General features: G+C 40.2%; 15 protein-coding genes across 28 annotated transcripts; 6 read left to right on the forward strand and 9 right to left on the reverse strand.

Annotated features, from left to right (window-relative positions):
- Positions 1 to 10,523: 10,523 nt before the first annotated feature.
- On the reverse strand, positions 10,524 to 25,798 carry zc3h12ab (zinc finger CCCH-type containing 12Ab). Its single transcript, XM_049603124.1, has 6 exons — positions 25,589 to 25,798; positions 23,365 to 23,909; positions 16,929 to 17,068; positions 14,406 to 14,640; positions 14,217 to 14,317; positions 10,524 to 13,742 (listed from the first exon to the last, which is right to left on the reverse strand). Exons 2-6 carry the CDS (start codon positions 23,877 to 23,879, stop codon positions 12,826 to 12,828), a joined length of 1,908 nt encoding a protein of 635 aa, XP_049459081.1. The 5' UTR covers positions 23,880 to 23,909; positions 25,589 to 25,798; the 3' UTR covers positions 10,524 to 12,825.
- A 1,726-nt stretch (positions 25,799 to 27,524) lies between these two features.
- On the reverse strand, positions 27,525 to 34,560 carry LOC125904373 (uncharacterized). The gene is made up of 2 exons (XM_049601725.1): positions 34,370 to 34,560; positions 27,525 to 34,118 (listed from the first exon to the last, which is right to left on the reverse strand). Exons 1-2 carry the CDS (start codon positions 34,405 to 34,407, stop codon positions 28,166 to 28,168), a joined length of 5,991 nt encoding a protein of 1,996 aa, XP_049457682.1. The 5' UTR covers positions 34,408 to 34,560; the 3' UTR covers positions 27,525 to 28,165.
- Positions 34,561 to 36,672: 2,112 nt separating this feature from the next.
- oscp1a (organic solute carrier partner 1a) lies at positions 36,673 to 44,830 on the forward strand. The gene is made up of 10 exons (XM_049602388.1): positions 36,673 to 36,843; positions 39,923 to 40,077; positions 40,395 to 40,562; positions 40,722 to 40,802; positions 40,910 to 41,013; positions 42,331 to 42,459; positions 42,552 to 42,606; positions 42,984 to 43,129; positions 43,211 to 43,268; positions 44,504 to 44,830. Exons 1-10 carry the CDS (start codon positions 36,732 to 36,734, stop codon positions 44,627 to 44,629), a joined length of 1,134 nt encoding a protein of 377 aa, XP_049458345.1. The 5' UTR covers positions 36,673 to 36,731; the 3' UTR covers positions 44,630 to 44,830.
- An 808-nt stretch (positions 44,831 to 45,638) lies between these two features.
- On the forward strand, positions 45,639 to 49,443 carry lsm10 (LSM10, U7 small nuclear RNA associated). Its single transcript, XM_049603193.1, has 2 exons — positions 45,639 to 45,762; positions 46,945 to 49,443. The coding sequence occupies exon 2, from the start codon at positions 46,983 to 46,985 to the stop codon at positions 47,394 to 47,396; it is 414 nt and encodes a 137-aa protein (XP_049459150.1). The 5' UTR covers positions 45,639 to 45,762; positions 46,945 to 46,982; the 3' UTR covers positions 47,397 to 49,443.
- A 3,114-nt stretch (positions 49,444 to 52,557) lies between these two features.
- On the forward strand, positions 52,558 to 62,350 carry eva1bb (eva-1 homolog Bb (C. elegans)). Its single transcript, XM_049603025.1, has 3 exons — positions 52,558 to 53,001; positions 59,400 to 59,546; positions 59,810 to 62,350. The coding sequence occupies exons 2-3, from the start codon at positions 59,480 to 59,482 to the stop codon at positions 60,241 to 60,243; spliced, it is 501 nt and encodes a 166-aa protein (XP_049458982.1). The 5' UTR covers positions 52,558 to 53,001; positions 59,400 to 59,479; the 3' UTR covers positions 60,244 to 62,350.
- Positions 62,351 to 63,986: 1,636 nt separating this feature from the next.
- Positions 63,987 to 85,422, reverse strand: thrap3b (thyroid hormone receptor associated protein 3b). Of its 4 annotated transcripts, none has more exons than XM_049602213.1 (11): positions 85,064 to 85,422; positions 80,998 to 81,152; positions 75,805 to 76,617; positions 71,994 to 72,467; positions 71,200 to 71,366; positions 70,944 to 71,055; positions 70,755 to 70,830; positions 69,915 to 70,090; positions 67,270 to 67,507; positions 66,645 to 66,794; positions 63,987 to 65,459 (listed from the first exon to the last, which is right to left on the reverse strand). In XM_049602213.1, the coding sequence occupies exons 2-11, from the start codon at positions 81,117 to 81,119 to the stop codon at positions 65,232 to 65,234; spliced, it is 2,556 nt and encodes an 851-aa protein (XP_049458170.1). In that variant the 5' UTR covers positions 81,120 to 81,152; positions 85,064 to 85,422; the 3' UTR covers positions 63,987 to 65,231. The 4 variants fall into 4 exon arrangements, 3 of the variants coding, with proteins under 3 accessions (XP_049458170.1, XP_049458167.1, XP_049458169.1); XM_049602210.1 differs by having other exon boundaries at positions 71,994 to 72,608; XR_007451516.1 differs by lacking the exon at positions 63,987 to 65,459 and adding an exon at positions 67,029 to 67,162 and having other exon boundaries at positions 66,657 to 66,794; positions 71,994 to 72,608.
- A 9,857-nt stretch (positions 85,423 to 95,279) lies between these two features.
- On the reverse strand, positions 95,280 to 152,284 carry LOC125904477 (MAP7 domain-containing protein 1-like). Of its 7 annotated transcripts, none has more exons than XM_049601891.1 (18): positions 151,909 to 152,284; positions 128,765 to 128,974; positions 123,562 to 123,630; positions 123,313 to 123,333; positions 119,823 to 119,986; positions 117,428 to 117,536; positions 116,554 to 116,658; positions 110,333 to 110,452; positions 107,795 to 107,919; positions 107,220 to 107,365; positions 106,441 to 106,685; positions 103,592 to 103,943; positions 102,592 to 102,772; positions 97,895 to 97,999; positions 97,737 to 97,787; positions 97,585 to 97,639; positions 96,153 to 96,419; positions 95,280 to 95,867 (listed from the first exon to the last, which is right to left on the reverse strand). In XM_049601891.1, the coding sequence occupies exons 1-18, from the start codon at positions 151,973 to 151,975 to the stop codon at positions 95,857 to 95,859; spliced, it is 2,403 nt and encodes an 800-aa protein (XP_049457848.1). In that variant the 5' UTR covers positions 151,976 to 152,284; the 3' UTR covers positions 95,280 to 95,856. The 7 variants fall into 7 exon arrangements, with proteins under 7 accessions (XP_049457848.1, XP_049457846.1, XP_049457845.1 ...); XM_049601889.1 differs by having other exon boundaries at positions 96,153 to 96,416; positions 107,795 to 107,943; XM_049601888.1 differs by having other exon boundaries at positions 107,795 to 107,943.
- An 8,916-nt stretch (positions 152,285 to 161,200) lies between these two features.
- On the reverse strand, positions 161,201 to 170,864 carry stpg1 (sperm-tail PG-rich repeat containing 1). The gene is made up of 8 exons (XM_049602686.1): positions 170,727 to 170,864; positions 170,531 to 170,655; positions 170,347 to 170,448; positions 168,433 to 168,612; positions 168,225 to 168,333; positions 167,966 to 168,134; positions 167,551 to 167,741; positions 161,201 to 165,599 (listed from the first exon to the last, which is right to left on the reverse strand). Exons 1-8 carry the CDS (start codon positions 170,746 to 170,748, stop codon positions 165,529 to 165,531), a joined length of 969 nt encoding a protein of 322 aa, XP_049458643.1. The 5' UTR covers positions 170,749 to 170,864; the 3' UTR covers positions 161,201 to 165,528.
- A 57-nt stretch (positions 170,865 to 170,921) lies between these two features.
- Positions 170,922 to 177,173, forward strand: meaf6 (MYST/Esa1-associated factor 6). Of its 2 annotated transcripts, XM_049602688.1 has the most exons (8): positions 170,930 to 171,044; positions 172,068 to 172,183; positions 172,484 to 172,571; positions 172,682 to 172,727; positions 172,831 to 173,023; positions 174,743 to 174,772; positions 175,291 to 175,324; positions 176,732 to 177,173. In XM_049602688.1, exons 1-8 carry the CDS (start codon positions 170,955 to 170,957, stop codon positions 176,744 to 176,746), a joined length of 612 nt encoding a protein of 203 aa, XP_049458645.1. In that variant the 5' UTR covers positions 170,930 to 170,954; the 3' UTR covers positions 176,747 to 177,173. The 2 variants fall into 2 exon arrangements, with proteins under 2 accessions (XP_049458646.1, XP_049458645.1); XM_049602689.1 differs by lacking the exon at positions 174,743 to 174,772 and having other exon boundaries at positions 170,922 to 171,044; positions 176,732 to 177,166.
- A 10,516-nt stretch (positions 177,174 to 187,689) lies between these two features.
- fhl3b (four and a half LIM domains 3b) lies at positions 187,690 to 213,063 on the reverse strand. Its single transcript, XM_049602706.1, has 6 exons — positions 212,822 to 213,063; positions 195,986 to 196,157; positions 191,967 to 192,141; positions 190,889 to 191,058; positions 189,836 to 190,022; positions 187,690 to 188,205 (listed from the first exon to the last, which is right to left on the reverse strand). The coding sequence occupies exons 2-6, from the start codon at positions 196,139 to 196,141 to the stop codon at positions 188,054 to 188,056; spliced, it is 840 nt and encodes a 279-aa protein (XP_049458663.1). The 5' UTR covers positions 196,142 to 196,157; positions 212,822 to 213,063; the 3' UTR covers positions 187,690 to 188,053.
- Positions 213,064 to 218,063: 5,000 nt separating this feature from the next.
- On the reverse strand, positions 218,064 to 226,582 carry rragcb (Ras-related GTP binding Cb). Its single transcript, XM_049601513.1, has 7 exons — positions 226,095 to 226,582; positions 223,998 to 224,201; positions 223,712 to 223,911; positions 221,714 to 221,828; positions 221,489 to 221,631; positions 221,245 to 221,393; positions 218,064 to 219,070 (listed from the first exon to the last, which is right to left on the reverse strand). Exons 1-7 carry the CDS (start codon positions 226,257 to 226,259, stop codon positions 218,928 to 218,930), a joined length of 1,119 nt encoding a protein of 372 aa, XP_049457470.1. The 5' UTR covers positions 226,260 to 226,582; the 3' UTR covers positions 218,064 to 218,927.
- Positions 226,583 to 226,587: 5 nt separating this feature from the next.
- Positions 226,588 to 234,703, forward strand: ppt1 (palmitoyl-protein thioesterase 1 (ceroid-lipofuscinosis, neuronal 1, infantile)). Its single transcript, XM_049601514.1, has 10 exons — positions 226,588 to 226,713; positions 228,003 to 228,125; positions 230,490 to 230,599; positions 231,236 to 231,363; positions 231,624 to 231,694; positions 232,192 to 232,294; positions 232,441 to 232,531; positions 232,779 to 232,877; positions 232,992 to 233,063; positions 234,202 to 234,703. Exons 2-10 carry the CDS (start codon positions 228,011 to 228,013, stop codon positions 234,322 to 234,324), a joined length of 912 nt encoding a protein of 303 aa, XP_049457471.1. The 5' UTR covers positions 226,588 to 226,713; positions 228,003 to 228,010; the 3' UTR covers positions 234,325 to 234,703.
- Positions 234,704 to 250,474, reverse strand: cap1 (CAP, adenylate cyclase-associated protein 1 (yeast)). 2 transcript variants are annotated; one of them, XM_049601511.1, is made up of 13 exons: positions 250,324 to 250,474; positions 245,329 to 245,430; positions 244,315 to 244,415; positions 243,925 to 244,002; positions 243,142 to 243,285; positions 241,544 to 241,629; positions 240,003 to 240,108; positions 239,186 to 239,375; positions 238,721 to 238,902; positions 238,340 to 238,460; positions 237,985 to 238,067; positions 237,509 to 237,649; positions 234,704 to 235,975 (listed from the first exon to the last, which is right to left on the reverse strand). In XM_049601511.1, the coding sequence occupies exons 2-13, from the start codon at positions 245,426 to 245,428 to the stop codon at positions 235,892 to 235,894; spliced, it is 1,416 nt and encodes a 471-aa protein (XP_049457468.1). In that variant the 5' UTR covers positions 245,429 to 245,430; positions 250,324 to 250,474; the 3' UTR covers positions 234,704 to 235,891. The 2 variants fall into 2 exon arrangements, with proteins under 2 accessions (XP_049457468.1, XP_049457469.1); XM_049601512.1 differs by having other exon boundaries at positions 250,332 to 250,427.
- Positions 250,475 to 255,363: 4,889 nt separating this feature from the next.
- kiaa0319l (KIAA0319-like ortholog) lies at positions 255,364 to 281,365 on the reverse strand. 3 transcript variants are annotated; one of them, XM_049601829.1, is made up of 25 exons: positions 280,868 to 281,365; positions 278,799 to 279,453; positions 276,099 to 276,280; positions 275,313 to 275,426; positions 271,576 to 271,844; positions 271,218 to 271,307; positions 270,520 to 270,766; positions 267,834 to 267,932; positions 267,198 to 267,295; positions 266,926 to 267,013; positions 265,317 to 265,409; positions 265,008 to 265,140; positions 264,803 to 264,908; positions 264,376 to 264,498; positions 264,155 to 264,278; positions 262,905 to 263,037; positions 262,542 to 262,690; positions 260,854 to 261,005; positions 260,507 to 260,645; positions 259,846 to 260,005; positions 259,526 to 259,668; positions 258,467 to 258,589; positions 258,145 to 258,235; positions 257,880 to 257,971; positions 255,364 to 257,031 (listed from the first exon to the last, which is right to left on the reverse strand). In XM_049601829.1, the coding sequence occupies exons 4-25, from the start codon at positions 275,404 to 275,406 to the stop codon at positions 256,835 to 256,837; spliced, it is 2,943 nt and encodes a 980-aa protein (XP_049457786.1). In that variant the 5' UTR covers positions 275,407 to 275,426; positions 276,099 to 276,280; positions 278,799 to 279,453; positions 280,868 to 281,365; the 3' UTR covers positions 255,364 to 256,834. The 3 variants fall into 3 exon arrangements, with proteins under 3 accessions (XP_049457786.1, XP_049457785.1, XP_049457787.1); XM_049601828.1 differs by having other exon boundaries at positions 278,799 to 279,456; XM_049601830.1 differs by lacking the exon at positions 278,799 to 279,453.
- A 131-nt stretch (positions 281,366 to 281,496) lies between these two features.
- On the forward strand, positions 281,497 to 288,079 carry ncdn (neurochondrin). Its single transcript, XM_049601831.1, has 8 exons — positions 281,497 to 281,593; positions 281,803 to 282,020; positions 282,767 to 283,829; positions 284,482 to 284,651; positions 285,504 to 285,742; positions 285,821 to 286,036; positions 286,175 to 286,317; positions 286,969 to 288,079. Exons 2-8 carry the CDS (start codon positions 281,817 to 281,819, stop codon positions 287,385 to 287,387), a joined length of 2,454 nt encoding a protein of 817 aa, XP_049457788.1. The 5' UTR covers positions 281,497 to 281,593; positions 281,803 to 281,816; the 3' UTR covers positions 287,388 to 288,079.
- Positions 288,080 to 288,358: the final 279 nt, after the last annotated feature.

Consider the following 288,358-nt stretch of genomic DNA (forward strand, 5'->3'; position numbering starts at 1 on the left):
TTTGTGTATACAGGTACTAAGACAGGTAAGCATCCCACCACAAAGTCATGTGCAGAGTAATGTCCAGAATAAACAGTAATATAGCATTAATATAGAATGTATAATAAACGGTATGAGGCATATATAAATACCCTATATGTGTATATACATATATACTAGTCCATACCCATTGAGTACAGCATACCATACCATGACTTAGCCATACCAAAAATTAGTAAAAAAACAACAACATTCGGCCACAGGGGGAGCCACAGCGATCGGTCTCATTTTAGCCATTTTTAAGCATTTTTCTGTTGTTATAGCGCCACCCAATTGCCAGTTAGAGTTAAATTTCTCCAGTCACCTTGAGGCGTCCCGTTCTACATATCTACCAAGTTTAGTAAAAATCGATATGGCGGTTAGGCCTAGATAAGAAATTAGCTCTCTTGCGGCCCCATTTTGTTTGGTGGGGTCAATAATGGAGGTGTCCCCACAGATTATGTGTGGTCATATGCCTACAAAGTTGCGTGGTGATCAGTGAAACCCTTGAGATGTTATACACCTTTATGTGATGAGCCACGCCTTCCGCAATATTCATTGCCTTATAGAAGCTCAGTTTTAGTAAGTTTTCCAACTTTTGCCAAGAGGGAACTTTAGATATTGGTCCCTACATTATGTTCACCGAGTTTCATACAGATCGGTCAAACTTCCTGGGAAGATATCCATTTTAAGTGTTTTAAGTTATGGGTTCTTGAGGCAAATGTGTTCCTCATGAGGAGAGGCATCTCTGTGCAAAGTTTCATGTCTCTACGACATACGGGGCATGAGATATGCCCATTCAAAGTTTGCAATTTCAATCGGTTGCTATAGCGCCCCCCCTTTGGCCAATTGATGTAATATTGCTTCATTCGCATCCTCCCATGACCCTCTACCACTGTGCCAAATTTCACATGGATTGACCAAGTCAGTCAGGAGAAAAACGTGGAACAGACACACAGAGTTTTCATCATTATATAGTAAGAATATATATAGGGATGCACTTGCTCTGTCAGGGGACCACTTTTGCAAAATGACAGGAGACTAGGGATGCATGATCATGTCTGCACAACATCGGTATCAGCTGATATTGGCTTCAAAATTAATTATCGGAATTGGCCAACATGCTGATATTATCGGTACAACATGATTTTCTTATTTTGCACAATAAATAAATATTACATACATTGAAAAGCATTGTATTTCAAGTCTCCATCTGCTGGTGGGCCATCACAGTAAGAGTATGCATACATAATATGATGTTAATTGATGATCTCTAAAATTAGATGGGGGGAAAAAAGTGGATATATCAATATCGGTATCGGTTATCAGCCAAATTAGTTGTTATATATCGGCATATTGGGTATCGGCAGATAATCCATTATTGTGCATCCCTACAGGAGATCAGGGGCAAGTTAATCAGCAAACAGTAATAATTAATGTATAAGTAATTACCCCATACCTCTGCCCATGGGGCCAGAGGACCCTCCCCTTTTTCTCTAATAAGCAAGCTGTATTTTGACCTTATTTACATTCAGAGTACAAAAAAACCCCCTGATCAGATCAGATCAGATTTATTTTCACAGTCAATAAGAAAATAGTTGGCGGGCCACCTGGCACCCTATTGAGGGTCAGATTTGGCCCCCGAGCTGTAAGTTGAGTATCACTACACTATGTGCTATGAACAGTATTAACAATATTATGAAAATACAGTATGAATAATATGAATATGTGCAGCAGTTCACAGGCAGTGCAGATATGTGTAAAAATAAATAGTGCAGGTGTACTAATATTACTAATTTTACCCAAGTTCTGCACTTTTAATAAAGTGTAAAGACAGAGTTTTTGATGTAATATTGATAATGATGCAACAATCCTAGTAATCTATGATAGAAATAACTAACTACAGTGGAAATTAATATTGTTAATTCATTATTTGTACCCTTTAAAGCAGGCTGAGGTTCACTTTTACTTCACTACTGTACTGAACTGTGCTGTTACATGGTTTAAATCACATTATTATCCCACAAAGGACAATTTCCATAGGCTTGACACCACTGCATTATTAACTATAGCCAGTTTTAAGTAACTGAGCCATGCTTTTTCATATTATTTTGAAAAGTGTCCTTTTTTTATCAAATGAAACAATCTGACAACTGACTTGACTTATATCACCTCTGCTTTTTGATAAATAGTGTTTGCAGCATCACAACAACCAAGTCATGCATACAACATAAAGACACTGAAAGGGGTAGATATGAAAATAGAATAATAAAAACAAATAATATTTTAGGCAAGTTTATTTGTTTGACACCTTTTAACAAGGCAATAAAAGTGTTATATAAGATATAAAAGGAATTTAAACAACTTGTAAAAACACTAATACTATTAGTGTGCATTTTGTAGTAGTAAAATTACATATTTTCCCGTTTCTGGTTTAGTTCCCTAAAAGAGAAAGACATTTTTGACAGAATCAACTTTTCTGGTGTTAATATAAGCAGATAACAACAAAAACGTTAAAATAAATTATTTCACACAACCAATAACTAACAAAGCAGCGTTTAAGTAACAGCAGTTATAAATAAGTATTAATGATTCTATCTCAGATTTACAAATGTGCATAAAGGTAAAAATATCTTGATATTTAATTTGTTTTCAACTTTGTTTCACGGTAAAATTTCCACAGTTAACATATTTACTGTAACTTAATCTACAATGCATGAAAGCACTAATGCATTTCTGAGTAAATCCAGCAGGAGGAGTCATTATTACACGCCTGTAACCTGTTGAATTGTTTTCAAGTCACTTATCTGACAACTGTTCAGTAAGTGCAGATGATGTTTTCTTGTATTTTGATACTTCACAGCACAGGAGCAACTACAGTTTTTCCACAAACATTCTCATTATCAGCTCAGGTCCGGAAGCTCCCACCTTTTGTTTGTTACACGCGCTACATTTAAAACATTTAAACAGTATTTAAAGGAGGCTATGATGTCAGGTAGGCTATGTGCACAGATAGACCCAAGGTGGTGCTCAAGCACCTGCCCTTTTCCCCCTGTCTAAGTAAGTGCCCTCTATTTCTTTTAATAATTTAATATTTTATTTTTTCAATTTTGCCCATTGCATCAATTCTTTGTTAAAACTGTGTTGTATGCCCGACAACTGCATTTGAGTCCCTGCTCTTCCTTCCTCAGCTTCTCTTGTGCTAGCCGCACGCAAATCGAGTGTGTTTGCCTCAAGCCCCAGCATTGTTTGTCACTATTATGAAATTAAACCACTGTTAAAACATCTAAATACAGCCAGTCTAATTCAGCCAATAACCCACCATTAACAGCAAGTAAGCTACTCTGGCATAAAATCCCGGCGTCTACCTCCAACTATCTGACAGAATCGGGTTCACCAACTGCTCGGTGTGAGCAGAGACAGACAACGGATTGCTTTCCCACTTCTGTGCGTCTTTTTTAACCAAAACTCACCCTGAAAAGTTTATGTCTCCAGAGTCTGTGATAAGTAATTTAAATAAAAATGAGCTGCGCAATGTAAAGAGCGTGGAGGAGAAGAGGAGGAGTGCGGGGCTGCATGTTTCTGTTCTCTGAGTTTCTTAAACAATATTTAGAGCTATGCAGAAAATAGTTATAAGAATTAGCATATGACTATTTCTAAAAGAAAGGAGGAGAAGCGAATAAGGAGAGGAGAGGACAGGAGAGGAGAGCGCACTTAGTCTGATTGTTGCCACTGAACACAGGCCTCCTTTGCAGTTTGGAGGGTAGATTGGTTGGTTTATTACTTTGTAAATTCAGAGAACAGCTTTTAATTCTGTGTAAAGACTTGTTGATTGTAATGGTTATTTATTTTAGAGCACTAAAGTGTGCACAGTGTGGCATTGTTTTCTTTGTTGTTGCCTGTTATAAATGAATGATAAAAGTGCAAGTGTAGCAGCTGCTAGGTGTATATAGTGTAGATATTTAGACACTTCATAAATAACCTAGACAGACATTTCCCCTGCTCATGACTGTGCACAAATGTACTGTAGGCCTCAAGTTCAAGAAACCTTATGGTGTTGGTAGAATGAAACCACCTGGCAGGGTGCACTTCGCGTGTACACATTTTTTCGTCAGGGCAATTTTGTGGAAGGAATGCCCTTACTTTCCACTTGAGCACCTGCCCTCCAAAATGTCTGTGCACAGCACTGTATGATGCACAGGCGTAGAAAGTAGCAGAGGACTTTTACTCTGACAAAATTAAAGACAATTACACCATAAACTGACACAGAAGAATTCATCAGGAGGTAGGAAATGAAGTGTTTGATGCTCAAAATTTTCTAAAGGGCCCCCAAACCCCCTGTTTCATATGTGTGTCCTCCAGTGTTGAAACAAAATCAATGCCCTTGCTATAAAGTGAAAAAGGTAGCCAAGAAGTATCTAATCTGGGGATGTTTTCAGTGGTGAGAGAAGCACTCAGATCCGTTCATTAAGTAAAAGCAGAAATACAAAAAAATTACAGGAAGTTAGGAGAGCTTTAATAAATACAAAAATACATGTTTTTTTATGAATAAATTCATGAGTATATTACTTGATGCACCAGTAAATGTATATACAGCGCACGCAGGTCCATGTCACCCTGTCATTCACTCTCATTCCATGTGTGAACTCTAGGAACTGCACGACAGGTCTCGACTTGTGTGCTCTGGCAGTGGAGTGTATCAGTTCACGTACACCAGCCCCAGTATTTGCATATTATGCTAAGGCACAGTGGGAACATGAGTCATCCTTGAAGATGCCATTTTAAACACATGTCAGTAGAACAGTGTGTCTAGTCAAAGTATGTGAGTTCAGTCTTTAATTCAAAGCCCTTAAGCATCTCAGTTTGGTTTACGGGGTTTCAACTGCTAGTTTATTGTTAGTTTCAAATTTAAAGTGGTTATAGCCAATGTGTTAAATCAGATATTGCAGCTCTCTAACAACAACAAAGGGAGCAGACCTGGTTTCACAAAAGGTGTTAAAGATCTTATCTGACGCAGCAAGATGCTCCGCAAAGTTCAGTTATTTCCTCAATCAGATTAAACATAAAGTCGTGGTTTCCCCTGTTCCATCTCTGTGAAAGAAGCTCATTTTCGCATTTTCATTTTTCAAATATAAAATAAATGTAGTGATGTAAAAAGTACAATATTTCCCTCTGAAATGGGGCTGTCCTCAACCAAACGCAGCTTATTAAGACATAGGGGTTATCTCTGGGTCTGAAAAGTGAAGCCAATGCTTCTGTGCTTTACACCTGCATTCTTTCTAATGCCACACTGCACGATATCAGCCCGATCAGCACAACTGCTCCGGTCACAGCCGTCACTTTGACCAGTAGACAACTGTACGGCAACAACACCCCAGCGTTTTTAATATTTCCTCTAGGGATGTTACCACACAGAGTAAAAGGGGAAAAATTATGGTGTGAAACAGCAGAGGCACTTTGTCAACCTAGTGAGTTCTGCCATTAGCATCAAGCTAGCAAAGAATGTTACTTTTTCATAGTGGAGAATATAAAGTAATAAAATTAAACAGTGGCGGGGCTTTTACTCACCTCAACTGCAGAGGCTACCAGCTTCATTTGAAACAGACTACATTATAAATGGGCCGTTATTTATTATTCCCTCTGTATTTTTATATTTTGACTTTTTATCCACTGCCATTTACCTTGATTAAGTTAATGCATCGCGCCGTCATTTCAAACTCAACACTCCCTTCCCTTATAAATTTGGTTGAGAGAATCCCTTCATTTTCTAAACAGGGTTTCATTGTGAAACATTTGCAGGAACTTATAGTGGAGGATTCAGTAGCTTGCATGTTTGCATACAGTACTTCAAATGTAGCTCCTGCCATCTGCTGGTGCTTTTTACATTACAGCAGTAGCATTTCAGCTGGCATATGAACAGACACAGTGACTGAAATAATAGTACTAATAATAAAAATAGGACAGGAATAACCTGATGACATCACACACATGGTGAAAGACGACCGGAGATGATTGGTGCGGACCATCGTGTAGTCATGTCATTCGGCCAAGTCACGGCACGATTTTATGACTCCACAATCGGATAATCTGACATAGTGACTGTCTGAACGGACAGACATGTCGTGTAGTGTGAACCAGCCATAATGGCCAGCAGGGGCGACTCCATTGGTTGGCAAAGAAGTCTGAATGTATAAAAGTCAGTGAGAAAATACTTCTCACTTGATTTAACTCGCTAACTATTTTGCAAATGAGTTGATGTTCTCAATTGCTAGTTTCAAGTCTTATTCAATACAGCAAGAAGTTCATATTGTAAAGTAAGGTCCCATTTAAAGTCAAATATATAGAGCAAAGTATGCTTTAGAGCGCGACTACTGTGACTGACAAGAAACCAAGATGGCGATGACCAAGTATTTGATATACTTATTTTAGTCTGGCCCATGACCAATTCACTAACGCCGGAATTCCGTTGTGGAACGGCTGCACTGGTTGTCCGCTGTGTGCTCTGCTGTCCGTCAACACCCACCAGCTGCGTTTGCTGTGCGGAGCGGTGCAGCTCTGCCGGACAGCAGGAGTCACATGGACCCACGAGATCTCACAAATTCACGCATAATCGCATGAAAAGATGTAATATATGTATGATTATATATAATATAAAAAGATGTAGTTTCTATAAACAGAACCACAAAACCAGAGGAGTAGTAGGAAGACATCTAGGTGCACCTCCATGATTAACATCTCCTCGTCCATGGTGTCAACGGGGTGAAATGATGTCTGAAAACCTCTGACCTGTTGACTTCAGGCCTGCCTCCGCCCATTATGACATTTTCAAGGTGTAGTGCAGGGAAATATGATCCGCTGTGAACACTGTGTCTTTTATTTTGAACATTAACCGGATGTTTTATTTTGTTTCTGTGCACGACTTCCTGCCCCAGCTGTGACGGAGCCAGAACGCAGCACAGCCACAGCCGGTGGAAGCACACACATTGACTAGAATTGAAATGTATTGGCTCCGCTGCCATTCCGCAGACGCAACCAACACGCATCTGCTGGAATTTGGGGGTAACATGACGGGAGTGGGGTTTATGACCTGTATTGCAGCCAGCCACCAGGGGGAAGTCGAAATGTTTTGGCTCCACTTTTGGGGATCTGTCATGTCTTCCATCTTCATTATACAGTCATTGGTAAGTAGGCGGTCGGGATGGACGAATAGGTCAAACAAACACCGCTGATTATGTCCCATGTGAAACCAAAAGTCATTATTGAGTTATTTTAACTTATGTAAAAATAAAAATACTGGACATAGGTACTGCAGTGTCACCCATTGGTTGGTGGACTCCCATTTTGAAGCCTCAAATTCAGCATTACAGCCTTCACCATCTTGGTTTTTTGGAGGCAGAAGTAACCATATTTGGACGAGAGGCTGGTGCTGTGGAGGAGCGAGGAGTGGATCTGACCGGGAGGCTGAGGACACGACCGACAGACAGCCCGTCACAGAAAGGGTAACTTCATGCGTAACTTTAAGCCTTAATAGGCTAAAATGTAAACAGTTGGTTATATAAAAATTCATAGAGAGCCATAGAGACCAAAACCATTTTTTTTGTACCAGGCTGTAAACATGTTCATTTCTGCTGTAGAGTTTAGCATTTTCACATGAGGGTGTATGAGGATTGACTGGCCTCCGGAGTCAGCCTCAAGTGGTCGTTAGGGGAACTGCACTTCTCTGTTGGCTTCATTTTTCTAGCCCCTTGGGGCTTTCTTGCCACTTGGCCTATATGCACCCACACATGTTAAAAGTGCATGTTAATGTGGCCCTCTCATACTTTTTCTTTAATCAGTAATCTACTTTTCTTTCCTGTGTAGTTGTTGGTAGCTTTAGTGGCCTCATTTTCCTACAGTGATAAGTGTTTTATTTTTATCTCTCATTATCTACAGTATGCTGAATAAGAACATTTCCTCATTCCACATCCTCACTCATGAACATGTGTTTGTGCCTTATATAATATGCATGCCAGTGTGTTAGCATTTATTTATTCAGTATCAAACTGCAGCGTAAGCTGGGGAAGTACATTGACAGCACATTCATGTTTCCGTGAATGAGTCATAAATCTTAGTGTGGGGTGTTTTTTGTTTTTTGTTTTAATCCGAAGCAGGTTTTTGTGCTTGTTTAGTGACCTGTAACTAATCGTGCTGACTGGAAAACAATATATGAAGCAAACACTTACGACACTGCTTATTATAGTCAACACCTGCCTCATGCAAACACAGCATGTGGTAACAGTGTCTGATCCTACTGTAAATACATTTGACCTAATTTAATAAGAACACCTTGTGCTGTGTGGTTCTTATTACTTCATATAAAAAAGCCTTAGTGTGGTTTTGTGTTGGAGAACAAGTTTTGACGGTTCAACGTTCCTCACAGCGTTTGTTTAAACCTGCACCTCTGATGACTTCTTGACTTCATGTGCTCAAGCTGCAGAGAGGAGATGTTTTACAGAACATATGGCACATACACATCAGTGCTGCGCAAAGACAACAGGCCTGCTTTGCATATACTCCTCAGCTATGTAAACGCACTCACTGCTCTTAAAATGCAAATTTGAGGTGTTTACACTTTACTTAGCCTGAGAGTTTCCACTTTAAACCCCTTTATACTTCTACCATGAAGGGAATACTGCAACTTTTACTTCACTTTGTTTATCTGTAGAGCTCTAGTAAGATTCTTCATATAAAACACATGACGGCTGTGCTGCATTCTTGTAGATTAAATTAAATACAGTGTATTAAGTTGTTATAATGAGCTCCACTTTGACTTCAGCAGTAAAATGCTATTAATAAATGAATGCATTTGTAAGAGCAGTTAAAGTTTGGTCACAAATGTTTGGTCACAAATTTGTTTAAATCTGTGTTTGTGATCACTTAACCAACATAATCTGTGATCCATCCACCTGACAGGTGTGGTATATCAGCAGCAGGACTGTTACTCAGCTGTGCCTTGAGATGGTCGCAGTAAAAGGCTGCTCTAAAATGTGCAACACAATGCTACAGATGTCACAAGTTTTAAAGGAGCGTGCCATTGGCGTGCTGACAGCAGGAACGTCTACCAGAGTTCTTGCCTGTGAATTTGACAGTACATCCAACCGGCCTGGTGAGCCAGCCCAGGACCCCTACATCCAGCACCTTCACGTGAAAGGCTGATGTGAGAGTTGGTTTGTATGGCCAAAGTATTTCTACACAGTCAGAAACCGTCTCAGGGAAGCTCATCTCAGGGACTGGTCTCAGAGCATCTTTCAGGTGAAGATGCCGGAGCTCCTGGGCTGGCTCACTAGACTGATTATTGTGAAATTCTTGGAAATAACGTTGGAGACGGCTTCACGGGGGCACAGCTGCTCCTGCCGTCAGCATGCCAATGGCACGTTCCCTCAAAACTTGTGACATCTGTGGCGTTGTGTCATGTGATAATACTTTTAGAGCAGCCTTTTATTGAGATCATCCAAATATTAACAACTTTGTTAATACAGTTTGAGAGAATAACGTCTTTTGTGTGCAGAGAAAATGTCTTTAACTGATAGAAAATAGAAGCAAAAGAGTTGCAGTTATATTTTTGTTAAGTGTATGCAGACAATTTTTTATATAAAACTTCTCCGGCTGCGGAGAGAGCTGTGCAAAGTCTGACAAATTGCCTCAAGCGATGTCACTTGAGACAGTGTTGGTTGGGACTGAAGGCTACAGGTTCAAACTTTTTTTTAATGTTGCTGTGGAGTTAGAAACAAGTGAGACCGCTGTGGATCTTGCCTCATCTCACCTCGAGGCTTCATTAGCTGTTACTAGCATAACACACCTGAATCTCAGACCAAACTGTGGGTGCTCGAGTTGCATTATGGGTAATATAGGCACCAGGTTTTGACGAGGAAGAAGAATCTATGGAATCTATGGAATTAAAAAAAAAAAAGGACAGAATTAAATTACCAAAATATTTGTGTCATTAATGAATTAGATTATTCCTTTAAGTACTCAAGAATACAGTTACTATTTTGAGCACATTTGGTCATTGCTTTACTTTAATGACACAAATAAAGTTGCAATAATAAGTCAAATATTTGTTGCTTTTCTCTGCTTTATAGCTTTGTAAATGAAATATCTTTGAACTTTTGGACTGTAGGTCAAACAAATAATATGAAGTGTCCTCCAGAGCTTTAGGACATTGTGACGGCCATTTGTCACAATTATCTGACATTTTAAAAACCTAACAATAAATCAGTTAATCAGGAATTAATTGTTAGTTGCAGTAAAAGACACAAAACAATCTTTTGGTGTGAAAACACACATCCTAGTAGATTTTGTGCATAAATTTAAGTTGTGATTGGTGTTAGGTTGGGTGTGACAACTAACAGGATTTACAGATAAGCATCAAGAACTACACAGCTCACACCCACGCACACAGCATCTGTATCACAGCGCCAAGAGGTGAAGTTGAATCAGACAATAAGTTATAAATCACCAAGACATTTCATTATAAATGTTTAATTTTACTTTATAACAGTGACATTCAAAAGTGAAGCCCAAAATATTAAACAAAACACAACAAAAAAACAGTCCAGGTCTGTTATGTTCAGTCGACCATTGGTCAGTTTGCCCTCATGTAAATAATATAATGTAACTAGAATTTAACATTGGCACATTTTTATTAAAGGTCCAGTGTGTAGGATTTGAGGGCATCTATTGACAGAAATTATGTGCAACATTCACAATGTTTTCATTCATTTATAATCACCTGATAATAAGAATTGTTGTGTTTTTGTTACCAAAACCCAGTTTAGACTAAAGATTTGCAACAAGTCAAGTTACAACTTGTTCTGAAAACCTGCAGGTGTACACAAATGCAACTGAGCAAGACAGTGTGTCATCTTCATAGGAACGACTCTCTGAAGTTCAGCTCTAACTTCAAGCTCTTAGGTTTATTTTGTAGCTAAGTATTATTTGTGGCTTCATAAAATAAAATGAATGAGGATAGTGAAAGTGAGATATTTGTTACAGTTGCATCTCTTGTAGTGATAAAACAGCAAAGACAGACAAATGCCACTAAATCATTCACACTAGACCTTTAAACTGACAGTTGTGTTTTAAATTAACATGCCCTAATACAATGATTTGTATGACATCTGAGGAATTAGCTCCCTGCAAATGACGTTACGTACGTAAAGTTGCGTAGGGTTAGGTTTAGAAAAGAAACATGGTTACCATGTGCCTTCAATTAACTTAAAGTTCAGTTGGTTTCAAACAGTTCCAAACATCAGTCTCCTGGGGGAAGGTCTTGAGTCTTGTGACCCTACAACTCCGCAACCTGCCTCCTTATGAGAACTACTTCCTTCTTTACTCCTGTCAGCACATTGTTTATATGATCGCAGCCTTCTTGATTACATGGCTTATAAAAAAAATTGTAGGTACACCTACAAACATCCATCCGCATTGATGACGTAGACGCGAATCTGTTGCTGCTCTGTCAGCTCCCCTAAATTTGTACAAAATTTATGCTCTTATGTCTATTTTACAAATGTTGGTGATGCTTTTCGTGTTTGGCTTTGGACAGCAGTAATGTGTGGCCACGAATCACTCATCAGGATAGGGAAATAAACTCACTGGGCTGTAAACTGTCCTCCTGCCGACTTCTGCTAGCTAGCTAAGTCAAGGTTTTCAAATGTACACATCAGTGAACATTGAAGAAAGACGGACATTGCACCGGCTGAACTAGCATCCTGCTAGCCATTGTACAGACGTTGGAAGATAAACTGAGCGACTTTCGTGCCCCATCAGTTTCCAACAGGATATCAGGAACTGTAATATTCTGTGATTCACTGAAACTTGGCTAAAACCTGGACAGCGCCATTCAACCAGGTGCCTCTTTATATGCTGAGGGGGCATGTGCTTTACGGTCAGTAAGGACTGGTGTGACTGTGGGAATGAGAGGTGCTGTCCTGTGCCTGCTGTGGATCACTGCTCTATGTTGTTCAGAGGTGGCTGCAGCCGACACCTTGTACCCTGTATAATTCCAATTGATTGATTGATTGAAAACGATACATATGAACAGCCTGTTTTAATCCTGAGTCTGATCCAAGAAAAACATCCTACTTTATGTCGCAGAAAAACATCTGTAACTCAGTAATAACTTCACAGCAAGCAAATGCTCTAGGCGGGCAAGGTGGACAAAAGTACCGCAAAAAACAAATACAAAAACACATTAAATAAACAAACTTTAAATCTCATCTTCTGTGAGATTAATTATTACTGACAGTAAGTACCGCCCTGAATAATTGTGCATCATAACAACTCAACATTGTAATTTCACTGTGACATTTTAACTGAAGGGTTGATTAAAGTGAATCATTGCCCAACCCTCTGCACAGTTGGCTTTGAAAGTATAAACATGCATGGTGCCAATATGATACAAGAAGACAGAGGCACAATGCTACAAGTACATTTTATGGCAGACCAGGTGTTCAATGCATCAAGTCTACCTAATACAGTGGATTCTGAGCACACCTTAAGAGTAACAGGGTGTTAACCTTTTAAACCCCATTTAGTGGCATTAAAATCCACTTTTTCTTGTATTTTTTAATAAAGATACAATTTGTATCAACCGCATACAGCCTCTAATTACCCAGTTCACAGAGGCAACTTACAATGTAACATAATTAAAAAAAAAGGCATTTGAATACAGGTGGATACCACAATACATAAATACACAAACTCATGTTTATCTTTTCAGTCTTTCCACTGAAAGACGAGGGTTTACATCAGCGCTTCTTCATCTCATTTCAGCGACCTGTTCTGACTCTGCAACTTGAGGATCTCAACAACCAACATCTGTGGATCCATCTGCTGAGGAAACATGTCCATGGCTGTGTCAACCAAGTGAGCGCTGAAGATAGCGAGGAGCTTCTTTCTGACAACCTCTCTCTCCTCCCTGCCAGGACTCGCCCCCTGAGGAGGCTCCCAGTGCGAGCGCTCCCCTGGCAGGCTGCAGCCTGCTGGGGGATAAGCCCCAAACGGATCAGACCAGTACTGCTGCTGCGGGCGGCTGGGGACTCTGCTGTGCTGGAAATCTGTTGGCTGACTGTATGCAGGCATGCTGACTGGGTATGCGCCATAGCTAGCATAAGGAGGCGGGTAGGGAATGCTGAAATGCTGGTTGTGGTGGTGGAATGCTGGTGTGGTGCCATGAGAAGTAAGGTCATGTGAGCAGCAGCTGCACGGAGGGCAATACTGTTTTCTCACACTGTGGGTGTGCTGAGAGCTCTTGTATGATGCACTATGCTTGTGATCACACACACTCCAAGGAGCATCCATCGGCTGACTGTCTATGGAGCCTAGACCAGAGTCCAGCTGCTCATGTGAGTTACTCTGCCGCACTGAGCTGTGGTCAGAGGCCGAGTGCTGGCTGGTCTTCTCCTTTCTAGATGTGGCCTTCTTGCTGGAGCGGTGACTCGCCTTCACCTGATCGTATTTATGATCTTTCTTTAAGGAGCCACTTTCATGTACCAGAGTCAGTTTCTTTGCCATATCCTCCACCAGTGAGAGGCTCTGTCCAGGCACAGGACTGGATTGTTTCACTGCAGTGGACGGTGGCTTGGCGCTCTCCCTAAGCTCATCGGCAACTGAGCGGTTGGACTGTTTGGCTCGCTCAGGATGGTGGAACTTACATTTGATTCCATAGGTACATTTCTTTCCTAAAGGAAGAATGAAACACTGATTATTTTCAAACAACAGTGAGTGTCTACAGTCGCTAACGATTGCTAACGTAGGCCTGCTAACATGCAAATGTTTAGCTTTTTACTCTTTCATTCTGAAAGAACTCAGTGGATCCAGTAGCTGTTGAGACATTCACTCATAATTACAAGCGTCAACGTCATGGTCACGTTTGAGGAAAAGCCAGGAGATCACCAAAATTATGAAGATTAATGCTGTGGGGGCCATGAATGCCTTTACCAAATTTCATGGCAATTCATCCAAAATGTGTTTAGATATGTCAGTTTGGATAAAGTGGTGGACTGACCCACACTGCCATTTACAGCAGCACGGCCAAAGGAGGACAGCAAATGTAATTTACCAGTAACAAAAAAAGTGCCAGGCCGGCCAGTAACTATATATCTATATATTTATATCAAATATATACTGTAGTAGTGATATGGAAGCCATCTCACCATAAGGGCACGGCTGTTTTTTTGGAGTCTTTGGAAACCTCCGCAAGAAGTTCTCCAGGGTCGGTCCATGACGGCCCAGAGGATCATCAGGAGGCATAAACCTGAGTTAGGGTAAAACATCAGTAAAAAATAAACATTACAGGATAAAAACAGCGAGGGAAGCCCCTAAATTTAGAAGGCAGAACTCACTTGTTATTAACAAAGGAGTACATTAGCAGCCTCTCTTCGATGAAGCGCTTCCACTCAGGCTTCTCTCCCTGAAGGTCCCGGTACATGTCGTTGGAAACAACGATGCCGTCAGACTCGTAGCCAAGCTTGACGATGAAGCAATCGTCGTTGCAGACCACCCGTTTGCCTGCGACACGTCTCGATGGCGTAAACACCAGAATCTTCCTCTTCTCCAGGTCTCGCAGAATGTGCTGATCTGTAAACCAAACATATAGTCACATCGGGCAACTGTTAAAGGTACTGTATGTAACATGTTACATGTATTTATTGTTTTTTACTGACACAAAACCTGTACACACTGCAACAGAGAGTCCATGTAATGTTGTGTTTCCGTTACATTTAGTAATAGGGTTGCTTTCTAACACAGACAAATTGCTAGCTAACAAACACAGCAAAATACTGCGTTGAGAGGATAACGTTAGCTAATTCACCCAGACTCCCGGGGCTGGTTTGGAGATTCATACAAGGTAGCTAAATTACAGCGGGTTGAGCGTCCAGCAAGCTAACTGTAATCTCAGCTGCTATTCTACATGGATCTATGGTTGGTTGCTTTGTAACGTCAGGTGATAAAGTAATTTGCAAACAGCAAGCTGGTTAGTATCACATGATAATTTATGATAATTATTATGATCATTATTGATATGATAATTTTCCAATATTCTATCAAGATGATGCCGGTCAATCACAGTCAGTCTCTTGTTAGTCACTGTTATGGCCGATCTACAGCTACGAAGGATTCTGACAGTCGTTCACTGAGCGGCCTCACAGAGGCATTTGGTGGCGGCAGAAACATTACGGTTGGTATGACAAATTTGTTGCTGATTTCCATATCCAGCAGTTACAGAGCATCATTATTACTCATTTGGAGTTGAGTTTGTGTCCACCTTATGAATGTTAGTCCAATATTCACTCTCTTTTAGCTCTGTTTTTGGTCTCCACCAGCTCCTGAGGGAAACATCTGTCTGCTTAGCTGCCAAATGCTCCACATGTTCGCCAGCTAGTCTCTAACTGTGTTCGTCTGCTGTCTGGTGCTGAGCAGGTAGTACACTATGAGTTTTAAGAAGTCTTTTGCCTAAAACGTTTTGAGAGTAGTGGGAGTGAAACAAAAAATATATTCACGAACCAGACAGCTAAACAATCACTACCTTTACATGCGCAAAATATTCTGCTTTTTGCCCTTATTCATCAGGTCAACATATATAAAGAAAATGGCTGGAGTCACTTGTCATTTTGCTTCTTTGCATCAAAACAGGATTTTTTGGTGGACTCTTTTATTCTTTCAACCGCTGTCTTGAAAAGGTCAGTGTTGCAATATTTGCGCATATCCAAAAACCTGTTGATTTCCAAGTCTTTCATCAAGTTGTGTGCTGTCTACATTACCCGCATCAAATTCAGAATACTGTCATGAATAATAGTGAAACGTAGTGTGCGTGTAAACAGGGCCAGTGAGCTCAAACTGACCATAAGGCTCCATGAAGCAGAAAGGAACCGCAGATTCAGGTGATAATCATCTGTTGGTTCATCACTTCACGCTACCCCTTTTAAATTGCCATTTTGTTTTTACATTGCCATAAGAAAAAGATTAATTTTGCGCTTTCAGTAAACACTTTCACATCATACACAATCTAAATAATAATTTTTGGGAAGCCACTGTTGCATTTTAATTTGGGTCTTTCCCATCAGACAGATTTGACCTGGTTAAATATTGATGAAGGGCCCTAAAATTACATCCTGCAACAAAACAGTTTATCAGTGTGAACAATCTGTTCATAGAGAAAACAAACAGTGCCTGCTTCCTGATGTAGGTTAGCTACATGCTGCAGATTACAGATTAAACTCGTTTACTTGTCATTTGGAAAGAAAAACCTACACAGGGTATTTCCAATTTGAGAGATACAGCTCACTCTGTTGCACCACAGCAAAAATCAAGCCCTGCTCTTCCAATGAAGCTGGTTTTCATTTTGCCTCTGACTTTGAAGGGTTTTTTTTTTTCAAAGAGGCTGCAACTAACAATTATTTTCATTATTTATTATCAATTTGCCAATTAGTTTCTCCAATAATCTTTTAGTTTATAAAATATCAGGACAGTAGAGTAAGGATTCCTGTGCCCATGCTTGTTTTATTTCTATATAACATGAAAAAACAGTACAAAATGGTCATTAAAACCTCCCAGAACACAAGTTCACATATTTGAATGTCTTGTTTTATCTGTCCAGCAGCGGAAAACACAGAGATATTTGAGCTACAGTGACAAAGAAGAGTGAAAAGCAGCCAATCCTCATATTTAAGAAGTCATTTTTGTTTGAAAAACGACCAAAAAAAAGGCACAACCTGCTTTTGTAAACACAAAAAAAGAACATAAGACTTTAAAACATCCAGACCATGCCTTGGTATTCAATTAACAATGAGAACAGTGTAATATGAGCCATGGTGGCAGGCCAATAGGGAAGTAGGATACATAGAATTGGACGTAAATTCCCTTACCTGTGATAGGAACATCTGGCCGGGGCTGCTCCTTCCTCCATGAAGGAACAAACACGGTTATTTCAGTATGGCCTCTCTCTGCGAAGAAGTTTACAGCCAGCTGGATTCCCAGACAAGAGAAAACTTCCTTGTTCCCGTGGCTGAATGAATAAACAGAAACCAGACAAAAAAGAATAAGAAACCAGAAAACAATCATGTGTTAACATTTAAAAAGGAATCTCTGAGGCAGCTCAGAACAAAGACTGAGGTGTCTTTGATATTCACAGCTCTTATCAATACACCCTGTCATGTTTTGTAAATTTGAGGTTAAAAAAACAAGTTTATTATTCTTAAACAGGCTGAGCTTGGTGATTTCATCATTAAACACACTAAGGCTGTGCAGAACAACTACGTTCACTGATTCATCTGAAATTCTCAGTACTATTCGACTGCTCCAATAGTAATACAGTAACTCCTGTCACTTGAATGCGCTGTCATCCATCATTGTGGTTTCTGTCAGCTGTCTATGAGTCGTCATCTCTCTACAGCTCAGTCAATGTGATGAATCTTCCACTGCACAGAGAACAGCCAGAAAAGCATGCAACCAGGTGCAGTAGAAAACTCGGTACTTTTGCCATACTGCATTTCACACACCTATGTATTGGGACATACTGAACAGTCTGGCTTATAACTGTTTAACACTGTTAAATAATATGTCCATCACAAGCTCTCAAAGCCCAACGTGACATCTCCAAATTGCTTAATTTGCCAACCAACAGTCCTTAATTACAGAATTTAGTATTGTAGAAAATAAAGCCAATATTCACATTTAAGGAGCTAGAAACAGTGATTTAGGGGATTTTTGCTTTAAAAAGAAATTAAAGATGAACTATTAGTAGTGTTAGCCCGGTCAGTATGTACTAGTAATACAGAGATATGAATCAGGGAATTTCCTTTAATACTATAATCTGAGCAATCATGTCAAATACAGGAAATCGATGCAAAGCAACATTTGCATCCCAATTAGGATGTTTATTCTCTGTTGAAATAACCTGAATCTGTTTGAGTTTGTTTGTATTTTTATGATCCTTACCATAAACCTGTGTATATTTTTGCCTTTACCGTTACCTTATGGATATTTGACATTTTATGTCTGCAACTGCTGCACAACAGTTTCCAGTTCCATCTTATCGGCGACAATGTGGTTAACATGTGGTTCGGTTTCAGCACAAAAAGCAGCGATGGGGCGCTAAACAATAACTGGTTTTGTTGTTTGTTGGTCTCGAACCATTCACCATCTCCCAAAGACAAAGTCAGATCATATACTATAAAACGCTGATATGATATATATGAAACAAACGATTGTGACGAATTTGTGGTTTGCAGAAACATACAATGCCACCATTTTCTTCTGGCTTCTGGGTTGCATTTTATCCATTACTGGACTCCAACTTTGTTGCTTGTGACCCTTTAACAGGATTAGCTTTGACAGTTTAGGAAACACACACACATTTGCTTTATTTATGAGAGTTTGATGAGAAGGTCGATACCTGTCCGTACGCGAGCCTGGCTTACTGAAACAGTTAACCTGGCTCATAATAACATAATCTGCCACAGAGTACCTCTGTATCTCACTACATGATCTTTTTTGTTTGTTCAAAAATTTGTGTAAAAACCACAAGCTGTGGTTTACAAGAGTTATATGTCAGTTCCTTGGTTGAGAGCAGTTACTTCCTGGAGTCTTGTCACAGTGAGACTGAAACAACACTGGCGGAGACTTTCAAAATAAAGTGAATGAGTGGATTTCCCAAAATGTCAAACCACAGGTTTGCATATGTCAAGCTGTTAAACCAAAGAGTGACGTTGCCATCTCAGATTGTGTTTTCGAGGCCTGAAGAAGTCAAATTGTGTCCCAGCTGCAAACAGTGATAAGAAAGTCTCTAACCTGATGAATAGTTAAAAATCTTCAGATGTGATGATGTGTAACAGTTGTCAGTGCTCAGAGCCCTTGGGGGAGTTTTTAGACATGTCAAAGTGAAAGCTAAGACAAATGAGAGAACAAGGAAAGCTTATTATACAGTAGGAGAGTCGGGGTGTAAAATGCTGTCTGGCCTGTTCCCACTTAAACAAGGTCTCTCTCTAGAAGCTGTGCTGGTCCTTGAGGAAACAAGGAGGCACTCATATACGCTCTGATTTGCATATTAAAGCAGCCTGTTGACAACGTGCCTGAACGGGCGTGCCCGGCTGGGAAAGGCAAAAAGGACAGACGGGTGTGTACACTGCGTAAACTCTGTGTGTGTGTGTGTGTGTGTGTGTGTGTGTGTGTGTGTGTGTGTGTGTGTGTGTGTGTGTGAGGGAAAATTGCAGTTCTCAATGTATTTAATAAAGTGGGAGAGGCCATGGCGCATATGCTGCCCCTTTCTGCCAACCACATTAAGGATAAATGTTGGGTGAAGCTGATATTGTGTTTGCTTATTGCCGTCTGTGAAATAACAGTCATTTATCTGGAATGATCCCTCTGGCGATGCACAATGCAAATACAGAAAGAGCCAGCAGCGAGCACGAACTGTAGCTCATGATAAGCTGGCACCAGTTTGTCACAGAAATTAGTCGTCTGTGATCTCTGAAAGGCTTTTTACATTTAGTGTTACTAGGTGTGCTAGCGGCAACGTGAGGCTGACATCTGTGGTTTTGAGTGAAATGTATGGATTTCCACATCCATTCATGTTCCCCTGAGATTGTAATAACTGTGGTGATCCCCTGATGTTTCATCTAGCTTATTGCTAGTTTGCAAATGTTAGCATGCTAACATGCTAAACACCGATAGCGAATGTGGTAAACAATCCATTCATTCTGAACTGCACACTTTTTCTTATTACCTTCAGTATGTACTGCAGCTGCCCTCACAAAGTACATACTGTTGCATGATGTTTGTATACAATTGGGACATAATTCGTCATAGCATCTTCAACTTTGACCCTCTTGGTCATATATCTGTAACAGTCGGTTGTGTGAAATTAAGTATAGAAGTATAAAGAAAAAGTATACAATTTAGAAAGCAGTAGATCTTAATGTTATCACTTAAAGAAGTATTTTACCTCTGGAAAAATGGTCTTTTCGTAAAACTAGGCTGTCTATGTGGTAGAAAGACTCCAATACTTTTGAAACTGGTGATTCATGACCAGAGAAAACAGAGAAAAAGGACTGCCGTGTTCCCTTTTGCCAAAGAGGTAGAAAACCTACAACTACCAGAATGCACAGCGCCACACCGGACCAATAAACACTCCTGCTGGTAGGTAACATAATGCACACTTGCCCATCTGACACAATGGCGGCCGGCTGGTAACAAATTATCTGGTATTACAGTTAAGCTTTAAGTTAAAATATGTTTCTAAAAACATTTAAGGTGAGAACAGTAACAGAATCTTGGTTTTTAATTTATCAGTGCTGCCTGGTTTAACCGTTTGATCTCAGCTTTTTCAGACTCTGTTTTCACTATGCAAGAAACAGTATCGCGCCCACTTCCTGTTAACAAACTCTCCACATTACAGCCAAACAGTGCACTAAAATATGTTTCTGAAAACACTGGGAAATAGGCAATGTAGTAACATAATCTTGGTTTATATTTGATCAGCACTGCCTAGTTATACTGTTTTTTATCAGAGTTTGGGTTTAAGAGAGGAAGGGGTGGGTGTGTCTCTTGATCCACTTCTGTACTCTTTGTGTCCGTGGTGGCGGCATGAGTGGCAGGCAATATAAAAATGTGGAGCCTGTAGTTTGAGCCCGGGGGCACTGGTAAGATTAAGGAAAGTTTACCACAGCTCATGTACACATACTACCCACATTATTAAGATACAGAGCTGGTTGAAAATCGGTTAAGTATCCCTTTCACTTTACCTTGGGGATACAACAAAATGCCATTCACCAAGCTCACCAGAGACGGAGGTCAACCCAAAGAGCTCCACTGTTGTTACTTTGCAATGTATGTAGTTTTAACTTTTAAGTTACTGCTTAAAATGTAGACTCTAACATGCTCTGAATACACTGTCAATGTTATTTTCATAGTTGTGTCTGTTTGTTGTTATAATCTTTATGATTATTTTTTTCACTTAATTTTACTATTTTTACTATTTGACTTGTCGACTGTCATCTGTCGCTTGAATGCGCTGTCATCCATCATTGTGGTTTCTGTCAGCTGTCTATGAGCTGTCGTCTCTTTGCAGCTCAGATAATGATGAATCTTCCGCTGTACAGAGAACAGCCAGAAAAGCATGCTGGCTTGCATACTGCTAAATGCAATCAAAAACAGTGGAAACTGAGACTGTTTAATAAAATATTGGCCCCTGATTTTTTTTTTCACATCTTGCACAAAACTGTACAGCTGTCCTTTTTTATTATATGTACATATTTTTATTGTATTTTCTCATAATTTTAATGTAGTTTTTCAATTCTACATGTTTCTTCACATTTGCAGTAGTTTGCCTTATTTATTTCTTCTTAATATGTGATTATATGTGGCAAACACCAAGTAAAGTTCACCTTCTTGGAAAAAATTCTGATTCAGAAAGTTCACAGAAAGCCGCATCACCTCCTTGGTTTATATGATCTTTATCAATAAACCTCCCACTAAAGTGTGTCTTCATGTACTATTTATAACTCAGATAAAAACTTGAAAGGTCGCTTGAAAGTTCGCCTTTTTGCCTTTTACGCACTTCTGCTTTCAGCCGCATGTTACTTCAATTACAAGGGAGCTGATCTGCAACACAACAAAGAGTGAATCATCGGTAACTTCAGGTGAAACTACGTGTCTGAAGACTTTCACTGGTAATCTTTAAAGAGACTTCCCTCTCAGTGTGACCCCCTCCCCCTCCCCCCCCCAAAAAAACACACTAAAGGTAAAATAAATAGTGGTTCATGTAGCTGCAGTGGGACAGATCTTTATAATAACTACAACTTAAATACATAAATAGAAGAAAAACCTTAAAGCTTTTCTTAACTAAACAAAGTGTCAAAAGGCTTTACTCATCCATTGTTATGTCTCTACCTGTCCTCCTGCAGTAAGCTGGGGTTGAAAAGTTGAAAACAGGTTTTTATTGCGACTAACGATTATTTTCACTATCAACTGAACTGCAGATTATTTTCTTTATCGACTGGTTGCTCAGTCTATAATAACCAAGAATATTCTGAAAAATAACACAGATTATATTTTATGTTTATTTATATAGGCTATATAAAAATGTCCTAAAGTCTGAGGTGACAGTATCAAATGTTGACCAACAGTCCAAAACCCAAAGGCATTCAGTGTTCAATCACATTAGGGTAGTACCTAATCATTTTCATTACTGACTAATTTGTTGATTATTTTCTAAATTAACTGATTAATTGTTTTGTCTTTGAAATGAAAATGTTTCTTCATGTCTTCAAATGTCTTGTTTTGTCTGGCCAGTAGTCCAAAACTCAAAGATATTCAATTTACTGTCACATGTGACAAAGAAAAGCAGCAAATAAAAGCATTTTTGCTGGAAAAAATGACTAAAATTGTTATTCAGAATTCAAATTATCAGCCAATTAATTTTCTGTTAATCAACAAGCTGATTTATTGACTAATCGTTCCTGCTCTAATCTATGTAAAACAGATAAAAGCAGCAAACTGTCACATTTGAGAAGCTATAACCACTTAAAGTTTGGGTAGGCCGTTTAATTTAAGTGTCACTGGGCAGAAATCCCATAATAAACTTTGAGCATTTTGTAATTTAAGTGGTCTGAGAGAACTTGTGACAGAACTCTTTGACCAATCCCAGGTCATTTTAGAAAGAGGCCGTTCCAACTGTCTATTCTACAGATGCAGATGTAAACAGTAAAGAGTTTCAGAGATGGAGAGAAAATGTTGCTAATAGTTTAGCCTTCTGCTAACTGGAGCTAAAGGCTCGTGGCTGCTGCTAATTCAGGTTCAAATGTATGTGAGGCTAGCTAGCTAAAGCCTTGAATCACAGTGCATCCTCCAGTAAGCAACCACAGAAATCTGAATCCAACCATGACAAACCACAGCTGCAGGAAACTGAACAGCCAGGACTTCCCACCAGATCAGCAAACTCTTTATTGCTGTTGTTACACAGGTTACCCCAGCACTGAGGTTTGCGTTGGCCGAAATCGAGCCCACTGTCCTTCTGGTAACGTAGTAAAGAGGTCCTCAGCTGCGGGGAGCGAGGTGGAGGACCAGTGGGTGCACTAGCTAGCTTATTCTTATTTGTGGTCTGATAAACAGAGAGAGCAAGGCAAGGAGAGAATGAGTGAAGGTGCTGTGTGCAACTCTACAATAAAATGAGATTAAATAAATCAGTTTTCAATAAACCTGCCTGCCCCAGCCTTAATTTTGGGCTGTTTGTTTTTTTAAATAGATTAACAAAATAGCTGCAAATTAATTTTCTAATCGATCACTTCAGCTGTAGTTTCTCACCTCATGGCCACGTTACTGCCATCTATAACAATGGGTCTCAGAGCGTCTTCATCCTCACTGCTCTCCTCTTTGCTCTGAAAAGATGGTGCAGTCACAGGCAGCTGCATGGTTGGCCCCAGAGCCTGGAGGTCCCCTCTGGGCACAAGCACCGACATCGTGGTGACCGGCCCCTGCTCAGCCCCCTGACCGCCCTCCCGACTGGCCCGGATCATAACCAGCTCCCCCAGTAGTTTATCTGTGTCCATGTTGGGGCCGAACTTCTGCTGAACAGCCTGAACCTGAGCCGTGGAGTACCCGAGCTTGTGGCAGAAGTCCAGTTGGGCGTCCAGGTGCTGGGGGTCAGATTCACTAGGGTACATTCTCTCACAGGAGGGGTGGGAGGAGTCTGGAGCCGCAGGGAGAAGTGAAGGGAAGATCCATGCAGGAGTGTCAGAGTCTGGGAGGTGTAGAGGGGTGGTGCTGGGGTCTTTACTCCACGGGTGAACAGAGGTGTAGAGAGCAACACCAGCATTCATATCTTCAGCTTCAAGTCACTCATCTTTAACCTGTTTGGAAAAGCACATCATAAAGGACTTAGTATTTCCATTTCATGCTACTTTATACTTTTCCTCCAGTACAGTTTGGGAGACAATGTTGTGCTTCTTACTCCAATATATTTATATGATAACTGTAGTTACTTTGCAGATTCACATTATTGAAACAAAATATAAATCAACTAATAAATTATGAAGAATAATTATGGTTTAACTATTTAACTACGATTTTGAATGCAGGACTTTTACTTTTAATAGAGTACCTCTGCATTGTAGTATTGTTATGTTTACTTTGGCTCAGTAAAAGACCGTAACACTTCCTCCACTCGTGATCAGTCTGTGATCCTAAAACACAAAATATTTTCTTATAGCTCTGCATTCAATGTGCTGAAAATGTTTTATTTAGAGCGGAAACAACTGGTGGATTAATCAACGAGTCTGTTGACAGAAAATTAATCTGCAACTTTTGTAATTATCAATATGATCATTTTTCAAACTAGTTTGTCAAATGGGAGGAATTCCTGCTTTTCTTTGTCTTATAGGACAGTAAACAGAATATTTCGGTTTTGGAGACTTTCTGTTGGACAAAACAAAGACGCCCTGTGGGCTATGCCAAATTATAACAAGCATTTTTTCTTTTTCTTTTTTTTACATTTTTTGGACATATTATAAACAAAGCTGTGAGTCACTTAATTTAAAAAATAAAATAAAATCAACAGAAAAAAACGCTAATTAATTTGATTACTTTTTTCTCAAACTTTCTTTGCTACTTCACTATTTTTTCCCTTAGACCTTTATGCCTTTTATTTTGTCCTAAATCAGATTATTAGCCCACTCATTTCTACGCTCAGTTATTTATTTGTCACACGAACATGTACATTGATTGCCATTGACAAACGTGGGTCTCACACACCCTCCAACACTGCACTTAAAATATATGTATAAAATAATAACAATAATAAAAACACACAAGCAGAAACAAAATGCATATGTAGATAAGGATATAAAGGAGTATATGTTAAAATAAAGGATAAAAAGAGATATAAATCAGTAGTTGCATGAATAGGCAGAATGCTACATGAATGTATAGCCTATGTTATAGTGTAAATAAATTGCAGCTGCAATAAAGGATTATTTTTTATTAAATTGCAGAGCCTCTTTTATTTATAAAATTATTTGTGCTCATTATTAGGTCTATAAAATGACAGAAAATAATATTAATATATTTAAAAACATAGTTTACGAATCTTTAAATGTCTTGTTTTGGCCAATCAACAGTCAAATTCAAAAAATAATTTCAAACGGAAAAGTAACAAATTGTCACATTTAAGGGTCTGAAACAAGTTTTTCCGTTAGAAATGTCTGACATGATTTATAGATTATCAGTCTAGTTGCAGGTTATCATAAATCTACTACATGTATCCTGACTACTATTACTTTACCTCACCATCATTATGCCGTCTGACAAAAGGTTACAGAGATACAGGCTGAAAGGAGCAGTGAGAGGGGAAATAAGTAGACCCTTGTGTCATCCTCTCACTCTCTAAATGAACACAACAACAGAGAAACATGTAGTGGTGATCTGTTGTCAACACAGGGCAACAGTCCAACTATCGCACAACTTAGTTTAACAAGTCGCTGCGTCTGTTTCCGCCTCAACTTCAAACTTAACTCAAGAGATAAAAACTTACCTTAAAAACCTCAGACCGGCTGTTGGACGTGTTTTTCTGCTGAAGGGTCTGTCACTGCTGAGGAAATGTGGCGAAGACTCGCTTGTTCTCTCAACTGTCAGCTGGTAACAAGGAAGTTGGGTTTTTCCTTCTCTTGACATCAGCAGTGAGGCGACCAACGTGGAGGACTGTGCGAGTCACATGTGCCGCGAGACAGCGGTAATAATATAATATCTGACTCCCTCTGTGTTCACCCAGCTCACTGCTGTTAATTGCACACGTGTACATGAGGAAAAATAAGTACATAAATACATGTAAAAGCGGTGTTAGAAAAGTATCTTCTACTTCTAACCACAGTGTTGAAATACTCTGCTGCAAGTAACTAAGTATTCAAGTTAAAACTTTAAGTACCAAAAGTACTGTGTAGCACAAAAAGCAAGGAAATTTGTGTTTGGTAGATTATTTCTTTGTTGTAACAATGATTCTTGGCAATTCATTTTATACCGTTGAAAAGCCTGTTTATTTCCCTTTTGAATGGTGCCACATTTGTAAGGAACATGCATTTGTGGGATGAGCAGCAGAGCTGAATATGTGGGTCGTGCCCATGAAAAAATTGCCAGTCTTCTCTGCCAATGCCAAACAGCTTTTTTTTTTTTTTTGCTGTTGCTTTTGACTTGTTTGCAGCGTCTGGTACCCCCCAGATGCTAACCCTGGAGTTTCAGAAATGGCTGGCGTGGCGTACGGGAACATCTGCACTGAGTATGGGCTGGAAGTCCAAGACACCTCCTGAAGTGGTGGAGAATGACCGAGCTAAGATCCAGTGGGACCTCCAGATCCAGACTGACAAACCGATGATGGCTAGCCAAGCAGATATCATTTTGATATCTATCGTGGTGATAGATGTAGCAATCCCAAGCGAGAGCAACATCAAGAAGAAGGAACATGAGAAGCTGGGAAAATACCAAGGGCTGTTGAAGTATCTAGAAAAGATGTGGGGAGTGAAGGCAACAGTGGTACCAGTGGTAATCAGAGATCCCAGGTATAACATCTTTGTATTGGAAGTAACAGTTCCCCAAGTACTGCACTTATACATTAATAAATTTACTTTATACTTCTACTTTACATATCAGAGGAAAATATACATTTATTGGACACTTAAAGTTAATTGTTCTCTATAATATCATATATGATATGATGCTATATTATACTGCGAATCTAAAATCCACATTTAGGAACATAAAAATGCTCTGTATTCAGTCGAAACTGTTAATCAACAGTAAAGTGATGTATACATGACTGCATCAATAATTAGCAGTCATGGAAGACGCACCGAAGATTTACTTAAAAGTAAAAATAGAAATACTGTAAAATACTCCATTACAAGTAAAAGTCCTTTCAGATTGAATTCTCAATGTCACTGTTCTGCATAATGCACTTAAAGCATCAAAAATTAAAGTACTCATTGTGCAGAATGGCTCCTCTCAAGTTGTTATATTATTAGGCTACAGAATATTACATTGTTCTGTTTTTTATTTCTATTTCTATTATTTCTATTACAGACATGGCATGCATTTGCTTTAGGTATGTTAAATCACTCAACATACATTTACATAGTATGGAGGACTACATGAAAAATAATTGAGAAAAAAGAAAATACGACAAGTACGACGAGTACGAGTACAAAAATAGTTTGAGTCCCACAACTGATGTCAGTATTTTCAGAGAAAAAAAATAAGAAAGTTAAGATTCTGAGGAAAGACATATCTGGCATATCTGAGATTTAAGTCATAATTCTGAAAATAAAGTTGCTGTTTTTTATATTACTGTACACTGAATAATCTAATTGAAGTTCAAATTAAACATGAAACTGTTGACTTCCGCAGCATGTCTTGCTTGATTTTTTTTTTTTTTTTTTTTTACATTTTCTGTCTTTTAACTCATATTTTTTCTTACAGCCTAACCTCGCTTCCCACAGCTGTACACAATGTATTCAAGTTTACATATGTCGTGATTTATTTGGTTATGTAGTCAATTTAGTGATCAGAAAAATACCAAGCACAATTAAACTCATTCAAAAGAAAGCACATCATACAAATCCAATGAGACACGCTGAGACAAATGTGATATCACTGAGGAATGTTTTTAGTGTGGCAATGAAAAGATTGACATCATCATGGTTATGCACTTGGCTACAATTACATCACTTTACAGGAATGCTAAAATCATCAATGGCCACGTGTGAGTGACAAACAAAATATGAAGTAGTATCTATGAATTGTACACTGCCCTAAAACTTTTGTTAAATTTTCCTCTTTTATAAATTATGACAAGTGTAAATGTGTGCCTTTTTAAATTATTTTTTCTTGCTGCAGTCAGGATTTATTTGTAACTACCTTTAAACACCACTATTTAAAGGTAGGTTTTGCAAAGACCAATATATTTTTTTGTAACAATGCATGTGAATATTAGATAATGTTACTTAATTACATGACACAACACAAGTCTTACACTTCATTAAATTTTCAGAACAAAATAATTCCACACTTTTCCATTCCAGAATTTTAGAGGATAATTTAATTAGCCTTAGCAATGCATGTCTTACTTGATCGACCCTCTGTAGCATTTACGTTTTCTCCACTGTGGTGCCAGCTTGTGCTCTATTTTAAGAGGAATTTTAGGCAACACTGCTGGATGTGACTCATGTAGTGTTGCGGGCAGAGTGGCTGGTGTATTTATCAGTTGTGGTTGGTGCTCTGCTGACTCAGCATTAGGCCCTGCTGCAGGCGAAGTGTGTGAATAAGGTGATGGCTCTGAAACTTGTCCAGGTGTTGGTGATTCTGTTGCAGGTACAGGTTCAGGTGTACGTTCAGCATCATGCCCAGATGTTGGTGATTCTGTTGTAGGCACTGGTTTAGATGTTGGTGGCTCTGTTACTGGTGCTGGTTCAGATGTAGGTTCAGAATCCTGTCCAGATGTTGGTGATTCTGTTACAGGCTCTGGTTCAGATGTTGCTTCTGAATCCTGCCCAGTTGTTGGTGATTCTGGTGCAGGCTCTATTTTAGATGTAGGTTCAGAATCCTGCCCAGATGTTGGTGATTCTGTTTCAGGCTCTGGTTCAGATGTAGGTTCAGAATCCTGCCCAGATGTTGGTGGTTCTGTTGCAGGCTCTGGTTCAGATGTAGGTTCAGAATCCTGCCCAGATGTTGGTGATTCTGCTACAGGCTCTGGTTCAGATGTAGGTTCAGAATCCTGTCCAGATGTTGGTGATTCTGGTGCAGGCTCTATTTTAGATGTAGGTTCAGAATCCTGCCCAGATGCTGGCGATTCTGTTGCAGGCTCTATTTTAGATGTAGGTTCAGAATCCTGCCCAGATGTTGGTAATTCTGTTTCAGGCTCTGGTTCAGATGTAGGTTCAGAATCCTGCCCAGATGTTGGTGATTCTGTTGCAGGCTCTGGTTCAGATGTAGGTTCAGAATCCTGCCCAGATGTTGGTGATTCTGTTGCAGGCTCTGGTTCAGGTGTGGTCTCTGAATCCTGTCCAGATGTTGGTGATTCTGTTACAGGCTCTGGTTCAGATGTTGCTTCTGAATCTTGTCCAGATGTTGGTGATTCTGCTCCAGGCTCTGGTTCAGATGTAGGTTCAGAATCCTGCCCAGATGATGGTGATTCTGTTTCAGGCACTGGTTCAGGTGTAGTTTCTGAATCTTGCCCAGATGTTGGTGTCTCTGTTGCTGGTGCTGGTTCAGATGTAGGTTCAGAATCCTGTCCAGATGTTGGTGATTCTGTTGCAGGCTCTGGTTCAGATGTTGCTTCTGAATCCTGCCCAGATGTTGGTGATTCTGTTACAGGCTCTGGTTCAGATGTTGCTTCTGAATCCTGCCCAGATGTTGGTGATTCTGTTGCTGGTGCTGGTTCAGATGTAGGTTCTGAATCCTGTCCAGATGTTGGTGATTCTGTTACAGGCTCTGGTTCAGATGTTGCTTCTGAATCCTGCCCAGATGTTGGTGATTCTGTTGCTGGCACTGGTTCAGATGTAGGTTCTGAATCCTGCCCAGATGTTGGTGATTCTGTTGCTGGCACTGGTTCAGATGTAGGTTCAGAATCCTGCCCAGATGTTGGTGGCTCTGTTGCTGGTGCTGGTTCAGATGTAGGTTCTGAATCCTGCCCAGATGTTGGTGATTCTGTTGCTGGCACTGGTTCAGATGTAGGTTCTAAATCCTGCCCAGATGTTGGTGGCTCTGTTGCAGGCTCTGGTTCAGATGTAGGTTCAGAATCATGATCAGATGTTGGTGATTCTGTTTCAGGCACTGGTTCAGGTGTAGTTTCTGAATCTTGCCCAGATGTTGGTGGCTCTGTTGCTGGTGCTGGTTCAGATGTAGGTTCAGAATCCTGTCCAGATGTTGGTGATTCTGTTGCAGGCTCTGGTTCAGATGTTGCTTCTGAATCTTGCCCAGATGTTGGTGATTCTGTGTCAGGCACTGGTTCAGATGTAGGTTCTGAATCCTGCCCAGATGTTGGTGATTCTGTTACAGGCTCTGGTTCAGATGTTGCTTCTGAATCCTGCCCAGATGTTGGTGATTCTGTTGCTGGCACTGGTTCAGATGTAGGTTCTGAATCCTGCCCAGATGTTGGTGATTCTGTTGCTGGCACTGGTTCAGATGTAGGTTCTAAATCCTGCCCAGATGTTGGTGGCTCTGTTGCTGGTGCTGGTTCAGATGTAGGTTCTGAATCCTGCCCAGATGTTGGTGATTCTGTTGCTGGCACTGGTTCAGATGTAGGTTCTAAATCCTGCCCAGATGTTGGTGGCTCTGTTGCAGGCTCTGGTTCAGATGTAGGTTCAGAATCATGATCAGATGTTGGTGATTCTGTGTCAGGCACTGGTTCAGATGTAGGTTCAGAATCCTGCCCAGATGTTGGTGATTCTGCTCCAGGCTCTGGTTCAGATGTAGGTTCAGAATCCTGCCCAGATGTTGGTGATTCTGTTAGAGGCTCTGGTTCAGATGTTACTTCTGAATCTTGCCCAGATGTTGGTGATTCAGTTGCAGGCTCTGGTTCAGATATAGGTTCAGAATCCTGCCCAGATGTTGGTGATTCTGTTTCAGGCACTGGTTCAGGTGTAGTTTCTGAATCTTGCCCAGATGTTGGTGATTCTGTTGCTGGCACTGGTTCAGATGTAGGTTCAGAATCCTGCCCAGATGTTGGTGATTCTGCTCCAGGCTCTGGTTCAGATGTAGGTTCAGAATCCTGCCCAGATGTTGGTGATTCTGTTAGAGGCTCTGGTTCAGATGTTACTTCTGAATCTTGCCCAGATGTTGGTGATTCAGTTGCAGGCTCTGGTTCAGATATAGGTTCAGAATCCTGCCCAGATGTTGGTGATTCTGTTTCAGGCACTGGTTCAGGTGTAGTTTCTGAATCTTGCCCAGATGTTGGTGTCTCTGTTGCTGGTGCTGGTTCAGATGTAGGTTCAGCATCCTGTCCAGATGTTGGTGATTCTGTTGCAGGCTCTGGTTCAGATGTAGGTTCAGAATCTTGTCCAGATGATGGTGATTCTGTTGCAGGCACTGGTTCAGGTGTAGTTTCTGAATCTTGCCCAGATGTTGGTGATTCTGTTGCTGGTGCTGGTTCAGGTGTAGTTTCTGAATCTTGCCCAGATGTTGGTGATTCTGTTGCTGGTTCAGATGTAGGTTCAGAATCCTGCCCAGATGTTGGTGATTCTGCTACAGGCTCTGGTTCAGATGTAGGTTCAGAATCCTGCCCAGATGTTGGCGATTCTGGGGCTGGCTCTGGTTCAGGTGTAGGTTCAGAATCCTGCCCAGATTTTGGTGATTCTGTTGCAGGCACTGGTTCAGGTGTGGTCTCTGAATCCTGTCCAGATGTTGGCGATTCTGTTACAGGCCCTGGTTCAGATGTTGCTTCTGAATCTTGTCCAGATGTTGGCGATTCTGTTGCTGGTGCTGGTTCAGATGTTGCTTCTGAATCCTGCCCAGATGTTGGTGATTCTGTTACAGGCCCTGGTTCAGATATTGCTTCTGAATCTTGTCCAGATGTTGGCGATTCTGTTGGTGGCTCTGGTTCAGGTGTAGGTTCAGAATCCTGCCCAGATGTTGGTGATTCCGTTGCAGGCTCTGGTTCAGATGTAGGTTCAGAATCCTGCCCAGATGTTGGTGATTCTGTTGCAGGCTCTGGTTCAGGTGTTGGTTCTGAATCTTGCCCAGATGTTGGTGATTCCGTTGCAGGCTCTGGTTCAGGTGTTGGTTCAGAATCCTGCCCAGATGTTGGTGATTCCGTTGCAGGCTCTGGTTCAGGTGTTGGTTCTGAATCTTGCCCAGATGTTGGTGATTCTGTTGCTGGTGCTGGTTCAGATGTAGGTTCAGAATCCTGCCCAGATGTTGGTGATTCTGTTGCAGGCACTGGTTCAGGTGTAGGTTCAGAATCCTGCCCAGATGTTGGTGATTCTGCTACAGGCTCTGGTTCAGATGTAGGTTCAGAATCCTGCCCAGATGTTGGTGATTCTGGTGAAGGCTCTGGTTCAGGTGTAGGTTCAGAATCCTGCCCAGATGTTGGTGATTCTGTTGCAGGCACTGGTTCAGGTGTGGTCTCTGAATCCTGTCCAGATGTTGGTGATTCTGTTACAGGCCCTGGTTCAGATGTTGCTTCTGAATCCTGCCCAGAGGTTGGTGATTCTGTTACAGGCCCTGGTTCAGATGTTGCTTCTGAATCTTGTCCAGATGTTGGCGATTCTGTTGGTGGCTCTGGTTCAGGTGTAGGTTCAGAATCCTGCCCAGATGTTGGTGATTCTGCTACAGGCTCTGGTTCAGATGTAGGTTCAGAATCCTGCCCAGATGTTGGTGATTCTGTTGCAGGCTCTGGTTCAGGTGTTGGTTCAGAATCCTGCCCAGATGTTGGTGATTCCGTTGCAGGCTCTGGTTCAGGTGTTGGTTCTGAATCTTGCCCAGATGTTTGTGGCTCTGTTGCTGGTGCTGGTTCAGATGTTGCTTCTGAATCTTGCCCAGATGTTGGTGATTCTGTTGCAGGCACTGGTTCAGATGTAGGTTCTGAATCTTGTTCAGATGTTGGTGATTCTGTTTCAGGCACTGGTTCAGGTGTAGTTTCTGAATCTTGTCCAGATGTTGGTGGCTCTGTTGCTGGTGCTGGTTCAGATGTAGGTTCAGAATCCTGCCCAGATGTTGGTGATTCTGTTGCAGGCTCTGGTTCAGATGTAGGTTCAGAATCCTGTCCAGATGTTGGTGATTCTGTTACAGGCTCTGGTTCAGATTTTGCTTCTGAATCTTGTCCAGATGTTTGTGGCTCTGTTGCTGGTGCTGGTTCAGATGTTGCTTCTGAATCTTGCCCAGATGTTGATGATTCTGTTGCAGGCTCTGGTTCAGATGTAGGTTCAGAATCCTGCCCAGATGATGGTGATTCTGTTGCAGGCACTGGTTCAGGTGTAGTTTCTGAATCTTGTCCAGATGTTGGTGGCTCTGTTGCTGGTGCTGGTTCAGATGTAGGTTCAGAATCCTGCCCAGATGTTGGTGATTCTGTTGCAGGCTCTGGTTCAGATGTAGGTTCAGAATCCTGTCCAGATGTTGGTGATTCTGTTACAGGCTCTGGTTCAGATTTTGCTTCTGAATCTTGTCCAAATGTTGGTGATTCTGTTGCTGGCACTGGTTCAGATGTAGGTTCTGAATCCTGCCCAGATGTTGGTGATTCTGAACCTTTACCACAATTGCATGTTTTGGTTTGAATGATGTTTTCAATAAGTTCAGCACTTGGGAAGCTAATGCTGAAGACACCTAAGCAGCCTTGGTTCATGGAGCTTTTCTTATGTTGCACAAGAAAGTCATTAAGCTGCCTGTTAACTTTTTTAGCCAAGGTTTTAGGACGTTCAAGCCTTGATGCTTCACTTTCAGTCAGCACAACGTGATGGTTACAGAGGTGTGATTTCATTTGCTTTATTTTGTCTTCAACGTTCTTTAGCTGTTTATGTTCAAAGAAAAATGATTTATGGTTTTCTATTCCAGCACTGAAGGTATTACTCTGGAGAAAAACAATCTTGCCCCTTGCCTGTTGCATGTTTGGTACAGACAACTGAGTCCATATTTTATCTTTGAATTTTTCAGTCAATTTCTTCATCAGTTCCTCCACTGTCCTCATGTATAAGCCTTGTAGTGTCACTTTCAACAGCACAGTTTCACTACTATGGACACTTAAGAAATCCAAAATGATCTTAAGGACTTCATCAATCTGAATGTGTTGCCAAAACAACCAGTGCCTATCCTGGACATACACATGTTTTTGTAGAGGCAGCCAAATTCCAGCATGAAAATCAAAATATCGCACTCCCACATTAAGTTGGTCTTCTAAGGTCCAAACTTGACATTTAACAAGTGGTCCTCCATATAAGCATAAGCTTTCATGTGTTCCGGGAATGGAGACAGCAGATAGTGGAGTCTTGTCAGGTATAGACTTCATCCAGTTTAGGTTGTAAAATTCAGGATCTAGGGTGGGTTTGTCATTGAAACCTGTCCCTGAACCTGAACAGGAGGTTATCCTGGTGAGGGGAGGACATTATATTTGCTCATTTTAATATTTCTTTGGAAATTTCCACAGCAGAAAAAAAGTTCTTTAAAAACAGACAAATAAAAACAGGAAAATAATCTTAATATGGAAGACATATTCGCTAAATATGTTTGCAAAGTGTTAAACAAGTAATTTGATCAAGCACATTATTATGTAGACTGGGGAGATACGATGACATATTATTACAACACAATACAATTGCCAATATTAGGTTTGACTTACACTGAGAGAAGCCAGATGTAAAGATGGATCCCCATCATTGGTTTGTCGGATAATCTATGGTCCAGTGAGCTCAATTAGGATTTGTTCAGCTCCCTTTGCCAGATGTTTACATTTTTGTCTCAGTTGTCAAATTTGTCAAACGTTTCTAAAAAATAGGTTTTACCCATGGACATGACTGTGACGAAAAGGCAATAGTGTCCCTTGAGAGTGAGCTGCTGGAGCAGTGAGCATGAGATAAGTTTTCATTTGCATGTTTCTACTCTCTAATCTTCTATTATAAATGGGGGAGAGAGAGAGAATGAAAGAGACAAAGACGTGGACATCGTAAAAGTGTTGTACGGATCATATCCTAAAAGTTTGGTTAGTAAAATGTGGCTTCAGCTAGCTATCCTCAACATGCACTCCATGTAGAATTCACCTGTGACCTAAACTCACTTATCACAATGTCAGATTTCTAAGGATATGGAAAAAAGAAAAAGCTGCACACTGGATGAAGCTCCCAAGTGAGTTTTAATAAAAAATAAAAAAAATTAGGATTTACCACATGACAAGGTAACGTTTCAAGCCTTCATGGCTCTTCATCAGCCGTCTGATGAAGAGCCGGGTGCTCCTGAGGAAATGCTTCTGAAAGCACTTTGAAAATATCCAAAGATATGAAATTGTCAGCACAAAGCAGAGTACTTGTTCTGGATAACGGTTGTTGTCCATCGTTGTTGTTGTCCATGCAAGGTGTGATGGAAGGGTTTTTTGGTTTTTTTTTAGATTTGTCGTGCTTCTCCTCCAATGTGATCTGATGGCTGGTTGAAAAGTGACAGTGACAAGCACCTGTGGCATTTCACTCAAAGTTGAACATTTTAAAGTCTGCAATCAGAAAAAAAAACTCCAAACGTGCAGTGCTAGGCACTCCTGTTGCAGGACTAAAACATAGCCCAGCTGCAGGAAAAAACAACAAACAAAATCTATCTACCAAAACTGAAGCTCGCTAAATAAACAAGTTATATCTGGTTTGTTTGAGCCGTTTTATGACTGTGTTAAAATGACACATTTTGGTTTAAAGGGCATTATGTGCAGGACTGTTTCATGACTGGGTCAAGCCCCCAGGAACTGATCTGGGCTTTGAAGTCAATTTGACATAGTTGCCAACCGTGTCTGTCGCGTGATGCTGTTGGGCCCAAAAATACAACAGTTAATTATTATTTTTTTAGGTACATCACCTTCTTAGTAAGAACACTTAAATAGTTCTTATGTCCTAAAAGCTGTAAAATTCACTTATGGCCGAGTTATTCTCCTACTGTCAATCATGTGAGTATGTGTGTGAGTCTGAGACAGAGGGAGGCGGGGTTAAAGGACAAGTTAGTGTGCCAGCACTATGGGCCCATTGCTGGTGGGTGTGGATAATTTTACACCTGGAAATTGAGCTTTTTTTGGTCTCATCCGCCACTGAATAACTTTCTTAGGAATAAACAGGACTCTGCCTTCCCATGCTGTGTCCACAGTTCTCTTAATACATTCATGGACTGGGCTCAGTAACTTCCTGGAGTCTTGTCATCACTGTGACGCTGCTAGCCAACCAGCAAGGACTCCAGACTCCAGACTCCAGACGCTCAGCAGCTTCTTGCTGTAATTTCTCATTTAATGTACAAATATGAGGGTGTTTGCGACCTTCTCTTCCAACTCTCAGCAAGAAAGTGAATAAGCCTATGTCCCAAAATGTTGAACTATTCCTTTAACGCTAAAGCCATACAATTATATTATAGAAAAGAGAGCAAACTCTTAAAGAAAACTTTCCCAAAATAGTAGCGGATGCTATAGCAGGAAAATACTATTCATGGTTTTGGAATGAGAAATTTGAGATGTTCGTTCAGGCTACCTCATTTGCCTATGTAATGTTGAATAAAATGTAATATAAATGTCATTATTGTTTTTTTAGATCTTAGTTTCATGTTTGTATCATACTGTAAATTATTTCCAACAGGACCATAAAGTACAAACTCTTGTGATATGAAGTAGGTTTAATTGTCTTTTCCCAGAAATTTAACATGTACAAAGACAGTTACTTTCTGTGGTTGGTTATGCTGCATCACGTCATCCTTATCCTGCCCAATAAGCTTGTGCCTGGTTTCTGCTGATCCTCTTCCTCACCACCTGTTGCATCTTAGTGCCACAGGTTATCTGCAGGAGCATGATCAGATAAGACTTAACATGGACAATTTGTTACCCGTGGCAATTCACAACGCAAACAATCAGATAATGAATTTCCAATGACAAGAGTGCTTTTGATCTGAAGGAGCTAAATTGCTTCTGACGCCTGCTTCTGCACCAGCTTTGTCGTAGGAGTTAATCCTGTCTTTGTCTTTGCAAGATGTCTGAGAGAACTCTCCCCCTGGTTTTCATTAATCTTGGTGGAGAAATGCTTTACATACTGGACCAACGCCTGCAAGCTCTCAACACGTCTGAGGACAATTCAGAGAAAGGTAGAGGTAGCTAGAGAACCAACAGGCTTGGTAGGTGTGTACGTGTTTAGCCTCCAGTCATTCCCCATCCTGACAAGCTGTAGATGTCAGATGGCAGAATATGAGCTACACATGTGCATCTCATATTTCTCATGCAAAACAACCCAAAATGACAAGTCTATTTCCTTTCTTTTCTTACTTGGGGAAAACGCATGCAGGAGTGTGGTCAGAAAATGACAGAAAAAGAGGTATCCATGTTATATTTCATTGATTAGTCAGCTCCTTGTGCCCCTGTAGCAGTGGTGGTAGAAGTGCTCAGATCTTTTACTTGTGCAGAGATACTCTGTTACAAGTTAAAGTCATGCATTTAAAATTTTACTTACAAATGTATTAGCATCAAAACATAGGCTTACTTAAAAAGCCAAAAGCAAAAGTAGGCTAAATGTTTTACAGAATAGCCTATTTCAGAATAATGCATAATAGTGGATTATAATTGCTGATACATCAATATGTACCAATGGTCATCTAAATGTGGGGCTAAATTAAATTTGATTCATATTATATACTAATTTTATTACTGCTCAGTACCTATCTTGCGAATTCTCCCAAGGGTTTCATTTATCTTATTTACTAATGGCAAGCCTATATGATGTTCATTTGAATCTGTTTCTGAATTAAATCTAAATCTGGAAAGTGTAACTAAAGTTATTTAATAAATGTAGTAAAAAGTACATCTGAATTACAGATGAGTTCAAGTAGGCTATAAAGTAGCAGAAATACTCAAGTCAAGTTGTAAGTTCGTCAGTAAATGTAGTCACTTTCCACCTCTACTCTGTAGTGTTTACTATTAATTATAATAAATTGAGGTCCATTGTGAGACACAGTAGTCTGTAGAATATGCTGCCCTCAATAGTCCAAACACAGTAGCTACACGTTGGTTAGTAAAGACAGCAATCTGAGTTTATGACATTTTACCATATAAAATGTTTGTACCGTGTAAATATTTTTATGAAAACAGCATGTGAAGTTGTCATAAAGAGACTGACTACTAGCTAACTGGAGAACTTTATCAAGTGTTAGCTAACAAGCCACGCCTAGCAAAAGCTAAAACTAAATAGAGATACTGATTTTTCTCTAATTTGTACTGTATGAAAAAAAAAATTCAATTCCCAACATGTTCATAACTTAGCGTTTTTATTCCACATAATGACTATGAGTCATTAGCTAATTCAGTCTTGATGGGGTAATTAAGCTAAATTTCTGCTAACGGCAATTAGCTTAACATAGTAGCCGTAGCTGTCATTTCATCTTTTGACACCAGTGCAATATGTGTGGTTTGGTGGGATTGATGCTGCATTCAAATTGAACTTGTAAACTTGTGGTTATGTTATGGGAAGCCATGTACACCATGGATGTATTAAGAGACCTGGGAACAGCAGACCCTGTTCATTCCTGTGAACACTGCTTAGTGGCGCATGTAGCCAAAAAAACAGTCTATGTCTGCGGTATAGAATTACCCAGATGATTGGCACTGCTTCTGCACGTTTACTGGAGGGAAAAATCAGCTTACATTAAGAAAACAAGAGCTGGAACACTAGATAACTAAAAACATTACATTTCAGTAAGTCAAAGGATCATTTTAACACCTTATGTCTACCAGAGAGGAAAAGTTACATTGACAAACTCAGTATTGTCGCTCTGTCTCTTTGTCACTTCTCCTTACCTTGCTTATCTTGAAAAAATGATCCCACTGATTGGCCAGAATCGACATACTTTGATATTTACAAATATTTATTAGAATCACTAGTTAAGATCGTCATTTAATCTAACAATGCCTCACATTTTATTGCTCAGTTCAGCAGCTTATTAAGTTAGTTATGGATTCTTCACCATGTTGGTAGCACATCCCACCACATAGCAGGTTTTAGGCATTTTTGTGTTGTTTGCTAGCAGATGTAAATGACGAGAAGAGACCTTCACACAATACAAAGTCAATGGAGAGCAATTGTTTTCCCCTTCAGTAGGGGTGGGACTTAAATGTCTCTATTGGGCCCATAGAGCAGGTGCACTAGAGAATTCCACTGGCTGCGATGGCTACATCTGGTTTAGCGTTCCATGAAACTGAATGGGACTAAAATGATTTAATCATGTTGCTCTGCTAGACTTTCCAAATGTTATTGTATACTTAATAGCCTCGGAGCAGATAGTAGAACGAATCATTGTGTGGAGTTTTGACACTCAAAACAATATATCCATTGATTTACAGACATCTCTTTCCCAATGTAAGTCTAAAGTCTTTTTGGGCCCAGTGACATCATGTGACAGACCTGGGAGTTGTAATTCCACTGTTTGGCTGCTATGAAAATTAGTTCCATATCACAGCACGCTTCCTAGGGCCATGGTAAATACAATATGCTTAGTATTTCATTGGTTTAGTAGTGAGAACTGCTACACCATGCTACTATTGGCGTCTAGGAGTCACCAAGGCTAATAATATAGCAAGCTCGCTAGCTGATCATGTAATGTGGGAAATGCAAAGGCATAATGACGAAGGAAAAAGATGAGGCCTTGGTAACGTCAATATTTTCCTCTTACCATCCACTAAAAAGTAATTTCCATGGCCTCCACCTTTTCTGAAAACTTCAATAAACACATCACATCTCGTAAACTCAGAGGTTTCAGGAAATGTACACTAACAACGTTGCGAAAACCATGGGGTGGGAGTTTATATAGATTCTTGTCATAAACATGGTAAGCATGACCCTATTTGAAGGCAGCAAATGCTAACTTTATGTACTAATATAAATGCAAAATAAAGTCTACTTTCTTACAAATCACAGAGAAGTGATAGAACTCATTTTGTTCATAAAACTGTGTGTGTGTGTGTGTGTGTGTGTGTGTGTGTGTGTGTCTGTGTGTCTGTGTGTGTTTCTGTATTCATTCTTTGCTTTCGTAAAGCAGTAGGCTACAGCAGCTGTAGAAACAACACAATAGAGTTGCATCAGTGTCAAAACAAGCTCTTCTTTGCCATTTCATTCCATGATGTAAAATTTTCAAATACAAATTTAAGTCATCTGTTTTTCTCTATTTCTTCTCACAGTTATGAATGACATTGTTGGGACACTGTTTAGTAAAGACTTTATGGATGAACTTCTCAAACCTCAGCAGCTGTATTCTCACAGGACAATGAAAACAGTGCTAACTCGGATAGCGCACGCCTCCATCATGAGGTTGAACCCAGCCAGCATGGACAGGGTATGTACTGAAGTTAAAATTATTTAATGTGATCCTATTTATTTTCCTTTTAAAGTTGCATTGATAGTGTTAACATATCTAAGACCAAGATCTTTCAATCCATGCCAAATATTTGACAGTGTCTTATTTTATGTTTTCAAGAATTTACTAAGTTTACTCTCAAGTGCTCAATTTTGTGTCTTAGGTCAAATCTCAAGTCTGCAGCTTTTATACTGGTGGCAGTTTTAGAAAGATGTAGAGACATTATAGTTAGGAAGTAAAAAGGTATACCTAGATTTCCATAAAGTTTATAGCTCCTCTCTTTTTTTCTCCTGTAGCTTTATGAGCTGATGGTCATGGCACTCAAATATCAGGTCTTCCTCTGCCCTCGGCCTAAAGACTTGCTGCTCATCACTTACAATCACATAGACACCGTAAGGGAATTTGTGAAAGACACTCCTGTGCTCGTGAACCAAGTGGATGAGACACATAGGAAGATCATTGAGGTATATTGAGAGCTGTTATCAACCTTTAATTACCATGTTGCGTTACCGTTTATTACCTCAGGCTGGTTGTACAGTCTGTACATTACATACTGTCTGGAATCCAGGTGTCTGTTTTATCATCTTTTGTGACCTGTTTATGTTCTTCTTGACATACTCTAGGTGTACTCATCTCTACCAGAAGGTGAATTCCAGCTTCTCAGGCAAACACTGCTCATATTTTTTCAAGACCTGCATGTTCGTGTGAGTTCTCTGCTTTTTTTTCCTCATCCCTCCAATCAAGTGAGATGAAGATATTACAGCTGTTTAATATCAATCAGCATTTATTAAAAATTATTATTCCCTCATAGGTGTCACTTTTCCTCAAAAATCAAGCCCAGAATCCCAATGGACGTTTTGTCCTGTCAACATCAGGCCCAGTGCCACATGGGGTGGATGTTCCAGGGCTTATTAGGTAGGCAGCTGACGAACATACTGAATGTACTCTAATAATCAAAAATTCGTTGAGCTGTTTTTTACATGTAAATGATGACATATAGAGTGCTGTCGGATAACGTGACATGATCTGTAGTCCTGTAGTCCTTTTCTAGCTAACATCTACTCAACAAGCATTCAACAACTGCTAAAATTCCATGACGCATATCAGCTGGGTTGCCATGAAATTTGGTGCAGACATTCAAGGTCCCCAGAGGATAAATGACTAATGACTTATGACTTTGGTGACTGTCCAACTTTTCATCAAGCACCACGAAGTATTCACTAACCAGTTAAATATTTCCACATGGATTAGAAAAAAATGGTGCCGACATTCATGTACCCTTTAGGATGAATTGTAATAACTCTGAAGATTCCTACATTTCATTTAGCAACATTTGGGTTAGGCTTTCAAAAAAAAGACACTGACTTTGAGACCAGGGAACCAGGAGTGCTAAAATGCTGACTCATTCATGGTGTTTAGGACTCATTCCTGCACCTCTCTATACCTGTAAATGTAGAGACTATCAGCTGTACTTTGTGGTTGGTGCCAGCAAATGTCAGCATGCTAACACGCTAAACTTTGGATGGTAAACATAGTACTTGCAGAAAGTACGTTAGCATGCTAACAATTTGCTTATTTCATTTTGCTTAAACAAGCCTGTCACTGTGACTGTGTTTATGTTACTTTAATAAAACATTCAAAAAAGTATAGATACCTCTTTAGCTTAGAAAATTGGCAGAACTGTCCTACATTTTTCAGCTTCTCAGAAAAACTGATTTAGAATTCCTCTTCGCGAGTTACTAGCACGCAGAGGCTAGCTAGCAAAGCTATAAGTCTAAATCCTTTTTGCACAAAAAACTGACTGTTCATCTCTGTGCTTCTTTAGTGGGATAATAGATCCTTATTAAATTTCTAATGAATCTGTCCTTTTCACATTGTCCACTACCCTACATGTCAATTTACGAGCTAGCAACTAGCCAACAATATAATTTGCACAGTACTGATGAGGTTTTATTGTTTCACAACTAAATATAAATCACCTTTACACATCAATCACTTTTTCTAGGCTTGTTGTTGCACATCATTATCCCCAGTATATTTAGCACTTGGCCTCCATACGCGGCAATACATGCAGCTGTTTATAGGTCTCTGATGCAACTGCAAAGGCTCCTCTGACACGCTGGCATGTCTTAATTTGAAATTTTCTTGTGTTTAGTCTCAGATTTCCTCTGAATGCCTTAAAGAAATATCTGAATAATCCAGAGTGTCGTCAAGTGCTTCCTGTTTCCACAGGACGTTTGACAGTAAGGGCAGAGAAGTGAGACGACGCGAGTTCCCCACAGGAGGAAGTTACACCAGCCCCATCAGAAAGGGATGCTTCGAACTGCATGGAGACAGAGTCCTCAGACTGGGCATAAACATGTGTGTATGCATGGCACTACCCCACATATACTATATCTTAGATGGATAATAGAATAAATTAGAAAATGTGTTTTTTGTTCATGAATTAAAAGGTACACCGTGAACCATCCAGAGGAGACACATACATCCAAGACTCCCTCTGTCAAGGTAATAATGAAGTGTTAACGCATTTCTCACTGGGATGTCACCAGGCTCAGTCAAAAGTAGGATCATCCTGATTGGATTTTTCACTCCTCAACTTTTTATATAGCCTACCATAAGTATATTTTGTATAATCTTGTGTACTTTTACTTAAATATGATTTTGAATGCAACGCTTTTACTTGTAATTGAGGGTTGTTGTTTTTTACAGTGTGGTATTGCTAATTTTACTGAAGTTAAGGATCTGAATACTTTGTCCATCACTGCACAGTTCCATGATCATCATCATCTCATATTATGTATCACATACAGTATACTCCAGGCTTGAGACCATTTTTCAATCCCTGTATAATCCTCCTGTGTGCCTCTACCAACCTGCTGCAGACAGGTGACACTCCCAACCTGCTGGCCAAAGAGGAGCTGAACCTGCTGGCTCGTCTGATGGGCAGCATGAAGGCAGAGAACAGGCCAAAAACTGAGAGAGGCTTTAGGATCAACCTGTTCACTACAGACCAAGAGGAGGAGGAGGCGTGAGTGCTTCTCTTTTCTTTTCTTTGCTAATAAATTTACACAAATTCCAACAAATAATACTTTTTTTGTTTTGTTAACAGGGTGGCTTCAGGTGCTGAGCAGTCCATGTTTGGAGTGATAAATATTCAAGCAATGCAGGTAGGGTGATGTACTATAGAATGCTTTTTAGCTTTTACTTAAAAACTGTTTGTACACAACTTGTAAACCTGAGAGAAAACTTGGAGCATGTTTAAAACACCAGTTACTGAGGTAGCAAAGAAGGTAAACACACCTTATTAGGTTGACATATATTGTAGGCTGATAGAAATTAATCTGCATGAAGATAAGTAAAAAATAGAAATAAATACAAATATGAGGTATACAAAACTAAGATAAAAAAGGAAAAAAATAAATACTATTTAAGAGCAATTAAAGGCAGAAATCACAGGTCAAAAGTGACAGCGATGTGATTAATAGCAGCAAAGTAAGCAAATAGTATATGTTAAGAGCATACACCAAACCAAATAAACAATTAAGTAATGGTACTTCTTTGTGTCTGTATAAATATAGAAATATAATATAGTATATGTTAGAAAACAGTATAGTATAGTAGTAGGCTATAGTATGTGATATAAGATACAGTATAAGGTTAAAATGAAACAGTATAGTATATCATGTATAGTAAAGTACAGCACTATAACCAGAATATTAAATGTAATATCGTATGAGTATAGTATATGATAAATAATAAAGATAATACAATAAATGTATTACGAAGATTAAAGTAGAAATGCTGTAGCTTCAAAATACTCCATTACAAGTAAAAGTCCAGAATTTAAAATGTTAATCCAGTATCAAAAGTAACAGTGCTCACTGCGCTCAGAGGATTACATTAATATATTATTTTGATTCTATCACTTGCAAACACATGTAAAAGCATTTAAATGTTGTAGTTTGTCAATGTGGAGCCAGTTTTAGACTACTACTACTTTTTGTTTGTTTGTTTGTTTGTTTGTTTGTGTGTTTGTGTGTGTGCGTGTGTGTGTGTGTGTGTATGTAAATAGTAATGTGTAACGACAAGCGTCAAATGTAGTGGAGTAAAAAGATGTAGTGGAGTAGATGTATAAAGTAGCATAAAATGGAAATACTTGAGAAAAGTACAAGAATGTAACAACTGTACTTAAGTAAAGTAAATGTACTTAGTTACATTCCACCACTGGTAAAAATGTGATGTTTTGAGGATACGGTCATGACATTAATATCCACATTTCCTTTATAGACTGCAGTTAACCATTTATTAGTCACCCCCCTTGATATCGGCCACATCACTTTTATTTTTTTCTTTAATGTTAATTATAGATATGTGAAGAGTCGTCATGTTTTGTTTGATCCAGGATGAACAGGCTGCGACTCAGCTGGCTCGAATCGCCGGAGAGTTTGCAGAAGGAGAGGAGCAGCCTGAAAATCCCAGCAGCAGCAGCAAAGGAGACGACCTGCTGGCCATGATGGATGACCTTTGACCCTGTTGTGTCAATGAGTTTCATTTACTGTTTCAACTTTACCACCTAACTCTTAATCTCAAAATTACATTAAAAATCTCAAAATTACATTATCAAAATTATCTGTCACTGTGATCTCCTGTTTAACCTGTAAAATATGCAGTTGCAGGTTGTTTAACATTAAAATACATCAGAGAGTAAAATACATATCTAATAACTCATACTGTAGCACCTAAAAAACTATTGTATCTAACTATGTTTTAAATTACCAACACATGGGAAAGTACCACATGAATGCAGTGCAGATTGTAAGACCTGCTATATTTGATAATGTATTTTCTATATAATAATTATATGTTTTTAATAAAGCATTTATTCTGATTTTGTTTGCTTGTTTTTTTAAGATGATTATGTTTTTTAACTTAATGACCAAAACTGCCTTAGGATCTGGAAATTTGGGCAAATGTAATTCATGCATAAGCTATTAAATTTCCCAAAGGATTGCCCAAAATACATTGTTTTGCATTATAAATAACTTCCATATATAACATTCAATATATTAAATGACCTACTGTGTGTGTAAATGTATTGCATGACAAATTTATAAGTGCACTGAACCTTTGAATTTGTTAATTTTTTGGAATCTTATTGGACATTGTACATTTATTGTTGTTTATTAATTTTACATAATTATGATCCTTAACTTTTCTAATACTTAACAAATTATATGATATGTAACCTCTATGATTTATGTGCGGCTGCTATCTTGGCCAGGACTCTACTGTAAAAGAGATTTTTTTTTAACTTGGTAAGGCCTTTTTCTGTTAATTAAATTTATTTAAAAAAATATATTGGGACGTATAATTAATATTTAATGACAATATATGGTCTTTGCATCCACAGCATCCGCACATTTATACATTTAGGAAGAAGCCCTCCTGCACTGGTGTGTTTCTGCCTACAGAGGGCGGTGTTGTTCCGTGTTGACGCATATCTGTGACGCAAAGTGTAACGTCATCACGCTGCTCTGCTGCTCTTCCTGTTTGGGACTTGTTGCGGGAAAACCAACTTGTTGACATATTTGAACGGTTTGTCTCCACTGTCAGCGATTGAGCGCTGTGTTTTCACATGAAATAAGGATTTAACTCATCCAGGTGAATGTAACACACACTGTCTGAGAGTAAGATATATCTTATGCGCTGTGTAGAGCTTCTAGCTTTCTTATTTGAATCGTTGCTAAAGCTAACAGTTAGCTAATTTGACTTTTGCTAGGTTTCTGTCTCTGCGTTCAAAGAGATGCCAATTCCTGCCTCGTTTCTGTTTGGAAACTTCCTATAACCTCCTTTAGTGCACTTAGAAATACTTACGTCATATATTTATATTAACACGTTTTATTTTTTGTCGAGAGATGTGTCATTTCTCAGATTAATAATATCTTACCTTTATGTACTGAGCTCCCACAGTGACTCTCGACTCTTAATTAGTGCTTTATTAAATGCAGGTGTGCTTAAATCTGTAGTATGTGTGGAAAGACAGCACTATCATTAGTTACAATATAATGCAAGTGCTAGGTGCTAGGTAAAAAGTGTAGATTTTAGCTTTGATCGTGGTAATTTGTAGGTTGTATTTTCAAATTTTCTGGTTCACTTTGTTTAAAATTGAACAGAAAGTCTACAAATGAGGGACGTTTAAAGGCTTTTCACTGACAAGGCAAATTATAACTGAAGTTTAATAGCTCTTGCCAGTTCTGAGTTTTCATATTTTAGTAGTTTTTGGTTTCTATTCACTTCAGTTTTACTTAAAAGGCCACATGACCAGAATCAGTGAAATTAGTTTTGATTATTTTTGTGATTTGTGATTATTCTGCCAGATACTGCAATTGCAAAATGTGTTATGATTTTAGTCGTAAGGGTCTTTTTTTCCATTTAATTTTTACTGAAAAAAATATATTAAAATGATAATGATGTGAAATTTGCTGGGGTCTGTACCAAACAAGCGTGTTCCCGTATGTCTCAATTATAATTTGTTGGCTGAGGCATCTCGGCAGCACCATAGTGCTTCATATATTGTGACACATTTAACTTTAATTAATAAAGTGCAGCTCCTGCAAATTTGAATATTACACTTGACCATATTTGATTATGGTACTATTTCAATTAATTGTGCAGCTCTAGTTTTTAGTACAGCAAGGTAATGAGGCTCTTACAGTGACCGCAGCGTTAACCATAGACATGATAATATACTGTACACAAACATCAATAAAACAGATACCTCAATGAGTAATTTACAGTTTTGCTAATGAAATGTATCACAATTGATCCTCTGCCTGTGTTCAGGTACCCCTGACCTCTGGAGATACTCTTCATCAGTGTCAATGGAGTCAGAGGAGACTGATTCCCCATCATCGGGTCCAGCGCCTGTAGCTGAGGTCTTTAATTCCATCCGGGAGCGCACAATTGCAGAGAACAGCATGGTGGTCCTGCTGCAGGGTCTACAGGGAGAGGTGACCACAGTGGACCTGAGGAACGAGAGCACAGCGCGGGGCCGTGTAGTCAGTGTGGACGCCTTCATGAACATACGTCTGGAGGATGTGCTGTACCGAGACAGACGGGGTAAGCTCACCCAGCTGCAGGACATGTTTATCACGGGCAGAAATGTCCGCTACGTCCACATCCCAGACCACAGGGACATAATGAAGACCATTGAGAGCCAGCTGGCCAAGATCCACAGAGTCCGCAACTTTGCCAGTCATGGAGGAGGCAGAAAAGAGTTCAAGAAAACAAAATAAAACTTGTTTTCTCTGTCGTAGAAGGACATGAAACTCAGTTGGGAACTGCTTGTGCAAGACCAGCCCAAAAATACTTGGAGGCAACCAAGAAGCAGCACACTAGATCCGCAGTTTACAACCTGAAGGGTCACAAATGACACTTTCATTTCCTCTGGCCTGCTGCAGAACTGCTCACAACTTGTGCACACTACGGCCACAAACTGTGATGATGGGTCACAAGTTGAAGTTTGGCAGTATAGCCTGACCGATACTGGATTTTGTTTTGGGGATGCCGTTGACAGTTATTTTCATTATTAATTAAACTGCAGATTATGTAAGGGGATCTATTATGCTTTACCTTATTTTGTGTCTTATATATAGTGTTACATTGAATGATGTTCGTGTCAGACGACCAAAGTTCAAATACTGACAGAAACGTAAATAGAAGTAATCACTGTGAGCAAAAACCTCAGCCTTCAGTCCGTTCTGAATACTCTGCGTCCAACTTCTTGTTTTTTTTTTTTTACTCTGGCTACAGTATGATGCATCTTGTGCCAGATTTCTTTATATGGTCATCTTCTCCACACACATTACTCCAAGTGTTTACAGTACACAGCCTACACCGCTACAGGAAGTTACATGCTAATGTCAGAGACGTTTTTAATGTACTGAAACCTTTTTTCAGTACTCTTTCTTTAATGACAAAGATATCAGTTTTGAACAAGCCGCAGTCAACAAACGATTCTGTTCATCTGCTATTTTCTAATTGCATGCAAAGCTCAGTCTCTGTCCATCTGTCTGCTTGCTTGTGTGTGTGTGTGTGTGTGTGTGTGTGTGTCTGCGTCTGCTTGTCTCTCTCACTCTGTTTAGACACAGCTGATAAATAAACACGATCACAAATGGCAGTGGTGCTTTGCTATTTCTAAAATGAAAAAGGAAAGAAAACAGACCAGACAGACTGAAATCATTGGCACTACAGTTAGTTTTGGGTTGCCAGGAGGCTGACTGAGATTTGCAGACAGCTTCGGGCTACCTCACAGTACTGCTGCTTCCTTTCTGAACCCAGCAGCTCCATGGAGCTCCGTTGTCTCTTCCATAAAGTGCTCAGAAGCCCAGAAGCTGGCCATAGAACAGCTTTCTTGTTTCGGGCTGCTTTGCAGTGCTTCCACTCACTGTCTAAACCTGCCGTCTTCACCGAGGTGCGCTCTTGGGTACCTATATTGAGGACCAATTAATTTAACGTGAATTGATAGCTGGTAGTATCGACGCAATTCGGTCAGAAACCTTAAAAATACAGACACCATTACCCAACCCTAGTCAGAAAACATGTCCACTTAGTTGTCTATGTAAATTTCTCCCTGATTTCGGATCTTATTCCTGCTGGAACATGTCCGGTTGGGTTTAGAAACTTTCACTGATGATTTTGGAGATGGTTCAGAGACACAGAGATACAGAGTATGCGGAAACACTGACTGATTAGTTCAAACTGGGCCTTTTCAGAAGGGCTTAAAGAGACAGGCACCACAACAGAGCGTTGCAGACAGGGTGAACACAGGTGTTCCAGCACAGGCAGTATGAGGAAAATCAACTGTTTTTAAACATTAAAGCATATAAACATGTTCTAGTAGAAACCTAAAATACAATTATGAACCTGAAAATGAGCATAGTAGGTCCTCTTTAATGTTTTGCCAACAGAATGTCACAAAACTGTAAAGCATGACCGTTTTTAGTTCCTAGAGCCCACTGACATCTTCTGATGTCTTGTTATATTTGACCACAAAAACAAAGATATTGACTTTAGAAGCAAATCTGCACATTTGTTAAGTGTTTGTCTTTTTTTTTTTTTTAAATAAACCTTGTTGCAGATTCATTTTCTTTCAGTCGACCTTTCAGCTAATTGTCGCAGCTCTGCACTGAATGAACCACTGGGCGAGTTAATGAGTTGAACATTGTGTCTTTGTGTTTTGGTACTCAAGTTTGAGGCTTGTAATTGACAAAAAGACGCCATCCTTTATGTCTTTTGAAGAGGTAATAACTTGTGTGAAATACAAACATGTATTGTGAATAAAGATGCTTAACATTAACTGTCACTGTCCACCTAAAAATGTCTCTGTTCGAGCACATAACCACCTAATTAAAGTTAAATCCAACATATTACAGTAAAGAGTAGGTGTGGGTGTGGCCCAGAGTGTCAGTGGGTTTGCTCTTTAGTTATCCTGGCATGCACCACAAAGAAGAAAGTTAATAACTGTCCACATGCAGGAAAACATTAGTCATGATCAATGCCAGTCTGGTGGAGGGAAAAACAAGCAGGCATGTTTCCACAGCTTCCACCTCACAGACATCTCTGCCGCATGCATCAGTGAGCTGTCACTCTCTTCCGTGATTGGTGGTGTGACATCCAAGCCAGGCGGGATGGAAATGAGCAGAACGGGGTGAAAGGAAGAGAGTGTTTCGCTTGGAAACTGCCGTCCCAGTGTTCTCTCGATACACAAATACAATTGGGAATTTGAGGAATTTGCAAAGGGGTATGTTATTCCTACAGAGTGTCAGGAAGAGGACAGGCCTGATATAACAGGCGGAGGCAGCTGGGGCAGATAAACCCTGCACTGTAGATAGACGGGAGTGCATTCAGCAGCTGTGTCATTTAAAGTGAAACACTGCCTAAATTAAGGAATATACACACAGGAATGTCCCACAGCGGTTGGGTCATTGTCTTGGCTGCAGCCTCAGTGTGTTTTTAGGGACATATTTTTCTCCCGAAACCAACATTGAGAGCGTCTGAATGACAGCAGCCCACATAATGACTGCTTACTGCTTTGCTAAAAACACGACCGAGCGCCACATCAACACTCACTCAACTAAGAATAGCACTTTACAGAGGCTTAACCGCATAAACAATTCTTTTACAAGACATTACACGGACTGGTTCAGTGTCACAGACTCCACCAGTGGTCAGAAAGGTACTCTGACCCTTTACTTAAGTAAAAGTACTTAAGTATTTATTATCAACAAGTACTGAAAGCATGACAAGTAAATTACTCAAGTGCTGTACATAAGTTAATTTCTTAGGTACTTGTTCTTCACTTGAGTATTTGTGGTTATTTTCTATGCAACATTTCAGAGAGAAATATTGTACTTTCTCCATTACATCTATTTAACAGCAGATTCAGATTAATAATACAAAATATAATCCATCCATCCATTTTCAGCTGCTTATCTGAAGCCGGGTCGCGGGGGCAGCAGGCTGAGCAAAGTATTCCAATCGTCCCTCTCCCCAGCAATATAATCAACAACAAAAAAAATTTGTAGGCTGACATGGAAGTTAGCGTCGCCCTGGTTCCCCCTTCAAAAAGCCTGTGGGAGTTGGCTTTCGTTGGATTTTTGTTTATTGCAGCAAATAAGTTCCTTGGCAAATAAAAATGTATTATACTTACATGTTTGATTTAGCAAAGTAATCCTCACAAATTAACTCAATTTTATGATTTAGAAGTAAAAAGCTAACGTTAGGCTAATGACGAACAACACTGTGGTTGGTTGCATAGCTTAACACAGTCACCACAACTGGGTTGTAAAGGCGTCTCCAGCATGATGACGTTCTGTAGTCTCATTTAGACACTTGTTAGTAACTGCCTTTTCAAAGAAAAGTAAAAGCTTTAACATTTGAGTGAGGTATTTACTGATGAATTTTATGTCATAAAAGAAAACGTGAAAGTCTGTTAAGCTTGTGTTAACAACAGACCTTATTTCAGGCATCTAACAAAAAACCCATTGACTTTAAGGATGCATTCACACTGGCGCTATTTGGTCCCTGGTGTGGTTCGCTTACAGTAGGAAATGCAAACAGACTATCCAGCGAACCAAAGAGAGGAAGTGAACCAAATAGAGGAGGTGACTTAGAGCGCAGTGCATTTTGGGTAGAAAAAAAAACAAAGCGCGAAACGGGGGAAGCAGAGGTAAAAAAAAAAAAAAAAAAAGTGTTGCTCTATTGTTTTTGTGGTGACAAAGCCAGCTGAAGGGGATGGATTTCTGTCTTCGGTTCTGGCCAATCGATGAGCAGGGTTTTCTTCTTCCTCGTCATTTCGGGCAATACCACCCCCAAACAAGCAGCTGTTGTAACTGCGTGACGTTGTCCAGGCGGTTTGGTCTGCTTTAAAAAGTGTAGTGTGAAAGTGAACTCAACCAAATGAAGGTGTGAAATTTTTCAGCATTCCCTGCCCAGTCAAACCGAGTCCCTTGGGACTATCCTGGTGTGAATGCGCTCTAAGACGAGCGAACCAGGAATGGAATAATGCTAACTAATTTTGGGGGTTTAGGACCCATTCCTGGGGCACTCTGTTGCTACTTTTACTTATGTTCAAGATCTGAGACCTACTTCCACCACAGAGTTCAGTGGAGTATAAGTATAAACCCATAAAAGGAAAAAACAATGTAGTTAATGGAGCTCTACGATATTCAAAGCGTATCTATGATTCAGAGATAGTCTGCACATGCTTCTCAACATGGAGGTTGGCAGCAGCTGGCAGTTAGCAGCTAACGGTGCTAAGAGCATGAACAGAGCCAACCAGAGCAGCTGTGTTGACAGAGTTAACAGTGTTAACCTGTGGGGAACAGGACGGTGGGTGCTATGCTTCCATGATGGCACCAGAGCGCAGTGGTGACCTTGACCAAGCCAGCGGGATACACACATAGGACTCACCACGTGCCACATCAAAGCACAGAGAAGCTTGGATAACAACACACAGAGGAAGCGTGATTCCATTCTCTGCTCAGGACGCCATTACTCCACTGTATCTTTACATACCAAATAGTTTGCTGCCACATTAATGCTCTAAATATTATAAAGAGCTCCTTTGATTACAGTACGGGAGTAAATGTATTTAGTTACTCTCCACCTCTGGACTCCACCACACAGCAGCACCTGCTGGCTCCACTGTTTACTTAATAAACTCATTAGAGACACAAAAATCACTGCTGAGTTCTTTTTATTCCTCTCCATCGACGCTGAGATTAAAATACAAAGAGCTCAATTAATCCACGAGCCCCCGACAGCACCGCGGCCCTGTGCCCATGGCAGCCGACTAGCTATTTCCTGTCCCACCCTCTTGGCTTAACAGTGAACAGACCTCACTGTGGTGTGTTTGTGGCCAGCAGAGGAGAGATCACCTCCCTCTGGTCAGCAGTGTGGCTTAAATCTGCACAGAGGCAGAGTAACTCCAGTAAAAGATGACTTCTACAGAAGTGAGAACTCTGTAGTGAGTGACTTTGGAGGCTTTTATTTTGCAGTCAGATGCCAGCGATTCATGCATAAGGTTTGGTTATCTCTCAGGAAGAGGAAACACCTCCTTCTCAACACATGTGGAGGACTGTTTCTGGTTGGTCCTCCTCCTCTAAAGGATGACAGGGAGTGGATCATAGTAGAGGGCAGCTCCCTCTCCAGCAGCTACATCAACTCTTCTGTCACGAACACTGAGTGACCAACAACCTCTCACTGCTCTTCCGACCAAATTATGGGATCATATTTAAGTGCTGGCTGACAAGCCAGGTCCAAATTTGGATCTTACGTCTTTGTTTTTTCAGTGTAAACTTTGTCAGTCAATCTGAGCAGCTCTCATCCAAGACCAAGGTGAGTGATAACTTAAGATGATGCTTATATTTCACTCTTTTTCTATTTTATTTAATTTTCATGTAAATCAAGCTATTATTGCACAGTACAGGGGCCTTTATGCTATGAAAACTATCACAGACACTGATTTTTGACATTTATAAAAGGATCTTCCCAAATATACTACTCTGTTGTCAGGCAATAAACAAGGCAACAAACTAGTTTATTAGTAGGGCCTGCACCATGTTCTTTACGACCACAGACCATAAAATCCTTTATAGCTGCAGAAGCTACAACGTGCCAAAAATCATCAACACTTTGAATATAAATTCCAAAATGTTTCATGGATTTTTATACTTAACTGAGGACACTTTTTTACAGTTTTTACTGCGCTAAATGAAAGTTTTTTTGACTGCAACTCCCCGTCTCAGACAGTAAACATTTGGTGGGCTACTGTAAAATAACAAGTCGTATTTTCAATGGTTTCAGGTTTCATCTTTTGACTTAAATGGGATTATCTGAGCAGGAAGTGTGGGAGGGTTGAACAGGAGTGCATTTTATGGGGTTACATAAACAGCTACAGCTGCCGGGCTTTGCATGTGTATAGTTAAGAGGAGAAGTTATTGGACTTGTCTGGAAATGTTAGGTGTTAAATCTGTCTGCCCCAGACTGCAGCTGTATAAAATGGACATTTGTCTCCCCCTGGTATTTGAATTACCACAAACGGTTGCCTCAAGCTGTCATGAAGCTGCGTGGAGCTCTTATCCTTTCTGTTTATAACTGAGTCCTAAAAATCATCTTTTCTTAAAACAAGAGAAAGAAAATCTGCCAGGGCAATGTGATAATTTCAACCTGTTTTCCAAAAGGAGTTTCAAGTTCACAGAAATAAGTCTCCGAAGCTTAAAACATGAATTAAACTTGATTTTGCATTAAAACAAAGTGACTCATATTGGAAACAAGTAGAAAATATTTGTACTACAATACCATTTTTTAAAAAAAAAACAAAAAAAACAGGAGCTTGCAGTCTTATGAAGATTTAGCTGGTAAGATCAATACCTCTAAATGTAAAGCTACAGCCTGCAGCCAGTTAGCATAACTTAGCACAAAGGCTGGAAACAAGGGCTAACAGCTTGCCTGGCTCTATCCAACAATAACAAAACACCTCTAAAGCTCATTAGTTAGCATGTTGTATCTTGTTTGTTCAATCCTTACAAAAACTGAAGTGTAAAAACAATATTTTGAAGTTTTAGGGAGGTTATGTGCCAAACTAGTTCTTGGTCAAGAGCAGCTGCATGGTACATAACCCCCCTGTAAAACAGCAAATTACTGTATACTTCGATTTAAGACAAATGTGATACAAAGTGTTTAAGCTGGAGTAGGCAGAGATATGGAAATCTGAAAATACTTCCTTCTTCTGCGACTGTCCTCTCTGTCCTAAGCCCCTCCCACTAGATGACCACGGGCAGATGCATGTGGTTCATACAGTAACCCAATGTTGCCAATACATTGATTTATTTGATCTTATTTCATTGTACAGTTGCACACAGCAAGACAAGAATTAGCTAGCCAGCCTCCGATGTTCTCTCTGCCCTTGATCCCTGCCACTGTGAGCAGCAGAAGGGCTGGCAGCAGCTCTGGAGACAGACGTTGGGTCAGCGGCTGTAGTGGCTCAAATTCAGCCAACACACCAGGCGTAACAGCAGGCTGGTGGCCAGCGGCAGCGCTGGGTCAAACCTGTGTAACCGCAGCAAAAGAAAGTTCGCTGATCCAACGGGGAGTTTGGGTTTTCCAGTTTACTGGAGCTGGGGTTAGCACCAGCTCAATTTGGTTTAGCCTGAGTGTCAGACTGAAGCTCCCAGAACCTTCAGTCTGACATGGCTTCCATTGAAGGCGATTTACAAGGGGGAGAGAATTTGATTTTTTCCCTAACCAATTAGTAGAGATCAACGACTCACCCAGAATCTGATGTCATTAGTATCCATGCCTCGGGGGTGCTGAAAACAAGCAAGCATTGCCTGTTTAAAATGTCTCCGTCGTTGTGCACGCCCAGCTGCATCGCCGTTAAATCCAGTTTAGCAGCTTCTTTAATTTGGTCCTCCATTAACGCATGTAGTGGCGAAATACCTCGATAGCATCGTTAATGTGGTCTGTAGGATCTGTAGCAGTCGCCATTGTTGCTATCCTCACCAGTTACCCACCGGCATACAGCTTGACATCAGCGTGGCACTGATTGGCTAATCGCTAGACCCCCGGCGTTCATTGGTCCGTCCAGTGTTTGGACGAGATAAATCGCAAATTCATTGAAGTATGCCAGACCAGAGATGCAAGCCTACTCAGTTGAGTGGGCGGGGTCTATGGTCTGGAACCAGGCTAAATTTGGTTTGCTGAGGCTGCTGACTCCAGAGCTGCTGCCTCCTCTCAGCGAGGTGGTCGGTAGCGGTGGAAAAAGAGGTGAAGGACACACTGTGATTCAGGGCTCCAGCTGACATTAACTATATAAATGTACACTTGAAGTCACAGCTGTGAGCCTTTTGCTCCTGTTAGCAGAAGGCTAAACTATTAGCAACATTTTCCCGTGATTTCTGAAACACTTGGCCGATTCTATCTGTCTTCATTTTTTGGTCTGCTTTGCAGTGTAAGCATTTGTTCCCAATACTGGAATAGCAACTTTCTCTGCAGGACTCCAGCATTGAATCAGTCTTTTACCGAAAGAACGTGCACGTGCATCTGCATTTGTATAACAGCCAATAGGAACACCCACCCACAAAAAGGTAGATTTTCTGAAGCCTGAAAACAGAGCCAAAACGAAGTCCAAAAGTCAAGTTTTCTCTCAGACCAGTCAAATTACAATATGCTCAAAGTTTATTATGGGATTTTTGCCCAGTGAAGCCAGAATAAAACTGCCTATCCCAGCTTTAATAGGGAGCTTTATATGTGGTGGCAGGTGGATTTGTTACTGTTGGATGGAGCCAGGTGAGCTGTTTGCCCCTGTTTCCAGTCTTTATGCTAAAGCTAAGCTAACCGGCGACTGGCTGTAGCTTCATATTTAGCCTAAAAAACATGAGAGTACTATCAATTATCCAACTCTCCATAACAAAGCAAATGCATCCCCAAAATGTTGACCTGTTCCTTTCAAGGCTCAAATTACAGGAAATAGAACTTGATAAGAATCTGTGGTGTCATAACTGCTATGTTTGATAAACAGTGCTATCAGTGGGCATGTAGAGGGACAGAGTGTAAAGGCCAGTCTTTAATTAAAACAAACACTGTTTGACTTTACGTGAGCTGAAGCGGAAACTAAATTGCCCACTTATTTTGTTAAGGTCTGGGGGCCGCAAATTGTGGGTGCAGATGGAGTCATGCTTCTTCGGTTTGTGAGTTAAATGCTGAACAGAAAGCAACGTTGATTGAGATCCACCGGTTCCCATGAGTCAGCGGCCACCATGGCAACTACCACTACTATAATTGCTCTCTTTGAAAAAATAAAAATAAAGCGTTTGAGAGTGCATGGGGTCTGCCAAGAGTCACCAGGATAAAAATCAGGGTGGGAGACTGACTCAAGCCCCCCAAATGGCAGCGATGGGAGCAGGGCATGATTTCGTGCTCCCTGGAGAAAAAAAGCACCAGAAAGAAAAACATTCAGCTCCCACGCACATTGTTGTTGTAATGACAGGGAATGTGAGGGGGTGGGAAATATCAGTCATCATGTTTACATCAAGCTTTACTGTTACTGTGGGACCGTCTGTGACTCCACTTTAACCTGATCTAACCCTCAGACTCTTACTCTCAAAGGATCGGTTCACCCAAATTACAAAAGATACATTTTGGGGGCTATTTTTGTGGTAGAAAGTAGTTCCCGTGAGGTCTGTGAGTTATCTAGAGTAACCATGAAAGACATTTTACTGTTGAATTTTTAGCTCACAGCGCGGCTTTAGGGAAGGCAGTGGTCCAGACTGAAATATCTCAACAGCTATTGGATGGATTACCACAAAATGTGGTTCAGACATTCTTGTTTTTACCAGAAGAGGAATATTGAATTTCCCTGACTTTTCCTGTGGCACCATCTGCAGGTAAACAGATTAAATTATCCCAAAAAATATCTCAACGTGTACGTCTGGATTGGCACAAAATTTGTGCGGACATACGTGCCTAACAGAGGATGTATCCTGATGACTTTGGTGATCCTGTATTTCAATCAGTCAATCAATCAGTTTTATTTATAAAGCCCACTATCACAAATCACAGTTTGCCTCACAGGGCTCTACAGCATACGACATCCCTCTGTCCTTAGGACCCTCACAGCGGATAAGGAAAAACTCCCAAAAAAAAAACCCTTTAACGGGGGAAAAAATGGTTTCCTTTCCTTTCCTATTTCCTTTGACATAAGTTTACACTACATGACTTTCAAAGTTGTCAGATAGCTGTACAGTTCTTGGTTCTCAACTTGTGTTGTAGTCGGGAGTCTTGAAGTCACACACACTACAAGATCTTTCACCAGCTGGAATCGCCGATGAGTATGACATGTGATGCGCAGATCGACCTACAACCCAGGGGTGCTTACTAAAAAACTTTGAGGTCAAAATGCGGGGAAAGCAGCATACCGAAAAAGCTAATAGGTTAATAATCGACAGAAACATTGTGTGCAATAGTCCACCTTCCACCATCTCTTCCCCTCTCTCCATCATTTTCTCTCGATGTAGTTCAGCTTGTTTTTGTCCTTAGCCCATGTCTTGTGCTCTCATTGGCTGTAGCTTGCTGACAAAGTCCCCAACAGGTCCAGATATTTTTCATGCTAGATATCTGGGGAGTGTCTTTCAGCAGTTGTATCTTTGAGCACACATCGTGCTCAAGTGCTAATTTGTAATTGCCAAGTCGGTGCTGATTTGCCTCTGATCTGGGGCTGCTGGGGAGCTCCAGTAACTGTCTGGGAATGGAAAATCAGGACTAAAGTCGTGTCGTGTGAACTTGGCATTGACGCAACCAAAAATTTATTTTGTCCAATAACTGCAAAACTCATGACATTCCCATCATCCTCAGCTGTCCTCTGCGTTCAGTGCTAATGAGCAAACATCATGCTAACACGTTAAACTAAGATGGTGAACTTGGTAAACATTATACTTGCTAAACATCAACACAAGCATTGTTTGCAGGTAGGATACAATAAATTGACATTTGCTTCTTTTCTTTTTTTTTTTACACAGTTTTATACAAACTGGAAAATCAGACAAATTGTGAGTTTGAAATGACACAGTCAATAAAATCGCGCAAATTGAAACCAAAATGTTTTTGTTCCCAAAGATTTAATTGTTATTTTTTGTGTTCTAAAAATGTCCCTAGAGCTGTTTTACCACCATCTTCATTTAGTTTTAATTTTTTGCAGCTGTGAGAAGCTCGTCCGTCTCCTTAGTGCATTGCATTGTGGGACAATAGGGCGCATCAACAGCACACACAAAAATCAGGCTTTTTTTTTTTTATTATTGAATTTTATGAGTCCACTTATTTTGGCACGTACTATCCAAAACCTGCTTAGATTTAGTGTGTAGCATGTAGTGGGTAGCAATGGCCCTTTCCATTATTCCTGCCCCTTACTTGTAGCGCCCTTGCTCGGACCACACCCATTCTTATACTTGACCTTGGCAAAGTATTCAAAAGCTTATGAGTCTGTGTGTGTGCCATCATGGCAAAATGTAGTCCTGGAGACAGCTACTGTAGCAGAAACTACCACAGAGGAACTTATGACTACTTTGCCATATGTTATATGTCTGTGGACAGATTTTGTCAACACAATGGTGTCTAAACCATGCAAGATGCAGTCATGCAGCCATAGAAGTGTGTTGGTGAGATCAAGTTGAAGGTAGAGTTCAAAGATGGGTTTGGTCGGCACAAGCAGACTGGAAGTAGGAGGGTAGGAGATAGGAAAGAGGCCACTGGCCCCCCACTTTATGCCTCCGGCCCACATCCATTTTAAGCTGTGGATTGCTGTATTGCAGCTGGAGTGATCCCATCGCATGATGGTCTCTAGTGACATTTTTTTTTAGTTGGAGTTTTCAAGTGAACATGTGAAATTTGTTCTGTCAGTTTTTCTGTGGGAAAAAAGAACAACAACGACAAAAAAAAGCCGGAAAAGAGCCTCCTCAGGCACTGATGTCATAAATATAAACATCCTTATTAGACAGAGAGGGCCCCATGTTGCTGTCCTCGCCACAGGCCCGACTGTAAAATACTTATGAGGAACACAATGTCCTTGTCTGCTGACCTCTGACACCAGTTTAGATAACAGGAATGATGGGAGGGGAACACACTTTGTCAGGCTTTTAAATGAGCTCACACTTCCCCATTGGGTTTAAAAGTGATCTTATGTATGTCAGACTGAAACATTAAAGCATGTACTAATTGTTTGTTTGTTTGTTTTGTGACAGGATCTGCCGTTGGTGTTGGAGTTCCGTTTGTAAAACAAAATCCTGGAGATGGTAGATATTTGAACCCACAGTGAACCAGGATGGAGCCTGTTAAGAGAGACATGGAGCTGCTCAGTAACAGCATGGCGACCTACGCTCACATCAAAGGTAAAAACCTCAGTGTGTCAACAACCATGATTGTCAGCCTGGGGGTCTCTCTTGATTTTTGCTGGCAAATGAGCAGGGAGATCTGGGTGCTGGTAAGATGGAGGGAAATTTGCTCTAGTACATTTACACATACTACCCACACTGGTGAGATACAAAGCTAGTTGAAAATCGGCAAAGTATCCCTTTAAGTACACTATTTGAGTAACTGTACTTAGTACTTCCTGTAGCTGAGGTCGAACTCATCCATTTCTCTGCCCTCACAGCCAATCCAGAGAGCTTCGCCCTCTACTTCATGATGGGTGTTTGTCTGGGCCTCCTCATGGCACTGTGCCTCCTGGTGGCCGGCATCGCCTGCAGGACTCGCCGCCACAGCAGACCACCCCCTTCCCCTGAGAGGAGACAGCTAAAGGAGTCCAGCGAGGAAGAGGAGGATGGGGAGGAGGATGAGGAGAGCATTGCAGACGAAGATGTGGAGGAGGCAGAGATCCCCAAAGTGACAATAGGGCCCATGAGTGATCACAGCAGCCAGTCCAACGGGACTCTGAGGAGTGTAAATGTGTTCGCGTCAGCTGAGGAGCTGGAGAAGGCTCGACGACTGGAGGAGAGGGAAAGAATTGTCAGGGAGATCTGGAGGAACGGACAGCCCGACATCCTGGTCACAGGGACAGGGACTATTGGACGAGTGCATTACCACTAACAAAGACTTTGACTGTGCCCTAAAGATCCACCCCACAAACTGCCGAGGACAGGACACACACAGATGTTTCGATTTGTAGGATAACCTACAGTGTTTGATATTAAAATAAGTGACTGGGGTGGTGAGAGGGATTGAACCTTATATTTCACTTTGTCAAAACCAAAGCCCTCCTCTGTGTTAAATTATTCAAGGAATTTAAGCAGTACCCCAATTTAACCCTTAAAATCTTACCCACATTAAAGGAATATTTCACCCTTCAAATGACTATGTATAACATTTACTCATCCCATGCTAACGTTGAATTTGCAAAGAAATCGTTTTTTCTCACATGCCTCCACGCTGAACGAAGAATCCAAAAATGGAAAAAAAAATCTTTAAGAATTCAAGTCATAAGTGGCCGTGGTCTACAACAGCAAAACTATATCAAAACATCTGCTTACAAACTGTTACAAAACTCTTGCAGTACAACACTACAAGTCTCATTTATCTAGTCGTATGTTAGGGGGGATAATAACAGTTTTCTGTTGTTATACTCGGCCCCCAATGATTTCAATTCATCAAGAATTTTATGCGTTTTTGGATTCTTCATCCACCAAGGAGGCGTGTGAGAAAAATTAAAATTTCTTTACAAATTCACATAAACACAGCATGAGTAAATTATAGGAGGTGAAGTATTTCTTTTGCATATGGCAAAGTGCAAATATGTTTTTTTAAAAAAAATGCAAATTTAGGAAAAGAAGAGCCCCTCTCCCCCCTAATAACTGTGGTACAGTTCCTAAGTCAATAAGACATTATGAAATAAGTGATCATATAAATAGATACAGATATGTAATACATTCATATTTTCAAATCCATTACATTTTTAGAATTCAGTTAACATCTTTATTGATCAAGAAAAACCTGCATTATCTTTATGAAATAAAAAAAGAGACTCTGGGGGGATTTTTTTTTCTTTTTTAAATCAGCACTGGTGGAATAACTTTCATTTTCATCAATAAACTCAGCAGGATAACAAAAACATAATCTGTAATCTTTTTTTTTATTACTTTAGTAGTCCCCCATACATTTTGTTTTAGCATGCTTGTGACATAAAAAATATTTTGTATGCAGCATATTTGGCTTCATCTATTTTACCATATCTTTGCAATGTGAATAATTAAAAGTGTAACAACTTTTTGAGTCAACAACAGAACATGTATATCATTGGATGAAGTGGTGTCCATCTGTGGTTATTTATGTGTCAAACAATGTTCATTTGATTTATTAGCAATAATTAGATGAGAAAATCACTTTTCATGTTCATGTTTCATGTTTTTAAGCTAAGTATGTAGCATTAACTGGAGCTGAGAGACAGTTAGCTAAATTAGCTTAGCATAAAGACTGGAAACAGGTAGAAACTGCTAGCCTAGCTTTGTCCAACAGGGTTAATAAATCCACCTACAAGTACATTCAAGTGGATAAAGGACAACTTGTGGTGTTTTCCTTGTTGTGATACTGATAGCTAACTGGGAGAGTCCAGGTAGTAACCCGTCCCGCCCTCCACCCAAGAAATAGTCCTACCCTGAACAGTAACTGTTTCAGCTTCTCAGATGTGAATATTAGCTTGTTTCTATGTCTTATGTGATAATAAATTACATATGTTTATGTTTCAGACTGTATTAATGATCTAGTCATGTTTTTGACTCATCAACTGATGGTTTCCAATTCTTAAAATTGCTCAATTTGTCTGACCAACAGCCCAAAAATCCAAAAAATATTCAATTTGCAATGATATAAAAGAGCAAAGCAGGAAATCCTCATATTTTAATAACTTGACTCAATGATTGTTTGACCTTTTATTTGATAAATTACTACAAAAAAGGGTTGTTGATTCATTTTCTGCATTATTTTCTGGCCTGCATCATCAGACTTTGAATCCAGTTTGTCGCCAAGTAGGTTTTCACCGTCAAGAAAATTGCTTTAGTGTTTTGATAGACAAGAAACAGAAATATGGAAAGCAAATTAAATTAGAGTAACCTGATTAATGTAGCCTGTTTAAAATGAAAGGCAGTGTGTGCAAAAATATATTCTAGGGGTTGTGCAAAGGTTCACATAAATAAAATTAAAATAACATGCAATGTACAGAGATAGTCCAGAAAAATGTGTGTTGAAAAATTGTGATGGACAATTTAAAAAAAAAAAAAAAAAAAAATTAACTTAATTTTTCATTCAAGAAAATACTGTGTGTATTGATATAAAAGTAAGGTAGTGTTCATTTGCAGCCTTGGTGTCACTGCTCCCACCGAGGCAGCTTCATGGTGGGCTAATTTTAGTAGAGACGTCAGCTTTCCCACAGAAAACCCTCCGGTCTTTTTCCCAGCCTTTACACTGGCTTATGTCTCTGACCCCAACACTTCCTGTTTCCCTCTCCACAATTCCCAGTACCCCCCTTCCCTCCCTCCCAGTTTCACATACAACACTGCAGCTCTCTGCTGAAGACACGTCTGTCTGAGGGACTATGAAAGAGCCATTCACCTCAGCCGTACTGTAGATATTACCAATGCAGAGCTTCTCCATGCGATGTCTGAGGAGATTTTCTGTCGGCTGAATTTTCCTCCTCCGTCTATGAAAAGGCTCATTATGTTACAACTGCAGTAGCTTGTGTCCAGGGTTCGTTAAGTGGCACTGAATGAAGATTGTTGTATGGATATAGAGAAAACAATCTCAATACTGACAAAATGAGACACTCATGATCTGATGGTGTGAGCTCATTCTGCGACGAACTGCTTATTCACACTTGTTTGTGGTCCTGGGGCTCTTCAGCTGCTCGAAAAACATATTTAACATGGTTTTGTCACATTGATTCCTCATGAGGTCTGCCTATAAACATGATTTTAAACTCATGACATTTCAGACACCCCTCTCTTATAATGGCCATTTTCACTACTTTGTGGTGTATAGACAAGAAAAGTACAGATTAATGATAATTAGCTGTAGCTTTACGATGCTAATTGTTATTTTGTCACTGTCATTGAATGTACAACCCCAAGCTAAAGGTTAGCACTTTATGTCTTTACGTATGGGCTTTAGGAAGAGGTTATTTTTGCAACTATTAATATTATTACACGTACTGCAGTGGAGTGAGACCCCACACAATAATGAAGTAAATCCAAATCTATTTAACACATCTCTATAGTCTGTTAAAGCTGGGGGAGACATTTTAATTTTGGTGACATTGGGCAAAAATCCCATAATAATCCTGGAGCATATTGTAATTCAATAACTAGACTTCTGCACCTCCTCTTGGCTCTGAAAATCTAGCCTGTGACATGAGATGTTGCCAATCTCAGGTCATTTCAAAGAGAGGGGTGTTCCTATCGGCTGTTCTACAATTGCAGATGTGTGTGAAGCAGTCCACAGTGGCAGGGAACGAGAAGGGGGGGCAGTGGGGTGGCTGGCTAGCTAATTCTAGTCTTGTGGTCTTGTCTTTGTTGTCTGACAGAGACCAAGAGTGGGACAAGGATAGGCTGAGTTAATGCCCTGCGCACAGCTCGACAGCGAGATCTAATTAATTAAATCAGAGTATGGAAAACACTGGGTTACAGAATGAAGCCCGTGTATGTGCCCATCGTCACTGTCACCTGGTGGTGGCTTATGACAGAGAGGGGAGAGCTGCAGGAAGAGGGTGTATTTTCAAATTTTACCTGTCCAGATATCTGCCTTTAATTTGTAGATCGCAACAATGACATTCCCAGAGTTCGCCCTGAATCAAAGAACAGATTTATTGAAAATTAAAAGACAAAGTACTCCAAAGCTCTTGAGAACAGTACAAAAGTTTTCAGCTTCAGATTAAACAAAAACAAAACTCCTACAGCTCGTTTTAGTACATGCAGTATGTACAGTCAAAGGTGGGACGAAGCAGCACAGTGAGATTCACAAACTATTTCTGCTAGTTCGCCAGTTCTCTTCTTAAAAATATGCACTTTCATTACTGACAATTTTTTTTTCTCTTCATGTTTTCATGTGCAGGTACTTTTTTTTGCTGGAGAATTTACTGCAACCGTTGTATTAAAACAAAAATCAGTACCGTAATCTATTTTTATGTTTTCCCTTCCCTCAGATGTTAAGATTACAATAATTTAGGTTTTATAACTCTATATATGTATTAGCCTTTTTTTAAATTAAAAATCTAAACATAAGGTAGCCACTTACCTAAACTGATATGTGTTTATATTTCTAAAGCAAAATCTTTTGGTGCCAATTTAATTTTTTTTTTCTTGAATGAAAACATCCACAATCTATGAGAATATACTGCAGCACACACATAAAAATGCTCACTTCCTAATGAGAAATACAGGTTAAGTGGCACTATACGAAAAAGCTTGGATAATATAAGTGAGAATCATTCAGGGGTTCATCAGAAGATTTTTTCATAATTTGACTATCATTAACCCGCTACTGATTGGTCCCGAGGAGCAAAGTATGACTCAAACGTTTCATGCAGTAACATTAAAGATTTTTCACAGTCCCAAAAACAAACAGAAAAACATTATGGTGGTGATCATCTAATGTCTTCCTACTGATACAGCTGTACCTCTCATAACCACGGCTTTACCTTGAAACAGATGACACATGTATTATCATTTATATTTATTTTCTAAGGCACAAATGCATTTCTTCTTTTGTCATGTTTTCAGAGAATATTCATCTTTGTTGCCTCAGTATTTTCTCCCTTAAAAAGATACAATTAATTCGACCAGCTGCGGAACAAAAACCGTTAGATAAAAAACACGCTCTGAAATGAAGCTAACCTCACATACAAATGTAACAGAGTGCTGCTCTTCAAGTCAGTCCTTTCTTCACTTCAACTGTGAGAAACTCACGGAACATTAACCATTAAATTATGAGTTGATGCTGAGGGGAAAAAAAGAGGAACCCTTTCATCGCCGCTGTAACCACTCTGACACAGACGTTTATGAACATGTTAACAATAATGATGATGATGGTGTCTACTGCTTCTGGGCGGAGATGTCTCCAGCGCTCTTGGTGTCTTTACGGTCTACTTCTATGTTGACGTCGCCCATCTCCCCTTCCCCTCCTCCCTGGAACATGTCGTGGGTCCACTTCGGGCTGCTGCCCCCTTTACGGTAGACGAAGCGTCCCCGGCGGGGAGGGAAGGAACCGCGGCCTCTACCACGGTTGTCTACCCAGGTTTTCTCCCCATCACGATCATCATGCTGGAAGGGGACATAGGCAACATTAAAGCTCTAGTCTTAAGTCCAACTTCAAACTTCTTTATGTCTAAACACTGCAAAAATGCTTTCAATGTTTTAATAAACATGGAGAAGTTTTAAGCCGGTCCAGGGCTACATTTTTTGCTTCTTCAATCAGGACTACAGTCTTTACTCTGTTTAAAACAATCATCAGATACTTTCAAATCAACAACAGTGCATGCTTTACATACTGGCTAAAAGTTGGCGTTGGATGGTCTTTAAAAGAACAATAATCTGTTTCCCTGGGACACATTTTATGCGACTGGGAGCAGAAATGACAAATGGTTTGGTAGAGCTGAGAAGAACCAGGTTCTACAAAGTCAAAACTCTGTGGGAAAAAAAAAGTCCATAAAAGGCACCTGAAGCTGAATATAACATAACCTCAATATCCTTGATCCAGCTGTGTCCGGAGATGCCATATCCCTCCCTCCTCCACACTGTCAGGTATAAAGTGACATAAAACTGCCCTACAGATCATCTCTAGACTTGCTCTGACTATGGTGTAGACTTTCACATCAAATATAACATCAGTAAGAGCAACATTATGATTGTTAGAGGTAAAGTAAACAGAAAATTAGTGTGTAATGAGATTAAATATCTTGGCCATTGTGTCAATGATTAATTTGATGACAAAGATATCTACAGACAGTGTAACAAGTTGTATGCGCAAGGTAATATGCTTGCTTGCAAATCCAGCATGTGTTTAGTTAATGTGAGGAGAGCTCTTTTTAGAGCAGTTTGTACCCTGCTGTATACTGCCCACTTGTGGCGCACCTAGAGAAGCAACATGCAAAGACTTAATGTGGCCTATAATGATGGCATGAGACTGATTCTTAAACTTCCACAGTGGTGCAATGCCAGCCAAATGCCACATTCAGAGTAAGGCCTAATTCAGAATATCCATCGGTCCAACTTTGGCAGAAAACTACAGCGAAATAGTTTTCCTAATAACACTATACAAGTATCCTTTAATAGCCATGAGAGTGTGAGTGAGCCAGCAGGAACAATACCAGAATCCTGAAACTGAAGCAGCCGTCATTAATTTCATTATGATGTTATTCCTACAGTGTCAAAATGTCTCCAGGGGAAAAAAACCTGTTTTTAGGGCTTTATGGGCGTGACTTAATTAATCCTTAGCTCCAGACTCACCAGGTAATACTTCCTGCTCTTGGGAGTGTATTCAGGGTCCCACTCCTCCTCTGGAGGGCGCACTGCAGGATTCATATTGGCAGGGTTTCCATTGCTGTTGTTGCCTGGATAATTTCCCCTGTTCCACCCTCTGCCTCTGACCCTAGGGAACTGAAATCAAAACAAGTGGGATTTAAACTCTCAGTCAAGCCACAAACAAATTGTCTACAATAAGATGGGAGAAAGTTTTTAATTATCTTTAATTATTAATAGTTTTGTTCCAAGTCAGAAGCAAAAAAATTGACCCATAGACAATGAGAGGGATAGCACACACAAATAAAAAGCCATACTGATGGAAATTTGTTCAGTGATGAGGTGAAGTTCCACTGATTTACGCTACATTACCTTAATACAAATCAGGTAGTGCATGGAATATGTATGATAGAGTGTCATCATCATTATCATCATCATCATCATCATCATCCACATTATGTTCCTTAGCATTAGGAGGAAGGAACAGAGCAGAGAAGCGCAGTCTACTGTGATGCCATTAGGACAAAGAATTGCAAGAAGATGAGATGTCAGTACCTCAGTGACAAAAACAAATGCAGCAGAAGAGATAAACAGAGCACAGACAGGAACTTACAAATCCACGGCCGCGGCCTCTCTCTGGGTTGTGGCCCTCATACTCTCGAGGCCCTCTGTCTGCGGGCCCCGAGTAGTCCCGTGGAGGATAACGTGGGTGACCGTAGCTCTCCTCAGAGTGGTGCTCCATCCCCTCTCCTCCCATGTACTCTTTACCTCTATAGGGTGGAGGATAAGGGGATGGAGAGGATGAGGAGGAAGACGAGGATGGAGAGCGATCCCGCTTCTTCTTACCCTTCCTGTAGCACAAACATAAAAGTTGGACATGAGTGTCAAAAAAATTTAGGTATTATAAATAAAAGTATGTCGGAACAGTTAAAGACATCATGTGCAGGCTGGCGTGTATAGTTGTAACCATGGCTACAGGAGTCATGTTTGCACTTATTCCTCCTTCACAAAAACAAACAATGCCCTAAATTTTATTTGAAATAAGATGTGCTAACACATCAAATATACACATCTCTTGACAGACTGTCACAACATGGCTGCTCCTGAAAATAGCGAGCCAAAGATAAGAGGAAATTTAGGAAAAATTGCCTCGTGCAACATTTAGCTTAAAAAATTAAACTGTCAAATAAAATTCTAGGCAGTTTCCTTTTGAAAAGCACCTACGCCTTAAGCAGAATCTACCTGCCTAACCAAACATGCACAGTATTGTATATTATAGCCATGCCATGGTGTACCAAGCAGGTGGTTAACTGCACTGACCTGCAGTAATATGGCCATGTTTGGAAGCAGGCTGTAGTTGTGCTGCAGTAAAGTTTAGCGGTTTGGGGTTTTGTTCCACTCTTGTTTTTATCTAACCGAGAGAAGCCTCACTGTTTCCTGATCCACTATCTATCACTCATAACGGAGCTGTACGTTCTATGATAAGTGACTGCTCATGCTAATTCAACATTTCCTGCTGCTGCTTTTTTATTAAAGATCCCCTCCAGACATGTTATCAAGCATGTAAAAATACTGTGCTATAAATAATATTTTGTTTGACTTGGTAAAAGGTCTTCCAGCTCTGGCATTGACCTGAAACAGTTATAGATCTGGCTATGCGAGACGAGAGCAGTACTCAGTGGCCTAGTGGTAGAGTGTCCGCCCTGAGACTGGGAGGTCGTGGGTTCGCCGTTTCATACCAAAGACTATAAAAATGGGACCCATTGCCTCCCTGCTTGGCACTCAGCATCAGAGGTTGGAATTGGGGGGTTAGATCACCACGATTCCCGAGTCGGCCCCGCTGCTGCTCACCACTCCCTCAGGGGATGGGTCAAATGCGGAGAACAAATGTCACACACTCAGGTGTGTGACAATCAGTGGAACTTTACCTTTACTTTACCATCAAGGCTAGCGTCAGCGTTAGGAGGAAACATCAGAGAGACTGAGCCAAACATGCCTGAGCCTCAGTCAGACCCAGACTCAGATGTGGAGTCTGTTGTGCCCCAAAATTGGCGGCTAGCACCCATATCAGAATATTTAGTGTAGTTAGCATCTTTTATTTGTTTGTTGGTTGTTAGCTTCTTAGCGTGTAGGCTAAGTCTCAGTTTAGACCAATGATTCACAACCAGATGAAACCGTCTTAGAAAAAAGTTGCAGCGGATGTGAACTGTTGCTCGCTGTATGTGCTTATGCCACACACACTCATACACACTGACTGATTAATGGGCGCTGCTAACTTAATACTACTGTGGTGTATTATTACAGTCCATCTGATGCTCGTTTTATGTTTGTCACTGTTTCATCACTACTACAAATGCAACTGTAGCCAGTATCTCACTATCACTATCCTCATTCATATTTTAAGAAGCTACAAATTATATTCAGTCACAACATCAGCCTGAAAACCTGCAAATCAGAGCGTAAGTACGGAGAGTTGTTGCATAGAGATGATACACCGTCTCATCTAGTTGCATTGGTGTGAACCAGCAGGTTTTTAGAACAATGCAGAATGAAATATTGCCTGTTTCAACTCGTCTCGTCACAAATCTTTGGTCTGACCTGGGCTTAACTGGTAGGTAACTCGTATTAGAAAGTGATTGGCTTTTGTATTAGAAATCTAGCTTGCCCGGCATACATTTGAATCTCAAATTTTAGGAAAATGCAGACATCGCCACCTTCAGGAAAGGAATGTGAAAACAATTCTCTAGTAACAAACTTTGCACAGATATAGGTCGGAATAGTTAGGGTCAGACATTTTAGGGGACATAAACACAAGAAAAACAAATTTTTGAGTGGAGGGAGACTTTAGGCTCTCACATACTTCATACTGTGAACAACTGCACATACTTGAGTCAATATTTTTTGCATGTTACATCATCTTTGTTTTTAAAACAGATATAATTCACATATTTTACTGTGAATATTTATTTTATATTTATGACTCTTCACATGAACTGTAGAAAATGATGGGCACAAAGCCAACCGTGTGGTGAAATATATGCAGCAGGGTGTTAAAATTATGTTATAAATGTGTGGGGGAAAAGAAGAAGGTGGTGGTGATTGTTTATTTTGCTCTGCTGCTGTAAATCAACATGGCAACATATCCATGGTAACAACAGTAACCACTCCTTCAAACAGTGTGTTCCCTGCTGCTGATTTGAAAACAGGAGTGTATCAACCTCTCTAGGGGTAAAAACTGAGACAACAGACTGAACGTACTTGGATTTCTTGTGGTGTTTCCCGGATTTCTCAGAGGACCTCTCTCTGCTCGGTCCTCGGGAGCCTCCTGGGCTCCTGACTTCTTCACGCTTGAACTCCTTCCCAGCAAACCTCTTACGTCTTTCAATATCCAGGCGAAGGTCCATCACGTCGCCTTTGAACTTTTTACTTGGATCCTGCAGAAACAATGTGTTTATCAGCCACTAAATCAGCTGTCTGTAATATACTGATGGACAGATTCATAAATTATTTGGTAAACTTAAGACACAAATGGAAAGCTTGAAACAAACAAACATTACATGTACAGATGCACAACATATATTATATATTGTGTTCCCTCTAGTGGTTAAGACAAAATGTGAATACTTTAAACACCACAACATTACTATGAGTACAAATGCAATAAAGCAAAAAAAAAAAAACAAAAACAAAATTTTCTTTAAAATTGACTTTTCACAATTTAAAATATTTATGGAAACCAGCAGCATGCATGTAGCTTATCAAAAATAAATTGAATTTCACAGTTTTTTGTAGCTTGATTTTTTTCTTTTTAGGAAAAATACTTACAAGGTAAAGGCACTGATAAGCGTCCCTTGAGAGGCTTGGACTCAGGATCTTAATTCACTTCCTTTTAGCCTTTGCTTGGGTTCGTACATACCCAATCAATAACCATATCTCATAGGCTGGGGGGCTTGCTTGGCACTTACAAAACACAATTGGGCTCTTTTGATTTAGAAATATGCATCCTTTGAAAGAAAAGCACAAAGCTGAACACTGCTGCTTTGGATCGTCTCAAACTTGCTTGTTCCAAATACGTCAAATTTCAAAATGGCGGGTCACCTTGTAGCTCGTCTCCTCCATATCCTCAAACAGGTGAGACTGCCTCTTAAAGGCACTGGGGGAAACATCGATTCTCCTGGGAGAGGAAGGAAAAGCCTTAATGTCAGTAGGCAAAGATTAGAAATGGGTGAAAGAGATTTTTTGAATAAATCAGGTCAGATACGTCAGATAATGAGATGTTGTCGGTACCTGTGGATTTCTGGGCTCTTCCTTGGCTTCATCATTTCTACCTCTGCAGCTTTTCTTTGGTACATGGCAAACCGCTCACTTAAAGTCATGTCTGAGGATTGGAAGTGTTGAGCTGCACATAAAGGAGAACAAACTATTATTCCACATACAGCAGCACCAGCTCTGGTAACTAGCATATAATCAAGTAATGAAAATGTCCCTCCTGTCATCTTGAGTCTGTAGCAGCCGGACAAAACCAGCACAGGTTATACTATACCTTTGATGTAGTGCACGATAGAGACTATGTGCTGAGCAAACAGCTCAGAGGGGCTGCGACGGAGCTGCGCTGACTGAATGTGCTGGAAAATGGAGCGAAACTCTTGATCTTTCTTTGTGGGATTTCGCAGCTCTCGAGGCATGAGGCGCTCTTTAGACAGGGAAGAGCTGAGAGAACAGAAGAGGTCATAAGGCTCATTCAAAAACAGAACAATTCCTATTTTCAGGTGATTATACACTAACGACAACACAGATACGAATATTACATTCCATTTCTGCCAATAACGTTCAACACACTGAACCTTTTATTAACCCCAATTTTTTTTGGCCTGCCCACTTTAACCTGCAGGAGTGTCTGATGACCCACAAAAATGGGATTATTTTAATTGAAATGTCTCACGTTTCACTTGTACAAACCCAGCAAATGTCACCTACACTGAAACCTCTCGACTCTTGTCGTTGAGCCTGTTAATAAATGTAAAGTAACAGGGAAAAGACAGGGAGTGCTGCACTGGGTTAGGGCTCTGTGTTGTTAGTTGTAAAAGAATCAGGTGCTACTCAAGGATGGGGAAAATAGTCACATACAGTTAAAAATGACCGGCCACTAGCTTGCTTTTAGGACGCAATGTTACGCCTGCATATTTTCACAGAGAATTATTTTCACTGGAAATTATGACCACAGAGATTTAAGTATGTTGGAGTGGATCATCCTGATACAAAGTAATTTGTTTTATATTTGGGTCTGTACGGTAATACTGCAGTGTACATGTCATAATCAGATATTACTACACGTACCTGGGTATTTCATCTAAAGAACTGATTTTGAGTTCAAAGTCGTCCCTTGACGCAGACAGACGTCGTACAGGTGACTCATCACGAGGAGGGAAGGCTACAGGGAACAGCGGTCGCTCCTTCTCTCTGGAAGTTGTGGGAGGGGACGGACTCCTCCTGGCCTTCTCCTTCTCTTTCTTCTCCTTCTTCTTGGACTTCTCCTCTTTCTTGGAGCTGTGCTTGCGGCTTCGGTACAACTCTTCTTCCATGTCTACAGGCTCTGCCTCTACAGCTTCTCTCCGGCTTTTCTCTTTCACTGCCAGGTAGGACGCTGGATAGCCTGGATCATCTCCCCATTTCCCGAAAATGTCCCGAGCTGTGAGAGTGGTTTTTACCTCCCCGTCTTCCTCAGCGTCCCTCTCTTTCAGCCCGTGAGACTTGAGGAACTCCTCTTCTCCAGCGTCAAAGAAAGGCATGGTCTTGTCTTCCTTGGAGTCGCTGAAAGAAGTGGATGAGATGGTGAAAAGGTCTCCAGACTTGCTTCCTTTCTCTAGTTCTCTGTCCACGGTGCTCTGCTCTTTATCGCGACCGTTCTCCTTTTCAGGAGCCAGCTTTTTGCTTTTATTCTCAGCCAAGAACCTGAAACAAAGAACCAGACTCTGCTTTGGTGCCTACAATGGCAGGTTCACTGCTGCTTAACAACACTGAGATGAACAATGCAATAATTAAGAACAAGTACAAGATACTCTCAGAAGCTGAAAATGTAATATGTAATACACACCAGGGATGGGCAAGCTTACAAACAGATGATAAAACTGCATTTACAATGTTGCTAACTTGTATTTTCGAGCTGTCTCTTAGTTTAATCTCCTCTCCCTCCTTGCTCCAAACTGACAAAGTACTAATGTACATGTTTGGAGTTATTTTTCTGTTACACCTATGAATCTTAAAACCCTAAAACTATAAAAACTAACAATGCCACTCAATTTTTACTGTTATTATGCAATTAGAAGAGACTTTAAGACTGGGTTACCAATGTCATGTTGACAGTCGGGCTGGGTATCGTGTAAAAAATTATATCAGTACCCTTAAAGTGATATTGATATCAAAAAAGTGGGGTAATACCCTACCCTACCCTAAAATTAATATCAAAAAGGGACGGGACGGGACGGGATGGGACGGGACAGGATAGGATAGAACTGTTTTATCCTGAGGGAAATTTCTGTGCAGCAATTACAATACCACTTGGTAGGGTTGGGTAAGAGTACTGGATACCTTTAAATGTATTGACTGAGATAACCCTGTACCAAGCAGTATATAAACTTATCCAGTTAAACAATACCTGCATACAGTCCTTTTTGTACCCAGATCTAAAGGAAAGTGACTACTGTATGATTTTGCCCACAGTCAATCGTCACAAGCGTTCTTTGATTTAATGTGACATGTGATTGGCCCACTATCACAGCAGCTACAACACATCCAGTGTGTGGAGTGGTGAAATCGAGTGTGGGGTGTTTCCGTGCAGTTCGGCCTGCCGAAATGCCACCAAAACCTTTGAACTTATGGCTATACTACATGCCTGTGGTGTCTGGTGGAATTTTATGCAACTGAAAGCTTCCATTCACATGATGGGTGAACGAAGAGGAAAGAAGGACTCAAATGACGCACACTACTGGTATGTTATCCACTTTAAGGGAACTGGTATCGGAACTGGTATTATAATTTTTAAACAAGACCTGGCCAGTACTAATACTTGGTACTGAGGTTGAAACCTTTAATGTATGGAGTAACAATACACAGCCTTAGTCGACTGTGTTGGACATTTTTTCACTGAGCCGAAACTTTTTCATGTGTTTAATAAAGGATAAATATTGCCCTGTGCATGATAGTAGAATTTCTAACGCTTAAATCAACATCCTTATAAATCTAGTATCAGACTCCAAGATTTCAAACTACTCTCAGTTGACTTGGACGAGCTTTGGAAAAATATCTGGGACATCATTCTCAGTATTAAAGGGATAGTTCGACATTTTGGCAAATTCACCTATTGCCGTAATCCCTATAGTCATATGAGTAGGTACATTACCTTTAATTGTCAGTGCCTGCTGTTCTGAGATTGGTGGGGCAGAGCTGCCTGCTGCTCAGTGCACAAAATGGAGGTGAACAGTATGGCCCCCTCTCTCCCTCAAAACTAATCAAATACACCATCAAATGACTCCAAAACGTTCTTGTGGAAAACACATGGCTTGCACATTCCCCACGCTATGAAATAATACTGTATAATTAAGTAACATTACGGCACATGAAGCAAATACTCGGAACTACTTTCTTGAGTAAAACACTGGGCGGAGTGATACAGTGCCACCTGACACAGTGCCGTAGTTATTGCTTGCAGCCTTGCATTTGCGGTATCGTCAGCTGGACGCACCAGAAAGTTTGAGAAAAGTTTACAGAATGTTGTTGTAAATCATGGAGTAAAAGGTTGCGGTAACAAGCCGAAGACATGAAGCAGAGTGAAGTTTCACGTAGTACCAACCAAAAATACGGACAGGGTGAAACAATGGCTATTTCTGCTGGACATCGATCATAACACGCCTGTGAAAACAGTCCGGAAAATGTTTGTTTGCTCCAACCATTTTTTACCGGAGGACTACAGTGAAAGGATGGAGTGCAGAAGCTCAGGAATGGTTCAAACACTTTTCTTCAAAGATACTGCCATACCATCTGTCGGCATCACAAAATGAGCAGACGTGGTAAGTGATCGTTATGTATTTTGCTCAGCAATCTCTCTGCTGTAACGTTACCTCCATGTTGAGTAACATTAGCCTACAACCCAAGCAATGGTAAATAAGGGTAAAATGCAAATGTTTTTGTGGTTATATTATGGATAGTCTGCCATGATCAGCAGTCGGCTTCTTCTCAATAAACTTGTTGTTTTGATGACGGGAGTAACTGCACTAAACAAACGCTGTTTGAAATCACTCCGCCCAGCAAGTACTGTATGTCTGAAATGTAGTTCCAGCTTCAAAACAACTCTGTCTCATAATATTACATTATTATTTCATAGCGTGGGGAATGTGTAAGCTACAAGTTGTCCACAAGAACGTTTTGGAGTCATTTGATGGTGTATTTGATTAGTTTTGAGGGAGAGATGGGGCCATACTGTTCACCTCCATTTTGTGCACTGAGCAGCAAGCAGCTCTGCCCCACCAATCTCAGAACAGCAGGCACTGATAATTAAAGGTAATGTACCTACTCATATGACTATAGGAATTACGGCAATAGGCGAATTTGCCAAAATGTCTAACTATCCCTTTAACATACTGGCTCATCAACCTAAAAGTTGAGCCATATCTACTTCCCCAGTCAAATTATTCCTAAAAATAAAAAGGGGACCTTGAAATCCCCGCTGGCTGCTGATCCTGTACAACAGATAAACCTACAAGCTGCACAGAGAATATCTGCAGTAGCAGACTGGCTGCTTCTTCTTCTCTTCATCAATTGTATAAAAGAATAAAACTTAATTTAAAAAAGCCCAACCCTAAAGCAAACAGTACAGAGCAGGACTCACATTACAGTAATTATACTCACGTCACCACCACCGTCCTAAGTAAATTGGATTTCATACAACCTCCTCTCAGTGCACAGAAAAGGACGGATACATTTTCAATGCACTTAAAATCTGCAGTCTTATATTTTCCTTTTAACCTGTACTCCTCCAGGATCTTTGAAAAAGGCTAAACATGTTTGAAAGAAAAATAATGTTTATAATTTGTTAGGGGAATTAAAAGAAAATGTAATTAAATTTAAATAACTAGAGATGTAATTTACATACTTTTTGAAGGCAGCAGAGATCACAGTCTTATCTCCAGCTTTCCCGTCTTCCTTTGAGAAGAACCCAAAACCACTGAAGGAGGCCGTCTGTCCGGACTTTGTGGGGCTCTTTGCTGGAGGGGATGCAGTGCCGATGGTTTTCCACATGGGGCCACCACTCGCAGGCCCTTTGCCCTCAATACCAGTGGGACCGTCCTCTTTCTTAGTCTCTGGGCTATTCCGTTTAGGGCTGGCGTCATAGTCAATCCATTTACCTCCAGAAGCCTTCTCGATGGCGCTGCCATCTGCTGCCTGACCGGATTTCTCTGTTTGACTTTCTAACTTGCTCTTAACATCCTTGGAGCCAGGCTTGCTCTTACTGCTGCGATGGCGTGGTGATGAGGACCGGGACCGTGATGAGTAGCTGGAGCGCCTAGAGTGTCGAGATCCTCGTGAAGACGAGCGGTCAGAGTAGCGGGAGCGGCTCCTGCTGCCTGAGCGCTTTTTGGGCGTGCGGGAGCGTGACCGCCCTCTCCTGGGGCTATGTGAGTGGTGGTCTTGGTCATGGTGGCGATCATGCCAGCCTCCTCCACCACCACCACCACCACCACCACCGCCGCCCTGCCAATTGGACTTATAGCCATAGCCGCCGCCTCCTCCCCTGTTCTGGTAATGGCTGCGTGGGTAAAAGCCTCGGTTTCTGCCACGGTAGTGGAAGGGCCTCCGGTAGCCTCGGTTGTAGCCTCTGAAACCACCTCTGTTGTTCTGATAGTCCCTGGTAGGATAGTTTCTGTAGGACGGAGAGTGAGAGCGAGAGCGGGAACGAGACCTAGAACTGGATGACAGAGGAAAGAGAAAAAACAGAAGAAAAATGATGTAATTGAGGGCAAAACACACTCAGCTTTGCAAGTCAAGAGTCACATAGTCCCCACATTAAGGCAAAAGCCAGAACCTTACTTCTCTTGTGGGAAACGCTACATCAGTGAAATGGCAAGACCCCTGGACATAAGACCAGACCATAACCTGTTACAACATTGACTGTGACGGGGTAAAAGTAATCAACCAGGAGTCAGTGAACGGCCACAGAGAGATAAAGGAAGCCATTCACTTCCCCATCTGATGGCAGCAACTATTCTGGAACACACACTTACCACCTTATCAGAATTCAAATGTCTCCAAGGTCAAGAATGAACCTTCAAGCTGCCACTGAGTCCAAATGTGGACAGAAGACGAAAAAAATGTCGCAACCTCAGCAACATCAGCTTATTGTGTTGTGGTAAACTTTGGGATTTAAATCATTTCAGGCAAACTATTCCTCTAAGATATGCACACTGGCTCCTAGTGGTCCCAAAACTATATTTTGTGTGGCCTTTACAAGAGATAGAGATCTACAACTGCCACAACGTCAACAAGGGGCGCTGTAAGCTCAGAGATGACTTGTAACTAACTCCACTGAGCACAGCGTTGTCTCTGTCATTCACTCATAAATGTAAACACTACTTACATTTCATTCAGGGTGTCACACAAAACGATATATATATGTACAAATACTGCACCATGAATCATTTCTAAAAACAGCTGTCAGCAAGCTGCTAGACTGACACATACTCTGAAGTGACAGTACAACAGGGTTTAATGAAGTGGATAAAACACACAACAGACGGCCAACTAATCATCATGGCATTTTATCTCCCACCTACAAAACTGCAGCTTCACTTATGAAAGACTACAAATAAAAGCCATCCAAACACAATCTTCATATTCTAAAAACATGTAGGTAGCATGTGTAAATTCAGGGATATAAGAAATGTCACTGGGACCAATGCAACACTGCACCTGTCCTGATGGTCTGCAAAGCCACAGACAAAACCATCAAGTTTCCAGGCACATATCAACTACACACTCACCCCTTGTACCTTGTCATTGAAGCAGAGTCCTGGACAAAAGAGAAGTGTATTCCCACAACCAGGACCGTCTGTGTGGCTTTAATTTATGTGTTGGTCAAAGGGTACACCGAGGACACAACCTGCTCTAATCCACAGAGGGAGGAGGCAGCAAAGGGGGAGGGGGATACAGCACGGCCACGAGCACTTGCTCTCTACTCCCTCTATTTCCATTTGACAATCATTGACATGCTGTGTAGCAATGCTCTCCAAGAAAAAACACCCACTCCAACAACTCACTGTGAAAGTGCTTTAAATCATCAAGCTTCAAACATGCACTGACAACAACAAGGCAGCCAGCATGGGAAACACTCCCTTACTTAATAAGAAAACATTTATTAACTAAAACACTATGTTGGTTGACAACAAACTGTAAAAAATGTCATAAATATAGATGAGTGGAGATTCCTAACAGGAAATAAGGTGAGCTGATGCAAATAGCTTGAGGCTCCCACATGGAAAACATAATGCAAATTCAAACCTAGACAAGTCAGGCTCAGTCAAAGAACAATAATGGAACTTCCCCAAAGCCAACGTCAATAAAAACAGAGAGGATCAGAATCAGCTGATACTGTGCCGATTCTGTCCTGTATGTAAATAGTTAGTTTAATAGTTTAAGCATATAAAGATTTGTTGCAACTGTTTTCTTTTGGAAATTAATACATGTTAGCTAAAGTGGGATATACTGCAATTCATTTTTAGCTGGATTTTATTTGTACAGATAAACAGCTGTCCAATAACCTGGAGCACTTTTTGTTTTGAGTTTGAGTGAGAGAAGGTCTGTAACCTGGTGCAGTCTTGACGAAAATGTAAAAGTTTGATAATAGTCTGTGTGTTATTATGAATATACAATTGAATTTTCATAAAGAAAAGTTACAAAAATGTTTGTGTATTTAAATTTTGTGGGCGTTTATCCAGCAGCACGCTTAGTACTTTTGAAAAACAGGCATTTTTTTTTTTTTTAAATGTTATGATTTAAAAACATGTCCACACATTGTCACTGCCATGTTTTAGCAAATAAAGATTCAGATTTCAGATTACCTGGAATTCTTGAGGGCGGGGCTGTGTGCTGAAGAACACTGATTGGTGGAACACACACTTGCAGCGTTCTGCACTTCCTGGCACAGGCAGCCACTGCAAACTTCAATTTCATTTCTACAAGCTTCACTTTGTTTATGTTTTGATTTAGGACGGATACCAAAACCCGGTACTAAATTAGCCCTGGGCCTAAATTATCAAAGACCATAGTAGTGATAACCTCTGACGGTATCGGTTCTCCTCTGCACTCAGTGCCAGCACAGAACTCCTCCACACACACATACACACCTACATGACACAGTAACCGATGAACAGCTGCAGCAGCTGCACTCGTTACTGTAAGTGACATTAAACCTTTGCGGGTCAGAAGCCAGTACTTTATCAATACATGTGTTCAGCAAGCATGAACATGTAAACATGTAGATAGCGATATTCAATATGCTCCATCCACAGTCTCTTATCCACCAACACTAACGTTATGTCTTACACAAGGACAGCACACTAGTTCAGCTGATAGCGAATTGTTACTACTGAGCTCTAATGACAGCTGTCTGTATAGACTAACTTAGTTTGACAATTATTAAAATACTTCTAAACTTAGCTGCTGGCTGAGACAAACAGCCCCAACTCTCTCTACCAGCATGTCACCAGCCAAGCTGGCAGAGCCAAATACAAGGCACACGCCGAATTATCTACGTCGTCAGCCTGATTTGAATACATTCTCCGGAACTTTGAGGTGCGGTGGAAACGCAAACCACACAGATTACCAGGAATTCTTTTACCCAGGTAAAGAAATTGCTGGAAATGCTGGTGGAAAAGGGGCTACTGGGCTGCAGCACGTTACACATAAAATTCTGCCTTTGGCTGGTCCTCTATTAGATCATATCAAACCTGTTGCAAGAAAACTTGGAGTCTGGTTTGACAGTAATTTAAGTTTCGAGCAGCATATCACAAAGCTTGTGCAATCATGTTTTTATCATCTTCAAATATTTCAAAAAATACTGCTACAGTCTCTTTTCTTGCCTGAATCAAAAATCTACTAATCTGCTTCAGACTGTACAGAATACAGCTGCAAGGCTTTTAACCAGAACCAAGAGACGTGATCACATCACTCCAGTATTAGCCACTTTACACTGGCTCCAAGTATGTTTCAGAATAGATTTGAAGATTTTACTGATTATTTTTAAGGCTCTTCATGGTCTCTCTCCCAGCTATATCTCTGACCTCTTAGTACCGTACACACCAGGATGTACTTTGAGGTCCTCGGGCAGAGGTCTTTGTCTGTTCCAGAGGCCCAGCTGAAAACTAAAGGGGGCAGAGTGTTTGCTTTCAGGGCCCCGAGGCTCTGGGACAGTCAGGTCAGCCGAGTCAGTGATTTCTTTTAAATTCCTTCTTAAATCATACTTTTAACAGAGAGCCTGTCCTGATTTTACTTGAGTTTTAAGTTCATTTAAACTGTCTTCTATTTCCTCTGTTTTTAAACAGTGCTTTCATCAGTTCTTTTAAAAGTTATTTTCATGTCTTGTTTGATTTAAGTATTTATACGTATAGCACTTTGTAACTGTTTTGAAAAGCTATTTATAAATAAAGATTACATTATTACTATTATTATTATTTGATATAGTTTTGCTGTTGTTATCAGTGAAACCCCATGATCCCAATTCATTCACCTTTTTTAGATTCTCCATTCCCTGGCATGAAAAACAAAGTTTTCTTCACAAATTCAGTGTAACAAAAGGTGAGTTAATATACTATGGTGAACTGCATGAGCCTTCACAGTACTGTTGAGTCACAGGTAAAATGGCTGTCATGATGAAGCAAATGGTGAGCAAATACACTACTGAAACATGACCTGCTCATTTCCTTGTTGCTTTGTCCTGTCCTACAAACACAGCCAAACAGGTATTATCACACCAGTGTACTCAGATGATGTTTGTTATTTGTTTGACAGCACTGACTGATATCACATAGCAAACCACAACCTGTCTACAATTAAATCTACAGAAAGACCAAGATGTTTTAGCAGATTAAATCAAAGTTACCAATGCAGCAGGTGAAAGAATATAAATATTAACAGTGATCATATTTTAAAAAACTATATGAGTGGCTGCTCTATAATCACTGAGCTAAACTACTTGTTATAGGAGTCAAAACCTGCTGAATACACTCACCACATACACATCAGAACAAGGTAAAGACGTAAGTTCATGTCAGAAACAGCAAAATGGATTTACCTATAGCGACGTTTTCTGGATCTTGAACGGGAGCGGCTTCTAGAGTGAGATCTGGAGTAAGATCTGGATCTGGACCTTGATCTGGAGCGGGACCGAGCTGGAGAGTCCGGAGCCTTTGACATCTTTGCTCTTGGGCCAGAATAAAAACTCCTTTCCTTAAAACACAACGAGAAAAAAAAGTTAATTTTGTTTGTTTTGCTCACTGCAAGCACAGGGAATTTAACAGATACTAAAGGGTACGTTGAGCAAAGAAAACACAAAGAAAACTAATTTAATTCAAATAATTCCTCCATATTCATCAGGTTTATATTGCTACATTACATCTAGACCTGCTGACAGGTTTAACAGCATACACACCAGCGTACACCTTGTGCCCTGTCATCAAGACCCCTGCACCTTGCTGCTTTAAAACCTGCCTTAACAGTCCCTAAAGCCCAACATGGCCTTAAACTGTCAAAACCAATGCAGTGAGAACACACAGGGGCCAACAGGTTAGCTCTAAGACTGTAGCAAACAGCTGGAGCAGCGTGTAAACACAAGCACATGAGCCGGCAGCAATGTCAGACAGGTTGAGCTTCTGTGCAGCAAGATGTTGAAGGCTGCTCTTGAGTAGGAGTGAAAGCTGGCTCAACATCAAACACAAATCTACCTCAATACTGCAGCTTCCAACAAATAGGTGCAGACTACTAGGGTTAGGCGACTGGACAAAAAAAAAAGACCGTATAGAGCCATCATATTTTCACATCTAACCCTGTGAATTAATCAATCAATCAATTTTATTTATAAAGCCCAATATCACAAATCACAATTTGCCTCACAGGGCTTTACAGCATACGACACCCCTCTGTCCTTAGGACAAGAGTTTAGTTAGTTATTAAGGGTTTAGTTCCGCCAAACTAGAGTTAGTGATTGTCAGGACACACACACATCCGTACCAATACATCAGCCTTTGATGCTCAGCTTTTAAACAAAACTTATCATACGAGTCTGGTTAAAGCTAACTTAACGGGTAACTGAATCGAAGCTAGGCAATCATTAGAAGATTGCCATACCTGTTACATTGTAAAATATTGGTATACACAGTCATCTGTTGGGTGTTAGGATGCTGACCATGACCCCCAACATCTCTGGTTGAAATCTGGCCAGAGACCTTTGTTGCATCTCTCCCTCATTTCCTGTCATCTCTGTACTATTGTTATCGAACAAAGGCACGAAATGCCCACAAAAATATAAAGTTCTTTCCTTTGCAGATAAAAATATTTAAGATGCTGTTTAGGCTTGGGCGGAACCAAGGTCTTACGGTATACTAGGATATTTAGAAATCCCGAAGATACGATTTTCAATACCGTCAATAACGCTTTTTTTTAATATATTAAACTAATACAATGCTGTATTGAGGTAATATAGTGCACAGCATGCACCACCAGGAGCCAGTCTCTACTGGTGGAACTGTCAGCTGAGCTGAGAAAGATGGCGACTGCAAAGGGTGGGGATAACGTTACAAGACTAGTAAAAAAGAAAAATGCCTCAGCCCCTGTATGGGAGTACTGCCCCATATAACTTTATCTTGAGATGAATTCTTCCAACTACAAAAACAGTAATTAGCCGCATGCTTTTATTCAACACATCATCTCTGTTCAACCAACTGATGTGTTGGTATTCACAGTTCACAGGCACATCACGTTATTTGAATATAATTTGTTTATGTTTTGTAACCACCCAAATGTATCCAAACACTGACTGGATATCTTCCACTGAACAACCTTTCTACTGTTTCATTGCTGCTTGACATCACTCTGTAAAACATTAAGGCTAGATAAAATGTCACTGAACAAACAGTGTTGTGATTAAGCAACCTTGACCCCGGAGTTAACTACTGAATCAACACTAACCAAAAATGAAAAAAAAGCATGTGTAACATTGTGGCATCTCAGAACAAAAAAAAAAATGTTCTTTATTTATTTGCAACACAAATATTAAAATTGCAAACTAAAATTTAGAAACATTTGTCTAACTTGCCACCTAAAAATGCTCAAAAATATTTTTTCTCTTCACGCATCTCTCTTCTACAAAATGGAGATCAGAGTCTCTAACAAAGCAGCAGCCCTGGAGCAGGTAGTGCTGCGTTAGTGCAGTGGGGCAAAAGGAAAGCTTTTACTACTACAGGGACTTCTTAATGCTGAAAAGGCAGTGGCGCCTGTACTAATGACGTCAATCTGCTATTCTGTTATGGTTACATCAAAGTCTGAGGAGTTTGCTTTTCATTGAAGATTCTCTTGAACTCAATGAAATAAATATAATTGGTTTTTCACTGAATGTTGACGAATGCCTCTCTTCTTTCATGTCTGAGGGGACAACAGTTGCTATGTGCCAAGCAATGGTTGCTACATGCTCATACTGGGTTTCCCTTCCTGCAGTGCCCTGAGTGTTTTATTCACCGCTGAAAGACCTCATTGCTCTTCTGCTGAACCTCAAACTTCTATTACACACAATTAAGGTGCCTCTTTGCATGCCTAGGTCGTCCTGTGTGTTAAGTATCTCAGCCACTTGAGTCCCATGTTTTATGAGGAAAACCTCATCAACAAAGGACATGTTTATTATTTCAAATCTAAACAAATTCTTAATAAGCAGTTTTCACTGAGTGAGTTTATTATTATGCAAAGCAGTGCAAGGTAAGATAGTAGCCTAAATACACACAGAGACCTCATATTAAGCATTGTGGGTAACAATTATGTCTTTTTTAGAGTTTGTATTCATAGCATCATCTCTGATTCTGTTCTTCCCTGCAGACTCCATAAATGCTCTGAATAATAATTACAAGGAGGTGCATCAGCAAGTTGACTTTTACTGCATGCTACAAACCCCTGCTCTCCCCTTCAGTTAAACATAAAAATGGAAGTGAAAGTGAGCATGAATGGTTTCCCATTTTTTATATCACTGACCACAAAGATCTTAACTAAGATTTACATCCTGCAAACATCTTATACAATAAATGTTCCACATGCAGGGAGTTTTAATATGAAGTAGTTGTGTTTGTTTATGTAGTCCTAAGTAATATTATGTGTTGCATAATGTGTGCTCAGATGTAGTTAATGATGTAGAACTGGTTCTGGTGAGCCCTGAAAGGCAGCTCTGCTTGTTGTGTGGGCTGAGGTTAAAATAAGAGCATGCACATTATAACCATGGAGGGAAATATCTGAAACTTGCAAACCAGAAAGGCAGCAGTCAAAACCTGGGTTAGCGTTGTTCCGGCCACAGGCAAATAAATACTAATATGAGTGTTGTGATAATAGTGCAATTCCCCAAAGTTGCTGACAAGCTCTTTTAAAGTGCATTCAGTGTAGTACTCTAATACTGATCACTGTCGATTACTTATAAAACACAGTATTATCACATAGCTGTTTAGTATGACTAATGCTGATGTATTACTGGTGGTGGAATGTTAACTAACTCCATTTACTTAAGTACTTTTACTGACGAGTACTTCTACTCCAGTAAATTTTAAAAAGGCAATACTGTACTTTTTACTCCACTTAATAATGGGTACTTTTACTTCTGGTACTTTAAGTATATTTTGATGCTAACACTTTTGTACTATTACTTCAGTGATATATTGAATGTAGGACTTTATCCACCGTGGTGCTGTTACTTGTACTTACAGAAAAGACAGGATTACTTCTTCCACCGGTTGGCATATGTGTCACCGATACAAGCCACTAGGTTTAATGGTTATTTCGGTCATTTTGGTTGTATATTTAGCCTTTATTTTCCTTAATAATCACCATGTAAGGCTATGTGCAAAGACACAATATACGATTACATGTGCACTGCAGAGAAATGTGTCATCATGTCAACAGCAAATACACTGATGTGACAAACTACAGACAAAACACTGTGGAAAATATTAAGTTAGCGTTGCTCAACGTTGCACAACCCTGTAGTCAATATAAGTCCATTAAAACTAGCTATCGATACTAAAATCACCGACGTTAACGATATGCTTGCCGTTAGAAAAGCGGTTGCTAACTTTATTCATCAGCTTTACTACAAAATATAGTAGATTTACCTTCCCCCCGTTTTCACCAGCCTGGACGCGGGTCTTTTTGTGGATAAATGTTTGAGGAAGAAGAGTAACCTTTGAGGCCAAGCGGCTCGTCTGGTCCCTCCTTCCTGGTTTTGCTGTACGAGCGCAGACGGATGTTAGCAACCTAGCTTGTTAGCAGCGTCAAAGCTAACCAACTGGGCCAGCAAAAACAGACGAACTGCGCTTTTAGGAGAGGCTAGGTCCTCGGACTACTGCGTCAGCCCCCATTAAATATATCCGGGGGTGCTTTTATGTGTCTGTCAACGGGGCTAACTGTATGTTTTTGGCTGCATCGAGATCTTACAGTGGCTAGCTAACCCGTTAGCTCGTGATGCTATTGTCGTTAGGCTCAAATCTCGCGATACTTCGTGTGATGAGGCGGGAGAAGGAGTCAACTTTCCTCTGAGGGGCAGAGCTTACATGTTATAATTGCTGTATTAATTTTTGCTGAACACCTGGGTCCCTCTGCCTTAATTAAACACAGACTACTTTAAGAACATCAGCTGGTGGAAGTAGTACTCAGATATTTGAACTAAATAAAAGTAACAATAGGCTACAGTGTAGAAACACTCTGTTACAGGTAAAAGTCCTGCATTCAAAATCTTATTCATTAAATGTACAAAAGTATGGCCATGAAAATACAGTAAAGGTAGTAAAGGTACGCATTATGCAAATTCAGGTTCATGTATATTATATTACTGGATAATTATTGATGCATTGATAATAAACTATTTATACAGCACCTTTCACACAAGAAGTGCAGCATAAAGTGCTTTACAGTAAGGGCATCATAAGCACACATGAAAATAGATGTAAGGGAGATAAAACAGCAGCAGCATGAAGCATAAAAAAAGAGTTTCAGAATGTAAGACATCTGAGTTCTGATGTATGCATTTTGACTGTATAATGGTTCATCCATTTGTTCGAGCTTCAGTGTGGCAGCTTTAACTAATTCCTTCATAAGTAGATTCGGTGAAGGTGGAGAGGGGGGAATGCTGGGTAGTTGGATGCTGCCTTGATTGATGTTTACTTGATTTAATCAGTGGTGGACAAAGTCCTCAGATCCTTTACTAAAGTAAAAGCACCAATACCAGACTGTAAAATTACTCTGTTACTAGTAAAAGTCCTGCATAGAAAATGTAAAATAAAAAAACATGTGAGTACAATCAGGGAAAAAATAAGTTCTAAGAGTAAATGTACTCAATGCATAAACATTTAAATTAATTTAATAAATCAAAAATAATTAAAATATTTAAGAGGAAAAGCAGTAGGTTCTCATGTTTGGGGAGCTGGAACCATGAATTTTATGTATATATTTTGAAATGAAAAAATTACTTTAATGATTATTAAAACAGTTGCCTATTCATTTTCTTATCAATTGACTAACTATTTTAGCTGCACTTGTGTATTTTTATATGGTTTGCATGCAAAAATCTTACTAGAGTTACAAAATAATTGGGGAAAAAAGTACAGTGCAATGAAGTTGTGCAATACAAGTGGGGAAAATAGAAATACTCAAGTAAAGTACAAGTACTTATAAATTGTACTAAGTACAGTTTTGAGTAATACCACTTGTTGGTGTCTATTCTGTTTGTAGCTCTGTGCACTATTTTTATCAGACTTAAAAGCCTCGTAACGCCTCCTATCACAGACACAGATTCCATCCTGAACACCACTCAGGGCCCACTTGGCCTCGGCCAAACACAAACACATTTAGTGAGTTACCAAAGTTGGGTTCTGCCTCATCTCACTGACATGTTTTCTGTTGGAGAGGAAGAAAATGTGTCATACTAAAGCTGCAAGTTGCCTTGAGGATTTTAGTCAATATTTTTGTATGGGAATAATGGTATGTCAGTGCCTTTTCAAAGTTAAAAATGTGTCAAGTTTTTCACCAAAATTGAAAAAAAGAAAACATTTTAAATAATAATACAAACTCAATCACTTCCCTGCCTGTAAAATGTACTTCTACAGTGTGTTCACCTCAGGGAACTTGTAAATCCCACATAGTGACGAAAAAAATCCATCCAACAACTAGTTTGCAGTGTTGTCTCAATCTTCCTTTCTCATACACAACATTAAGTTTATTGTTTTAGTAGTTTTTTTTTTTAACATTTACTCTCATTTTTAATGTCTCTTGTGCATAAACATTCAGTCCGATGTGCCAAACAATGCTAGTGTACAAAATAATTCAACAAAAATAGTTCCTGCATGAAACTGATCACAACAAGGTCTGTGGATTATCTTAAGTAACCAGGTCGTGATTTCTAGAAAGAGACATTGCGGTTGAGTTTTTTTTAATGTGTTTTTTTGGCACTTTGAGCACCACAAGCCGAGTGCCATCTATTTCCATTATATTCAAGAGAAGGCAGACATGTCTACGGCCGATATCACCAACACTCAGCAACTCACACCGAAATAAACTAGATTGATAAATAGCACTACAGGTGAGAGGAAAAACATGTGTTTTTGATTTTGTGGTGAACTGCCTCTTTAATACACATTGTACAAGTGTAATATGTTAATGTAGTTCAGTGATATTTCATACCCACTTTCTCGAGGCGATATTGTGTAACAACCACAGTCACAGATACACTACTACTATATTTATACTGTCCATACTTCACATAGCCTGTTTGATCGATGGTCTATCCACACCCTCTATCTATATATAATGTCATATTACTTGTACTTATACAGTATATGCACTGTATATATTTTCGTTCATGCGTATATATCTTGTTTATTCTCTACACATTACTCTCCACGTTACTGTTTTGTTGTATTAGTCTGTGTCCTTAAGTGTCAATGTCATGACACAATTTGTTTGCATAATTTTTATATATATATATATACATGCTAAAACTAAAATACACACATTTTTGTATTTTCCTTTATATCTTTCTGTCGTTTTTTTATTCAGTTTGTGATTTTTTTTTTTACATTCTTGTATCTTCTTTGAGTGTGTGCAAGAATTCAAACGCGCATATACTCCATATGTGTGCAAATAGCAAATTGCATCACATGAACATGTTCTTGAACTTTATCCCCAAAGAGAGGAAGTCATTTTGAACCTTCTGATACTGCAGAGATCACAGACAAAAAGCTCATCTTTACACATCTTGCACCCAAAACCTTGGAATCTGATGCATCACAACCCTGAAGGCTGTCATCACAGTTCAAGCACTGAGAGGAGGCGACGCTGAACCTTATAAACCCAACTGTCCGTCCTTCATTCTGCAGGATAACAACATGTCATCCAGTCCACAGCCTGCATATAAGACCCGGTTTGAATTTTCACAGCTCCTCATGGCATGCTGTGATCAAGTCACTCCTCGTTGACCTTCCACAAAGATATGCAAACAGTTCCTATTCACTATCATTTTCCTTTGCAGCACAGGTGTTGGACACTTGGATGTGCCAGAGTTAAAATTAACCTCCTGACAAATCTCTCCTCTGGCCACAATGCAAGACAACCAGACATGGCTCCTTGTCTGTCACTCACTGTTACGAGCTGTTTATGGTCTCTCACTGGAGGTTTGAATTCCAAGGGGCAGAGGACAACTCTGACCGGTGAGGTCATGGGTTGAAAGTGAAATTAAAGTCAGTAAGATTAAAGGGATTGAAGCTGCAACATGAAACCTGCAGAGCATCTGTGTCATCATTCAAAATAGAGCAAACAAGCAACAAGGGAAATAAAATACAGCAGACGTACAACTTAGCAACACAAACAAGTTACTAATATGGAATTTTTGTTATATTGATATATTATTTAACATGTTTTCTCATCATAAGAACCTTATTGTTCATGGGTATCCTGATTATTTTTTATTTCTTACTCTAAGACAAACATTTTTTTTTCTCTTACTGCAGCAAAACAGTATCAAAAGTACAACACATTGAATGTAGACATCATTAAATCGTGTTCTAAAGCTGTAGAGAATGTTTGGTTTAAAGCAGAAATATTAATTCATATCATATTATATGTCATATTCTGAATTCAAATTGTTACCAAAATAAAAGTACAAAAGAATTAACAGCAAAATGGCTCCAATCAAAGTGTTACATTATTACATAATATTAGATTATTCTGCATTTTAATGTTGTGGTGGAGCTACTTTTTGATATTTTGTATACTACTAGATTAGTAGTACAGTACTGCATGATAACATACAAGCATATTACATGTTTTTATGTGCAAAAAGTAATTGGAAGTGTCAAATTAATGTAGTGGAGTTAAAAAAAAAAATACAAAATTTCCCCCAAAATGTAGTGGGGTAGAAGTCTAAATAGCATAAAACAGAAATACTGGCGTAAAGTACAGTACTTGAACAATTGTACTTAGATTCCAAACACTGACTGAATTTTAATTTCTGTATTTTATTATCTTGTAATGTTTTAAGTTTTATTAATATTCTATTTATTTATATATTAATGTAATTCTCCTTATTATTTGACTATTTGACATACTCCCTCCTATTTTGCTCTGAGGATTGCACTTCATCTAATTTAATTAAGAAAAGAGAGTGTAAGACTTTGAAAGCTACGACTCAAATTACAATATCCACTAACTCAGCAGCCCTCTGAGATACATCTAAGGCATAAAAACACGCAACACAAAACATGTTAAACATGTAACCACGTGAGAGAGAGAAAAGAAAAGGCTCACCTTGCAGAGCAGAGTTAAAGTATCCCGAACAGAGCAGACTGAGACGTGTTTTTGCTTCCACGTTTATAGAAACAAGAGAAGAAGAAACCTCAGTGATGGTTGTTGAGAACGTGCATCCAACTGTCTGACAACCACTTGGTGAAATCACATGTGAATTATAAATAGTTCACTTTCTGGAAGCGTCTTCATTGATGTTGTTTGAAATGATGACCTGAGAGTTACAGTATGTGTTTATCTTCCAAATATTAAGATGCCTGCAAGGGCTGCTGGTGATTCTTACAGGGAAGATGTAAAATGTAGACTTGGTATTTGATGAGTACACAGACAGAATAAAGGTTAAACATCATTTATGCACGATAATGGTCTTGTTTCATTTGTTATGTGGGATGGGCAGGTTGAATCACACAGCTAGATGCGCTAGATGACATATGTTTTGAAATGTGTATCCTGTTGTTACTGGCTAAAGTCCAGTGTAACTTGAAGCTCGGCCCACTCAGAGACACTGAAGGTCTTTAGTTAGGTTGATATTATCTCTGCATCCACAGTGATTGGGCAATAATCCAACAAGGTCTGTGTGTGACTAGAGATAGGAGCCTAAAAGAAAGCACAGCCCTGGATATGTACGACCTAACTGTGTAGCACATATTAAACATGTACAAACCACTGTATTTTCATATCACAGTCATCAAAAGGTTATGCAAAAAACAAACAGTCGAGGAACAAGAAGAGGAAGAATATATGCAGCAGTATAACATAATTTCCATCCTCTATTTGGATGATCTTACTCAGAGCTGTTTCAGTGCGTACTGCATTTGTCTAATGTTCACATGCTTACCTTTGCTAATTAGTACTACACAAAAAGTGCAGCTGAGGCTGAATGCTAATGTCATTAGCATATCCTGATTATATCTGAGCTTACTGTCTATTTTATTGGAATCGTATTGGTTTTGTTTCCCATTCATCATCTTGCCTTCCTTATTATATGTTTACTTAGGTGATATTTTATGACATGTCATTTGTTTTATTCTCCTTGTTTTAAATGTGTTTAGTTTTATTGTACAGCATGTTGTAACTGTGTTTTGAAAAGTGCTATATAGATAAAGTTTATTATCATTATTATCATCTTGGGTCATAACCAAAGTATTGGTCAAGCTGAGATTCTGACGTGATGATGGAGCTAAAGGATCCATTGAAGGGTTCACTTAAGGTATTACAATTCATCCTGAGGAGAATGTGAATGTCTGGAGCAAATTTTACAATCCAGTTGTTAAGATATTTAACTTAAAACCACAAATGTCAACCTCATAGTTGCGCTAAAAGAAAAGACAAGCTATCACCAAAGTCACAAGGATACATCCTCTGGAAACCATGAATATCAATACAAAATGTCAATCAATCTGATAGATGTCTAAAAAAAATCACTGGATAAGTTAAAGGTTTGACCTGCTGGTGGTGTCAAAAGATCACCTCTTGTTATGATTCATCCTCTTGGAACTGAGGATCTCTGCACCAAGTTTCAAGGCAAACCATCCATTAGTTGTTGAGATATTTCACTCAAAACCGCAAACATCAGTCTCATAGTGGCGCTAGAAAAAAAGACAGGGGATCACCAAAGTCACAAGGACACATCAAATTTTCAATCAATTAATCTGATAGATATGTAATAGTGGAAACTTTGACCTGCTGGTGGCGCTAGATGAAAAGTCAGAGGATCAAAAAACAGTCCATAGGATTCAGCCTTTGGGTACCAAACTTCATGATGACTAATACTGCAAATGAAAACAAAGTTTTCTTTGACAAAAGTGTTCCTGACTGAACTACAAATATCAGTCTCACTGGTGCTGGATGAAAGGCAAAGGGTCACCAAAGTCATGGAGATACATCTTCTGAGCACCAAAAATGTCTGTACAAAATTTGGATCAATCCGTCTAAGGGATGTTGAGAAAATTTCAACATGTAAGTGGAAAGTTTGTCCTGCTGATGGCGCTAGAGGAAAAGTCAGAGAATAAAAACGGTCTGTAGAATTCATCTGCAGGGAACTAGGGAATGTCTGCATCAAATATCATGACAGTCTGTCTGATAGGTGTTAAGATATGCCACAAAACAAAACAAAAAAGTGAACCTCATGGTAGCTCTAGATGGAAAGTTAGAAGATCACCAAATACATACGGATTCATCCTCTGGGGTGCATGAATGTTTGTATAACATTTCCTGGAAATCCATGAAATAGTTGTGTTGTGATATTTCACTCAAAACTACACATGGTGACCTCATGGTGGCACTAGAGGAAAAGTCAGGGGTCCATCAATGTCAGTGGGATACATCCACTGGGTACCATGAATGTCTGTACAAACATTTTAACTGACAGATGTTGAGAAATTTCACTAGAAGTATGACCTGCTGGTTGAGCTAGAGGAAAAGTCTGGGGTTCACCAAAGACAAGAGGCTTTATCCTCTTGGGACCATGAATGGCCTTACCAAATTTCAAGGCAATCCATCCTATAGTTGTTCAGACGTCTCAGTCTGGACCAAAGTGGTGGACCAATTGTAGAACACTGCTGTCAAAAAGTAAAGAAATACTGCGGTGTTGCACCTCACTCCTGAAACTGGAGTAATATGACCATGTAATCATCCACTGATCATACAAACATTAGAAACATAATAGAACCATGAAGTGCAGAGACAGAGAAGCAGACTCTTTGCATGCAGCACTGCATTGTTTGGTGAGTAAGCTTCTAATTACAAAGTCCCCACCCAAACTAAAGCAAACAGACAGAGATGTCCTTCCTGTGGGGTTTCTACCCAGAATCATATCTCTGTGCTAAATGGCAGCTTGGTCACATTGAAACAAGCTCCAGTGTATTTTGTTAGACATTCGATATGGTAGCGACCCTGTGACAGATGCACTGTGACGAAAACTGACAGGCAGCTGCAGCAATGAGAGTCCTGTTTGAGGTCAGCGTTACCTGGAGCTGAAGGGAAAACACGAGCGACCACAAGGCTTCTAATATTTGATTGCTAGAGTGCAGTTTAGCAAGAGGACAGCAAATCTCACGCACACACCTTTGATCCTTTGGCCGGAGTTCATCTCAGAGCTGTCTAGGTCAGTTCTCTTCTCTGTGTAACATAAAGCCACAGCCAAACAAACACAGACGGCGACTGAAAACAGAAGCACCCTGTTAAAATATAGCTTTTTATTTTTTTCCATTTTCCCTGAGACACCCGAATGTGTTTCCTGTCTCTCTACACTGCCGACTGTCAAATAAAGTCCCAAAAAGATCAAATTGTAGTTGTTTTAAATTGAAAGTTCTGAGTGAGGACACAGCAAAAACCTCCAGATGTGCTGAATATTTGAGATGTGGGCAGTCATGCTTTACCTCTTGGTTTCTGAGTCCATCTTCATTTGACCACCTGTTTGCATTTTTTTTTGGCTCAGCCACTCTCATATTTGTCTTGTGTTCAGGAGCTTTCTATAGCTGCCCCGTTGCCAGCAGAAAACGTTGGCATTACATGTTTCTGCAAACCACACATACATCGCATTTGCTCATTTCGTAATATATCAGTTGAATTTGTCACTGGGAGGTGGAGGGGATGGCGTGACATCTTGGCAAAATGCCTGCCATACTACAGACCACTGTTTAAGGCCAATAAAAACAACAACAAAAAAACAGCTGTGATTTAGTGAGTGTATTTTTTCTGGCAATTGGGTTGCCTGTTGTTTTGTAATTGTTCTCTACATTAGATTACCAGCTTATCCCATTATTTTTCTTAAATATATTTTTTAAATATACCATTGGGTTCACATTACTTCTGAAAACAAACAGTTCTTTGTAAGTTTAATCACCTAAATCTGAAGAACTGCAGAGATTTTACAAATTTTTACAATTTAAATGTTTATTTAATTTACTCATCATTGGGAATCAGCCTTTAAAAACACTTGTGTTTAGTCTTCTGAGACTCTGGAGGACTTCATTCAAAGCCTGAGTCTGATGATAGCATTTACTCGCTATCATTTTTTGATGCTGATTCATACTGGTGATAAAAGTCTAATATCTCGGCCTCTGCTACCCAAATCTTCTATCTTTTTTCTATTTTTTAATCTGACTCTTGTAATTCCCCTGACTTTATGAAAGTAAGATACTAAACCACTGATGAAACTCTAAGTATTACAACATTCATCTGATTAAAAAAACAAAATAAAAAAATAAAGAAAGACAAGCATTTTAATATGGGTAAAGAAAATGCACTTGAGATATGTGTAAATATTCTACCATCATAACATCCCATAATGCCACAGGTGCACCCAAATGGTTGTTAAATTATTTGGTAACTGTGTTCACAGGTGCAGAAAAAGTGAAAAGCATTTACAGTTCTTCTAAATCATCTGTGCTGCCACCCTCTGGTCTCTGTGAACATGACCTGCACCTATGAATACTGACACACACACACACACACAGTCTCTCTATGGGAGGCTGGTTATACAATTATCACTCTGGATTACCAGGTTGAATTCAGTTTTGACAGGTAAAAATGCACATTTTTGAATGTAATTAGTTGAAATCTTCACTTTTTGTTTCTTCATCCTGCACTGGGTCTAAAATGAATCATGTCTGCAGCAGTGGCACCCACATAGAGTTTTCATAGGGACTGACAGATGGGACCGCTGAAAATATGGCACACCAAAACCAAAAGCTGTAACTGAGTGTCAGGGATTCTATTATGCTTTTTAAATGGCCTTTTATAGTGACCAGCCCAGGCCACACCTGTGTAGTAATGATGCTGTTTATTCAGTGGATGGATTTGCCATACCTGTCAGGTGGGTGGATTATCTTGGAAAAGAAAAAGTGCTCACTAACAAGGATTTTAATGATTTGGCAACCAAAATTTGAGAGAAATAAATCTACTGAGTGCATAAAAAAAAAGACTTAGGTCTATGAAGAGTGGGAGCAAAAACAAAATTGTTGTGTTTAAATTTTTGTTCAATGTATACAGGCGTCACTGGTCTGCAGGTCCACAGTTATAGATGTGCTGTAAATCAGCCCACGGACAATATTGTATATACCATTGAGTTCCTGTTTAAAGAGAAAAAAACACAGCCTTTGTTCACGATACGTCGTCAGCCAAAAATACTTCTATAAACAGAGAATTGTGGTCTGAATAAACTACATTAAAACTTGTTTTACTACAGAAGGAATCTACCTAAATGAGGTTAATGTATAGGACAGTTTTACATCTTCTAGAAAATGACTGAACAGCATTAGTCAACTCCCTCTCTCTGCAGGTTGGGTGGTATCTAATATTTTCTAATAATAATAAAGATAGGGGCGTCGGTGGCTTAGTGGTAGAGCAGGCGCCCCATATACAAGGCTGCTGCTGCAGCGGCCCGGGTTCGAGTCCAGCCTGTGGTCCCTTGCTGCATGTCATCCCCCTCTCTCTCCCCCTTTCACACTTAGCTGTTCTATCCATTAAAGGCAAAAATGCCCCAAAACATATTTAAAATAATAATAATAAAGATAAAAACACAGAGGCCAGTCCCTTTCATAAAGCTTTATTTCACAGATCCCCTGTAACAGGAGGCCTAGGCAGCCAGGCTCATTATACATTTACATACACTGTCTGTGGCCAGTCCTTACAATGCTCCCCATGTTAAATAACTCAATAATTCAAGACGAAAAACAACAAACACGCACACACACACACACACTGTTCAACTTAAGATAACAATAACAATATCATAACGACGGTAATAATAACAACCATTGTCAAATATTATGTATTTCCAGGATCTTATACTTTATTTTCTAAAATTTGTTACACAGTCAGTCATCTTTAAGGTGCACCATAAAATCTGCATGTGACATTTCGATAAAACTTTGACAGATGCTGCACCAGAACACGTGGTGGAGACAGAGAATACTTGTTGCATGTTTTATAATTCAGATGAGAAGCTCCTCGTTGTCCTCTGGCGGCAGATACTGTAAAATGTGATTTCAGCGCAGTTCATTGTTTGTTTGGCACACGATTTTTTTTATAAGCCGCTGTGGCGTGGCATGAATCTCTTAGCTCAAGCAGAGACATAAGGCTCGTCTCCATGGAGATGTGTGTGAATTCACAGGACCTCTGCAAGGAGAGAACAACAGGCGAGAAGTTTAATATTTGTGAAAGGTGGAATCAAGTTTTTACTCTGTCTGCATTAAAACCCCCCGTTAAGTTTATTCATTCTAGTGATACCAGATGAACACAAGATGTCTTGAAAGAAAATTACAACTATTTTGCTAATTAATTATTAATTACATTCATTCATTAATCAAAAAAAAAATTGGTTCCAGCCAGTAATGAACTCAGCTCAAGCTCACGAGCCTGTGCTGCAACGTCACAGCCTCATCTGGTGTCTCTTCACTGTACCTGCAACATGCTGAGGCTTCATAGGGCCTGTTTTCATCAGGAAGGGCTCTCCGCCCTCGAATGCCAGGATGGGCTCGCTGACCAGCCCGCTCTGAGTCTGTGCCGGGTTACCGCTTTTGTTCAGTTGGATGATCTCCTCGAAGTCAGCTCCATTGGCGGAGACACCGTTCTGGTGAGCAGCGGGCTGGACTCCGTTTACAACAGGACCGGACACGCTTTGTGATGGGCCGAGGATCGCTGCACCGGGACTCTGCAGGCTTCCAGCTGCTGAGGAAGGAAAATATCAATTAGTAAATTTTCATTTTATTCACACTGCAAATAAGAAAAAGACATTTTCAATAAAGTGTACTTAAACTATAAGTACTCATTGTGCTGTAAAATGTTCCCTGTCAGTGTTTTACTATTAAATATGATGTTTATGGATTAATATTACTGCTGCATTAATGTGTATGTTGTGTTTTGCTGCTGTCGATGTTTAAAGCTGGATCAGGCAGTTTTATTTTGACATCATTGGGCAAAAATCCCATAATAAATTTTGAGCATATTGTAATTCAAGTGGTCTGAGAGAAAACTAGACCTCTGCACCTCCTCTTGGCTCTGTTTTCAGGCTGTAGAAAATCTAAACTGTGATAGGAGACTTTGGCCAATCACAGGTCATTTCAGAGAGGGGGCTTTCTGATTGTCTGTTGTAACCTGATTTAATTAATTTAACTCTGCAGAGAAAGTTGCTATTCCATCAAAGCAAACCGTAGAAGGAAGATGGACTTACCAAAAAGAGAGTCTGACCATAAACTAAACAGAACACATGTCAATATCGGTGAAGCGTTTCAGAAATGGAGAGAAAATTTTGGTAATAGTTTAGCCTCCTGCTAACCGGAGTTAAATACTCATAGCTGCGGCTTCAGGTTCACGTTTGTGTAGCTAACATTAGCGAAAGCCTCAAATCACAGTGTGTCCTACACCTCGCCGGGAGGAGAGCAGGCAGCAGCTCCAAAGTCGGACCCCCAGTCAGCAGCCACAGCAGCCTCCAGGTGACCGGACATCCCCACCTCGCCACCAGATCAGCAAACTTTCTGTTGCTACTGTTACACAGATTAGACCCTGCTGCTGGCCACCAGCCCACTGTGACACCTTGCACTGGGGGGGTTGCGCTGGCCGAAATCAAGCTGCTGCAGCCACAGACTTAAGGGTCCGTCTCCCAAGCTGCTGCCCTCTTGCCTGTGGTCATCTGGTGGGAGGGGCTTAGGACAGAGAGGCGAGAGCTGCAGGAGGAGGGTTCGATCCGAAAGGGTTTATAAAGAGTTTATTTAACTTTAGAAGAAGAATTGTAGAAGTACCTCAAATCTGCGCTTGAGTACTTCAGTAAATGTACTTAATCACACTCCATTACTGGATATAGGCCCAGCAGCTTGACTGTTCTGAAGACACTCACCCTTACTGAGCTCCGAGTCTTTGCCATTGACCTGTTGAGAAGCTTTCACATCCTTCTGTGATGATAAAGAACAAAAACACTTTTGTTATTTCAATAAGTCAAGAGGAAGTTTGGTTTTTCCTCGAGCTTGTTTAAAAAGGAGTCACACTGACCTTTTCTCCTGCGTCACTTTTCCGAGTCCTTTTCATTATCTCCTCCAGGCGCTGTGCAGATCAGACAGAGAGATCGGTTACTTAGATGGGTTTTTTTTAAATTGGAGGAAGTACCGGGATGAACTCGATTGTGACTGTGAAGATGTTTTTCTCCTCACCCTCTTCCTCTCCAGACGTTCCTGCTCTTCTTTCTGGAAGTGTTTCTCCCTCTCAAGGCGCTGACGTTCGGCCTCCTCGCGGGCTTTGGCTTCGGCCTCCTCCCTCTGAAAAAAGAGGACGAAAACATTGATGAGAAGCTGTCGAAAATATCACTTTACGACAAGAAACAAATGATCTAATAGCTAATACAAAAGTCACACGCAGAAGCAGCAGTATGTGTCGTTTCAACTGAAACCTGGGCTTATTCTTCTCCCCCTGCTTTTCCTGCAGCGTGAGAATAATTTTAGTAACTACAACTGCATTTTATCTTAAAACTTTCATTTTCTTGACTGATTTTTATTTCTGTGGTTTCTGGTTGATGATGTAATTAGAGCATCACTTAAACTACATACACATTTTGGGCTCAGATCATGAATGATGCAGACAATAAGGCCACAATTATGATGCTTATTTTAGACTTATGTGTGGCCACAGACTGTTATTTAGACTATGACATGGAGGAGAGCCCGTCCCTTCTGCCACAGCCCGACCTAAATAAAGTACTTTGTCTGAATACTGCGTATAGATGTCTGTCTATATACATGAGAGTGTGTAAGTATGTGTATGAATAAATGGCCATATGTTCACAGTGACTTGTTGTGTATTTGTTTTTCTTGTGAGACATGCACAGGTGCAGATCGTGAGAACAGATATCCCAGAAGTATGGACTCAAATTTGATGACTTTAGATTTAACTTGACAAAAAAAACCCTCAACTTTAACATCAGTAACTCGTGACTTCACTTGGCCTTGAGCCTTTTGACTTAAAAAAACTTGATACCTTCTCCCCAAGCCCAAAGATTGTCTAAATTACAGACAGAGACGCAACAACAACAAGCTTGTTTTTTTATAAATAAATACACAATTAAAAAGCATTCTAGATGTGTGAAAAATTAACATTTTATTAACCTGTTGTTACAGTGGCATTGCATTTGGTAAAGAGCACATTAGACTTGTTTAGAACTCCAAACTCAAGGTTAAGGACTTTGGACTTGTCTGTCTTGACTTGGGATTTAACTTGGAACTTGATTGCAAAGACTTGAGACTTATTTGTGATGTCTTCCGACCTCTGAAATCTCCCTCCTGGTACGCTAAACACTATCTATCTATATCATATAAATTCATACAGAAATGAGCGTAAATAAGTAACATTCGCTGAGGGTTTTTTTTTGTCTAGTAGAAGAACGCACTACTTTATTTTTTACTTGAATGTAGGACTTTTACTCATAGTGGAGCATTTTCACAATGTGATGTTCCTACTTTCACTTAACCCTTTGAAACCTTAGTATATTGGCTTGATTTCTTTTATAAACATTGGAAGAAGGCAGCAAGCAAAGAAAGAAGAAAAAACTCAAAAAATTAGCCAGAACTTGGTAAAAGAGAAAATTAAAAACAAGAAAATTAGTTAAAAAAGAAAGAAAGTTAAAAACAAATTAACAAGGAAATGACCTGGAAAATGTGCTTAAAAATTGTAATGTATAATAAAATTAATTTTATTCAATCTAATCAATGTATTTATTTATTTAATCATTTTAAGAATTTAATATAATTTTAAATAAGTTATAATAATAATTATTAATATATTATTCCCTAGCCTTTTGTCTCCCCCCCCCCCCCCCCCCGTTTTTACCAATTTGCGGGTCGTTTCTTACCAACTTGCTCATTGCCTTTTATCCCATGTTTTTTTTTGTTACGAAATCCCACCAATTTGTTTGGTCTTCAGAGGTTTAAATATTTGTGAAAGGCATCTCAAAGCAGCACAAGAAAAGGGTTTCAAAGGGTTAAAGAGAAACTTATGTATTTCACAGCCTGAACCCTTTTGTCTGATGTTTTTGTGCCTACGTGACTAATGGAGACAACTATTTTAGACATTGGTCAGGTAATGAGAGAGAGCATATTTACTGTATCTACCTTTCCCTTGAGTCGGTCTGTTTGTTATTGTGTCTGACCAAGTCTTATTCTGAGGTTTTGTGAGTTGAGTTGGTGCAGGAAGACAATAACAAACAGACCAGTGAAAGGTAAATAAAAATGTTCTATTTCTCTGTAGGATTCTTTCCATAATGTTGTCAGACACTTAAAATAACAATCTGAGCCTGTCAGTGGCAAAAACAAGCGCTTTTAGTTGACATATACATTGACTGCAGGCCATTTCACAGCTGCTCTCTCAATACTAGACCATTTTCAAAAATGGTTGAAGAGAGAATCCCGTGATGGAACTTCCTTGTACAGCAGACAAGGCAGCTCTGTGCTACAAAACCTTGAACAGGTTATGTAAAAATATTTGTAAAAATCTAAATGATCATCTGGCAGAAGGACCTAGTATGTGATCTGAGTGATGAGGTATAAATCAAATACTGAGAAATATATAAGGTAGGTTAGGGGAACATTTACCCAATCTATGATAATATGCAGGTATTATTTCACTTTTTCGAAGTCCACAGGATGAGCTTGCTGATCAATAATCTGTGTTGGAAATGTCAGACAGAAACAGGAGCATTTTACATGCAATTTGGGAGTGTAAACCTTTTTAGCCATTTTTGGATAAAGTACTAGAATACACAGGGAAGTGTTTAGGTTCGACTTCACCTGTATCGCTAAGACTGTGCCTACAGAGGGATTCAACAGACTCGTCCAATATATCAAAATATGACTTTGCAGAGATATAAATAGGGGTTATCAAGGCTGCCGGAACGATCCTCAGATTATGACAAAGTACATCCTCTTCAGATTTAAAAAAAAAAAAAAATGATGGAATCTAAGAAAGAAATGGCATCGTATGAACAGACAGTTTCACACAGTTTGAGACTTTTCTGTAATGGAGAACAACTCTAGACCACCAGGGGGCAGTACATGCCCAGTCTGTTCTGCAGCCTTCAAGCCAGAGTTGATACTATCTGAGTAACTCCATTACATGCTCCACTGGGTATTTACTGTAGATTGAGCACCACCAAACAGAGGTGCTGAATAAAAACAGAATTATGATGTGTGCATAAATCACATCTGTTTGCAAAACTGTTGCAACCTGGTGCTGTTGTAAAATCTGCAGTTTCACACTTCTAACCATCACACACAGACAGTTAGGTTGGATTTTTATGTGCACAGATCTTGTCACACTTGTTTTCACTTTCCATTACAGGGAGAGGAACACTTGAGCTCTACAAAATATGAGGCCTCTCTCGTCTCGAGCTGTCAGGGTGGAACAATGGTCCGATTGAAGGCAAAAGGGGAGTCGAGCGTGGCTGAGTGCTTCAGGCGCACACTGACGCTGCTTATCTGCAGCGAGCCGAGTGTATGAGACAGAGGCAACACAGGCCTGTCACTATCTCCCCTGATCACAATAGCTCCCTCAGCTTCTGATCGTCACCATTATGGAGGTCACCAGCTGGCATCTGCCCGGGCAGACAAGGGGCCTCTGACTAACAGGGCTCACGCATCGTCCGTGACAGCAGCACATATTCTCCTCCATTAATCTGCCCAGATGCCAGACAGTCAGTCATGGGGTGAGGGAGTCAGAGGTTTGGGCTCACGTACTGTAACAAACCCCTGACAGCTCAGGCATCCTCGGATGCAGTAATCTGCCCAGATGGTAAATGGACTTACTGCATGTGGGGGATCAAAGGGATTCATGATGGTTAATGGAAAATTAGAGGGTTTTCAGTGCGTACAGTATTTACAGTTCAGACATGATCATGTGTCTCACTGGTGAAGTGTGGGGCCTTGTGGCAGAGTGAGATTAGTACAAGGTAGAGGATTTGTTTCCCATTAGAAATACCTTAATATGGATTCATATTTTCATATAGTAGGTTATTAGTTTAACCCTGGTCCAAATTAAATACAACAGAGGCATCTTTATTGAGGACCTTTTCAAGTAAAAAAAATCACAATAAAAACATTTATTAAAACCTAGTAATCACCATTGTAGTTGATATAGAAAACATTTCAAATAGTGGGCTACAGGGGGACTATGCTAGGTTGCAGTATGTATGTTTATATACAATTACTGTCTATTAAGAGGAATACTTCACCTCCAAATCATCATTTTTATATCAGTCACTCATTCAGTTATGTCGATTATATATGAATGAAGAGCAAGGAGAAAATTCTTGATGAAATGAAGGCACAGGGGGCCTCAGTGTGGGAACTGCCCATTGGTCCGACAGCCCATTGGTTCGACATCCCATTGTTCCGACCATATTAAACCCTTTGTTCCGAAGTCCGTTCCGAAATCATCATGATGCCCTGTGGTTAAGGTCTGGTTAGGTTTAGGCACAAAAACCACTTGGTTAGGGTCAGGAAAAGATCATGGTGTGGGTTAAAATGAAAAAGAAAGTGACAAACACATAAGCCGTGAGCCTGCTCCGCCTCAAGCCTTTCCCAGCTGACCCAGAGCCGGTCAAAAAAAGTTTAGGAATGTGTTGCCTGATGATTTTTTATTGAATGTACTAAGTCAGTAACGGATGAAGCTACTTAACGTAATTTCTGGATGAATAAACACTCAAATAAACTCGGTCTGCTGGACTTGTTGGCTTGATTCACAAGTAAGTCAGATTTATTTAAAAGCATTGATTAAAAACTAAGATGCCTTGCAGACTGAAAGTGTTCCTGGTTGGAACAACGTTTACAATTGTTTTGACAACTTTCAACCTCTGGTCACTGACCTGTCTCTGCTGCCTGTCGTTCTCCTCCTGCTCGGCCTTGGCTCTCTCCTGCGCCTCCTTCTCCTCTTGAGCTCGCTGGGCTTCGTCCCTCAGACGCTGCTGTTCGGCCATGAATCGAGCCTCCTCCTCTCTGCGCTTCCTCTCCTCCGCCTCCCGGGCCATCGCCTCCTCCCGGAGGATCCTGAGAAGACGGATCCATGTTACACATGGTATGCACACATTATATATCTGCTGACAGATCAGTGGGAACCTGAGAACAACCTTCAGTTCTCACACAAGTATTGTTGTTCACCATCTGAGGCTAAAACAAGGAAAAAAAGGGGTGAAGTCTAAAATTTTGCCCCAAAAATTCCCAATAATTTTCTAGTAATTTTGTTTATGGCAAGAGTGATGTAATTCAGTCATAATTACAGACATTATATACGTATATTTATATTTAAAAAAAAATTGACTAAACAATCATTTCTAGTGTAACTTTGAGAGTTTTTTAGCAGCAGGTAAGATGAACACGAGAAACATGAAATTTGTCTAGAGGCAGTTTAAATAATAAATGACAATAACAAAGTCTCCTCTAAATAATGAATTGTAATTATTCATGTTATTTGTTTTTTCATTTAATTGGGTTTAAATGGAGCAATTCTTTCATGGAAGTTCCTCCTTTTCTTGCAATCACTGCCAAATTACACAGAAATTATTATGAAATGAAGGACTTATTAAATAAATGAACACCAAATTTCTATTTTTGGTCAGAAAAATATATTGTATCAAGGTAGGGGGGCATAACACAACCTTAAATGTGATGCAATATAATGCAAGTACAGAAGGTGTTTTTCATTGCGGGACTGTTGTGTTGAATTACATCATGTTGGAAGGTGTTCCTGTTATTTTGTCAAAACTCTATTTTTAATGTCTCTTGGCAATAAAGTGAATTTTTTTTTTACTGATTAGAATCCAAACAATACGTTATTACATTATATGATGAATAAACATTAAGCCTGACCTGTTCCTTTGTTCCTGTTCCAGACGCTCCTGCTCCTCCCTTTCCCGCTGCTCCCGAGCTTGTCGACGTTTCTCCGCCAGGACACGAGCAGCCTCTTCTGGGTCATTGGTGCCGGCTGACGGCTTGCTTGCTGGTGCAGCCGGAGTGGTGGTGGTGGAGGCAGCAGCGGCAGCAGCGGAGGGTGCAGGAGAAGGAGAAGGATTACTAGTGGAGGCTGCTGCAGGAGAGGCATTGGAGGCAACCGGCTCCACATTTGGAACAGCTGGAGAGGCCGCTGATACGACCACTGGGCTGAGGGAAGGAGGCGTAACTGGTACAGAGGACACCACAATGGCGGGAACATTACCAGAGTCTGTTAGAGAGAAAACAAAGAGCGGACAGGTGATGCTTATGTTTCTAAAAACACAATAGGAAGGAAACAAATATCAATTTTACGAAGAACATGCCTATTAAAACATTATTATTATGAAGCTATGATTTAACATTTAATTTTCATTTTTAAAAATGAACAATTTCCATTTAAGTGCCAAACTTTGAGAGGTGATTTATGAAAAACAACAAATGGGGCTCTGTTTTCATGAACTCAGCAAGGCGACACAGACTGTAGTTAAGTGCGCCCTGCAAAGCTGGTCGGGGGGCGTGCCAAATGCACTTGTGTCTTTCCTGCTGTGACAATTAGGGCCAATCACATTTACTACATTCATCCCCTCCAAACACAGCAGGCTCTCCCTGTTAGGACACACTGACAGTTTGGAAAATCCTGTGGAGAGCCTTTCTCAGATGAAACTTATTGCAGAGTGAAGTATGAAGAAAGCAGCTCAAATATTCTGTGGAGAGCAGATGATGTCTCTTTTTTAAGATTCTAAAGTCATTTCTGTGCGTAATACTTCACGTCTCAATGATCCATACAATAACCGTCCACGTTTAAAGGAACTGTATGCGTATGAGTCAGTCTGCATACGGTTCTCAACATGGAGGTCGCTAAGCTGGCGGCTAGCAGCTAATGGTGCTAACAGCATGAACAGTGCTGACAGAGCTAAGGGTGTTAACCAATGGGGTGGCTGCTACACGTCTGTGATGACACTGCCTGATTTCAGCAGTAGCCACTATATGAGCGCAGTGCAGAGCAACAGCAATTAGCTAGCCAGTGGAATACTAACATGGACACGTGGCTGGACTGGCTTATGATAACATAGGCTGACCAAACGTCCTCTTTTGCCCGGACATGTCCACTTTTCACGTCCCGTCCGGGGCGTCCGGGGGGTTTTTATAAACTGATGATAATGTCCGGTTTTCCGTGTTTGTGTGTGTGTTAGAGTGTGGCACGGGCAGCATATTTCTGTCCGAATCCGAACCGAGCCCGACATTATTTAATGACCAAAGCATTGAGTTAGTGTCACACAGTGGTTACAGGCTATTTAACAGGCTGGGCGTGCGCCGTGGGTGCTCAGCTGCGGAGAGGGAGACCTCCGTGTTTGAGACGGGAGCGGCAGGCGGGAGGTCCGACGCTTCCAGCCAGTGGAGAGGGAGAAATAAAACAAAATAAGATAAATAGGAAAAACCTGTCTCCCTCTTTTATTTTATTTTCAGCGTTTAATCAAGGCGGAGGCGGGCGGCTGGAGGTCCGAGACTTCCAGTGTGGAGAGAGGGAGAAACAAACAGCCAATGTGTGTCTGTGTGTGTTATGTTCAGGTGTTGTCACGTAAATAACAGTGCCCAAGCAATAAACAGGACAGACAATAGGATTTTATTTATTTTTACACTACATTTTCACTGAAAGCTGACCGAATCTGACCCGAGCCCAAATACAATTTATAGCTACATTTCTGACCAAACCCGGCCAACCCGTCGGGTACCATCGGGCTCGGATTGCCACACTCTAGTGTGTGTATGTGTCCCCTATTGGGGCCTATCTGAATTTCTGTCTTTGAGAGATATAATTTTGTAATATAACTGAATTTTCTATCCATACATATAAATTTTAAATATATTAAAATTATAAGGCATCTTTGAGTAAACTGCGAGTATCATTTAAGTAGGCTATGTCGTGGCCAAAATATGGTCACCCTATGATAACAAACCACAGAGAAGCTCAGATTTCAACACACACAGAGGGGCTACTACATACTTTATTCTCTGCTCAGAACATCATTACTCCACTTTGTCTTTACATAGCAAATATAATATCGTATAGAGCTCCTTTAAGTACGAGTATAGTGCTGAGAAAAAAATGAAGTGTACTTTAATACAATAACATGCACTCAGGTTTTAAACATGTTGCATTTTGTTTTACTTTTGTTTTTTATTCGATTAGATTTGACTGACTTACATTAAAAAAATCATAGCTTACTATCAGGGAATGAGTTAGTTACCTGTTGAATCTTCATATTGCAACATAAATGTGATTCTGGTAATGATCCACAAATGAATTTAAAACTACTTTTGTTTCCGGCAACACCCATTAAAAAAATTAAGTTGAATGATTTCTGTCACATCATGTTGATGATCATGGTTTTCATCGTGTTTAACATGGCTGCTGATCTGCAGTGTAAATAGAGGAATAATTAATCAAAAAGGTGAAATTTAAATGTGCACATAAGCTGGGACGTTTCTGTGGTTATTTGACAACAGTCTGGTGCTCGCTGCACAAAATGTAATCAGCCTAATTGTGGTTTGACAGTGTGTAACATCACTCTGGTTAGAGACAGTAAGGCTGCTGTAGATCAGAGAGCTGGTGAGAATCTGGCACACTCTCTGCAGTCATCACACTGTTTCTTAACACGAATGTCAGCCAAAACCTCTAGGTCACCTTGAAGCTTGGCTATCATCTCCATGGTAACCACACTTACTCTTTTTCTCCTCTGGAGCATCGGGCTGCTGGGGTTCGTGGCCTGTTTCTACGGCAACTGCAGTGACCGTCTGGGCCTGCACCCTGGCAGGCGTCTGAGCTCGTTTGGGTCGGGTCTTGGTGCCAGGAGGAGGTGTCTTCTTGCCCGTGGGGGTTTTGGAGGCTGCTGCTGCGGCTGGTACCAGGGGGGACAGAGGCCGACTCTTGGGGGCGGGTGATGGAGGTCTGTTTTTGGGCTTCGGGGTGCTTAAAAGAAGAGACGAGAGGGAGGTGGAAGTGAAATATGAGTCAAAGAGAGAGTTGGTGGCACAGGAGATGTGGTTTCATAGCAGTGCAGGAAAAAGTAATGAGGTTACCAGTGTACTGCATAAAGCTATTAACTGGGTCATGTGGAAGATATGAGCGACTCCACCATGATTCTTTGGCTGTAGGGGGGGTGTAACCTGAGAGGAGGGGAGGCAGGGAGCCATCGGCTAGGAAAACCCCTCTCTGTCTGACACAAACGGACCTGCTGTTGGCAGACTGGCTCTTGGCTGCTGACTGAACGGTGTCCAGCAGAGTCTCTTTTAGTCGTTAGATTATAACACCTTGGACCATCTGTCAGACATTAACCTGCTCCGAGGATAAAGCCCGAGGACACATGAGCTCCCTCCCTCTCTCTCTCAGCCTCTCTCCTGCTTCAATAAGTCCTCAATGTAGAATTAATTTAACATTTTTCTCGTTAAAACACAGGATGTATTGGTGTAAAGAGCTGGCACAAGGCAGTAGTTTGTGTGATACCTGGCCTCTGGCCTGGATCTCTGGGTCATGGTGGTGGTGGGTGATGTCGTCTGTCTCTTCTTCTGCACTTTGTCTTTTGTGAGAGCGTTCTTCTCTTTTTCATTCTCCCTCTCCTTATCTTTCTTCTCTTTCTTCTTTTTGTCCACCTTAAAGAAAGATACAAATAACCAGGTATAATCTCAGGCTGAGGCTGATATACGTATATATGGCAGATAAAAACTTTTTGTTAAACGTCAGTATTGTCTAATGACATTGATATAAACTGTCCCACATGATAACAGCATTAGGACTGCATTATAAAATAAGCAAGAACTCTTTTTAAGCCTGGCATGACAGTTTATTTCCTTTGCACAGTGCTATTTTATAACTGAATTGTGAAATTAAGGTTCCTAAAAATGATTTTTGACCACTTCTTATTGTAGCAAAAAAGGAAATTGTTGTGCAGCCGTTGCAATACCAAAGACCAATGAGTGCAAATATAAAATACACTATAAAAAATAATAAGATTATCAATAAGGTTTAATAATCCAGTGCTTATATTTGTCGTGGGTTTATGAGTCATCATGTGTGCCTACCGGTGTGGAGTTTCGCCGGCGCTGGCGCTGGGTGATGTCTGGCGTGCTGGCAGAGGAGACCCTCCAGCGCTCGGCATTCTGGTGTGGGTGGTGATGGGAGCAGGCGTTCAGCGGGCTGGCGGAGGCTGAACGGGAGCAGTGGTGAGAGTCTGAGTAACACATGAACATGCAGAGAGAGGCAGCAGGGCCGAGGTCACACACACACACACGTACACCATGCAGAGTGATAATAAAAAGCCTCTCAGGGAGGAAACGACATGCTGCGACACAATGACTCAATCCAGCTGACATATACAGAAATGATTCCTGAGGGGGAGGTGACTTATTTTACTGTTGTTGATTGAATGTTATTGATTTCACTCCAAAGCTTAACCATGTTTTCACTGTTATCCATTATATACTTTTGTAGCTTCATTTTTTAAAGCAGCAAAGACCCAATTTCCCCTCAGGACTCAACTCAACATCTACTTTGATCATCGATTAAACATCTATAAAGAAAAAATGGCAGATATTTGCTGGTTTCAGCTTCTCAAATGTGAGATTTTACTGCTTTTATTTGTTCAATATCATTGTAAAATCGAATATTTGTGGGTTTTTTACTGTTGTTTTTCAAAGAAAAGGCACTTCAGCAACGTCATCTTGGGATCTGAGAAACTTAAGCCCCGTATCCACCAAACACTTTTGGTGTGGTACCTTAGGAACCAAAAGTAACCCTTCAGACATGGTACCTAGACCCTAGCGTTTCCACTGCAAACAGTACTCTTTCATGTGGGCAGGGTTGTTGTCACTCACTGCCCCGTCCAGCACTCACTGTATTTCCTCATTTATCGTCCACAGAGCGAGGCTGCACACTGACATTTTCAGAACAAAATAGAACAGGCAAGAGTGAGTCTCCCTCCGTGAGATATTTAAAAATGGTGGGTTTGCGCATTTAGGCCTTCTAAGGCAAGCTCAGGGGTTAAGAGTTGCCATAGCCCACAGGAACAACACTCTGCAACACTTTTATTTACCTCAGAGTGAGAATTGGGATATATGCAGTTCACAACAAAAAGCTAAAGTAATGGTCAAAGTTGTTATGTGGAATATTTTAAGGTGTGCTGATGGATTCACGTCGTCACCTCATACACTGAGTGACAAAACAAGTTAACGTTCCACCGTAAAAGTCGCCAGCAGTCGGCCAGGTGAATGAAGTTATTTTTTCTCAGACTACAGCTCTCCACGGTATGAACAGTGGTTACATGAGCCTCATAACCAGCCACAACACCCCAACAGAGGGGTGACAGAAAATGGGGACGGTACAGAACAGTTCTATTGGTACCATCCACAACTTTTCATAGTGGAAACAGAAAAAAAGCGTATCGAACCGAACTGAACTGAACTGGACTGGATTGCTCAGTGGAGACGGGGCTTTAGGTGCTTTTACATTTTTAAACTGAACAATTAATCGATGAACCAAACAAATAATAATATTGAGGATAATCATTAGTTGCAGCCTTATGTTCAATCAGATCAAACATCACCACAGAGTTATATGTAAAAACATGAATACACAGCTACAGGAGAAAAAGGGTATCTGGGGGGAGCCTTTTCTTTAACCCAACCAAACCTCACCACAGGGCTATATATATATATATACAAATATGAGTACATAGATACATAGCGAAAGAAAGAGAGGGATTAAAAGGGAGGGGGGGAAAATACAAGACTGAAACAAGTTATTTTTTTTTAAGCAAAAATAACAAATATTTGTTGTCTCCAGCTTTTCAAATGGGAGATTTTGCTGTTTTTCTCTGTTTTATATCATTGAGGGTCTTTGGCTTTTTGACTGTTGTTTGACAAAAAAAAGTACTCTAAACTGGGATCTACAAAGTTCAGAGTACCTTTTTCACTATTTTTGCAGTTTTTTTAACAAAACAACAGTGACTGATATTGAAGAAAATAGTTGGTTTCAGCCTTATCTTGAATCAAACCAAACATCACCACAAGGGTTTACATGCAAATATGAATACATAGAGAGAAAAAAGAGAGAAAGAGTAAAAGGGAGGGGAAAGATCAACACTGAAACAAGATATTTATAAAGCAAAAATGCTAAAAATTAGCTTCTATCAGTTTCTCATGTGTGACATTTTGCTACTTTCGGATGAAACAAGCAATAATACGCGTAAACTCTGTTGGTTGATGAAGGTCATGGGATATGATCAAAAGCTCCAGAATAGCTACTACATGAACCCTATATTGAGATTGTTTCCTGTCTTTTAATTGAACCAAATATTATCAGTTTTATATATAAAAACATAAAAATATAGAGAGGAAGAGCAAGATAGAGAGAGAAAAGATAAAGACTGAAAGAAAACAAGAGAAGAGATGAAATGTTATTAACTACTCAGTGTTTTGTGTCACACAAACACTTTTCCACTCATAAAATATCCTGCAGAGGAACCTAAAGGTGTTATTCCTCCCTCCCTGCACTCTGCAGTGATGTACAGAAAAAGAGGAGGGTGGGTACATTGAATACAAACATCCAGAGCTCACACTCACGAGAGTCACTGTTGTTGAGGAGGGTGGCGGCACTGCGGCTGCGGGCCAAGAAGGACAGTGTTGGCGTCATGAGCCGTTCCACAATGCGGCTCTCCCATGGGCTCAGACGCAGGCTGCGGGCTGACACAAGAGGGCGACGTTAGTGTCAGGTTACTGTCAGAGCTGCACACACACAGGTACTCACCATATATGCACCCTCACATCTCCTGCATACTGTCTGTCGCACAGGTGAACACACTCACACTGCAGGAGGGGCATCGTTCCTTATTATGACACTGCAGCACATCTTCCCTCACACACACACACACACACACACACACACACACACACACACACACACACACAGTCTGATACAGAGTGGAGTTTTATGCTGTATTCATGTGCTGCTGGAAAACTGATCTAAAGGAGGATGATGAAGTTGGAAAGTCCAAGTCCATCACTTCTACAAAGCAAGAGGCAGCATGTGTCTTCTGAGTTTTCTGACAACACTAAATAAGATGCTAAATGGCTCAGGTCATAGAGATTTTCCACCAGCACATGAATGCACACTTGATTATAGAAACATTTCTCAGAGGCTCTGAGAAAGCCAATAATCTCATTGGCTGATTTAAATGCCAAAATGTTTTTAGGAGCCCAAAGCATGTGTGCTACTCATAGGTGGAAGTGTCCTGAATAATAACATCTCAGTGAAAATGCATGTGTTTGAGAGGTATTGAGCATACGACTGGATAAATGAGATCTGGATTATGCTGCACGAGTTGTGTGAGCTTTGAATGGATGTTCTGACACCGTTCAAACAAAGTTTCGTCACAAATTAAAGGTAAAACGCAGTGAGTAATAATATACAAATGTTTTTTTGTGGCTGATGTACTTGTGTGTCTGGGATTCAAAAAGTACACTTTTCTTTAATTAAAAACACAATATCACAAGCCATCTAGTTTCATTACATTGGAGAGAAGGCAGACATTTCTACAGCCGATATCTCCAACACTGCAATTTACACCAAAACAATCCAGACTGATTAACAATGCTACAGATAAGAGGAACCATATATATTTTCTATTTTGGGAAGAACAGTCCTTTTAAACTAACAGTTTTAATTTAACTCCACATATTGAGGTTTAAGTTCTCCAGCAAGAATAATGGGACATATTCGTACATGTTGGTATAACTCCATTCTGCGCAATCACACAGTCTCAGACTCAAAGACACAGAGAAGCTCATACAGGATGAATGACTGAACTTTAGCCCACATGTTACACACAGTACCAGACATTAGATAACAACACACCAACATTAATTCTCATTACTTACCACCCAAAAAAACACATCACGTAAAAAGCCAGCGTGGCCGTTTACTCCACCCCAAATCAAACCCAGTGCAGTGCAATCAGTTTCTGGTGAGTTCAGCCTTAGCATCACACACACTACTCTGATTTTAACACCATTCTGATGTTACAAAGTGTGAATCTGTCATGTGATGATCGGCACATATGACGTCCAGCAACAGCAGAATATAATCAAATGTATTGCAATGAAGGGTGGAAACACACGTACACATAGTAAATTATTCTCTCATGTGTAAAGCAAACTTAATGTCTGTTGCTTATAGTCAGAGGTCTGCGCCATCTTTGATTCTGGCAGATTCAAATCAGTCTTGTTAGAAGCTACAGATGCCTGTGTATGAATTTTACACAAATACTAGAAAACCCCAAAAGGGAATAGACGGAGAAAGAGGCGATGAATGATGCAGAGTGAGAGCTCAGATTTAGAGATTCTTCACAGAGAATATTTTATAGACAACGCTCAAACGTCTTCAACAGTAACTGGAATAAAGAAACAAACGTTTGAAGCATTTTCTTTCAAATAATTTAAACTTTAGACCCGCAGACTGTGCAGGGAAAATAGTGCATTTACTCAAGTGAGTTTTGAGGTACTTTTCTACAGTACTTCCATTTAATCCTGCTGTATACATCTCCGAGTTAAAGGTCTGGTATGTAGGATTTAGGGGATATATTGGTTAAAATGGCACATGATATTTACAATATGTTTTCATCCATTTATAATCACCTGAAGATATAAGAATTATTGTGTTTTCGTTACTTTAGAATGAGCCGTTTATATCTACATACAGAGCGCACCCTCTTTCACAGAGTCCACCACGTTGTTTCTACATAAACCCAGAACAGATAATTCAAACATTGGCTCTAGATAGGGCTGTTTATAATTCCACATTTTGGCGTTGGCCACCATAGTTCTCCGACTTCGTTGGCACATGGGAGAAGTTTTAGTCTGTTGCAATCTGCAACCTCATTATTAAATTCCCTTATTTGGTTTCTTCATCATTTATCATCATTTATCTCTCTGTGAGAAAGTGAACAGACATACATGTAGTTAACAGAGTTATCATAGTTTTGTATTTTTCATTAGTTATTAGTTTTGATTTCATTTTTAATTTTTGCTTTTAATTCGGTTTAGTTTCTGTTAGTTTCCAGAATGGGTTTGCTCGATTCAGTTTAGTTTTTAGTGTTTAAAATTTTTTCATTTTAGTTTAGTTTTTATGAGTTTCAGTATTAGGCTTAGTTTAAACAAATATATATATATTATATGGGGTGTATTTGTCAAGGGCAAGATTTAAGAAGTTCAGAATAGATATTACAAAACAAACCCTTTATAAAGGCAGTTTACTCAGTCATGTAAATATCCCAGTCTCAATAAACATATGCAACAATCCCCCCTCATGCTTGTTGTGTTAAAATATCTGACAAAACTGCCAAAGACTAAAACTAAAGACATTTCCGGTACATTCTTATTTTATTTGAGTTAGTTTTGTGAGTGCACAACATTGTTTAAATTAGTTTTTTTTTAAGTGCAGTTTTTATTTTGGTTAAGTAACGTATTTTTATACCTCGTTATTGTTTTTTAGTTTAGTTTTAGTTCACTTTAATAACTTTGGTGATTACCAAAATGTTGAACTATTCCTTTAAGTAAAAGTTCTGACTTCTTTTTCCACCACTGGATGGTTATGTGGTATTATTAAATGTCAACTCTGAGCCCTTCGAGGCCTCTCACTGATTAAACATCATGTAGGTTTGGTTCTCTTTTACAGTTCTGTCCTGCTCCTTTAAAATGGTAAAAACACATCTAAGGACACACGAGTGTACAGGAGACAAAAACATACAGATACACACAGAATGTCTCAACATGAGATCTAATGGATGACGACAGTCAGTCCAGTTTCTCTGTTTCCTAAAACAAAAACCTCAGCTGACAACATGCTGTGCAGAGATGTATTTTTAGTGACGACTCAACCATGTGTGCTGCTTCTTCTCAGAGCTGTACTAAAGTGCATCAGTCTGTTGGTATGCATGACACCTACAGATACATACCACACATACACATGACAATAGTGCAATCACAACAGCGCTGACACAAGGTGAGTCTTGTCTTTGTTTTGACGCATTTAACTCTAAAAACAGTCCTTTAATCACAAAATGGCCTTCCTTATGTAACAGCCACCGCTGCTGTTCGTTGGACCGATCATTTTTACAACATTTTTTTTGACTAACTGATAACCCGACTACCTCCCGTTGCTAGGCAACAGTGGTTTCCCCTCCTCCTCTTCTTTCTCCAATGCGGCAAGAGGAGGCTGAGCCGAGCTGCTGCCTGGTGATCGGCTTTTCACCTGGAGGCAGATTGATGCCTGGAACTATAAACATCAACCCCACCCTACATCACCACCACCACCACCACACTATTACTGGTACACTTATGCAGAGCGTCTCCCAAGGCCACAAACACGAGTTCTAATAGCAACTCAAATATGATTCAGCTCCGAAATGGTCCTTTCATGTTCCCACAGCATCTGTCTTATTAGTGATTATCAAGCACAAAATCTGAGTCTCTATTGTGGTGACGGGGGAGCCGAGAGCCGAACTGCTGATTGCACTGTGGGTGATACGATCTGTAATGACACATGTTATGAGGCGTGACGAATCTGAGATGAAGACAGTACTGCTTATGTGGTAACTCAGGACTCTTATGAAATGAGTTTGATATAACAAGGTAAAATGTAAATATTTATCATATTACGGCAGCATGTTGCTGCCGCCACGACTAAAAAAATCTGCTCAGCTTCCTGTTATAATGTGAAGTTTCTTGTTTTTACAATAGAAGATATTTTTCATGTTGTTGTGACATATTTACCTTGTTTTTATTACATACTAAATTATTATTTTCTTACAAGAAACTGTTCATGATATAACAATATGTCATTTTATCTTGTCATATAAGGAGACCTCTCTATTAAAACAACATATGGAAGCTTTTGGCTTGTCAGTCCACCACTTTGGACCAGACTGAAATATCTCAAGAATTACTGGATGTATTGCCATGAAATTTTGTACAAACATTCATGGTCCCCAAAGTATGAATCCTACAGACTTTAAGGATCCCTTGACTTTTCCTCTAGCACAACCACAAGGTATACATTCATAGTTTTGGGTCAAATTACTCTACTCTGGCTGTCTACTCGACAACTACTAGATAAACTGTCACAACTTCAGTGTTCTCCTGACTTTGCATCTAACATCTTCATCAGTTAACAAATTTAATTTGCTGAATACTTCTGTTCATGACTTCAAGCAAGATATGTAACTGTTGTCAGAAGGGATCTTACAAATGATGAATTCATAAGCAGTACACTCAGTGTTTTTTCTTTTTCAGCCTGACTTGGTCTGGTTTGACTAGCTTACTAGCTAGCTAATGTAAGCAAACCATTACTGAGTCAGTTAGCTGACTTTATGAATCTTCTCCACTTGTGCTACTGTGGTGCTACATTTTAGTATTTAACATTATACTATAATTGTGGCTTTTGGCACAAAAGTTACACAGTCTCGCTGTAATACCTGCAATGCTAATGTGCTTAATGCTAACTAGCTAATGTTAGCATGCTAAGAAGCTAAATTAACCCAGGTGGTACCTGGACATTAATATGACATAAGAAAGATGTTGGACTGGTTTGTTGGACAAATATTACATTTTGGTTGGGATGAAAAATGGGTTTAGTATATTTTAAATGTCTAATGATGTTAGAATTCACGTTATATGGATGCTAACATTTTAAGGTTTTGCAGACGGGTTATGTTCTCCATTCTTTGCATGATCTGCATGCCGTCTTTCAAGATGACATTAGCATCAGACATTTGAAAATGTTAGATTTTGATTCCTTAACAACACAACTTGAAAACAGCAAAATATTAGCATTATCTGGTGTCAGTATTCTACGTCAAATTGACGTTAAATGCGCAGAATCTCTGCAGATAAATACACTGCCACACACTTCTAGTGGGTCATAAATAATGATTACAGGGGAGTCTATACATTGTTTTTTGTAAGGAAAATCCTGCATAGTATATCTTTAACAAGATAAAGTGTCTTGTAAAAGCAGAATAATTTAGTATGAAGTAATAATGTGAAAATATGTCAGCATTAAAATTATCTTGTTGTAACGTAAAACAGATTGAGTCACGATAAGAAACATTTCCCAATATGACAAGAAACTGAGCAAAAGTGGGTTTTTTTTGTTTGTTTGTTTGTTTTTTTGTCATGGCAGCAGCAATACATTGCTGCAAATTACTAACCAAGCAGGAGAGGCTTAATCTTTATGAAAACTGGCTATATATTGAAATAAAGTATTAATAAATATACATTTTTACACACAAATATAATACATGTGCATTCAGTTGCTCTACTTTCATTTGCAACAGTCACATTATAATATCCACCACCAATACCACCACCACACCAAACCACCGACAGTGAAGTGGAGGGGAAACCAATAAAGGAGACAAGATGTGAACTTACAAACCTAAGAAACAAAAACATATGATCACAAAATATGGCTCAGTGATGCCGAGGTGAAAGGGAGGCTGATCAAAAATGCATTGGAGACTCAAATCAATGACAACCACCAACTGAAATCAAAAACCACGATGCACACGAGACCGAGAGCGTGATCAGAGGAGGGAGTAGGTGGTAAATGACCAGTCACCAAGCACAGGCAGGCAGGCAGGCCACCAGAGACGACAGTTATAATCATAAAAGAAAACCAAAAACCAGATTAGGGTAAGAGGAGTGGGGGGAGGTGGAGGGGGGATGAATAGGAGGGAAGAGGGAAGGGAGAGGAAGCCTGGTGGACATTGACGTCGGGTCGTCCTTACTTCTGTTGGGGGAGTTCCAGAGCGTGGCAGAGGACTTGGACAGCCTGTTGTTAATGACAGGGTCCACCTGTCTCGGCAAGTTGACCGTGGAGGCCGAGCATCTGCCTGCACCGGAGAGAACGCAACAGACAACAACTGTTCACAAGGCGGCCGGGGTGCAGGCGGCCCCAGCTGAAGAATGATAAGAGATGGGGGGTTGCCGACTCCCATTGGTGTGGATCTGCAGGAGATCAGGGACTCCCCGATCTCTGAGCTTCTCATTAACATTTAGAAGGAGATAATCTGACTTGGGGGGAAATGGGGAGGAAATTTGAGGAAAGCATGGGAAGGGTGTGGTATAGTATAGTTAGAAATCACATTTAGATTGCTTTTTTTCTGCTCCAAGAAATTATCACACGCTCTCACAAACATTCGGGATCTTTCACGCTTATAAAAGAAAATCTCGTCCTCAGTGTCACGGGTCCAAAAGAGGCAGCACGTCACATGTCTGAAAAGAGGAATAAGCTCACAGCTCTCTGAGAAACACTGTTCCCACTGCTACTCAAATGAAACATGATCATGACAGCTAACTCGGTGCTCATCTCTGCCTTTGTCATCATTTTAAAGTGGTGCTCAAAACCAATTTTTGCCTTAAAAAAATGGACGTTCACAGAGAAATTACAAAGGTTTAAATTACTGAGTAGGTCATCTGCCTCTGGTACCCCGCCCTTATGACAGCAACCCCTCAGCAGCTATTTCCTTGAATTGCATCAGTTGGACCAGTGAGTCACAGTCTGTGCAGCAACATGAAGGTCTGAGTTACTGAGAGGATGTGATCTACACTCCTGTCATTGTGTTTGAATGTCCATGCTGTTGTGGTTCACTTAAAACTCACTTTCTCTGCGGGAGGTCTGGTTGAGTCCGCCCGCCCAGGACCACCTCTGCTGGCGGATCTCGGCCCACGTCTTCTTTGTCGACCTCTTGATAGCTGCTTCATATCTCTCCTGGAGGGGCCACACAGTCAAAACTGAGTCACTAACTCACAGTCATAACAGCTCATTCAACAGTTTTAAAAACTGTCAAATGAGAAAAACATTTTAGGAAATACTCTTGTTCTCTTTCTTGTGGAGAGTACAATAAATGTGACATCACAGCCAGCGGCTAGTTAGCTTGGCTTAGCATAACACTGAAATCAGGGGAAACAGCTAGCCTGGCTCTGTCCAGAGGTAACAAAATCCACCTAGCAGCACCTCTAAAGCTCATTAACATTTTGTATTGTTTGTTTAATCTGCACAAAGAGTGTAAAAGCAACATGTTGTGGTTTTGTAGGGATATCACTCTGCACATTTAAAGGGAGGTAGCTTACCTTAGCACAAAGACGTAAGGGAAAGCACTAGCCTGCATCTCTCCAGAGTTTACTTTTCCACTTCACCAAAAACCCACTAACATCTGGCTTTATTTATATAATAGAAAAGGTTATAATCGCCATTCACTGGGACAAACGACCCTCCAGAAGTCACGCGTATATATCAGTTCCATCTCAGATCAGCTCGAATCGGCAGTGATCAAAATACAACACCTGGGTATACATGCTAATTTTAGCTCCTTTGGCGGAACAATGCAATACAAAAGTGCTAGCACTCAAACATCGCTTAAAATGTAGTTGGCACCAAGTTTGAAAGAGACACTGAATAGGTAGAGGACATAAAAAAGAAATAACCACTGTAATGTTTTCAATGACCTCCATGCTGTTTTCTACTGTTTACTATCCCTGCTTTCCGACAAGTCTGTGACGTCAATTATGACACACCAACAGAAAGGCATAATTCTCTGTGTACACTGCTGGTACACTACAGGCAATGGAAAAACATTGTATTGCCTATTTTTAACACATTTTTTGTGTTTAAAGCCCCATACACAAGCTAATTTTGGTGTATAAAGCTCATTAGTTTCGTAGTTCAAGTTTTTCTTCATAACAGTTCATCTGTCCAGCCAGTACTAACATGCAGTGTCTCCACAATAACGTCCTGGCCACGCTGCCTACCGCAACTTGTGCGTGATGTCTACCTCACAAACTGCTCTGGTTCACACGCATGTGGTGTTCACACAGACAACACTGCTGCTGATACCACTGCCTGCCAGTGCTGTCTTTCCACATTGAGTTTGCGTCATATGAAAGCCACAATAAAAGCTTTGCTTTTACAAATGGAGGGATTCTGTCCACACAATTGTTGGAGGTTTTTTTCATTTGAAACAAAAACAGAAACTGTTGTGTTAAAAAATAAGATTTATATGGGTGAGAAAATAGGTGAGACTCTGAATATCTAGATGAGCTGCAGCTGAGCTGTGCTGCTCACACGGGCTGTGTGGCTACTCTATAACCTGTTAACATGGGCACAGAAATAAAAACTAAAATAATAAAAACTACTGTGATGACAGTACTCCAGGGAGTCACTGCTCTCGGCTGTTGGTACCCTAGAAATATTTCAAGCACGAAAACTCCCCGTAAAACGACACATTTTAAATTTCTGTTTGAATACAGGTCAATCAAATGAGATACTGCATGTTACATAATGAACCAAGAGGTGCTGAAGTGTGGACAGAGCCAGACTAACTGTTTCTGCCTGTTTCCAGACTTTATGCTAAGTTAGGCTAACAGACATGACAGTTTAAGTCATGACAAAAAAAGCAATTGCTTACTTAAACAAGTACTCAAAGTTAACAATCTGCAGTTAGAAAGGAAACTAGATGCGTGGGAGGAATGCTTGTGTAACTTGTGACAGTGAGTCACAAGAAGACACTGTTTCACTTTAAAAGGTCAAGAAGAAGCCAAAAGTTTGGGAACAACTGCTGCGATCAATAACTGTTGGCTCAAATCACAGCCAATGAAACATCTGCACTTATGACCACTGGAAAATTCTGTGCCAATACTTGGCATCACAACCAATATTCAAGAAGGTGCCAAATCCCTGTTAGACAGGCAATTTTCCAGCGGTCAAGAATTGCACTAACCATTAAGCTTGCATAAACACTCGTATAGTGTTGACTTTTCCACTCAGACTTCAATTGACACTTAATATTTTGGAGAGCAGAACACAGTCTCTGGCTATGAAACAAATCTGTCTGTTTTAATACTATTGATTACCACCATATTAGCTCGGTGTTAATAGTTAAAACAAGCTTTGAAAGAGCATTAGTAGGTTAAATGATATTTTTTCATTATAAAATCCATGCTTAGATGTTTTTACTACATCCTTTAATTTAAACTTGATCATTATGTATATTCTGACCTTGTTCTTTTCTAGTTTCTGTCTCTGTTTCTCCTCCAGCAGAGCTCTGCGTTTCTCGGCCTTAAGCCTCTGCTCCTCCAGCTTCCTCCTGCGATCCTCCAGCTGGCTCTCCCTCAAACGTCGGGCCTTCTCCTCTTTCTCCAGCCACTGGGCCTTCTTCGCCGCTGTGGGGTCACCAAAGAGAAAGAGGTCAGCAGACAGAATATCAAAAGAGAGAGTGAGCATGCTGAAAATGAAATGAGAACATTTGAAAACAAAAGGTTTCTGAGGATCACGTTTGTCTGAGATCTTTTCTTTAAATTTTGTGATTATCTGGATAGTGTTTTTGTAAGCAAAGTCTATTTCTTTCCCTACCATGATGATAATAGTTTCCTAATAATAATAATTAACTTATACGACACCTTTCTTAAATAATGTTTAGAAAGTGCTTTGTAGAATATTTGTCTGTGGATATTCTCATTTATCCAGGTCAATTCCATTCTGGCAACAATTAAATCGTAGACAACTGGACTTTGATTTTGTCTTGAAGACGTTTCGCCTCTTATCCAAGCGGCTTCATCAGTTCTCAACGCATCGGTCTGACTAGTCCTCACTAGTCTGACAAACAGTGGAGTAAGACTCAGGTTTTTAACCTCTGGGGAGGTGTACACCCACCACCCTCATAAGACAATAATTCGTTAGTGGAGTTTCACTGGACCATTGTTTGGGTCAGGTGAATCACACTAGTGAACGACAGTCGTTAGGAGTGAGTGGGGCCATTGGTGAGCGACAGTCGTTAGGCACAAAGTACAGCTGAGGCTGATGGGAACGTCTTTTGCGCAAGCTGGAATGTGAGAGCCGCTTTAATCAGCTGCATTATAAACAGAAACGTGGAGGCATGCTGCTTAGTATTATCAGAATAAGCACAAAATATTAATTTTATTTCCTGAATTACCTTTGTTTTAAAGTTGATTATCTTTGTTTTACATGTATAAAATGTCCCAAAATGATCACTTTAAACGTGCTGCCTAAGGGCCGTTTCATAGTCTACGCAAAGGCACGCAGACGCGAATGCGTCGGGGCGCCATGATGCGTGCTTGCGTCTCAAAATATGTTGTCCATTTTTTTGATATGCGATCCAGCGACGCCTGTAATACCATGCGTTGCCAGCGGGGGTGACAATGCAAGCAACATACTTGAAATTAACCACTTTTTATTATTCACAGAAGAAGCAGGCATGAAATATTGTGGACGAGGAGGAAAAACTTTGCAAACTCGTACGGGCACACCCCCATTTATATGACAGTGCTAGTGCCCTGCACTCTAATACAATAGCAATACTAGCTAGCTACAGCAGTACTAGCTAGCCGGAATGTACCAGTGACTCTGCAACCCCCTTTTGCGCGAGTGATGTGTTGCATTTCAAGTGTCACCTGTGTCACTTGCATTCGAAGTGTTGACTATGAAAGGAAGTGCGTTGCTCATGTTGCTTGCATCGCTTGCTTGCGTTGTGCGTCGATTATGAAACGGCCTTAACAAAATTATTTGAACAGCGCATGATTATTTTAGGATTTGCAGTTTCAGGTCAGGCCGTAGATCTTATGTCAGTGATTGCAAGGTGCAATTCTAGTTCAGGAGTGGGTCTTGAAGCTCAGACCCGTGCAGGACTCTGACCAAACTGTATCTGGTAAATTTTGAGATATTTCACAAGATAAATCCAAACTTCAGAGCAAGTGAGTCAAAGAAGCACTAAAATCATGGGGTTTATCCTCTGGAGACTATGAATATCAGAACCAAATTTCATGACAGCCCATTAAATAGTTGTCAAAATATTTCTGTCAATGATGGAGCGACTGACACACATTCCCGTCATTAGAGGCGCCGCTAGTGTGACTAAAGCATGAATGTTATAAAAAGGACAATAAAAAGATTCATAAAAGCAAAATTATGTGAAATATTGTAATTCAACAGTGATTTACACACACTTCTTATGAAGTTATTCCAAAGTCAATTCTTCAGATCCAATAGTGTACAGTCACTTAAACTTGTGATGCTCAAACAGAGCGTGTGAAGCAGATGGAAGACAGTGTGTTCATTACACTGTAATCCTGACAACAGTAAATAAGCACAAGTTCCCTGCTGTGTTTTACAGCACCCTGCAGCAGACGCCTGGTTCTCTGTGCACATACGCTGCTGTGGCTCATTTCTTGGAGGAACAATTAAACAGCAATCAGTCCTCGTAAATTAAAGCGTCTGTATGCTGGACGGCAGCTGCATCGCTCTCTCTTATGTGTTAGACATCTCTCCTATCACTTGCATGTAAGTCTGTTTGCACAACATATTTTAAGCACAGGGGAGAGTTTAAACAGTGGAGGATGATGTTTTGTGTTACATGCTGGATCCACCCAAAGTAATGGCATGACGGGTTTCAACATTACCTCATATTGTTGCGAGTTAGACGGCATTAGAAATACTTTTTAGTGGATTCAGCTCTGCGTGGGTATAGTGATGCTGTGAGGCAAAGACGTGTTTTGTATTTAGTTCAGTATTCTGCAGCTCATCTTCGCTTAATGAGGCACACAAGTCTGAGCCTCATTGACAATAATGAAAGCTTTCTTCACTCCTCCATAAATCCAATTCCTGAAAAAATCCAATTATGTCTGCGTTCGGTGCGGCGGGATTGAAAAATATGTTGGTTAATGCTTGTGAGTGTGCCTTTCGCATTCTCATTTTTGCAGCATTAGCACAAAACAGTCAATGTCGCATAACAACAATGCTAAAATGTGTTCAAATACTTTTGTTGTTCATGGGATAAACAAACAGCAAACATGTTTTGTGACCTACATGCCATTATGTACACAGTGTTTTGAACAAATTGCATCTTCCACATGAAATGGGCCTTAGCGCTGCGCCATGTAATTACAGACTGCAGGAGACTAAACTTATCTCAGGGAATCTGAAGCTGAGTAAACCTTTGATATTATCAATAAAAAGCAGCAGAATTCCCCTTTAACTGTGCTGCAGCATGACCACATTATTGATGCTAATGGAAGTAGTAATTAAATCTAATCTGTCTAAGAGGCCCGGTCTCAGTTTATAGTAATGACTGCTCATTTTTCACGCCCTGGGCTACATGGGACTTCTCTGCAGAGAAACACCCACAAGTCTCTCCTCTGATTGGCTGCCTTCATCCACAGGGAGACGTTAAAAACTAGATATAGTCTCTCATGTTTTGGGGCTAGAACAATATTGTCCTAAGAGGGGAAAGTTTCATTCTGCAGCCACAAAGTAAAACCATGATTATAGGTATGGGGCATGCACGCTGGGTGGGAATGCAGAAGAACATAAAGTAAAATTTAAACGTAACATGAGCGGAACATTTAAGTCAGTGGGTTCAAAATCTTCCACTGAGAGATGACGGAAAACCAAAAACATAATCGATTCATGGAGGGAAGAAGAAAAGGCACCACGATTGCCATCGCAGACACAGAGTTTTAGTGAAGCCCCTTACCTTGCACCTGAGTTTGATGCTCTGAAAGCCATGCAAGGAGAAACGATAAAAGACAATAACAACCGTCAGAGCAGAGTGACAGAGGAAAGTTAATACTACATTAGGAATAGAAGATGTGCATGCATCAAGTTGGTTACAACAATTCCTGCTTCATGCATCACCAGTAGGTTTTTTTTTGTTTGTTTGTAAAGTCAAATTCGTTCAAAGTTGAAAAAGCTCAAAAGATTTGATTGTTTTGTCACATCTTACCGATATATCTGGCTCGTTCCTCCCTCCGCTCCTTGGCGAGTTTCTGTCGTTGCTCTGACGTCATTGAATCTGTAGAGAGAAAGAAAATATGAAGCTTTCAGTTGAATCATTCATCTTAAACCGGCAGAAACTGATTTTCTTTTGGCCACTTGGGGGAAATGTTTGATTCTTTAGCTGCTAAATGCTCTGCTATATTCACCAGCTAGGTCCTGACTGCAGCTGTCTGCTGTTTGTTACTGAGTAGGTAGCTCAAAGAATAAAACAGTTGATAGAGCAGAGGGCAACTGCTTCAGGTGATAATTACAGACCTCCTTCACATTACAGTCATTTTTGCTTTGTTGATATATAAATATTAATCAGAGCAGCCTTCACTTGACTTTTACATGGTGACAAAAAGAGGGAGATCGTGAGTTTTCTTCGTAGAGTGTCTGGGCTCCGACCCACATCCAGGGGGTATTAAGAGGTAGGCGGAGGAGCTCAGACATCCAGAAGGAGCTTGGAGCAGAACCTCTGTTTATTTGTATCAAAGCGAACCAGATGAGGTGGTTTGAGCATCTGATTACGATGCACTCTAAACGCCTCCCTCTAGAGGTTTTCCAGGAACAACTCTAGCTGTGAGAAGACCCCAGACCGACCCAGAACACGCTGAGGGGGATTAGATATCCCATCTGGCCTGGGAATGTCTTAGGATCTCTCAGAAGCAGCTGGAGAAGAAGAGTGTTTGGGTTGCATTGCTGAGCCTGCTGCCACCAAGTCTTAGACCCGGATCAGCGGCAGCAAACAGAGATTTGTGGTGGTCACAGCACTGAAAATTAATTTAAAAATTCAACCTGTTCCTTTCTGTTAGCGTTCTTTGATTAATCCACAATCCTGCAAATAATTTGTGCCAGAGAAACAGTCCAGTTTACAACAGCTGACTCCATTTCTGGAAAGACTTATTGCTGTTCTATCATAATGAAGTCCTCACTTCACTGTAATCTAATCCTCAATCTTGGCTGTCTAACTCTGAAGGGTTAATTCATCCAAATTATAATTCAGTTTCTTCAGAGAGTATTTCTAACAATAAACTGTTCGTAGTGAGGGCTATGGGTTGTGCAGAAAAACAGGGACAGGGCCTAATTCACCAATGCCTTCCCAAGTTTTTTCTTAAATTCTTTTTCTTAAGAAAAGTCCTCAGAAAAGTCTACATCAGATTCATGAAGTGTTCTTAAACCCCAGAATTGTTCACACCTGTGTTCTTATAATAATGAATCCCATTGTCCTCGTAAGTTGAAAGTGCATGCCAATTGTTCCTAGTCAATTCAGGTTAACACCCTGTAAATGCCCATAAAAAGGCATGAGACTGCAGGAATATTTGCACGCAGGGAGACAGAAGAAGACGGACAAGGAGAAGGAGGAGAAGGTAAAGAAGAAGAGTTAAAAGAATGAAATCAAGGCTACACAACTGATAGTTGTGAGAGGGCGGAGCACAGGACACCAAAATCTTCAACAGTTCTTAAGTGGAGGGGCTCCTGCAGAGAGTGAGTGCCAAATGTGCTGTTATATTGAGTAGTGTCAGGAGTGGATATAACATGATTTAAAAAGATGCATGGGATGCAAAAAAATATGTGTCAATCAACCACCTACTCTGCAAACTTTAGGCATTATAGTAGCACAATTGCAAGACACAGACAAGCACCACTGCACTCTCCAGGGAGTGTATGTGTGTTTATGTGTGTTCAGGGGGGAAACTAGATCATGCCTGTAAGTTTTTTTGTTTGGCTTTTTATGCCTTTATGAGACAGGATAGACAAAGCGCGAAGGGGGGAGAGAGAGAGGATGACATGCAACAAAGTGCACGCTGGAATTGAAACCACAGCTGCTGCTGCTGCAGGGTGCCTTTGTACATGGGGTACGCGTTCTAACCACTGAGCTACTGGGCAGTGGGCATCTCTATGTTTCTGCAAGTTATTAATAATTTACATGGAACCCTACTTTGTCACTTTTTGATCCACCTGTCCAAACCACCACTGATCATTTTAGTGTGTTCAAACACTAATTATTACATGGCAAGGTTCCCATTAAGATAACTGATGTGAACTGAAGCGTTAGTTTAATGTTTATTTATAAGAAACCATATTGCTTTGCATTATGGTGGTGGCAAAAGTATAGAGACACAAAGTGTGCCTCAAAATCTGCAAATAATAAAACTAAAATTGTTTACACTGATGGATTTAGCACAAAAAAAATGTCTTTTGGCTGAAGTAAGCCTTTAACATGATACAGGTGTATGTATAAAACTTCTTCCTAAACTTATCATGGCAGTAAAAATGCTCCAGGAAGTTCAGTCTCATGGTCGGAGCAGCCCCATCTCTTTGCACACTGTCGGTGTTTAAACTGGTGTTGCTCAGTTGTGATGAACATCTGTCTTTCAGCCGGTCTCATCTGCAGTGATAATCAGCATGAATCCTGGTACGCTTTCATAGACGCAGCAGTGGAACATGAGGATTTGTGCGTCTCTTCCCGCCTTCAAACTGGCTGTGAAAAAGCCACGACTGAAGAGCCGTTCACACTGCTGAAAAACCAGGACCCCTGGGGTGCCCGTCTCCTTTTGTGGCTCTCCTCCAGAGCTATGTAATATGTATGCCTCGCATTCTCAACCAATCACAGAGGGCCCTGCAGCACTTCAGCCCCATCTCTATGGCAACCTGAATTTCCTCCCCACCTTTCAGAGCCTCGTTCATTTCAGTCTGGCTGATATGCAGACGCTGTGAAGTGCAAAGGAAAGTAAATCTCATCGGCCTGAAGGTCTCGTCCCCACTGAGACGTCACTTAATGCATCAGTCCCCCGCCCTCCTCCACCCACCTCCACCATCAGTCTTCCTCCAATCTATACATCCTCTCTCCCCCATAACAAATGACAATTTGGCTTTAAGCCACTACCATCTGTCTGGTAAGACTCAATATACATTGAAACTTCCATTAGAAGAAATAGTAGGTCTGAATGACGGGGTTAGGTTCAGGCAATGATACTACTTGATTCGTTTCGGAGAAAAGGATGATGTTTTGGGTTCAAATAAGTAAAGCAGCGATGCCTGCAAGCTAGTCAACTCGAGCTGCACTGATTCATACACACACATCATACATCACTCTCCATATGTCATCCACAAAACACACTCTCCCAATTTGGTGGTCTATTTAAGCTGCAAAATCTTCTCAGCTCTCTCTTTGCATTGTCTATGCTGTTGCTGCCCTGCATCAGTACTGCTACTCAGCCCCACCTCCACCCCAGCATCCACCTGCAGGCTCTGGCTCAGGGGGGGAATATTTAATTATCACTCCCCAATATCTCATGTAAACATGTCTGCGGGAAGCGATGAGGCTGGAGCCTAGATGCCAAACTCTAACTATGTTCTGCTGTTAAAACAAACATTTAAACTTTAGCTGTCTGACTGAACTTTTGTTTGTAAGTAACAATAACGTAACATGACATAAATGTGTCACCTGACAGCACGCAACCACTGCACGTAAATCACATAAGATTGTGATAAAACAACATTAACTTTTGGTTTCACACGTGACACTAACTGTGGTCCATGACCCAACCACCTCCCACTTCACATGGACTGTCTCATTCTTTATAAATAAAATTATAGGATTAAAACTGCACAGAAAAAGCAAATATAGGGATAAAAAATAGAAAATACCAAAGACAAGACTTAAAAACAGAGGCAAAAAAAGACAAGGCACCATTAATTAACAGCCAAGCTACAAAGATATGTCTAAAGGTTCCTTTCAAAATCACAATATCAGTATCACATGCAAAGGAGTATGGCAAAGCGTTGGTATTTGACGAGGGATGAGAACGGGCTTCAACACTTTTATTTCCAGACAATGTGGAGGCACTGCAGTGTTTATGAGAGCAACTGAACAATTAACAGGGAGCAGGTTTTTACCAGAAAAACAAATGAGTCTGAGACACAAACACACGGCCAACAGCAGAAGGAGAAAATGCTGACTCCACATTTGACATTTTATCTGCAATTTAACAACTAATACTGTGAAAAAGAGGTAGAAACAGTTTGTAACAGAAACAAGGATAAAAACTGCAGCCTTTTGTTTCTGTTTCCAGTTTCTAACAGTTGCAACTGTAGCTTTGTTTCTTTGCTACTGTAAAACTACGATACCACAACTCTGACCTTGCATTGTGTTCGGTTGACAGGCATTCAAATAAGCACCGTAATCTCCCTCCTGCGTCGCTCTGCCTTAATTACCTTTATACCTGGAACCCAGCATCCTATCTGATCCCAGCACTGTTATCTGCCTGATGCCTGCAAATGAAGCAAACAAGTGCCAAAACCCCACACTGCAGCAGTCCCTCTTCTGTGTTATAAAAAAATAGCTTATCGTTATAAATACCAACAACACTGCTGCTGAAAAATATAAGCACAGAAATAGTCATAGCTGCAGCGTGTAGGATTCGAAAATATCCTTGTTTACACGAGTATTTTCATTTTATACTTCTGCTCCACTACAATTCAGAAGGAAATAGGCCTCAAGCAACAAGGTCGCCGAGTCCTTTGTTGCTGTAGTGCCAGAATACGCCGGTCTGTGGCCCAGTATGGTGTTGAGTTGGTCATACCACTTGTTAGTACGGCGGTTGGACCCACTGCGACTGTTGTGGTCCTTCAGCTTCAATTTCTCACATTACCAGATAATCTTCAAACATCTGTACTGACCAAGGTCCCAGACAGGATTTCTCCTCCAATTGTGAGGAGGGGTGAATCGAGGATAAAGCAGCCCAAAACTCCTGTAGTCTGAGCCCGGCTTTACTGAGCTGAGCTTGTTTACAGCATTCACTATCTGGTCTAAAGTATGCAGACTCCAGTAGTCTGCTTTCAATTTTGTGGCAACAGTTTGGAGAAGATCCTTTTTTGGTTCAACATTACAGTAAACCTGTGCACAAAGCCAGCTGCATAAAGAAATGTTTTCCCAGTTGTGTGTGGAAGAATTTGACAGGCCTGCACACAGAGCCGTGACCTCAACCTCATCCAACACCTGTGGGATTAACTCGAACGAGCAAGGCCTTATCGCCCAGCATCAGCGGCTGAAATCACTCATACTCTGCTGGCTGAATGGGAGCAAATCTCTGCAGTCAGTGCAAATGTGATTCAAAACTCCTGTGTGTGTGTATATAACAGAGAATTAACATCCGTAACTCTACCTTTCTTGGGCTGAGGGCTGCTGCCCGGGGTGGATGACCTCACATCCGTCTTGGAGGAGTCATCTGTCTTGGTGGGGGTCTCTGTTATGGGGCTGGAGTCTGTTTTAGGAGAGAGATCTGTGATGGCGGAGTCATCTGAAGTCGGGAGGTCCTTCCCCAAAGTCTTGTCCCCATTCTGGATGGACTGAGACTCGTTCTGCAGGGGCAGAGCTGAGGGACAGAAGAAGACAAATGATTAATAACAAGATACCACAAATGTTTTGTTTAATTGACACAACATTAAATCATCCTGATAATCCATGTACACTGTTTTCTCTGTAGTGTCTCTGATGCTTTCTGATTAATATGTGACATTTCGTTGCATCATTAGTCTCCAGAGTGACGTTTCCAATAAACGCTGGAGACTTTCTTTCTACATCTATTGCTGACACCCCTTCGCTACGAACCTCAAAATCCCTTTGTGACTTCATTAACACATCACTCTCGCCTCATTAGAAATCATTAACATCTCTTTCACACACAATTCACACACATCAGTCGATCCACAGCAAGACGCTGCACTCCCCCTCCGTCCCTGAAGGTTTTTAGCTTTCTGTCAACAGTGTTAAACACACCAGCAGTAGGTGAGACACTCAAGCGTGGGAATAAATCTCAGTGATCTTTTAAGGAGTGGAGCCGAGGCAACAGATTTACAGTATTTAAAAAAGACAGAGGCTAAGATACACATTGATTTTTCCTTAAGGGGCGGAAGAAAGCATTGGAGAATGTTGTGCAAGTCTATTTCAGCTTCCCTAAAAAGACGAATGCTTACATAGTGTTTATCATGGGGATAATTAATGATAAGTGGCTTAATTATCCCCACAGAGCCACCTAAATTCATCTATAAGCCCACTGACTTCTCTATGGGGAACATAATGCTCATGGTTGCTCAAGCTAATAATAATCAACAAAAAGTTTTATGATTAAATAATAGTTAAAGTCCTTTATGTCAAACATTTGCTGGTCTTACAAAAGAAAAAAAAACAGTCAATAGCGATGCAGAAGATATATATCTATGTCCTAAATTCTAGGCCCCCAGTTACACCTGGTATTAACATATGATCTGTACCTGGATACATTGTAAGGCTGCTACATGGCCAGAGAAACCAAAGAAAACAGGCTGTGGCATTTGCTTTTGCTCAAGAGATAGCAAACCTACAGCTACCAGAATGCACTGTGCTGCAGTGGACCAGAAAAACATTCCCACTGGTTAGTGACATAATACGAGTTTCCCATATGGAAACAATATGGCAGCTGGCTGGTGACAAACAATCTCATATTACAACTACACAGTGAGCTATAATATGATTATGAAGACATTTTAGGAGAGAAATAGCCGAAGCAGTAACAGAATTTTTGTTTATATTTGATCAGCGCTGCCTAGTTTCACCATTTGGTCTGACTTTGCCGACACAGACTGTAAAAATTATGGATAAAGCCACCGTAATGCCACCCATTGGTTTGTGGACTACCGTTTTAAAGTCTCGAGTTCAGCCATCCGGCCGCTGCCATCTTGGTTTGGAAAGTGTCTCTGTCTCTACGGCCCTGGAGCCAGTGAACGTGTCATCTGGTGGATTTAAGTTGAGAGATGAGCAAGAAGATCTGGGCGCTGGTAAGATGGAGGGAAGTTTACCACACTTCAGTTACTGGTTGAAATTTGGCAAAGTATCTGCCACTGTTTTCTCCACTTCCCATATTTTAACTTGATTCTGGGTTTACTTATACTGAGTTTATGTCATATTAAGAGTTATTGTAATTATCAGTTTCCAACATCCAAGTCATAGTTACGTGTGGATTCTTCTGAAAGCTCTGATGTATCAGACTTAATATATTTGCAGTATCAAGTCTAATTATCTTGAAAAAGCCACAGAAGACATTACATAACTGTTTCCACCAGCTGCATGATACTCCCTATCACTGAAAACTGACTTGACATGTAAAGTACCCCTTGAACCTACAGATTATTCAATAATGAACAATCATACATTCAATATCATGTTTTATGTAACGTGAAGACCTCTGTATGAAAGCTTCCTGACACGTATACCATTGATGGCTCCACAGAGATCCGGTCACGAGGCCAGACTTCCTGACCTCTGACCCTATTGGAGGGCAACAAAAAGGCAGCAAAAAGCCACAAACGCATCCTGTTTTAATCCTTGTTCTGTCTTTGTTTTCACACTCCTGCTGACACCGCCACTAAGTTCAGCTGCTCGGCTGCTGCTTGTCCAACACCCTCCCTCTCTTTACCCCTCTCTGGCTGTCACACTGGAGAAGTCAGTGACAAACTGAGCAGAGCTGCGATGACGCATGGAGGCGGGGGACTGGGGCAGGAAGAAGAAGAAGAAGAAGGGACAATTTGTGCACTTCTACAAGGACACGTGGAGAGTGAGAGGAGATATTTATAAAGAAAGGAGAGCTGGAAGACAATGAGAGAGTGGAAAAAATGGTGCGGCAGGCTGTTTTTATAATGACAGGGGAGGAAAAAAAAAAACGTGGGATTTGAAAAGACAAAAAAAAAAAAGGAGGAGAGATAAAGACAGTAAAAGCTAGGCCCAGAGCTGGGGAAATAATGAGACGGGAGCTCAGAGATACTGATGTAGGAAGGTGAGAGGCTGCAGGCTCCAGGCCAGCTCTCCACTCCGGTCAGCCAACAATGGGCAGATGGAGCGTGACGTTCTCCTCGGGCCCGTCCAAACGCTCACCGAACCACATAAATCACAGATTAACACTGGGCTTCCCTCCAGCTCCCCCCACTGCTCGTCAACTCTGAGCTTAAATGCACAGGCGGCTCTATAGAATACTAATGGAGGAATGATAGGATGTGAATTAGAGCCCCCATGTGTGTTCAGATAAGAGAGTAAAGAAAAAGAAGGATGCAGCATCATGTTCAGACAGGATGGCACTGCCTCTACCTGACGTTGAAAAAAGGATTAGGATTTGGCAAAAAGAGGATTGCAGTGCTCCTCCTCGCTTGAGAAGATTACTTGTTCACCAAGAGCGTCTGACTTTTTGAATTTGATCAGTGTACCAGCCTTATATGGCTGTAAGTGATACTGTGACTCCAAATTAGGAACGATCAGGATCACTAGGAACGACTAAGATTACTTGAACTCCTAGAATTTAAAATATTATTACATAACATTACGTCTTTACATCATTTATAATGTAAAGACTGAACTTTAATGGAGTAAATACTGAGCAAAAGATCACTTTCTCAGTAGCTGTGATAAGGGAGGGTACTTTACTCTATTATCAACATTTTGGAATTTACCCTCTTGTGTCTATTTTGCAAGTGCTGATGGTGTTGTCTATGGTTGGCATGTGGCTGCAACTCACTTATGACGATAAGGGAAATCAATTCATTATTCTGTAAACTCTCCTGCTGTCAACTTCCGCTAGCTAGCCAGGTCAATGTTTTCAAATGTAAAAATCTGCAAACAAAGAGAAAAACATGAGCACCAGCTGAACTAGTCTCTTTCTAGCCATTATACAGGTTTGGAAAATGACTCTCTTTCTATGCTGATCTGACAGAGCAGAGGACTCTGGTGAGAGACAGAGAAGAAGCTTGTGCTTTACGGTGAATAAGGACAGCTGTGACAGAGGGAAGGTGAGGTGCTGTCCTGTTCCTGCTGTGGATCACTACTATATGCCAATCAGAGGTGGCTGCAGAGCAGGGCTGTCCATGTTCAGAGGGAGCAACCATGTGCTGTCTTGTTGGGGTTGGGACAGTTTAATTATTCCCCAACCAGGAACCATGGATTAGCAGAACCATCCGGAAACATGGATAATTATAATGCAGCAGCCAACAATGTAGCTAAATAACTAAATTACAGTGCACACGTTAAAGGAGCTGATGGGATCACATTTCACTGGTGATGTACCTTGTGTATTCCACGTGATGAAGAAATTGATTGATTGATCCAACACTTCTGTCTGGGCTTGTTTTTTGCCCAAATATTATCATTTAGGGTTGCAGGACTATAATCCAGCTCATATGTATCACTTTTTGGGTGTTACTACGTATGAAAATATAGGAAATAAAGGTTATTGTACTGCATTATGATTGCTATGGATTATCATCGAATACCCCTGATGTCTATAAGCTTGTAAACCAGGTACCACTGTGATAAACTGCATAGAAAGGACATTACAAAAAAGATGAAAGCCCTCATATGACCCTAGTGTGTACTGCAGAGTTGACTGTAACATAAGCACAGGATGGGTGTGGTTGAAGTGTGTTTTCTTAAATCTCTAAATGGTACCATGAGAGAGGAGTGATAACAGGAGCAACAATACATTTTAGCAAGAATGAGCAATAAAGCACATCCTTGCTCAGTTCAATACATTAAGGGGCTTTGCTGCTATACTTGGTGTGACCATTAGCTTATGGTGGCTAATCTAACATTAGCCACCATAAGCTAACGTAGCTAACCTATATTAGCAAACTTTAGACAGATACTGCTGAGTAATGAATACTTGGAGAGTCAGTTCACTGACATCATGACTCACTTCTCTACTTGTGCTACTGTTACATTTCACAATGTATACTGTATTTTTAGCTTAGTAATAGACATTTCAACACACACAGCTCTAGGAGGCATTTAAAGTACTTTAAACACTTAATGTAGTGCCTGGTAGCCGCAATTTGCATCTTTCTCTGAGTCATAACTCAATTAAATATTAACAAAACGAAATGACACATATAATTAGATGTAGTGTAACTTACACGCTCCCAGGATATCATTATATTCACCAGTTCATGTCCATAAATCCGCTAAGAAACCATAGGAAAAGAGGCGCTCCGTATAACCGCAGAACTTAGAGTCATCACGTTTTCTTCAGGTTTTCTTCAGTATAAAATTAATCCCAGTGATAGCTGTCTGTACATCCATGGATACATTGCAAACAAGAACTTCAAATAGCCAGTTCGGCATACTTTGAAGGGTGTCAATGTCCTAAAATGTGACTAAATATAAGCCTAAAATAGTGACTGCAGCTACTGTATACTTATACTTCCTATTAACATTCCCCAAAGCATTGTGGGAACTGTTACAAATTAGAGAATGATTACTCTTGAATATTAACTTTTGTCATGTTTGTTGGCACAGAAAACCCCTGAAATAGGTGAAATTTAATGGCAAAATTTCACAGTTGTCTCCGGTATATTAACAACTATTATATGCGAAAACAAAAACCGCCATATGGGATAATACCTTCATTTAAACATGCACACCTAATGTTAATGTTTTTCATTTGTTTCCCTGCAACAAGAATGACAGTCGATACAGCCCTGCAGAATACATGCTCAGTGTCAAGTCATCATTTCCCATGTGATCAGTCATTCATGTGACAGGCTCCATTTAACACAGAAACACAAATTCAGCATGATGTTCACCCGTCACTGCCTTCCTCCCTCCCTCAGAGCTCCCTGTCCCCTCCACTGCCATCTCAGGTTTCTGTGCCACTGTGACAGACTCTGGGTTTATAAATAGCGATAAGCACCATACTGAGAATGTCGGCCATAAAAGGGGCTGGCTTCTGTCGAGGCACCTTGGGACGGCACAGTGGCCACAAACTGCAGCATGTGGTACGCCAGATTTACTGCACAGGCAGGGCAGGAAAACTTCATTTTGCTTGTGTGTCGACCACACAGGCTGGTAAAATCCAACTCCATCTGGCATAAAAACTGCTGTGACCAATCACAGAATGAAGAGGAGAAAAGAATAGAGAAGGGTATCCAAATGAGATATGGTAACCAAACAAACTGACTGAAATTTAGCAATGATGGGCAGGAAATCCTTAGATACTCTAAACAATGTTTTCCCTCGGACGGCTGAGTGAGTTTGAATGCTTGTACATCTAGCTCTACTGCACTGCATTTCCCATAATTCCTTATAGAAAGGCTTCTGTGTGACAGAAGTGGTTTGTATGTGCATGTGGGGAGTGACAGAAAACAGTGACGTGGAAAAAACAGCTATAAAAAAGTAAACAAAATGGTCACAGGTATGTGAGGTATGTTACATATCTGTAATTAAGTATTTTCTGGTAGATCTTCCCTTTAATTTGGCACACAGGTAAGAGATGGGCTGTGCATAAGGCAAGCAGCACAAGCAAAACAAATGCAGTGAGTTTGATGAAGGGGTATCCCTCACAAGGTGTATGATGGAAATACAGGTGGCACCAGACAGGGAAGTGGGGCAGTAGGCCAACCACTCACAAAGTCTCTCTGCGTTCAGTCTGGCTTTAGCATTACAACATTCTTACTAAGAGAAATTTTGGGGGAATTTTACTGTTTTTTACTATGCAGTTGAACAAACTCTTGGATGTATTTTTTATGCCTTTGCACACAGTTCTAAAGTATTTTGGGTGGTCAAGATAAGCCTAACAGAGCACAGTTTTTAGAGGCAACAGCTCAGCTGAAACCTTTAAAGGGTGCCATGGTGGCCTAATAATTAAGACACATATCATGTATTGTATTATGATGTTCTGGTTTGATTCCGGTCGTCGTTAAAGGCATAATCTCCAAAAATACTAATCATCATTTAAGGTATAATGTGCAGGAATTGTGGGCTACTGTTTGTGAACAGTATTGCCAGTGAAAGTGAAAGGAAACCTAGGTTTTGTCCACTTGGCATTTCCTCTTACTATGTTTGCTTTTTTTTGGGTGCCGTGTCCACAATTGTCATAGCTTCCTCTTGGATGCATGCTGCTTTTGGTCTGACACATGGTCGCTACCTTTTTATAAAGTAAACTCTGTTTTATTCAACTGCCACAGTAAACGCCAAGTTATGGTTTACCTAGTCCACATGGCCACGAGGGTCCACGACCTTAAAACCAAAGCAGCCAAATAGAATCCAGTGATCATTAATTTTATGTGACATGTTGGCTTGGGCGGTATCATGGTAATACGGTATACCAGGATATTCAGATTGATTTTCGTGACTGTCAAAATACAGACACTTATCTTTTGATTAAACTCATATAGAGAGGGTGTGCTGAGGATCTATTGTATGTGGTGCACATCACGTGTCACCAAAGGTCAGTCTCTATTGGTGGAACAGGTCACTGAGCTGACAAAAATGGCAACTGTCAGTCGTGGGGATTTACAGGACTGTAAACAGTTGGCCCACAATGGCAGAGTTACGTCGTGCCGCACACAAATACCATCATGCCACATACCCCAGTGAAATCTCAGGAAGGTGTGAAGGTACGAAAAAATAGATACTGTCCAAACCTAGCGACATTTCAAAATGTTTCCTGTAAAAACAACAACATTTATGTTGTAATTACCACACGGACACTTGAATTTTTTCTAAAAGATCCAATTTGTGTCAAGTATTTACTCCACACCATTAATGAGGGCAGGCTAAATAACATATGATTATAGCCTTCATGAACTGTTGTATTTGACTGCATTAATTTGAGCTAGATGTACCTAATAAACTGGCAACTGTGTTATGTAAATATTATATTAGCTAAGTTGGTAATTTCAATTTAAACATGGGACTGAGAAATTAAATTGCATCACATTTTTTACATGCACCTTCACTGATGCATTTGTGTATTAATGAAAAATTAGCTCTGTGCTGTAAGATAGTCGCATATTTTATATACTATACTATACTATACTATACTATACTATACTACCCTATACTACACTATGTAAAAAACGCACTATGAGTTCGGCTGATTGTAGGTACATTTAATATGAAAATTACTGAAAGCAAACCATCTCTTTAAATAATCTTTTTTTAAAGATGGAGGGGAGCAGAGCCCCATGTGGTGTGAAGCAGGTCAGACTCTATTGTTTGGAGTTGTGCACGAGAGAGCCAGTATGTGAATGCATGTGTGTGTGTGTGTGTGTGTGTGTCTGTGTGTCTTCGTGATGAGTGGGACATGTTGGATCTGGGTCAGGACAGCCTCAGGAATCCCTGGCATCCACATTCCCCTTGCACGTGTTTATACAACAAATGTGTGTCTTTTGTATTTGTCTGCATGGTCTGCATGTGCCAAGGATTCAAAGGATTAACATCATCCGAAAAAAGAGAAGAGATTAAATACTGTATGTATAGTCAAGCAACGGGACAATATCTGTTCACGTCCACAAAATGTACAAACTCAGATTAAGTGTGTCCAGGAATTTTAATAATCTGACAAAAACTGACATTTGGCTAATGTCACCACCTTCCGCAGGACGTATTTTACTTCTTACGCACTGTCAAAGAGCATGTGTGTCCTTAATGTACGCCTACACCATTTCTTCCTCTGTGGATAGAAAAAAAACGGAAACGCTCTTGGGCAACAAGCATCCACGCCCCAGGGAAAAGCAGAGGAAGAACATTCCTGGGACATCAGTGGTGCTGAGAGCAACAACAGCCAGAACACACGTCTTGTGTTTGGATGTCTAGAGAGCTATTACCAATGAGTATGTGAAATGTTCAAAAAATCATGGTGCTAGGTAAATATTCAAGTTTTACACCAATTTACACCTCAACAGCAGGACATATGCTATCTGTTGCCCACTGTACCAAACCCCCAGCTCCATCTCGTGACAAACAACAATAGCACTGAGTAAACCAAAAGGTCAGTGAGTCCAGATTCAAGCATGCATGATATAAAAAAGCCCACAAACAAAATGTCAACCACACAACTGTCTCTGAGGGTACAGAAGGCCTCACGAAACAAATGCTGATTAAACCTTTGAACCCCTCAGATTCTGCCCTTACGTCGTGAGAGGTCAGCAGCTGTGTTTTTAATGAGCTCCAGGTCACAGCAGCAACAACGACGACATGCACAGCTACTAATCATTGTCACAGCAGAAGAAATGTGGCTTCTATGTAATGATGGAAGAAGAGAAACCTTCATGTTAAACCCAGGTTTCAATTACAGACCACTGTGTGTCAGCTGTTACGGACAATGTTGGGTTTTCTCTTTGGAGTCTGGCTAGAATGAAACACCGAGCCACGCCACCTTTAGCTACTGTGCCTATGCCTTTCAAGTTTTCCCATCTGTTCTCTGTATTCTTTTTTTAATTATGGGTCTTTGATTTCAAACAGAAGTACACATGAAGTAAAGTTTCTCATTTTTGGCCAACAACCAAAGATTTAGTCACCTGAAATTACTATCAGAGTTAGCAGATTGTATTAGCCTTGCCTAGCTACCATAAGCTAACGCTCATGCTAAAACTCAGTAAGTTAGTTGAAAACTCTGTCTCCAGCCGGATTTTTAATGTTTTCAGTTGACTTATTTTAAACAAGAACCAAGTTAAACTATCTTAAATATGAACATACATGCTACATAATAATATGATGCTGAAAGATGGAGGCTAAAGCTGACCATGTATGTATAACTGACTGTTGTGTTCCAGGTGGGGCCCCATTCATTTCCTTGAGTGATGCATGAAGCCAAAAAAGTTAGGCTTACTGAGTGTAAAATTACGCAGATCTTCCACATCATCTAGTGCAATATAGACTTCGGTTGAGCAGCTAACTTGCGGTTTAGCCCTGCGTTTACTAGAATGGGGATTAAACGATTCAATCGTACAGCTCTTCTAGACTTTCAAAATGTTATCAGACCAAAGGGATCAAATCCAGACAGTGAAACAAGGGTTATTATTCTCATAAAAATGTATATCCAATGATTTACGGGGTCTCCTTCCAACTGTGGGGCCATGGGAAAACGTTTTTTGGTCCAAATGGCATCATATGATGGACCCGAAAGTTGTAATTCCACAGATTGGCCACTATAAAAATTGTGTGCTTTCTGGGGGCCTGAAGCTAACAGGTCCCGGGCCAAAACATCCTCAACCGCAGATGGTCCAAAACATATTTGAAAATAAAGGAGGAACATCATTTATATCATGGTAGCACGATAGCTCTATTTTTATATACATTATTATTTATAAAATTATATTACAATGTTTACTTTGATAAACACAGATAAATCAGTACAAGCAGCCTTGTTAAGGTGAGAAGTGAAGTTACTGTCCGTGGACTGTTTATTTACAGTTTATTTATTTGTTTGATTCAGAATAATATCACTTTTGTTGCTCTGGCTAACAGTAGTGTAAGAGGTCATAAAAACTAAAAGATACAAGATAACTAAATTAAAATAAAAAATGTGTAATTATAAAAACGAACGATTAATTTAACTGAATCATTTCTTTAACTATTTTAATTGGTTCATTTATGTTTGACACAATTTATTCACATGATTATTTCATAATGACAGTTATATTTAAACAACCTATCCTCATGTTACGGTTCGTATATCCAACAAATTAGTGCCCCGAGAATGACCTACATACTGTTTATATCCAAACTGTGATGTGTTCCTTTTCGTACAAGCAGTACATGAGAAAAGCCTGCATAAAAACCTATCCTACCTAAAATTATCTGCATGGCTAAATACTGTTAAAGTTTGTTTAATACACATCCTATATAACATTTTTTCTTCCTCCAAAGAACCAAATATTTGACTGATCCTGACACAAGATGCTTTATTTATCATAGTAAACATCAGAGTGAAGGATCATTTTCTATCTATATTTATCTCAACCTCTCCGCAGTCTCTGAATAAAGAGCAAAAACAGGACAAGCTATTAAAAGTTAATACAAGCACTACAGAGTGTGTTTGGGTCTGAACACGAGAGCTAAAATAGATTCAGTTAGAAGAGCAAGTGGCAGGCGACAGGATGTTACTCCACCACAAGCAGGAGGAATCTCCAGATGCTTTTAACCACAAAGAAATGGGTTACCCAGTCACAAAGACGAACAACAGAGCCAAGCATGAATCATATATGGATCATCTATTATTCACTTTTCCTCCTTCTCTATTCACCAGCTCAGGGTTGATACTAAAAAATAAGGTCAAAGGTGATGCAGTGAGAAAGGGGAGAATTTTAAACCATTTTTATATGGTGGGGAGCCGAGGCAAGCTTTTCTTCGAGACGGGGAGAAAATAGCTCAGGCGTGGTTTGTTGTGACTGGGGCTGTAGTCAAGGAGTTTCACTTCTTCAGTCTTGACCTCATCGTTAAGTCATCATCTCCACGACATAGCAACGGCAAGCAAGGCACACAATGTAAATAAGCAGTGAGTTACCACAAGGTCTTTAAACTGAAGCCACACAGAAGGAAGGAAAATGGATGTGGATAACAAATGGCTACTAATTAAAGGGACAGTTCACCCCAAAATCAAAAATACATATTTTTCCTGTTACATATGTTGCTATACATCTAGATTGTTTTGGTGTGAGTTGCTGAGTGTTGCAGATATCTGCTGTAGAGATGTCTGCCTTCTCTTTGATATAATGTTACTAGATGGCACTTAGCTTGTGGTGCTCAAAGTACCAAAGAAGTACATTTTAAAATATCAACAGCAATGTCTCTTTCCAAAAATCATGACCCGGTTACTCAAGATAATCCACAGACCTTGTTGTGAGCAGTTTCATGTAGGAACTATTTTCTCTCTACCGAACTACACCCACACACTGTATCACCACGCAGGAGGAAGCATATCTACTCATGGAGCAGAGGCTCGTGCTCGTGACAGCTCGAGATGTAAACATTAATGGCGTCCTCCTCAGCTGAACTGTAGGTGCTAGATGAGCTAGAGTATCAAAATGTGTCAGGTACTGAAAGCTGGCATTCAGTGTCTGGTCAGATTTGTAATCTTGTACATTCTTTGAAAAGAATATATCTAATTTAATCTTTTTTTTTTTTTAAATTAGACCTTATTATTAAACTTGCACATCATAGCATTTTAGCATCCTTAATTTACCGTTTTGGTTTAGTGTCACCCTGTTTCCAGCCAAGAGCAGATGTTCTCAGCGAAACAGCTCCGATAAAATGACTGTAGGCCTATGTAGCAACCTGCTTAGCACCAAACGTTAGCAACTAGCCAGTGATCACAGTGGAGCATTTAGCAGTTTTAGGGCGCATTCACACCAGGATAGTCCGGGGGACTCAGTTCGATTGGACGGGGAATGCCGAAAGATTTCACACCTTCATTTGGTTCGGTTCACTTTCACACTGCACTTAAAGCGGACCAAACTGCCTGGACAACATCACGCAGTTACAGTAGCTGCTCGTTTGGGGGCTGTATTGCCCGAAACGGCCACTGACCAGGAAGAAAAAAAGCATGAGGAAGAAGAAAACCTGCCTCATCAATTGGCCAGGACCGAAAACGGAAATCCATGCCCTTCAGTCGGCAGCCAGCAACTGCGATATATAGTCCTCTGACCATTTATCAATAAGTGCCTACACCTCCTCACTACTCCACGTCTGCCCACGAGACATTTTCCAACTTTTTCGTTTTTTTTACCTCTGCTTCTCCCGGTTCGTGCTGTTGGCTTTGTTTTTTTTCTACCCAAAATGCACTGCGCGCTACGTCACTTCCTCTCTTTGGTTCGCTTAATAGCCCGTTTGCATTTCCAACTGCAAGCGAACCGCACCAGGGTTCACTTGCAAGTGAATCGAGACGCCCAGTTTTCAGGCAGACCAGGGTTCACTCAATATTTGTCCGCACCAGAGTTCAAATGAGTGTTCACACCACTCAAAACAAAACAAACTATCCGTGGAAGCGGACCAGGGTTTGTTTAAAGCGGACCAAACAGCGCCAGTGTGAATGCGTCCTAAGAGACAGATATTTCCTTCAAGACCAAAAACTGAGCTAAAAGAGAGTGCCCCAACAAACAACTACAAATGAATGCTCTCTGTGTTTGCTAAATGAGTAAATATGCAACTGCAAGCTCAAATATTCACTTATAATATGTCAGTGACGTGTTTACAGCTTGTTTAAACCGACCCAAGTGACCAACAAAGTGGCAAAGTTGTTGTACAGCTGCTTGTGTTGAGAAAACATCTAACATCTTATGTCTATGAACTTTGGCTGCTTTTGTTCATGAAAAAAGGAGTTTGTTTGCATCAAGGTATAACAAAAGAAGTCAAAAATGGATTTCCCTAAATAAAAGTAGAGGCAATGTCCAAGAAATACATGGGCGACAAGTGAAACAACACAGAAAGAGAAAGCAAACAGAGATCTGCAGTAACAATGAGTCGCACTGCAGCTGATCCATGTCCTGTTTATTTCTCTCATTACCACAGACCACCAGCCTCCTTCAGATACTGAATGCTCACTGCATCAGAGCCTGGAAGACAGTCTGCAAGCTCATGTTCTTTTTGTTTTGTTTTTACAAAGCAACCATACTCCGAAATACATCTAGACTTTTTCTATTCCTTTATTTAACCAACTATTTTTCAGGAGAGACCTGGCCAAGAAGGCAGTGTGCTCCTTCACCACAGTTTCAGCTAACATGTGACTCTACCTAAGAACTTGGCGTCAATATCTAGTAAAAAACGAACAAGTCTTGATTGTCTTTTTGTGATGGAAACTTGTAATGGAAACATCAGATTCAACTGTATAGACCACAGCTGCCCCACAACACTCACCCACTTGTTTTGGACCCATAAGTAGGCCATAACTGTATCTGGCTGACTAATGTTGACCTGGCAGCGTGGTGAGGTGTGATGGTGGACTAAGTTTAATCTCAGCTGAGGTCTGGTTTCAGTGCTGCGTCACAGCAGGTCAACAAACGACAGCTGGAAAAAATAAATACAATCACGGTTAGATAGTTAATACTGTGCTCTCTCTCTCCATTAGAAATGACTCTCTTCTTTATTTTCGTAGTTTCCCTGATTTTCTATTTTTGTTGTATTTTATGATAAAGGTGTCATAGTTCTTAGCCTTGGTGTTTTGGGGAACAGTTTTTAATTTTTATAGCAGTTTTTGCATCCAGTATTGGCAGATTGACCTTTCTAATTCATGAGACAAGCATAAAACTTTAAACTTGTCATTTCATAAATGACTTGAAGATGAGGATTCACTACAACCAACACAAAGAGGGAGCTGCAGCATCAGCTCTGTTGTGTTTTGCTTCAAAAAAATCACATGTTCAGTTTTTTTGGAGGAAAAAAATCAACATGTCGGAGGACAGTAACAAAGCCTCGCTGAGGTCAGATGGCCTCTATTGCAGTTCTGACCATCATTAACATCAAATCTGGCAACCGAGAGGGTGTGTAATGACAGCTAAAAGCCCTCTGGATGAGAGGAAAACCTGACCAGCTGCAACCAAAAGGCTGCAGTCTCATCTTCCAGCCCGGTGAAAAGCTTTTAAGGATCATTTCAGGGCATAAAAGGGCACGGAGCGCTGCTAGCTGGGTCACAGCGACTCGTGCGTGTAATGGAAGAAGCAGAGTGGCATTATCGAAGGAGACTGCAGAGGTAATCAATCGACTGGTGCAGCAGGAGACGCTGCATTTTGAACTGGTTATGCTGCTCATCTGCTGTTCAAAAATAGCCGTCTGGAGAGCAGAGAAACACATGGAGGGGACTGAAGAGAAAGAAAGAAAACATCTGACACACCACATGACGACGTAGCCTTACACAACACTAAGGTTTTCTCTCTGCAACGTGTTTGGAAACTATGCACCATTGTCAGATAAGTTTTCAATCAAGACGGCTAATGTTCATTTTCATTAGGGACTATACTCTATTTATCAGAGGAGCGGGGCGGCTGAGGCTGTGACTTCCTTCTTTTTTTTTTTGTATTGCTTTGTTTTGTGTTTTTTATCTGACCCTCCCTGAAGCAACAAATATCTTTCCTTGAGCCTTCCTGAGTGACTGGGGGAAAATGCACAACCCTATTCCACCAACCTTTTAATTTTATATTCACACCAAATGTAGGTATTAAAGCTATCACCAAAAAACACAGCTAATTTCTTAAGCAAAATGCAAATCCTCCTCAAATATCACATCATCATCACACAAGACGTGTGTGTGCACTTCAGCGGAACATGGGTGCATGACAGCCACCAGTCGTACCACACAAACCAACAACGTTTAATGAGCCTACACATCACAAACATTCTGGCACGCATAGATGCATCACAGTGGGCACACAGCCAGCACTAGTAACATGTGCATGATGACCGTTTTCCCACCCAAACTGTAACACACACAACAGTGGCAACAGTTCCATGCCCTTCAAACCCACCGGCTCATTTTGGAGTTCAGATGGTAATAAAAACAAATACAAAATAACACCATTTCAGGTCATATGTCCCTCACCAAAGCCAAATTAAAAAGCACAAGTCTACCACCAGTGCTTCAAAAATTATTAGACATGCCTCATCTGTTCTGCACCACCCCCTTCCCCCTCATAAATAACAAACAGTCCCTCATTATGAGTTTTGTTGTCCTCTCTTCCAGATTAAATTAGGTTACAGTCTTGCAGGCTGTGGGCAGCATGCATCAGACATCATCTGCGCTCTAATATTAGAGCCTGTGGGTCCTGTGACTGAGGTGATGTGTGCTGAGTGACACATCAAATGCAGCTACATTAAGGCTGTTATCTACACACACATATAAGTGCACACGCACACTTCAAAGCAGGAGGAGGAGGGGGGGTACATCTGTTAGTGATTCCCCTGAGGTCAGAGTAACACATCAACAAAAACATCCAGTACATACTGCAAGGCAGCATGGGTAACGGTGGACAAGTACAGGACAGGAACCAAACAGACACAGCTGAAGGCCGACACCAAAATCTTGCTATTACAGGAAATGGTTTCCTGAAATAATACCCGATATGTTCATGTATCATCTCCTTCGAAAGGCAGATATTTGAGCTTCTCCTTTGCAGCAAGCACAGCAAAGAAGCTCTTATTACACACTGAGGCTGGATTCAGCTGCATTAATATTGATCAGTTAAAGTTTAATTGAACAGTCCAATGCCCGGAGTAATGAAATCTGAGTGAGCTGCAAAATTACAAAAAAAGGAGGGAGGGAGGGAGAGGAGTGCGTTTGGGTTAGCTGCAGGCCCCAAGGACACAAGAAACACTGTAGTACTTTGTGTAATACATCAAAGTGAATGAATATTTAAGTCACATTCAAGTGCAGAGCAGCACTGGGTTGAAAGGCTGAATTCATGTGTCCGTTCCCTGTAACTACAGCTGGACATCAGACATCAGTGCGAAATATGGCTGCAGCAGCACCAGGTAGTGCAACTAGGGATTAGTTTCATCATCAGTTGAATTGCAAATAATAGTTTGGTGTGCAAAATGTCAGAAAACAGTTAAGTGTCCTTTCCCCAGAGACCAATTATTATCACACAGGACAAAGAAAGTCAGCAGAGCTTTACAATGGAGAAGCTGTAACTCGGAAAATGTTGGCATTTTGGCATAAAAAATGACTGAAATGATTACTTTATTACTAAAATAGCTGCAGATTATTTCAACTTTTATATTGATTACATATTCTTTGATAAAGTAGATCCTAATCTAAATCAAAATTCTGCCAATTTTAGGGAACCTTTAACATTTAATATCTTCATTAAAAGAAAAATGGGTTTTGTACCAAATATTAAAAAAGAGTATATTTGTGCCATTAGTGCTGAAAAATGCAAATGGTATCCAGCTCTACCAGCAACAATAAATCAACCATTTTCCCCCCAAGGACAGGTAATAAACTAATGTGCAAAAAAGGAAAATAAGCAATCACGAGAGGATACAGCATACTACTTTGTGTCATCACACATCACAAATCAATTTAAAGGGAATAAAATTTTCAAGTTATGTAAGCAAACACACATTAGGTTGCAAGTAATAGTATGACAAGGCCTATATGAAACTGATATAAGTAACACTTTCTCACTGATTGATAGAGGTGAGACAAAAGCCCTACTCACATGGACACAAAGTAAAGCCAATATGGTAGTTGGCATAATATGGTAGGTAAATGACGGTGGAATTTTTACTTTACAAATTACATATATTGCAGATTAGCACAGTGTTAAGATCACAGACAACCTCCACAGTTATTAAAAATTACTAGAGGTGCCCAGGTAATACCAGTCCTGTGCAAATAGGGCTAAAGTCATTGCTTTGCAAGTCCCAAGTCCAAGTCTTGTGTCAAGAACAAGTCCCAAGTCCAAGTCCTATTCTTTGTCCCTAAAAATGTCCTTATTTGTCTGTAAGCTGGTCTGCTGTATAAAACACACGTCCCCCTCCCGCTAACACAACCTGACTCGTTGCTGTCATTATCCCTAAAACGTGTTTAAAGCATAATTTTTAATCTTAGGGCTCTGCATTTAAGTCAAAAGTTAAGGTGCAAGTCTTCTTTGATTTTGTCAAATCAAGTCTAAAGTAACTAGACTGGTGACTAAAGTCCACACCTCTGCTTATCAGTATAACAGGAATTAAAGTCTGAATCAGCCATCAGTCAGCTTTTAATTTACAATATTAAACATCCTCTGGTGCAGTGGTTCCCAACTGGCACATCCCCGAGGACCAGATTTCTCCTTCGTCATTAGCTCAGGGTCCGCAGAGTTTAATATCCTCAGCGTCATTCTTGTGTTTGGCCATGTCATCCAGCTAGTAGTTCTCTGTTAAGCAGCTGTCCGTTATTCCCTCACTCTAAAGCAGGAAACAGCACTTCAAAACAAAAGCTATGCGCTGGAAAGTCACTGTACTTAAAAATAAAGTGTTTTTTTCCAAACTTGACATGTTTGTGAGTCACCTGTGGTCCATTCAGAATGGTCCCACTGCCCCATTTTGGACCGCGACCCACCAGTTGGGAACCACTGCTCTCGTGCACAATCAGTCACAGCTCTTAAACAGTCACAGGTGTGTAGGTGTTGCTACAATGACTCTAATCTATAAAATGTGATATGATGGTTCCTTGTCATGACTAAACTCTGCCTCACGCCGTTCCCTAACAGGATTATGCTGCCAACAGGATTATTACATATCAACATCCCATTCATGAATTCGACTTTTTTTAATGCTGGATATGGAGGGAAACATGACTAATCTGTGCATAAGCAGTCAGGAAGCTACATCCGTCTCCTTCTTCATACTCAGCAGCAGAATAGAGCATTACCTCTCCTTTCCTGTGTGAGCGGTTAGCGTCATGGCGCTGATTTATAGCATGTGGTCACAGGGACCGCTGACGTGGAGGATAGAGGAGAGAGCGCTCTGGTCTCCTCCTCCTCCTCCTCCCTGCTTTTTCTTCAAGGATCCACTCAAACCACAACAACCCTGCCTAAACCTCGACTCCCCGTCCAGTTTCTCAGAGTCATTCTAGCCAAGACCTTCCACAAACTCAACCCTCATACCGCATGTACAAGCATTCGAGCCCCCGGGGGGCAAACAAGACACAGTTGGCATAGCTGTGAGAACTTGAGCCTTGTTGGACTGCAGACGCTGAGAGGAGCTTTGTCTTTGGTTTTAGTTTTTCCCTCTGATGCTAACAGCAAACAGTTGTACTCATGTACTTTGTACCTATACCCAAACTCTGTGGTAATACAGAAATGATAGTGTATCAATTAGTCAAGTAGTCCATCAATTGACCATTAGCTAATCTGCAACTACTTTGATGAGTAACTGGTTGTTCGCTGACACACTGGTTAGTCAACGTTGGCAGATTTACCCTCAAAATTCGTACAATGGTTTGAAACAATGGTCCTTAATTTCAAAAAGAGGTAGACAAAAGCAGGCCTCTCATGTCTAGACATAGAACAATGATCCTAAAAAGCAAAAGACGATTGTTGCTAGCAGGTTGTATAAGCTAAACCTTCGCGAGGGAGCTAATTAAGCTAGCATTCGTGTTGTGAGTTGGTCGCAGACACTTGCTGACTTGCTTTAAAATGAGAATCCTGTAAAATGGTCTTAAATATGCATTTGGTGGCTATAAATAGGCTACATGATACTGTGCTAAAATAACAGAGCTAATACTGACAGGTTTAGCTAGTTAATGATCCATGTATAAGATGTGGAAATACTGCTGTTGAGCTGTGTAGTAAAAATGTAACATTTGTTCTTTTTAACATATTTGTGTTTGTCTGCTTAACTTAATTACAAGGTAAAGATTATCACATTGTCTGTATTTTCAAACATGGACAGATTTAAAGTTACAAGTAAAAGGGCTTTAGGGATGAGGATTAAAGTTTCGCAAAATGTTTCTCAGATAGCGCTGGCTGGAGTGTCAACTTCCACAAATCCAAGTAGGACCATGCCATTGTTTTGCAAGTCACTATAGACTCAGGCTTGGCACTCTAGTCCAAAGTCAAGTCCCAAGTCAAGACAAACAAGTCTTGAGTTAAGTCACAAGTCCAGACTGAGAAGTCTCAAGTCCTACATCCTAAAGTTTGGGTTCTGAGTTGTAAAAAAGATATAATGCACTCTTCACCAAATGTAATGACATTTTAACATCAGAGTAATAACATATTACATTTATAAAAAATTGTGAATGCTTTTTAAAATTTGTATCTATTAGTTAAGCAAGTTTTTGGGAAGTTGTTGCGCCTTAGTCTGTAATCTTCAACCTCCTGCAACTTTACTGGATGCTGTTGGATTAAATACTGGGGAATTAAGTGTCGGCTTGCCGGAAATAAAAGGTGTTAACTGTAATTCAGGAAATAAAGTTCAATTAATTGATTTGTGGCACACTTTTTAAATAGCCTTTTAATCTTTGGACTTGTGAGGAAAGTATTAAGTATTTTCAATGCAAAAGTCAAAACAAAGTCATGAGTCACTGGTGTTTAAGTCCAAGTCGAGCTGAGAGTCTTTTTTGATTTTGTGTGATCGAGTCTTAAGTCATCAAATTTTTGATTTGAGTTCAAGCCATGTGACTCTAGTCCACACCTCTGCTGTGAGGATTTGTGGCTTATATATCATTGTAAATTGAATATCTTACATACAAAACAATTAACCAGTTAGTTGAAAAGGTCATCTCAATAATGAAAGTAATTGTAGTTGCAGCTCTACACGTAAATAATTAAACTCTACTTACTGGCCGGAAACCCCAGACCAAGGTCAATTCTTTTCTGGGTTTAATTGTGGACGATGACAGATAATAGTGGCAATTTGAAAGCCAGTGGGAGGAAGGTTTGTAGGCCAAAATCTACATTTCCACCCTGGCTGTGATGTTGAACACATGCCAAGAACATAACGTCAGCATGACTGGGAAGCTCTCAGGGCCAAGAGGGAGTCCACGTCTCATGATTACTTCCACAGAGGAGCATTTAACTCCACACCGAGACTGACTGCAGGGCAAGAGGGCTGGAAAAGCTAGTACGGTGACACTGCAGATAACATATACAATTTAAACTCCTTTCCAAACAAGTGCAGAGGTTCTCTGTCTGCACCACACAAAAAGTTAATTGTCTCAGCGGAGGACGGCCGGTGCCACTCCTATTGTGAGCCGCAAACAGAGAGTCTTTGAACATGTCATGTCTTGGAGAGTCTTGGTTTGACTCCAGCACTCACCAAGTTGGGAAGAAAGGAAGCCGCTAGCTTTATTTTGTCTCAGAAAAAACTCTTTTCTGCTCTGTAGCATTGACTTTGTAACACCAGCAGACACAAACAGAGACTGATTAAGTGGCGTAATGTCACTGGTTGACTGGTTTCAGTATGTGTGAGGGTTAGAAGGAGACATATAAGGTCAGGAGGGGTGAGTGTGTGTGTGTGTATTTGTGTACATATGTTAGGGATTTGGATGGTCCACATGCATTAAACCAAAGGTCTGCCAACCTCAGACCTGAGTAAATCATTTTGATATGATGATCATAGCTCTGCAGGTACAGTAAGCTGAAAAACAAACATACCCTAGTTGGCTTTGCTTTCTCTCTTTCTCTTTTTTTAACAAGAATAAGACTCGCAGCTCTCAGAAAGGAGTCAGACGGAGAGAAAGAATGTTTCTGTTTATCTAACGCCACTGCCTTTTTCGGCATCTAGCATTCCTGATAACGTCACATGTTGATCAACCCTGCTGCATGCTGCTGCTCTCCCTGGAAGGCCTGCAAGCAAATCATGCTTTGTTTTTCACCTTAGATCACTCATTGATGGGTGAATTTGCTCAAGAACAATGTGGGGCTTGTTGAGTATTTCAATAAACACTCATTTTACAGCAAGAATTACACCTGTGGCACATAAGTCTCATGATTAAGCACCAGACAACAGCATAAAACTTGACAACTGTGCTTTATATATGTTTGTGGGTATTAGCCGAAATGTCCGGCACACAGAAGAGTAAGTCCTGGCCCAGATACTGGCTTGCTACCATAGATGTATAATTATAACAAGACACTGAACCACAAGATGGCGCCTACTTACTCAAATGGAACTGCTCACCTGGCACATACGCCAAAATAAAGTGTCTAGCCTCTGGTTTAACTTCCTCAATACGCGCCCCACTGAATATGCGCAGTTATGTTTCACCCACTGGCTCCGCCCTCAATTTTCCCGAAGACATCACAGATTTTTAAAATTGATTTTCTCAACTCAAGAGAATTTTTTTTTACAATTATAAAACACTCCCGACAGAAAGAGTCCCTTGTTTGCAGTTCGAGGTGTCCTGTCAACTGTTCCACGGATGTCTCTTGACAATCTCTCTCTTACAATGACAGTCAATGGGAAAATGCTTTTTGGGCAGCAGGGGACTTTTGGCTGCAATACCACAAATAGCCACTGGGAAAAATTGGTAGCAAAGCTGAGCGGCTTTCCTGGGGTCCGGCTTGCTACACCAAATGTCCTGAAATATTGGCCGTTGCCCCTAGAGGCCTGTGGTCATCAGACCGATAGATGATGGGTTCCAAGATTGGCTGATAAGTATGTTTCTTGGTTCCAGTATATAAGAAAAAAAAATCTAGAGGAATTTTTGTCAAGAAAGAAAAATACTATGCCCAATGTTTGTCAAATATTGCTAACAGTATCTATAAAAATTCCAGTATCTGTCGAACTACAGTTTGCTATCCTTCGTTCACCAGCTGATGTACATAGAGACACCCACACATGCAGCGAGCCAGCACCATGACAGCCTGCCTTTGCAGTGATAAAAAGCTGCAGCAGACATTTCCCTCCATCCAAAGCTCTTCACATCAAGTGGAAACAGGAGGGGGGGGAGGGCTTCCAGTAGACAGAGTCACCTTCTACCAGTGCACAGGTCACAAGGAGGTGTGTGATGGAGGTGCTCTGTGTTTGAATGGATGGATTTAATATGTTTAATCCATACAAGACAAATTCATATAAGCCAGATCAAGAGTGAAAATAAGACCCATATATGTGGAAAATAACACTGACTCTATAGATATTTGATTTGCTATGCGGTTGCTAGGGGAACAGCTTCGGTCCGTGTTTATTTCCTGTCAGCTACCAAGGGTTCCTTGTTGGATAATGCATTAAGAAACATTCCAACAGGAAATACAAAGAGACCCTGTCAGGTTATAAAGGGTCTGTAGTGAATACTAGCCCAATTAGTATGTGCATGTAGCTTTCTTTTTCAGGATTTTAAAGAATATTTCAGGTTTTTGTTGGTCCATTTCATGAAAACATTACATTATTAAATCATTATAATATACAAGACCAGAAGAAAAGGGGGGTTTCACTTGAATTAAATCTCTCTGGGCTACTGGATCAGCTATAAAGAGGCTGAGCAGTGTGAGAAACCTCAGCTAGAGATGCAGATGCTCAAGCTCTGCATCAGCCAGTATCCACGGTGCAGAAGTGCTCTTGAGCAAGACGTGCTCTCCTGTATAATCTCACTGAAAGTGTGTGACAGCAGTGATTGTTTTCGCAAAGAGCACTGTGTCTCCAGCTGCACCAGCTTGTCTGATTGTACATGAGGGCCATTTTTCACCCTGTGCACCACTGACGTGTTTGGTAATGGAGACCACAGCTCAGTGCAGCATTTCCAGGATCTCTTGCTGGCTGGGAGGACCCGCCTGTTTTAGAGACGCAGACAACCCGCTGTTTGAGTTTGGAGGAATTACAGCAGGGTTGCTGAGACCTACAGACATTCAGACCTTTTTAAGATTGTGAGTGGGAGGAATGTGATGTGTTGCATTGCTGCAGCTGTTGAATCTGAAATGTCCAGGGAGGCTGATTCACTGGAAAACACCGACACACTTTAATTATGATTGGTTGGACATAAAGATAAAGGAAAATATAACATTTATAAGCAGAATCACCACTGCTACCCTTCTTGATTGTACAGAAACGTTATCCATGACCTATTTCTATGTACTGACTGTGATACAGGCTACTCACATTTGTCTGTTAGTGTCAGCTTCTCCTCGAAATTATGTCCCAGCTCCTTATAATCCATTGTTTCCATTCAGGCGGATCGATTCCCAGTTGCTGTCATTCCTCAGAGTCGCACAAGTACAGGAGATGAAACTCCCGGTACAGATCGCCCCAACACGCCCTTTGTAAATCCAACCGGAATAGAAGAAAAAGTGAACAAAAAATTATGTGGAAATAAAAACAGGATCCGACTGAAAACAGGAGGGGAATGTGTAAAATGTTAAATTATAATAAACTGTCGCCAGTGTCTCGTTACAATTACAGGCTCGGTCCTGTCCGGCGAGTCTTCAGTGGAAAATCTACAGTGTGGGAATAAAAAGCTTCAGTGAGTCCTGTGAGCAGCAGGACCGGAGTCAAGCTGAATCTAATGACAGCATCACTTCCGGTCAGGCTTTTTAGAATAAAATTATGCTCGTGCTTCAGGTAGGTTATTTTGACGAAAGACCCACTCAAGGTCCACTAACTAGGGGTTTCCAGAGCTTTCAACTGCATCTCGTGGTTTTACTCATAGACACAGACGGCTCAGTCGTCGTCACGTCACCTAGAAGACAGTCCACTGAGGAAGCCCGCGAAATGCAGATTAAAGCTCCAGAGATAAACTGGTAAGTGGACCTTGAGTTACTTTATTTATCTATTTATGTATTTATTGGTCAAACACGTTTCTAAGTAAAATAATTGACTTTTACTTTCTACTGCAGTATGTTGCCATGTGAAAAAACTATATTTTTAAAATATATTTTTCTGATTTTTACAGGCAATAAGCCGTAAACCATGACATGGCATAACATTCAACACACATAGCACATATACCATAATGAAACATCAAAATAAAATAAATAGGCTGTAATTTAAAAACAACAACAACAACAAAAATAATCTAGGCAGAATCAAGGAGGACTAATTTAATTAGTGATGGTCTTCTGGTAGTATGCTCATCATATTTTCATGTCAGAAAAGGTGACCTATATAATATGATTCATACACTGTAATAAACTTCATGCATGGTGAAAAATATTGTTTTTTCCTGGGAACTAGTATTTGTGCTCATGTAATGTGCATATGGAAACATACAAATGTGAATGTGTAGTATTGTGTAAATACTTCTAATATTAATATTCTAATATTACAGTAATAGAGCATCATCAGGTAATCAGAGCAAAATTCAGCCCCAAACTTGCACTTTCTTACAAAATGAAATCATGAAAACGTATCTATTTCAATCATTGTCTTACCAGGAGCTGTCTTGTTTGTCTGTGTCAGTGTTTCAGTCTCGTCGTGTTATTTTGTTAAGTGTTATATGTGAGTAACTAAACTAAACTAAGCTTGGCTAAGATAAGATAAGCTAAACTAAGCTAAAGAAAAGTAAAGTAAGCTAGACTAAACTAAGCTAAGCTAAGCTAAGATAAACTAAACTGAACAAAGCAAAGCAAAGCGCAGCTAAGCTAAACTAAACTAAACTGAACAAAGCAAAGCAAAGCACAGCTAAACTAAACTAAACTAAGCTAAACTAAGCTAAGCTAGACTAATTAAACTAAGCTAAGCTTAACTAAATTAAACTAAGGAAAGCCAAGCTAAACTAAACTAAGCTCAGCTAAGCTATGCTATGCTATGCTAAGCTAAACTAATTAAACTAATCTAAGCTAAGATAAGCTAAACTAAACTAAAGAAAGCTAAACTAAACTTATCCAAGCTAAGGTAAACTAAACTAATCTAAGCTGTGCTAAGTGAAGCTAAACCTAATTTTAGTTAAGATAAACTAAGCTAAACTAATCTACACCACGCTAAATTCAATCTACAGAAATGTCACTTTTTGAGTGGATGTTTTAAAAGATGTTTTAAAATGTATATTTGTTTTTAACATTGAAACTTAGACTACATTATTATACAACTCACTGACCTTATAAATACACATAAATAAATGACAACTTGATGACTGTTTATTTTTTGTGTGTTTATCTAAAGACCACGTGTATCTGTTTGCCGCTGGGGTTACCTTACAGCACTCATACAGACTTTTATGAAAAATTATTTCACAATCTCTTGAGCACATAAAGTCAGAGTCATAGAATAATAATGAAAACGCAACGAATTGTTAAGTGTGATTTTGTACAACCATGTATTTGGTATACCAATGCATACATCTTGAAGGGGACATACTATGCCCATTTTCAGGTTTATTGAAACGTACTATAAACACTTGCAGTAGCATGTATAAAGCAGATACCCATATAAAGAAATCTGTCACAAGCTGAGAGCAGTTTGTATCAAAAGACGACAAAAAAAAGTTGGAAATGTGGAAGCTTTAAGCTTTACAAGGCAAGCACCTGGTAAAATATCAGAAACAATCATTTAAAAACAGAACAACGACTAAATGCCCAACAACATACATTATCTGAACTACAATTGTCTGCTGTTTTTTAATGTCTGAGGTTATGACTGAGAGGGGTAAACTTGGAACTGTCCCCATTTTACATTTCATGGTGCCTTATTTTAATTGTGCAGCTGCCCCATAATGAACTCTCAGAACCGCTGATCAATCTGAACTGAACGCTTATTCAGCACCAGGGGCTCTGGAATCAGCCACATGATCTGGTCATCACTGTACCAGTTCACATCATCTCTGGGGCTTGGCCAGAAAACGTATTGACTCTGTTGCGGTGTATACATTTGACTTTCACATTGTTTTCCTCCACTTGCGGGATAGGGCTGCCACTAGCGATTATTTTCATTGTCAACTAATCTGTCGATTATTTCTTCGATTAGTCGACTCATCATTTAATCAAAAAATGTGTTAAAATGTTGAAAAATGTCGGTCTGTCTCGCCCAAACCCCAAAATTACGTCATCTAATGTCTTGTTTCATACTCACACCAAAGGGTTTTAGTTCACTGTCACGGGAGAGTGTGTAAAACTGCCAATATCTGAACGTAAGAAGCTGCAGTAAGAGTATTTTGGGGTACCTTTATAGTACTTTTCTATGAAAAATGACTCAAACCGATTAGTCGACTACTAAAATAGTCACCCATTATTTTATTAGTCGATTCGTCATCGATTAGTCGACTAATCGTGGCAGCCCTACTGCGGGATGATGTCAGGGAAGGGTTCATCATCATATCGCACAACCCACCACTGCCCATTGTGATGATGTTCGGTGACGCTGGGTCTGAAATCTTCTCCTGTTTGATCGACTGCATCCACAGCTACAATGGTAACCTCCTCTTGACTGTTGCATGGACGATTTAACACCCCCTCAGCAGCCTGGCGAAAACAGCTGATGTCCCTGTATTTAAGATTGCAGGGAGAAACGCTGAGGACCTCAGGCACTCTCATGATGCCTTTGATGGTGAACCGGGACACTCCTGCGCTGAGTATTCGCCTGTGTCTTTGCTGACAGACCTCCAGGCCTTATGTTCAGTCTTTTTTTCTGTAGCACTTAAATTTCTCATTCTCTTTCTCTTTTTTGTTTCAGTGTCTCAGGCATATTCCTCTTTCCTTCTCAGTAATGCGCAGGTAAGTAAAGTAAAGACAGAAAACAGATGTTAGAGAACAAGAACTGCAGACAACAGGCTCTTACTGCACCTCTGTTAACTGCTCACCTCCAACAGGTAAACTTCTTCTTTTACATATCGTGTTGTGCGATGGAAAAATACTTGCCGCAAAATAATGGGGAGCTTTGAGCCATGGAACAGCCCAGTGATGACAAGGCGTCATCAGTAAAAGACACCTTTAAGCAGGTAGCCCTGCAAGATACAAATTCCTGCCACACCAAGTCAAACTGAGTTGAGCTAAGCCACCACGTGTTTGGAAAAGCTCCGAAGGTGACCATAGGGAAAAATAAGGAGACGCAAAATGACCACAAAGAGACACAAAACTACAAAAAGATACATAATACCAACTATAACCAGACGCAAAGAAACAACAAAAGATTCAAAACACCACAAAGTTGGTGTGTCTTGCTCCTATGTACATCTGGTGGGGGCCTATTGTTTCATAATTGGCTGTAATTGGAGTCACATGTGACAATTTGTAAGAAAAATGCATCTTACAAACAGCAGCTACAGAGCATCAAACTACATGTTGACACTCATGGTATACTCACTAACATTTCATAATTTAATCTATTTGTATTCTATTTTTTGTACATTTCCTATACTATAAATTAGGTCATACTCATAATAAGAAATTTTTTTAGAAAGTAACAGCAGACCTACCATGGGCCTTTTTTCATGGATCTTCAGGAAGTAGGAAAAAGGAAATCAAGCGATGTTATTAGTATGATTTTTAATTCAAAATGGCAGAGCCACTATTTTTTTAGGCTCATATATATTGTTATATGTATTTGGCTTTCTTTTTTTTTTTTTTTTAACACGAATCACATCACATATTTGATAGTTATGTATACATTATTGCATTGTAAGCAGTAGAAAAAAAAACATGTTCTTGACATCAAAATATGGCTTGCTCTATGACTGGGGACAAGCACTGTGGTACATGGAATTTTATAGAATTAATTAAACAAATATTGAAAAAATGATGGCTCAAGAGATTGTAACTGTTCAAATGACACTGTTTTTTTGTCTAGATAAATGTGACTGAATACCTGAAGACAGAATTTAAGAAAATTGAAATATATGCATTTTTGCTATTTGTTTATTTTATCTAGGCCTATCTTATCTTTAATATTTTCATATCTGAAGTATTAGTGTTAAACACTGTAGTATAATGCACATTCTATTTTATTTTTATTTTAATATAAATATAAATATATTTTCATTTCTCTTTCTATTTATTTCATTTTATTGCTTTATATTTACATACTGCTATTCCATACTCTTATTCTTCCTTTATATAGCCTATATATTAATTTAATTCATTCATTCATTCATCTTCTAACCGCTTCATCCTCTTGAGGGTCGCGGGGGGGCTGGAGCCTATCCCAGCTACATCGGGTGAGAGGCAGGGTACACCCTGGACAGGTCACCAGACTATTGCAGGGCTGACACATAGAGACACACAACCATTCACGCTCACATTCACACCTATGGACAATTTAGAGTCATCAGTTAACCTATTCCCCAATCTGCATGTCTTTGGACTGTGGGAGGAAGCCGGAGTGCCCGGAGAATATTAATTTAATTAATTAGGTAAATTTAATGTACCTGAGAATGTGAAATAATTAAGAAAAATCTTTGGCCGCGATTGTTGAAATTCTGTCATTGAAAAATATCAATTTTTAACAACTGGCCTACATGAAAATATTTAATTTCAGGTATCAGACTGATTCTTTATTTTAGAATATTTTATTATGAAGGTATCATTGCTTCACTTCCGGTTGTGCTCTTCTTCTCCCTCGTGCGAGCTTGACGCCGCAAGTCGCAGCGAAAAACCGCATGCCGGACAGCGGGACTGTACCAACTGTTTCGCAAGGTAAGAAACTAACAACATATTAAACATGAGACCAAATAATCCACAAAAGTCGAATTAGAATCGTGGAACAAAATATTTTACGTTATCGAAAAGCTTCTCTCGTCTGTTTTAGCCTAAGTAATAGAACAAACTACCCCCTCTTAGATCGCGTGAATGGTTTGATCCATCAGATGATTTCCAGCAGCTGAAAACAGCCTGCTGCCTGGAAGGAGGTGAGTTGTCACAACGGAGTATGAAATTGACTGTCTTGTGCAATTACAGCAATTTATCACACGTTAATTTACATCTTGTCAGATCCATTATTTACTTCACGGACAAGATATATATTAGGAAAAATACTTAATATTAAAATATTAATTTGCAACAGGCTTGATAAAGCTTGATATGTCTTGATAAACCAACCAGTGAACTGACAAACAATCCTTTATGAGCCTTAGAAAAGGCATTATTTATTTAGAGATATACCATTTAAGCACAAAATGTTTGCATGCTTCAATCATCTTTTTCTATGTATAAAAAGTGGCGGGGCATTATCTGCCTGTATGCTGATATAGGTGATGACAAGCTGATTAACAACTGACATGACCCTCCTGCCACCGCAGGTGACAAGGGAGGTCAGTCCACCAGGAGGAAATCTGCTGTCACGTCTTATCTGATAAAAAAGGGAGCAGCAGGAATATATAAATAAATATTAGATACATACCGTAACCTTGAAAGAAATGTATATGACACAAGGGTAGTTTTACAGAGGAGGCTATTTGATCCTAATTTAGTAGCTCTTGAGTTGACAATTATTAGATAACTTGGATATATTACAAATGTTTTGCATCAGTGATCATCATCATTTTCAAAATAACATCTCTTATCGATGAAGATAAAAGTGGCCTCTGCAGGGTTAGGGAGGAGTGTCATTCATTTTTTAAAAGAAGCATCTTACAAACACTCTGGCCACTAAGCTTTTTTTGGTCATTTGAATGAAAAATTAAGATTAATAATAGATGATGTCATCTGTAATCACCATCATTTGTCCTCTTGAATCTGCAGGACATACAGTACAGTAAGGATGGCACTGAGTGCAAGTATATGTTAAAAAGCATCATAAAAATTCCCGCACACATCATTTGAGAGTCTTCAGAGCAGGATACAGCAAGAAGTTAGAGCTATGCTTAATGCTAAAAGGCCAAACGTATGTGAGCTTTACCAGAGAGATAAAATATGCATGACCCACTTAGCTTGAAGACACTAAGGACTTCATAGATCTCAGGACTCTCTGGTTATGCGGCTGATGCTGGAGAATTTTTTTTTTCCTTTTCCAGTTCAGCCTAAATACATACTTTGCCTGGGCAAACCTCTAATTTCACATAACCAAAAACTGTCCTGAAAAAATTTGGACTAATGGCTAAGCAGATAACAGCTCTGTTTTAGTAGTATTACTTTAAACATGGTTCATGGAGGCTAAAGAGGAGCTGAGACATCACCAATCAATCCACTGGCCGGCCCACAACACATGAAAGGGAAAGAGAAGCAGCTCCATCAGGGTTAATGTAGTTGGATCTGATCTGTTGGTGCCTTTGAGGGAGCAAACTGCTCCATGGTTGAGTCTGGAGTCTCTGGTATAAAATATGATTTGTTGTTGCAGTAATGGGACTTGGAAATGCAAAGGCAGGAAATGCAATACAGCAGTATAGGAAAGGCAGAGAGCGCTCAATAAACCTTGCATATCTCGTTCATCTCCACGAGAACTACCAAATACAACCTACAGTATTTGCTGCTGCGTCTCCATTTCTGCCCCCTATCATGACACTGATCACACTGTGAACTTGTGCTGTTTTTCTAGAAAACTACCGCAAGTCATGTGTTACAGAGGGGAGAGGGGGTGGGATGTTGTTTTCTAGGATATTAGCTCAAAACAAATAAATGACCTAATTTATCAGGGCACATCTTGATCATGAAGGGACTCTTTGTTGCACTAGTTCAGACACACATTGCAGTGAAATGATAACCAGACTACAGCTGGACCTTTAAGTTACCCTCAGGTCTCATCTAACACCCATTGCAGCAGTTTGAATCTGTTGACGGCCACACAGAATACACGTAAGAAAATAGTGAGACATGAAGTCTTAACATAGGGGTGTTTTTGTTTTTTTGTTTTTTGGGTGCGATTAATTTGCTCGTCAACATAGCACTTTCACATTTATTTCTAATGTTTCTAATGCTCAGACATTAAACAATATGTGTCATTTTTTCCCACTGAAGGTGTCCTAACCTGCTCTGTGCGTCAGTGAAATAGCTAAACAATGTGTTTCTTGTTTGAAAAAACGCTCGCCCATTTGTTCCAGCTCCAGACAATTTTCATTGGTCACAATCAACACTGACATCCTGGTGTTTTCCCTCCAGTCAGCAGTCAACATGGATGAATAAAGACACATTTACCATAATCATTGTAGCTTAACAAATGATTAAAACGTAAGAAAACTATGGTTATAAATAAATGACTTAGATGATATTTGAGGGAAGCATACAACACCAAAAAAAAACCCAAACTCATCCCCTTCTCGTGCTGCAACATCGCTCATAGTATATGTGGACAATTTGTATGTGCTCCATCTGCCAGATTTTGCTTGCTTGCTGTATGTAACAAAAAGGGAGAATATTATTTGGCGAAAAAGCAACTTTTTTTTTTTTTTGGAACAAGGTTAATTTTTCTGCCAATTACGGTCCTGTTGCAACTGTTGCAAATTTGCATCGTTGCCAGTGTGAATAGCTTTGATGCGACGCATTTGCAGGTAAGTTTTATTTTATTACTGTGTCGTTAATTAATCACGCCCCCTGGTGTGTTAAGGCCTTAGGAGTCTACAGTCAGCTGGTGGCTCGGTAAGGCTAACAGCAGCATGCTCACAATAACAATGCTAACATGCAGATGTTTAGCAGGTTGAATTTTTACCATGGTCACCATCATAGTTTAGCGAGCATTTACTAATTAGCTCTAAACATATAGTACAGCTTATGGTACATGTCCACAGGGGGATCCCTGGACGTGAGGGATCCTGCAGTTTCCCAGCATTGGACGCTTGGTGGGCATAACCAGGTATATGGGTTGTCTGCTCAGAGATTCAAACCAGTCCAATGGGGAAAGTAATTCACAAAAATGTGTTTTTGAAAACATTTGAAGCGAGTAATAAGTCATGCAGTTGCTGAATCTGTCTTCATTTTCTTTCGACACCAGATAGTTTGATAGTTTTTCGGGAGTTTCCAGAAGCGGCACGTCTCGCTGGACACCTCTGATTTGAATAAAGTAGCCTAGATTCAACTTTATGCAAATGAGAAGCAGATGCCTGTCACTCCAAACACAACACAGGATTGCCAGAATGCACTACAAAGCTGCTTACATGGATAATATGGAAAGTGTGGAAATGACTGAATGTCCGGAGGATGTGTGATGGTGTTAGAACAAAAATTAAGGTATTAAAGACGGCACTAGAGTCAAAGTCTGTGGGTCACCAAAGTCATAAAGATCTCTGAGGACCGAAAATATCTGTGCAAATCTTCATGGCAACATATCTGTTATTTCAGACTGGTGGTGGACTGACTGACTGATCCACACCATTACCCCAATCAACACTAGCTTGGGTAAGGAAAAGAAATAAAAAAATATATATATATATATATATATACATATACATATATATATATATATATATATATATATATATATATATATATATATATGATGGACAAACAGGATAGGAACATCCTCAAATGTTTTACCATGCTTTTCCCATATTATTTTGAATGTCAAGGATTCCATAAATACACCACGTCTTCAAACATTTTATGCAAGACTCGTGAAATTACAGCACAACGAATTGTGCCTCCAATCCACTGAAGTCCTGCCAGGCAGCAGACATAAATTGACATGATTAGCTCTTCACTCTGATGCAGGCAGTGTCACTTTAGCAAGACAAATGAGTTTTGCTGGATCCCTCATGCTATTATTGGTATTGAGAGACCAATTTAATGTAATATACCTGTTTAAAACACTTAATGCATGAATAAGAGTTTCAATCAGTAAATTTTGATAAGGAAGTGATATAATCTGCACGTGTCCTTGAACTTTTCCTACAACAAAGAGCTTTTTCAATGAGACTTCCTCCGAGGGAGTGCATGTTCATACTCGCCTGCACCTGACTGAGACATGGGGAGCCTCCCATAAACCCACAGAGGCATGTAGCTGATTGCCCCTCCTACACACTACCACAAAGGCAACCAGTAACCCAAAAAGCCTGCAGTTAGACTTAAAACATCCGTCTGGTTCCTCCCTGTGCGTTTGACTGGGGGGAGAGCACATTACTGTCTGCAAAGGGAGTTATAAAATGTTCCTTGCATTGTAAAACCCTCATGTGCACAATGGTTTGCTTTTACAGGGCGAGTACACATATTTGGAGAGCACACTGCTTAAGTCAGAGTCTGAATATAACTACAGCTGCTACAGTGTGGGAGTGGAGCCGACTGCAGTTGGTGTGGTTATCGAGTGCAGAGCTGGGGAAAAATCTCCAACTGATTTCCTCGCGAGCAGATGACACTGCGGTGTAGCCTGGATAGCATCCTCTGTGTTTGCAGATGGAAAAAAAGCTTGAATTATAAATAACAGCTCTTTGGCACCGTGTTGTTTTTTTCTGCAATTTCCAGAGAGCAGATACCTCTCCATGACACAAATGTCCATGCTGACAGCTGCGTCTGATGAACACAAAATGCCACGCCAAAGTCTGAAAAAGCTTTCCTGAGTGACAGTGATTTAAAAAATATGCTTATTTGCTTTTTAGCGGAGAGTTAGATTAGAGGATTGACACCACTTCTGCGTCTGTGTGGTGAATATGAAGCCACAGCTAGCAGGTAGTTAGATTAGCTTAGCATAAAGACTGGAAATGGGGGGAAACAGCTAGCCTGGCTCTGTCAACACGCAACAAAATTCACCTACCAGCACCTGTAAAACTTGGTAATTAACATGTTATATCTTGATTGTTCGAGCCCGTGGTACTCAACCAGGGGTTCAAGGACCCCCAGGGGTGCACAGAAAAATGACACACTATTATAGATGTGAGCCCAATGTGAGTATGAGTCATTAGACTGACTTTTCTTATTTCATTTCCTCCAGTTTTCTCCTCAACTATAGAATTCTGGTTTTAATCATATTGACAACTACAGTCCTTTCAAATGATGGTATCTGAAGTGAAATCTTACCAAAGGGGTGTCTAATACGTATCAGTTTAGGGGTCCTTGACACAAAAAAGGTGTAAACTGAATCACAATGTTTGTTTTCAATAAGTTCCAGGTAGAAAACCCCCATCACATACATAAAATGAAACAATAAGCATACACTGCCTCAGTTGGTTAGTTTGTAGCCACCTAGAAAAAGCAATGTCAGTTTAAGTGTTTGCTGTATTCAGATTACTTTTACAGCTTTACCTTGCCGTCAGAGTTTTCCAATGGAAAATTGAAGTCGCTAGTTGGTCTTTCACTGCGTCCATCAGTGTGTACCTAATATAAGCAGAGAAAATAAATAAAATGTGCTAATATAGCACACATTTAAACGGATATTTATTTTTTAGGTGGCAAAAATATATTTTGCTGCAAGCTATGTCCACAGCAGTAGATTTGGTTCATCAAAGATGATAGCAAAGCAGCACCGTACATAAAATGAGCACAGCAGAAATGTCAGATACATCGGACAGCTGTGTTTAACTGTATATCTTAAAGATTACAGCTAAAAATGACAAGAGCAATAAACAAGCTTGCTAATGTCACATATCTATCATATAGCAATCCAAGTGACTGTTGGTGCCTCACAGTGATTCGGTCTATACAAAAACTAAAACGTTTTGCAGTTGCCAGGCAACCAGCAGGAAGTTACTGTGCCATGTCAAAAGTAGTCCTTTTCTTAAGTGGGATTTATAGTTGTGTGCAGACCCTACGCGCATAGCCTACGCCGTTGTGAGCATTTATGTGTGCAGTGGTGTGTCTGTGTCCCTCTGCAGTTATACCTCCAAAACACTAGTCAGTGGCGAAGGTTTCTGTTAAGTGCTGTAAAGTTTAGTTGATTCAAAACACACAATAAACATGGCTTAATAGAGACAATTTCAAACACAAGTACACAAATTGGCTTCACTATAACTTATAGCATTCACAGACAAACACTTATGTTAATCTGGACACATTTTCCCCCAATGCTAATGTTATTAGCACAAGCCTATGGCATTTTACATTGTATAAATTAGTCTAGCAACTAGTGATCTTTCCCTCTTCTCATATAAAACCAGGGACAACAGCAACATTTAACAAACGTAACGGCACACAGTTTGTCTCCATTACAACTCACAACATTCACCGACAAAACAACTGTCATACCAAACACGTTTTCCAAACAAATACAAAATACTAATGTTATTAGCGCATTAGCATTTTATTATTATTAGCATTTTACATTGTATAAATTAGCCTAGCAGCGGATATTTCCTCTGCTTATATGAAGCCGGGATAAAATGCTATTTTGTGGAGGCTTTACTGCCATCACATTTTATTGTATATTATCTGTGACATAAAAGTAAATAAAAGCTTTATTTACACTGAGGGAAATGGTTTCAGTATATATGAACAGACAGGAGGTCTGTGTCGCCGCAATGCATAGTTACAATTCTGGGGAGGTGCACGTCAGGCTATGCCAAAGGTTGCAGCGTCGGTTCAATGCAGAAGTATAAATTCCCTTATTCAGTTATTTAGTAATTTATTTATTTATATGTTTCAGATTAAACTTGATATAACTTGTTAATGAGTGAGCTTGTAGAGGCGCTGGTATGCTAATTTTGTTTCAGTTGCATAGAGCAAAGCTCAGTGTTTCCCCCCGTTTCCAGTCTTTAGGCTAAACTTAGCTTAGCTAAGCTAACCGACAGCTAGCTCTGCCTCACATTTGAAACTAAAATAACTTTTTGGCCATTTGGGGCTGTGCATCACATCACAACATTGGCTTATCATCACCTTTTACAGTGATGTAACCGCCTAATGAATGTAAGTTCAATACTTGGTCTTTTATAGCTCTGTTTTGGTCTCCAACAACTCCTGAGGGAAATTCTCTTTAGCTGCTAAGTGTTCCACTGTGTTCACCAGCTAGTCTCTAACTGTGGTGCTGTGCAGGTAGTGTCAGTGGGTTTATGGAACTTGTTCTGACTGCTGCAGCCAAAAATGACGGTAGGAAAGCAGTGCGAGTGAAGCAAAACGGTAAAGTTGTGGGCTGGAAAGCTAAACAATGAGCTGAAACTATAAAGCTCTGTAAAGTCCAGTGAAGCGAAAGACACATAAATGTCTATAGGTTCAGCCACTTTTCTTAGACTTTTCACTGAGTCATTTGATACAGTTCCATTATGAAAACACTGATTATAGCTGCTTTTAGTATGAGAGTGATATTAATCCTGTCATCTAAATTTACGCTTAAATGCAAAAGAAAAACATTTTTCTCAAAATGTGAAACTTTAAAACAACAGAAAAGAGGAGTCAGAAAAGTGTTGTATCCACTGTTCTGACAATCTGACATCTGATAACGGCTGATGACTGATGTGTCCATTTGTCATTCAGGTTATACACCATCCCTGCCTCATGCCCAGTCAGTCACATTGCTCACATACAGTCACACTCCACCCCTCTGTCTGCCCTCTAGCAGTTGGCACAGTGGTGTCCTCTCAAGCTCTCAGCTGTTACTGTGGCGCAGCACTGACTGGACGAGCAGCTGTCGAAGACCGCAGCAACACTTACTTCTATATCATCTCCAGATTAGAGCATTGGGAAATCAGGGTGAGGATGAAACACATGGCTTTTCAAGTGTTTTGGCATTCCCTTACATCACCACTATGGATAAACAGGGTATATGATTCATCTTCTAAAATATCTCTTACATCTGGTTGGCCTAGTTAAATAAAATTCTAGATAGAAATATAGATTAAATGGTTGCAAACATTTCGCTTTAATCCTTGTTTTTTCTCTCAACAATCTGATCTAAAGAAATCAAAGACCCACACATAAACCCATGTGCAACGCATTCTGACACAGATAATCACAGTCCATGTGTGTGGAGAAATGTACATATCTGCTGTGTTTCTTGAAAGCTTTATCAAGGAAGCCAGACTCTGGAGTCACTGTAAAAGAAGGACTGCTTTGACAAATTCCGTGGATTGTAGAAACCTGGAAAGAAGAAGAAAAAGATTTACTTAATGCTTTCATATGTACAGTCACATAAACAACTAAAATACTCAGATTAAGACTACATGTCTTTCTCCTGGGTGTCTACAGGTATCATACATTTAAACTTAACGCTTTTTAGCACATATAAGGATAATTTTTAACCAAAGACTGATTTTCAGACCTTTTTCTTATGAGCACTGCAGGTAAATAGCCTATAAAGTTAAGAAGTATAAATGTAGTCCTGTGCAGAGGTAGGTAAAGGTTAGGTTAATCTACATTTTGCCAACAAGAAGTATAAAGTAAAAAGACAGTATTAGGTTCAGGTTCTAAAAACCCTCAGACACCCTGTTCTTCTGTAGCCAAACAAAGTACTGTCAGCAAAAAAATGGACAATGTGAGGTATTCCCACCCAAAAAAAACATGTGCATGATTTCTAACTTTTTTTGAAACTTTGAATCAAGTTGAAGTTTATATAACAGAGCAGCGACCAGCTGCAGAGGAGTTACCTCTCTCTCTTGTCTCAGTTGATAAGAGAGAGAAATTAATGTTCATTCAGCCAGAGCTGTGGTCTCTCTAAAATCCCAAAAGTCCAGGAGGGGTATTCCCTGTGTAAATGTGTCACAGCTTGATGTCGCTGGAGAATTTACACATTCAGCTCCAGGCCAAAAAACTCTACACTACTTGTGTTTCTCTGCCTCTCAAGGTCAATTATTGGGTTCAAATATGGATGTATTGCATATATATATATATATATTTTTTTTTTTTTAGGATCAGCACAGCTATTTAAAAGCTGAGAAACGTGATGCGGATAGCTGCATCAAAGATTTATGAAGGGTACATATGTAGAATTCAGGTTACCCAAGAGAAATCCAGTTCTGAAGGTGTCAAATGTAAAAGCTCATTACAGTCGGTTAGACAACAAACCTCAGGACAGCAGATGAAGGCATGGCACATCATCATAAAGCAATAAACAACACAGGGGAGACTACAACTACAAAACCTTGTATAAAGTAACTCTATGCAGCTTTTACTCTAGTCGATAAATATTATTTGTTAAATTTTATTTACCGAGTTGTCATGTTTTGTAAGATAATGTGTAATGGTTATAATGCACTGTGCCACTAATTTCAGCAGCTGTTAAAATATGGTTTGGTTTTTTAAAAAAATGTGATTGATTTCAAATGGCACTTAAAACATACACACTATTTTCAGAAAATGTTTAAACTTATTGATTAAATCACACTCAGTTCTGAGAGTTTTCTTGCTTTTAGACCAGTCGACTATTCTTAGGTGAAACTGCTGTTTAAATGTCAGTGAAATTAGTCGTTAGGAGTATCCCTAATGTGCATGTATCTTGGATAGCCATGCAACAAAATGCCAATATTACTTACAATTAAGCATGAGATAAGACATGATAAGATGAAACGAAAGAAATTATTGTGCTGCAGATGCTGTTTAAAGTCAAAGATTGCAAATATATAGAGTGCATCAATCAGGTGCAAAAACTAACATACACAATGCCAGAAACGTAATCAGGTTCAAAGTAAATGTCAAAAATATAAACAGGTTAACAATAAGCATAATAGCTCAAGACTGTTGATGTGTAGAGATTTAAAAAGTGGGACTGATAGGGTTAAAAGTCCCAGGCAGATTCCACGAGTTACTTTATGATAAAATGTTGTCATTAAATTTTCATGTGCACCTACTTTTCCTTACCCTGCCTCATTTACATACACTTATGTCAGCAGTTTCCTACATTTCCCACAGCCAATTTCAACTGCTCCCAGAGTAGGGATGCAAATTTAATGCAACCCTAATCTAATCCCTGTGTATTTATTTAAAGAAGTACAAATTAGCATGTAACTATGTCCTTTAAAATGCACGTTTCTAAAAAAAAAAAAAAAAAAAAGGTTATGTTTTATGTAGTGGATTTGTGTTTATCAGGCATTACCTGGACCTGGCCTTGTACCAGCCTGTGAGTTTTGGAGTATCCTCTCCGTTTTGGATGCAAATGCAGCAGTGGGCATGGGATGCTTAGTCGAGCTGTTAACATCCGTGATGTTATAGTGCGCAGGGCCTGGTAAGGGAGGGTCCTTAGGAACAATCAGGGGGGGTGCTGCTATTGCCAAATAATAGCCTCTCCTTGAAACACAGAATTCACATTTTTAGACTATTGAAAAGAAATAACCAAGGGACACGCCCCCAAAGAGATAAATATTTAAGCAATATCACACGAGAGGGAGTGATGTTATACTCGTATATTGTCACGGCTGTGATTTGGTCATAGGCACAAGGCCGCAGGCCTCACAGCAACGACGTAGGTACGCCGCAGGACCATAAATCAGGCTTGATGTGTGTTTACTCACGGCAGGATGGTCCTCCTCACCGGTGCAGGGGTCTGATGGGGATTGTAGGCTCCTGGGCAGGGCGCACGATTGTCCACTGAAAAAGGTCTTCTCCGGGTTTTTGATTTGAAGGGGGACAAGACTGCCTTGGAGCTGTGCTGGATTAAGTGGTCATTCACCTCATAGTGGCCTTCAACAAATATATAAAAACTTAGATAAGTAAAATTAAGAATAAAAGATGACAAAAAATGTGTTAGAAATGAGAAAAAGAGGTAGTTACACGGTGATGGCCCATTTTTGTTTGGGTAAATGGAGTCACGTCCAGTTTCTGACAGGAAAGCTGCTGTACCAGCCACTGAGGAGAAGCTCTTTTTACTGCCACAGCTGACCTGTCCACACAGAGGAAACAAAAAAAAAGCTGCACATTAACTAAAGGACGCACAACACAGTCTTGAAAAGCAACTTGCATACTTCACATACATACATACATCATACTGATTCGGGGCTGGTGTTTTGTGCTTCGGCTCATCCAACTGCACACCCACAGGCAACCTGAACACCCTGGAGACTCCAGTGTTGAAGTCATTGTCGTTTATTAAGGAGCTCTGCAGGTTGTATGCATTTGGTCCAGGGGTGCCTCTCAGTGAGTTAAGGGAAGCCCTGGTAGCCTGTTGAAAACGATGATATGACGAAAAATGCTCATGCTCATGTTGATGAAATATTTGGTGTATTTACAGGCAGAAACAGCAGACTCTAAACTTAAATTCAGGGCCATAGCTATCACTGTTATCATGTTATTTGTATTTTGTGAGGAAATTTGGGGGATTTAGCAACCATGGCACACAGTTTAGACTTCCATGATGGTAAATAAGATTTACAGAAATTTATGTTAAAGGTCCATTGTGAAGGATTTAGGGGGATATGTTGGCAGAAATTGAATATAATATAATAAGTATGTTTTCTTTAAACTATAATCACCTGAAAGAAGAGTCATTGTGTTTTCATTACCGTAGAATGAGCTGTCTGTGTCTACAAAGGGAGCGAGTTCTTGTATACAGAGTCCGCCATGTTGCACCACCATGTTTCTACAGCAGCCCAAAACAGACAAACCAAACACTGGCTCTAGATAGGGCAATGCGTGTTAGAATCCCCCCCTGCGGCATGCAGCGCCAGAAAAACACTATTTTTTTTTTGTGTGTAAAACTGATTTATATAATGCACCTTACACAGACATTTTTCTACATATCTGCTGTAGTAGGAATTGGACAAAATTTAAAAAACAAAAAACAAAAAAAACATTAACATCCTCCTAGAAAGATTTGCCACCATTGTATCACTAGCACTGCTCTAAACTGGTTTAAGTCATATCTCTCTGGCTGCACTCATTTTGTTCAAATCGGAAATTTCAGATCCAACTCTTGTCCAGTTACTAGTGGTGTTCCTTAGGGCTCTGTCCTAGGTCCCCTTTTATTTATTATTTACCTTCTACCTCTTGGCCATATCCTCTGAAAATCTGGTATTCACTTCCACTTATGCTGATGACACCCAGCTCCAGAGACGGCTGGTATAAGTGGGCTAGCAGGGCTAAGCCCTGCCTATCTTTTAATAAAATAAAAATAAATAAAATAAATAAAATATTAGTTATTGAACCTTAGAACTGATTGTTTTTGGTGGAACCTATAGCAGCAACAGCACTAAAATAGTCACAAAAACGCAGGATTTATCTAAATGGGCTGGTTTTTTTTTTTGTTTTTTTTTTTACAGCCCATACTCCTAGAATCAGCTTCCAATCATTGTTGTCACATTGTGAGTGACAGGTGTCGTGACAAGCCCCCTTGATTTACTGTCCAGTTGGGCTAAATTAATTCAGCCCAGGCCACTGACTTTTGGCCAATGACAGTGCGTGGAAGTACAGTGAGGGCCTGCCCGCTGTTACTGTAGTGGGAGAGTGAGTGTTGAGTCTTGCGAATTGCGTTACTGTGTCTTTTAAGGTGTCCTTGAGTGTCCTAAAGGCGCCTATAAATAAAATGCATTATTATTATTATCATTATTATTATTAAAATTACACAAATAAACAGGAGGGAAGTCACAAATGCCACAAACTGACAGGAAGCAATCCACAAATGTGCAAAACCCATTTCATGTGTAAATATTGGATCAACAAATGTGTAAATATGACTTCATGTGTATTTGCTGTGGTGAAACTGTTTACGTTTGTAAAACCTGTACATTTTTTATGTGAAATTAAGGTACGTGTTTACAGAGTAAACTGGCTCCATTTGCATTTATTTTATTTTGATGACATTTCGGCCTTTGGGCCTTATTTCACATAATTATAGATTGTCTTGTGTGGGTTACAAATAATACCGTCCAATAAAAACGTCCATACTGGGGGACCTGACCTTGGATGGAACAAAGCCTGTCGTGCCTTTCTTTGAGAAGGAAGGACTTTGGACTTCAGCACTGGAGATGCGACCATAGCTGCCTGGTCCAGGATTTTCATTCTGAAACATAACACATCATTATCATGTTTATAATGCATTGTTTTTAGCTGATACTTTACAATGATGTTTGGATAGTGCCTACCAGACAAACTTGTGAAGGGAATCTCCTGGCTTGAGATAAAAACCCTTTCTTTTCTTCATTTGGTATGACTACTGTTTGGTATTTTGTTGGTATTGAAGATGAAACGGTGTAAGCCGGAATCTTACCTGTTTCAAAACAATAATTATTATATTTAATTGCTAAAAATGAAAAAAGTAAAGTGTTCATTTAGACTCACTTTCATTAAATCCTCGGTACATGTTGCCTGTGGTTCAGCTGGTTAACACGGTGAATGTCAGTAAATCTGAAGCCATATTCGTGTTGCCATGGCGACGTAAAAATAGAGTGCAGGTCAAAGCGGCGTCCTCCCGTGGTGTTATAGCGCCATCTCTCGGTGACACGCGCGTCCACCAGGCGCTTTATACCAACCAGCCTCTGTTTTGTTTCTAGAATAGCTCGATCCATCATGGCGATGCATGCGAAGGCGACTCCACCACAGATCCCGGACACCCGCCGGGAGCTAGCTGAACTGGTGAAGAGGAAACAAGAATTAGCGGTGAGCTAACGCTACCGTAATTTCGTCAAAGATGAAAGCGACATTAAGAAGTGCACTGTTTAACCATTTAGAAGTTCAGCTGTAGCAGCTTTAATATCAGCGTTTGCTACCCGAGGCCTCGCTAAAAGCTAGGCTAATTATAGCAGTTGCTAACGTTAGCTGTCTGTTCGCTTCAGCACAGTTCACTCCAACAGTGCTAATAGCTTCAGCTAACTTGGTTAGCTAGCTACCGTAAAGACAATATAACCTTTTTAGCTATCTAGCGTTTATTGTAATAGCACAGTTTAATTGCAACACCTAAGCGTTTGAATTAATTTTAATTGTTTATGTCAGCTTTACGTTTTGTAGCCATCACGGGCATTGCTGCGATGAATATGCTAGCTGACTAGCATAGCTACAATTCAGCCGCCGCCCGGTTTCAAAGTTCTCGCGTTATCTCGTTCTTCTTCTTTGGATTTTAACGGCAGCCTCGATCCTTAACGTTGCACTACTGCCACCTTTTGGAGTTGTCAGATTTTCATCATCAGTACTGTTCTCATTTGGGAAACTAAAAAAATCATCTTATGCCTTGTCAACTTTCACCACAGTACTTCAGTATGTTCTTTATACCTGCTCCTGTTAGCCCTAATGTTTTCATTTCTTCCAGTTCTGTCTGATAAATTTATGTTCCACAGTTTCTTGTACCTGGCAATGATCACAAAACCCCTCATGTTATATTTGATTCATGGACATTTTATGTACTATATTCAGCATTACAAAAAAAACTGGCGACACAAGTCATGTAGAAACAAAATACTGATGCAAATAAAGGAATTGTGTAATTAGACTTTTCTCTCCTTCTTGCCTGGCATCTCCATCCTGCTTTCATCCAAGGTTACTCATTTATCTCTGCATCCCTGATATGAAAATCGCCTCATAATTAAAACTCTGACAAACATGTGTACACATCTGTTTATCTGTGCACAGTGCAAACTGCTTATCCACTATTAATTCAAGTTTAATCTGATTTCTGCAATATCTTAGGAGACACTGGTGAACTTGGAGAGACAAATATATGCATTTGAAGGCAGCTACCTAGAAGACACCCAGATGTATGGCAACATCATCAGAGGATGGGACCGATATCTCACTAACCAGAAGTAAGTGTCAGGTTGCTCTCATACTGTTAACGCTTTTTTCAATGTATGGAAGAGAAGAAAGTAACATGAAACTACAGGATTTTACAACTATCACAAGAGTCACAGTCAGTTTTAAAATGAATAAGTACAGGGCATGCATCAACCCCTTTAATGGCTGAGCCGGCAATCAGACTTACTTTTCTATTAAGCTTTGTTGTAAGATGAAAACGTAAGGATATGGTTCTACACTGTCAAGGTGTAATCAACAGGTGCATGGTGAAAACTTTGTGTTACTTAACCATTTTGCTGTTATTCTGACAGGAACTCCAATAGTAAGACAGATAGAAGGAATAGGAAATTCAAGGAAGCAGAGCGTTTATTCAGCAAGTCATCTGTTACATCAGTTGCAGTAAGTCTGTCTCTCACTGGATATTTTTCACACAATATATGAGTTTCTCATTTGCTGCATGAAAAGAAAAGAATTACTAATACAGTGGCACTCTCTGCATCGGTTTACAGGCAGTATGTGCACTCGGTGGGATACCGGATCACATGAATGAAAAACGTGAGTTGTTTTTGGAACTTTCTCAAGCCAGTCAATGTTGGAAAAGTTTCTTCTTCTAGCACTTTCTTAATCTCGGTTTGTGCTACCATTTGGATCCTGTCAGGTGAGGCAGGCAGCGGCACGGAAAGCGATGCCTCTCCAGATCTCCAGAATCAAGAGAACGAGCCAAGCCAGGAGGACACGGAAGATGTGGACACGACGCTTCAGGACCTAAAGCCTCAGAAAGCTGCTTCCTCGTCCTCCTCAGGCAGCCATCACGGGAGCCACAAGAAGAGGAAGAACAAAAACAGACACAGGTACACAATGAAAATACAACACACACATTGTGTCAGCATTTTGTTTAATCTCTGATTCTTTATCCTTCTGATCATGCTGGTAATTGGTAATTCTTGATTACAGAGTTTGTTGATAGCTGATCAGTAGGTATACATTCACACAAGAAACCAGGTTATTGGGAGAAAGTGGGTTATGTTGGAAGTCGGGCTACATATTTACATTCACTGTAGTAAGACCTGGTTTCGGTAAAATCCACGTCTAGACATAGCAGGTCAGCTAAGATTCTCTCCTCTACTGTGATCCTATTTTGGTACCATGGTTCAGTCATTTTTAAATGTCTTAGTGGTACAAAATGCTTCACTCACTATATTCAAATGATGTGTACTTGTGTGAGCCCTCATCAGTGCTTATGGCCTTAGTCTAAACAATCATGTGCAGTTAAACCAAGTTGTTTCATTTGAAGGATTATTAGAAACCTCAAGAGGTCAAAGTTTTAGATATTTTTACAAGAAAAAGCACAAAGTTAGGAAAAATAAACACAATTTTGTCCAAGAGAAGTACACCACAGTGGCTTGGCTGTAATATTACAAGACAGAATAAGACTTGGAAAACACAAAATGCTTTCATACTAGTCCTGTTGGAAAGGTTTGTCAGAGACACTGTTAGCCCAAGTAATTTCCTGAAAAATGTATATTATTTTCGAGCCACTGTCATATGTTTTTCTTTGCTCCTATCTTTTAATTATTTTGGGCTCTGACACGTAATAAAACACACACTAAAGAGCATGTTAACACACTGATTATTTATTGGTAAGTCTAGTTTTGTTATTATGAGAGTCAGTGTCATTGGACTGAGTTAATAAACTGTTCACAAGTTACTTATTAGTTAAAAGGAAAACTTTGGTATTTTTCAGCCTGGACCCCTTTTCCCATGCTTTGTCTCTAAGTGACTATTTGAGACAACAATTTTTAAAATTGGTCCAGTATTGAGAGACAACGTTGCGGCTGTGGCATAGAACAGGCTGCAGAGTAATCCCTACAGGCAATTGTGCACTGTCAATGTCCGTCCTCTAGAAGTGCTTGTTTTTGTCACTGACAGGCTCAGATTGTTAGTAAAGTGTCTGCTAAAGTTATGGAAAGGACCCTACAGAGAAATGAAATGTGCTTTTCCTTACCTTTCGCTGATCCCGTCTCTTTCTTTGTGTGTGCAACCAAGTCTCGTTCAAGGAGGAGCGTCATTCTGAAATCTCGCAGACTTTTCCATATTGTCAAAATCAGCTAAATATTCAGCCATGACACTGAAAATCTTTTAGATAACACAAAGCTACGCTATCTTTACTCCAACACAACAAGCTCTTCCCAGCACTCCTCTCTCCACCTCTCACTGACGTTTCCACTGCTGTCTTCCTGTAACAAATCACATCTCCCAAGATTTCAGAACGGGACTCTCTCTCAATAGTGGACCAATTTCAAAAATACTTGTCTCCATTAGTCATGTAGATTCAAAAACATGTGAAAGTAGGGCCCAGGTTGACAAATAGCTAAACTTCCCTTTAAGTGGAATTACACAGTTTTCCATTGAAATGATTAATATGGCATATTAACACAGCAGGTGCTCCACCTAACACACTGTGACGGAGTGTGTCTGGACTGCAGTATTACATAGACGTAGGGCTTTAGACTCAGGTTGGTGAACTAACAGCTGCTGCTCTCTTCCTTCCCCTAATGCTGCCCCCCCAGTCCTTCTGCCATGTTTGATTATGACTTTGAGTAAGTCTGATTTTTACTTCCTGCTCCTGTGATCTTCACTTCCTTCCTGCTGTTAAACCCCATCCTCAACTTTTCCACCGTTTCCCCTGCTCTCCGTCTGCTTCTCTTGACCGACAGTAGAGTTTAAGCCTGCTAGTTATTCAGTCATACTGCATGTCCAACAGTTCATTCTATAATTTTGAATGCATTTCAGCATCCAGCACTCTGATCTCCATTAGATTTTCTTGCTTGTTACTGGGGTATTTTCACATCTTTCTGACCCCAGGTTCATTTCAAGTGTGCTTCCCCAACTCCAGTAATGACATAAAACATTTCTGGGGTTGTCAGATGCTGGGCTGGCTACAGATTTCCTGCACAAACAAGAACAAACACATGGTCATTTAGTGTTCTTGTTATGGGCTTGTTTTAAGGCTTCTTCATGATACAGTAGTTGTACCGCTTGTCACCATAATTCCCATCAAAACCAGGTTTATGAACTATCAATATCTAACACTGCCTTCTCTTTGTTTTTGTTGCAGATTTGACATGAAGGTTAACAAGAAACCCAGAGCTGTAAGTTGTTTTGCTTTGTTTATCTAGTAATACTGTTACAGATATTTTCATTAGCAACTAAATTGGCCATTATTTTCTTGATTAAGTGTTTTGTCTTAAAAAATATCAGAAAATAGTAATTTTTTTTTTGTCCGACCAACAGTCCAGTCATGTATGACATTAATAAAGCATCAAATCCTCACATCAGTGTTTAGCATTTTTGCTTAAAAATGACTAAAATGATTATTTATATATCAAAATAGTTGCTGATAAATATTTTGGTGATTGACTTGCCTCGCTGTTCTGTATCAAAGGTCCAATCGCGAAATGGAGGGACAGAGTTGTCTCGCTTTGAGGCTGGCAGCGGAGGAACTAAAGCGGGATTTATAGTTTTGCACAGACCATACGCATGTAGCCTACGCACGTCGCCTACGCTGTTGGGAGCATTTATACCTGTGCAGTGGTGTGTCTGTGTCACTCTGTAGTTACACCTTCAAAACATTCAGTGGTGGAAGTTTCTGTGAAGTGCTGTAAAATTTTGTTGATTCAAAACACACATTAAACATGGCTTAATAGAGACAATTTCAAACACAAGTAAACAAATTGGCTTCACATAGAGCCTAGGCTGTAGCTAAGGCGTCAATTCAACGCAGAAGTATAAATTCCCTATAACAGAGTTGAATCGAGGTCTTAATAAAAGGGACAGCTGGCAGGACAGGACGGGTGTGATATTGTGGGGACATATTATGTGTGGTAGCCACCATTAGGAGATTTTAAAAGTGGCTTGTAGCCATTAGCAGCTAACTCAAAACATTTAAAAACAGCAACCGAAAATTGGGGAGACAATTAGGTCCAGGAGCTCTTACCCTCTGAGCATAGGGCAAGATCAATATAATGGGGACGGTAAATGATTGTTATTACATCCGCCAAGGAGGTTATGTTTTCACCGGCGTTTGTCTGTTTGTTTGTCTGCTAGATAACTCAAAAAGTTCTGAACGGATTTTGATGAAAGGAAAGGTTGATAATGGGACAAGGAACAGATGGTAAAATTTTGGTGGTGATCGGTTGAAGCCAAGTGGATAAAATAATAAAATGGCAGGAAATCCGAGCTGCTTGGCGGAGGTCTGAACTCTCCGAGTGCTTTTCTAGTTGCCATTGTTATTGTTAAGAAAGCACTGCCTGAGGCGTATGTTATGTCACACTAGAAGCTGATGCTGTTGTGTTACACATCACGCCCACCACACCGGCCACGCCGCTTTTGATTCTGGAATGCTTACATCTATATAAAAAAGTGAAGTCAGCGTAATTAAGAGTCTTCTTTGCGACCCTATCATGGGATGTCTTTAGAAAGGGTTTGTGATTGCTGTTTTTTCTTCAATCTTTTTTTTTTTTTTTTTTTTTCATTCTTTGTTCTCTGTCCTCCTGCAGGATTATTCAGCTTAACAAAGACGACTGGAACACCTGGACGCACGAGGAGGATACGTGTAGAGAAACACAAGATTTCTGGACTCAATGAACTTTGTTTTGCCTTTTTTTCCCATCAGTTGTCATATTACAGTCTGTTCTGTGTGTATTGCTTGAAACATTCCCCTCCTGACACCAACACTGGGTCACGGTTAAGATTTTGACCTACCAAGTAAGTAGATCTATGGTGTTGCATGTTACTTGAGGCCTGATGAGGCCGACCTCCAGTAACACACCATCTTGTATAGTGTTTAAAATGATTGTATTTACTATGTAGTTCATTTCACATTGTGAGAAAGTTAAGCTTTTTTTTTTTTAAGCATCACATAGTTGTATAATCCCTGAATACCCCAGATTCTTTTATTACATGGTTGTTTTGCAAAAAAAAATAAAATACCAGTAATGTGAAAATGTTTTGGTTGTTTATTAAAAGACAGTGCTTTGCGTCACTCATCACAGCAGTGAAAGGATTGTAAGATGTTGTGAAGCAGCTGATAAGGCTGGAATAGTCACCCTAAATCTTTGTTGTTTCTCGTGTCAATCACTGGCAGATACATGCCTGTGAAACATCCAAAATTTACCAAATGTTGGATAGAGTTCCCACACATATGGTCCATAAGAAGCTATTTTATGAAATAGAATATTATTAGTGTTTACCTAACTATTATAGGGAATCACCAGCGAATTCTCTTCTGACAGTTCTCAGTTTATTATATGAAAATAGTTCCTAAAGTAAACATGTCTCAGAGCACAAGCTGATGACAGCACCATGCTATTTACAACATGGTGCCTGGGTTTTGTCAGTAGTAAACCTAAATAGCCGATGTTATTATTACAAATACATGATTCATATGCATAGAAAGTTGTTTTTTTATTACTATGTGGTCAACAACTGTTAATGAAAGCCACAGCTTTAAACATGTTTTCAATCCACATAGCCAGCATGCAGTATTTCAAATCCTTCACGAGGTGGCGCCAAAACACGATTGGCTGTACTGTAAACGACATACATAAACATAGAAGGTAAGATCAAGATTGAACATTTACGGCCACAGTCAAGACAGTTTGTATAAATTGTACACAATATTTAATTTTCTCATTGAGTGTGTGTAGATAATCAGGGCTACCAGAGAGATACCATACCTTGCTTGTCACAGCCGTGTGTAGTTAAGTGTAATATTGTATATGATGCCAGTATATCCTACGCCCTGCCCCTGAAAGGCATGCTGGAGTGATTCATATGGATGTGTTGCTTTTCAGATTCAGAATTTGCTCTGATATCAGATCTTCACACGTACCCAGTACTGTGACTAAAACTGCAAAAGACTGAATTAAGATCAGTGTTGGATGTATATGACTATCAACAACATGAAATAATATATAACTATGTATTCTTATGAAATATATTTTCAAAAGCATGAAGAAATTACATTTTGAAATAGTCTCCAAAATCGAGATGTCCTCTAACCCCTCTTTCCTTTTTTCTTCCCTGTCCTCCCTAATTTCCTCTCATCTGGTCATGAACGTGAAGTGAAAATCTGGTGCTGCATTCATTATTTCCCTTATTATAACTAACATGAACTAAGGTTTAAGTATAGGAACTATTGTGAAGTGTGGAGTGAAGTCTCTATATTGAGACCTCAGTTGTGTGTTTGTGATATGTAACACTAGATGGCAGCAACTTATCAGAATCCAGGATACTGTATTTCGTCTGGTTTCAAATCTTTTCTACATTTTTTAGCTCTACTATGACATATTGGATTTTTTTCTTTAGACCATCTATTTGTTGTGTATATTGAGACCGAACTGCCTAATTTCCTTTTCATATATATACATTTGAAACTCTTAAAACACAGTGTGATTGATTGTATACAAACAGCATCCTAAAGTAGTTCACGGCTGTTACGCAATTGTGCACCGGATCATGTGATAATGATATAATGTATCCAGTATTACACAAGTCAGGTTTACATTGTCATAGAGTTGTTCTTAAAGGCACATCACCTGTAGATTTTCTGTATATAGCATCAAATGTTGTTATATGAGGAATATGCTGCAGTCTGTGACGTAATCTCTGAACAACAGGTCAGTTTTTTTGTTCATCTACTAGTTGAACTATAGTTTGCAGTTGTTTTCGCAGTTGGCAGGTTCAAATCTCAGTAGCTTTTTCAGTAGTTTAATACTTTGGGCTATGTAGTTTATTACAAACTACATCATTATAGTATTCTCATGATGTTTTTGTGCCATACAGTATGGAAAAATGCCGCAGCTTACTGGCCACTGTTGACAGTAAATGACCATCACCTGTTCTGTGACTAAAATCAGCTCTGGTTTGCAACCAAGATGTCTGTGATTCATTATTATGAATTTCCCCCAAAATGTAGCATTTTCCTGATTCCACCTTAACAAAGTGCTCCCTATCCTCTCCTTAAAACACGTCCTTGGGCCGTCCAGGTGAGGATTTGCATGCTGGTCCCTAAATCAAACACACCCACACTTTACACAGTGTCACTCACTTTAGTTGTTCCTTTGTGTAACAATATGAGATTGTACATTTCTCATGTGTGATCTTTTCCCATGATGCAGTTTTTGAGAGTAGTTTTACTTTGACAAGATGAAGAGCAGTCCGAGAGCCGTTAAGATGTCGTTTTTCTACTTTTTATTGTTAAGTTTTAAAGTTGTTTCCCTACGTGCACACCACAGGTGAAATAATGCTGCTGGTCAGAATGTTCAGTATTTTTAGGCATGTTTAGATCTTGTATTGAATGTGTGTGTGTGTGTGTGTGTGTGTGTGTGTGTGTGTGTGTGTGTGTATTTTGCAGGAAATTGCAGCAAATCAAGAAAATTAAGGAGGAGGTCCAACGGAACTGAGTATATAAAATGTTGGCTGTAAGAAGTTGGTATGTACCTTCTCATAATTTATGCCCATTCTTCTGCAGTAGTAGTAAAACATTTATTCGTGTGCATGCATGAATAAAGTGTTTGGTTTTCTTTCCATTTCCACCAAGCATCACCACTCCAGCTCACATTTGTGTAATCCATGTACAAACAGAAATTAAAAACGACGTTTTTCATGGGGAAGTTATGAGCTGTAATATTTCTTGCCCTTTGCCCTAGAAATCACTAGTAGGCTAGCTAACAATCAGCTGGTTCTAGCATCATACGTTACTAACATCAGCTATCTCACCCAGCTCTCTGTAATAAAGCAAATGAGTGTATTCTATCTCAAAAACTATTGCTTTAAGGCTGCTTTAGTGAGCCATACGCACAATTCTGACCTTTAAAACTTTCTAGAGTAAGTCAAAACTTGGGAGTAGTTGAATCTTGCAGTGAAATGCGCATTAGTCACAACTGGCCTGAAACATCACCACACGGGGGGATGGAGAGGAACCAGGGCTGCTGACAAACACTATGATGGAAAGACTGACTGGGAAGAGTCCATCCCTGGAATGCACTCCTCGGTTTCAGGCTCCATCTCAGAGTCACATTTCATCTGGTATGAATGGCACAATGACTGATTTTTTTTTTTACTGCTCTAACAAGCAGTTATTAGTGTTACCTAAGTCATGTCACATCTACTGGATGTGTCGCAGTTTCAATGTTTTGAACGTCTGTTAACCAGTTTTTGAACCCCTACGTTCACCTTTGGGGTAACCCCACCTATAAAGGGGTGTCTCCCACCTTGCCTATCCCCTTTTGCTGTTGTACTCCATGGGAGAGGTAGGCGTCATCGCTCTCATAGTAATGTCCATGTTTTAGGGCCGTTTTTTCAGCCTAAACCTATTGTATAATATGCTAACATATTCCTGTGTCACTTAATTTGTGTAGGGGCTCGAGTTATATGGTCGTAATTGACGGAAGGTTTTGTTTTCACCTCCTGCTGTCAGAGTTGTCAGGAATAAACGGGGATCGCCTTGAAAGATTTTCACGGTCTGGGCCTCTTCATATCAACACAACGCAGACAACACTAGAGTCCACCGGTTACACAGACATTCATGTTCCCCAGAAGATGAATTCTAATGACTTTGGTGATCCTATAACTTTAACATTAGCGCCAGTAGTTGACTTGATTGCTTTGTAGTGTAAGATTTCCACAACTGAATGAATTACCATGAAATTTGGTACAGACATGGACCCATGAGGATGAATCCTACCGACTCTGATGATCTCTTAATCTTTCATGCAGCACCACCACCAGGTCAAAATGTCACCTGGGCTTATGACCAACTGTCACTCTCAGTTGTACTTTGTGTTTACTGCTAATTGACAAATGTTACCATGGTACCGTGCTAAATGTAGATGGTCAACATGGTAAGCATTATTTGGTGCATGTAAGCATGCTGACATTGGCATTTAGCTTAAAGTACAGAATGACAGTATGGCTGGAGACACTTTTGGTGGATATGGTAATAGTGGGGTTCTTGGTAGAGGGAGCAGCTAGGCTCTGTGCTGGGCCCTCTGTCCCCGGCTTCTCCAGCAGGGAAATACAGTGTAGTGCTTTTTGAGGGGGTTAGGCTTGGTTGGGCTCAGGCTCAGTATTTTATATGATAATCTTGGACAGACTGGGTTTGGGCTTCAACTCATGCAAGTAAGTTTGGTTCAGGTTGTAATTTTTTCCACAAGTTTAGAACTCTAGTTCCGGGTGGCAGTGTTGGTCAGTCCATCAATTTAGTTTGGACTGAAATGTCTCAACAACCATCGGATGTATTGCCATGAAATTCTGTACAGACATTCATGTTCCCCAGAGGATGAATCACGATGAATTTGGTCACTACGAGGTTTACATGATTCATTTTTTAGTAAAATATCTGAATAACTATCACATTGATTGCCATAAAAATTGATTCAGATATTTGTGCTGCTTTGAAGGTGACTTGACCCTTCGCTAAGTCCCACCCCCAGACACAGACTAGCCAATCATAACTCAGACCAGGGCCCAACAACAATACAGCTGTGCTCCATTGAGTCGAATGGAATCGTTTCAAATTTCCTTCATTTTCAGGCTGGTTTTTCTGGATTTCAACGTGTATTAATGAGACGCATTACCTGAGAGAGGTTGTAAAAAGATATACGTTTCTTCCCTGTTTCTAAACCAAAATCAAACATTGAAAAGGGTAAGGTTAGCTGCTGAAAAAGACCGACCCTGCTGTACAGGAACCAGTGAAGGGAAGCAGGAAAACTTTGCTGATATTCAACCAGCTGTGTGTCATCACATTGTGCTCAAATGAGCATTGTTTGACTTCCCTTGGTGATCCCTGCCCATCTGACAGTGGAGGTCCAGGTGCTGGCAGCGGCACGGGGGCGAAGCCAATCACCGTTCATCTGCACACACTGCAATGCCACACAGCTGGTTCAATATCGGCAAGTTTCCCTTTATATTCATTGTGTTCTGTGGCGATCAGCAGTGATTTGGTGGTTCACTTTTACACTGTGATCTGTAGCCTATAGTTCGGCTTTAGCTTCTAACTATCTTTGTCTTTTTAACCTGTTGTTGCTGCTGAGTCAGTTTGACATCCTGGATATATCCTTCAAACACAGACTGTAGACCCCTCTGTCTGCTTCTCTCTGGAATCACTGTTTCAGTTTTCCAAAAATATGATAATATTTCTTCAGGGAGTGCAGTTAGTTACAGTGTGGGCTTCATGCTTACTCCAACAGCTTGTCGGACCATAACAAATGGGCGGGGCTTAGCGAAAGGTGAATTGTAAAAACTTTTGGTGACACTGGTAACTTTTAATCCAGGACCATTATTAGGTCAAACTTTTACTTCATCCAGTACTTTGGTTTATGACTAAATTCCTGCAGAACTAATGATATTAGCATCAGTCTCAGCTGTAGTTTGGCACTCAGTATTTACACAGGTTTGTAGACATACAGCACATTTTTCTCCCAGTGGTATTATTTCCTCGTCTCCTCCCACGTCTCCTTCCATCAAACACATAGATACTGTCAGAGGCTTTGATTGAGACCAGGTTACATGTCAGCCCATGACTCACTCTCAAGTCACATTCAACATCGCCAACTACGTAATGCAATCTGGCTGGAAACTCACACACTCACACCAGAGAACATTCCACACGTTTAACCTTGGGGTGTGTGAGTAATGAGGCATGAATGCACAATGTGTGTTTCACCACTTAAACAGCAAATCTTTGTTTCATTTCCTGTCACTTCAGGAAATTATCTGGAAAGAACTGACCAAGGCAAAACTTTAAATGAGCTGTTGGGAGCCAAACAGGATTCCTGCAGTTAAACTTAGATGATTGAGCTGTATAGCGTTTAGACTTTTCTTTTGTTCCTCTGAGTCCAGATTGGCAATTTTGTAGGGTTTAACACAATCTGCTTTGCTGCCAAATTCTCTCAGGTTTGACTCCTAACATGCACATGTTTTATTTGGGATTGTCAGCGTCTCCTGGGAGGCTCTGTGGCTGTATGAATAATTTTGTTTTTTTGTTGAAAAGCATGCGTGTTAAGTCAAGTGTCAGCCCCACCATGACAAAAATAACAGCTTTAAATAATGATGCCTTCAACAGAAAGTGAAGAATTGCAAACAATTTCATTTTAACCCCGCTGCCCTTTACTGGAAATGGAGCTTTTCTAATGTGTTGTTTGTCATTGCTTGTGGTGTTGTTACAGCTCCACTGATGAAGGCCAGTCACAGAGTGATTAAAACACTCCAGTTGTGTTTATATGTTCTTTTAAACTAGCCTCAAAGGTTCCTAAGAAGTAACTTTAAACTTTCCCTTTTCTACACTAGAATGAAAACTGTTTATCCATAGAGTAGGGTTTGTGATATCACTATATACCATGATATGTATTAATTTTTCACGCCATAGTACCTATCACTTTAACAATGCTGGGTGGATGACGTCATTGTTGGCATTGTTAAAAATCAACAACCATCTTATTTTGTCTTATTAATTTATATATATTTTTTATTCATTTCCCCCTTTGTCATGCTTTTTATTTCATTAATATTTTTCAGAGGGGCTCTATGCAAAATTCAGAGTTGTCTAGTTCTCAACATGGAGCTGCCTGAACTGTCAGTTAACAGCTAACAGTGTTAACTCCATAAACAGCAATAGTGCTGACAGAGCTAACAGCGCAAACCAGAGGGGGAACCAAAGGGTGGGTGCTATGCTTCTGCAGCAATGAGCTAGCCAGTGTGATACATACATGCACTGAAATGCAAGCACATTCATCCGGCTCACCACAACAAAGGACAGAGAAGCTTATATTGCAACACATACAGAGGAAGCGTGATTTCATTCTATGCCCAGGACCCTATTACTTGGTGGCATAAAGTCGTTACGATGGGCCACAGTGCACGCTATCATGCACGTATCATCTTGTCACATGATAACAGACTTGATTTTCAAGGTGGCAGTCACCCATAAGGGCCCACTCTCCACCCAGCACATTGTCGGAGGGCCCATTCTCTCTATGGGAACCCCCACCTCATGCTCAAAACAGGCAACACTATCTGGTTATTATATCCATCAGTTGGCAAAACAGTCTGAATGCATAGCTGTTCAGAGGCGTTTGAGTGTATCTTATGGTCTTCCTCAGCTGTCACAGAATTGTAAACGCTCCAGTTTACGTTCCTCTGAGCTCTCCAAGGACCTCTCGTCATGCTGTGGCTCAGTTTTTGGGACATCTGGACAGACGTCATCTCCTGAGAGTGATCACAAAAACAACAACTTTAAATCAGCTACGTCATAGCGCTGCGGGGATTATTTTCATTGTCCATTAATCTGTTGATTATTTTCTCAACTACTTTATTAGTTCCCTGGTCTGTAAAATGTCAGAAAATGATGAAGAGCATTGATCAGTGTTTTCCCCTGGATGACCTTCTCAAATGTCTTGTTTGGTCCATAACACAAAGATACTCAGTTCACTGTCAGGTCACTCAAACCAAATACCTGATTATCAGATTAGTTGGTAATTAATTAAATAGTTGACAACTCATCAATTAGCCATTGCAACTCTATGACTGAATTGACCATAAAGTGAGATTAATTGGCTCATCCAGTGACTTAAATACAAACTCAAGAATGATCTTTCAGTCTCAGATTTATCAATAGTCTTTCCTGAAACGTTTCTGTATCACAATATCAATATTGCGACATATAATTTATATATACCATAGTAGAGGATTTTATCTATATAGCAGATCCCCTTGTGTTGCTCACAGCTTTGAAAAAAATTAACCGGAGCAAGCAAGTTTAGGAGAATATAAATGATAAACCACAGACATCCCTGTCAGCACTTTTCATAAGAACTCTCCTCTAGTCCTACCAAAGAACTAGTCCCCTTGTAAAGTAATGACTGTGAGCAAAGTAACATGGACACCGTTTCTGATTGATTTTAGTGCTGTGAACACCACCAATAAATTTCACTTTCACTTTATACGTCTACTTACAGTGGCCCTGAGGGTCAAAACACAGCATCATTTCACAAAACGTTGCATCTAACAAAACACAACATTTCAGAAAACACCGTTCGTCTGCACACACTGTGATGCCACACAGCTGGTTCAATATCAGCGAAGTTTCCCTTTATATTCATTGTCTTGTGTGGCGATCAGCAGTGATGTGGTGGTTCACTTTTACACCGTGATCTGTAGCCTATAGTTTGGCTTTAGCTTCTAACTATCTTTGTCTTTTTAACCTGTTGTTGCTGCTGAGTCAGTTTGACATCCTGGATATATCCTTCAAACACAGACTGTAGACCCCTCTGTCTGCTTCTCTCTGGAATCACTGTTTCAGTTTTCCAAAAATATCACAATATTTTTTCATGAAGTGCAGTTAGTTACTCTGTGGGCTCCATGCTTACTCCGACAGCTTGTCAGACCATCACAAAGGGGCGGGGCTTAGCTAAAGGTTTATTACTTATCACAAAACATAGTGTTGGTTGTCTGGTTTAGAGGTAGAAAGAGAGATCTATGGATGAAGAGATGAAAACAAAATAATCAGCCTGACCAGAGACCACGAGGGTGGATGACAAATGCGTTTTGGTATTTTGAGTTTAACTGACCCCCTTTAAATTGTCCTCATCATTCAAAAGTTACAACATGGTAAATCCCACAGAGACAGAGAATGTATTGAGTGAATTCCTGAGGATACTACACACAGTCATCTAAGGACCTTTAGGAAACATGCAGAAGTAATACTGTTGAAGCTGTAAGGCGGGGCCCCCCTTTTTCTTCTTCTGTGGTTAGTCAGTCAGAGTAATGTCTTCTAATTACTTTAACAGCCTTCACCAGCGGGATCCAGCTGAGCCCATGGTCACTGAGCGGGATGATGTGAAATCTTAAATATTCACTGAGGGGCTTCAACCCCATCCTTCTCCCTCCTCCTCCTCCTCCTCCTGGGACCAAACAAGACTTGTTCTCCTACATCCCCACAAACAAGGTCAAACATATTTCAGGAAGAGTCATGGGAACAGCTCAAACAAATAACAGCACCACATGGTGCTTTTATTCTTCATCTGGAGTTGATCTTGTGATAAGATTTTAACGGGGCATAAAGAACACGCTTGTAGCAGCAAGTCAACACTTTTACACTCAGCCATAAATGATGATCAAAAGCAGGAAGTCACAGGAATGTATTTCTCTTCTCGACAGCTACATTTCTCAGTTTATGAGGGAGCACCAGACGCCTGGAGTTAAGAAGAGCAGCCATATTTTCACATTAGCATCTGTCAGGGCCAAATCCATATAGCTGATGTATATATATTTAATTTGACAAAATAATCTTAACTCAAAGTCTTCTTCTTATTTTATTTATTCTGTCAAACTGTACTCAAGGCCAAAAAATAACTTTCAGACTCAGTATTTTCAAATTTAAAACTGTTCCCACAAGAATACTCCTTTATTTCTGGACACCTTACAGGCTACAAAGAGCAGGTACAAAGTATTTCAGGTAGCATTAACACCATAAAAACTAAAGTACCAAAGGCTAAAATTGCTTTTATGGAAAACTTTTCAACCTGTGTCATTGTGGCTTTCTGTTCCCTCCCCCTGAGATGAACACAAGCCTGGCACAGCCTCCATATAAACATAATCAGAGCAGATCAGTGCAGAGGTTCTGAACTGTAAATATTTATCTAAATTATGTACTAGGGGAAACAGTCTACATGGGACTACCCACAGAAAACCATCTTTGGGAAATGGGGTAAGGGTTTTCAAGGAACTCTCTCCCAATTTTTTTTTCTTATTTAAGAAAGGTTATGAAGACAGTTTAACATGGTTATTTCAATTACATATCAGCAAAAACTTGATTTCAATATTTTAGCTCATTGATCAACCTCACAAGAGAAGTTTTTGTGTGGCTTGATAATTTGTTTCATAGTGAGACAGGAGAGCAAACAGCAAAATGTGACCTTCTTGAACACTGTCTTGTACCAAAAGGAACCTTTGAAGCCAGTTGCAGGTTTTTTACATTTCCTGTATAGTGACGCAAGGGCATTGGTTTAATTGTCAGGTTTTCATTGTGGGACCCACTTCCACATTTAGCCCTAAATGTCCTCAAATTCTAGAAACATCCCTGCATACACTTGACCTACTGTGTATGGGGCTGCTGCAACTGGCCTCTGGCCTCCTGTCAATTTGTCTATCGGCTGACACTGTATAGTGCATGTTCAGTTCATATAGACAAATAAATTATTTATTAATTAATCTACACACCACCCACTGTTTTTACCACTTTTATTATTATTGCTTGTACGCCAGAAAAGATAATTCAAAGCTGAAATGAAAACAGAATATATGTTTTTCTTGCAACAGTTTATTTCTAACAAATACATTTACATACAGTAAGTAGTGGGAGAAGAAGAGGGGCGGTTTAATAAATCTGAGTATTTTTCAAAAAGTAGAAATCTTTTCCAAGTGTAGATCACTACATTAAAATTTTGGTTTTGTCTAGCCGTCATGAAAAAAAAAAGTGTTATAAAATGGTGTACGACCACCTTTATGAATAAAAGGTTTAATTTAATGGTTTACGTATGTTTTGTTTTTTTTTATTTAGTCTTTAATGTGCAAAACATAAAACATAAAGATAAACTAAGTCATACATAGGTCACAGGACATTTCTGCAGAATTTATACAAACATTTCAATGTGCTGCGGGCTGATGAGAATTTTGAGTTGTAAATACTGAGCTTTGTGTCAGCTTTACTCTGAGTGAGTTAATAACATGGCAGTGTTCGTGTGCATGGCTGAGGTTACGCAGTTTGTCTGCTGGTGTCAGCCATGTTTGATATTTGCTGCAGGTGGTGTGACCGGCGGTCAGTCATCGTTGTTGCAGTCTGTACACAGAATCTGGTCGCGGTCGGGGAAGAAGCCGGAGCCCACCAGCGACACAGAGCAGCGCGAACACTTAAAGCACGGCTGGTGCCACTGCCGGTCCTCAAAGGAAACATACTTCCCATCTCCAAACCCTGTGAGACACAAATAACAACACACGATGAGCAACTAATGAAGGAATGTTTTACGAGGAGTGGAAAATTTAATAACAGCCTTGCAGCACTGCAGAAACAACATAAATGTAATCGAGATAAAATCAGCAGTTGGCAGAAACAATAAGAAAGAGCTGCCAGTTCTGTCAACGTGCCGTGATCTAGTTTGCAGCTGTGGTCAAAAACATCTCATTAAAATTCTCATTTAACTCTGGTATGTTAAGTTTCTTTGCCAAAAGTAGAGGAAGGTGAGATAAAGATGGTAATGGACCTGTTGGACTTGTCAGACTATGGTTTGTTTTCATGATGCCTGTCTACACACAGCATCTTCAAAGCCTCTTTAGAGCTTTATAGTAAGTTACAGCTCATTATTTAGCTGTCCGGTTCTTAAAATTACTGTTTCCCTTCACTCTCTTAAACACTTTGATTCAACTGATGAGCTGAAACTTTGTGGCGCTGGATAAATGGTGACAAGCAGCAGTAGTTGTGTGAAAACCAGGAACAGGTTAGAAGGTGCAGCAACATTTTAGGCACAAATCCAAATGAGTCGCAGGTCTTTTTGGTTTTGGGGAAAGAAAAACACTGGGTAAGATTTCAAGAACGAAAAAATACTTGTTTAAGTTTAGGACAAGATCATGGTTTTCGTTGAAATAACAATGTACAGGACGTAAGTGATGTAAAATTATGGGCTTCGCATAATGAGTAGGCTACCTATGTAAAGTACTTAAAGTAGTTAGCTAAAATCCATAAAGTCACATAACTACGCTGACTTTTGGTTTCACACAGAACATAAACAGCAGTCTCCTGCTTGAAAGTCCATGTTTGTTTGACCCGTCCACCAACCCTCCCACCTGTCCTACGCAAACCTTTTTTGTTTGTTATACTTAATTTGTGTGTCCACTGTGACAAAATATTGTCATTGACTTTGCTTTGGAATTGCTTATGTGTTGTCAGCACATAATTTTAACACATTTTGTGCCCACACCTATGTAATATGTGCCAAGAGTCCATTTCACATATTTCTATGAGACGGGCTGCTACAGTAGATCGTAGTCTTTATTGTGAGTGGCAGGGTCCGCCATTTACAAGTGTGATTCAAAGGGCCTCCATACACATGAAGGATTCACAGGAAACTTAGCATGTAATGCAGCATTACTGTTACTGTAATATCTCATTAATATAAGCCTCACTGTTTACTGTTCACTCTTCAAACAAAGTATTAAACTGTATTGAGTTACTGCTAATTACTGAACATTTTTGACTGCTGCTAGTTCACAATAAAAGCTGGAAAAACACAACACTGTGCGGCTTTTATTGTGACAAACAATATGGACAATAGGAAAAAACTACAAAACACAAAAAGAGGATATACGCAAATATGCAAACCACAAAGAAAGGATTAGAGCCAGGATTTAACACCCGAGTCACCTCACTGCCTACACCTGTTTGATGAAGATAATTGTTCTGACATTTTATTAATAGCAGATCATCAAGACATACAGGTATCACGGGGAGAAAATGGGAGATGATACAAAACAGGGATATTGTGCCACTAACTGCTGAGTTAACCAACAGACAACAACAGCTCTGTGGTCCTGTGCTCTGTACTGACCTGTGATGGCCGTGTTGCATCCAGCACACTTTTTGGCATACAGGCTGCTGAAACACTTGACACAGTATGGACTCTCCCCCTGTGAGGTGAAGGGTTGGCCAGCCAGCGGAGCTTTGCAGCCTGTGCAGAGAAAACACTCTTTGTGCCACACCTCATCCTTGTAGGTCACCCCTCCTTTAGTCAGAGCCTGCAGCACACAAACACAAACTGTATCAGGAAAATGGGTTTAAATTTAAGATACTTTTTTTTTTACCTGGTTGCAAATTGGTACAAAGTTGGCTTTTTCCTTTGGGTTTCCACTGATAAAGTTTTTTATGTACCCATCCCTGCTCATGCTTGCAACTCAGTTCTTGGTGTACATTTCATCGTATGTTTATTCTACAATCTGCTAAATTCTCTTAACTACACACTTCACACATACTTAATGTTAGGTTACATGGGTTAGGTTTAGAAAAAGAAACATGGCGTGACAAACACGGGACACAAACACCAGTCTCCTGGGGGAAAGTCCTGTGTTTTGTTTTGACCAATCCACCACCTCAACCTTTATGGAGACTGTTGCTCTTTATATTTCCTCCTTTACTCCCGTCAGCGCACTTGTCACAATTTCGTGGGTTGTATACAGATACTAGTGCATTACTTTTCACAGGTACGCGTATAAACAGTGCATGAAAACAGCCTACAACGTTAGCACTGTTGCGATTATTAGCACTGTTAGCACCATTAGCTGTTAGCCATCAGCTCTACCTCTATGTTGGGAACCATGTACAGAGGATCTGAATCAGACTCTAAAATCATAGATATGCCCTGAAAGTCGTATACAGCTCCTTAACTACTTATTAATTTAGTGCCGAAATTTTTTGTCGATTGACATAATTGAATAAACATTTAGAAGCAAAAACACCCAACAGTCTCTGGTTCTAAAATGAATATCTTTGGGTTTTGGGTTGATGTTCGGATAAACAACACATTTGACAGCGTCACCTTGGTTCTGGGAAACTGTGATAATTGATTGTAAAAGTTCTGAACAGATTAAGTGAGATCCCAGTTCACCTTTTTGCAGTGGCTGCACTGGGGAGCAACCCTGCCCTCATAGCACGGCACACAGTAGTAGCTGTTGTTGTCCGGGATGAAGGCCTCGGCGCCAATCGGCTTCTCACAGCTGTGACAGAGAAAACAGTCCTCGTGCCACGTGGAGCCGCTGTACTCCAACAGCCTTGACCCTGAGATGGAAAAAAGAGTGGGAGCAGATGAGTATGGAAACTGAGATGACTGTTTGTTGATATCCTCCCTGACATTTGCAAATCCTTATGTCATCGGGGACATTCCTTTGATCTCTGCCCTACTGTGCTGTAACTACACACTGAAATGAAATCTGATAGCGTTCACACAACAAACACCAGAAGTGATGATTCAATGAGATGACTAAACCCGTTTTAACACCTGTGCTGTACAATTACTTCAGCTTATCTTACATTAAAAAAACAATGTGACACGCTGTAACAAAGCACAGCACCTTAACCCTGCTTTTTATTTATTTTTACAGTTTTTATCATTTCACAAGAGGCTGTTTGTCCACTCCCAGAAGAAACACACGGTCCACTGCAAAGAAAAGTCAGGAGTCATGCATCTGAGTTCCTTTAATCACCGGCCTTGTTTTACGACTTTTGGGACCTGAACTGCAGCCCAAAGGCATGACAGTGTTTTGAACTCGGCTGCACTGTTACAAAAAATGGAGCAGCAGCTCTTAAAGGCATTCCAGGCTGAGCAGAAACTGAAGAAAATGACTGCTCAGTTCAGAAAAGATCTGGTGAGTTATGATATCCCACAGTACCCACAGGCCTGGATAATTCTCAGTCATCCGACACCACCGCTGCACTCGTGTCGTCACAGCGGCCCCCGAGCTGAAAAAGTCCGAGATATTTTCAGCCGAGCAAGGAAACAATCATCCTGTCACATCTAAGCTGTCACACCCCGGATAACAAAAACTCATTAGCCTCTTTATTCCTGCATAGACAGGGTGTGAACTTTCTGACTGTTCAAGTGATTGCTCAAGGATCTGTCCCCGAGGAGGTTTGTGAACTCTGTGCTGGAGGGAAAATAAGTTAGCCGGTCTTTAGTGCTGCTGTACCTGGCATGACCGTCTTGTCGCAGGACACACATTTGGAGGAGAACTCATTGCAGTAGCAGTCGCTGCACACCAGCCCGTCCTCCTGGCTAGTGAAGGGCTCGTCTGCCAGAGAGCGGTCGCAGCGGAAACAGCGAAAGCAGTGCGCGTGGTAATATCTGTTCTCGTAGAAAAGCTCCTGGAGGAAGAGGAGAGTCAAACTGAGCAACTAGTAAAACCAGTCAGTCACACTTCTTCCAGTCATTGTTTGGCAAATTAATACATCAGGTAAGAGACATGCAATAATAAAATTAAATTGATTTGTGAATAGAAGGAAGCCAAGGAGGTGTAGTGAAGTGTGAAAAGGAATCTCAAATTTAATCAAGTGTATTCAAACACACCTGGCAGATGAGATGAAACAAACAAGAATAACAAGCACAGATAAACAAGAAACCAACAATCTGAGACAATTGTGTTGTTTGGGTCATTGAGATGTTATTAAAATGGAATCTCAAAGACAGGTGTTGGAATTTGATGGTTTTTATAGTCTATTTAAAGATATTCTTTCCAGGAATTGTCACTTTTTGTAAACAGTATCACCAGTGAAAGCGAAAACCATGTTTGTCCCTCCTTTCTTTGCAAAAAAAGTCCTGCTCACAGAAGCACTGCCCAAATGAAAACGCAAAACACAGTTGATGTGTCGTCATATATGACTGTAACTCTAAAGCCATGTGAAGAAGAAGAAGATGTTGGCCAATCAGAATGAAAAAAAAAAAACCTACATGGAGCAAAGACCTCCGTTACACATTCTGACACCTCTGTTCCTCAATATAGTGGAAGAGTAACTGTGCATTTATGTGTTAACCTGTAAAAAGTCCTGTCAGCAAGGCTGGAGGCAGCACTATTTTGGCCATGTCCTCCAGTTCACAAAATTTTGCCTCATTGACGATATCTCACTAAGGAGATAAATGCACACCCTGAGGTCATGAGCCAAAAACTTTTTCCCTCTATACACATCAAAACTGAAGCAGAGTCTCTAAAAATCTTGACCATGGAAGGAATTTACAAAAGGTCTGCAGAATGCGAGTGGAAGAAAGCGCTACCTTTTTAAATATACCCCTGCACATGTTGACAAGGCCTCACTCTCATTTGCTGTGTTTTTCTCTGAGCTGTGTCCATGTTTTTGTACCTTCCTCTTAGATCTGTGCTTCTCATGGTCTGTCATCTGGTTGTTACCATAAAGTCCTGACCTCAACTGAGTGCTGTACCCAGGAACCCAGGAAGTGATTTTTTTTCTGTTGAAAATCCTGCTTAACATATCCTCAAAGCTGCTGCGGAGAAAAGCTTTAAAAATATTTAAAGGGAATTAATAGAACTTTTGGAAGAAAAAACACCACAATTTCCTCCCATAAGTAGTAAATGCATCTTTGCTTGAATAAATATACTCAAAGGTTTTACTGTTACAGCATTAGTTGGTCTCTTGGTGCTGCTCATGGTGGCTAACCTTAACACTATTAACTGTAGTTAATTTTTCCACACACACAGTCCTGCTGCTCTAAATACTCACTGAATGTGTGTTAATGTGCACCTGAAAATAGTCCCCAACCCCCCCAAAATGCACTATTTACAGCTGTTTGAGTGACGCTTGCTTAAAACAACAGCACCCAGATGTTCAAGGATAACCCTGAGCTTTTTTTTTTTTAAATATGAAAGTATTTATTTGTGTCTTTAGCAGGAACCAATAGACTTTAGTTGAGAGTTTCAGACATTGTAGGGAAGTCATATTACGAGATGGACTACTGTTGTTGTTTGTTTAGATCTTCTCATACCAGCAAACGCCAGCGTTATCCTTCGAAAGTGAATAATATGGAAACTCAAACATTTCATCCCAAACTGTAGGTTAATAAAAACACTTCATATGTTTTTGTTCCTCACAGGGAGGTTCTCTATTTGATGGCTCCCATCTGCTTGAAGGTCATGGTCAACCACAGGACTCAGTTCCCTGTATTTTGGATGCTTGCCGACAAAGTTTCCTCCTCTCCACGACACCCTGCTGTACTCCAAAGAGAACAGGAGTTCACAGAGGAGTTGAGCATGAGACAAAAAAATCAGAATAACCCACTTTGTGCTTCTAACAGCTGCTTGTGTTCCAGTTCATGTGCAGTTCATGGAACTCTCTGATAAATGGCCCACATTGAATGGGTGGGTGAAAAACTTATTTTGGAGGCGTGGAGATTCACAGTAAAAGAAACAACTGAAGCGGAGGGAGCAAAGGAAAAGGATGAAGGATGAATGTTGTTATGTGCTGTGCAGAGGAGGGACGGCCAAAGCAAGCAGGAGCGTAATTTACTGCCAGTCCCTCACAGGGAGTCCATAATTCATGGCACACTGATGGCCTCATGACATCTGTGGGTGTTTCCTGCAGGAAACTTTTCTTAATTTTCACAAATTTAGGCTTTTAGGAAACTTAAAGGGGATTAGAGAAAATCTGGTGTTTTTGGAAAGAGCGATATGTTTTCCAGGAATGCTGGCTGGTTTGTAAATGTAGTTCAATAATTGATGATGTGAACAGTGGTGGAGGAAGTACTCTGATCTTTCAGTAAAAGTAACAATACTACAATGTAAAAATACTCTACTACAAGTAAAAGTCCTGAATTCAAAGTCTTACTTAAACTTTGCAGATTTTCAACCAGCTCTGTATCTGCGGAAATTAACTTAACTTCCTTCCATCCAATCAGCACCGAGATCTTTGAGCTGGCTCTAGTGCTGTTGCTGAAATACAGATCGTCCTTTGCATTATTGTATGCCCGCCACCATAGACATGAAGAGTGTAGAATCGAGAGAGACCTGCCCCTCTATCTCTCTCTTTCTTAAACTTAGAACAAACTCAGATTGAACAGTGAAACTGGGCAGTGATAATCAAATATAAACCAAGATTCTGTTACTGCGTTGCCTCAAATGTCTTCAGAAACATATTTTAGTGCACTGTTTGGCTGTAATACGAGATTTTGTGAACAGGAAATGGGCGCCATACTGTTTCCTGTATTGTAAAAATGGAAATCAAAAAAAAAAAAGAGATCAAACAGTAAAACTAGGCAGTGATAATCAAATATAAACCAAGATTCTGTTACTGCATTGCCTAATTTTCACCTAAAATCTCTTCAGAAACATATTTCAGTGCACTGTTTGGCTGTAATACAAGATCACTTGTTACCAGCCAGCCACCAAATTGTTTTTGGACGAGCCAAAACCAACTCGCATTAGGTAATTACGATCCCCGGCTCCTCCAGTCCGCATGTCGAAGTATCCTCGGCAACATATCAAACCCAAAACTGCTCTCAAAGGCTGTGCCACGGGTGTGTGAGTGTGTGTGAATGGTTAACAGAGTAGCAGGCGGCACCTTGTATAGTAGCCTCGGCCACCAGTGTATGAATGTGTGTGTGAGAATGGGTGAAAGCATCTCTGGAGTGTAAAAGAGCTTTGAGTGAGCAGAAGACTAGAAAGGCGCTATGCCAATGCAAATCCATTTACCATTTAAGTCCACCAGCAGGAGCAGTTACTGGTCCATTGCATTCTGGTAGTTGTAAGTTTTCTACCTCTTAAGGGAAAAGCGAACACTACAGTTGCTTTCCTCCGTTTTCTCTGGTCATGTAGCAGCAGTTTCAAAAGTATTTGCATCTTTCTACTGCATAGACAGCCCAGTTTTATAAAAAAAAGACTGACTGAGATTTAATGAAATGCCGACTATGCTCTGATTTCAGCTCAGGATTTACTGCTTTTTTTCTATTTTTAGAAGTTTCATACACCAAATGACTACTAAATTAATTTGTAAAATTTGGTCAGATTAATCAAAAAAGACAAAAATTGTTAGTTGCAACTTCATCTTATAAAATCTTCTCATATTTTGTATTTAAATCTTAATCTGTAACTACATCTTTCAAATAAATGTAGTGGCATAAAAAGTACAGTATTTCCCTCTGTGGTGTAGTGGAGTAGAGTAATAGTAGTGACTCTAATAAATACATACTACAAATGGAGCTCACCTTTGCATTATGGCTGATGACTTCTTTACATTCCTGGCAGGTGTTGGCGTACAGGCGGTCGTAGCAGGGGATGCAGTGAGGCTTTTCCTCCACCTGGATGTATTTGCGTCCACACAGGGACTCGTTGCAGTTTTTGCAGTCCAACTGGTCACTCATGATGTTTTTCTTCTGGCTGAAAGAATTCACAGGCACAGTTTAGCATTTGCTATCAGCAAGAAGACAGCGCAGGAAGGAGGAGGAGGAGGAGGAGGAGTGAGATTAGTAAGACAGAGAGTGAAAGCAGGAAAACAGGAGGCAGACAGTTTTTGGATATACAGCTGGAAATAAAGACCAAGAGGAGAGACAAAAATGGGAGTAAAAACATGCATTTTAGAGTGCTGTAGAGAGCTTTTTTTTTTTAAGATACTCAAGGATGCTTTGTATGACAGATGACTAAAACACACTAAAGGAACAGGTTAGTACAAGATAAGAAGTCAAACATTAGAACATAACTTGTAAAATGGTGAGTTGTGAGTCTTGAACAGACAATTTCAGATGTACTGAAGTTAATCCCTGACTTTGGAAGAAGTACCATAGAGAATGATATTGCAGCGGTCTGGATGTGATAAAAGAACAATGGCTTGGTCGGTGGCCCTCGGCCTCAGATACCTACGCACCAAGACATCCCTTAGCGGCAGTTTAGGATGCTCAAGAACACTACATCAATTTATGCTCATTACACGCATTGTGCCTTTTCAAAATAAACTTTGCTTTTTACAGGAAATGTACAGTTTCCACTCGTTACATGCAAACAGTCTCTTTTCAAACTCAGAATGTAGGTAAAAAAATGTTTTTTTGGTTTACTTCCTTACGTTTAGGCAACAAAAGTTTGTGGTTAGGTTTGGAAAAAAACAAGGTTTGACTTGAATAAATTTGGTTGTTACAAATGTAATTTAACATCAAGTGACATATGTCACCAGCGTAGTATGCTTCACATACAAGTACACTACAATGTTATTAAAATAACTCAACTGACTTTTGGTTTCACCCGAGACACAAACAGCAGTCTCCCAGGTGAAAGTCCAGAGTGTGTCTGACCTGCCCACCCTATATTATGGTTAGTATATATAGTTGCTCGAAGCATCAAAAAATGCACAGTGTGTCTCATAGATGGAGATCATGGATCAAAGTTTCAGGGACAGGCAGAGTTACGCTATATGCTTAAAGTGAAACAGGCTGTTTTGGGGCTGTTAATGAGATTTGCATGGCATTTGAAACAGAGGTTGCTGTTAAATTCAAAATCAGAATCAGAAATACTTTATTGATCCCCGAGATGTAATTATGCTTCATCACAGTTGCTCCGATGTAAAGAGTAGAGAATTATAAGAAGTAAGAATAAGAGAATGAAATAAAAGTATGTAAATATAAAGCAATAAAATAAAATAGAAATGAAATGTGCACCATTCCATAGTGTTTAACACTAGTACTTAAGAAATTAAAAATCAAAATATTAAAAATAAAATATATATCGTCACAGTGCTGAGGCTGTAAGTGTGAAAATTTAACTACAATATATACATCAGTAGAATAAAACAACAATAGGATAAGGTTAAACATAAGAAATATGTACAGTTATGTGCACTGTACATTCAAGAGGTGAAAAATATTGCACAGTTGAATAATTGCACTGAATATTGCAGCAGTTGAGTTATTGCACTAAAGATGATTATAAATCAAATGAAAATGGAGGGAGTTGGCTCCGGTGATGATCATATCAGATTGACCACAGTTTAGTTTGAGAAAGTTGGCTTGCATCCACGATGCGATGCAGATGGTCAGGGTTGAGAAAAGTTGCAGTGATGAGTGTATTTAGTGGGGCCATTTAGTGGAGTATTTAGCTGTGACATCATGAATGTAGCAGTGGAAGTGGAGACCATGAAGACAGGTGATGATTAACAAAGGGGATCATGTAGAGAATAAACAGGAAAGGACCAAGCATTGAACCCTGGGGGGTGCCTCGGGACACAGACATAGTGGTGAAGGAGTTGTATATTTGGACGTTTGTTTAATATTTTCATACTTGCATCTTTTTCATATTTTATATTTGGACTCTTTCCTGCTTTGAACTGCAACTGCTGCACAACATTTTCCCGTGGTGTGAATAAAGTTCTATCTTGTCTTATAAGAACGGTGAGGCTGATGATGTCAAAAGCAGCAGTGTGGTTGTGGAAGATGAAAATACAGAGATGACCAGGTTGTTGGTGACTCTGAAAAAGTGGTGAATTATACTGCAGTTAAACATTGTTCAAAATGTTCCACTCCAGAAAGCACAGACACGGCTGAACGAACACTTTAAGTGAGAGTTGATTTATTGTGAATCAGTAATGAAATAACAGCTTCTCCTGTTTCCTCACTACTCACTAATAAGTGAACGCTAAAAAAGTCTGGCTCTCCCTCCACCTCATTCTTGTATGAAACTCCCTGCGGCGGTTTGGCATTGAGAAAGAACGACTAAACAATATTAATTGTTGGGAGCTGAACTATAACAGCATTCTCCGTTTCAAAGGCTTTCTTGAAGGCTTTGTCATCTTTGTTTGGCCTGCGTTTAAAAGGAAAATACGACTTGTTTAATCCTTTTGTCCACAACTTTCTCTCAAATGCAGAGCTTTCTCTTGTTATCAGGGACAAAATAAACATGTAATGCCATTAAGATGTTTTATTGCTGCAACTTAAGGCTTAGGAAGGATTTTATCTCACTAAAAAAATCATTAGGGCTTCTCCCAAAAGTCATCTTTACTTTTTTTTTTTACCCTAAACACTCCATATGGGGCACTGAATCTTATTAAAACTGTAACATTTTGTGTCAGAGAACAAATGGTTTGTCCTGATGGAACAGATTCTTAACTACAAACAGAATCCCAGGACACTTATAATTTCAGCAGTGTCACTGTCAAAAGCACATTTTGTCCAACTTTTAACTTGACTGTGTGTTCTACTAAAAGTGTTCATTATGGAGTGTTATATGTTTTCCCTTGCCTGGGAACATGACCACAGACTGTAAAAAGAATTGAAAGTAGCTACTGTCACGTCACCCCGGTTTTTGGACACTGGGCATTGGGCATTTTGTCCATCGCCATCTTGGTTTTTTAGACCGTATTTGGACATGAGGCTGGAGCTGTGGAGGAGCGAGGGGTGGATCTGACTTCATTTTTCAGCCCTGCCGCTTGTAATGACACTAAAGAAGCTGGGGAAATGGGGTTAAACTCTGAAAATGAACTCAAAGCATGTCTTTCATCATATTGACCCCAACTGTTCTCATCCCCAGATTGCCAAAAACTGACACTTTGTCACGTGCCTCAGCGTGTGACACAGATGCCAAAGTCACACTTTGCCATTTCTATAAGATGTACCGGTCTTTCAACTAATTTTGATGTAATCCCATCCATGGAAATATTTGACGCTCAGAGCATCTAATGTGGTATAAAGAGCTAGTCTTTGTAGGATGGGAGGTGTGGTGGTGGATGGGTCAAACAAACACCAGGAGACCACTGTTCGTTCCCACCTGAAACCAAAACTCAGCACTGTTTGAACAAGTCTTTCAGTTCAGTGATGTATATCTGACACATTAAGAATTTATTCTAGCTTTATTCTAACCGGACCACTACGGTTTGACAACTTAAACCACGTGTTCCAATGGGTTTCACCCAGGAGACAGATGTGCATCACATTAGACATTTTGGCATCCGTATCACATGCAAGGGTTCTTGAGAAATCTTTAGTATTTAATGCCCTGGGATGAGAATGTATTGATTGACCTTAAGATGCTGAATTTTTCACTAATCAATGGCCCAACAAGAAAGTAGCATCTAAAATGTATAGTGGAGCATTAAAGTTATTATGATGATTAATCCCTTTTTGATGGATATGCTTTGATACAGGATGTTCTGGCCTGTCAGGAGTATAATTGAAAGCCACAGGCTAACAAGCTAGAACAAAGAAGCACTATTGACACAACTAATGAGACTGTGTTTGAAATTAACTGGAATAATTGAAAACAGTGATGTCCAACATAACCAATACTCAGCAGGCACGGTTTTATCGTAGTTTTTAGGCCAAAAGATGTCAATGTTTCTAGCTTAGTTACGTTTGTGAAGTTTATATAACTCATATTCTAACACCATTTCAGCAACTGTATTTCAATGTGAGATTGAGCTCTGCTTCACACTGAAATATCGTCATTGTAGTGCTGTTCAAAAAATACTTTTATGTAACCTAGACTTCCTAAAAACTGTCACTTTTCAACCAAGTTTTAACCTGGACAACTTATGGTAAAATGAGCCGACTTGTTAGAAGCTGTCAACTGACAGAGATTCCAGGCACCACTTTAACTCGGGAAGTAACCTACTGTTTCTTCCTTTCTTCATTTAAATAAATGAGTTGACTGAGAGCTGGTGGAGCAGAGGAAGGACAGGTGGAAATACAGCTGGGCACACTGACAATAAAATCATCCCACCATTATGACTGAACACAGTGAGGCATTAGCAGGCTATGTGACCCCGTGTTCTGCAGCAGCAAAGGGAAATGAGCGCGGAAATGAAGTGTGGGAGGTTAAAAAACGCTCCTGTGGAACAGTCAAGACGGAGTACGCATGGCTCAGGGAGATATATACAATGTGGATGAAGATTATAGATTAGTTCCGCAGAGTTTGGATATAAGTTTATGTTCAGGATCACAGCATTTGGCACATTTACAAAGGCAAGACATTTAAATATTCCACTTGGAAACAGTAGTTGTTTATAATTTTTTTCTCGCCTATTTTGGTCACAGAATGGCTGTGACATGTTTTTATAATGTCAGAAAAGAGGAGGTGGGTTCAACAAAGCGCAGCTGAGAAACTGTGCAGCTTTGAAATCTCCCTGAGGGATCAAGGAATGAGCCGAGACCCCCCTCTTCTTCCTCTTAAGAGGTGGAAGACGTCACCGGCTTGGTCTAAAGGGTGAAAGGACCCAGAGCTCGGTGCAAACTAACGAAGGCCACTTGTTTTCCCAGAAACATAATTTTTGCGGTTGTTGTTATGAAGCTAGTAAGAATTAGACATCGCTCATGATGAATGTTTCCCGCTACGCACGTTTACAGGTACTGCGCTTCATGCTTGGTAACCTCCAAGTATTTGCATCTGGTCTGCTGAAGGAATCATCGTGCAGTTTACATTCCTGGTGTCTGACTGCTATCAAACATTTGGTTTCTAATAACCAATGATGCAGCAATTTCAGATAAACATAAAAAAGATAAACACAGTCTGCTCTCGGTCATGTCCTGAAGCCAGAAACTCCCTCTCCTCCACAGACTTTTTCTCCCACTGCCATGTTAGCACAACAGTGAGGACATCCTCATGCATCCCTCCCTACAGATAACAGCACAGCTTCCTCTGTCAGGGCATCAGGCTGGGTCAACACGACGAGGAGAACGACCAAACTGAGAGAAAACATCACATCCTATGTCTGTTTTCTGTCAGATTGCTGTCTGGATGGGGAAATCAGCCCCACTTCCCTCCTAAAATGTCTAAAGAGGTTCGGGTTTCTATTCTCGTCGTGTCTGCGATGAATGCAGTGATAGAACAATGGTTTTCCTTCCGGACATAGTCTTCCCAGTTTTTGAGCTTTATGTTTTTCTTCCTGAGCCACAACATCTGTGAACACATTCTGTGGTCTCCAGCTGTTGTCTGTCATCAAATTCTCCCTTAGGCGTCCAATCGGGAATTCTTGCAGGACAAAACAGCATCTAATTAAAATCCGTCATTGTTGAAAACAACATTTTATGGTTCCTATAGGACAGTCCAATTCCATTTTACAGCAGTGGTGGAAGAAGAATTCAGATCCTTTACTTAAGCAGCTGCTGGAAATGTGGCCTTTTCTTAAAACTGGGCTGTCTATGCAGTAGAAAGACGCAAACACGTTAAAAATTTGTGCTACATGACCACAGAAAACAAAGAGCTTTGGTCGCTCTAGTCACTCATCACGTGAATCACTGAATGTTCGATCGTGCTTGTCAATTTCAAGGAGCCACAAAGCATACTACTGGCTTGAAAGCAGCGTAGTTGCTGCTTGCTGTTGTCCAGTCAAAAAGGTCATAGTTGGCCAACAGAAAGTTATGTTTGGTCAATGAAAACAGAAAACGTATGTCAGCCCACTCAAAACAAGCAAGGAAGACTTGCATGCTACGTCGCAACATTAGCCTGCAATTCTCTCCTCTATTACTAACATTACACACTTCAAAACTCACCAGACCAACCAACTACCTCCGCGACGCGGTCCCAAGCCTCATTCTTTTTATTTTGGTCTCTGTAACCCAACAGCGACACATTATAAAGGAGTGAGTGGGCGTGAACGCAAGTAATAAACTTCTTGATATCCATTGTCGGAACAAGTGTGCTGTAGGAACTGAAGATGGCTTGTTCTCTGGGACACGCTTCATCGAAGCATGTCAGCATTCCGATTGCTTGTCGCTGAACCGCATCAGAGCTCTCAACTCCCCTCCAGACCGCTCCAGTCGCTTTGGTTGCCCAAGACGTGCAGTTGATGACCAGGTCACCCAAGTCGCCAGGCTCTCATTGAAAATAAATGGCTTCCACCATTTTGGAAACTCTGGTTGCTGTTGGTTTGAACGTACAGTAATGCAAGCTTCTTCTTTTTTTCTTTTTTTTTTTTCTTTTTTTAAAGGAAACAATATGGCGGCCAGCTGGTAACAAATGATCCTGAGTTATAGTTAAATTGTAAGCTAAAATATGTTTCTGAAAATATTTTTGGCGAGAAATCAGCAATGAAGTCACAGAATCTTGGTTCATATTTGATCAGCAGTGCTTAGTTTTACTGTCTGATCTGAGTTTGGTCTGAGTTTGAGCACAAGAGAGGGTTGACCCTCCTTGTGTCCACGGTGGCAGGCACACAAAAATGCCTAAGTTGAATCTGTAGTTCAAGCAACAGCCCGAGAGCCAACGAAAATCAGTGAGGTAATTTTCTGAATGTTTAATCATAGCTCATTTTGTGAACATGACCCAGTCACCAGGAAAATGTCAGCATTGTTCATTTATGCAAACTACAGATATTTTACATTTTTACATACATCGATAGTGGCCCAAAGAGCATTTGTTTCTTACCGAGACATAGCTGCATTTCCTGCCGGGATTATTCGACCAAAAGGGGTATTTTAAATTGAAACTTTTCTTGTTCTAACCATAACCAAGTGGTTTCTGTGCCTAATCCTAACCACGTTAACCACAGCATTGTTGAAAAAGTTTCAAGTTTTTTGGGTTGCCAACGTCTCACTTTAAGGTCACAACTAACTGCAAAGAAACGCCTGTTAAGAATCTGTTCATCTTCACACCATCCAGACTGTCTGACATTAATATGAGCAGTCTGACTCACATGCAGTCAGTGTTTAGGAGGCGTTCACTCTACAGGTGTCTCTTGGATCGCACCCAAGAATACTTGTCGCCCCTGTTCTCCTCCTCCTCCTCCTCCTCACCACGAGACGTTAAAGCAAACAGTCATCCATCCTGTCTGAGTACTCTCTGGTAGCACGGCTGCTGAAACTATTTAAACCCACAATTCACCTTGATGAGTGGGACATGTTGAATACTTCTGCTGACACACCGTCTGTCCCGGTGAGAGATTTACAGGAGTCACTTGGCTCTGAGCGCTTTGTAGTGGCAGCCAAATGGCAACTGTCTCCCAGGATCAGGCTTCTGCCTCATGTCCCTTCATGGCTCACTGCTGTTATTTCACTCCTCAACAACCTGGACAGTTTCTAACGACCAGAGCCAGAAGCTCTCTGCTGCTGCTGCTGCTGCTCCTGGGTGTTAGTGTTTATTTTCCCCCCTTGGAGGAATTTAGACTTCATGTCTGAGGTTTACAAACCAGATTATTCCATGATGAAAACTGCTGTCACACGTAATAAAATCCAGTGGAACAAAATATGTAGGTAAGTGTTAAATCTGTCAGAGCCAAAAAATACTAATTCATGCATTATAAAACAGCCTCAGTGCATTTTGGGGAGGATTACATCCCCTGTGCACCCTCTTCTCTGTTTAGAGAGACTTTTTGGATTGTTTATTTTATATATTACTGAACTGAAATCACTGATATCTTCTTTAATGTAACACCTGCATGTAACACACTAAAAGATTTTGCAAAGACTGGGGATCTTGCAGGGTCACTATTTGCAAGACTTAACTAGATTCCCTTTGATATTATTTCTCATTCTGTTCCTGGTGGAAAATATGACCCCAAACTCCCTTTAAAAATGATGACATACTGACAATTCTTAATGTGTCTGCAAAAACACATAACTCTGAGACACAACATAAAAGACATTATTCATCATCAGCTTCTTTAAACTCTTGTCTTCGTTTTTGCTCTGATATGTGATGTCAGCCGTGACCTTATATAGACAGGTGTGTGTGCCTTTCCAAATCGTGTCCAATCAGTTGAACTGAACACAGATGGCCTCTCATCAGGCTGTAGAAACATCTCAAAGGTGATCAGAAATGGGAAACACCTGAGCTGAATTTCAAGCGTCATGGCAGAGTCTGAATACTTGTATAATGTGATGTTTCTGTTTCATCATTATAAGGTACTGAGTGTAGACTAAAGAGTGAAAAAATTCAATTTGATTCAGCAAAAGACTGACAAAATGTTTAAAGGGTGAAGGGGTCTCAATTCACTGTCTGACCAAATACCTGCAAAACTTCATTCCCATCAGCCTCTTCGATACAAAGTATGTAAAGCTTAAAATTAACTAAATTGATTGTATTAGTGTTAATATTGAGTTTTACTTTGATGTAACGGTAAGTGCAGATACCTTAAAACTCTGTGGTGAAAGTTTGGTTAAGTTCAAGCACAAAACCCACTTGGTTTGGCTAGTTTTGTGGATCAAATGCCACTGGGAAACGCAGCGATATGTTGGTGAAAATTAGCCAGGGTTGATGGATCAAACCCAACTAAGAAATGCTGTGAGATAACCGCTGTTGTTGTTTACTGGTTTTAAACAGTGGTCTGCAACTTGACAGATGTTCCAACTCCCAGTGACAAAGTCAACTTATTTATTACATAGAAATGTTGTCATGATATGTATGACACATAGAAATGGCACATATTAATGGTTTGCAGACACGTACAATGCAAACATTTTCTTCTGGCGAGTGGGCTGCATTGTCACAAATTCTTAATATCTCAGAAAAAGGCCCACCATTCGGAGGCTTTGACGTTTTTCTGATTGGGCTGCTTGTCAACAGTAAGTGCAGCCTAGCGTGACTGTAGACTTTATTTTTCTAGTGCTTTACAATCACTTCTTTCTCTTTTGCTGTGACGCTTGTAAAAAAGGAAAACCGCAAACTATGTGCGTGCATTCACTTAAAACAGGAAAGCGTGTAAAGTTGGCTTTTAATTACCACCCCGCTTTCACTGTTTATTCCCCTTGAAATGGATTAGGGTAGTTTTACAGCCTCTGAAGCTCCGAACAGTCCTCATACTGTGAGATTTGGTTGGTTGCATAACCTGGATTCGGGGAGGTGAATGAGAATATTGACAGCGGCACAATACTGTGTAGAAAATGCCAACAACAGAGGAGCCCTGCAGCAGTGAAGGGAAAGTGACACCGTCGGTTCTACACTGTTATAGAAAAAAGAAAGACAAGGCTGGTCTCCTGTGGCTGTCAGATGACTGCGTTCCCTTTCATCCCCAGTACAAAGACGCTCAATGTGGTGCGGCTTCCAGCAGATCACAAGGCTAATTTCAGCTGCACACGCACAAATCAACACGGACAAACATTGTGCACTTTGTTGTTGCTGATTAAAGATCTCATCAGGATGAACCGCTGCTTCTTGCTGTTTTAAACAATGACGACATTCTGGGATACTGAGTTGGCAGCATTATTTTGGTTACTTGAACATGAAAAAAATCGCTGCAGATTCTTAAGTGAAATCCTTATTAGGTCAAATTAGAGTCAAAGACGCAACTGTGTTGTTTGACAGTGAGGATGTGCTTCAGTTTATATGAGGTCATGAAGAAGATCTGTTTCCTCGCTCTAAATTCCACTAAACGTAACATCAAACAACAAATAAACTATCACATTAAGTGTGTGTGTCTGACCTTGTTTGGCAAAACTTCCCACAGATCACATGGTGTATTTCAGCTGCATGCACACAAATCAACATGAACACACAAAGTGCACTTTGTTGTCTCTGATGAAAGTTCTCAACATCAATTGCACTGATGTTATCGTGACATACAGGGTTGGCAGATCTGCTAAATTATTCTAGATATTTGTATGTGAAAAATAGCAAAACCTCCTCAGAAGGTCAGCCAACTTTCAGCTTCACTTACTTTAACTTAATGTTAGCTTGTCATAGAAATCTCTTCAGTCTCTCAAACCATAATATGATCAGTATCACTGCATATTAATGACACATCACCTGCTACACTGAAGCCTATAACACAAGGGAATAAAGCACCTTTACAGACAGCCTGGTTTGTTTTATGAGTCTCCAGCTGGCTCTTTGTTTATCCAATGAAACAATGTGGTCTGCAGCTGCTGATTCACCTCTGCTGCCGACTAATGCACTGACAAACAGATCTCAGTCAGACTAGTAAACAAATCACCACCATGCAAATAACACAGTAAGAACAGTTACCACCTAACTGTTCCTTAGGATGGGGGTCGCAAGATGATTACTGAGGTACAAAAGGACTTTTGGACCTTTTCACAGAATTCTTTTTAAATACTGTTTAGTTTTAACTAAATGCTTTATTTTATGGCTCTATAATTTCCTTGGAAAGAAATATGCACTTTTAATACAAATTCAGGCCACATTAGGTTTTTCTCTGACTAAAAAACACCATCTGAAGTCACAGAAACATTCATTCATTATTCTTTTTTTATTGGACATCCCTTTCTTCATTTAACAAAAACATTAAAAAGAAATCATAGAGTTTACATCGACTCGCAGATTGCTCCTTACTTCTCGTTACTAGCCACTGAACTTTCATCTCAAACTCTATCCACAGAGGAAGACTGTGAGATGTGACTAAAAGCTACATGAAAAAGCTAGAAATCTGACTCTTGGACTATTCTTTCAAGGTCAGGAGGAAACTGTCATGCTCAATTTGTTCTTAATATTTGTTGAATTGTGTGCAAAGTGATCTCATTGCTACTCGTCATTTTGACGTTTGGGGAGAAGCCCTTGCATTATTATTATGACCCCAGGGACATCCTTCGGCATTGTATCTTGACGCAGACAGGGTCGGTGGTAAGTCATATGAGTCGACTCATGTAAATAATAAGAGTCAGCATTTAGGTTTAGGCAGGAGAATAACAACTTGCCTAGTGTTAGGGAAAGACTCACGTGACAAAATAACTCAGCGTTTTAGTTTCACACGGGACACAAACACCAGACTCCTGGGTCAAAGTCCTGTGATTGTTGGACCTGCCCACCATAAGCAGACTTTTACGTTCTTTATGAACATGGATGGAGTTGATTGAAAGCCCAATGCATCTCATACGGACGCTAAAGGGTGTATGTCCGGGACACTGCCCTGACAGTTAGACCAGGCTATTGCATTTTTGGTTGACCTATCGTGGAAATGTACCAAATGAATACTGTTCCGATTTCCCCCGATAATTCCAACATATCCTTAAAAATGGTTCAATGATATCCTACGAATTAGTGCCTCTTGCCTGACGTTATGTACTTAATCTAGAGTTATAAAGGGCAGGTTTAGGAAAAGAAACATGGTGACATACCTAAAATTAACTCAAAGTTCACATTGGTCTCTTGGAGGAAAGTCCCATGTTTTGTGACCCATCCACCACCCCAACCTGCCTATTTAAACGCCGCTTCCTTCCTAACTCCCATAGCTCGATCACAGCCTTCACAAATATGTGACTAATTCGTACTGAATTACATTGTCTTTTCTTGAAAATTTCTGAAAAATGATTCAATAATAGGGGGTGACAAGGGGTGTAGAGTAAACATTTTTTGGGGTTACAACCAAAAACGTTTTGGGAATCACTGCCCAAATCGACATATAGCAGTAACTGAACAAAACTCTGCAGCTGTAGCAGCTCTGTGAGGCTGTACTTTGAGCTAAATGCTAATGTCACTGTGCTAACATGCTCATTATGACAATGCTAACATACTGATGTAGCCTGCTAACATTTGCTAATTAGCACTAAACACAAAGTACAGCTGGGGCTGGTGGGAATCTTGGTCATAACCCACAGTATTAAAGTCATTTTGACCTGATGGTGGTGCTAGAAGGAGAGTCCAGGATCATTAAGAGTCATCCTCTGGGGAACATGAATGTCTATCCAAAATTTTATATCAATACATCCAATAGTTGTTGAGATATTTCAGTCTGGACCAAAGTGGTGGCCCGACTAATAGACTGATCCACAGTGGAGCACCCGTGCAGCTAAAAATACATGTGAAATGTCTAAATGTTTCTGTGAATGACGAGGGCAAAAATAAAAGCAGAAAGACAGATTATTAGAAAGATTATAATCAAGTGCGGTCATGAAGTTTTGTAAATGAAGTACCTTTAGTGAAGTTACTTTTGGCAGCATAGTTGTTGCACTTGGATTAAACTTGCAGGCGAACACTGACCGATACAAATAAACAGCCGATCTTGAAATACCGACAGCTATCCTCCAAAACAAACACACAAGTAAACATATTTTCCCATCAGCTGCCAGCTGGCATCTGACAGGTCAAGTCCTGGGTGTTAACAGTGACGAATGTTTGTTTTCTGAGAGACTGGGCCTGACAGCTCTGCTCCATGTTGCTGCTGGATTTATTTGACTTCAGAGAGGCGGAGAGCTGGTTTCGAACTCAATCGATGGACGAGTCATTGTTATTAGAACAACATCAAAATCAAAGTTTTACAGTCTGCAGAAAATACAGATGATCTTCAGGATGATGTGAAGACTAGAAACTATATTTGCAGAAATACAGTTATTCTCTTCTTGCCAAGAGTTAGGTGAGAGGATTGATATGACTTTCATATCTTAACTGTAAAAATTAAGCTCTAGCCAGCAGCCGCTGAGCTTAGCATAAAGGCTAAAGCTCTCTAATTAACACATCATATCTTGTTTGAGTAATTGAAGCAAAAACATAAATATAAAAAAGACATTTTTTGGTTTTACACCACAAGTTGTTGTTTTTACATTTATATTTGAGTACAAATTAAAAATGCAAGATGAAACATTTTAAGTAGTAAGTTTCGGTGTCTTTTATTACGTGTGCAGAAAGCCAGACATAAACATTAAGAGCAAACCTGCTAACACTGCAAATACAGACACAATGCCAAGTCAAAAACACGCAAAACCTGAAAACAAATGCAACAGAAAAACGCGACAAATCCAGTCAACAAAGGAGGAGGAGTGCTAAGTGAAACAGCTTGATTTATGACACAAGAGGGAGAGACCAGACAAGCGAGTGTGTGAAAAGAAAGGTGAAGTAAAGAGGCCACATAAAAAGGTATGTATTCTATTTTTACATTTTGCCTTAGTCTCTTATAATATAATATATATATTTATATTTATATAATATAATATAATATAAAAGAGTGACAGATTTATAGAGCTCCCCCTAGAGGCCTGGAGAACTTCAACTGTGTTAACTGGATATACAGCGTTTTTCTGTTGCATTTGTTTTTGGGGGTTGTATGTTTGTATCTTTTCTGTATTTTCAGCTTGTTTGCGGTTGATCTATTTGTTTCAGCTTTCTGCAGCATGTTTCCATTGCCGTATTTGTTTCAGAAATTCATATGTGTTTGTGAACTTGCATCGTTTCAGAAGCTGCAGCACATTTCTTCTAAAGGAAATGTTTTGGGCCATTATAGCTACTGTAATTTTAAGACTCTGACTATACATTTCCATTTGCTCTCAGTCTTTATGTTAAGCAAAGCTAATAATCTCCTAAAGCTCCAGCTTCATTCTTAATGCAGTATTTCTTGAAAATATTCCCAGCTACAAAAATGGCCAATCACACAGACCTCTAATACTGCAAAATTATTTTTTTACACTTCAGTTCTTGATTCAAAAACCAATATATAACGTGTTAATTACTAATGTTTAGAGGTGCTGCATATGGACAGAACCAGGCTAGCTGTTTCTCCCTGTTTCCAGTCTTTAAGCTTAGCTAAGCTAACTGACTGCTTGCTGTGGCGTCACACTGAGCGTACAGACATGAGAGTGGTGTCTATCCTCACATCCCACTCCCGGCAAGACAGCAATTCCCAAAATGTCAAACTACTCATGTGACACTCTTCCCAGGCTGCAGCAGAAATGGGAAATGGAAAAGACAGTGATGTGTGTGAGACTGACTCACGATGAGAATCTCTGTCTGATTTTTATGACCCGGTCACTTTGACAATCCCAAACATTATCTCCATTCGACTGTTTCATTTTGCGTCTGGCTCCTCTCCAGTGATTGTACACAGACATAACCTTCGCCCAACGCAAGAATCTCAGAGGAATGTGACTGTGGTCAAAACGTGGCAAAATCTTGTGGTTGAGAAGAAGAAGAAGAAGAAAAAAAGGCAAACAAGAAAAGTGTTTTTTTTCTTCCGCCCTCTGTTTTCTAAAAAAAGACAAAAGTCAGGAATTCCTTTCTGTGAGAAACAAAAAAAATACGTAAACACATTCACATGCAACCAGAGCTGCATTGTTTCAATGAATGTATTAATTTCACCCAAATGGATTGGAGCATGATGGGGATGGTGTGCGGTGATGGAAACTATGAGCGGTGCTGGAGGAGGTGGAGGGGTGGTGTTGGGGGATGGGGTGGGGGGTGGGGGGTTTGCTCAGCCTCCAGAAGAAAAGTTGTAATCTGAGGGAGACATGACATCACTCTAACTCAACAAGACTGAATCGTTTGTTAACATAACTCCACATGAAGAAAAAAAAAAAATTCGAGATACGAAGCCTGATATTGTGCAGCCGAGCCAATTCAACAAACATTAAAGCAAAGGGATTGTTTCCTCAAAGCTCTCCTTGTTCTCCTTCTCATAAATCCTCCTTGAAAAACGGGGGCCGCAGCACTTATTCACAGTATCAGTTACTCACTTTGTTCAGGCCCCCAACCCCCAATAACATCCACTGTTTCCTCGCTCTAAAGAAAGAACATCCTCTCTGGTCCAACCTGGATGTGAGGGGTCAAATATTTGGCCTGAAAATATGCACTTTCTACTAAGCCTTTATTGATATTAAAGCATTTACTGAGGCTTCATGGATCAATTGTATTGTATTGTATTTTGGGTTGCCATGTTGCAGAGCTTGGACCAAGTCCTTGTTTTGTAAGTCACAAGTAAGTCTCAAGCCCAAAGTCTTAAAGTTTTCTTAGAGTTTCAATTCCTAAACAAGTCTTTAGTAAATGTAATGCCATTTTAACAACACAGTAATAATACATTAAATGTACAAAAATGATGAATATTTTTTAAAAACGGTATTTAATTGTTAAAACAAGTGAAGGTAATCAAAAAAGGAGTGCAGAAATTGCATTTTTGTAGCGTATAGCACTATCAAACAGTACCACAACAGAATGAATCTGTTTCTGCTTGTGTTGTTGTATTTATCTCATATCATATTGGAAAAATGTCCACAACTTTCTCTTCACAATTTGGCTTGGGAAGTCACAAATCATCGATGTTAAAGGTCCAGTGTGTGGGATTTAGGGGGTGATACTGGCAGAAATGGAACATAACATAATACCGTATAATCACCTGAAAATAACATTCATTGCGTTTTTGTTACCTTCAAATGAGCTGTTTATATCTACAGAATGGGTCCTTGTCCACGGAGATGGCCATGTTGCCCCGCCATGTTTCTACAGTAGCCCAGAATGGACAAACCAAACACTGGCTCCAGATTGTGGCAGCCATTTGTGTTTGCACGTCAGCCACCATAGTTAGCAGAGAAACACAGCTTTCTTTTTTGATGTGATACTGCTTTATTCAGTGTTTTTGCTGGTTCAAATAAAAGAGATCTCCGCGGATAATTCAGCTCTCTGTAAAAAAAAACCCTGAACAATGACCACTGAAGGAATCCTAACCTGGAGAAGTTCCAGCGGTTTGCAATCTGCAATCCTAAAGTCCAAGTTGGGTTGCAAGTCTTTTTTGTTATTTTGTCAAGTCCAGTCTGATTTTTGACCCCAGTCTGACTCAAGTCGAAGTCATGTGACTGGAGTCTACACCTCTGCCAGGTTGTGACAAACCCCCATTAGTGGCAGGTGATTATCATGTAAATTTGGTAATGAAGATATTGGTAATATTAATAAAAGTTTAACATTCTCAGTTTCTAATATGTGATCAGATATGCAGTTATACATGTGAGTAACACGTTCATGAATGGATTTCAGTCCAAATTCTCTGCAGCTTAAATAAATGGTCAAATGGTTGAGGAAGTCAAGGGGAGTTTCACAACCTGGCAACCCAAATGTTCTTATTAATGCCATTTAGTAGCGTAAATGTCTTATTACTCTTTAAGAAAGCCATTGTTTACACCCTTTGATAAGGAGTTCTAATTAGAGAGGGTTGATGTCAAAGCCTTTCTGTGTTAAACTAATTTAAAACGTGAATCAAGAAGTTTCAAAATGTGTTTCATGCTTCACTGATGCATCCAGTGAAGACAGGTGAGGTTAGGATTTGCGCACGGCTCAACGGAGCACACATAAACGCTTCAGGAGATTAAACGGCCTTAAAATCACCACAACACACTTTAAATTCAATTACCCTCTACTTGTTGGCATCAGAAAGCTGTCAGTATGATCTACAGATCGTCTGAATGTACACGTAGGCCTACCTGTGTTTGCGCAGCGGCAGCCTGTGGAGATGCGCGCAGGAGTCTGTGCAGGATCTGGTGCAGTGGGTCCGCTCGGCTCGTGCTGCTCTGCTGTGTTAAATGACAGATCATTAAATCCTCCGTGAAACTCCTGCGAGCTGCAGACTGACGGGTTTCCACTGACTGGAGCATCTGGTGCGTAAAAACTCAACTATTCCCTCAAACACCGCCCATTTCTCCTCTGTCTGTCTCTCCACTCCCTCCGTCCGTCTGTCTGTCTGTCACCTTGTGGGGAGTTCAAGTTGAAAGTAGGTAGACTCACTGTGTTTTTTGGATGTAATTGAATATTTTAAACACATAGTAGACTTTAGGTTTCCAGCTGCTGATGTAAACCACTTTATTATCTCTCTAAATGGAAAATCCCTGTAATAATGTCACAGTAGGAGCTGTTGAATGTGCTCCACAGCATTTTGATCTCACATGAAAGTCTCAATAAAAGTCATTTGGAGACTTTGTAGTTGTACATAATTAATATGTGAGATGTTTTTACTGATATTTGTACAGCGTGGTTTTACATTGTACCCTTCCATGCAAATATAGCATGTATAAGCAGTACATTTAAAGGTCCAATGTGATGGATGTAGGAGCATCTATTGGCAGAATTGGTTTATAGTATTCATAACTGTGTTTTCATTAGTTTATAATCCCCTGAAAATAGGAGTATTTGTCTTTTCCTTAGCTGAAAATGAGCTGTTATCTCCACAGGGAGCGGGTCCTCTTTAACAGAGCCTGCCATGCTGCTACTACAGTAGCCCAGAACGGACAAACCACACACCAGCTCTAGATAGGACCATTCGCGTTTTCATGTTTTCACGTTTTCACACCGGCCACCATTGTTCTCCTACTCGCCACAAAATCCTTCATACCAATAAATGGTTTAAAACACACTATACAGTGTATAGTGTACAGGTTGTAAATCAATATAAAGACTTAATATATGAAGCGATGTACGAAAATCTTACTGTGTGTTATAACGAATTTACTTTATACATGACTTTAAGTGTTTATGACCTGTTTATGTACATGAATAAATTTCATTGTGTCTTAAAATCTCAAACATTGAAGTCTGATAACGAAATGTTAACTTAAAGTCCAGCTCTCAGCTGCATCTTGCGGTTTTCATCCATGGATCGAGATTGTAATGAGAGGGAAGATTTACAAATTAAAGGTACAGTTGATAAGTTTCATAAAAATCAAAAAAATCACTTTTTTTGTCATATACTGTCACTACATACACACAGTATTATTTGAAACAGATAAAATGTGAAAAAAAAGTCCCTCCTCCTTTTTCTACTGTATTTTAAGGTATTTGCTAGAATCTACCGCGGCACACCGACAGCAACCAATCAGATCCGAGGAGTCTCTGATGTAGCAGCTGTGAATCATGTCAGTCACTGACATGTGAACATGTTTTCAGAGACACATATTTCAGTGTACTGTTGAGCTGTAAAATGTGAAAGTTTGTGAGCCAGCCACCATGTTGGAAACAGTCAAGCACCACCCACCAACTAGACCAACGATCTTATTTTACCAAGCCCCCCATTTTTCGTAGTGACCAAATAGTTAAGTTACAACTCCTACATCCACCACGTGATGTCACTGGGCCCGAAAATACTTTTTTCTCCATTTACTTACATTGGAAAGAGACGTCTGTAAATCAGTGTATATTTCTGAGCATCACAACTCACACAGAACGACTTGTTTCACTGTCAGAATTTGATCTATTCGGTCCAATAATATTTGGAAAATCCAGAAGAGCCATACAATAGAATCATTTAGACCCCGTTCAAGTTAGGTGAGCGCTACACTGAAAGTAGCCGGCTCGATGGGCAGAAGTCTCTAGTGTGTCTTCTCTGTGGGCCCAATGATGCAAAAGCAGCACGAACATCCAGGTAATTTATACACGGAAGTGAAAGTTTTTGGCTTCATGCAACACTGAGCAACTTTCACAGGGAGGAATGGGGCCCCACCTCCAACGCTGTGTCCAGATTGCTGCCTTCTACAGCTAAACACTACACTTAAATATGTTTGTAAAAATCTGAGGTGTGAAATAGGCCATGCTGTAACAGAAACTTGATTCATATTTGATCAGCTCTGCCTAGTTTGACAGTTTGACCACAGATCATGAGCAGTGACTGATGTGATTGACAGCTGCATTAGAGACTCGGCTCTGATTGGTTGTTTTCATTCAGGCGTGGTAATGCCATTAGCAGCACTACAAATTATACAGATTATTGTCTTATGTTGTACTGTGTGGATGTATTGACAGTTTAAGCAAATATAAAAGTTACCAACTGTCACTTTAATGAATACTTTATTCAGAAATATAACAAAATATAATGAAATAAATGTGTATATACTTCACATTTCATATTCTTGAAACGTCTTATATCTGCTTACAACTACATCAAAATATGAATACTTCTTACGAGTGTTAAAAAGGGGGGGTTAAATAAACATTTACCATATGGCATCACTTCTCTGCACAGTTTCCATCCATCACACATGGATGAGGATGCTGAGCAGCAGCTTTAAACTCTCCACACTGTCTGTATTGTGTTTCACTCTCCAGTCTAGTGTTTCTACTCGGCTACATGAAATTTTCTGCGGTGAGGAGCAAACTGCAGGGTCCTGAGGAAAGAAAAAAAATCAAGATATCATTTTCCCTCTCATTGACCTCCATTTTCCACAGTGGTGAGCAGGAGGTCTGGGGACGATTAGAGGCTTCAGCTGTGGCTCCATCCTGCCACTACCCATTAAGTCAGGATGTGCTCTACATGTGTGTATGAAGTGATGAAGGCTTTTTGTTCATGTGTGTGGCAGTTTTAAGCTTATTTGCAGGACATGTTGACGGGCCGCTGTTAGGTCTCAGAGTTCATGGTGGAGGATTGTTGAAAATATTAGCATATGAGAATTATTGTCCAAGTTTGAGTGAGTGTGAAGCATAGATGTGTGTTTTACATCATCCTGACATGTCGAATATTTACATGTAGATTTGCTGCCACCTGCTGTTTAAAGAATCAGAACCAGAATCAGAATCAGAAATACTTTATTGATCCCCGAGGGGAAATTATTTATGTTACAGGTGCTCCTTGCAAGAGAGGAATTATTAACAAACATTAACATAAATAAATATATATATAGTAAGTTGAACAAGATTATTTACACAAATAAAGCTGTTAGTTACAACAATTAAACTCTGATACAAAGCACATGAAGCTAAAAGAGTTAAAGAACTTGATCATGATCACAGTCAAAAAATTAATTGTCTTTTAAAATATCTACCTACAGTTCCATTACTTGAAAAAATAAATAATGCCTCAGTGTTTTTTAATTTGATTGATTGATTGATTTTCATAACTCTGAGACAGTAATTATGTAGAAAAACACTTTGTAGTGAGAAAAAAAAAGTTGGATTACAAACTAATTTAGTATCTCAAAGTTAAGAAAGTTCCCCATAATTATAAGTTAATGAAATATTTAATAAATATTTAATATCATGAGTGTGAAAATCATCAGTAGTAATAATTATTTTATAATAATTACACCTGTACTTCTTTGCAGCAGCACAGGTTCAAGTCCGACCCATGGCCCTTTGCTGCAAGTCGTTCCCTCTCTCCTTCTCCTCCATTTCACGTCTATCTACTGTCCTATCTAATAAATTATAAATAAAATAATAATAATTATGGGGCAGTGCTGTGTCATGAGAAAACACCTTGTAGTGAAAATGTTCACTGGTGGATTTTTAACTACCTTTGTCTCTAATACTCGAGATAATAACTTATGATTATTACCTACTATCTCACAATTCTGTGAAGCTTTCTCAAAAGTTTAATTATGAGAAACTGTCTCAGAATGATAAGACACATCATGATGTTGAAAGTTATGTGGTTGAATTTAAGCTATGATTATAGCTTTATTATTATGACTCAATATCTCTTCATAGTAAGAAACTCAAACTGTGATGATCAAGAGAACGCAAAACAAAATGAAACTCGAATGAATCTGGTGGCTGTATGCCTCCACCAAACAGTCGAGTTACAGCTGTTGAGTTTTATCCATCCTAATTCAATCCTAAAGTTCAGTGCCAGGACGCCCTGTAGAGGAGAGCTGCCATTTTTGTTACCCTCTTTTTCTGCTGTATTGGTGAAGGAATTAGCGTTAGGATTGTACTTACTGGCAGTTAGCTAGCTCTGTTGTTTTGTTTGTATTTAGGACTTTTTTGTTTGTTATTTTGGCCTGGACTCTCTCTGATGGTTTTTGTGTGCGTCCATGACTGGCAATAAAAGGGTTAAACTATACACTACCTGACTCCTGATTTTCCCATTTAGCCTTTTGTTGCTTTGGCAGTAGATAATGCTTAAAATATGGATGTTGCTGCAAAGTAGCTACAAATTCTAAAACATGGCTTTCTTCACACACATCTTCAACCCAGCAGCACGGATCATCTATACAATCAGCACAGTTTCAAGGTGGACAATCAGGATTAGTGTCACCAATTTAGTATCTGATTTAATGTCTCTCCTTCTGTCCCTGAGCTATAATGTTGAGTAATGGCCATAAAAGTGTTTTTGCAGAACATTATGAGGTCACAGTGAAGGTGGCCTTTGACCTTTTGGATAGAAAATGCCATCACTTCATTTTCATCCTGTTAAAACTTTTGTGTAACATTTTGTCATATTTAGTGTATGAATTGTTGAGTTATAACCAAAAACATGTTTAGCGAGGTCAAAGTGACCTTGACTTTTAAACAGCAAATTCTAATCAGTTCATATTTGAGTCTCAGTGTTTGTGCCAAATTTGAGGAAACTCCCTCAAGGCGAGAATGGGATGTATAGATGTATCTCCGGCCACGGCTGTCGCTGGCATGGAGGCATAAAAAGCAGCAGTAGATATTTATCTATTTTCACTATTATGAGAAAAGATTCTCATAATTCTTACTTTGTATCTCAAACATAACAAAGGTTCCCAAAATAAGATAATTAACATATTGACATATTTTCTAAGAGTTATAAAACGTCAGGAGACAGCAATAAATAATAAAAAGTTGATATCTAACTTACATAATTTCTCAACGTTATGACAAAGTAAATAATGAATATACAAAATCTTTGTCAGAAATTATGTTAAACTCTCAAAGTTATTACATTATCTTCGTCATGATAACTCTTAAAATTGTTCTTTGACAACAAAAAGACAAAAGTTTGACTCAGCAAAATATGAAACATATTTTATTAAAGAATTATTATGTACAATAATAAAAAAAACAACACAAATCTTATATATATTATTCAAAGCTCGCACCGAAAAGCAAAAACTGAATCTCTGTTAAGTAAATTTGGTCAAAAACGTTCATCACAAGCTACAAAAACTGCACTGTCAGCAGGCGTGGCGGGTTCGTCCAACTGAAGAGCATCATCTGTTATTTCCAGACTCCATTAAGACCAACATGCTGTTCATCAACCCAGGCTCTAATGGTGTAACTGGCACAGTACTGGTCTGTGGGGATCCTGAACAGATCACCGGTCGCTGGTCACATGAGTCATTATCAACAGAAAACACACAGTGGAACAAACACCGTGCTTTCTGTTTTTTCATGCCGGGGATTAAATCCACTTACAGCACTCCATATTTCAAAGCAAAATGAGCAGGAACATGAAAGAAGTTTGGACTGTAACGTTTAGTTTCTGGAAATACAGCTGAGTCAGTGGAGCTCGTGTTGATCCTAAGTGCTCACACTGATCATACGTCTCTCTCAGGAGTATTTTTATGATGCAGAGCACACAGACGTAACTGGCCGAGAAGGTAAACACAACTGACATCTCACTACCGATAAATGTGCATAAAGTAAGAACCACTGTTCAGGTTTTTGGTACATTTGTGGCCTGTAATACTGGACAGATATATTTCTGAACAACACGTTTCATCTCCAGGTTGATCAGATTCAGTTTTCAGTTCAACTGATTCACATTCAGTTGCACACAGTAAGGCAGCATGTGTTCCACAGGAGGTGTGTGTCCTCACCACACTTCAGGTAAACCAAAGAGTTACACACGCCTCCTGCCCTTTAAACTGCGTTTCCGTTCAGCGCAGCGTACTTCAGGCCCGACATGTTGCTGCTGGATGAGCTGACATCATCTGGCGAGGTGCCGACTTCAAACACCTCGTGGATGGCTTTTCGGAAACAGTGGAAGTTGTACTCTATCAAACCTGTTCAGATAAGAAATACGCAGTTTAAAGCATTTTATTTAAGCGTGGAGGAGATTTTGTAACATAAAAAACAGCCTCCAAAATTTTCTTATACCCATTTTTCAACTGAATTAGTGCGTATATGCAGGTTTTTGTCTTGAACACAGGAAATGAGTATGCCTTTCTATATTTTTTTTTTTTTTTTTTTTTTTTTACTTGTGATGGGCAGACTTATTATTTTCACATTATCAGTTTCTTTGAGTTGATGAAGTTTATATTAATAAAGATAAAATATTATTCATATTCATTTACATTGTTTCAGCATCCCACTTGTATGTAGGTAAGCTTTGTAAGCTCATTGTGATGTTGCAAAAATGTCTCTGACCAACAATCTGTCGTTCTTTGAGAGGCAAGAAGCAGACATTGCAGTTATCGCTGCAGCAAAATGAGTTCCTAGTCATATTTCATGGCCCACCTGATCAATTTCCTTAGTTCTTCTTTATCAATGGGTTGTTAAAACACTCATATCGTAATAACACATGACACGTTTTGTTTCCACATTACAACTTCAAGCTCATGAACACACCAAAGTCAGAAAAATGCAGCGCTGAACGATGCTGTCAATCAGGGGCTTGTGGTTCACCCACCGTAGCAGGCAGGGTGATCGGTACCATACGATAACTGTGAGTGGGAGAAGTTTGGGAATCTTGAGCACTCCGACATTTCACAGGCTGACTCGGTACATTCTGGACACTATAAAGAAGTCGTCCAAAATCATTTGTTCATTTTCGCCATCACTGTTCATCCCCCTTTTTTACTAGTGTGTCACTTTCGACTTCATAGACGCACCAGAAAACAGGGTTAGTAACAGTAGAAAGCTGCATGGAGGCCAGTGAGAATATTATGGTGTTACTTATTCAGTCTCTCTTTCAAACTTGGTGCAGACTAATTTGGAACAATGCTCGAGCCCTGCTTGTTCAGACAAAAACAGAATTTGTGGTGGCACATGACTGCTGGAGAAGGGGTGAAATTAGCATGTCCATTCAGTCTCACATTTTCTTTTCCTAGGATGGAAGGCATGATCTGCCCTACTCTCCCTCTGACTGGCCTGAAGTCTTGGCCTTCCTTGGTTGGATTGGTTAGGTTTAGGCAAGAGAAGTCAGAAGTCAGACTGGTCAGGGTTTGGGTAAGAATGTCTGGGTAAGCCAATCAGAGGCAGAGTAATACAGAGAAGGGTGGGTCATGCCTTCACCATCCTCAGGCTGGTCATACACACTGTTTGTACATATACCTGTGAAAAGACGGAAGTAGCATAAAGACCAAATGTCTCTGTGAGGAGGCAGGTAGAGATGGTGGATGGCTCAAAAGACACACAGGGCTTCCCCCAGGAGACCGGTGTTTGTGTCTCGTGTCAAGCCAAGTGAACTTTCTGTTATTTTTTAAGGATTGCGGTCATGTCGTCATGTTACATTTAGTAACTTTATGTTAAGTATGTAAAGTTTCAACACTCAATCGTGTCTTTTCCTAAACCTAACCTTTAGGGGTGCTAATCTGCTAGATATCATAAGAACTGCTGTACGTGGGTACGATGCCTGGCTAGGAATAATTTTGTCTGGCTGTTTTATGAAGCGCTTGGTTAAGGAGTTAGGGGAAGATGATGGTTTGGGTTAAAACTATCACTTGAAACATAGAACATGAAATCTTGTAAGAGTTTTTGTGAATCTGAGGTGGTAATATTATGTGTTATACTGTTGTTTAAACTATCTTTTCTAAGTTCATCATGTGTGAAATTTAAAATGAGAGACAACAGTAAAGATAGATGCAACATAATTAACAGCAAGTCTTAATTTTACTGCCCACAGTCAGTCATCATTTGCCAAGAGCTCAGTTTTCCTCGTTCACACCACAACACCTGGCCAGCAGCTTAAGGAGTTGAGTATTTTGGGTGTGAAAAGCGCAGGCTTAGTGTGATTGGAAAGCAAATGGAGAGAAAAATAAGTGTTTTTCAAATGTTGTCAACTTAGAATGGATGCGCTCTAAAAAAAAAAGCTGTAGGGTCAAATCTCATTTTATAAATGTAAACACTTCTGAGTCGGCAGCTTCACACTTCAATCACACATTTAGGACATCCTGTATAATCAAACCATCGTCTTCTAATGCCAGTTTAACCGTTTGCGAGCTCTAAAATGACTCACCTTTCCTCTCAAAGCTCTCCTCTCTGAGGATGCAGACGAGAGCGAGGAACTTTGTGACCTCTTTCAAATAAAGCACGGTAGTGTTGTTGAGCTTGATGATAGCCGAAGACTCTTTGTCATAGGCACAGCCGCTGCCGTCCTGCATCAGCCTGCCAAGATGGAGCAGACGGAAAGGCACATTTAAACTCTTAAACTGTAGGATACAGTCAGTGCCAACATTTTAAACAAATATAACTCTTCTCACCCGTAAATGCAGGAGACATCGATGACAACATCTATCATATCGCAACACAGCTCGTAGGACTGCATGTCCACAGGAGAGCTGTCTGTGGCGATGTAAATCTTACTTACAACATCAAACAGGAAGGCTTTCTCAATCCCAGAATGCTGCAAAACATGACAGATGTTAACACCAGATGGTAGAAATATTACACATTTTGCTCTCTTTTTAAACAAAGGAACAACGTACAGATATGAAAATGTTCAAAAGGTTCTCCAACGTTGGTAACTGAGGAATGAGCTTCTGGACAACTTTACTGAAGGCCTCGAATATGGAGTGGTCGTAGATGCTGGTCAGGTAGAAGCTGAGGAAGGAAAGAGGAAGAGGAGAGTAACGACACTGCAGAAATACACACTAAACAGGCCTTGGCTCAGATGCTACAAGACTAATGATGTCTGCTCACTGTGAGGACGAAAGAATAAACCAATCCAACTGTTACACAGTGATAGTCTTTATCTATCATTAGGGGTGGGGAAAAAAATCGATTCGCCAAAGTATCGCATTGATGGATTTTTTGGATGCTTAAATGGATATAGCTCAAAAGCTAGTGTGAGGGGGAAGTTACTGTCTACTGTGGTAAGGTGTAGTAATGTGATATCATATCTGTTTTAAGAAAGCTGAAATGATACAGCAGAAAATGGTGGACGGTCCAAGGACACAGTCGTTCCACAGCTCAAACAGCAACTCAAATTCAGCCGGCCCAGTGTAACCTCCCCGCCGGATCAGCGAGGTTTTGGTTGCTGTAGTTACACAGATTAGACCCAGCCCTCTGTGACTCCAGCTGGGGTTAGCAAGGGCTGGATTTGAGTTGCTGCAGCCACTACTGTGTCCGTTACAGACCAGGCTCTCCTCTCAGCAAACAGTGAGGCAGAAGGAACATGGGGTGGCTAACTAATTCTTGTTTCATCTATGGGATGATAAACAGAGAGAGAAAATAGGGCGATTCGCTGAGCAAATCAATGCACGACGCACAGCTCTATAATGGAATAACATTTTACCCATATAAATTTAAAAAACAATGTAGGGACAGTCAAACGTAGCAGTTTAAGTTTACCCCAAAAAGTATATATCTTTTATTCATTCTATTGTGTATGTACCATGCATCTTAGTAATCAAATGAGTAAAGTTTATTTAATATAGCACCTTTTACAGAGCAAGGTCACAAAGTGTTTGATGATGTTTCATGATGCTGCTGAAACAACACACAGACTGACTGACATCATGTGCATTGTTTTTGGAAATATGTCTCATGATAAACAGTCTCTAGACGTGCATGATTCAACTTCTTCACATGGTCTTGTGTTAAAAAAGTAAACAAAAATTGCAATAAATTATAATATCGAATTGCAATACATATTGAATCGGCACCCAAGTATCGTGGTAGTATCAAATTGGGAGATACGCGTATTGTCTCAGCCCTGCTGAGTATAATGTTGAATTTTAAGCTACACCTGAATTGTCTAACATTATGATAAACTTCCTTTAAAAGTGCAAAACAAACAACTGTAGAAACCTATTAGTTAGGTGTGTGTATTACAATATTGGGGTACATTTTAAGGCTGCATTAACAATTTTTTTTGACCAATTGAGGGAAGCGGGACAAGCTAATAAAAAACAAAAAAACAAACGCAAAACCAAAACATCACAGTCATATCCTAAACTTATAGTTGTTAGCGTGAACATTTGCAAACGAGTTGAAAGATGGGCAATTTGATCCCCAGCTTCTCCAGTCTGCATGTCGAAGTATCCTTTGACAAGATACTGAACCCCAAACTGCTCCCAGTGGCTGGTACATCCGTTTATGGTAGCCTCGGCCACCAGTGTATGAATGTGTGTAAGAATGGGTCACTGTGACATATAGTGTCAAAGTGTGAGTGTTCAGACGGTAGCCTTTTTACACATGAGAAACTGACAAATTCAGGAATTTGGTGATAATTCTTTGTGGATTTGTCACTATGAGCAACATCTTTTACATTACAGAGTTTTAAACACAAAATTGTTGATATAAAAAGGTTGATAAGTGAATGCTGGTAGCGCCAAATAGCATCCAGAAGTAACTTCAATTAACTAGAAATCATCATCTCTCTATTACTTTAGTGGAACATATACACCTTCCATTGTGTTAGACTGTTTCTAGGAGTGTAGCTCCTCTGTAGCTAAACCTGTGCAGACGTGTCAGACACTCACCTGAGGTGAAGCTTCTCCAGGCTGGCGTCTGCCAGATCGTCGTTGGCCCTCTGATGAATGTCCCTTTGTGTTTCGATTTTGTGGTCGTCTGACAGACCATCTACTTTGTGGATGAACACCTCGAAGTTGATGTCTGGATTCACTTTGTAAGCTCTGGAGACTGTGAGATGTAACCGCCCGAGAGCCTCCACATAGTCATCCTAACACCAGGGGAAAAAAAGGTGACATGTTTATTCATCTCACACAGGAAGAATTAAAAACTAATGTCAGACTAATGTCATCCTACCTGAGCATCGATGACAAAGATCAGAGCGCCGGTTCCTTTAAAGATCATCTCACTGTCAAACGTGGGGTCGAAGAAGTCCACCTGGCCGGGAAAGTCCCAGATCTGGAAGTTGACAAAAGAGGTGCCGGAGATGTCGTCTTTGTAGATTTTGTTGGTGCTCTCCAGGAACAGCGTCTCGTTGGGTGACATCTTGTGGAATACAACCTGGTCAGAGACACAGAAGGATTATTGTTTTATTACTGTCAGTGCCTTCTCTGATTCGCAGTCCTCATTCTCTTACATTCAACTGGTTACCCTTAATATCGACCTGATATTATATTTTGTACTCTACTGTTATTCTGTCTAATCTGTATATATAAAACCTTTTTTTATGTTTGCCCATTTTAGGGGACTGATCTCTGCTCTGTTGCTGTTTCTGGAGTTTCTTCCATTTTTCCTGTTAAAAGTGTGTCTTGTGGGATTTTTTGCAGGACTTAAGTATTAGTTCTTGCAAAAGTTTGTGCAGCTTGTTTAATCTACAACAATGCATCATATTTAATAAGTTCATCAGATTTTGTATGTACAATCCTATTATTTATAACATTTTCAAGTATAAAGTAGCATAAAATAACATACTCAAGTAAAGTACAAGTACCTCAAATTTGTACTTAAGTAAAGTTCTTGAGTAAATGACTATATTACACTCCACCAGTGCAAAAATAAGCATACTTACAAGTGAATAACAACACTGTGTTATATCAGCTATATTGACATTTAAAATGAGAGACCACAATAAAAGATAGATGTAACATAAAGTCTTCTCAACTTTCATCCCTTTCTAGGACCTCAGTTTTCCTCTTTCACATCACCTGGCCAGCAATTTTGGATTTTGACCCCTTTTCCAAGAAGTTTTTTGGGTATTAAAAACGCCAGCTTAGTGTGGCCAGAAAAACACCTCTCTAAAACTGTCTGAACAAAACATTATAACCTTCACAAAGGAGAGATTTATTGCAGGACTGTCATATTAGCTGTGGCCAGGTGTACCTAACAGACATTTTTCACGACAGACATTTTGACATTACTGTATTAACATTCATGATGGCTGCATTCCATTTCAGCAGGTCCTGGTACTGTGCACACAGGCTCACTGGAGTAGCTTACTGGATTCCCCAGATCCCAATCTGATCGAGCATCCGTGGGACGTGCCAGTACCCCACCTCACAACCGACAGGTCTCAAAGGGTCCACCGCCAACGCCCCAGTGCCAGACTCCAAAGCACACCCCCAGAGGTCCCGTGTCCATGCCTTGACATGTCAGAGCCAAGTCTGATCCAAAAAGGCCCCACTGTGGATCGGGGGTATCTCTGGGGTACTGGCAAGTCCCATGAATACTCAATCAGATTGGGATCTGGGGAATTTGGAGGCCAGGTCGATGCATTGAGCTCTCTGTCACGTTCTTCAGGCCAATCCTGAGTAGCTTTTGCAGTGTGGCATGGGGCATTGCTCTGCTCTCGCTGCCATCAAGGTGCACTGTTGCCATTTGGGGGGTGAACTAGGTCCACAGCAGTGTTTGGCTGGGTGCTGCGTGTCAAGTGGTATCCACATGAATGCCAGGAGCCAAAAGTTTCCCAGCAGAACATTGCATTCTAACAAGATGATCAGTGTCAGTGGTTTTAATGTTCTGGCTGATCGGTGTATATAGGTGACTAAATATCTTCCTTGCAAGAGTAAATGTCGTTTTATTACTTCTTTCTTAATGTCTTAATTTACGTTGATACATTTTGGTGCCTATTTTATATATATATTTAGTAATTTAAATAGTTGATTATGCGTTTTCTGTCTGTGTAGTGTGGAGGGGGCTACAACTTGTGTCCTTGTGCAATCCTGTGTTGCACAATGAGCTGAACCTTGACCTCAACAGCGACACAACTACAGTTTTGAACAAAACCTGAACACCACAGCCTTCAAACAAGAGGGATTTATTGCAGGACTGTTGTATTATCTCTACCCAGGTGTACCTCATAAACAGATTTACATTGCATTAATATATTTGCCAGTCTTGTAACTCAAGAAGTGTGTTTTAAGATAATTTTTTGGTGGTGTGTTTCAGATGACTTACCTTTTGAATAGATGACTTGCCACTCCGCCTCAGTCCCATCAGCAGTATCCTGGGCTTGTCAGCTGATGTGGAGCTCTCCTCCTCCACCCCGTAACCAAAACTTTTGGGAAACGACCCCACAACATCGTAACTCCCCGTTAACGCGGGCTCCTCATACAAAGACATACTGAACTTTACTATCCGGCCTGCCCTATCTTATTTAGTTACACTCTTTTAAGGCCGTCGGTGCTTTAACTTTAAGCTAACTGGCTAAATGATCTACACAGGAATGTTGATTTTCACACCGAGCTAGCATGGCAGGCTAATTTGCTAGCAGCTGTAAACGCGGTGTTTATGTTAAAATCCCACGTCAGATAGTCACGTATCCACCTGTATCCACACGGGGTTTCAGAGAAAATATACCAAGGGGTTAAATGACCACAATATCAGAAAATACGTGATAACTTCAGAATAGAAATCAGGAAGGGTGATTTTAAAAAAAGAAAAAGCAAAGGCGAGTCACAAGTTGGACACTTCCGCCCCCTAACGCCTTAGCCCCGCCTGTTAATTCTGATTGGCTGTTCACTCCAAACATAATCACATGACAAGCAGCTCCAAACAGAAGCAGGAAGAACAAACGGTGAGTAATGTCTTTGGCCGTTTATGCTCTTTTAAGATTTAATTAGGCTTATCACATCAAAACTATATAATTTTTTTAAAAAAAATATTAGGTTAACGTTAACCTGTCAGTCTGTTGCAAAATGTGTTAGCATATTGATTTATTCATGTAGCGTTGAACCTTGATAAGTTAGTTACCTTGTGCGAACAGACTTCCACCATGATTGATTGTAACGTCAAGTATCTTTATAATAGCGCAGTTTAAGGGCTGATTCATGGTTTCAGCCTTGTTGTTTTGCTGATGTATCCGAGACAGGCTTTGTGGCGTTATAATGAATTGAAAGCATTGTAGATAGCAGGAGATATAATTAATTTAGTGACTGTATTTCACGTGACTCTGATCTCCTGACTGTTGGTCTAACATTGTTTATTCTATTTTTGAATTTTTACTTTATATTTAGTTATATATACAGAAACTTATCTCATTATTATCTGTGTGAGGAGATCGATAAATCTGTGTAAATGTGTAATCTGTAAACATAAATCAACTTCCACAAATACAGAAAAAGATTTGTATTCCTTTAAAGATATTTCTCCAAATATAAATCAGATCTGCAAATACACAAACAAATTTCAAACAAACAAACAAAAAAGGCTGAAAGTTGTAAATGTTGTTAAAAAATGTTTTCTATTTATTTGTAACTTAATGGTTTTAAAGATATTCTTTTTATGTGTGGCATTTGTCTGTGTATTTGCAGATCCATTTTATATCTGCAAAATATTTTTGTTTGAATCAACAAATCTTTTTTTTTGTATTTGTAGATGTTTTATGTTTTCAGATTACACACAAACACATGGATCGTCGATCTGTTTACACAAATAATACTGAGACAAATACATCTCCATAGTTATATTATTATCATAAGGAGAGAATGATAAAAGTTGAATGTCTGACTCCAAAAATAACAGGTACCTATTTTTTTTGATAAATGCTTAGTTAAAAATAAGTATACAGAATTAAAGTTAAAATAGCAAAAATAATATATGCAGAGGCAGGTCAGAGATGAAAGATTTACAGGATCTTTTAATGATAACAATCTGTATAGATGTTTACAGTGAACAACAAAGAAAGTATTTCTAGTGTGACATTAGTTGTATTCCAAGTTTTGTGTTGAAAATTTGTCACAAGCCATACTTACTACCAACAGTTATGGGCTTAAGTTAATTTGTGATTGGTCTAGTTGCTCTACTGAGTCTTGCAGAGGTATGTCTTAATCAAATACAACAAAGTGAAGATGGTGTTTGTTTCAGGATCCAGGATGACATCAGCCTTCCTGTGTTTCCTCCTGGCTGGTCCAGTCCTGCTCGTTGCTGGCAGCTCAGTTTATGATGCCAACAATGGGACCGTACCAGTGGTGCTGTGGCATGGGATGGGTGAGTGACCGTGCTCCTCATTCTCACACTGAAAAGAAGAAAAGAAACCTTTAACATCCAGTTCCCCATTTTAATTTCCTCTAATGTGGTTTTAATGTCAATAAAATCATCTTATTCAGCTCTGTGTGACAGCATCACTTGCTTGTTACCGCTCTAAAGAAACTAAACTGAAGAAAAAAAACTCCTGATATTTTTTCAAAGATTTCTAACATTGTGAGCTTTCTCAGGGCCACAGACATATTTCAGAACAGAAAGTGAAAGGGAAACTACAGTAGAGCGTGATAAGACATTACACATCCACCCATGTTATTGCTTACACTTTAGTGAGAGTGAAAGTAAAAAAAAAAAATCCCCCACCACCACTTCTTCTAAACTTGAACATTAACACCTACGGTTGCTCAGCCTCAGAGTTACACTTACAACTGCAAAGTTGCTCATTTTAATTGCATAGTGCTTCAGAAAATACAGTCAGGGGAAGTGAAAAAACAGAACAAAAACACTTTCTCTTCTCCTTCAACAACAATGGCTCAGGTGCTTCTGAGGTCAGTAAATTCAATGAAAGGACAAAAAAAAATCAACAGCATCCATCGCAGCACTCTCCCATTTCTCTACCCTGTCTATGACAACCAAGCAGTGGTGGACACTTGAGTAAGAGTAGCAGTACCACAGTTTAAAAAATACTCTGTTACAAGTAAAAGTAACTGAGTATCATATAGAAAATGTACTGAAGTAGAAAAGTAAAAGTGCTCACTATGCAGCCAAAATGGGCTCTGTCATTGTTACAATATTACACATATAATATTGATATTGATTCAGTAACATGAAAGATGCATTTTAATGTAGAGTTGGATGTAGTAGTGCTATTTTTGACTGTTGGGTTGAATTTACTGATTGTATTGTAGTTTATATTATCAGTATAGGTTTTTAAAATCTTCTTCTTCTTCAAAACAACTGATAAATATGTTAACAACACTCAATATTTCTCACTTATTTTATTAAATATATATTGGAAAATGGTATTAAATTTAATTTTATCTGTTATTTTATTATCTTATAGATTTTATTTTTCTTCAGTTTTTTTTCCTTTTTAAACTATTTTCTTAATCTTTTTATGTCCTTTTAAGTTATGTTATTCCAGCTTTTATTTAATAATTTTATTAAATCGATTTATTTATTTTGGTAATTTATATAAAATAATAAATAATTAATGATTATATTAATGTTTATTATTTTCATATACTTTTTCATTTATTGATTTTTTTATTATACTATTATTTTTTAAGTAATTAATTATTATTTTCATATACTTTTTATTTATTAATAATTATATTATCATTATAGTTTTTTCAAATCTTCATCTGCAAAGCAACTTATAAATATGTTAACTACACTATTGACAATATTTTTCACTTATTTTATTAAATGTATATTGTAAAATGTTATTACATTTGAATTTATTTGTTATTCTATTATGTTACTGATTTTATTTGTCTTTAGGTTTTTTGTCCTTTTAATCCATTTTATTAATCTTTTTATGTCCTTTTAAGTTATTTTATTCCATCTTTTATTAAATCAGTTTAATTTTTTTGGTAATTTATAAAAATTAATAGGTAATTGATAATTAATTGTATTTTATTGTCATCATTTTTCTCTTGTTTGGTCTTTTTCATTTATTTTATGTACTTCCTCAATCTGTTTTTGAATTCTTATTACTCCTTATTATCATTCTTTTTACTCCTATTACTGCTTTAGCTTTATTTTATCACATTTTCATTATTATTATTGTCTCGTGACTTGGTCTCAAAATGTTAAATAGTTAAAATGTTTTTGTCTTATCTACACTACACTCTACACTAAGGTTTGATTGATGAATCAATTGATACAAGTGCCAAAATAAAACACTCAAGTAAAGTACAGTACTTGAGTAAATGCACTTAGTTACATTCCACTGCTCCACACCAGACCATTTGTCTCCCCTTTTTTTTAAACAAACATTGCTCTAATAGGAATAAAAGGGCATTTATGGGGGACTATTTTCAGTAGTTGATTAATACACATTTGTTGCTGTAGAGACGACAGCAAAATGATGTATGTGAGGCTCAAAATAAACCACAGTGCAGCTTCATGGTGATGAAGGAACATGCCATCCAGTGCAATATTGTGGTCCATTTTGTATATCTGTAGTGTATTTTTGGGCACCAGTGGAGCTCTATGGCACACAGGAATAATAAATATCATCTAAATATGAGACTATACTTGGTTTTAACAAACACTACATGCACTACATTTAGCACTGTAAAGTGAGTCAAGTTTAACTAAAATGTTTACATGATAAATGATAGTAAATGTTTGTGTGTCCGCCAGGCGACAGCTGCTGTAACCCGCTCAGCATGGGGGCCATAAAGAAGATGATTGAGGAGGAGATCTCTGGCGTTTACGTGCTCTCACTGATGATTGGAAAGAATGTCATTGAGGTACTTTCACAGTAACCAAATATCCAAAAGTGATTAAGTTGCTGGAGAGAATAGAACTCATCTTTTGACTTTTATTCTTTCTTCTATTGTAAAATGTCAGCTCTTCATTTTATATTTACTTTTTTATCCATATAATGTCATTTTTTTTATGTTTCTCTGGCTAAAAAGTAGCTACTTTAAGTTTGGTAACTCCAAACTTAACCAAAAAAAAATCTACTGCAATGGTAAAGTTACATAAATTAATTCACTGCCTTCAACAGAATAAACAAGTCCTCTTTTTGTTGCATAAACACACAATAAATGTGAAAATATGACACAATTAGCCCAAAGTGTCACATGTGAACCCAGCACTCACACAACAGGTTGGATTGATACATCCACATGACGTGTGAGGATTCCTATTCTGTGATATTTGCAGCGCTAGTGGCACAGGTTACATCAGAAAAGTGGCTCTTTTACAACTTCACTATGTCATTTTTCAGTTTTAATATTCATAGCAAACCAGCACGACTCTGCTTTGATCCGTCGTGACACCGTGACTTTATCTCTCAGCTCTTCTCCTCGTGGACGGAGCTCGTTTTCTTCTTTCTAATCCGACCGCTACGCTTTGACCTTTTCATGTTTCTCCTCCTGCAGGACACAGAAAATGGGTTTTTCATGGACGTGAATAAGCAGGTGTCCATGGTGTGCAGTCAGCTGGCTCAGGACCCAAAGTTGAAGGGAGGATACAATGCTATGGGCTTCTCCCAGGGGGCACAATTTCTGTATGTAACCACTGTTCTGGACACTGGATGGTTTTGTTATGTGAATGTGGTAGAAATTGGACAAATTCTGTGTTTCCCTTCCTGCCTGATTCTCCTGCAGAGTGAATGAAGCACCAATATCTGAGAGTAGTGTTATCTCAGCGTCTGGTTGAAGCCATGAGCTTCATTCTCTGTTTGAGCGTGTTGTCTGTGTAAAGTGTTTGTCTCCTGACGAAAATAAGGAAGCTGCTGTTGACTCTTCCTGGTTCCTGTGTTCTCAGGAGAGCTGTGGCTCAGCGCTGTCCCTCGCCACCAATGAAAAACCTGATCTCAATCGGGGGCCAGCACCAAGGTAACATTGTTATGAGCAACCCAAAACACCAGTCCAGCTCACTTCCTATGACAAAGCTGGCACTAGAAACATTTTCTGTTTCTTTCATTTCTGTACTAAACATACAAAGCTAATAAATGCTCAGTTGTAGACAGGGCGTCTTTTTAACTTAAGAAGCTTCTACTGAAGATTTTGAATCAAGCTTTGAATGTATGTCATCATACTTTATGGTAGGCTTGTCCAAAGTGCCATGACTAGCCCCTGGAACCAATTTTAAACTGCTTTTTTTACTCAGAATATCCTGTATGTGGCCCGTATATGTATCAGCTCTTTGTCAAAACCAGACAAGCTGTGTCCTGACCTTTTTTATTTATAGCTCCTCCATCATTTTTAGGCCCTGGAAGACAGTGTGAGTATGAATCACTGTTATCACTGTGTGTGTGTGTGTGTGTGTGTGTGTGTGTGTGTGTGTGTGTGTGTGTGTGTGTGTGTGTGTGTGTGTTCTCTTCAATCCCCAGGAGTGTACGGGTTGCCCCGGTGTCCGGGAGAGAGCTCCCACATCTGTGACATGATCCGCAAAGCTCTGAATGATGGAGCGTACTCCGATCTGGTTCAGAAACAGTACGTTCCCTCCCCTCTCTGCATGATTGTTTATCGCCCAGTGGTGCTGATGTGTTTAGTGGCCTTGATGTTAATGAGACTGTCTCCACCACTGCACAGACTGTTGTTCTGGAGCACTGACTGGATGTTGTGTTTGTGGTTATCAGCCTGGTGCAGGCCCAGTACTGGCACGACCCGTTAAACGATGACCTGTACAAGAAGTACAGCCTCTTCCTGGCCGACATCAATCAGGAGAGGGTCAGTATGTGGCTGCAGACCGGCCCCGGAGTTTGAAAGCAAATGCAAAGTTTGGATTAAAGGGATAGTTTGGATTTTTTTAAAGTGGGGTTGTACAAGTTTGGAGAAACAGGCAGGAGTACTGACATGGAAGCAAAGCAATGTACTGCTGTGGATGGGGGCAGCAGCAAAACATATTTAAGATGCCTATAATGTGAATCAAGTTGGCCATAATCGGCTCTCTCTGTATGTTTTGTCATCTGTAAAGGCTATAAATGAGACATACAGGAAGAATCTTCAGTTGCTGGAGAAGTTCGTCATGGTCAAGTTCCTGCAGGACACTGTAGTTGATCCTGTTGTTACAGAGGTAACGAACACACACTCTGTATGATACACTCTATATGTATCATACTCTCTGTTTCACTGAATATACTGTAATAAAGCCACGTCACAAACAGTCTTCTCTTAATTCTCGCTGTAGTGGTTCGGCTTCCTGAAAACCGGCCAGGCCAAAGAGACTGAAACTCTACAGGAGAGCGTTCTCTACAAAGAGGTAACTGTGCCCATTTGTCTTATCTGGAAGCGATACATATTCTAAGATAAATTAGTATTTCTTTGTAGTGTATGGCTCCTATTAGCCTTAGCCACAGTTAAAGGGACATTCCACTAATTTTAAACAAAGTCCACTTTCCTCGTTATGAGCACCAGCTTGTAAAAACAAGTGAGGTAGGTTATGACATGCAATTTAAGTCCTTCGTTGGACCTTTAGGCTCTCTAAAGTCTGAGAAAATTACCCTGAAGATAGCATTAGGGTGAGCTTGACTCACACTAAGGACAAAGGACATCTCAAACTCTGCTGCACTGATTTAGTTTGTAAATTGTCTAATAAACTGGTCGTAAAGATATAATATTTAACTTTTCCCATGTCAAAATGTCTGAAAGCATCTAGACCAGTGTTATATATTTTGTTGAGATGTGTACTTACTTGTATTATCTCGGACATTTCAAATAATGCTCAAACACAGAGAATCTGTCGTCTCAATCAAGGATTAGTCTGCAACATTTGGTCACCATCATTTGTCAGTGGCATCATATCCCCTTTGCGCATGTGCCAGGGAGGCTGTCATAATTTTTACAATACTATTTTTAGATCTTGGTTGATTTTGACCGTATGATTTAACCAGATGAATGATTGTAGTCATGAGACAGCTGCATCTGAAGTTACCAGACAAACAAATGTTCATGGCAGCTCAGCTCCAATTCCTGTTGTGCTGATCAGCACTAGAGAAACACTTATTTTTAAATGTAAAACTGCTTTAGTTAATGTTTTTCTGGTTTAAATCACTGGGTCCATTTGTTTTCGAGAGAAAGAGACCATACGATGAGCACTGAGAGAATCCTAAGCAGGAGAAACTGGCTGCAGTTAGGGTATTCTCAGTCTTTGTTATCGTCTTGAGACCCCTAGTGGCAGAAAATTACACATTGTAGGTTTAAATTCTGTTCATGCCTTAAAACTATTGTAATGTGTGCAGATTATTTTCAGTATTATTTTAAAGTTGCCAAATTAGTCATACATTTAATCCTTCTTCTCAAGAAGTTTAACAGATAATTAAGTCTTAAGATGCTGTAGTATTATTTTACACCAGTGACTGTCTGAGGATGTTAAATCGTATTACATCGTCCTCCTGCAGGATCGTCTGGGCCTGGCAGCGATGGACAAAGCTGGAAAGCTGGTGTTTCTGGCAACCCAGGGAGACCACCTGCAGTTCACCAGAGAGTGGTTCAACGCAAACCTGCTGCCTTATTTACGCTAAAACACCTCAAGTCAGTTGTTTCGGAGTAAATATATCAGACTCTAACTGCTGTTCTGTTTCCATAGCAATATAATGCAAGAGTAAAAGCTTAATAACTTGGGCAGGGCTGCAGAAAGCACATCATTCCTTTTGCACTGATCAGTTTTAACATATTGAGGTTTTGTAATGTTAATTTTAGCAGCTAATTTGTGTGTTCGCGTACAGCTACATTACCAACACTGTTATTTCCACTGTGAGTTATTCTGATGAGGTCAAATTGTTGTTAGAAATGTTGGATTGAGACTTTTTTTTTTTTAAGATAAATTCTTTCACTGAATACATAATTTAACTGCATCTGTACAGACTACATGTTTAATCAAATAAAGACAAACAAAACTAATTTATTGCAACATGTTTTAATGATGTCTCCAGTACTAATGAGCAAAATTCTGATTTTTGGACCCAAAAAAATCAAGAGGTAAAAAGAAAGAGACGATATAAAAGAAAATTCAGCGAACAGCATCAAGAGCTGAAGATAACCAAAGAGTACAGGTGTGAGCTCAGAGCCATGGTCGGGTTAATATTTCAAGACTATTCAGTAATTATTAATATCTACACAGATGATGACAGCAGATATTTCCAATCTAGAGACTGAGGCGGAGGTGAAGCATTCAATTGACGATGATGATGATGATGTCCTTCAGTCTCTCTCTTCCTCTTTGTATCGCTGTGCTCTTTATCGCAAACTTTTCTTACATGCCTCTTTTATATGGAATGTTATTTTAGTATTTGGGAATGTGCTATGTGTGGGGTTTAAGGAAAAGCACATGGAATGATCATTTTATTGTTCCAACATCAGCTAGATGGAGAGTTTCAGAGTTTCATGATGTGCACACAACTTGTTTTTTCTCCTATGAATGTGCTCTGAGAGTGCTGACTTCTTTTTCATATTATTATCCACTATGAATGTTATTATGATAGTCAACTAATGTCAGCGGAGGTGATATGGATGCCTTTATCCTCTGCTTGACAAGTGCTTCACCAGTGGGTTGCATATAATGGAACAGAAACCTATCAGGCCACAGCTTAAAAAACGCCAGCCACTCCCGACCAGAAGAGAAGGAGTAATAGCTGAAGCATCCTGATAGCTGAGCCTGATTGGCTGCAGCGCTTTTAATCCCATGTTAGCTAATCTGCGTGTTAAATTTATCTTAGCATTATCCAGATAGATACAAAATAATATACAGAGCATCCCAGCTATTGGCAAAACTCGTGAATGTGTTCGAAAAGTGCTCACTGGCTCACAGGAAGAAAGAAATCTGAACGACAAGCCGCTCCCTGCTGATTGGCTGGAGGATTTTGCTCCAGATAAAAGCGAGCAGTCCTCTCATTGGCTGATGGAAGGGACAGCTTAAGATGTGACTGGCTGTTAAGGGGGAGAGGGGGGGGCAAGGTCCAAAGGTCCAAATCTCAAGTCTACAGTGTGAGAGTTAGCTGGTGGGGTGGTCGATCAGTCAGGAAGGCATTTGCAAAAAAAGGAGGTGGGATGGTGACAAGGAGGGGCCGCCGTTTCACATGCTGGCCCTGTCTAGCCGGCGATCTCTGTTGCTGTGGTGACGAGCTTCTTGCCGTCCCAGACTGTCTTGAACTGCTCAGGAAGAGCAATCTCCACCTGAGAGAGGAGAGAGAAGTCGTGCTGAAATGTATATTTCATATGTTTGTGTGCAGAAAAGACTGGGGATCCTTTAGAAAATTATGATACCAACACCAGTACCAGTATCAGTATCCTTAAAGTGACACTGATACCAATAGAGTACTTTAACCTATTCAACACAGGTAATGTGAAGGGCTTTACTAGGGCTGTGAAAAGTGGAGTGTAGTAGCCATACTTTCATACTTACAAATGTATGTGAGCTCTGTCAAATACACTGTGGTCAATTTCACCACAACACAGACTGTATGTATGGATTGTAGCTGCTGCTGCTGCAGGAGTGTGAGCTCCACCAGGCTGCACACAAACTGACATGGCTAACTGTTAGCATTACACGGTTTAATAACAGAGTGGAGCCATTTTATTGTCAGGGTGAATTTGTCTGGACTATTTAACGGCTCAGTGTAAGATGTCAGCTGCTGCTGTGTTAGGTCATGTGAACTGAGCAGACACTGAATTGACCTGAAGGAGAACGGCTACGGAGACAGCAGCTACAGAGAGTTTGCTGATCTGGCGGGGAGTTATGAAGGTCTGGGATCAGAACCCCAGCACATAAAGGATTGAATTTTGGCATCATGTGACTGTAGATATTTCATTACTACTTGGTACTGGGTTATTTCGGTTGATATCTTAAAAGTATCGAGTACCGATATGTAGCCATAATGTGCTGAGAGGAAAGACTAGAAATAATTGTTTGTCTTCTTGTCAACAAAACCCATGAAAAGACTAACCTGTCCATAGGATTCAGACCCAAGCCAATTGGTTCTACAAACAGACAGTTGTGATTTTTTTTTTCAATTCCCTAACACTGGACACTGTAGTTGTCAGCAAATGTTGCTCAATCGGGAGCAAATAATGCATTTAGTGGGAACCAACTTTCAGCTGTGGATCTGGTGTCTGAGAGAGGATTTAACAAGCCCTGAGGATCAGCACTGGGCTGTGAGGCATTATTTATCATAGTGGTCATTTGTGCACTATAGCCACGTTTCCGACAAAAACTTTTGTTGTAATAACCTAAGAATCTAAATGTAACCTTTAAGGACATTTACCTAAACTCTAGATCTGTTTGGCATTTCCACCACACACAGTACTCAAATGTAAGCATGGTTGTTACCACATGGCATTGCTGTATTCATCTGAATCTCAATCATCCATAGAACGGGACTGCACACCATCATTGTAAGATCAAAAAAGAACAGGCTGGAGTGTTTAGAGTCTTTCAAGCTCCACCTTTTAGGATTTGATCAGTGTGCTGGGTGCCTCAACAGAGAGGGAAAGAAAAAAACAACAGAATGGGACACTTCTGTTGGTGCCGTCCATAACTGTTGATGATGGATACACAAAAATAACCGTTCTTATGAGTAACAAACTGAAACAAACTGACCTGGAATGCTTGGTGGAAACGAGGTTTCTGACTTGACAAACACTGGCCCGAAATATCACCAGACTTTTTCTTTAACCGTTAAAAAAATTCCCTCCTACAAAGATACTCACAAAGTCATCGTCTTTCGGTATCAGGACGTTCATCTCTGAGCTCTTGGCGCTGATGATCTCGCAGTCCAGAGAGTCCTTGCTCAGGTAGATATGGCAACCGTCCGTCTTGTTGATGGAGATAGTGGGGACCTTACCCAGGACCTGGACACAAACAGGCAACAAAGTGCATGTAATAGCTGCTGTATGAAAAGTTTAATTTATTTCTGCTGTATCTGATGGGACAAACGTTTCTGTGCTGAACTACCATCGAGATTTCCTTCAGCAAAAGGACTGAATCTAATTACAACAGTGATTGAAGAGAGACACCGCAGAAATGACTGTGTGATATGAACTGAAACAAAGCCACTGGGCGGGATCCAGATATCGAACATCACACTGCAGTCTGCTGAGCGAGTGTGCCACAGAAGAGTCATATGTCTGTTATAGTCTCTGTGAAAACAGCATTTTGTTAGTAAACTGCATGTTGTTTTACACACCTGGATCTTGACGTCCTTGCAGTTGATGATGTCCACAATGCCCACGACGTTGTCAAACACCAGGCCCGTTTTCTTACAGTTGTCTGATGGAGACCAACAAATGCTTATTTATTATTTAACACGATCTGTTCTACCCACCATCACACTGGCAACTTTTACTTATTGTTATTAATTATTGTAATTTTATTCATATCATAAGGTGCATTCCCATCCCTCTCCAAATTCAAAATATCATAAAAAAGGATTTTACACTCGGGGAAGGTGGAAAGTTGGTGTATCAAAAAAAAGTAAAGGAAACTAAGTACAATGGAAACAGATTCAGCAAATTAGTGATGTACCAATTTCAGGTTCTTACCTAAAGTGATGGAGTTAAGTTTGTTCTTGACTGTCAGGGTGCTATTGTTACACTTGAAAGCGTAAACCACTTGTTTCAGCTCAGTCTCTGCAATCTCCAGCTGTGCTTTCTCTTGGTACTCCTGCAGAACGAGAAGACAGAAGAGTGAAGAGGAAAGTAGAGATGGAGTTACTATAAAAGGCTAGCCACAGAAAAATAAAACAATTTAATAAAAAGTAAGTCTGGTTCAGTTGTTCTCTCTAGTTAATCTGGCCTGTTCCTTATCTCCACGTCTCATCTCCACATCTTTCCTTTAGTATGGATAACTCACAATAACTTAAAATAAAGTCAGCTCTTCCTCATTTCCTCCAGTAATGTTTTTATTGAGAGTGAACAACTTACCACTTTCCACTTCTTGTCTTCCAGCTCACACACAGGAGGGTGTGTTTGGGTTGTGGGGGCAGACGCAGGACCTCGGGGGCTCGGGGAACAGAAAGGTTTTGGCCCAGAACGTACTGAAGGACCTGTTCCCCTCAGGTTAGGATTCTTGTGGGTCTTCTGGTCGTCGCTCACATGCTTCAGGCCTGGAGAGTTGAAGGAAAGAGGGGAGATGCATTGTAAGTCCTACAGCAGTTTGTAATTGATGATTTTTACAGTGGTGAAGAGTAACTATGTACATTTTCCCCAAGTACTGTACTACTGTTCAATCTGAGGCACTTGTACTTACTTTGTACTTCTATGTCACTAAAGCTCAGACAGAAATATTTTTACTTTTTACTCTAACTACAATTCTTGACATATATAGTTACCTTAAAGAAGACTGAACTGAAAAATAAGAATTGTTATAGATTGCTGATCACGACCTACCTTTGGTGATGTCCGATCCCTTGTTAAGTGAGGCGAACAAAGCGTTACGAGCGTCAGAACCACCATCACCGCCGCCACCAGAGGGAGCACTGCAGTCCATGGGGGGAGGAGGTGGTCCAGGGGGAGGTGGGGGAGGACATCCACCAGCAGGAGCCCTGGGGGAAGCTGCAGAGGCGCAAGCCACAGGACCCTGTGGAGGACAGAAAATTAAAAATACTGTAACTGAAGCCATCTAGTGTCGTGACCAGCGAGGACAGATGAGGAGTACATGAGAGAAAGAGCAGGAGCTTAAAGTTAAATAAAAATAAAGTATTTACTTTTACACCCACTTGAAAAGTTTTTGTTACATTTATACCAAGTCATACAACTGTATGTCTTAAAAACACTCTAAGTTGGGTAACAGTAGATCTTGGATGTCTGTAGTACAGAGTCAGAAGTTAGAAACCTTCTGACATGTTCTGGAGTGATTTTAAGGATGATTTTGAAATGATATCTAGGTGCTGCAGTGGTTAACTTAATCTGTAAATATATGAAACTGTTGTAAGTTTTATGTGTTAATTGCGGCTGGAGAAAATGTAAAAATGTTAGTAAAGGAATAATATATCTGGCAGTGAATCCTTGTCTCTGACTGGCTCTTCCTGCCAAGAACATACATGTGATTCATCATTTTAGCACTTGCTCTTAAAAAGCTGCTCCTACACTTCACTGTAGGTGGAAGTAAGTTGTTTGATAAATAATCACACTGACTCAGCTAAGAACTTTTTTTCGTACATTGGCTCTTTAGAGGATTCTCAAGTGTTATTCTTATAAGACTCACGGTCTTGCTCCAGGTCACCCCGGTGGTGTGGTGCTGTTTGATGTAGTTCTGGAGTTCAGTCCAGATGCTGAGGTAGGCCTTCACCCAGTCCACATGTGTCTTGTCCCTGTGAGGAAGAAACAGGCATTTTATATTTCTTTTCTACACCCTCTGGCAATTTATTGTTCCTTTTCACTGGTCACTGCGTCCCACAGGAAGAAACCAGACAATGCATGAGACCCAGAATGGAAACAAAACCAGAGATTATAACATTTAAAATAGAACATTTTCTAACCCACAGTAACCACTAAGTCCAAATCTCACATCAGAGATAAACGGCATGGTGCTGCAACATGTGTACTTTGGTTTAATTAAAAGGCATACATTTTGAGGGGTTGTGTTATTCTACAGTATTGTTGTTTGCTAATAAAAACATTTTTCCAAAACACTTTACATGTTTTAATCCTGAGGGGTTTGGCTGAGCGAGGTCCTAGCTATGTACTTTTTGTGACATAAATGGGTAAATTACAGACCTACATAAATGCTCACAATAATAGCCTCCAAATCTGAGACAAGGCTTGACAAAGTACTGGGAAAACAAACAAACAGGCGAGTATCTGAATCCCAAAATTAAATTACAAATCCCCTAGGATTTTCTCCAGCAGCTGTGTTTTAATGCGCGATTTTTATTTTGCGCCACCAGGTGATATTTTGCATGTCTGCTGGCACGAGAAGTGTGCATATTTGTATACAGTTGCAAAACTTAGCAGTAATTAAATGAGCACTACAGACTCTGGAGTTTCCCCAGCGATGTCCAGTTCTTTCGCTTTGCTGCTGTAATCCACACTTTGCACTGGTCTGTTTCTTTAGGGAAGCAGTAAACTTTATTTCTGACATTAAGTTTGTACCTTGTTGAAGGGAAACACCTACCACTCAGCAGCAAGCTCCTATAACTGATTCAGCCATTTCAGTTCAGGAAGGCTAGAGGTCAGCGTTTCATATGCTGTTTTTGTGAAGTAGTGGCAGCACGGGAAGTCTAAGTGGAACAATGATTTGTTTCCTAGGGACCGTAACCTGCCTTGAGATGGTCTAGAGAGTAAATACTGCCTTGTATTTGTATACAGGATTCAACAGAGCTTACTGACAAATTCAAATATAAGCTGTTTCAGCATAAACAGGCTGATTTTGGTCTTCTGCCTTCGAACTTGACTGTAACTCTGCTCATAAGCACAAAAGCTTTGATTCCAGGTTTAAATACAGGAAGTCTGGCAGCAGCATGCGTCAGCATGTCGTGTGGTAGCGCTGACTCAGTAAAACTGAACTCTATTTAAAAAAAAAAAAAAAAAAAAAGAGCCTGGAGGAAGGAAAGGTGGGAGACAGATGGGTTGAGCAAACGGGCTGGCTGCATATGAAAGTTCATCAGACCCTTTTAGTTATCAGGCATCAAAACATTTCAAAAACAATTGACACAGTTAAAAAAAAAAAGCAAAAATAGAGATTGTTGCAACTAAAGTTACTGTGTGTACAGTTTTACTGCAAAACTGATGAAGCGCTTTACTCACTTTTCCTTGTAATCCTTTAGCACACGGTTGGTGTAGAACATGGCGGCATCCTGCATTTCTTTAACATAGGGGCATGGCTTAGGAGCCTGGGACACAAACAAGAAAAATAAACACAATTTAATCTATGTCTAATCTGAGATTAAATGAGTCATCTGACATTTTGAGAAATATGCATGTTTGTGTTCTTACTGAGTTAGAGTAGCTTTGAACTGAGACTGGAAGCAGCTGTTCCGCAGGTACTCTTACGATACTAGTAGTGGACTTTTGTGCCAAATTTGAAGAAATTCAATCAAGGCGTTCTTGACAAAAATGGGACAGACGGACACACCTACAGCCTATAAACATAATGCCTCAAGCAATGGCTATTGCTGGCATGGAGGCATAAAAAACGTGCATGCAGGCTGAAATTCAATTGTGCAGTTTTGCTGAGAGACGCAGTGACTTAAACCAACGGTAAAAAAAGTATAAAGTAATTTGTTGAGTTATAAGTAAAGGAAAAAGTACGCTAGCTGCCAGGCTAATTTATGCAATGTGAAAGTGCTGAAGCCAATAATGTGTGACCAGCGAAAAAAAAAACAATAGTTTTGTCTGTGAAACTTGACAGTTATTACTGAGCTGAATATGATACTTTTGTTATATGGGCATATTATATTGTCTCATATCAATCACAGACCCCTGAATTTAATCACATCGAAATCGTGTTGTGGCCATCTTTGGACAATGACACAATACTTGCAGATATCATAAAAAACTGATATAATATGTTTTAATATTGTTTAAAAAGGAGGAGGAGACCGCTGCAGAGAATTCAGCTGCTGGTAAAAACCTCCTGAACGATGAACACTGAAGGAATCCTAACCAGGAGTTCACGCTTGCCTGACTGCATTCTGTAATCCTCACCACTAGATACCACTAAATCTTCCACACTGTTCCTTTAAAGTATCAAAATTTGCCTGTACACTTTGGATTTTGTCAGAAGTAAACATAAAGATATAGAGTGTTAAGCAGTGAGCTTTGGCAGCGCTGGTATGCAGTTTCCTGTTAATACTGGATGGAGCCAGGAGAGCTGGTTCCCTCCGTTTGCAGTCTTTATACTAAGCTAACAGGCTACTTTAGCTCCATTGTTAGCGTACAAACATGACTGCGGTGTTGATCTTCAACTAAATCTCAGCCAGAATGTGAATGAGTGTGTTTCATACATACTACAGTGGCAAATGGGTAGTAAAAGTAATAAATTCAGTTCACAGTCTAAGCTGATGATGAGATATTCAAGATATTGGAGTGGGCATACAAAAAAGAGTGCATCTTTTATGTGTATATGAAAAACCCTGATGTGTTATTCATTAGAATCAGAACAAACAAAGGGTTAATCGTCTAAACTGTAACAGTGAAGCTCTGTTGCTGGTGGAGCTGTGTCAGCCAAGAAACTGTCGCTCACCAGACAGCGATGACAGTATCAAAGAGCTGGTTGTTTCCGGCCATTATACACTCATTTATCTGCCCACACACACACACACACACACACACACACAAACACATACAAACACACTCTGTAACAGACAAACAACAGTCCAAATGAGCTCCCTGCCCATTCTCACCATGGCAATCCATCCAAGGGCAGGCACGCTCTCGCTCACAGCAGAAAGGTGGTTGAACAGCGGCGAGGTGCGGTTCTGCTCACGAAACGACTGCACCTGCTGGATTTCTTTGGACACCGGGGCCAGGATATTCTGCAAATCTTTCTGAACAGGGAAGATGACACAAAGTTTCACAGTTACAAAAAGCAAATAAAATATATAAAATATGGTACATTTTTAGTGAGTTAAAGTTTTAGATTTTAAGATTCAGGCGAGTTTTCTTTTAATCTGGTGACTTTTGTGTACACCAACAAAATAACAATTTTGCCAATAGCTGATACCAATATCAATTTCTTTTTATAGTCATTTTATGTTTTTGTTGTTTTTTAAAGTAAATTTAAAGTCCTAAAAAAGGTCCTTAAAGGCCTAAATCCAGATGCACCTGATCATGTACAATACATGCATTTAGTGTTGCGGTGGAAGAAGTTGAAAACCTCCACCACATATATCTACGACAGGGCTCCTGATAAGTCTTTTTCTAAAGTATAAATAGATGGAATATTCAACAGTAAGTCTGTAAGGAATTTTGAATCTAAATATTTAATGATCTGACAATATAATGGGGCAGGAAAGAAGGAAAAGCCATGACAAAGAACCTGCACAGGTGAGTGAAGGAGTTGCAGGGATGTAAGACAAGAGGCGAACATAATGAATTATTCAAACTGTTGAAATTGATTAATCAATGCTGTTTAGTTGACAGTGAAAATTAAGTGACCGTGCAATTACGAAATGTGTTTAACTCACGTCTGAGGGCTTCTGGCAGCTGCAGGCTGTTACGAGGAATTGTCTCTGAGTGTTGAATGCCACCTTCATCATCTCTGCCTGTAGAGGACGAGAGAGAGAAGCTGGTTAAATATACCTGGACAGAAATGGAGAACAAACATCATCCTGGTGTTTCTGAATGCTTTTGACCTTCAAACTGACAACTACATATCTAACAAAACGACAACGTATGCTAAACTCAAGACATATTCAAATCTCGTCAAGGTTTGCCATTTTGATATCATACCACAACTTGTAAACATGTACAATCACAGTCTGATTCTTTTGGTGTCATAGTGAAATAACTTGATGTACAGAACTCTATTCAACTTTCTCATTTTATACCATTTTTGCATGTTAACTGTAACGTACATGTTTCTGGACATCGCCCCCAATCTTCTGGCTGAAGGAGAGGTATTCAGCCACGGGACCTTTGACGATCTCGTCAAAGGCCTCGACGTATGCCGAAACAGCTACAGAGAGGGAAAACACAAGGCACGAAAATGCATTTTAACATTTTTAAAGATCATGAGCTGGAAAACAAAACTCCACAAAACAAAAATTACACAAAGAAACGGTGCTAAATATCACCAAAATTCAAGAGTTATGACTTTTGAATGGTGTACTTCTGTTAGACGATATATTGTCCCAGAAATAATTGCTATAAAACAATATTATTGTAATTTCAAGACCATTTTATACCACCGATAATATAATAGCATAACAATGCAAACACACCCTTTTAAAAAGAGCAATGAACTTTGAATTCTTAAGAAAATTCAGACACTGGAAATTGAATGGGGAAAAAAATCATATTAAAATATACTTAATAAATAGAACAAAAATAAAAAGAACAGATAATAGAATTGACTCTCAGGCTCTGTTACCAAAAAAATGCACTTAAAAAAATAAGCATTTAGAAAGGGGGTATAGAGAGTCATTTTTTAACAGGCAATACTCTGCCAAACTAGTTTTTTCAATGGTTCGGACCTTTGTTAACAGAGTACAAATGAACAATATATTAGGTATAAGCAGCCAGCGGGAAAAACACCTAGAAGGAAGGGTGGTACATTGCAAACTCATTACACCTTGAAGCCAGACAGGAGGTCAGGGGTTAATGGATTTGCCATCTTTGTTTGTTTGAGAAGCTGCACTGACTGGCTGTGAGGTTTGCATGAACAAGTTGATCTGATATCTTAACTAAGAGTTGTGAAAGAAAAAGCCCAAAAGATCCCTTTAGGCTCAGCTTTGTTTCTATGTTTGATTTATCTGACTAACACATACTTTAAGTAGAATCAGTTATCGCACTCAGACACCATCAACAGACCTCTTATGCATGATAAGTGGAATTAATCTACAGTGTCTAAATGATACTTGATCATTTACCTCCTCCAGCAGAACCTCCGCTGCCTCCAGGTCCCGACATGGACTCCAGGCGACCCACCGCCACCTCCAGCCGCTGCACCAGACTCGCCAACTCAGCCATACCTGTGAAGGAGGGTGCAGCTTGTGAGCAGGAACTTCATTCTCCATCAATTCAAAAGCTCTTCATTTTTGTGTTTGTCCCAGTGTTTATAATATTTCAGTCATCCAGATAGTGGTACTTTCTGCTCTAGTAGTCTTCTAATTGGGGACTGAATTACTCCAGGGACACAAGGTGAAGGCAATTACTGCAATTCAAAAATTAGCCGCTTTGGTAGGAAAACAAACAGCAGTGCTCTGGATCCTCCACGTTTGTCCTTTGTTGATTTGGTCCCATGAAGCTTGGTAGATGTATGTTATAAGCACATCTCTCTGCAATCAGATGTCAGGCTTATACCCCTAAAAAGTTAGATCTTGGGAAAGGATCACTACAGAGAAAGACCTTTTCTTAAAAAGAGTAAGATCCGTTTTAACGAGAAACAGTCATTTAGTGTGTATAGATTCAGCATATTCTCACATCTAACCGGGTGAATTAAGGATTCATTTCAACCCAACCACAGCTGGTGATTGTTGGAACAGTGGAAAGACAAATCAAGATGATGAGTTTTATTTTATCTTTATCTTTTATATTGACTTTGAATTACATGTTTTATGATGATAAATTGCTGTTTGTTTAAACAGAGTCTGGTGGGTTTGCAATAGCAATTTCAGGGTTGTTTTAGGTTAAACAAAAAGGATCTTACTCTTCAACAAAATGTCAATATCTGTAGGGTCCTTTCCATAATGCTGTCAGATACTTACTAACAATCTGAGCCTGTCAGTGGCAAAAACAAGTACTATTAATGGATGAAAACTGACAGTGCAAACATGCCCTGGACATTTACATTGCCTCCTCACCACTGTCATCAGCAGAGCTCTCACTACACTGGACCAATTTCAAAAGCTGCTGTTCCCACTCTTCATTTAAACACTAAATCGTGAGAAAATAGGGTCCAGGTTGAAAAATACCAAACTTAATCTTTAAGAAACTATACCCACTTGGAGCTAGAAGTCCACACAAGTATTTTGTGCACACCAGCTTATGATTAAAGTAATTTCTTGCACAGACCAAGTCCTCCAGAATGTTAATTAATATTCCCAAATATGTAAACATGTAAATTTGCCATCTTTAGGAAATTTATTAAGCCCTTTTGGCTCTGTAATAAAAGTCACTGAATTCTACCTTTCATGGCGGTGTAAAGGAAAAGATGTGGTGTCTTGGTGAGCAGGTCAGGACTTGCTGAGTAAAGGTATGTTGATCATTACAAAACACTGCTGACTCTGTGGAGTGCAGACTTGCCCTGTTATCCCAACTATGTCACTTGCACACACTTTTGTGTTTCACAAAAAAATAAAATAAAAAAATCAACTTTTAAAGGGCAGCAGCTACAGTCTAAACTCAGGAAACACAAAAGATGGTGCTTATTCTGATAAACAGTAGGGAATGGATAACTGATTATCCTAACTTACCCCCCTTAAGCACATGATTAACCAACTTCAATCCAAGTCTAGCATAATGTCACATTTACGCACACACACACACACACACACACACACACCTAATGAGAAAAGCTAACATTACATAAGATGGCTGTAACCTGACGCTGCCTTCACCTGTGTGCCTGAGAGCTCCTCCAGCCTCAGGTACTTACACCTGGCTGACACTGAATGGAGGAACACAGACCACTCTCACTAATGAGTCCACGCAAGATAAACCTGCAACTACAGTGTCACTTTCACTACACAGGGACTGAACTAAATCTTTAGATATCTAGTGACTGAGGGAGCGGAGCGCTTAACGTTTTTGGCTCAGATAGACAAATCGAGGGGCACATTTGAATGCACTTTCACTGGTTGTAACAATGGAGGGAAATGAGCTGCAGAAATGGGGTGTAATCTAATTTGGATACATAAGGGTTTTCTGTTACCAAAATGTCTGGTCAAATTCTTAATCTTGTTTTGTTACTCTTCAATCAGTTTGTTCTTGATTTTATCAGGAAAAAAAAATCCCGATTTTATTTGTGCATTAAAGTAAAAAAGTATCGTTTCTCAGGTAATATCCTGGCCCCAGTTTCCAAAACATTTAATGATACCAGGCTTCATTCAAATCATTCAAGTTCAAACCTTATGGAGATGCGATCTTTGATCCTTTTTAAAAATTATTTATGGCAGGTTGGAAAAGTTATTGGCATAGCATCATGTTTTTTTTATGACTCGAACTTCCTACTGATGACAACCTTAATCATGTTGTTGTAAGGATTAAAATGGTACCTTAGAGCACCATTGGGTGAGGCAGATTAAGATATCAGCCCTTAGACTGTTAAGTGAAGTCATATCAACAGGGCAGACCAAAATGCCTCAGGATAGCTGTAAAAGTCCTACTCTTACTGGTCACACTTAAAAATGTCTCAGCTTCCCTTTTTCTGCCTCACACATTCAGGCAGAGTTGTAAATTAATTTCTGCACAAGGCGTGCAGATAAAATTAGATCATAGCAGGACACACAGCCTTACTATCCTTGACCTAAATGCCAACATGTTCAGGGCCTCGGCAGCTCTTACATTCTACCTGTAGGCACCAAGGTTCAACTGCTCAACTTCCTGGTCTCAGCCGAGAGATGACTCACCAGCAATACAGGAAGGGAGTGGCCTCTAAAGGTGTATGTGAGAGTAAAAACAAGCACCTTGAGGTTTCAGCTGCATACAAAATCTACTGTAGATGAAACCTGTTTATAATAACACTAACAAGCTTAATCTTCTGCTATATCAGAAAAACATTTCCTGAAGTACACTTAAGTAAAGTGACCACATATGTTCAAGCCAAGTGCTGACCACCAAGGAAACTCCACTGTCAAGGAAGCAGGAACAACTTTCCAGAGACGTGAGAGCAGATATAGCAATGACTCAAGCCGGGGAATTATGCCTTTCATAACATTTTCCTTAGATCTAAGCACTATAAAAGGCAAAACTGGGACTTAACCACAACTCCAGAGGTGGAGGAACCAGACTCTATAGCAGTGTTTTGGACTGGAATTTAAGAAAATGTGCTAGATATGCATAAGCTAGGATCCTTGGAGTTAAAAGGATAAGCCTGGGGATACTTTATATTTTTCTTACTATCAAAAAATCCCATAAAAACACCAAAACCACCAATAAACAGATCCTACTATCAGGTATTTTCTGTGTATCACAACCAACAGCTGATAATAGTTCCTAATAAGTACGCTATTATGTTAGTTTGGGTAACGTCTGCTATAAATTACAGTGCCCAGCCACTATAGGAAATTACTGAGCCTGTTTTTAATTAAAAATGAAACCATATATTTGTAACTTGTTTGTTGGCAACAAGAGAATATCACCAGCCTTATCCTTTTAACTAAATAGCCGACATGTATGACTCATACACTGGAATAAAGGCCACAAGCTCAACATAAATTTTCATTTTAGAAAGGAATAAAGATGTGAGGTAAAACAATGTGTTTGTTTTGCAGAGAGGCATTATGTAAATCATACTTATGTACATAATTGTCCTGTTTATTCTTTCTTTATTTGTCTTGCTTTGTGATCCTTGTCTCTAGCCGCTATGTCTATTTCTGTGCAAGTATATTGAGAGCAATGCAAAAAGCCTGCAGTCAAATACCGTGTATGCATGCACATACAGATGTCTTAAAAGACATCTGAGCCACTTGTCTATAAAAAGATACATTTACATTGTATTTGCTCTGCATTATAGCAATTGCTGGTCTCCATCAATATGTAAAACTGTATTCACAGATCTACTTTTGTGGACATATGGCACAAATGTTCTGCATGCAGCACCATCAGCAATGCAGGGGCAGTGAAGTAGGTTAGGCCTGTGTGAGGATTTCTCTGCCTGGGGGCATGACGCTCAGACATAAAGGAAGAAGTGTGTGTGGCTTTTTCTATCTCTTTGAATGGAATAAACCAAAAACACATCGTATATTTGTCGCAGAGGCAGGTAAGTAGGCCACAGCAATGGCGGTGAGCTCTAACAGTCCTGGACAGCCCTACTTCGGTGGGCTCAAGGTTCCAACAAATCAAGTTCAAGCCGCTGTTGTTAATGCGATCACCGGGGTTCTCAATCAGACGGGCAGGGATGCTAGTTCGGCTAACGCTAGCTAGCTAGCTAGTAGAACCGGTTGGTGTTACGTGGAATTCTGTGCCCCCTACAAGTTGAGTCCCCCCAACCGACAACCCGTGAACTACAAGTGAAGCCTCGATTGAATACGAGAGGCTGAGAAGACATTTTGACAGCTTGAGTTTCCATTTATTTCCTAAATGATGTTAACATGTTGTAAACGGTTGTTTCTTCGATGAGGCATCAGTCTGCGGGGCTTACAAAATGTGCCAAAACACCATGAGACAGCTAGCGACTGTAACTGCTGACAAACTGTGTCTGCTCGACAACATTAAGGCTGAGTTTGAGTTAAACGTGTACAGAGATTAGTTAATAAGTGAGTCAGACTGGTGTCTATTATTTCCCCTCCCAGTTGTGAAGTGTCTGCAGTCTTGTTTCGGCATTTCCTGGATTTTTTTCTCCCTCACATACCCCTCCCTGCGTTAGCTAATGCTGCTAGAAGAAAAAGAAGTTTCTACATTTCCGCGAGCCGACGTCTCTCAGCACAAAAAGAAGAAGTTAACGAAAGGTTGAAACAGTTACAGCTATGTGTCAGGCAACGGTTCAGCGTCAGATTTTGCGGCTAACAGCGTAGCAACATCAGCTAGCCGGGTATATTAACATCACACCGATTTCAATAAATAAATAATTACCGAATGACTCGATGCCGCGGCGAAGAGGGAAGCGGCGATTGTCTCTTTCGCTTATTGTTATCTTTACGCTATGGCGAAAACGTTAAATACGCAACAAAACCCGCACACCCCAACAACTGCAGGCAGCTTACCTGCTAACCTGGTCAAGCAGTGATTTGGTCCTTTATGTCGCCGTGGGTGTGTGCAGTGTGCAGGCTTACAGAGCAGACTGGGCTTCGTCCTATTCTTCCTGTATGTCGGTGAATTTACCCAGCTGTCACCGCGCCGCGTTTCCGCCCTTGTTCGCGCAACTAATTCCTTTCCCATATAAGGAGTGTGAGAGGCAGAGGGCAGCAATATAACGAGGGGGGAAAAAAAGATGAAACAACTGCTTCCCTTCCTCTCATGGTAGATGTGCAGGCTATGCAGGCAGAGATATGTCATCCTTGTATTCATTTCACTTAAAATCATATCTTGTGTGTTCATATAGGCTGTGTATCCATCTGCAGGCATGTGCGGTTTGCATAATTACTGTAGGAAACATCTCAGTATTACTGGCTTCTTGTGCTTTGTCATGTTTGAGTATGTTTGCAGGGCTGCTCTGGCCTCTGGTGTAAGGATGCACATGACTACATTAATCATGCTTTCATCATAATCAAATAAACTGTCAGTTAATTCTGCAAGTAAGCAAAAGGTTGTTCATCCTGTAAGAGCCCAATCTGACATCTTCAAATGCTTCATGTACATCTAGTCAGCAGGCAAAAATATGACAGTGTTTGCATTTCTTGTAGCTACACCACTTAAACTGCTTAAATGTAAGGGAAAATTTCCTCCAACCTTAAGCTATGGATTGGAAGACCTTATACACCATCTGAGTTTGGAGAATAGTCACTCTTGTACAAGATGGTGTGCTCAGAAGTGTTATACCATGTGGCAACCTTTATCAACCTACACAGAAAATAGGGACACCACGGATATTGCAGTCTTGTAATACTGACCCGATATTATATATAGTTTACTTTTTAATTTGTGTTTTGTTTTTTTTTTGGTAGGTTTTCCTTGTGTCTAACCTATGATTTTACCATTTTGTCACATTAAATTTGTTTATATGTACTTGTAATTGTGCCGTTGTTTCTGTTTGATTCCTGAATGGTACAGTGGCAATGGGGGGTTATAAATTGTATTTTTTGAATTGTATCTGTGATTTATTGCATCTGTATAACTTTACTTACCAATAAAGGAAGACCTTGAGCAGTCTCTCAAAAATGATTGCCAGTAGGGGCGTAAATACAGACAGCGCAGGCAGCACAATTGCACTGGGGGCCCTGGGGTGAGGAAAGAGTGTGGTCCCTCCAACTATGTTGGGGCCTTGCGAGTGATTCAGACTGCCACTTCAGAAATTTTCTTGTGTTCAAAGAAGTCATGTTAATTTTAAAACTGTGCCATTTGCTATATACCTGTATTTTAGAAAGGTAAACCCACCTCTGTCCATTTATCCATTTTCGTAACTGCTGCTCTTGAGGGTCGCGGGGCCTGGAGCCTATCTCAGCAGACACTGGGCGAGAGGCAGGGTACACCCTGGACAGGTCACCAGACAGAGTCACCAGACTATCACAGGGCTGACACATAGAGACAGACAACCCTTCACACTCACATTCACACCTACGGGCAGTTCAGAGTCACCAATTAACCTGCATGTCTTTGGACTGTGGGAGGAAGCTGGAGTAGCCGAAGAAACCCACACTGACACAGGGAGAACATGCAAACTCCTCACAGAAGGGCTCCCTCCTGGGATTGCTGTGAGGCGACAGTGCTAACCACTACACCACCTTGCCGCCACCTCTGTCAAAGTTTTCGTTTTTTTTGTGTACAATAGTCAGTAGCAATCTATAATTAAATTATATGCTTATTCTACATATAAACTATAAAACAAAATGAAAATTATTCAATTAAATTAATAATTTGCTATTTTCTTTTGTATTTTTGAATATACAGATATGCAATGATGATTGCTGGGTAATATATAGGTTGATGTTGTCTAATGTCAAGTCTATTTGATCATGTAACGAGTAACAGGTGTGCACTGGGGCATATCGTACCTTATGCCACTGATTGATGAAAAACATACTTTCAAAGTTTCCTGGCATTTGACTAATTGTTACAGGCCGTCCTCAGCTGTTAATATGCTGTAAGCAAAGAAAAGGTGAAATTAAACATCCACCTCTGTTACTTAAATCTTTACATTGTCTTACATGCTACCTGTCCTATCATAAACCATCCCACAGCCACAGATAGAAAATATTTCCTGACCTCTGCTTCCATTTGCCGCCCTCGCAAGGTGAAATTACATAACTGAATTGGCATATTTCTACCATCAATTGTTATAGACGTCATCATCTCCCAAATTGTGTTAATGGAGCATCAAAGGACAACTATTGAGGTTAATGGGCTTATAAAAGTCACTGAGAAAACAAACTGAGTGGAAGAATTGTGAATGTGATGATGGCTTACATCAGGGTCAGTGGGTGGAAACACTTATAGTCGCCGTGTAATGTGCAGCTAAGGGAGGTGGGTGTTTGGTTGTAAAGTACACGACCTGCAAAATATGATGCAATAAAAATAAAGCCTTTACAGTGCAAGAGGGATGCATTTGGCATGAAATATGGAGGGTGGTGCACATGCACTGAGGCGCAATAACAAACAAAGCATCATCCTACAGGGTGACAAGTCATAATTTACATCAACAGAGAAGGAAAAACGAGCCTGCAATTATGTTCTCAGCTGATCCTGCATGTGTCATACTTCTACTGCAACGTCACATCGACTGTTATCAAGTGTATCAGTCATTACAGGACCAGTTTTTTGCCCAAAACATATCAAGAAACAAATACACATCTGTCCAAAAAACTCAAGAACAAACTGAAACATTTTATTTTAATTTACAGATTATCCAGTTACATCAGGTCTGGTCACACAGGAGCAAAGAAGGGTGGAAATCCTTCGCTAAAAGCTTATCTAAAACATCTTAAATTAAACTCCCTTCATTCAACAGTTGCTTCCTATTTCCTCTATCTGCCTTCACAGTGGACTCCGTCAGAGTCGAGGTCAATTCACTTACTTCTCTAAATCCAAAAAGCGACTGAAATATGTTGTGCACCTAACAGGAGAAATGCTGAATTTTGTGTTGTAAATTGGCCTTCAATTTTCCTTCAGTTGTTTTCTCCTGTGAGTTCTTTCAGGGGTGAGTGAATCAAAGTCAAATTTTAGCAGTTACTCTAAAGACCCTTCTTTATGATGTGCAAAAAACATGGGAAGAATATGACATTGTTTTAAAGTGTTGCAAAAGATCACAATTCACAGCGTTGGCACTTGGGTGCACTTTGATTTTAGTTTGCCTCACACAAGTTGGGAAAAGAGGGCCTGGATGAAATCTATTTAAAAAAAAAGTCTTGGCCCTGGCCTGATGTGCACCTGATGCTAAACTAGTGCAGCAGAACTGACATCAGCATGAGAAATAGACATTTTTTTTTGCAAAATGTTTCAATGATTGCTTATTTCACACAGAGTACAAGTTGAAGTAAATCAATGGTGTACCCTTTTAACATTCAACAGAAAGAACAGAAGAAAAAGTGACTCAAACTGTGGCCAGTTTCACATGCAAAACAATCACAGACTGACATGTTGCAGGAAGAGTTATTTGGTTAAAGTGTCCCTCAATGCAAAACACCTGTCACTACAGATCGTCTGTGTTCTTACAGCCATGTGTGTTCTGTCCTCACTGTTTTTATGGCAAAGAAAAAATCCCACAGATGAACCTTCTGCTTGCATCTTACTTGTGGGAAGACAGTTATTTTTAAAACAGTTTCAGGTCTAAGGAAGTTTGATGATACCTGTTTTAATGTCTAATTTTTGTTTCCTTTTTGTGTAATTTTAATAATCCCCAAATTGAACTGACTAAATGTTTGCCAAAAGGAAAAACAGGATAAAAGTGATCCTCATATGTGGAGCCCAGCAGATTATAACTGGTTGCTGAATTTGCACAGAAACTACAAAAATGACCTCAAAAGATTAAAAAGTTAAAGTCCTACTTTGCCACACATTTAGCTTACATCAGCATTTCCATTCCAAGCCTACAGGTATGTAATTATTACTGAGGTGCTTCTGGACTTGAGCTCCATTCACTTTTGTTAACACATCCTCTTCCTTCATCTTCAAAGGGACAGTTCACCCAAAAATCAAAAATACGTATTTTTTCCTCTTACCTGTAGTGCTGTTTATCAGTCTAGATTGTTTTGGTGTGAGCTGCCGAGTGTTTGAGATATCATCTGTAGAGATATCTGTCTTTTCTGCAATATAATGGAACTAGATGACACTCAGCTTGTGGTGCTCAAAGTGCCAAAAAATACACTTGAAAAACTCAACAGCAATGTCTCTTTCTAGAAATCATGATTCAGTTGCGCAAGATAATCCACAGACCTTGTTGTGAGCAGTTTCATGTAGGAACTATTTTCTGTCTACTGAACTACACCTGCCAACTGTATCACTGTGCAGAAGGAAGTGTGCATCTACTCATGGACGAGAGGCTCATGTTTATAACAGTGACTGCTTTAAATCAGTGGCTACATTTTTTTGAGTGTCATAACCCCCACAATATGACTCTTTTCACTATCATAATTTGATCAATTCGGTCTAACAGCATTCCAAAAGTCATATATTCGAAAATACAAGTCGTATATTCGTTTAAGTAAGCAAAGGGCAAAACTGGAAGTTAGCTGCCTGACCTGCAGAAATTAGCTGCTCAGCTGCTGTATGTCTCTATAGTGCACTTGTTCTTTGGTCACCACGATGGAGGAAATCCAGATATTTTCATACCACAGAAGTTTTTTTTGGCTTCATGTGCTCCTGAGCAATGTTCATAGGAATAAATTGGGATCTACCTCCACTGCTGTATACACTTCTCTTTATACATCCATGGCATCCTCCTCTGTTGAGCTTTAAGGTCAGCTTGTTCTGGGGTGCTAGGTGAGCTAGCAGTAGATGCACTCTTCCTTCTGCACAGTGATACAGTTGGCAGGTGTAGTTCCGTAGAAAAAATAGTTCCTACATGAAACTGCTCACAACAAGGTCTGTGGATTTTCTTGAGTAACCAGGTCATGATTTCTAGAAGAGACATTGCTGTTGAGTTTTTCAAATGTATTTTTTGGCACTTTAAGCACCACAAGCTGAGTGCCATCCACACTTGACTAACACACCAAAACAGTCTAAACTAATAAACATCACTTCCGGTAAGAGGGACAATCTGTATTTTTGGTTTTAGGGTGAACTGTCCCTTTAAAGTCGGGAAAATAAATAATTTTGAATGCAGTTAAATCCTGTTTTTTATGGCTGAACTCTTCCAACTTTAACCATCACAGATTTCCCTTTTAAACCAACAGGAGAAAAAATGAGACTGAAGCTGACAGACATGAAATCAAAGTGCATCAACATCTAATCACAGCCTGAAAGTTGTTTGTAAAACAAAACAAAACAAAACAAAACAAAACAAAAAAAACATACAAAAACTTAAGCGGTCTTCATGTTTCAAGCAGTTGTTACATTAATTCATATCGAGGTGAGTGAGGAAGCAGTCCCATTTGTTGTGTTGTGAACTTCTCCTCGTAATCATCTCCGTTGAGACTAAACTCATTAGTGTTGTGTATTCCAGTGTGTCCCAACGACTTCAAAATAAAAGCACACGTTTCTTTTTAAAGGATCTTCTGGCTCTGAGTGTCATCGCTGACAACCCTGCGACTCTTCCACAGGGTAACAGAAATAAAAACATACAAATGGCTCTGAAGAAACATCTTTTGACACAGTAGCCAGAAAAATCCACACATACACCCAACACACAAACATGCAGACGATCATTCCAGCATCCAGTTGTACCAGAACTGCAATCTGTCACTCTTCATGCAATTTTTTTTTGTTATTTGGAGCAGGGTCCTTTGCTGTTGGTAGCTCTTGTTTTGGTTGTGTTTTTCCTTTCCGACGACCATGTCGGCCACTAACGAAAAATCATCAGAGCAGAGTTAACCATTGATTTTTACATGGCAGTGTTTGGTAGCATCAGGTTGACCTGGAACAGTGTGAATATGACGTCTTTGTGCGTGTGCATGCGTGTCTACAAGAGGCAAGGTGTGAGCGTGTCAAGTGGCTGGTTTTCGTGTCGTTGAAGCAGAGATTTTGTTTTGAAATCCAGAAAGTCAAGTGTCACTCAGGCTACTTCGTGCGCCGTAAGGGGTAACAGTACATTCGTTATGTCTCTGTGTTAAATAATAGGGATCTACGTTTTGTTTTTACACAATTCAAAGCACAGTGCTCAGCCCTGTTTCTCAGGGTAGCGTGTGTTTCCTCCATAGTGGCTCAGTGTGGGAGCAGGGAAATGTTAGTACAGTGGTGTATTTTCTGTGATAGTGGGACAACATGTTTCCAGCATGTTTTTCCTCTTTTTTCTTCCTTAATCCAGGTATCACACAGTTTGTCTTCATGGATGAGAGGCGTGAGGTTTCTGTGTTGAAGAACAACAAAAGAGAAACGGGAGAAGTGAGGAAAAGAGTGGGCGTGATAGCTGGAGGTGGAGGTGTACGTGTGAGGGCAGCGGCAAGCTCCCCCCTTCCTCTCTTGCTATAGCAGCTCTTCTCTTTGCTTTTTGCCCCTCACCGGCCCCTGGCCGTTCCTCAGGGAGCCGTTCTGGGGCCGCAGGAGATGCCCGCGCTCCTGCTCTGTCCACGGAACCCCGCCCTGCCCATCATCACTGTCCAAGTCAGAGTCCGAGTGCATGAGGGCGGAGGAGGTGGGAGCGGGCACCGGCTTCAAGCGTGCTGATGGGAGGCATGTGGTAGAAGAGAAGGAGGACAGAAAGAAACGGTAGGATGTCAAAATGATGCCGTGTCAAACTAAGCAGAATATTGTATTTAATCTTTTATTTACACAGATATGTAAAAGGCCTCACTGCCTCTCGCACTTGCAGAACACACAGATATTGTGGTGGTTTTGCATGTCTTGATAGTCTTTATGCAGCTCTATGTGGTTTTGTTTTTCTTTGAGGTACTTTGTTTCTTATATGGTTGTTTTGTGTCTCTCTGAGGTCATTCTGTGTCTGTCTCTGGCAATTCTGCATCTTACTGAGGTGATTTTGTGTCTGTTTTGTTTGTTTTGTGTCTCTGTGTAGTCATTGTGTATCTTCGTGTGGTTGTTTTGTCTAATTTTTAGTCACTTTTTGTCCATTTGAGGTCATTTTGTGTCCTACTGGATAAAATTGTTTCCTTATGGTAATTTTGTGTCTTTTTTTGGTCTATTCGTGTCTCTTTGTTATTATGTATCTCCTTTTGATTGTTTTATGTCTTTTTTTTTGGTCATTTTGTCACTTCCCTCTTGTTGTTTTGTGTCTCCTTGCGGTTGTTCTGTGTGTCTTCATGGTCAGTACTGGTTAATTTGAGTGACATTTTGCAGGTGGAGAGGCCTGTGCCTGTGCCTGGTAGAGCTGTTCAGTAATCCATCCATGAGAATAAACAGTAAACTGTGTGTAACTTACTGATGTCTATGATTTATTTGAATTTCAATATAATTTTTGAGATTGAACCTTTACACATGCTGCAGTGCCTGGTACATGGTACAGTGAACTTTAGTGTGTGGTGGTGGCAGTGGTTAATATGTGTGTGTGTCTTACCAGCTCTTGGTGGTTGTAGCTCCAGGCTGTCTTGCTCATCAGCTTCTAGCATTTTATACCTGCTTTTGCTTCTGCGCACTTTGCTCTTACGCCTTTCAGGAAAAAGACATAACACATCAAATATCATCAGATGGTGTAGAGGTAGTTAAAGAAGTGGGTAAAATGCAATCCAGAAAGTTTAAATAATTTCTATACACTGTATATGTGTCCAAAGACATTTAGTAATAATCATAACAATATTTTATATTTTAGAAATTGTGCTCACCTGTTGCAGCAACACACCATCCCCCAGACAACTGTTGCTATGGCAACCACAATCATGAAGGATGCTATTGTCACATATAATACGCTCCACTCTGAAAAAAATATTTAGTGAGACAAAAGCACATTATATTATTACAATGTAATGAAATACATGTCAAAGTAAAGCACTAACTAAAACAGTGGTTCTCAAACTTTTACACTGCGTACCATCTCAGAAAGTATCAGGCTTTCCAGGTACCACCACTATGACCAGTAGCGTACCAGTAGTGCACGAACCACAGTTATAGGACTAAAATATTAAGTTAAGATTCATCTTAACTCACCACAGTTGCTCTCTGCATCTCCAAGCTGAGCTCTGATGAAGTTCTCCATCCAGAAAGGGTGACAGACACAACGCCGAGTGAACGTGTCACACTCACCGTGACTCGAGCAGTTCAGCTGGCAGACTGAGGAAGGAGAGCAGCAGAGTGCACAAAGATTAAACTACAGCTGTAATATCCACGAGAGAACTACCTAACTACAAACAATATGCATATCATAGAACATAAACCTAAAATAGTTGCACTGAAGACGATAACAACGTACAAGTTTTACCACAGAGGCAAGAAGGATAACTAAAAAATCTTACTGATTTGACCTTTGAGTCCCATCAGTCTCTGTTATTAGCTGACAAATATTTGAGAAAGTAGAACACAAGGGTAAATATCATGTGGCAAAGTGTACAAAAAACCTGGAAAATATAAATATTATACGATTCTAACTGTAAAGCCTGTGTTACACTGTTTGTAAACTAATTTATACAGTATAATCCAATCTTAAATTCATGTCCAGCATAGCACTGTTTGATTTTGCTTACAATGTAGGGCTGCTTGATTATGGCCAAAATGATATTCAAGATTATTTTGATTAATATTGAGATCATGATTATTTATTATGATTATTCACAGATTTTAGGGACAATAAAATATTGCACTTTCATCTTTAAACTTCCGTACAATAGATCATGATCTGTTTTAAGGAACTAGCTCTTCGACCACTGCTCCAGACATTTGAATTTTGTTTTGCCCACCTGCAGCTGCAACTGCAATATTCAGTGCAAGGTACGCACAGCAGCATGACAGCTCCCCAAAAGTGGAGGCTGGCTGCTCGTTTAGGAGGTGCTTTATATGATATGCAGCAGAGTTTACTATGAGGTGAGCACACATTTTAAACATCAATAACGCAGTTGATTGTACTCATCAATTTACAGGAAGCCAAAATCCTGATTAAGGTAACTATTAAATGAATAATGCAGCCCCATTACAGAGTATGTTCTCCTCACTCTTCTTCCTTTGTTGTGTGTGTATACTGTAATACTATAACTATATATGTCAGGTACTCACTGACTGTATCCACTCGTCGGGCCTTGTAGATGAGAAAGTCATTCTTCTGTTTGCGCAGTTTGTTGCGGAGGCCAAGTGCAACGTTGCGTCCCGACAGAGGAGGGCGCCCTGGACCGCCTGACACCAGGAAGACCAAACGAGTGCTGAAATGGAAAGAAAAAGGGAAAAATGCTTAGTTACATACAAATGTCCATCAAACAAGCTGAATCAAGACAATCTCATTCAAGCCTTTCTCATGGTTACGGTTATGTGTTTCATTACTGGCTTTATAAAGTTGGGCTGATAATAAGAGATGGTCAAAAAGGTGCAGAACGACTCACCTGTGCTCATTGAACGCACTGATCTCTCGCACAATGATGTCACTGTCAAGCACGCCCAGTAGAACCCCAACCTGGCGCAGCAGCATGTCGCGCTGACGGTGGGAGACCTGGGATACAGAGACCTCCAGCAGCAGCTCCACCAGGTCACGCTCCCATATGTCTGATAAACAGAGAGGAGAAAACAAATGTGAGAAAGGAGATTAAAGCACAGAGGAGACATGGACAGGAGTGGAGGGGCAGAGAGGAGTGAAGTGGGAAAGAAAAAGCAACAAGGAGAAAAACATGAGACTGATTGCAGGACCCATCTGACACAAATCTGGGAAGGAGGCCAGAGCACCAAATGACGGATTAGTTTCTGGCTGCGTTTGTGTCTGTGCACCGTATGCTGCACACTGACCTGCACAACCTTCTGCTGTTGGTTGTCGAGTCTCTTGCTGCGTGGAAAACATTTGCATACATGGACTTGTTTGAAGGCAAACATAAACTCCAATACATCCTAAAAAGGTACTACATGATAAAATGCTTTTTGATGTACCCACTTTGGCTAAAAAATAGCCGTCAATGACCCTCAGAAATATTCAGTGTGTTGCAGTGGATAGAGGAAACACAATGATAAAGATAAAGTAATGAAACAGCTGCTTTCTCAGTCTGTTCACTCCACCTGGTTTGACCTCCACAGTGCCCCTATCCGTGCTGGTCTGTCCCTTACTGTCAGTTACAGTCAGGGTGAAGCTGTACTTCCCCTCAACCAGGTTTCCCAGAAACAGCACTGCCTGGTGGTCGGAGTTGTTCAGTACATCCTATTAAAACAAAAACAAAGGCGTGTTAAAACATTTACATGTTTTGTTAATTTTCTAATACTGTGAATGTCTGATGTTGGTTACAAGCTGCTGTTATTTAACTGTTTAAAGATGTTATGGTGGAGTTTTCTTTAGTTTTATATTCGGTCCACTGTAAACTGTCATAAAAAACAATGATTTGTAGTATTGAATCAAAGGCCAGTCTCACCCCAGCAGCAGGGCTGCTATCATCTCTGGTCCACAGATAGCTGACTCCACCTTTGTCATCAGTGGAGTGAGATCCATCTAGAGTGCCAGTCCTGGCAGGCAGACTGATGGGTGGGCTCGACACAACGCGAGCCACTGGAGGCTGGTCCAGCTCTGGTGGTAAAACAAAGACACTGAATTCAGGCACTTTGGAAAATACTCAAGTGTACTGAGGCTGCTTAAGGTATGGTAAAAAAAAAACAGTGTCCACCATACATAAGAAAATGCCCCAGATGTTTTGTAAATCACAGGACCACCTGTTATAGCTATGGACTGTACAAACTGAGGATTGCTAGGAGGATTATCTTTCAACATCATAACAAGGATTTTCAAGTGCCTGCTAAACAGCTGACAAATCATCCTGTGAAGGGTTTATTTTTACCTGAGAGTTCTTTTTGCAGTAATGTAAAGAGACATATCTTTGCCTCATTTATATTTTTGTAGTTGAGCATTCAGTTTCTCTTGTTGGAACACTCACTTGTTGTCTTTTTAGGACTAAGAGGCTATCTGTGTTTCATTCCTGTTTTTGTAGGAGTGACCCCAAAGCCAACAGGCTTGCCATGGTCAACAAGAGGCACATTCAGTTCTGTCTGAATACATAGTATATGTTGTTTTATAAAGCAGATAGTTCTGGTTATTGATTATGATGGGATGAGCTGCATTCAGAGCTGCGGTAAAATACTATAAAAACATACAGCTGTGACCGCTTTACAACTTCAGTATTAATGCGCCAACCAGCCACCTATTGTCATATGGGAGCCAGAGCTAAAGAGGGCAACTGCCAGCTGAAGCCTGAATCGTTGACCATCCACCAGGATGAGAACAGTCAAAATATAATATGCAATGGTGTCGTTCAATAACTGCACAAAAATTGCAAAGATGCCGTTACAGAAACAAAAAGAGCTGACAGGGGTTCATATTTGAGCAGCACGAGGGGGGACCCACTGTGTCCTGTCTCTCTATTGGATATACATCTGTGGTTACTGCCAACCAATCCACCAGCCTTTTATCTCCATCCAAACCGGACAAACTACACCAATAATCTATGTTAATGCCGGAATTTTAGCTGGCTTGCATATCTATGCTCATTTTTTCTAGCCATGTTGTGAATTGCTAACAATAGCATTTTCTTACAATGTAGTGTGGTTACTCAGCAAGTAACTGGGCTGCACTTTAACAAAAATATTGCTGGCAACTTAAGTGACAACAGTTCGGGGAAAGTGAGTAGTGAACAGTTGCTGATGGTAGATATACATGTGGTTGTAATGTGACTGCAACATGATGAGAACTATGTTTTTTCTCCTGACGTCACGTGTAGGTGCTCCAAGTTGCCACTCCACTCCTTGTCTTGACTAACAATGCCCCTTAGCTGTTCTAAAATCACTGGAGACCACAGTCTCTCGCAGCTTACTGCTTAAAATTCCACTACATGTAATTATTATAAGGAAGCAAAGGTTGCAACTATAACATAAGATTTACTTAAGATATCAAAACATCATGAAAAGTGTAAATGCTTCCTTAATTCACAAATACATTCAGTCTACATACAGTCTGACTCCAACTCCAGCCACCTTCGCACACACACACAGGCACACAGGTGTGTGCACACACACCCACACACCCACACACACACACACATACACTTCTAACCTTCTCTGACGATGACTGTGACAGCGTCGCTACTTTGCAGCTTCCTCTCATCAGTTACAGTCAGGGTGAACTCGTATGTGCCGACCTCCAGACCTGTCACCGTGGCAACAGCACTGTCTGCATTTTCAATCTCCACACCATCAGGACCCCTGATGAAGGGATAGACGGACAGAAACAGAAAGTGAGAGGGAGTGTGAAAGAGCATTTACAGTTGAGGGAAGTACAAAATCATTTTTCTTGTATATTTGAATTGAACTGTATCATACTGTGTTTGCAATGAAGCTTTTATTTCACTGTGCTTAAGTTATTGCATCAACTAGGAGCCTGCAGCCAGACGTGTGGATATGTCTGTGTCTGACTCACTTGGTTTGTTTCCAGTGGTAGGTGGCTATCTTCTGGTCATCGCTGCTCTTACTACCATCCAGTGTGGTGCGATCGACAGGCAGCGTCAGCTCTTTCTCCGGTCCTGCATCTGCTACTGGCGGCTTGTTGTTTTCTGGAGGATGAACAGCGAGATGAAATTAAAAATACACCTCCATTGTGAAACCCACATGAAAGATACAATATCAAGTGGGTTGATGGCTGTCAAAAGCAGCTGGTTATCCTCGGAGCTGAAATAAAAACCACAAGAAGCATTTCCTCCACAATCAATGCAAACTAACAAAGAACATCAACCTTCGAATGGAATCAATGGTGCAGCATGAAAGCCTGTTCAAACTATGAGATTCTGCGCTTAAATTAGGTCAACATGCATAATTTATCCAGCTTTTATCAAAATGAGATCAGTGTCTGATGGTTTGATGAATGGACCAATATTTCAATCAGAGGTGAGAAAGAAAAAAATAAAAATTTAGTTAGATTAGTTAAATAATGCAAACTTTAAAAAATGAATTTAATAGTACTTGCTTTCCAGAAAAACACCCCACTTTGACATGAAAAGGACAACCTGATACAGTACACAAGGGTCATACTGTATGATCAGAGAACAGCAGTCCTGCTCTGAAAAATACTTTTGTTACAAACTAAGGACACCCAATTTCTTTCAGACATTATTACTGAAATGGTGGACACAGTCTGACCTTGGAGGTGGACTTGTGTTCACATGACAAATCCTGTTCAAAGTGTGTCTGGCCAGTGTTTGTTTGCAGTCTAAAGTTGACACCAGGTGCTTATCAGGTTGGACGTACACATGCACCTACTTACACACATCCCATTCACTTAAAACTGCTGTTATCTAAAGGTTAAGCAAATTTGATTTCCCAACAGCAGTTTGAGGACTGACATCAGCTTCACACATTATATAGGTGCAGTATAAATACAGCTACATTATGTACTGTGGCTCAGTGTGCTTTTCACACTTCATGTGTATATTTGTGTTGAACCTGTGGAAGAGAGTGAGGGCAAACAGGAGCTAACACAGGTCATATTGAGCACAGAGGAGGACTTGAAGTGTTGAGATAAGGGGTTTAATTCTTGTCACTCTCTAAGTGGTGGACAAGTGCACACAGCTGAATAAATAGGCTTCAAAACGGAGTTGGCAACTTCACTGAAGACACGACTCAGAAGTGCTGAGGTGTCATAAACAGGAACTCTTTTGCTCTCCAGCTGTTTACCTGGCCGCACAATGACAGTGACCTGGGCGGTGTCCTGCTGTCCGGCTGAGTCCGTCACGGTCAGCTGGAAGGTGTAGTCTCCCTCCTGCATGGCTGACAGCTGCAAGATCGGCGTCCGTACGCCCTTAAGAGCGCAAAAAGATGCCGTGACTTTCTTATCCAAGGAAAAATTAAGTGAAACATGAGGATTATGGTATGTGCATAGTCCTTGAGTATCTCACCTGCATCTCCACCACCTTGTCTTTACTCGCGGGGCTGAGGGACCACTCATAGGACAGGTCGTCATGGTCGTCTGTGCTTAGGCTCCCGTTCAGAGTGATGGAGTTGTGTGGCAACTGGATGACCTGGATGAAGAAAGACCAGCTATTGGTTACCAGGAGTGCACTTGTTTGGAAAATGAAATTGCATTTTGATATTTTCAAGTTTAAGTAAACTACTACACGATCATACGATTACAAAAACAGTGGTTTGATGCATTAAAAACAGAACCAGGTGGAATGAAAAAAAAAAAAAGTGAGGAACTGTAAAAGGACTCCACCTAACATTGTAATTAACAACAGCTGTATATGTTTGCTACCACTTTAGAAACAGACATAAATATTTCTAAAATGTCTAAGAGGATCCAAGACAACAGAAAATACTTCAGACCTGGTTAGGGCCGGCATTAGCCACAGGCCGGTAATCCTTGGCTTTGTTGACTAAGAGTGTGGCCTGTGTCGAGTTTGTGGCTCCGTCTGAGTCTGTCACTGTTAAACTGAGAAAGGATGTTAGGTTAAATACACAAACTGTATGGAAAACACAACTGTTAACATAGGTCATCCATTTCTACAGGCTGAGTGGGCTCCACCTGTACCTGAATGTGTAGTTCCCAGGCACCAGGCTGGTGAGGGTGAGGACAGGGGTGTCGGCAGAGACCTTCTCCTCCCTCAGGGGACCTTTCACCTCTTCCCAGTGCCATGCCACCACCTTGTCATCATCTGTGCTCTCTGTAGGGAGGAGAAAGGCCACAGAGGAAGAGGGACACAGGGGATATAGGCAAAACATTTAAAAAACATTTAATAGGATGAAAGAAAATGATAACATATTTTAGGTGCAAGGCCCCGTCTCTTAAGCTGGAGCTAAATATGTTTGTGTATTTGTGTGCGTAGCGTGGGACACTCACGGCTGCCGTCTATGACTGTGGAACTGGTTGGCAAGGAGATCTCCTGGAACTTGGGGGAAACTACGGCAACAGGAGGCTTGTTTACCCGCGGTTCTGTCAGGTGGAAAACAAGAAATTAACTAGCGTACTGGAAGTGTGTGACTGAGGCAGTGTGAACAAAGTCAGTGGCTACGTTGGTAAAAGTCACAAATATAACTGTGTGTGGGAGGAAAGCAGCCTTCTTCCAGCAGTAACATCCAAGTTTATTTAACCAGCACGAGGCAGAACTGTGCACTGATTCCTGTTTATTTAATATCACGTTCACTCGCAGTTCAGGAAAACAATACAATCAAATATTAGTCACAAAAAACCTTGATTATTTTTGATCCTGTAGGTTTTACTGTTACTACAAAATATACCATTAAGTGTCTTTCAATCAGTGTTACAGTGATTTGAGATTGGGTTTCATTTTGCATATGCTTTCCCATGTTTGCTATTTCACTGTGATTTTGTAGGCTCACAAATCACAAATTCCCCTCTGCTCTACAATCTGCACAGCATATGACACCTATTGTCCTTTGTCCCTCTATTCAGATGAGCAAAAACTTCCCAAAAAATCTTTAAATAAGGGAAAAATGTAAGAAACCTAGAGAGGGAGGTTTCTTACATTCTTACAACCAATGAGGGACCCCTCTCCCAGGGTAGGCAGATGTACAATCAATACCATGTATACAGAATAGACCAACACAGCAAAATTACAGCACAGGTTTCGGGATAATAAAATAAGGGATAGATTGCACATATAGATATATAGTTAGTGTGGATCCAGGAGGATGTCAAGCAACTTCAAGGTGCCCCCAAACAGAGAGCACCTGAGCCACATGACCTCCTTTCCACCACATATTGCAATGTATTGTCTGTACCAACTAGGGCTGGGAGACACAGATAAAATCAAGTATTACAATATTTTTGACCAAATAACCCAATATGCTGCAATATTTTAGAAGTGACTATTGGTGCGTCCAGCAAATATTAACACAATGAGATTTTTGATAAATAATTATCAGTAATGGGGATATCATGACTAAGTGAGGAAAGGCAAATAATAGAACAGCTAAAGCAGTCTGACATGTTCCGAAAATTACATCGCTTTACTGTAATGTAGCCTTTAAAACCAGAAAAACACAACACAAAATCTAAAATGATATATAGTCACATATCGTGATATCCACATGCTATCAATATACTGGTACCAGCATCAGCCTTGAGAACTATTCAACTTCATTTGACTCAAATTCTGAGATGTTGAAAGAGGGAAAGTTTTACAGTTTAAACCATGACAACATATTCCAAACAGGAAAACTAAAAAAAACCAAAAGAGGAAGAAGAGACATAAGTATGTCCTCAGTAACACAGACTGAGATTTTTACCAGTATATGTGCTTGACACTTAAAAATACAGCCTCAAAAATATTCACTGAGCTGAATATAGTACTCAGAAATCAAGAATTAAACATTGAGAAAGACATGCAGTGTGTTTGGGCTATTTAATGTCCGTAGCAACCTGGGCTTGTTTTGCCAACGTCTATGTTCACCACAATATGAATGGGATTTAATATTTTCGTCCTCACCTGGTTTGACTGTGACATTGACATAACCTTCTCCATGGGCCCCCTCCCCGTCCACTGTCACCTCAAACTCATACAGACCCACAGTCAGCTGAGAGAGAGAGAGAGAGAGAGAGAGAGAGAGCAAGTCAGGCAAGCAGAAAGAGGAAGTGAAATACTTGAGACGATCTGCGTTCTCCACAGTCTGCTGTAATCTTATGTTTATACATTCAATAAAGCTCCAGCTGCACGTTTTATTTTTAGCAGAACATGAATATGAATGCTGTGATCCGTACCTTGCTGAGTTTCAGCGACTTGCTGTGCTTCCCTTCCATCTCCCCACTGTAATCTTTGGGATGAGTTATCAGACGCCAGTCAAATGCATAGCTTGTCCCTGTGAAGAAGCAGCAACGTTAAATAAAACTGCTCATGCATTTAATTAAAATCTATCAGATGAGGATCATTTCCAGATGAGAGATTTTGGGATGGTTCGAGCATGTTGGGGAGGGATCAAGGGATTAACAAAATGATGACGTGCGTCTCTCTTCGTAACTGTATAATCTTTTTCCAGTCAGGATTTGAAATTCTCTGGCAACTGCTCAGTGTGACATACAGTACGCTGATGGTGACTCAGGAGTGCGACCGTCAAGCAGGTCGTGCTTCATAACTCATCACGCTAAAAATATCACATTACACATGCTAGTCAGTCTGAAATTAGAATACATTAAAGTCACATTAATGTTCCAGATATTCGAGGACTGGAAAGCTTTGACAACTCACTATCATCCCTACACTGGGAAAGAGAAATAAAATTCTGCTACATATTAACGACAACTGCTGCAATTACATGATTAAATCAACAATGAGTAACAGGTTTCCGGGTAGTGTCCAGGTAACCAACTGCGATAGTTTTTCTAGTTCCATGGTTTTACCTGGCGGGGGTGGTGGGACGACAAAGGCGTTGAGCTCAATGTCGTTGCGGGGCAGCGTGACCTCCACACTCTCTCCTGCTGACACCACCAGCTCCCTCACTGTCGCAGAAAACAACACAGGATCAGAGATGATGCCAAAAACACAACACAGCCACCAAAAGACAAGATCAAGTCAGACAGTGGAGTATTCAACAAGAGAGGAATTAATAACAAACCCTGGGGTCAATGGGCACGTAAAGTTTTTTAGTAACAAATAAAATGCTAAAAAATGTTCTTCAATATAATCTTTTGGGAAGATAAATAAAAAAATATTTAAATATCATATTCTACCTTGTTAGACATGCAAAATCACAGAAAACCGAGTGTGTTAAGACCAACCGTGACGCTCAAGGTGAACTCCAGTGATTCACAGTTGAAATCCAATTAATTTTGGGGAATCATGAGGGATAAATGTTAAAAAAACAAACTGACAAAAAAGGCTAGATATGTGATCTGAATGTTCAGAGAAACTAAATTGATTCAGCAGTCTCTTCTTTCCCCTCTTCCACAGCCTCTTGCCTATTGTTTTGTATTATTTGTGCTGTTACTGTGGGTTTATATTTGCACAGGTATTCTCTGCTAATGGAGTTTTTTGTTGACATGTCTGTGAGTGGATAAACCTGTCGATGCATGTCTGTACATTAGGTTTATTATTATTTATTGGTTCTTGATTGGGGTGGTGGCTGAAAAGAGAATGTTTTGGAGATTTGAATGGGGGATGAAAGGGATGGTTTGGGGATGAGGTAGGAGAAATTATGTACAATTGTATTTACAGCAAGATGTAATACAGTCCTTTAGCACATCCTTGGTTGAAGTGAATCTATCACACAGTATGCATCCACAAAACAAAACAAAAAAGATGTAGCAGAGGCCAAAATATCCTGAATTTCAGTCTCTAGTCTGGGTCGAGCTCCAAAAGAATCCTACAGTTCACATAATGCAACTCAAGCCCAAACTGATATACAATTAAAAACTAACCATTATGACATCATCAGTGTTATTTTCTCAGACTTGACAAAACTGTGCATGGGTCCAGAGCTGGAATCGGCCCACTCCAGTCGATTCATCTGGCATTGTGACATGAAGACATTGGTTTCTCGTTTGAAATTCAAAAACGATCCAATGAGCAGTGCATGTGGTACTGACGCTGTTGTCAAGCGGTGTAGCCAGAACCAGTGGGGAGTAAGAACAACAATGGTGAGTGCTACAGACAAGCTGTTGTCAAGGCTCTATGTCCTAAATCAGTGGTTCCCAACTGGTCCACCCACGGGGTCCAGATTTCTCCTTAGTCATTAGTTTAAGGTCCACACAGTTAAATACAGTCAGTGTCATGCTTGTATTTGGCCATGTCATCGAGCGAGTTTATTGTTTCTCTCACGGAGCTGTCCATTAGTCACTCACTCCACAGCAGAAAACAGCACTTTCAAAATGAAAGCTCTTTGCTAGAAATGCACTGTACGTAAAAATAAAGTGTGTTTTTTACAAACTTGACACATTTGCGAGTCACCTGTGGTTCCTTCAGAATGGACCTGCGACCCACTTTTGGACCACAACCCACCAGTTGGGAACTAAATCAAGATGTCTTCACAATATCACCCAACACCGTAGTCTGTTTTTTCAGTGCTCCACTCGACTCTTAAAACCTGGCAAATTGGGTATGTTGGCATGGCTACGCTAAGTGTGGACTTAGAATGACTTTAGATTTAAGCAAATACATTTGTCTCTAGTGACTGGTTAGGAAAAAAAGAAACTCCCCTTCCCCACAAAAATTGGTTTGAGTGGATGCAATATCAGACTGAAGACAGAAATGGAGTTTAACTAGTTAACAATTCTGTCTGATGTCAGGCAAGACAAAACTCCCTTCAGAGCTGCAGCAGATATTATGCAATTTTTCTCACAGACCAAATCCTCCTCCACATGACTAGTAAACTGATGATTATGTGTAAATTGGTTTGTGTTGCGATCAAGCTATGAATGGGAGATGTTCCATTTCGGAATAACGAGTTCCTGTTGTGTATGACAGTCCTTGTAAAACGCAGCTGACCTTTGAAACAACTCCTATGCTTTCATTTAGACCAGCTCAACTGGTTACTGTTTGCTCTAGTTACAGTATTCTTTGTTAAAATACCTTAAAATATGTCATGTGTGATGCTATTCTGTTGCTATTTATTAATGAATGCAAGTTAAATGGCAGTATTGTCCTTCAGGGCGGAGACACGGATTATACGAGTTATTCCTGTTTGTAGAAGCCCAGCATGTCTCAGCACATTCCTATTGCTTGCACTCATTTGGCCTTATACCCAGAGCACATGTTGCTTTCATCTGAGGGAAATAACATCTGAGCAGTCTGCCATAAAATTTGTGGGCAAAGTACACCTTCATTTTGTCAAACATCGGCTGAAATAAAAACAAAGACAACGCGATACAGGATCTTTTGCAAATTTTTGAGCGTGTGCGTCAGAATAATGCAAACTTTAAAGGGACAAAGAAAAGAAAGGATGTCGTGTGAAATCTTCCTCTGAGGCTGCAAAACCACAGTGCAGCTGCATTATTCATGAGTTCATAATTAATAAATGAGGACAAGACGTATTACTGAACGAGCTGAAAATAGGTGATCGCTGACTGCTGCAGACAGTCGCCTCCTTACCAGCCTGTGTTGGAGTTGTGATGATAGCAGCTGCAGTTGTGGCTGTGGGTGTGCTGACATCACTGCCATTGGAAGACGCAGGAGTATCAATGGTGCTGTCCGCCGTTGAGTTCTGCTGTGATGGAGCTGCAGCGATGTCTGCACTCCCGTTGGCTACCTGGCTAAGGTTCTTTTGGGCTGTCTGGAGAAGTGTACTAGTGCTGGGTACTGCTGGAGTTAGGTGAGCGGTTTCCAGTTTGGGACTGTCCTGTAGAAACAGTTAGAGATTGTAGGTGTGAATGATGTGATGAGCTCAGAGTAGCAAAGAGCAGATTTGAGGCACAATTTGGGGAACCTTTAAGGAGCCACATTATTCATTTTTCCAGGTTCATTTGTTTGTAGAATCTACCAATACACTCCCATGTGACTATAGTGAATGAGGGTAAGAAGTATCTAAAGGGACAGTTCACCCCATAACTCTTAGTACTATTTATCAATCTAGATTGTTTTGGTGTGAGTTGCTGAGTGTTGGAGATATCGTCCATAAAGATGTCTGTCTTCTCTCCAATATAATGGAACTAGATGACACTCAGCAGTCATCTATCGGCAAACTTATTTCAGTTCTGCTAAATAAGGCAAAGATAATTCACAGCATCTGAGCAAACAATGCAAAAATCGACATACAAGTTCAAAAGATAACTAATATTGTGTGAAGTTACCGTGCGGGTAAGGGGTTCTGTGTCCAGTGTGTGGCTTTCTGCATGCTGTGCGTGACGAAGTCTTCGACGTTTTGCTGTGATGACAGGACCCTTAAAAGTAAAAGTTACAGACAAGAAAAATATTTTATAAATTACTATATTTGCACGCACACTTCAACTCAGGGTGTCTCTGCTTACATCAAAACATCAAATCCCAACACAATGCCAGTCTCTTTTCACCAAGACAGGTAAAAGATGTTTAATTTCCTTTTTCCCTGTTGGCACTGCCCTTGTCTGTGACATTACCATCTTGAAAAGGCATACTGGTCGAGCAGGAAAAATAAATCACTAGAAATGTGATTTCAGCTGCACTCCATACCTTTGAGAGCAGCTGAAGGAGGCCGAGGGACTCCTGGTAGGGCTGGGGCAGGGAGGTGATTGGGCAGCCCCTCTTCCGCGAGCAGCTGAGAAGCACACATTGCCCGCCGAGGCTCCACACGGCACTGCAGCTTGGGTTCAAACAGCAGGACTCCCAGCATGTCGCCCCGCCTCTCCCATTTGCCAGAGAGTGCCACCCGAGGCTGACGATGCTGCTCCAGTGGATCCCCAGCACCCCGCCAGTCACCCGGCAGAGATTTGCAGACACACCTGGATGGAGACGGATTGACAGAAGGAAGAAGAAAACAATGACACACTGTACTGATGTTCAAAACTACAAGTCACTGTGAGACATCAACATCTTTTGCATCAGGTCATACTTAAAAGGAAGTTGGTGATGACGGTTTCCTTGCTGAGAAATTCTCAAAAGAGTTTTGTGTAGCGTGTAGTTTGATCAAAAGGATCTGCCAAAGGCGACATCATGGCTCTGCCACCGGGCAGTGCTTCCCAGGCTTTTCAAGATTGCACTTGTTTACATCAATCAGGGCATTGTTGGGTGCTCTTGGCATTGTCGAAGGGAAAGGGGCAAAGTGAAACCCACAGTGAGACTTTTCACAGATTAGGCCTCGAGTGAACATTTCTCAGAAAAGCCGACATGCAGCCGCAATTTGAGCAGTCAGCCAAGTCAGCAGCAGAGAGAGGAAGTGAGGCTTTCCCCTTACAAAACAAGACACTGATTAAAACCCAAAGCACAGTATGCAGTATGCACGAAACTCCACCCTCTGAGCCAGACCATATCAGACTCATATCAGCAGTGAGCTGGTACAGTTAGCTCTCTCTGTGTGCGTGTTACGCACACAGAGAGTGATATTCTCATTCAAGCTTTAGCAGTATCAAATGAGCTCAGTTCAATCCATCCATTGTCCAACACGGGAAAGTCAATGTGTAGTCAGGTACAATAAAAATCCACAGACTGCAAGAGTAACCACAGAGAGAAATGGGAGGTTATATTTCACCACTACTTCAATGACTGTCCACACAGGCATAGAAGCCAAACCAGCCGTGAATAACAGTCCAGGTAAAAGGAAAACTGCTGAGTCACTCTGTGGATTAAGAAAACTGCTGTGATGAAAATAGAACTCAGCATTGTTTTATTTTTTATCTTGCAGCCCTGAACGGCGACACACGGAAGCAGATCATATCTATACACATGCATACACAAACAAGTTAACAATCATATCCAGTTATAATCACTTGTGTCATTTCTTAGTAGAACAGTATTTGCTGCTACATTTGCAAAGATGTGGATCTAATAGACCCTTAAACAAATTTTTAAAAGAGTTACAATCCTTAAGATTTCAGTCCTGATTGATCTGATGCCAACAGCAAACCCTATAACCAAGGAGCAACTGGGGATGCAGCCAAACTAATGTGTGTCCTTTTAATTCAAACGTCAATCAATAATAGGCCTTTTTGTCTTCGTTCCTTGAGCAACTGTGACCTGAGGTCATGCTGCACGCAGCTCAAGTCATTTTCCCACACAACAGGAGGACACTGTAAAAGGAGCTGTTTACCTGGCTAAAAAGTTGGAGCCTGCAACCCTTCATCTAACAGCTCACCATGGCTGCTCCTTTTATGTTTAAATGTTTAAAACTAATCTGCTGTCAGGAAACGCCCATGTCTTGATTTTTAGATGCATTTTGGATAATAACTGCTGTCAGCTTTAACTTCAGAGACAAATCTATGTATTGTGTTTACTTCAACTGCTTCACAATCCAAACAACCTTGTGTTTACTCAGCTGAAATGTTTAGATGCAAAGTAGCGGCAGTAGTAACAATTGTTGGGTTTGTAGTAATAACTCTATACATCTCTAACAGGACTGTAGGGGAGTGACCAGTAAGCAAATTTGTGTTTCCTAGGATAGCAAAGGCATGACCTGACCTGCTCTGACTTACTCGGCCTCTGATTGGCTTACTGTTTCATTCTTACCCATTAAAAGATTAATCCACTAGCTGTTGACCAGTAAATTGATCCCCAAATTATTTAATAACAATAAATCTGTTTAAGGAACTTCTTCTTCTTGAGGGTCGCGGGGGGGCTGGAGCCTATCCCAGCTGACATTGGGCGACCTGTCCAGGGTACACCAGACTATCACAGGGCTAACACATAGAGACAGACAACCATTCACGTTCACACCTAGAGACAATCTAGAGTCACCAATTAACCTTTCCCCAACCTGCATGTCTTTGGACTGTGGAGTAGCTGGAGTACCTGGAGAGAACCCACGCTGACACGAGGAGAACATGCAAGCTCCCTACAGGAGGGCTCACTCCTGGAATCGAACCAGGAACCCTCTTGCTGTGAGGCGACAGTGCTAACCACCACACCACCGTGCCGCCCCCATTACAACAGTATAATGAATATGGGAAACACTGATCAACATTTTTCACCATTTTCTGACATTTCATAGAACTAACAACTAATCGAGTTGTAGCAAGAAATGTTAACTAATCGAGTTAACTAATCAGTTCTGATCAGATGGACTGATCCAGTAATCTATACTGCAGCTAAAACTCTAAAAAATGCTGCTGAAGAAAAAAAAAAAAAATCATGAAATGTTCCCCTGTGCTGTGTTCATGGACCCGCAAAAAACCCCACCCCCTCACCCCATCGTAAGCTTCTGCCACACATAGATTGTTATCTTGTGGGAAACACCAGTGAGATAAACAAAAAAAACCCTGTAAAAAACAGTAACACTGAATTACATTTTCCTGTGAATTCCTCATGAGTAAGTCAGAAATGAGAATCTTGCACAGGAATGACTTCACCACTAACAATGAAAACTGCTGTATACAGAGGTACTTGCAGGATGTAAATACACTGAATAGCCATTGCTGAAAAATGTCAGCCATAAATAGTTTAAAAAAGGGGCTCAAATTTGTAAAAATCTTAGAATTATCACTTTCAATATTATCACTCTTGACACTGATGTTCTACAAACACAGGTAGCAGCAATATCACTAAATATTTTAAAGATAAGATTAAGCTGAGTGCAAGGTTAGTCATTTGAGAGCCTGTCGTGCTGATGGCAAGGCTGACAACACTTGTGGCTGCTTTAAAAGAAAAACTAAAAAACACAGTTCATCGAATGTCTCAGACAATGTCATACCCGTAACTGTTGCTACCATGGCAACAAGAAGGCTAAGGTTGACTTTATGGGACGTCAGTGAAACTCAAGTCTGCAAAACACAGGTCTTGCCACACACCAAAACACACAAAAGCACCATAGTTTGTTTGAGAAGGAACCATTTGGCCTCAGTTTAGTCATCCCACCCCTTGTTCGCTCTTCTTGTGTCCCCCACCCCTCAACACACACATACACATTCAAAATGTCCACTCACAGAGCCCCTATTGTCCTGTTTCTCATTGTAACCCACTGAGCAGAGTGGCATCAGAAAGACAGCACACATACACACACAGTAGGGGAGCCAACAGTCCCCTGTCTCGCAGCCTCAGATTAGAAGGACAGTAAACACCGGCTAACGACTTAAAACCGTGTAAGCATCATAATAACATTGCAAGGAGGATGCAGACCCACCCTGAGTAATCAGAGGCGTGTGAAACTATTGTGCAAATGAGTGCTGAGATGAGGCACAGATGTGAGTTTCCTTATCAGTTCTCTGTCAACAAATGCGGTTCTGCCAGTTTAGTTTAGGGTGACGATGGGTTTGTTTTACCTGTGGGAGAAGCTAAGAGCAAGAGGTAGGTCAGCGGGAGGAGGAGGAGGTGAGGTAAGCTCCAGGCGAGCAGCTTGTGGTGTGCATAGGACATTTTCCACAAGGACCAAGGACCTAGAAACAGGAGACAGAACTATCTGAGTATGCTTTATATTTCCCCTAGATTCATTCAACATAAGAGGGCCATCAAAGCAAAGTAATATAAAGATATAAAGGCATGGATAGACACTTTTTTTAGAGATATACCTATTGGCTTTTTTTTTTTTTTTGCAGAGAGAAAGAGGAAAGGACTCTCGAGTCTGTGTGCTAAATATGTAGCTAAAGCCAGTTAGCATGACGTAGCACAAAAAGTGGAAACAAGAGTAAACAGAGTGCCTGTCCAAGTTAATAGGTAACAAAAATCAATCCCTGACCTAGAAACAGTCCAGCACATAACATCTGTAAAACTATGCTGTTTTTACACTTCAGTTTTGTACGGTTTTAACAAAAAAGATAACATGTTAATCAGAGAGCTTTAGTGGTGCTGGTAGGTGGATTTTGTTTCCTTGTTTCCTTCCTCATAAATAGAATTTTTGAGGGAAGTACTGATGAGATACGTAGATTTGAAGGTTTTGTTTCCCTGCATGACAGTCTGAGCTGCTTCACACACACCTCTCATAGAAATTACAACTATCAATCAAATAGTGCATCCTGCATCTATAGACGGTTTACTCAAACATTTACCCAAAAGTAATCAAGCAGTCTTTCCAAATAAAAACTGCAACCTACAAAACACAATATGTTTACCTTTCTCCCGGCCAGGCGGTGGAAGAAAGAGACGTGGGGAAGAGAGAGGGAGCGAGGAGTTAGGTTGGCAGCCAGGTGCTGTGAGGCGACGGGTGAAGACGGGTCGACACCAGCAGTCTGAGGAAGAGATCCAACATGGCCGTCACTGGGGCCTTCACGGGCTCAGCTGCTCAAACGCTACGCTAGAGAGTGAAAGAAAGAGAGAGAAAATTAGTTAAAAATGAGCAAAATTAGTCACTGATGTCTTCATCTCGCATATGACAAGAGTTTCATCTGATGTAATATTATATGTAGAAAGTTTTCAGAAAAACATTCCTATTAACATTTGTACATTGGTTTTTTCCTCCTTCTCTACCTTGATTACAGACAACAGTGCTTCAGCCCTTGAGGAAGCACTCAAAAGAATTTGAACACCTATAACACATCAACCTGATAACAAGTGTTTATGCAAATAAAATCCAACTGCTCTAACCGAAGTTACTCTGCAGGGAGAGCAAAGAATACAAATGTTACTTCAATCATTTTCCCTTTACAATGACATGAATGTAATATACTGGATCTGAACATTAGAAGACGGTAATGACAAACACCTTATCAAAAATAGCTCAGTTTTTATTGGTCTGTTAGAAACAAACAGCACTTGACATCTTCCCCTTACGTAAGAATTCGGGCTTCTGCCTTTGGCTGTAACTACAAAGAAATGCTCCCTGATTGAGTGTAGTTGAACAAACAAGTCTGTTTCATTATGCAACATTTCTGATAATATCCTGTTGACGGTGACTCTTAAGGCAGTAGAACATGACTCATAATCTTGTGAACGCCCTTTCTTTAAACTATTAGTTCAAGTGACATGAAAGTATAAAAAGGAAAATGAAAAAGAGAAGTCAGAGGCAGGTGTCTAGTCCCTCTGTCTTAGCCAAAGACACAGGCAACAATCTTAGTTATGCAATCTTTAAGTCACTGCTCTCTACTCTTGTAGCGTATTACCCAGGGGTATGTTCACAACAAAAGTGAAAATGACTGCTTGGCATGCAACACTTTGGAGGATTGCTACATGCAAATAATGAACATTTCTACCTCTCTCCTATGTTGTTATCTCTCTCATGTTCAACCAACCACAGCAGTAACTAAACACACAAGAGTTTTATGACACAATAAAACCTCCACTGGTCCTCCAGTCCAAACTATTATTTGTGTTCCTCGGTGCACTTGTTTTACATCACTTAAGATAAAAAAGTACTGGATGCAAGTCATATTCATGTGGGGTACACAGATTAAACATGAAACCTTTATGTAAAAGGGATGTGAGCGCCATCACCGATTCCAATACCTGAACTTGCAAATCAGCCGATACCATGTACCAATTCAATACCATTGCAAAAAAAACCAAAAAAAAAACCCCCAAAAAACCAAACACTGCTATATCCTACTAACCCTGTATGGACCCTGCATTGTTGCATGGCATGGCCCTGGTTAAATCCTTGGTAAAACATGAACAAGTACATGCAGAGAATTAATGCAATATAACTTTCTTTTATGCTGTGTAAGATATTGCCATATTGCTGACATTTTGTGTGTCAGTGTGAACAGTGTGTGAAACTACTTTAAAGATTATTAACAAAATCCAAGATATTGGATTCATGCAAAGACTCATGTTATCGCCAATACCCAATCCAGCATTTCAGGCAGTATCAGAGGCATTTCCTACACTGGTATCAGTATCAAAACAGCTCTAAAAGTTACTTTGCCCAATTTATCAGCACTGTAGGAAATGTACCATATATTAAATGATGCCAAAGACACAGTCACAGGCCGACCAGAGCCCTAAGCTAACTTCCTAACACTTAATGTCCTTTCCTCCAGGAAGTGTGATGAGGAAGTTCTGCCATTTCAAAGTGATTAGTCATGGTAATAAATTCATGCTGGAGAATAATTACCTAGCTGGATGAATCACAAGAAAGGAGCAAGATGCAGATTCTTGTATTGCATTCGTGACAATGGTCAACAACATGTTCCTCCACTTAGGTATCTGTTGTCTTGAGGTATAAAAGTAAATTCTTTCAAGTAAAGTAACACTTGAGGAATGCAGACGTATGGCTTGATGAGAAATGCATGGAGTTTGCATCTGGAAGAGCCATGCTGCACTTTTTCCACTCCCAAATTCTCATGCAAGTTCTTACAGCAGTTTTGGAAAAAAAAAAAACGGGGGGAGTGAACAGTACGAGTCCTGGGACACTGTGTTCAAAACGTGAGCAGGCCTCTTCCACCACCATGTTTCACCAGGAGACTACTATGGGGCTATATAGCCATGAATGAAACAGATTTCACAAGCATCTGCTGTGCAGACACTGTAGATGTCAGCAAGACGCTACATATCCATATGCTTGGAAATAATGTTACTTTATCACCATTGGTCAGTATTTAAAGACATGCAGATGGTGAGTCTCTTTTCAGAGTTACTACTTTGTAGTTAAGATTTCAAGACAGCAGACAACTTCAGCAGAGAGTTAAGATCATTTCATGTGTAAACTGAAAACATGTACATCTGTAACAACCACATTTTTAAAACTGTAATGCTGCTATAACACATTCTGCAAAGATGCTGTTTCAAAAAAAAAAAAAATCACAGCAGAGTAGTGATCACCAGGCACAGTTGTTTAGCTCTCACACATTCACACAACATAAACTGCCAACACAAACCTGTATGGTCTGTCTCCATACGTGGATCTGCATTCCTGCACATGGACGCTTGAGTCCTAACAGCCTTCTTGTGTGCTATAATCAACAGCTCAGTAAATCCCAAATCCACAAACAGTCATCTGTAACGTCATTAGTCCTCCTGAGCCTGTTTTTCCTCTTGCAGGTAAGCCACCCAAAAAAAAAACAAAAAAAAAAAACCTCCAGGTGAAAATAATCCGGACAAAAAAATGTGAGGGATTCAGTCACGTTGTTCAATCTGTAACACAGTAGATTTGCTCTTTAACTGCGCACTAAATGCCCACAGGCTGGTGGTGACTTTGAGTGTGTGCAGCCCCAGTACTGCTCAGGTGCACTCGGTCACCTGGGCTGATGACAGCTCGGCCATTATAGACATTTCAATGGCTACTTTTCCCTTGAGAAGCGTCTGCAAAACAATGATCTCTGTGACCAAAAACCCCCTTATATCCAGAGAGGAAAAGCTTTCTCTCTCTCTCTCTCTCTCTCTCTCTCTCTTTGGCTGGTTCTTCCTCCTCGTCCAATCTCTCAGTCACAGCAGTCAATAGCACGCTTGTCAGCTCTGTATTGGCTCCTAGGCAGACAGGTTGGTGGAGCTTTCTCTGTAATGACACCAAGTCCCACGCACAGTATCTTCTGTCTGCTACAGGGAAGGGAAATTAAGATGTTTTTATTTCTCTCGCAGGCAGAGTCCTTGAAAGAAATCAGCAAAATAATGACAACCCTCCAATTTTGCTGTGACAACGACAGACACATCCTTACAGCAACAACTATTCAAATTCTAGCGTCATATTTTCATAGATGCATAGTTTAGAAATATCGTAGGAGGTTAAAATGATATGACTACACAATGAGGCCACTTTACAACGGAGTAAAACCTAAGACTGCATATTAAATACATAATACTAGTCTCTAACTTCTATTTTTCTGATTGATTGTATTCATTTGTCTTGCAGGAAACATTAACAATATGCACTGCTGGCATCAGACATCACAATCTTATGCTTTTTCTTACTTGTGTTTAACTTCTCCAAATTCTTATTCATTATCACTGTCATTTATTGTCTCTAATGCTGGTTGCCATACTTTCTAATTGATGGTTTTCATTCTGTTAACTGACGGATGGGTCTGTTTCCATTGTGCTGCAAGTCAAATTTTCCTACACAGAACAATAAAGACTTCACTGAACTGACAACAAATTGATTTATGGCTTACTATAAAACATAAAAAGCCATTCATTACTACCACAAATTTGCTTGTTAAAGCGTGGACAAGATAACAGAGTTTAATGTCTACCATTTTATCATTAAAAATATGAAAACTACATGCTTGCTTAAAGCTTTTGAAGGCTGTGGTGGCCTGTGTTGGGATCTCTAACCACCTTTACTTTATCAATCAATTGATAACACAAGATAACACACAAAAATAATCATGTAAATAACTTAGTTAAGCTCCACTCTATAAGAATGACTTGATTCTTACAGGGTGGGGATTAACTGACTGATTGAAGTGTAAATTAGTGCATGATGAACTGCACGGATGGATGACTGTCAGTCAAATGTAATGCATGAGTAAACCCACTGCTGAGATAATATCTCTGAGACATTTCATCCAAAATGGTGGGCTTGTGCATTATGTATACCAGCTTGAAAACAGCAGTCAGGGTTTACACAAGATAAAAATTGTCTCTAGCTGTCAGATAATTTAATAAAGGCCGATGGCTACAGCCTGCGTAGTCCACTGCACTGTAACAAAATTACAAACAAGAGACGGCTGCATCAATAACATGACACTTCGTATAGTAACTGCTCTCCGTGTCGTTTTAACAAGCAATACCGCCGTGCCAGCGCTGAGACATGAAGGTTGAGGTAGAGCACCATGAGGTATTCCACCTGTGTAATCCTGGATCACCGCTGTTTAAGGCACCTTGAGGCTAACAGCTGCTGGCATCTCTATTTCACTATACACCGTGCAGGATCACGGATTGCTCCTGAGCTTATTCAACGGCAATTGGCACGACACCACTAAAGACAGAAAAGTGTACAAGGACTTACAGTTACAAGAAAAATGGCATTCACTCCGGTCGGTCGCTGCGTTGTGTCGTCGTTTCTGTTGTTGTTTCCTGTGCAATTAATTAGGTCAGTATTCCTCTCGCATGTACAGCTGATGTGCCTGTGTAGCCACTGTCAAGCCTGTAAAGCTGATAAATGACGCTTCCGGTGGCTGGATTTTCAAAATAAAATACTCACTAACAGCCGCTGGAGCGTTTTGAGGGCGGTACGGGTACAATGGTTTATATAGACGACTTTTATGGGAAGGAATATGTAGTAAATGAAAGTAGACTACAATTTATATCAAACAAACACCCACTCCAGAGCTAGTTTTGCCCGGGCTGCGTCCCAAATTAAACTGACGACGGTTGATATTAATCCCAGAACTTCCGCCGTGCGCCACCTGCCGACCAGCTGTCAACGGCGAACAGGTTTAGCATAACATAAACAGTGAACCCGCTGAACTTTAGTCATTTTACGGTACATGTAATGATATAAACTTTAAACAAAGGTGAAGACGTGAACCGTGACCTTAAAAATAATGCGGGACTCTTCTCCGACGTTTACAACACGAACCAAAATGGCGTCTCCGCCTTCTAACTATCCCTCCTCTGATTGGTTCTGTGACATTATTTGACTGTTTTCATTGGTTCCTTGCAATTTTGTTTTGACATTTTACTTCCGGGAAGTGCACGAGGTGTTGCTGCGCATGATACAGCTGTCAACAAAGTAAGTTATATTAACGTTTACAAATCCAAATATTAAAGGCAGAATTGTTGCTAACCGTTACTTTGAATAGCTGAACAAACCAACTGAAAAGCATTTAACTAGCTGCTTTCGTTGCTCTCGACGGTGTGGAGCTAATTATTTGATTTCCAGTGTGATATTTTGACGCCTTTGACTTACTTTTTTTTTTTATTCCTCTCTCGGTGGAACAGTTATAAAGGTCGTAATGGCTGACAGCGCCGACGTTACACCTGCCGTGAGCAGCCAGCCTCCTGGAAAAGAGGAGAAGGATGGAGGAGAAGGTGAAGGAGGCTCGGACAAGGATGCAGAAGGTGGTTTGACTGATGCCCAGAGGGAAGTGTTGGAGAAATGTATTCATACTCTCAGGCAGGCTCAGAATGACAGTCATATATTGGCTGCCCTTCTGTTGGTAAGTGTCTTTGTACGTGTTGATAAAGTAGGATACACAGAACACACTATTTTCACTGATCCTTAGCATTACTGCTAATAAGCTTACTGTCTGCCTGTGAAACTAATACACATGTAGTTACTGGCATCTAGAAAAATATTTGCTATGGTAGGAGAAGTTAAAGGCAGAAAAATGAATAAAAAGTTAGCTAACATTAAACTAAACTAAGCTGAAGAGCAGGTAGAGAACATTTTAAGTCCCTTGTGTTGTTCTTTAGAGGTTCTTCTCTGGTTCTTTAGCTTTGTTTAGTTTAATTTACTGGGTAAAGAATAAAAACTCTACAATAAAATACAGCAAAAAAAATGTTTTGTCCCTTTGTGCATGGAAATATTCCTGGTTTGAAAAGGTTTACTGTGTTTCTCAGTAAGCATTTAGTACAAAATGTCATCCATGGTATTAACTGGTGTCTTACAACGGCCCACAGGCCAGATTTCATAGACTAAATGATTAATCATTTAGTCTATGAAATAATTAGATTACTCACCAGTAAGTGTTGGTTGAAGCCCTGCAGAACCACATTTAAATGAGCTGCAATATTCAGCTATTAACTGAATAATAAGCACATAGTCTTTAGTCTGTGCTTCTTAATATGAATGGGCAAAATATACCTCTTAGTATAATGCGGTACAGTTAATCAGCATCACAAATATCACCTTGTGAAATTACCTTACAGTTGAATTAACACTTCACTAAATCTCTGTCTTCAGATAACTCGCTTGTGCCCTGCAAGCAAGCTAGACAAACCCACCTTGAGGCGCGTCTTCGAGGCAGTTGGCGTGAACCTTCCAGCCCGGCTTTTGGTGACTGCGGTCAGAGGGAGTGACAACTCTGGCTTACCTCCGCAAGAGCTTCTTTCACTGGGCACAGCTCTGTTGGCTGCCCTCAGCACAGACCCTGACATGGCCTCCCAACCACAGCTCCTCACTACCATCCCACTCCTGCTGGGCATTTTAGCAAATGGTCTTGAGAACCAACAGGAACAGAAAGCTCAGGAACACAACCAAGATGGAGACAAGAAGCTAGGCCCAGATTGTAAAGTCTATTCAGCAGAGAGTTCAAACATGGATAGTAATCCTAGCAATGTGGCAAAATCAACAGGAGAGAGCAAGCAAAAGTGTGATGATGGAAGCGAAGCAAGTAAAGTATTAACATCTCAAGAAACCTCTCCCTCCTCCAAGCTCGATGAGGCCGTGGCTACTGACTGCTACCAGGTCCTCACAGCTGTGTCTGCCTTACCCAGAGGTACGGACCAGCTGCTAACCAGGGGTGTCATTCCTGCTCTGTGTCACGCAGTGGAACAAAACCAGACTTTCAGCCACGAGAGGGGGCTTGCCTTGCTTGGTTGCCTCCTCTCAGGTAAAGCCAAAGACAAAGTGTGGAGTAAACACCCTGCAGAACTCCTCACTCTGCTTGTTGGGCTCTCCAAAGACTTCTGCCAAGCCACAGGCCAAACCAAGCTGGACATGTGTACCCAGTTAGCGCAGTTTCTCCCCCCAGTGGGAGTAGCAGTAGAGAGTGAGGAGCTGAAGGGAGTTGTGGGCCGCGTATGGGGGGCATTGAGACCCATTTTGCAGGCTAAGTTGACACCGAGACAGATCGGGCAGATCCTGGTCCTTGGTGCTTGTCTGCTGGATTTACATGGGTGGGAGCTGGTGGGACCGCCAAAGTTCTGCTGCTTACTGGTGAACCGGGCCTGTGTGGAGGTCAGAATGGGTTTGGAGGAACCGCCTGGTAGCGTACTGAGCCCAGAGCAGCAGCACACACTCACAGGTAGTATGCCTATTTAAAATGATATATTGATTGTAATTAAAATATCTGCGTATTTCGTAACAAGTTGCCGACTAACAAAGCTGAGGCAACCTCAACCACAACAGTTTGTAATGTTATACCTGCTTCTCACTGCTTCTGTAGCTATTTTCCTTATTAATTAAATGTCCAAAAATTATTCTAACAAGGGCTACAACCACGATAGAAATACTCATGCCAAGAGTCCAGAGTGCCGCAGTTCAATGTCCATGTGAAATGTTTTACTAGTCACCAAAAAGTATTTGAAATTCTCCTTTCCCATATTTTGCATATTATGTTGACTGTTAAATATATATCTCTACAAAATGTATTTCCCTACACAGTTGTCCAAATGTTATTTCGAAGCTTTGTCCACAATGCCAGGAGTATAATTCTGGTGGGGGTTTTTTGTCAAAAGTGTTCAGATTTAGGGATTCTGACTCTAAACAAATATCTCAATCTGGTTTAAAAACTCACCATGTGTAATTTGTGTGTATCTGTAGAATTTAAACTCCTCAGATTATTTAAGGTAACAAAATTCCCTGAAACAATATTGAGGACATGACCTTGCTGTTAAACCACATGGCTACAATTTTATTAAAGATGATTAACCCTTCTTATAACGTCATATTCCCAGGCTGTTATCGAATCATGGAGGCCGCCATAGAGCAGGCCTGCTGTCAGGGAGTGTCGCAGACCGCTGTGCCACCTCAGAGCTCCATCCCGTCACTCAGTCTACAGCAGAGCAGGCAGGTCCTCGCGGTGTTGGAAGAGGCCTTCTCTGCTATAATGTACTACCTGCAGCAGGTGAGAAGAAGACGTTTAAGCATCTTTTGGTGCCACTCTGTTTTTGTCCTGTCATAGCCTTTTTTTCTATCTAACAAGGCACTTATTGCTGTTCTGGAAATTTAATGACTCACTGTGCGCCAAATGAATCTTCCTTGTGCTGTGTCAAAAATGTACATCTCCTAGGAAGTAAAGTATTGGATAAACTGCTTAGTAAATGCCTGGTAACTAGCCAGCAATAAAATTGGGAGTTCATTTTGAAATATTAAGATCACAAATAGAGCTAGAATGATTTGTAGAATAATTAACCTGTCAATTACCAGAAAAGAATCTGTTACATTTTAAATAGTGGATTATTTAAGTTATTTGTGAATAAAGATGCCACTGTTTTCTGGTGTTTTATAGACCAGACAGTTAATCCAAATAGAAGTTGTAGATTTAATGATAATGAAAATAGCTGTGAGCTGCAGCTCTGCTGGCAAACAAGCATGATGAGATTCAGATTCTTTTTTTCAGCCCTACCAAATGTTATATAATATTGTGTTTATTATTGTTCAGAGTGTAACAATAGGAAGGCCATCCAAAGATTTTTTTTGGCTTGTTTTTTCTTGGCAAGACAATAGCAAGCAAAGACGCGCTGCCACGGGAAAGAAAAGTATGAGGAGTCAAATATTTTGGCAGACTAAGAATGCTTTTCGAAGACTAGCAGGACTAAAATGTTTCATGAAAATGGTATATGTTAAAATACGTTTGTGTCATGGCAGTCAAGGAGAGAGGAAAGCAGAACATTTTATATATAAATCTTTATTTGTATGGAAATTAGCAAATGCACTGTTTTAAATGATTCTTCCCCGTTTCTTCCTGTTCTTGTAGGTGGAGCCAAGTCGCTACAGTGACCCATTTGTTTTTGCCACTTTCCGCTCTCTGTGCTCGTGGCTGGCTGAGGAGACATCCTGTCTGAAGGAGGAAGTGACCACACTGTTGCCGTTTTTGATTGGCTACTCCCGGAGCCACCTGAAGGGTGACAGCCCAGAGCAGGGCCTCTCTGACTGGATGACCGAGATGTCCGTCAGAGAGGGGAAGGAGGCGTGGACGGGCAAAGAAGCTCTGAGGTAAAGATGACAATATATATCCGAGGGAATCGGTCAGTACTTTTACTTCCTCCCTTACGTCCTCATCCTTCTCTTCAGGTATCTTCTCCCAGCCCTGTGCCACCTGTCAGCAGAGGAAGGTCCCAGGAAGGTGCTGCTCACTCTCGACACCCCGGCCCTACTGGTGGAGTATTTGTCGCAGTGCTGGGCTTCCATCAAGGGGAAAAGTGGGGTGGCTTCCACCAGGGATCCCAGCATGGAGACAGCCTGCTCAGCTCTTCTCAACTTCACTGTCACAGAGCCAGAGAGAGTCAGGTAGCTGGTTTACAAGTGAAACACTCATCTGAAGGTGGCAAATTAATGATATATATCTATCTATAACTGAGATATCGCTGCTCATACTGATAGTTCATGATGGCCTAAATTTAATTTTTTTTCTGTGTTGTACACTAGGAAGGACCCATGCTTCAGAGTGCTGGAGGCCCTTCTGAATGCAGCACTTCCAGTTCTGGTGCATAAACCCCACCTGCTGGTGCTAACAGCAAACTACTGCACATTGGGACTGATGATTGGCAGACTCAAATCAGCTCCCTCAGGTGAAAATGCTTCTTTTGTGTTGGTTCCAGTGCTTGATAAGAAGCCTTTCTCACAGCAGACATTTTAACATGTAATAGCAGGTGTTTCCAATAACATTAACAATGGCTCTGTTCACTTCAAATGTCCCAGTAAACTCTGTGACAGTGAGTCACAACAACCTGAAACAGAAGCAGCTAAATGGCATTCAGCCTTTTATTAATTTGATTATTCACGCTTGTGTTTTTCCTACCGGGACATGTCAAAATGTCCTCTGTGAAAAAGGCGTATATATCAGGGCTTTGGAGCTGGCAAATCTAAATCTGATGTAGCCATTACTAATGTTATTAGTCATCCTTGTGTGTTTCCTTCTATAACTGCTTTGAAAAAGGCCTATGGGGATGCAGATCATGTGAGCTTTAAGTTGGGAAGAAATGCTGCTGTACACAAGATGCAGACTGGGGATGAAAACATATTAATGTTGACTTAGTCTCTCTCTTTAAACCTGCATGTTGACTGTCTGCTGTAAATTTGGCTATTTGTAGTGTCAAAATCATTATTATTATTAATTTTAGTCACATTTTTAATTAAATATATAGGCACAAAATGTCCATTATTGGCAGCTTGGGCTAAAAAATAGATGTCCCCACTAATGACACATGTTTATTTTCCAGGCTCAGTTGAAGCTAGCCAGAGGCGGTTCTTCTCTGCAGCTCTGGGGTTCCTCCATAGCGCCTTGGACTCTGGCTCCAACCCTGGTCCGGTGAAGGTGAGCCTCAGCTGGGAGGAGAGTTGGGACGAGGTGGCTGAGCTCTGGAGGTTGGGTCTGCAGGCTCTGGGAGGCTGCGTCCGCGCTCAGCCCTGGATCACCACACTGGTCAGAGAGGAAGGTTGGCTCAAACACACACTCACCATGCTGAGTCAGTGTAGCGCACTACCTGACCAGCATACACAGGAGGCGCTAGAGGAAGCTCTGTGCGCCATGGCACACCAGTGCTCAGTCTGTAAAGCGGAGATTGGGGACATGATGAGGAACGGTAAAGGAGCTTTGATGTGTATGACGAACCTGAAGAAGTCAGTGGGAGTAGAGTGACACCAAACTGCCGCTGACATACAACGGGCTCTTTTAAAGGAGTATTTTTAAATTGCATAGTTGGCAATGAAGGAATAAAGGATGGCTGTTACTGGAGCCAAACTTGAGTGTTTATTACCTGCACCAATCTGGCATGAATAATGTTTTACCTGTTGCCCCTGACTTTAATGTAAAGAAAAGATGAAAGGCCTCAGATTGTGCTGGTAGGGCTGGGTATCTGTACTCTGAACCACGTAGAATAGAAACTTCAGTCAAGCCCAGATCTAGAAAAAAGGACTATTTGTATGGTTTTGCTTGCAGCCAGTCACCGCAATGCATCCTGTGATTGGCCCACTAGTTCATTGTGCCAAGATGCAACCAAAACTATAAAAAGATGATGGCATTTTATACAACTGAATGCTTCCATTCACACTCTAATGGTACCAGTATCACTGGCTAGTAGCTAGCACTGGTATTGGTGCTAGTATTGTAATTTATAAACGACACCCAGCCCTAACTGCTGGTCTTGTGATCTTTGCAAGTGAGCTTGAATTACAAAGAAGACACTCAAAATTATGAACATATTTTTAGTTTAATGCAAATGTTCAGACGGCTGTGCTCTGACGATAGTTTCTTACATGTCTGTTGTGAAATATTGATGTCTTTAATAAAGAGCTATTTTGTTAAACAATTAAAAAACAACCAGAACACAACTTTTCATGGGTCTTCTTTTGTGTGTGTGTCTTTTCTTAAGTTTATTTGTGACTTTTATTTTTGACATCTCTTGACAGTAATTGTGTATAATATTCATTACTATGTTTTCATTTATAACAACCTAAAACTAAGTGTGTGTGTCCTCTTCTACAGAGTCCGCCATGTTGTTCTGCAATAGGCCACAATGGACAAACCAAACACTGACTCCAGACTGGGCCATTTGTGTTTTTGTGTCAGCAGCCATAGTTTTCCGACATGCTTGGCACACGGGGGGAAGT

This window comes from Epinephelus fuscoguttatus, linkage group LG17 (genome assembly GCF_011397635.1).
Source record: "Epinephelus fuscoguttatus linkage group LG17, E.fuscoguttatus.final_Chr_v1".
NCBI classification, from domain to species: Eukaryota; Metazoa; Chordata; class Actinopteri; order Perciformes; family Serranidae; genus Epinephelus; species Epinephelus fuscoguttatus.

Bases quoted from the DNA above. Each gene is read 5' to 3' on its own strand.
- zc3h12ab (XM_049603124.1), bottom strand. From the start codon at position 23,879: ATGAATGCTGGTGTTGCTCTCTACACCTCTGTTCACCCGTGGAGTAAA. The intron at 14,641-16,928 runs GTAAGGGAATTT...TTTGGTTTACAG, and splicing joins GCCAGATGTTCCTATCACAG to ATCAGCACATTCTGCGAGAC. The intron at 13,743-14,216 runs GTGAGATGGCTT...TTCTTCCTTTAG, and splicing joins AAAACAGCCGTGCCCTTATG to GAAAGAAATGTACCTATGGA.
- LOC125904373 (XM_049601725.1), bottom strand. From the start codon at position 34,407: ATGATGGGGATCCATCTTTACATCTGGCTTCTCTCAGT. The intron at 34,119-34,369 runs GTAAGTCAAACC...TCCCCTCACCAG, and splicing joins TACATCTGGCTTCTCTCAGT to GATAACCTCCTGTTCAGGTT.
- oscp1a (XM_049602388.1), top strand. From the start codon at position 36,732: ATGTCTGAGAGAACTCTCCCCCTGGTTTTCATTAATCTTGGTGGAGAA. The intron at 36,844-39,922 runs GTAGAGGTAGCT...TTCTTCTCACAG, and splicing joins TGAGGACAATTCAGAGAAAG to TTATGAATGACATTGTTGGG. The intron at 40,803-40,909 runs GTGAGTTCTCTG...ATTCCCTCATAG, and splicing joins TTCAAGACCTGCATGTTCGT to GTGTCACTTTTCCTCAAAAA.
- lsm10 (XM_049603193.1), top strand. From the start codon at position 46,983: ATGGAGTCAGAGGAGACTGATTCCCCATCATCGGGTCCAGCGCCTGTA.
- eva1bb (XM_049603025.1), top strand. From the start codon at position 59,480: ATGGAGCCTGTTAAGAGAGACATGGAGCTGCTCAGTAACAGCATGGCG. The intron at 59,547-59,809 runs GTAAAAACCTCA...CTGCCCTCACAG, and splicing joins GACCTACGCTCACATCAAAG to CCAATCCAGAGAGCTTCGCC.
- thrap3b (XM_049602210.1), bottom strand. From the start codon at position 81,119: ATGTCAAAGGCTCCGGACTCTCCAGCTCGGTCCCGCTCCAGATCAAGG. The intron at 76,618-80,997 runs GTAAATCCATTT...TCTGTCATCCAG, and splicing joins TCCAGAAAACGTCGCTATAG to TTCTAGGTCTCGTTCCCGCT. The intron at 70,831-70,943 runs GTACCGACAACA...TTCCTCTCCCAG, and splicing joins AAGAGCCCAGAAATCCACAG to GAGAATCGATGTTTCCCCCA.
- LOC125904477 (XM_049601888.1), bottom strand. From the start codon at position 151,975: ATGGAAACAATGGATTATAAGGAGCTGGGACATAATTTCGAGGAGAAG. The intron at 123,334-123,561 runs GTAAGATGTGAC...CATGGCTTTCAG, and splicing joins GGAACGAGCCAGATATATCG to AGCATCAAACTCAGGTGCAA. The intron at 110,453-116,553 runs GTAAGGACGACC...CTCTTGTGTCAG, and splicing joins CTGGAACTCCCCCAACAGAA to CCCGCAGCCTGCGTCTGAGC.
- stpg1 (XM_049602686.1), bottom strand. From the start codon at position 170,748: ATGTACCGAGGATTTAATGAAA. The intron at 167,742-167,965 runs GTGAGTAAACAC...CTGTGTTTCAAG, and splicing joins GTGAGGAGGACCATCCTGCC to GAGAGGCTATTATTTGGCAA. The intron at 165,600-167,550 runs GTAATGCCTGAT...TCTTCTTTCCAG, and splicing joins TGGTACAAGGCCAGGTCCAG to GTTTCTACAATCCACGGAAT.
- meaf6 (XM_049602688.1), top strand. From the start codon at position 170,955: ATGGCGATGCATGCGAAGGCGACTCCACCACAGATCCCGGACACCCGC. The intron at 172,184-172,483 runs GTAAGTGTCAGG...TTATTCTGACAG, and splicing joins CGATATCTCACTAACCAGAA to GAACTCCAATAGTAAGACAG. The intron at 172,728-172,830 runs GTGAGTTGTTTT...GGATCCTGTCAG, and splicing joins GGATCACATGAATGAAAAAC to GTGAGGCAGGCAGCGGCACG.
- fhl3b (XM_049602706.1), bottom strand. From the start codon at position 196,141: ATGAGTGACCAGTTGGACTGCAAAAACTGCAACGAGTCCCTGTGTGGA. The intron at 190,023-190,888 runs GTGAACTGGGAT...TGTGTGCTGCAG, and splicing joins AGTGCAGCCACTGCAAAAAG to GCTCTGACTAAAGGAGGGGT. The intron at 188,206-189,835 runs GTCAGTACAGAG...TGTGTCTCACAG, and splicing joins ATGCAACACGGCCATCACAG to GGTTTGGAGATGGGAAGTAT.
- rragcb (XM_049601513.1), bottom strand. From the start codon at position 226,259: ATGTCTTTGTATGAGGAGCCCGCGTTAACGGGGAGTTACGATGTTGTG. The intron at 223,912-223,997 runs GTAGGATGACAT...CCCTGGTGTTAG, and splicing joins TCTTTGTCATCGATGCTCAG to GATGACTATGTGGAGGCTCT. The intron at 219,071-221,244 runs GTGAGTCATTTT...TTATCTGAACAG, and splicing joins GGAGAGCTTTGAGAGGAAAG to GTTTGATAGAGTACAACTTC.
- ppt1 (XM_049601514.1), top strand. From the start codon at position 228,011: ATGACATCAGCCTTCCTGTGTTTCCTCCTGGCTGGTCCAGTCCTGCTC. The intron at 232,295-232,440 runs GTACGTTCCCTC...TGTGGTTATCAG, and splicing joins TCCGATCTGGTTCAGAAACA to CCTGGTGCAGGCCCAGTACT. The intron at 232,532-232,778 runs GTCAGTATGTGG...TCATCTGTAAAG, and splicing joins CCGACATCAATCAGGAGAGG to GCTATAAATGAGACATACAG.
- cap1 (XM_049601511.1), bottom strand. From the start codon at position 245,428: ATGGCTGAGTTGGCGAGTCTGGTGCAGCGGCTGGAGGTGGCGGTGGGT. The intron at 244,416-245,328 runs GTAAATGATCAA...CCCTCTCTGTAG, and splicing joins CGGAGGTTCTGCTGGAGGAG to CTGTTTCGGCATACGTCGAG. The intron at 244,003-244,314 runs GTACGTTACAGT...CGTCCTCTACAG, and splicing joins GGGGCGATGTCCAGAAACAT to GCAGAGATGATGAAGGTGGC.
- kiaa0319l (XM_049601830.1), bottom strand. From the start codon at position 275,406: ATGTCCTATGCACACCACAAGCTGCTCGCCTGGAGCTTACCTCACCTC. The intron at 265,410-266,925 runs GTGAGGACGAAA...TCCACCTGACAG, and splicing joins CAATGTCACAGTCAAACCAG to AACCGCGGGTAAACAAGCCT. The intron at 264,909-265,007 runs GTACAGGTGGAG...ATCCTTTCTCAG, and splicing joins CCTGGGAACTACACATTCAG to TTTAACAGTGACAGACTCAG.
- ncdn (XM_049601831.1), top strand. From the start codon at position 281,817: ATGGCTGACAGCGCCGACGTTACACCTGCCGTGAGCAGCCAGCCTCCT. The intron at 282,021-282,766 runs GTAAGTGTCTTT...CTCTGTCTTCAG, and splicing joins TATTGGCTGCCCTTCTGTTG to ATAACTCGCTTGTGCCCTGC. The intron at 286,318-286,968 runs GTGAAAATGCTT...TTTATTTTCCAG, and splicing joins ACTCAAATCAGCTCCCTCAG to GCTCAGTTGAAGCTAGCCAG.